At 37.5% G+C, this 288,358-nt stretch overlaps 1 protein-coding gene and 3 pseudogenes across 2 annotated transcripts; 3 read left to right on the top strand and 1 right to left on the bottom strand.

The window, feature by feature from the left end:
• Positions 1 to 54,229: 54,229 nt before the first annotated feature.
• On the bottom strand, positions 54,230 to 57,455 carry LOC133753417 (SWI/SNF-related matrix-associated actin-dependent regulator of chromatin subfamily A member 5-like; annotated as a pseudogene).
• A 9,629-nt stretch (positions 57,456 to 67,084) lies between these two features.
• On the top strand, positions 67,085 to 286,893 carry FAAH2 (fatty acid amide hydrolase 2). Of its 2 annotated transcripts, XM_062184024.1 has the most exons (11): positions 67,085 to 67,309; positions 72,571 to 72,653; positions 87,056 to 87,192; positions 106,311 to 106,520; positions 126,627 to 126,746; positions 191,789 to 191,924; positions 195,536 to 195,653; positions 230,772 to 230,891; positions 241,908 to 242,019; positions 252,815 to 253,009; positions 286,611 to 286,893. In XM_062184024.1, the coding sequence occupies exons 1-11, from the start codon at positions 67,118 to 67,120 to the stop codon at positions 286,784 to 286,786; spliced, it is 1,599 nt and encodes a 532-aa protein (XP_062040008.1). In that variant the 5' UTR covers positions 67,085 to 67,117; the 3' UTR covers positions 286,787 to 286,893. The 2 variants fall into 2 exon arrangements, with proteins under 2 accessions (XP_062040008.1, XP_062040009.1); XM_062184025.1 differs by lacking the exon at positions 126,627 to 126,746.
• On the top strand, positions 109,313 to 122,790 carry LOC133753639 (kelch-like protein 7; annotated as a pseudogene).
• Positions 130,697 to 131,714, top strand: LOC133753638 (serine/threonine-protein phosphatase 2A 65 kDa regulatory subunit A beta isoform-like; annotated as a pseudogene).
• Positions 286,894 to 288,358: the final 1,465 nt, after the last annotated feature.

Raw genomic sequence — 288,358 nt, 5'->3', positions numbered from 1 at the left:
CTCATGGTGTGGGAGGGGGGTGCTTTCCCAGAGTGGAGTCTCAAGTGCTCCAAAATGGAGTCCCTACTGTCAAGGTGCTACTTCAGTTTGAAAATAAGCACATATTTGAATAACCCATAGCTCTTAATAAACAATTAGAATTTAACAGACATCAAGAGAATATAATAGATTAACTCATTGCTTAAACAGAGAATCAGATTTTAATTTTATGTCAAAGAGGAATAGATTAGTATACTTGTGATGTTTTTCATCTGCCAATGTCCTTGATTTACATTTCGAAATAACCCATTAAAAATTTTCAGAGTAAGATTAAGGTAACACATCAAATTTTAGCCTGAGTTACTTTAAACAGTGTTGAACTATTTTCATACACAGTTTATAAACTAACCCAAATAGTTTTTATATAGAATATAACATGTTGAGTATATAAAGGTTTACATTTAGACAATTTATTTCATTCGCCTTTACCCAATTTAAATTAGCGGTTACACCTAAATGACTTAGGATGCTGATATATTTTTATCTGAATTTAATTGAAATTAAAATTGCATTCATCTAAAATAAGTACTAATTAGCCATTGCTGTTTCACTGAGTACTGATTACCCAGAAACCTGTTAAAATAAATTGCAAAATAAGTTCAGCAAGTTACAAAGCAATATTTTCAAAGGTAGTGATCTTTCTAGATTCAAAGAAAAATTAGTTACAATGGGCTAGGTCCATGCAGGAAACCTGATTTTCCTGTTTGCCTTGCTTATGATAAAACAAGAGTCATCAGAAGGGTGGGATACCTAATTTGTTTCTCAATAAGCAGGGAGCTCAGAAGGATGGGACTAACCTTTCCCTTGGTATTCTTATGGTAAGACTGGGACAAGGGAGGGACAAAAGACCAGTTGGAAACCATAGAAAATGCCATTCCCAAACTGATAAGACAGAGATAGTAGACTTTGGGCCCCAACTGGTTCAGAGATAAAGAATTCCTAGGTGGGAGGGGGAGATACAGTGAGAGTGGGGGTAGGAGCTAGGGAGGAAGTCATCTGCAGGATCAAAGGAGGCTGTGGTAGTGGCGGGAACAGGATGGGGCAGAAGAAAGGATTTTTTGCTCAGGCCTCTGACCCCTAGTGCGAATCTTGGAGACCAGAAGTACACAGGGAAGGTTTAGTTCGAAGATAGGAAATAGGCTTGAACGTATGGAATCTCCTTCCATTTTCTCGAACACTCACGGAAGTGATAAAAATGTTATCAGGGTCAAACTACTCAGACTTCCGATCCCTCAGGGCCAAATGTGCCACCATGGACGGGCCTCGTTTTGAGGGCTGGGGCCCATTTAATTTTAGAGGGACCATCAGATGGAACGCGGTTAGAGAAAAGTTCCCATTGCGACCTGTAGAGTCAGATCCATGGATTGCAAGCGTCCTTGCATTCCGGTTATCTGACTAGCGAGAGAATATGGGAGCAGAAGGCGGGGTCATCACCCACGCGCCCGCTGGAGTCCAGGGCCTAGCCTGTAAAGAGGCGAACAGAGATGGAGTCATAACTCACACCCACTGTTGCCTGGACACAGTGTCCTTAGAGGCTAAAGGCCTTAAGTAGGAGAAGTAAGAGTGGTGGCTAGAGTTCAGTGCTGCGAACTGAACTTTACTTGAGTCAGGCGAGTATACGACAGTAGACCACCACTCAAATAGCAGTCGCCGTGAGGGATTCTCGTTCCGCGTCTTACCACAGAATTTGGAAGGCCGATGTGTGGATGGAGATCGCAGAGCCTTCGCTGGTGTGGAAGGAATTCTGGAGGTGTGCTTTGTGACCAGCAGGAATCCAGGACCCCAGAGCACTGGGGGACGCTGGATTACCAATGTGAGGCTATCAGAGTCACGGCACCAATGTTATATATTAATGTTAGCCGTCGTCGCAAAACACACCGGACACCGGAGTAAAGGAAAGGGTTTATTGGGGAACACCCTACAGACCAGAGTGAAGGGGCAGCGAAGGAAAAAAAGAGAAAAAGAGAGTATAAGAGAGAGAGACAGAGGAGAGAAGATAGAGTAGAGAGATGAGCCACGAGAAAAGAACCAAGAGGCACATTTAAAGAATGTGCATTTAAATCTTTTCTGAGTAAATCCCAATGTTGCTCATCCACGACTAGTTCTTCAGTGAACCAGGGACTATTTCTATAGCATCAATGAACTGTTCTATGACTCGCTTTTTAACCCTTTCTGTGCATCTGTAATGGAGTCTTTATAGCTGCTATCATGGCCTGCTTACCTTGTGCTTGTCCAATAATTGCCCCTTTCACACCTCTCCTGGAGGCAAGTGGTATTGGGTACTTACCATCGTCCTCTCATTATTCTGTGTTGTCGCTGCAGCCTTTATGGTGAGGTTCCTCACTTCTGTCCCTCATAATCAGGTCCCTGTTCAGGCGCCACTTGTGTGGGCCAGACGCACCAGTCCAATGGAACCTGAAGGAGGGAGTGGGAATGAAAAGAGGGACAAAGGCACAGAGAATGGAGCCAAGACAACAAGGCTGCTCAAGGCTCATTTATTCCAATGTCTCGGTGGTATTTATACATAACCAGCACAAAGAGAGACAAAGAAGCACAAAGATAACAACATATGCAAGCACAAAAGATAACAACATACGGGGCTCTGGTAACACAGATATTTTTAACAAAGTGTTCTTCATTAACATCCTCCTTCAGAATGAGAGTATGTGACTTTCTTATCCCAAGAACTCCACAAGCTAAGACTGGCCTTGATTTATCTAAAGGCTGTCTACACTTCTGGTATTTTTATTCTGTTTCATTGATTATTGTGTCTTTGATGTTTTAATGGGGATTCAATTGAGTATATGCACATTTTGATATTTTCATATTGATTTTAATTTTAATTCTTTAAGTCAATGGCCATGAGAGTTGTTATATTGTGACTTCTCTTTCATTACTCTTTTGTTAATTTATATTGTAGAGGTATTTTTAAAATATATTTCAGATTTACAAACTTCATGTATTTCATATACACAGATTTTGGAACATAGTGATACTAACCACCACACCCTCCCTCCTGCCCATGCTCCCACCCGTCTTGCCCCTTCCTCTCTTATTCCCACTGTTAATCTTGACAGTAATCTATTTCAGTTCACTATATAATCATAAGATTAACCCTTGCAAATTTGAGATTGCATATGTTTATTCTGGATATTTTCTCTCTTTTTATAGATTGATCTTTCACATTCATAATAATCTGCTTTTTTATTATTTTAAAAATTTTTTAATATAAAGTGTAAGAGATCATGTATTATATAGACACAATTCTGATAAGATAACCATATTTCTCATCCTCAATACCCCTCCTTTGTTCTTTCCTTTGTTTCTTTTAATCTTTTCAATAACATAATTTCAACTTACTTCATAATCACAGGCTTAGTGTACCACACACAATCATGTTAAACAGGTAAAAGGTACAAAGACCGTGGTCTCATAGGAGTATAGACAAGGGCTATAAACAATAGTCTACTCACCCGATACCGGTTTCATTCTTCCTTTTTAAGATTTATTTTATTTATTTGAAAGTCAGAGTTACAGAGAGAGAGAGAGAGAGAGAGAGAGGTCTTCCATCCTCTGGTTCACTCCCCAGTTGGCTGCAACAGCTGGGCCGGAGCTGTGCTGATACGAAGCCAGGAGCCAGGAGCTTCTTCCGGGTCTCCCACACGGGTGCAGGGGCCCAAGGACTTGGGCCATCTTCTACCACTATACCAGGCCATAGCAGAGAGCTGGATCAGAAGTGGAGCAGCCGAGTCTCAAATCAGTGTCCATATGGGATTTCTTGTGCTTCAGGCCAGGGTGGTAACCCACTGCACCACAATGCCTGCCCTACCTGTTTCATTATTATACATTATTTTTATTCTATATTAACTACCACATATCAGAGAAAACTTATTTTAACACTTCTTAATTTTAAAAATTTATTTTGTATACTTTTATTTTCCTTAATTTTTTGCGCTTTTCTTATCTTTTTTTTTTTTTTTTTTGACAGGCAGAGTGGACAGTGAGAGAGACAGAGAGAAAGGTCTTCCTTTTGCCATTGGTTCACCCTCCAATGGCCGCCGTGGCTGGTGCACTGCAGCCAGCACACTGCGCTGATCCGGAGGCAGGAGCCAACTGCTTCTCCTGGTCTCCCATGGGGTGCAGGGCCCAAAGCACTTGGGCCATCCTCCACTGCACTCCCTGGCCACAGCAGAGAGCTGGCCTGGAAGAGGGGCAACAGGGACAGAATCCGGCGCCCCAACCGGGACTAGAACCCAGTGTGCTGGCGCCGCAAGGCGGAGGATTAGCCTATTGAACCATGGCGCCGGCCTCTTATCTGTTTTTAAAATGACTATTTTTTACTATCAAATCATGAAACATTTTGTGTTTTCTTCCAATATTTTCAAATAATGTTTTCAAAACCTCTTTGGATCAACATATGATTGTTCTTTAAGGCTATTCTATTTGCCATGAACTTTTTGAATGCTGTTGTTTGCATGTGTGTGTGTGTTTGTGTATGTTCCTGTCTGTTGACATTTATTTTTGAGTATCTTACTGCACTGTGTATTAATTGCTTCCACTTGAAGGTTAGGTGAAAACTCCTCCATTGGACGATCAAGTGGATCTTATAATATGGAAAGAGCTTTGCACTTATACTTGATGTCCCAAAAACTGTACTTGATTTATAATTTGAGTTAAAAAATTTCCCCTGCTGAAAGATTTGGAATAGAGGACTTGCATCATTGAATTTTTGACAGAATGAGAAGTATACAAAGCAGTCTCACCTTCCTTGTGATTCAAGCAAAGTTTACTGTTGAAACAACTTTGTCATAGTATAATGTTTCACAAGTCTTGTGAAGATTGTTGAAAAAATTAGAAACATTAAGAAATTTACAGTAAAAAATTTCCAATTGATTAAGCATTCAATAATACTGATTGAGAAAAACACTCATGCAGAAAAACTTCCTTCTAAATTCTGAGATAACAAAATTGCAATATAACTTTATTTTATCCATTCTCCCTTTATTCTTTCTTCATTTTTAATCTTAATTAATTTTAATGGATTCAATATGATTTGTAGATACAAGTCTGGGGATATAATGATATTCCACCCCTCTATCATTCCCTCTCTCCCTTCAAACCTCCTTCCATCTACCTTTCTTTTGGTCTTATTTTTTAGTTTTTGAGATAATATATTTTAAATTTCCATCACAGTGAAAAGACTTAATTATTCACATAATAAGGAGTATACCCAGTTAAAAGCAAAAAGATCCAAATTTAGTGGGAATATAGACAATGGCTTTAAAATAATTGAATGTATAAATAAAATTTAACCCATATGCAGTGTTTTAGGGTCAATAACTGACTCATAATTTCTTTCAATGAAGCACAAGCAATGACAATGTAACATCTAAATTTTCATTCATAGTTATAATAATTAAGTTCATTTAGGTTTTACGCTATTTCCTCTCAGCAGTATATGCACAGGAATAATTTTTAGCAAGGGCCAATGCCATGGCTCACTTGGTTAATCCTCCGCCTGCAGTGCCCCCATCCCATATGGGCACCGGGTTCTTGTCCTGGTTGCTCCTCTTCCAGTTCAGCTCTCTGCTGTGGCCCAGGAGGGCAGTGGAGGATGGCCTACGTGCTTGGGTCCCAACATCCACATGGGAGACCTGGAAGAAGCACCTGGCTCCTGGCTTCAGATTGGCGCAGCTCTGGCCATTGCGACCATTTGGGGAGTGAACCAATAGAAGGAAGACCTTTCTCTCTGTCTCTCTCTCTCTCACTGTCTATAACTCTACCTGTCAAATAAAAAATATTTTAACAATTAGGCAGATTACAATTTAAATAATTATATATTACTTTTTTGTAGTTTATTAGTTTTCACAAATCAAGAAAAACAAATAATATTTGTCTTTGGGGGACTGGCTTGTTTCACTTAGTATAACGGTTCCAGTTGCATACATCTTGCTGTGAAGGAAAGGATTTCATTCTATTTTTATGCCTGTGTAATATGTGAAAGTGTATGTGCAGCATATTTTCTCAATCCATTCGTCAGTTGATGGCCATCTGGGTTGATTCTAACCTTAATTTTTGAGAATTAAACTGAAATAAATGCAAAGGTACAGATAACACTTTCATATGCTGATTCATTTCATTTGGGTAAATTCCCAAGAGGTAGGTTGACTGGGTCATATGGTAGTGCATGGAACATTCTGAAGAATAGATCATATGCTAGGCCATAAAGCAAGTCTCAGAAAATTCATACCATGCATCTTCTCTGACAACAATGGGATGAAGTTGGAAATAAATAACTCAGGCATCTCCATTTCATATGCAAACACATGGAGTCTGAACAACATATTCCTGAATGAACAGTGAGTCATAGAAGAAACTAAAAAAATTCTTGAATGAATATGACAATATATCAAAACTTATGGGCTATAGCAAAAGTAATGTTAAGAGGGAAGTTTATAGCAATCGGTGCCTATATGAAGACAGTGGAACGGCACCAAACAAATCAACTATCAATGCATCTCAAGGACCTTGAAAAACAATAAACCAAACACAAAATTAGTAGGAGTAAATAAATAATTAAAATTAGGGAAGAAATAAGCAAAATTGAGACAAAAAAGCTAAAACAAGTGAAATTCAGAGTTTTTTTTTTTTTTTTTGAGAAAATAAACAAAATTGTTAAACCATTGGCGCAACTAGCTGGAAAAAAGAGGGAAAAGAAACAAATCAATAAAATCAGAAATAAAATGGAAATGTAACAACAGATACCACAGAAACAAAAATAATCATCAAAAATTACTGATGGAACAAGGACATAAGCCTCAGCCATTCTCCCTCACTGTCCAAAGGAGACAAACTTTGGAATGTATTCCTTGCCCTTGAAACTCACTTGGGTCTCACATCCTATTGCCTACATACACTACCCTGCATTATTTTCCAGGTTCCCAAGGCCCCCCGCCCAGTTCCTGGAATTCCCCTCCACTGCTGCGCTCTACCCCAACCCCAGCCCCAGTCCCCCCTGGGGGTCGGGGCCTTCTATCACATGCTCCATCTTGTACACACAGGCAGTTGGTCACCCACCTCTGTGGATTTATTTTCTCTGAATAAATTTGGTCTGGTTGTAAATTCATGCACTGGCTCCTCTCTATTCTGCAACTCTTTTCCTAACATTTTGGTGTCCCATGTGAGGATGCACCAATCTGCAAATCTTTTCCTAACAATTACTACAAAGAGCTGTATGCCAACAAGTTTGGAAACCTGCAGGTAATCCATAGGTTCCTAGAAACACACAATCTACCAAAATCGAGGCATAAAGACACAGAAAACCTAAACAGACCAATAATTAGTGCCTACATGAAGACAATGGAAAGATACCAAACAAATGAGCTATCAATGCATCTCAAGACCCTAGATTTCCATCAGGTGATGACTGGATAAAAAATATGGCATTTATACACTATGCAAAACTACTCAGCAGTAAAATATAATGAAAATCTGTCTTTTGCAACAAAATGGATGCAATTGGAAACCATTACATGTAGTTAAATAAGCCAATGCCCAAAAGACAGATATATGTTTTCCCTGATCTGACGTAATCAATAGAGTACCTGAAATGTAATGTTTAAGGTTGAAATGGACATTTTGAAATTCTATTATTATTTACATACCTTGTCTCTCCTGTTGAGAAAAAGTGTTTTTTTTTTCTTCATACCATTTGTTAAACACTTTTACTTAGTGTAGGGTTAACTATATGATCATTAAGTAATCAAAAACAGATCTTTGTAAAAATTAAGAGTGGGAATGTGAGAAGGAAGAGGAAGAAGGGTTGGAACTTGGGTGGGAGAGAGGGTAGTGGGGGAATTATTCCTATGTTCCTAAATCTGTATATACAGAAAAAATGAAAATTATATAACTTAAATGAAATTTTAAAAAATCAAGTTGTAAATCTACCACAAAAAAAATGAAGTGATATATGATAAGATATGACAGAATATTCACCATCAATTTCTGACAAAATTTTGCGTATCTTTCTTTCCTTTCTTTTTTTCTTACAGGCAGAGTGGACAGTGAGAGAGAGAAACAGAGAGAAAGGTCTTCCTTTTTTTGATGGTTCACCCCTCAATGGCCACTGCAGTCAGCATGCTGCGGCCGGCATGCTGCAGCCAGCACACCGTGCTGATCCGAAGGCAGGAGCCAGGTGCTTCTCCTGGTCTCCCATGCAGGTGCAGGGCCCAAGGACTTGGGCCACCCTCCACTGCACTCCCGGGCCACAGCAGAGTGCTGGACTGGAGAGGAGCAACCGAGACAGAATCCGGCACCCTGACCGGGACTAGAACCTGGGTTACTGGTGCCACAGGAGGAAGATTATCCTATTGAGCCATGGTGCTAGCCCAAAATTTTGCGTATCCTTCTTCTATATGATAATTTACTCTTTAAAATAAATCAAGTTTAATTTTGATACTACTGATTCACTAATACAAGATAGGTCCACATATATTCTGTAAAGTAAAAGCTGATAAATATTGGAACACATATTTTTAAATTTTCTTTTTTTAACTTTTATTTAATGAATATAACTTTCAAAAGTACAGCTTATGGGTTACAATGGCTTCCTCCCCCATAACTTCCCTCCCACCCACAACCCTCCCCTTTCCTGCTCCCTCTCCCTTCCATTCACATCAAGATTCATTTTCAATTCTCTTTATATACAGAAGATCAGTTTAGTATATATTAAGTAAAGATTAGAACATTTTGCCCCCACATAGCTACACAAAGTGAAAAAATACTGTTGGAGTACTAGTTATAGCATTAAATAACAGTGTACAACACATTAAAGACAGAGATCCTACATGATATTTTTTTAAAAAATTAATTAATTTTCTTTGCAATTTCCAATATAACACCAGGTTTTTTTTTCATTTTCAATTAACATTATATATAGAAGATCGATTCAGTATATACTAAGTAAAGATTTCATCAGTTTGCACCCACACAGAAACACAAAGTGCAAAAATACTGTTTTAGTACTAGTTATAGCATCACTTCACATTGGACAAAACATTAAGGACAGATCCCACATGAGATGTAAGCACACAGTGACTCCTGTTGCTGACTTAACAATTTGACACTCTTGTTTATGGCGTCAGTAATCTCCCTAGGCTCTAGTCATGAGTTGCCAAGGCTATGGAAGCCTTTAGGGTTCGCCAACTGATCTTATTCCGACAGGGTCATAGTCAAAGTGCAAGTTCTCTCCTCCCTTCAGAGAAAGGTACCTCCTTCTTTGACAGCCTTGTGTTTCCACTGGGATCTCACTCGCAGAGATCTTTCATTTAGGTGTTTTTTTGTTTGTTTGTTTGTTTGTTTTGCCAGAGTGTCTTGGCTTTCGATGCCTAAAATACTCTCATGGGCTCTTGAGCCAAATCCGAATGCTTTATAGATGATTCTGAGGCCAGAGTGCTATTTAGGACATCTGCCATTCTATGAGTCTGCTGTGTATCCCACTTCCCATGTTGGAACTTTCTCTCCCTTTTTGATTCTATCAGTTAGTATTAGCAGACACTAGTCTTGTTTGTGTGATCCCTTTGACTCTTAGAACTATCAGAGCCATCAACTGTGAACTGAAATTGATCACTTGGATTAGTGAGATGGCATTGGTCCATGCCACCTTGATGGGATTGTATTGGAATCCCCTGGCATGTTTATAACTCCACCATTTGTGGCAAGTCCGACTGAGCATGTCCAAAATTGAACATCTCCTCCCTCTCTTTTTCCCACTCTTATACTTAACAGGGATCACTTTTCAGTTACAATTTAAACACCTAAGAATAGTTGTATATTAATTACAGAGTTCAACGACTAGTACTAGAACAACAACAACAACAACAAAAATGCTAAAAAGGATAAAGTATTACATTGTACATCAACAGTCAGACAAGAACTGATCAGGTCATTGTTTCTTTTAGTGTCCATTTCACTTCAACAGGTTTCTCCTTTGGTGCTCAGTTAGTTGTCACCCATCAGAGAAAATAAATGATATTTGTCTCTTTGGGACTGGCTTAATTCACTCAGCATGTTGTTTTCCAGATTCCTCCATCTTGTTGCAAATGACCGGGTTTCATTGTTTCTTACTGCTGTATAGTATTCTATGGAGTACATGTCCCATAGCTTCTTTATCCAGTCTACTGTTGATGGGCAATTGGGTTGGTTCCAGGTCTTAGCTATTGTGAATTGAGCTGCAATAAACATTAAGGTGCAGATGGCTTTTTTATTTGCCAAATTAATTTCCTTTGGGTGAATTCCAAGGAGTGGGATGGCTGGGTTGTATGGTAGGGTTATGTTCAGGTTTCTGAGGAATCTCCAGACTGACTTCCATAGTGGCTTAACCAGTTTGCATTCCCACCAACAGTGGGTGAGTGTCCCTTTTTCCCCACATCCTCTCCTGCATCTATTGTTGGTAGATTTCTGAATGTGAGCCATTCTCACCGGGGTGAGGTGAAACCTCATTGTGGTTTTGATTTGCATTTCCCTGATTGCTAGTGATCTTGAACATTTTTTCATGTGTCTGTTGGCCATTTGGATTTCCTCTTTTGAAAAATGTCTATTGAGGTCCTTGGCCCATCTCTTGAGTGGGTTGTTTGTTTTGTTGTTGTGGAGTTTCTTGATCTCTTTGTAGATTCTGGTTATCAACCCTTTATCTGTTGCATAGTTTGCAAATATTTTTTCCCATTCTGTCGGTTGCCTCTTCACTTTCCTGACTGTTTTTTTTTTTTGAAGTATAGAACCTTCTCAATTTGATGCAATCCCAAATGTTAATTTTGGTTTTGACTGCCTGTGCTCCTGGGGTCTTTTCCAAGAAGTCTTTGCTTGTACCAATATCTTGTAGGGCTTCTCCAATGCTCTCTAATAATTTGATGGTTTTGGGTCATAGATTTAAGTCTTTAATCCATGTTGAGTGAATTTTTGTGTAAGGTAAAATGTAGGGGTCTTGCTTCAGGCTTCTGCACGTGGAAATCCAGTTTTCCCAGCACCATTTATTGAATAGACTGTCCTTATTCCAGGGATTGGTTTTGGATTTTGATCAAATGTAAGTTGGCTGTAGATGTTTCGATTGATTTCTGGTGTTTCTATTCTGTTCCATTGGTCTATCCATCTGTTTCTGTACCAGTACCATGCTGTTTTGATAAAAACTGCCCTGTAGTATGTCCTGAAATCTGGTATTGTGATGCCTCCGGCCTTGTTTTTGTTGTACAAGATTGCTTTGGCTATTCGAGGTCTTCTGTGCCTCCATATGAATTTCAGCATCATTTTTTTCCAGATCTGAGAAGAAGGTCTTTGGTATCTTGATTGGTATTGCATTGAATGTATAAATTGCTTTTGGGAGAATAGACATTTTGATGATGTTGATTCTTCCAATCCATGAGCATGGAAGATTTCTCCTCTTTTTGGTATCCTCTTCTATTTCTTTCTGTAAGGTTTTGTAGTTTTCATTGTATAGATCTTTAACGTCCTTGGTTAAGTTTATTCCAAGGTATTTGATTGTTTTTGTAGCTAATGTGAATGGGATTGATCTTAGAAGTTCTTCCTCAGCCATGGCATTGCCTGTGTATACAAAGGCTGTTGATTTTTGTGGATTGATTTTATATCCTGCTACTTTGCCAAACTCTTCGATGAGTTCCAGTAGTCTCTTAGTAGAGTTCTTTGGGTTCCCTAAAGAAAGAATCATATCGTCTGCAAAGAGGGATAGTTTGAGTTCTTCCTTCCCAATTTGTATCCCTTTAATTTCTTTTTCTTGCCTAATAGCTCTGGCTAAGACTTCCAGAACTATATTGAATAGCAGTGGTGAGAGTGGGCATCCCTGTCTGGTACCAGATCTCAGCAGAAATGCTTCCAACTTTTCCCCATTCAATAGGATACTGGCTATAGGTTTTTCATATATTGCTTTGATTGTATTGAGGAATGTTCCTTCCATACCCAGTTTGCTTAGATCTTTCATCATGAAAGGGTGTTGTATTTTATCAAATGCTTTCTCTGCGTCTATTGAGAGAATCATATGGTTTTCCTGCTGCAGTTTGTTAATGTGGTGTATCATGTTGATTGTGTTGCGAATGTTGAACCATCCCTGCATACCAGGGATAAATCCCACTTGGTCTGGGTGGATGATCTTTCTGATGTGTTGTTGCATTCTATTGGCCAGAATTTTATTGAGAATTTTTGCATCTATGTTCATTAGGGATATTGGTCTGTAATTCTCTTTCAATGCTGCATCTTTTTCTGGTTTAGGAATTAAGGTGATGCTGGCTTCATAGAAAGAATTTGGAGGATTCCCTCTTTTTCGATTGTTCTGAATAGTTTGAGGAGAATTGGAGTTATTTCTTTTTAAATGTCTGGTAGAATTCAGAAGTGAATCCATCCGGTCCTTGGCTTTTCTTTTTTGGGAGAGGCTTTATTACTGTTTCAATTGCTGTCTCAGTTATGGGTCTGTTTAGGTTTTCTATGTCTTCCCGGTTCAATTCAGGTAGGTTGTATGTGTCCAGGAATCTATCCGTTTCTGATAGATTTCCAACTTCATTCCTTTATGGTTTGAGAAGCTGCATGGTATGATTATAATTCTTTTGAATTTGCTGAGACTTGCTTTATGGCCTAGTATGTGGTCAATCCTAGAGAGGGTTCCATGTACTGCTGAGAAGAATGTAAATGCTTTATGTGTAGGATGAAATGTTCTGTAGATATCTGTTAGATCCATTTGAGCTATAGTGTCATTTAAATCTACTGTCTCCTTGTTGATCTTCTCTCCTGTTCATCTGTCTATCTCTGAGAGTGGGGTATTGAAGTCCCCCAGTACTATTGTTTTGGGTTCTAAGTCTCCCTTTAATTCCCTTAACAAGTCTTTTAAATAAACCTGTGTCCTGTAATTAGGGCATATACATTGATAATCATTATATCTTCCTGTTGAATGGATCCCTTAATCATTTTATAGTGCCCCTCTTTGTCTCTCCTAACATTTTTTTGTGGTAAAGTTTATGTTGTCCGATATTAAGAGGCTACGCCCACTCTTTTTTCATTTCTGTTGGCATGGTATATCTTTTTCAGTCTTTCATTTTCAGTCTGTATGCATCATTGTTGGAAAGATGAGTTTCTTGTAAGCAGCAAAAAGATGGGCTTTGTTCCTTAACCCAATCAGCCAATCGGTTCCTTTTAACTGTACAGTCAAGGCATTAACATTCAATGTAACTATTGAGAAGGAGTAACTTTGCCCTGCCATTTGCAAAAGATATTTTCTAATATATGGTTTGAGACTCCTGTGATCTTTTGCTGTGAGGTTTCCTTCCTTTACCTTCTTTCATATTGGTGACCATGTTTCTGTGTTTCTGTGTGTAACACATCTTTAAGCATCTTTTGCAGGGCTGGACGTGTGGCGACAAATTCTTTCAATTTGTTTGCTATGAAAGGTCTTTATTTCACCTTCATTCACAAATGAGAGCTTGGCAGTATATAATATTCTGGGCTGGCAGTTTCTCTCATATTACCTGGGCTATATCTTGCCATTCCCTCCTAGCTTGTAGGGTTTCTGGTGAGAAGTCAGCTGTGATTCTAATTGGAGATCCTCTGAGAGTAATCTGACGTTTCTCTCTTGTGCATTTTCAGATCTTTTCTTTATGTTTCACTGTGGTGAGTTTGATTACGACGTGTCGTGGTGAGGATCTCTTTTGGTCATGTTTATTAGGGGTTCTATGAGCTTCCTGTACTAGGATGTCTCTGTCCTTCTCCAAATCTGGGAAATTTTCTGCTAGTATCTCACTAAAATGGCCTTCTAATCCTTTCTCCCTCTCCATGCCTTCAGGAACTCCTAAAACCTGAATGTTGGGTTTTTTAATAGTATCCTGTAGATTCCCGACAATATTTTTTAGATTTCTGATTTCTTCTTCTTTTCTTTGGTTTGACTGTTTCCTTTCCTGTTCTCTGTCTTCTAAGTCCGATATTCTCTCTTCTGCTTCATCCATTCTGTTTTTAAGGCTCTCTAATCTGTTTGCCATTTGATCTATTGAGTTCTTCATTTCATTGTGATTTCTGGTCACTATCAAAGTTTCATATTCTACTAGTTGTTTCATTTCATTTTGATTCCTCCTTAATGTTTCATTTTCACGAGAGAGATTTTCTATCTTGTCCATTAAGGATTTCTGTAGTTCAAGAATTTGTTTTTGAGAACTCCTTAATGAATGTTCTTATCAACTTTTTGAGATCTGCCTCTTGCATTTCCTCTATCTCATCATCTTCATAATCTTGCATTTGGGTGTCTTGTTCATTTGGAGGCATCATAGTGTCTTCCTTGCTCTTGTTACCTTGGTTTCTGCATTTGCTGTTTTGCATATTGGAGATAATTTATGTATTTTTTGCTGTGGTGTTTTTTTTCTCATTATTTATGCCTCTAGATTAAGTTGACTGTCTGCTTTGATGGAACCTTAGAGGCTGTGATGGGTGTGGCTAGAGAGCTCTGTTTGATTCTTCAGGTTTAAGGGTGTGCCAAAGGTTACTCACCCAGATTGTTCTCTCCCTTGCTCGCTCTGTTTTTTTTATTTTCTTTTCTTTTTTTGACTCATTTGGGAAGTAATTCCGCACAGCTTAGTGGAATTGAGGGTGGTTGAAATCTGGCCTCTGTGGGTATTCGTTTTATCTACCCCTGGGACCACACAAAGAATTTATGCAGCCCTCAATGTGTTCTCAAATTTCTCCACAGTCCCAAGGTTACTGGGTTTGTGTACTTGTGGAGTTCGCTCGCCGCCTCCCCCTCGGATTTTCACAGTCTCAGATCGTTAGCTCTACCTACTAGATTCTAACCTCCTGTTATTTCTCACAACCGGAGTCAAGTTTTTCTGCTTGGCTGCTTGCAGTTGCCACTTTACATATGTAAAATTGTGCCTGCTCTTTGTCTTGCTTGGCTTTGTAAAGTGAGTGGAGGAGAGAGGCTAGTGTCCGTTCTGGTTCCCCTTATTTATTCGTTTTTTTTTCTCTCCTCCAGTCAGCCTGGTGAACTTTCTCCAGTGGGGCCTCAGGGCTCATTCTGCCTTTCGCCACCAATGTCTAGGGTTTCTGAGGTTTTTGTCTTACCTCCCATTCCCACGCTGGCAAGATTTTGCAGCTCAGCTCCCGCAGCTGGGCTTCCATGCGGTGGGCTTCCCGTAGGCCCTCTGTGTCACATCGACTAGATCCAGAAGCTTTTCCTCTGCAGTTTTTTTCTTGAGTCTTTTCCTGAGGTACAGTAACTCCACTTTTATTAAACTATCTTTTCCCGGACTATTGGTACACGCCCTCACTATCCGCCATCTTGGCCCCGCCCCCACTTTAAATTTTCAATACATTTCATTATCAAAAATTTTGCATTATTTCCAACTAAATAATTTCTTGTTCACAAATCATTTTATCAGCATATGTTTTGTCAGATTCCAATTCATTCTGTATTGAATTAGTGTTTTCTTAGTTATTTTGAACATATTCTCACTGGTAGGTGTTTGACATTTACTATTAAAATAGGGTTATTCTTTCACTAATTCAAAGTTAGCTTTGATTCCTCAATAAAGCAAAACTGAGAAACATTGATTTCACCTGCTCATTCATTACAAGCCAAGAAAAATCACTTAATTTATTTAATTTCTTTTATAATTATTTTTTAAAAGTAATAATTTTTCTTATTTTTATAGAAAATACATATTTCATGTATTTCAAATAGTTAACACACTTCAAACCCATCCTGCTCCTTTATTTCTTATTTTTCTTTTATATTCATGATAACATAGTTTCAAATCTCTTTATAATAACAATTAATCTTCCCCTAAATGTAAGAATTCCACAAGTAGGAAAGAGAAAGACCACTGTTCCTCAGGAGTATGGACAAGGGATATAAACAGCAATCAAATCTCAAGAAGTCAATTTCACTCACATACAATACATTTTTGAACTCTATATAGCAGTTACCACAAATCTGAGAAAACCTATGATATTTGTCTTTCAGGAATTGTCTTATTTCAATAAGCATAATGATCTTCATTTGTATCCATTTTATTTAGAAACACAGGAACACAGTGGAATTCCATTGTGTGTGTGTTTGTGTGTGTGTGCTTGTGTATTGTCTGGGATTGAGCTGCTATAAACATGGGGGTACAGATAATACTTTTGTATACTTATTAAATTTTCTTTGTTTAAGTTTCCAGGACTGGGATGGCTGGGTCATATGGTAGATCAACTTTCAGATTTCTGAGGAATCTCCTTACTGTCTTCTATAATATTTGTACTTGTTTACATTCCCACCAACAGTGTATCAAGGTACATTTTTCCCCATATCTTTATCATAATTGATTACTTTTGGATTTTTAAGCCATCATAAGCAGTGGCTTAATCTGCTATGTCACAACATTGGTCCCATGGTCAAGGTCCTGGGGCCCCAGCTTGTCTGCCTACTATAACTCTGAATTTGTCATCACTGTGTATTGTGTATATGTTAGGGACTGTCTGAAGTCTCCAGACACTGCATTTACCCAATTTCCAGCACAGCAAAGAGCTTAAAAATATGAATCTGGCATTTCCACATACCCTTTCCCTTCTCACAAACAGCTTCTAGGGTTTCTCTGCCTACCTGGCATGCTGATAGCTTGAATTATTGGCCAGGTATTTTTGCATATCATCCATCCCAGCTTGAGGACCCAACTCCTTCCTTGGAAGCTTTCAGAGTTTCTATACCCTGCCAAGTACAACGTTCCATTCAATCTAGAATGTAGATCAGGAAATTCTGTGTCCTGTTTAGCCCAGCATGTAGCTGAGGGTTGCGTATTCCTTCCCAAGAGAGTAGCCTGGAGATTGTGCTTTGCCATCTGTAGTGAAGATGTCTTTTTTGGATCTAGTCATTCCCAGAAACAGCAACTAACCCCGTTAGGTTAGCATTGCTATTAGAGTTCTGGAAGGGGGCAGTGTCCAGAGATACATGAGTTCAACACACTCCTGATGACAGTCCTTCCTGTCCTTAGTATCAGCCTACTGCCCCAGCTCTGGTTCCTGACTGGGGTGGTAGCTGGAAATCTTTATGTTAGGTCCAATTTATTCACCAGAAGGGATTCTCCTAATACCACCTAACACTACTGAAGATCCTGATTTCAGTGCCTCCCTCAAAATGTGGCTGCAGAACCACATGACAAGCATCCCAGGGATTCCACTAGACCCAAGGAGAAATATGGGAGGGCCCCATTCCAACTACTGCTACCATGACCCGTAGCAAAAAAAAGTTTTAAGGAGACTATACTGCAGCATTAAACTGGAACTGGAACTGGAACTGAAACAAAAATAGACTACCAAATTGAAACTCAAAGAAGTTCAGGAAAAGAAGCTTCATTTCAGGAAAACCAATATTGTACCAATATTTGGCACAAACAATTGATCACTCAAATGTGAAAATATCAATGTAAATTTATAAAATTTATAAAACAGCATAGTATTATAAAGCCACAAAAGGAAAATAACAACACTTTAATATTAGTATATCAAGCATGTGGCACAGCGGGTTAAAGCCCTGGCCTGAAGCGCCATCATTTCATATGGGAGCTGGTTCTAATCCCCGCTGCTCCTCTTCCAATCCAGCTCTCTGCTGTGGCCTGGAATATCAGTAGATAATGGCCCAAGTCCTTGGGTCCCTGCACTCATTTGGGACACTTGGAAGAATCTCCTGGCTCCTGGCTTTGGATTGGCACAGTTCTGGTCGTTGCAGCCATCTAGGGAGTGAACCAGTGGATGGAAGACCTCTCTCTCTGTCTCTACTTCTCTCTGTAACTCTGTCTTTCAAACAAATAAAATAAAATAAAAAAGAATATCAAGTTTACTCAATACAGAAACCCAACATCCACCTACTCTTCCACAGGGAAGACGCAAATTAGCTACATCTCAATGTGAGTGCTCAAAGAAGAGCACTTCATAACAGCAAGGTTACAGTGGGAAGAAGGTAGGAAACAGAAACTTGGCATAGTAGCATAGGGAGTGGAACAAAGGGTGCTGGCGGAGACTGAATCTTCTAGCCTTATGGTCAGTGGTATTCCCTACTGCAAGATAAAGGGAGAAAAAGAGAGGCTGAGTGGAGCTCATATGCAAGAATACTTAACACAGTCAGTCCTCCTCAGAGAGAGATCCAGTCACCACAGACCAACTGCTAAGTAAGGGTAGCTTCCTGGCTATGTAGGATCTCTGTCCTTAATGTGTTGTACTATGTGAATTAACAGTATAACCAGTACTCAAACAGTACTTTACACTTTGTGTTTCTGTGTGGGTGCAAACTGTTGAAATCTTTACTTAGTATATACTAAATTGATCTTCTGTATATAAAGATAATTGAAAATTAATCTTGATGTGAATGGGATAGGAGAGGGAGTGGGAGATGGGAGGGTTGCGGGTGGGAGGGAGGTTATGGGGGGAAAAAGCCACTGTAATCCAAAAGGGATACTTTGGAAATTTATATTTAGTAAATAAAAGTTAAAAAAAGGTAGCTTCCTGGAAAACTAACAACAATTTTCCTTCTGGGAAGGAACTAACATTGTCCCTTTTACCAACCTTCAGAACATAGTTCTGTAGAATGGTGGTACCATTTTCAGAAAAGAATCACTGTCCGAAGCCATACTGTGCAATGAGATACAAGCTCTTGCATATGTATCTTTTTCTCAGGGTCCCCATAGACATTGATCAATTCTAGCAAGGATGGATGAGTTCCACAGGTCCATATGGGCTCAACAGAGTAAAGGTGACCCCATAGCCCTAGTCCACACATCACTTTGCACCTCAGAGGATATTGGGAGCAGGAATGCTGGGATGACCAGTTCATAGGGTCCTAGAAGTAAGGTATGCCTGCTTCCTTAAATTTGGAGATCATCCTTCTCGCCCAACCACTAGAGAGATTGCTAGTCCCTGCTGGAATCTATGTATATGAGGACTCAGCCATTGTTTTCAAGCCTTTATACAATCTGTATAGAGTCTTAGAGCTCTGACACACTAAGGATGGTTCTTGAAGTAGAATCTGAACACATGATAGTGACTGAGCCCACTTAGGGACAGTGTACATGTATGGGAAAGCAAACATGCTTAGAATCATGTGCTCATCCTGAGCAATGATCCAGTCCACTTAAAACATTAGCATGGAGAGCAACTTGTAGTCTAAGTTTTACACCAGGACTCTAGCTTCTCTCACTGACCACAGCCAGAGTTTCTGCACAATGGCCACTCCAGGCCTCAATCTGGACTTGTTGTCATTTTATGAAGATATGCCTAGGCTTTCTAGCCCCACCCAGCATGCTCACTGGGGACTTTGACCTGGGCTTTCCATGCCCTGCCCCGCTTAGCCCAGCAGCAGTTATATATATGGGATTTTGACCTGGTCTTTCCCTGTACCACCTACAAAGCATATAGTGCATTTGCTGGGGTTTTTGGCCTATACTTTCCATGCCACACTCAACCCAGCATATCAGTCATTTTCTGAGGTTTCTATTCCACAGCTCCTGTGTTTTAGTCAGGCCCAGAGTGGAGTGCAGGGCACCATAGTCTCCCACAGAAACTACCAGCTTTCTTCGGCTTTCCAAGGCTAATTTGATGCTGCTTATTTGTGGCTGTGGCCTTGGGTTCCTGCACCCCATGCAGTTTAGCAACCATCCCATGGAGAATAGCTTTGGATTGCTTGTTATGGTGTCTGTTGTGGATTAAGACATTCTGTTAAACAGCATCCATGGGAACAACCTCTTCATCCTAGCATTAGCAGTATTCTTGGGTCTCTGTTTGCAGGAAGTGGCTGGGAGTCCATGATACCACTGTAGTCCTAGAGCTAGCACTGATCTCTCAACTCTGATTACAGACTTGGATATTGGCTGGGAGTCTGTGTACCAGGAAGGCCCACAGAACCACCAAAGTCTTCTCCCAACCACTGAGAAGCTCTTGACTCCAGACCCTCCTTCAGGAGACAGAAGAAACTTATATGACAGGGACCACTGTGACCACATTGAGCCACAGGAGAACCCTATCAACTAACAAAATAAATACAAGGAGAAAAGGGGGGCGGAGCCAAGATGGCGGATAGTGAGGAAATGCACCGTAGTTTGGGAAAATAAAGTTTCATAAAAGTGGAATTACTGTAGCCTCAGGAAAAGACTCAAGAAAAAATCTGCAGAGGAAACGCTTCCGGATCTAGTGGATGTGACACAGAGGACCTACAGGGAGCCCACTGCGTGGAAACCCAACTGCGGGAGCCGAGCCACAGAATCTCGCCAGTGCGGGAACGAACGGGAGGTAAGACAAAGGCATCAGAAACCTGAGACATTGAGGGGAAAAGCAGAGGCCTCTCTATTCACTCACTGAGCAAAACAAAGAGCAGGCAACATTTTACATATCTAAAGCGCTGCCACAAACTCAGTAACTTGGAAATTTGGTGAAACTTGAGAACACATTGAGGGCTGCATAAACTCTTTGTGTGGTCCCAGGGGTAGATCAAACGAATACTCACAGAGGCCAGATTTCAACTACCCTCAATTCCACTCAGCTGTGCGGAATTACTTCCCAACTAAGTCAAAAGAGAGAGAGAGAGAGAGAGAGAGAGAGATCCAGCAAGAAGCAAGGGAGTGAACAATCTGGGTGAGTCGCTTTTTCAACAGCCTTAAGCCTGAAGAATCAAGCATAGCTCTCTGGCCACACCCATCACAGCCCCTAAGGATCCATCAAAGCAGACAGCCCACTTAGAGGCATAGTATAACGAGAAAAAAACACCACAGCAAAAAAACAAAAAAACAAAAAAACAAAAAAAAAACCCATAAATTATCTCCAACATGCCAAACAACAAACGTAGAAGCCGAGGTAACAAGAGCAAGGAAGACACTATGATGCCTCCAAATGAACAAGACACCCCAATGCAAGATTATGAAGATGAAGAGATAGAGGAAATGCAAGAAGTGGATCTCAAAAAATTAATAAGAACATTAAGAAGCTCTCAAAAACAAATTCTTGAATTACAGAAATCCTTAATGGACAAGATAGAAAATCACTCTCATGAAAATGAAATATTAAGGAGGAATCAAAATGAAATGAAACAACTAGTAGAACATGAAACTGTGATAGTGACCAGAAATCACAATGAAATGAAGAACTCAATAGATCAAATGGCAAACACATTAGAGAGCCTTAAAAACAGAATGGGTGAAGCAGAAGAGAGAATATCGGACTTAGAAGACAGAGAACAGGAAAGGAAACAGTCAAATCAAAGAAAAGAAGAAGAAATCAGAAATCTAAAAAATACTGTCAGAAATCTACTATTAAAAAACCCAACATTCAGGTTCTAGGAGTTCCTGAAGGCATGGAGAGGGAGAAAGGATTAGAAGGCCTTTTTAGTGAGATACTAGCAGAAAATTTCCCAGGTTTGGAGAAGGACAGAGACATCCTAGTACAGGAAGCTTATAGAACCCCTGATAAACATGATCAAAAGAGATCCTCACCACGACACGTCGTAATCAAACTCACCACAGTGAAACACAAAGAAAAGATCCTAAAATGTGCAAGAGAGAAACGCCAGATTACTCTCAGAGGATCTTCTATTAGACTCACAGCTGACTTCTCATCAGAAACTCTACAAGCTAGGAGAGCATGGCGAGATATAGCCCAGGTACTAAGAGAGAAAAACTGCCAGCCCAGAATATTATATCCTGCAAAGCTCTCATTTGTGAATGAAGGTGAAATAAAGACCTTTCACAGCAAACAGAAATTTAAATAATTTGTTGCCACTCATCCTGCCCTGCAAAAGATGCTTAAAGATGTGTTACATACAGAAACACAGAAACATGGTCACCAATGTGAAAGAAGGTAAAGGAAGGAAACCTCACAGCAAAAGATCACAGGAGTCTCAAACCATATATTAGAAAAAATCTTTGGCAAATGACAGGGCAAAGTTACTCCTTCTCAATAGTCACATTGAATGTTAATGGCCTGAACTGTCCAGTTAAAAGACACCGATTGGCGGATTGGGTTAAGGAACAAAACCCATCTTTTTGCTGCTTACAAGAAACTCATCTTTCCAACAATGATGCATACAGACTGAAAATGAAAGACTGGAAAAAGATATACCATGCCAACAGAAATTAAAAAAGAGTGGGCGTAGCCTCTTAATATCGGACAACATAAACTTTACCACAAAAAAATGTTAGGAGAGACAAAGAGGGGCACTATAAAATGACTAAGGGATCCATTCAAGAGGAAGATATAATGATTATCAATGTATATGCACCTGATTACAGGGCACCAGCTTATTTAAAAGACTTGTTAAGGGAATTAAAGGGAGACTTAGACCCCAAGACAATAGTACTGGGGGACTTCAATACTCCACTCTCAGAGATAGACAGATCAACAGAACAGAAGATCAACAAGGAGACAGTAGATTTAAATGACACAGAAATTGAAACAGTAATAAAGGCCCTCCCAAAAAAGAAAAGCCCAGGACCAGATGGATTCACTGCTGAGTTCTACCAGACATTTAGAGAAGAACTAACTCCAATTCTTCTCAAACTATTCAAAACAATCGAAAAAGAGGGGATCCTCACATATTCTTTCTATGAAGCCAGCTTCACCTTAATTCCTAAGCCAGAAAAAGATGCAGCATTGAAAGAGAATTACAGACCAATATCCCTGATGAACATAGATGCAAAAATACTCAATAAAATTTTGGCCAATAGAATGCAACAACACATCAGAAAGATCATCCACCCAGACCAAGTGGGATTTATCCCTGGTATGCAGGGATGGTTCAACATTCGCAAAACAATCAACATGATACACACATTAACAAACTGCAGCAGGAAAACCATATGATTCTCTCAATAGACGCAGAGAAAGCATTGGATAAAATACAACACCCTTTCATGATGAAAGATCTAAGCAAACTGGGTATGGAAGGAACATTCCTCAATACAATCAAAGCAATATATGAAAAACCTATAGCCAGTATCCTATTGAATGGGGAAAAGTTGGAAGCATTTCCACTGAGATCTGGTACCAGACAGGGATGCCCACTCTCACCACTGCTATTCAATATAGTTCTGGAAGTCTTAGCCAGAGCTATTAGGCAAGAAAAAGAAATTAAAGGGATACAAATTGGGAAGGAAGAACTCAAACTATCCCTCTTTGCAGACGATATGATTCTTTCTTTAGGGAACCCAAAGAACTCTACTAAGAGACTACTGGAACTCATCGAAGAGTTTGGCAAAGTAGCAGGATATAAAATCAATCCACAAAAATCAACAGCCTTTGTATACACAGGCAATGCCATGGCTGAGGAAGAACTTCTAAGATCAATCCCATTCACATTAGCTACAAAAACAATCAAATACCTTGGAATAAACTTAACCAAGGACGTTAAAGATCTATACAATGAAAACTACAAAACCTTACAGAAAGAAATAGAAGAGGATACCAAAAAGAGGAGAAATCTTCCATGCTCATGGATTGGAAGAATCAATATCATCAAAATGTCTATTCCTCCAAAAGCAATTTATACATTCAATGCAATACCAATGAAGATACCAAAGACCTTCTTCTCAGATCTGGAAAAAATGATGCTGAAATTCATATGGAGACACAGGAGACCTCGAATAGCCAAAGCTATCTTGTACAACAAAAACAAAGCCTGAGGCATCACAATACCAGATTTCAGGGCATACTACAGGGCAGTTGTTATCAAAACAGCATGGTACTGGTACAGAAACAGATGGATAGACCAATGGAACAGAATAGAAACACCAGAAATCAACCCAGACTTCTACAGCCAACTTATATTTGATCAAAGATCCAAAACCAATCCCTGGAATAAGGACAGCCTATTCAATAAATGGTGCTGGGAAAATTGGATTTCCACGTGCAGAAGCCTGAAGCAAGACCCCTACATTTTACCTTACACAAAAATTCACTCAACATGGATTAAAGACTTAAATCTATGACCCAAAACCATCAAATTATTAGAGAGCATTGGAGAAACCCTGCAAGATATAGGTACAGGCAAAGACTTCTTGGAAAAGACCCCAGGAGCACAGGCAGTCAAAACCAAAATTAACATTTGGGATTGCATCAAATTGAGAAGGTTCTATACTTAAAAAAAAAACAGTCAGGAAAGTGAAGAGGCAACCAACAGAATGGGAAAAAATATTTGCAAACTATGCAACAGATAAAGGGTTGATAACCAGAATCTACAAAGAGATCAAGAAAATCCACAACAACAAAACAAACAACCCACTCAAGAGATGGGCCAAGGACCTCAATAGACATTTTTCAAAAGAGGAAATCCAAATGGCCAACAGACACATGAAAAAATGTTCAAGATCACTAGCAATCAGGGAAATGCAAATCAAAACCACAATGAGGTTTCACCTCACCCCGGTGAGAATGGCTCACATTCAGAAATCTACCAACAATAGATGCAGGAGAGGATGTGGGGAAAAAGGGACACTCACCCACTGTTGGTGGGAATGCAAACTGGTTAAGCCACTATGGAAGTCAGTCTGGAGATTCCTCAGAAACCTGAACATAACCCTACCATACAACCCAGCCATCCCACTCCTTGGAATTCACCCAAAGGAAATTAATTTGGCAAATAAAAAAGCCATCTGCACCTTAATGTTTATTGCAGCTCAATTCACAATAGCTAAGACCTGGAACCAACCCAATTGCCCATCAACAGTAGACTGGATAAAGAAGCTATGGGACATGTACTCCATAGAATACTATACAGCAGTAAGGAACAATGAAACCCAGTCATTTGCAACAAGGTGGAGGAATCTGGAAAACATCATGCTGAGTAAATTAAGCCAGTCCCAAAGAGACAAATATCATTTGTTTTCCCTGATCGGCGACAACTGAGCACCAAAGGGGAAACCTGTTGAAGTGAAATGGACACTATAAGAAACAATGACCTGATCAGCTCTTGTCCTGACTCTAGATGTACAATGTAATACTTTATCCTTTTTAGTATTTTTGTTGTTGTTGTTGTTCTAGTACTAGTGGTTGAACTCTGTAATTAACACACAATTATTCTTAGGTGTTTACATTTTAACTGAAAAGTGATCCCTGTTAAATTTAAGAGTGGAAAAAGAGAGGGAGGAGATGTACAATTTGGGACATGCACAATCAGAATTGCCCCAAATGGTGCAGTTAGAAAATTGCCAGGGGATTCCAATACAATCCCATCAAGGTGGCATGTAACAATTCCATCTCACTAGTCCAAGTGATCAATTTCAGTTCACATTCGATGGCTCTGATAGGTCTAATAATCAAAGGGCTCACACGAACAAGACAAGTGTCTGCTAATACTAACTGATAGAATCAAAAAGGGAGAGAAAGATCCAACATGGGAAGTGGGATACACAGCAGACTCATAGAATGGCAGATGTCCTAAACAACACTCTGGCCTCAGAATCAGCCCTTAAGGCATTCGGATCTGGCGGAAGAGCCGATGAGAGTATTGTAGGCATTGAAAGCCAAGATACCATGGAAAAGGAAAAAAGAAGAAGACCTAAATGAAAGATCTCTGTGAGTGAGATCCCAGTGGAAAGAACGAGGCCATCAAAGAAGGAGGTACCTTTCTCTGAAGGGAGGAGAGAACTTCCACTTTGGCTATGACCCTATCGGAATAAGACCAAAGTCAGAGAACTCTAAATTCTTCCATAGCCCTGGCAACTCATGACTAGAGCCTAGGGAGATTACTGACGCCATGAACAGGAGTGTCAAATTGTTAAGTCAGCAACAGGAGTCACTGTGTACTTACATCCCATGTGGGATCTGTCCTTAATGTGTTGTCTAAAGTGCAGTGATGCTATAACTATTACTGAAACAGTATTTTTACACTTTGTGTTTCTGTGTGGGTACAAACTGATGAGATCTTTACTAATTATATACTGAATCGATCTTCTGTATATAAAGATATTTGGGGCCGGCGCCGTGGCTCACTAGGCTAATTCTCCGCCTTGAGGCACCGGCACACCGGGTTCTAGTCCCGGTCGTGGCACCGATTCTGTCCCGGTTGCCCCTCTTCCAGGCCAGCTCTCTGCTGTGGCCAGGGAGTGCAGTGGAGGATGGCCCAAGTGCTTGGGCTCTGCACCCCATGGGAGACCAGGAGAAGCACCTGGCTCCTGCCATCGGATCAGCACTGTGCGCCGGCAGCAACGTGCCTACCGCGGCGGCCATTGGAGGGTGAACCAACGGCAAAAAGGAAGACCTTTCTCTCTATCTCTCTCTCTCACTGTCCACTCTGCCTGTCAAAAAATTTAAAAAAAAAGATAATTGGAAATGAAAAAAAAAACCTGGTGTTATATTGGAAATGGCATAGAAAATTAATTAATTTTTTAAAAAAATATTATGTAGGATCTCTGTCTTTAATGTGCTGTACACTGTTATTTAATGCTATAACTAGTACTCCAACAGTATTTTTTTTTCACTTTGTGTTGCTATATGGGGGAAAACTGTTGTAATCGTTACCTAATATATACTAAACTGATCTTCTGTATATAAAGAGAATTGAAAATGAATCATGATGTGATTGGAAGGGAGAGGGAGCAGGAAAGGGGAGGGTTGTGGGTGGGAGGGAATTTTTGGGAGGGGGAAGCCATTGTAACCCATAAGCTGTACACTGGAAATTTATATTCATTAAATAAAAGTTTAATTAAAAAATAAAAAATAAATAAATAAATACAAGGAGAATATACTATGGGATCCAACTGTCACTAAAGCAAACCTACTGAACAAAATTGAGACACATTTTCAGGAAAAGTCTTTTAATTAAGAAAAGCCATCCTTGGGTGGACATTGTGGCACAGCACACTAAGTCAATTCTTTGGACACCCACATCAGATACAAGCATGCCTTGTTTTAGTCTTGGCTACTCAGTTCTTTTGAACCAACTTATTGATGATGTTCTTGTGAGGCAGTAGATGATGTCCCAAGTGTTTAGATTACCTTCTTCCATGTGGGAGACACAAATGGAGTTCTGGTTCCTGGATTCAACTGGTCTTGCCCTGGCTGTTGCAGACATTTGAGGAGTGAATCAGCAGATGGAAAACATTTCTCTGTCTCTCCTCTCACTTGTCTCTTTGTTTTATAAATATATATATATATATATACATAAATATATATATATATTTTAAAAACCCTCTAAAAGTGATAGATGCTGATCCACAGGTGTATAAAAATCAACATAAAGACACAAGAAATATGAGAGCATGGCAATAAAATGGCCCAAATGGAATGTAATAATGCACTAATATCAGATCACTCAACAGGAGAGACAGAAGAAATGCTAGATAAATAATTCAAAAGAATGATTATAATGCTACTCAAAGAAATAGTAGCAAATATAAAGTGCTGAGTATATGACATGAAAAAGAAATTCAACGAAAGACTGACACATGATCAAAGAGAAATATTAAAAATAAAGTAGTAAGTAATTCAAATTGAAATTAGAACAGGGGACTGCACTGTAGTGGTAAAGCCACTGCCTGCAGTGCTGGCATCCCATAAGGACACTGGTTCAAGTCTCTCTCTTTGCTTCTCCTTCTCTGTGACTTTCAAATATATATATATATATATATATATATCTTTAAAAAAGAAAATATAACAGACTAGATCAGTGAAGAAAAGAAAATCTGATCTTGAAGACAGGAGTTTTGAAATATTCAAGTGAGTAAAAATAAGAATAAAATTTTAAAAGAACACAAAACTATGTTTGAAATCTCTGGGATATAATCTAATTAAACCAATGTGTGTGAATTGGGGAAAAGGAATGGGAAAAAGAGTGTCCTAGAAAATATATTCTCAGTAAAAATAGCAGAAAACTCCCCTAATTTGTAGAAAGATATTTACATCCAAGTACAGGAAACTCATAGGACAGAAAATAGATATGTTCAGAAAAGAACCTCACCATGACACAATATAATCAATATTTCCAAATTAGAAAACAGAGAATATTCTAAAATTTACTACAGTGCCAGGTCACTTTTAAGGAAATACTATTATACTGAGAGCATTTTTTTTTTACCTTACAAAAAATGAAAGAATGGAGAGATGAATTCAAAAGGAAAAAGTACAAACTCAGAGTATCTTACCAGGCAAAGCTAAGCTCCCTTTAATAAATGAAATTTAAATAAAGCCTTCTGAAGACAAGTGAAAAGAATTAAAGATCACAAATCAATCTTACAAATGATACTTAAGGATATATTACATAAAGAAACAAAGAAAGGTAATCTGCATCAAGAAAGATTGCAAATGTATGACACCAACTTGATAAAGAACAATGGGTTTTCAAAATAAATAAAAAGAATTTTAAAGGCATATTGGTAGGACCAAATAATTCCTTATCAATAATAACTTTGAATGTAAATTTCCCAATTAAAATATGCAAAGTGTCTGAATACATAAAGAACCCCCACTATTTGTTACCTACAAGAAATATATTTCATCAGGAAAAACACATGCAGATTGAAAAATGAATGATGGAAAAATGTATTCCATATAAATAGAAATCAAGAGCAAACAGGAGGAGCTATACTTAAATGAAAAATAGACTTTAGGACAAAACCTATTAAAAGAGGCAAAAAAGGTAACTAATAAAATATCAATTCAATAAGAAGACATGTCTATAGATGATGTAAATTACTATGCACCTACTACCAGAACACCCAATTTTAGAAAATGAAGAAAGAGAATAAACTTACAACATCCCATTTTCATAACAAGACAGCTCAACTAGATAAAAAAATACAGCAAAGAAACAACATAGTTAATCTACAATCTAGACCAAATGGCCCTAATATACAGTTAGAGAATATCCCATTCACAGATGCAGAATGCATGTTATTTTCATGAGCACTTGGAAAATTCTATAAGCTAGACTAAATACTTGACTATAAAACAAGTCTCAAAAATTAAAAAACAATGAAATCTCATTATGTAGGTCTTCTGACCATAATGGAACAAAAGTTAACAACACCAAGAAACTAGAAATACATGGAGATTGCACAAAATGATTCAAAATGAACAATGGATCACCGAGGAAATCAAAAGTGAAATTAAAAAATCCCCTGAAACTATGAAAAATAAAAGCACAATATATCAAAGCCATGGGATACAGCAAACATCATTGAAAGGAAAATTTATAGTAATAAATGCCTGCACCAAAACATGGAAAGGTGTCAAAAAGAAATTAACAGTGCATTTCATAGACCTAGAAAAACAACAAGCCAAATCTCAAAATACTATAAGAAAAGTATATTAAAATTAGGAAAAAAGTAAATAAAATAGAAATAAACAAACACAAAAGATTAATAAAACTGGAGATAGTGAATTAAATCCTTGAATGTAATGTAAATTAAAATACATCTTCTCAAAAACTGAAAAAAAATAAAGACAGGAAGGAAGGAAGGGAGGGAGAGTAAAGGAGGGAGGGAGGAAAGGAAAATTATAATCTTAGAATTGCATGTATGTGTAGGCAAAGAGGAACACTTACACACTGTTGGTGGGATTGTAAATTAGTGCAGCTACTGAAGAAAACAGTGTGGAGATTCCTTCAAAAACTAGAAATGAACTTGAAGTATAATCCTCCAATCACTCTACTAGGTATATACCCAAAAGATTTGAATACAATATGTCAAAGAGATACCTGCATCACCATGTTTAATAGCAGCACTGTTCACAATAGTCAAAATTTGGAAACAACCAAGGTATCCATCATCAGATGAAGGGATAAAGAAAATGTGGTATATATACATGATGGGATATTATTCAGCTATAAAAAAGAATGACATTTTACCATTTGCAGCAAAATGTATGCAACTGGAGGACATCAAATTGTGTGAAATAAACAGGACCAGAAACGCAAATACCACATGTTGTCCTTTTTATGTGGGAGCTAAAATTTAAAAAAAAAATTAGAAATGAAAAAGAAAAAATGTGCATAACAGTTTTTTTTTTTTTGACAGGCAGAGTGGACAGTGAGAGAGAGAGAGAGAGAGACAGAGAGAAAGGTCTTCCTTTTGCCATTGGTTCACCCTCCAATGGCCGCTGTGGTAGCATGCTGCGGCCGGCACACCGCGCTGATCCGATGGCAGGAGCCAGGTGCTTCTCCTGGTCTCCCATGGGGTGCAGGGCCCAAGCACTTGGGCCATCCTCCACTGCACTCCCTGGCCACAGCAGAGAGCTGGCCTGGAAGAGGGGCAACCGGGACAGGATCGGTGCCCCAACCGGGACTAGAACCCGGTGTGCCGGCGCCGCAAGGCAGAGGATTAGCCTAGTGAGCCGTGGCGCTGGCCTGTGCATAGCAGTTTTGTTGCAAATATAATTTTATAAAACTTTGTTTTATACTTTGTCAAACCAGTTGTTAAGAATGTTATACTGCTATATTTCTAATGATCTGTGATTACTTTACAATTTACTATATATGGATGAAATGGCCATTTTTCTATTCAATTATTGTTTAGGGCCATTGTATATATTCTCACTAAACTAAGGTCTTTATGGTTTTTATTGTTAAACTTCTTATTAAGTGAGGCATTAAGCCTTTTTTAACAGTAATGTAAATTTTTTTTTTAAAAAGATTTATTTATCTGTAGGTCAGAGTTACACAGAGAGAGAAGGAGAGGCAGAGAGAGAGAAAGGTCTTTCATCCGCTGGTTCACTCTCCAACTGGCTGCAACGGCCAGAGCTGCGCCGGTCCAAAGCCAAGAGCCAGGAGCTTCTTTTGGGTCTCCCACACAGGTGCAGGGACCCAAGGATTTGGGACATCCTCTACCGCTTTCCCAGGCCATAGCAGAGAGCTGGATCGGAAGTGGAGCAGCCGGGTGCTGAACCGGAGCCCATATGGGATGCGGGCACTCAAGCAGAGGCTTTACCCGCTACGCCAAAGAGCAGACCCCTGTAATGTAATTTTAGAATGTTATTTCAATGATTAAAAAAAAAGAATGAAAGCAAGTAGAAAAGGGAGTGGAAAGGAGAGAGGTAAGGAGTGGGGAAGGAAAGAAGGGAATATCATTAGGTTCTTAGAATTGTGTCTACAAATCACATAGAATCAATTAAAAACTAATTACAATTTAAAAAATTAAAATAGATCTGTATCTCTGAACTGTATTGAATTTGCTAAAAATAAAAAAAAAACAAAAAAAAACATGTGTAGGAATGAAATGGTCACTTTGGGATATGATTGTCATATTTGGCTGCTGTCTATATTCCTGTGGAACTGTGGTCCAACTACTTTTTAACTTGAATATTATGATTAGTGGTGAATTTAGCCTGTGAATATAGAGCAGATTAAAATTATGTCTTTGCAAAAACTGATTGAGAGGGGAGGAAGTGAGGGATACAGTGGGTAGCAGGGAGTGAGGGAAGGGTCATCTTGGAACTGTATCTATAGAATGCATAAGTTCTGTTATCTTTATATTAATAATTTTTTAAAAAAGAATATCTACACAGGTATGTCCAATGTAATAACACTTTATGTAATGTCAGAAAACTTCAGCTAATAATACTACAATAATTGTATTACAAAAATATAAATTATATCACTACATTACCTTGCATATGGCTCTGTTTCCAAAAACTCTATTGCATACTGATTTCAGGAGAGCATATTTGATGCACCTAGTAAGATAAGATTAAAACCTATAAAATTATTGTAGCATTTGGAAGTAGTTGAATTTGGTACATACATTTAAAGCAGGTGTTGTGATGTAGCAGGTTAAGCAGCTGCTTGCAGTGCCGGCATTCCATATGGGCAACTGTTTGCGTCCCAGCTGCTCTTGTGATCCACCTCTCTGCTACAGCCTAGGAAAGCAGTAGAAGAAGGCTCAAGTCCTTGGGCCCCTGCATCTGCGTGGGAGATTGGGAAGAAGCTCCTGGCTCATGGCTTCGGATCAGCCTAGCTCTGGCCTTTGCGGACATTAGGGAGTGAACCAGTGGATGAAAGACCTCTCTCTCTCTCTCTCTCTCTCTCTCTCTCTCTGCCTCTGCCTCTCTGTAACTCTGCTTTTCAAATAAAAAAATCTTTTAAAAAATAAAACATTACTGATAATAAGCATATGTTTATTTCAAGTTTCAACAAAGGACTTAGGAGCAGTAGCTGAAATATATAATCACCTTTATCAGTATCATTGTCAATGTTATCATCAGCTGATTTCTTTAAGTTCTCTCTATATAAAATCTCATTTCACCCTGGTAAGACTGTTATTATCATCACTCTTCTGAGAGAACTAAGTCATGAAACCTTTTCCAAGGTCATACATAGAGTAAGGTATTTCATCTCTTAATTTTTTTGCTGTTGCTATATCAATATCTGCAATAAGGGATTAGATGCTCAATATTAATTTTGAAAAAAATAAAACACTAAAAATAAATTTAAATAAAAATGAAAATAGACAAAATTAATAAATAGTTTGAGAAAAACAAATAAGGTCAGTGATAACAATGGAGGAATTGCAATTCAGATGAAAGAAACACATGGAATTATTAGCACAAATTCAAAAACCTAGAAGTGGATAGAATTCTGGAAACATAAAGCTTAAGAAATTTGCATCACAGAGACATAGAAAGCTTGAACATACTAATAATTAAGGATGAAATTGAATAAGTAGTATAGTCTCCTGACAAATAAAACTGAATTCCAGATGACTTCCCTGCTGAATTCTGCCAAATATTTTGGTAAGAACTAACACCAACACTTCTCAAACTATTCCAAATAACTGAAATGTCAGCAAGTCTTCCAAACTCATTTTTTAAAAATTTATTTGACAGGTAGAGTTACAGACAGTGAGAGAGAGACAGAGAGAAAAGTCTTCCTTCGGTTGGTTCACTCCCCAAGTGACTGCTACGGCCAGAACTGCGCTGATCCGAAGCCAGGAGCCAGGTGTTTCCTCCTGGTCTCCCATGCTGGTGCTGGCGTCCAAGCACTCGGGCCATCCTCCACTGCCCTCCCGGGCCACAGCAGAGAGCTGGACTGGAAGAGGAGCAACCAGGACTAGAACCCAATGCCCATATGGGATGCCAGCGCTGCAGGCAGAGGATTAGCCAAGCGAGCCACGGCGCCGGGCCCCCAAACTCATTCTATGAGGCCAACATCACCTTAATTTCAAAATCAGAGAAGGATACAATAACAAAAACTATAGGCCAATTTCCCCGATGAAGATAAATGAAAAAATCTTAAAAAAATAGTAGCAGAGAGAATTCAACAGAAACTGGTTTTATTCTAGCAATGTAGGGAAGATTTGATATATGTGAATCAACATGGTAATTCACATCAACAGATTGAAGTATCAAAATCATATGATGATTTGAGTAGATAAAGTATTTGAGACAATATAACATCCTTTCATGATTAAAAGAGCTAAAAAATTAGGTATGGAGTGAATATACCTTATCACAATGAACACTGTACATGACATGCAAACAGCCATATTCACATTGAATGGTGAAAACAGCAGCAGTTCCATTAAGATCTGGATCCAGAAAAGCAGGTACAGTCTTATCACTCTTATTTAATATAGTTCTGAAAGTTTTAGTCAGAATAAGAAAAAGAAATAAAAAAATATACACAAGAGAAAGGAGGGAATCAAATTAGGCTGTTTACAGATGACATATTTCTATATAAGGGGAACCAGAAGATTATATCAAAAGATTATTATAGAGGCCAGCTCTGTGGTGCAGCAGGTTAATGCTCTGGCCTGAAGCGCTGGCCTCCCATATGACCGCCGGTTCGAGACCCACTTCCAATCCAGCTCTCTGCTATGGCCTGGGAAAGCAGTAGAAGATGAACCAAGTCCTTGGGCCTTTGCACCCACTTGAGATACCCGGAAGAGGCTCCTGGCTCCTGGCTTTGGATTGGCGCAGCTCTGGCCTTTTGGGCCATCTGGGGGAGTGAACCATCAGATGGAAGACCTCTCTCTCTCTGTCTCTCTCTCTCTCTGCCTCTCTTCTTTGTGTGTAACTCTGACTTTCATATAAATAAATAAATCTTTAAAAAAGATTATTACAACTTAGAAGAAAATTCAGAAAATTTGCAGGATGCAAAATCAAAACACAAAATTCAGTAGCATTTTTATACACTGATAGTGATTTTAACAAGAAATAATTTATAAGAACTCTCCCATTCACAATAGCTATAAAAATTAAATATTGTGGGATAACAAAAGATGAAAAGAACCTCCACAATGGAACTTACAAAAAACTAAGGAAAGAGATGTAAGAAGACACAAATATATTTGAAGAATTACTGTTATCAAAATGCCCATACTACCCAATGAGATTTACAGATTAAATGCAATCCCAACCAAATTACTAGCAACATTCTTTACACAGTTATAAAAAAATTCTAAAATAAATAAGGAAACAGAAAAGACCTAATATATGATCTACACTGAAAAATACTCCAGGTGTAAATGTGAGAATGTGTACTCTTCAGCTGTTGAATGGAATATTATATACATATATGTTAGGTACATTTATTCTATTTTATTTGTTATACAAGTTTCATATATTTCCTTTATACCATTATAGGAACATAGTGGCACTTTGCCCACCCTCCCTCCCACCTACACTCCAACCCTTCCTTCCCCTCCCTCTCGTATTCCCACTCTTAATTTTTACAATAATCTTTTTTTATGCAATTCTTTGCTCCTTTGTTGATATGCTGTCTGTATGGTATGCCTGTTGTTGAAAGTGGGGTTTCTAAGTCTCATATTGTGGTCTATATATGTCCTTTTAGATTTTAATATTTGATTCATATGTTCAAGTGTGAAATATTTTGTACCTATATATTTATAATTATTAAACATTATATATTATATATTTATACTGATTGGTATTATTCTCTTGATGATGATAGTTTTATCATTATATGACTGTCTCTTTTGTTTTCTTGTGCACCTTTTGACTTAAAGTCTATTTTATCTAAAACAAATATTGCTACTCCTGCTCTTCTTTGATTTCCATTTGCATGGAATATACTTTTCTATCCCATCACTTTCAGTCTGTGTATTTACTTAAAGTGAAGTCTCTTGTAAGCAACATAGGGGATTTTTAAAAATTCATGTTGCTAACTTTATGTCTTTTACTTGGAGAATTTAATTCATTTACATCAATGAAATAATGATAGGTAAGACTTCTCACTACCTTTTTGCTTATTGTTTCTAGATTTTATATACTTTTTCTTTCTTTTCTACTGCTTTCCTTTTAGGGTTAGTGATTTTCTCTAGAGTAGTATTTTGATTACTAGATTTTAATTTTTATTGTATAAATTATAAGTCATTGCTTTGTGGTTGCCAAGAGGCTTACAAAAAATCTTATAGTTATTACAATTTACATTAGACAGACAACAACTTAATATCAATTGCCTGAAAAAGAAAATGTCCACAGTTTTACTTGACTCACCCTCATATTTTAAACTTTGGATGTCAAAATTTCCATCATTTTACTTTTCATACTACTATAATTGTTGTAGTTACTATTGTTCATAATAGTTTTGTTTGCCCTTCTCAATAAAGTCATAAGTAGCTTACATCCTAAAGTTAAAATGTTAGTCTATTGAATTTTATTGCACATCTACTTTTACCAATGAATTTCATCTTTCTAATGTTCTTGTATTGCTCAACATCATCCTCTTATTTTAATTTAGGTTTTTTAAAAGATTTATTATTATTTATTTGAAAGACAGAGTTACAGAGAGAGGTAGAGACAGAGAGGTCTTCCGTCCGCTGCTTCAATTCCCAAATGGCTGCAACAGCCAGAGCTGAGCTGATCCGAAGTCAGGAACCAGGAGCTTCTTCCAGGTCTCCCACGTGAGCATCCACTTATTTTACTTATTTTAGCATTACTTTAAAGCAGGTCTGATGATTATGAGCTCCATCAGCTTTTTTTGTTTTTGAAAGTTTTTATCTCTTCCTTTCTAAAGGACAGCTCTACTGAATACAATATTCCTGGTCATGAATTCTTTTCCCTTTGGCACATTTTTAGAAGATAGATTTGTTTTATTTTGTGTGTATGTATGTGTGTGTGTGCGTGTGTTTAGATTTATATAAGGTGGACACATTTCATATGTATTTCATATACAGATTTAGAACCATGGTGATACTTCACATCCCAACCTCCTTCCCACACACACTGCTACCCATCGTCCTCATTCCTTTCTTATTCTTTAATTTTTACATTGATATACTTTCAGTTTATTTTACAATCATGAGATTAAATCATTTTACTATCTTTTGGCCTGTAAGGCTTTTGCTAAGAAGTTTGCTATGTAGTGTTAACAATTTGGCACAGGATGTTAAGCCACTGTCTGCAACACTGGCATCCCATATAAGCACAGATATGAGTCCTGAGTGCTCTGCTTCTGATCCAGCTCCCTACTAACGTGCTTGAGAAGACAAAAGATGATGACCAAAAGGCTTGGGGCCCTGCCACTCTTGTGAGAAACCTGGATAGAATTCCAAGATCCTGGGGTCAGTCTAATCTATTCCTGGCCATTGTGGCCATTTGAGGAGTGGACCAGAAGATGGAATCTCTCTCTCTCTCTCTCTCTCTCTCTCTCTCTCTCTTTCTCCCTAATCCTCTCCCTCATCCTCTCCCTCTCTCTCACTGTAACTCTGCTTTTTAAATAAATAAATAAACATTAAAAAAAAGAAGCCTGGTATAGGTAGAAGGACCTTATATATTATTATTCTTTTTATTCTCTGTATTTTCTCTGTATTTCACTTGTTTTTTAAAGGTTTATTTATTATTTGAAAGGCAGAGTTACAGAGAGGCAGAGAGAGAGAGAGAGAGAGAGAGAGAGAGAGAGAGAGAGAGATTGAGATTGATTTTCCATCAGCTGCTTCATTCCCCAAATGGCTGCAATGGCCAGAACTCAGCCAATCCAAAGCCCGGAGCCAGGAGCTTTTTCCAGATCTCCTACATGGGTGCAGGGGCCCAAGGACTTGAACCATCTTCCACTATTTTCCCAGGCACATTAGCAGGTAGCTGGATCCTAAGTGGAGCAGCCAGGACTCGAACTGGCACCAATATTGGATGCTGACACCAAAGGTGGCAGTTTTACCAGTATGCCACAGTGCTAGCCCCTGTATTTCACTTAATATAATTTGATTAAAATAGGCTTTGGAGTAACATATTTGAATTTGATATTTAATCTGATAAACTTTGACCTTCCTGTAACATGTACAATTGCATCTTTTTTCAAGTATGGAATTTTTTTTCTGCTCATCAACCTTTATGCATGTTTTCTACTCCCTTTTTCTTTCTCTACTATTTTAAACTCCAATAAGACATACATTGTCTCTTTTATTATTATTAAATAAATTATATTTGCTTTCTTCTTTCCTTTTCATTCATTCCTTTTAATTAATACCTTTCTTGACATATTCCTTTTTAAAACTCATTATGTCGTAAAGAGATTCAAAAATATTTTCTTTTTCCTTTAGGTATTCATTAATGACTAAAAAACCTATAAGTAAAACAAATCTTACTTAACCATATCTTTTAGATTGATAACAACTTACATACAAAACCCTACATTTAAATTGCCCCAAATATGCTGTATCTTCCTTTTATATTGCGTATTCATCAATTTTTTTAAAATAACTACTGTACTGTACTGGTAAAAGAGTGAAAGTAATTTCCTCAAATAATCTAGAAAAATAATAGAAAAAATCAACAATAATGAAAGCTACTTTTTCAAAAAAGAGAAAAAAGTTAAAAACATTAATTTTAAAGAACTAAGTTGCAATAAGTAAAATCAGAAAAGAAATAGGAGACATTAGAAGACGGCTGAAGAGGGACAAGATGGTGGAATAGGAAGGGAGCACACTATTAGTCCGGGGGGAGAGACGGGTTAATAACAGTGGAGATACTGCAGGGTCAAGGAAGAGTAGGGGAAGAAACAGCAGAGGAAACTCTTCTGGAACTAGTGATTCACAGTGGACCTGTGTGGAGAGCGTGGGAGCCCAAGTTCGGGACACCAGCGGCAGAATCAACACACCAGCGCTGGAACGCGAGCTGAGCCGAACCTCAATAGCCAGAGGGCAAGCAGAAAGAGGAGACTAGAGGGAACGAGGCTTGAAACTCCGTGGGGAAAAGTTCACCAGGCTAACTAGAAGAGAGAGAGAGGAAAAAAAAAATTGTGACCGATGTGGACACGAGTTTCTCTCTCTCCGCTCACCTCACCTCTCAAAGGCAAGCAAGATAAAGAGTAGGCGCCATTTTGGACATACGTCATAAGCAGGGCGACCTCAGGTCTGCACCGGCCCTGAGTCTAGCAGAAAAACCTGACTCTGGGGGGAGGGGTGAAATAACAGGTGATTAGCATCTAACTTGGCAACCCAGTGGGAGACTGCAGGAGAATTGGAACCCACACCGAGGGCAGCAGAGATTCCCTGTGTGGTCCTTGGGAAAGAGCTTCCAATCTCTGGCTCTTGTGGGTATATCATTTGCCTGCTACCTACCTCCAATTACGTTCAGCTGTGCGGAATTACTTCCCTTTTGAATCAAAAAAAGAAAGAAAGAATGATTTACTACGCCTAACCTGGGAGTGTCATCATTGACACACCCTCAACCCTGAGGAACCAAACACAGCTCTCAGTCCACACTCATCTCAAGCCTCTAAGGCTCCACTGAAAGCAGACAGTCCACTTAATATAGAGCCATAGTGTAACAAGAAAAAACACCACAGTGAAGAAACCAAATATCTCCAACATGCCAAACAACAAATGCAAAAACCAAGCTAACAAGAACAAGGAAGACACTATGACGCCCCCAAATGAAAAAGACACCCCAATTCAAGATTATGAAGATGATGAGATCGAAGAAATGCAAGAAGCAGATCTCAAAAAATGGATAAGAACATTAAGAAGTTCTCACAAACAAATTCTTGAACTACAGAAATCCTTAATGGACAAGATAGAAAATCTCTCCCATGAAAATGAAATATTAAGGAGGAATCAAAATGAAATGAAACAACTAGTGGAACAAGAAACTGTGATAGTGACGAGAAATCATAATGAAATGAAGAATTCAATAGATCAAATGACAAACACATTAGAGAGCCTTAAAAGCAGAATGGGCGAAGCAGAAGAGAGAATATCAGACTTAGAAGACAGAGAACAGGATAGGAAACAGGCAAACCAAAGAAAAGAAGAAGAAATTAGAAATCTAAAAAATATTGTCGGGAATCTACAGGATACTATTAAAAAACCCAACATTCGGGTTCTAGGAGTTCCTGAAGGCATGGAGAGGGAGAAAGGATTAGAAGGCATTTTCAGTGAGATACTAGCAGAAAATTTTCCAGGTTTGGAGAAGGACAGAGGCATCTTAGTACAGGAAGCTTATAGAACCCCTAATAAACATGACCAAAAGAGATCCTCACCACGACATGTTGTAATCAAACTCACCACAGTGAAACATAAAGAAAAGATCCTAAAATATGCAAGAGAGAAACGTCAGATTACTCTTAGAGGATCTCCAATTAGACTCATAGCAGACTTCTCATCAGAAACCCTACAAGCTAGAAGGGACTGGCGAGACATAGCCCAGGTACTAAGAGAGAAAAACTGCCAGCCCAGAATATTATATCCTGCAAAGCTCTCATTTGTGAATGAAGGTGACATTAAGACTTTTCATAGCAAACAGAAACTGAAAGAATTTGTTGCCACTCATCCTGCCCTGCAAAAGATGCTTAAAGATGTGTTACATACAGAAACACAGAAACATGGTCACCAATATGAAAGAAGGTAAAGGAAGAAAACCTCACAGCAAAAGATCACAGGAAGCTCAATTTCTCTTTGACATAGAATTAAACTCTGACGCTCTGTTAAAGCAATGTGTTAAAGTAATCTATTATGTTCTCTTGATGTCTGTTAAATTCTAATTGTTCAAACACAGCTGAATTTTTATTAAGAGCTATGGGTTATTTAAATATGTGCTTATTTTCAAAGATTTGAATAATCACCTTGTAACAATGATCAAATTTGGTCTATGTTATGTCATGATTTTAAGGAATCTTATTTCAACCAGATATTTTGGATTTTGAGCCTTCCTGGCATTCTTGACAGGCATTCAAAAAATCAAAGTTTCAAACAATCTGGACTCTAAGATTTCCAGTAAATCCTGGACTTTGTTTTTTCCAGTTTGGGCCCAACTGAAAAAATCGAAGGACCTATGTCTCTCATCTTATAGAGACACCAACTAATCAGGCTATTTGGATTATATTAGAAGTACTGTCAAGATGTGATGTGGTACCAGACTTTAAGTTTCTATAATGGAAAATGCTATTAATACAAATATTTGAGAATTAAAAAGTCTAATGATCTTGTGTTACTAGACATGATTGTTATCTTAATGAGAAATCCCCAGAGGCCTAAAGGGTTAAATACTTGTAAAATCCTACAGGTGCTTTCAAAAATACTGTGAAGTAAGAAAGTGCCTCTTGTTGGTTGATGAGTTTATAATATTAAACATGGCGACCTAAAGTCTTTTGTCATCCATAGTTATATATGATGTGCTGCTCATAAATCTAAAGCGTTGTTGGTTCTGTGTTTAGCTGTCCTCCTATAGGTTCCTATGGACTTTTTCCAGCCACTTCTATTGTATTCAGTACTTTGGGATGGCTCTGTAAACAGATGAAGACAATAATGTATTAAGAGTACCAACTGAGAGAAAGTATGGTTAACTGAGTTTACTAAAAGCAAAAAGCAATTCAAATCAATTGGCAATCTACAAAAAGAGTTAAAGATTTTAAAAGCTATTATTGAAATTGCTATATTGGTCTATTATGCTATGTTCTATGTGTGTACATATTGTATGTCCACATGGGGAAATTTTATTAAGAGTTTTATTTTAAATGGCTTATAGATAAGATTGTCCATAAATTTAAGCTGCTAAAATCAATCAAAGATACATTTTAATTTGTGTGACCTGAATCTGTGTATCATATGTTTTAAACGTGTTGGTAGAAAGAAACTAAAAACATTTTAGATGGTTGCGCTTAAGTTTACTGGCTAAACAAACTACACCATGTTAGATATTTAAGAGGTGTTTTCAAATACATGATTCTTAAAATTTATAGAAGGCATTGGACCTTCTGGTAAATGTTTTCTTAAGTTGCTATCTAATGGTTGAAACGGTTTGCTAAGTATTCATGTGATATTGCTATTGTCAGCAAGCGATCTAGGACTTGCTCCCTCATTTCTCTATTCTAAGCCCAACTTGTTCTTTCATTTCTCTTTTCTCCTCAAGGTAGGAAACTAATTCTATTATGAAGGAATCTGTAGGACGCACAATTTAATCTTTAGACCTTATAAAAGAGATGGCTAACATTTTTCTGTAATAGCATAGCCAAAATAAGAACTTAAATAATAATCTCATAGCTAGATTCACTTCGCCATCAGCAAAGTATACAGTAAGTAGAAAAAACCTCCCTTTCAGACCAAAGGGAAAGAAAGTTTTAAAGTAAGAATATAATGTTCCTCATGGGCATTGTCTACCTTAGAAAAACTCCTACAGAACATGCTTGTGACTATAGACTTGTAGTTCAGGCCACCGAAGATTAGAGATGGGACACGGGCACTCCCTTGACTTGCATCCTCTGGTCTGCTTTAACACAAACCAGGAGGAAAAGAAAGCTCGGCATCAGAAGCAATGGGTGCCAGGCCTATTAATGGCTGATCTGTACAGTGATCTGCCTTCAAGGAGACCCAACAGGCCAGTCTACTGCAGTGGCTTTCAATGTGGTAAGCCTGGGCTTCAGCAGAAGTCAGCTTGTGAAGAGCCCTGGCAGCTCTGCCAAGAGTTGGATCACTGGACATGGACCTGCCCTGGAGTCGAAGAACTTCAGGTCAGAGCCACAGATCTTATTGGCTCTAAGCTGAAAAGCCCTTCACTCAGCCCAACTTCCAAAGTGACCACTGCAGCTGAGGGGACGGCCAAGTAGGGTCAGCAACATTGCAGGCAGAACTGTAAATTTCTTGTTAGAGATGCCACCTGCCTTTACCTGGCCAGCTCTCCTCCCAGGCCAGCCAAGTAATGAAAGTCAACAGAGTGCCTTCCCCTAGGAGGTTCACATCTCCCTTAGGATATACCCCATGTGAAGAGATAGATAGGTCTGGGCCTCTGAATTTACAAGGCCTAAAGCCCACCAGATTATTATCAAGCCCCTTCTATCAGGTTCTATTTGCCTCTCAATCAGAAAAATTACTTGTAGCTTAGACAGCACCTTTCTTAGCTCCTCTAATAATGACTCTGTCCTTTGTTCTAGGCCCCGTCTAGTGCACTTGGGCCTCATTCCTTTGTATTCATAACCTCTACTCTACCACCAATGGCTCTACTCCCAACCTGTGTGTACTGATGGTGCTCTTCTCCACTTAATGCTGTATAATTGTTCAAACCTGGTAAATGCCACTCTGTTACTATCCTCACTCTGTCTTTTATGACCTTGTCTAAATATGATCAGAGTCGGCAAACTTGGAAGGCTTCCATAGCCTTGGCAACTCATGTCGACAGCCTAGGGTGGTTACTGGCGCCATAAACTAGAGTGTCAATTTGTTGGGTCAACAACAGGAGCCACTGTGCACTTGCTCCTCATGTGGGATCTCTGTCCTTAATGTGCTATACATTGTGATTTGATGCTATAACTAGTACTCACACAGTATGTTTCACTTTGTGTTTCTATGTGGGTGCAAACTGTTGAAATCTTTATACTAAATTGATTTTCTGTATATAAAGAGAATTGAAAATGAATCTTGATGTGAATGGAAGGGGAGAGGGAGCGGGAGATGGGAGGGAAGTTATGGGAGGGGGAAGCCATTGTAATCCATAAGCTGTACACTGGAAATTTATATTCGTTAAATAAAAGTTAAAAAAAAAAGATGGCTGAAGATAGATATTGGCCATTTTCCTCTTCCGCAACAGAGATGATCCAAAATAACAAAATAGCTGCATTGCAATGTGAATGCCTGAATAATATCAGAATCCAGTAACTTGATAATGGAAATCTGGTAAAGTATGGAAATCTGAGATGATGTTTAAGATAGAAGAATGAAGCAAACTGGCATTTGAGACTCAGACCGCATAGCAGGGAGAATCCATATTTCAGTAGAAAGGGTACACAAGCAAGCCTGCTTGAATGCATTATGCTAGCAACTCTAGCCAAAGGAAGGTTTTACAACCATCATAGATAAGAGTTCAGTAAAGAGAGCTGAATGGAGAACTCATGGTCACTTTGATTCAGTGACAGAACTCACATTGTATCCCTCAAAATTACCAGAGCAGAGGCTGTTGCAGTGTGACACCATCTTGAGAAAGCAATCACTGTCAAAATATACTCTGTCCTAGGAGAACAGAAACTCCTGCATATTTCCATACCTCAGGGCCCATGGATGTTCTACTACACTAGCAAAAAAGATGAAGCCTCACAATACAACTGAACCCAACAGTGATCGTAGAACTTTAGCACTCACAGCACTGAGCACTACAAGAGATAGGGGTACAGAAATTGGGAGGCCTTTGTCCACAGGCCCCCTTGGAAATTTGCCTTCTCCTCACTTTCTACCCTGTCCCCATTATATAGGGCACAACTCACTGCTGCTGATACCTATGCACACTGGGACTCCAGGTCAGGATCCTTATGACCTTAATCCAGTCTTCCCATTACTGTTCAGAACTGTATTTGCATTCAGGACTACATATCTCCAGCTGGCTCACATTGCCAGAAGTAAGAACTATGAATTCATTCTCATCCATGTAAAGCTGCCCAAGGTTTTTGTGCCCTGCCTTTCCCAATGGCAACAATGGAGGATCCACACACCCCACCCATCCCAATATGTCTCCAATTTGCCACACATACAAGATATGGGAGCCTCTAAACCTCTCTAATGTTAGCACCAGCACCTAGCCCCTTCTATAAGAAAACTCTCTTGGGTTTGCATTCCCAGGCTGCTCTGACATAGTGCTGCTCTTGCAGCTCTGGTCTCCTTCATAATCAGGTCCATGTGCCCTATTTGCTGCAGTGCCTTTGATGTTTCCATGGCTCCGGTTCCTCTTTCAAACAGTGACTGGTGGTCTTTCTGTCTCAACTCTCTCAACACCAGTGCTGCTCCTTGTACTTCTGGTCCACTCTGGGTTGGATATGAGGATCCACAAACTCAGCATGCTTATGGCAGCAGCCTTGCTTTCTAGCAGGGACAGGGCCAATCTCCAGCCACGATTTGCTTTGTGGTTGGAAATCTGAGTGCCTAGCTCACAGTTAGCACAAGACTTGCCCTGTCTCAAGAATTAGCATAGCTGCTGTAATTCCAATCCTTCCCCAAGGAGGTGGCTGCAAGTCAGTGTGTCAGGGATCCCAAGCAACACTACTGAGCCTCAGGAATACTACAGACCCTTGACATCATGAAAATTGCTAATCAGTGAAGGTACAGGGAGACTACACTATGGCTTCTAACTGGGACTAAAGCTGAAAGCCTAAAAAACCTATACCTAAAGAGACATCTTCATGAAAAAAGCTTATCCTTCAAAAGTAATGCCAAAGACTGAAGTACCATATGCACAAATTACAAAATAAGGACACAAGAAGTATGAAAAAGAAAGGCAACGAGATACAACAAAAAGTGAAAAACTTAAGCATCAGAATACAAAGAAAATGTGTTGTTAAAATGCCTGATAAATAATGCAAAAGTAGGATCGATAAGATACTCAGAGAAACAAGAGAATACAGTTGATAGTAACTAAAAATGATTATATCAATATACTATACAAATAAAACATTCAGATTTTGATATATATATAAACAAAAATTTTAAAAAAATAAAAGCTCAGTAAGTCAATAGCAGACTCAATTATAAAAGAAAAAGAGAAAAAATGAGTCCTAAGAGAGTTTTTTAAATAAATCAGACAAAAAATAAAGGAAATGAAACAAAAAAGAATGAATGCACCCCCCGGCATATTTGAGACACCATTAAATGAACCAATATTGAGATTTTGGTGGTTCTCCAAAGAAAAAAACAGTAGTAGAGGAAGAGAAAACCTATTCAATTAAATTGTTGTGGGTTACACAGATTAAAAACCCAATGAGGCTTTTGAGGTCAAATTAGGAGTCTATTAGCCAGCTTGCGACTGCCTTCTCACAGAGCAAGTCCAGAGAAGTCAGCTCTGAGTTGCAGTGGTGGGGGTTGTTAAAGGAAGAAACTACATTGTGGTGGCCTCGATCATTATCAAGCAAGCAATCAGAAGTACAAAAGCCAGAAATATGCCAGTTACAGACGGAGGAGCAGACTGACATCTATAACTTGTTTCTCTCAAAGGAACAGTCCCTGTTTTGAAGCAACCACGGAAGATAATCTATAATCACCCCGGGGAAGACTATGTCCTGGGGAAAAACTTTAAACTTAAAGCCACTCTGTCACAAAATAACAGCTTAAATCTGGAGAAGAGCATAGTCATTGAAGCACAGGAGGCTGGTGGAACTCACAAAGACAACCAAAACAAAAAAGATTCTCATTGTAATGGTATGAGTTCTGTATATTGAATGTGTTCATACTTCTTTATTGAAGTACTATGTGGTCTTTCCTGTAGGATATTCCATGCGATGATAAAAAAGATTGTATATTCTGTAACTATGGTATGCAATGGTTTTTAAATATCTTTAAATATCCGTTTGATCTATAGTATAATTTAACTCTGATGTTTCTTTATTGGATTTTTGTCTGGATGATCCATGTGTTGAAAACTGAGTGTTACATCTCCCTATTATGGTTGTATTCAAATGTGACATCCTTTAGGTATAACAACGTTTGATTTTGCTTTTGTAAAGGTTAAATATACATTCATAGTTGTTATAACTTCTTATTGAATTGAACATTTGATCTTATATAATAACCTTCTCTGTCTATTTTCACAGTTTTGGTTTAAATTTGTTTTATCTCATAGGAGTATAACTACTCCTGCTGACTTCTGGTTTCCATTTGTACAGGATATCTTTATTTAACACTTCATTTTCAGTCTAAGTATATGTTTAAATGAGAAATGAGTTTTTTGTAGGTAGCTTGAGTGGTATTTTGTTTTTTCTTCTATTCAGTCAACTTATAGATTTTTTTACTGCTCATAAAAATTATTTGTAATAACCTAAAAACTGGAAATAACCAAAGTGACACTCAATAACTGAATAGTTATTGAAATTTTTGTATACATACACCATGTATTATTAGTTATTAATGAAAAGGAATAAACTATTGATGCATGCAACAATTTGAGTGGGATCAAAAGGACATTGTGTGCTATGGAAAAAGTCAATCTCCAAAGGTAATTTCTTGTATTATTCCATTTATATAACACAACTACAGAGACTGAGAAAAGTTAGCACTTGACAGGGGTTAAGGAATATGTCCAAAGCGGGTGACAAGCTAAATGTAACCATAAAATGGACAGCAAGAGGAATTAAAATCTCAACAACAAAAAACAGTGAATGCAGTTACTAAGTGAGCAAAAGACTTGAATAGACAGTTCTCAAAGAAATACAAATTGTGAACAAATATATGAAAAAAAATTTTCAATTTCACGTGACATCAGGGAAATGCAAATCAAAATCATATGAGATATCACCTTACTCCAGTCAGAATGGCTATTTTCCAAAAGAGAGAGAGTGACAAATGCTGGCAAGGACATGGGAAAAAGGAAGCTCTTATATACTGTTGATGGGAATGTAAATTATTGCAGACGTTGTTGGAAACGGTATGGAGTTTTCATTTTGATTGAAGTTGAGGAGTATGAATTTATTTTATTCTATCCTACAACTATTTAAAACTTTTTGTTTAGTGATTAGTGTAAGCAGATAGAAGGCAAATAGAATCATTATTTAGCTATAAAAAAGAATAAAATTCTATCATTTACATCAAAATGTTTGCAACTAGAGAACATTATATTGAGTGAAATAAGCCAGGCACAGAAAGGCAAATACCATGGCATTGACACTGTGAAATAACAGGTAATGCTGCTGCCTGTGGCGCCAGCATCCCATATAGTTGCCGGTTTCACCCTCGACTGCTCCACTTCCAATCCAGCTCCCTGATAATGTACCTGGGAAAGCAGGGGAGAATGGCCCAAGAGCTTGGGTCCCTGCACTCACGTGGGAGGCCCTAAAAAGGCTCCTGAATCCTGGTTTCAGATTGGTACAGCTTCGCCATTGTGGTTATCTGGGGGAGTGAAACAGCACATAGAAAATACCCCCCCCCACTCTGTTTGTAACTCTGCCTTTTAAGTAAATAAATAAATAAATAAATATATTTTTTAAAATACAAATACCACATGATTCCCCTTATAAGAAAGAGCTAAAAATAAAATTAAAAAAGGAAATGCCTGTGTACATCAGTTTTGTTCTTAATACACTGCTTTGTCAAACTTTGCTTTTTTTTTGACAGGCAGAGTTAGACAGTGAGAGAGAGACAGAGAGAAAGGTCTTCCTTCGGTTGGTTCACCGCTCAGATGGCCAGTACAGCCAGCCTGCTGCGCCAATCCAAAGCCAGGAGCCAGGTGCTTCTCCTGGTCTCCCATGCGGGTGCAGGGCCCAAGGACTTGGGCCATCCTCCACTGCCTTCCTGGGCCACTGCAAGAGGAGCAACCTGGACAGAACTGGTGCCCCGACCTGGACTGGAGTACTGGCGCCGCAGGCAGAAGATTAGCCTAGTGAGCCACGGCGCTGGCCAAACTTGCTTTTAATCTTTGTGAAACACATTGTTAAGAATTATACACTATGATAATTTTAATGATTTTGTGACTACTTTAAAGTTATTTTTATATGAATGAAGTCGAGCACCCCTAATGTTTATAGCCTTTGCCTATTTTCCTGCTTGGCTGTGGTCTTTAAAAAAAAGTATTTTTAGATTTCATTTATTTACTTGAGAGGCAGAATTATAGACAGAGGGAGAGGCAGAGAAAAAGGTCTTTCACCCATTGGTTCACTCCCCCAATGGCTGCAAGGGCAGGAGCTGGGCCAATCCCAAGCCAGGAGCCAGGAGCTTCTTCCAGGTCTCCCACGCAGGTGCTGGGGCCCAAGTACTTCTTCTACTGCTTTTTCAGGCAATAGCAGAGAGCTGGATTGGAAGAGGAGAAGCTGGGACATGAAACTGCACCCATACGGGATGCCAGTGCTGCAAGCAGAGGCTTGGCCTACTACAACACTGTGCCGGTCTCCTCAGATGTGGTCTTTTTGGTTTATATTTGTTGAACTCTTAATTTAGTGGAATAGTTAGTATTTGATTATAATGTAAATTAAAAACGTTATCTCAAAAAAGGTAAATATTAACAGATAAGAATGAACTTCTGCCATTTTATTGATTGCTTACTGATTATTTTACATACTACAGAGAATAACTTCCCTAGATTATGCAGAGTGAGAAAACTGTTTTTGCAGGTACCCCCACAACTGCAATATGCAGGGAAGCCTGTTGACAGCATGTGAAATACACTGGGATTAGGAGCATCTGACAATGATGGGTTGCCTGCTTGATAAGGGATCTGTGGACCCCTCAGATGTAGGCAGAATGCCCTTTACAAGCAAGCTGCCAGCCTTGGCTAGAAAGCTTTTTTCCAGACCTGCCAGCATCTCCCCCACTATAGCTTCTTGTGCTTCATTTGTGACTTTGCTGGTTTTAAATCCCATGCTATCACCATGAGCCCCAAGCTGATCAACATACAATATGTGAAACCTCCTATCCAATGGGCGCCTGCATAGAATGACTCAATGAACAGATAGTAATGCCTTAAAAACCCTGGCAACTTCCTGAAAGCTAGTATATTGTTTGGGCATTTGGTCTGACCTCCTCTCAGACTAGGCACTTTTCTGTTGATTGCCAACCAAATAAAAGTTTCTGCTACTTTGCAAATTGTTTCCCAGCTTTTTATTTCTATACTGGGGTGAGGAAAAGAACCCATGAAGCTCAGTCCAGTAACCACCACCAGGACCCAGGAACTCCATCCTCATATTCCACAGGGGTACCATGGGCCCAAATTTTCGGACTATCTTCTATTCTCTCCCCAGACACATTAGAAGGAAGCTGGATCAGAGGCAGAGTAGTGGGGCATCAAAGAAGCCCTTCACTATAAGATTCTGGTGTCAAAATTGGCGACTTAGGGGCTGATATGTGGCATAGTGGTTAAAGCCACTGCTTGTGATGCTGCCATCCAATATGGTTGCCAGTTCAAACCCCAGCTGCTCCGCTTCTGATCCAGTTCTCTCCTATGGCCCGAGAAAGCAGTGGAAGATGGCCCAAGTGCTTGGGCCCCTACAACTAAATGGGAGACTGGAATAAGCTGGGTCCTGGTTTGGCCTGGCACAGCCTTGGCTGTTGTGGCCATTTGGGGAGTAAACCAGTGGATGGAAGATCTCTCTCTCTCTCTCTCTCTCTCTCTCTCTCTCTCTCTCTCTTTCTTCTTCTCCCATTTTCTTTGTAATCTGTCTTTCAAATAAATTTTAAAAATCTTTAAAAAAGAAAGTGGCCATTGAACCTGCTATGCCACAAAACTGGCCGCAGGATCAGTCTTTTTTTTTTTATCTTGCATGTTTATACCTTTTTGTCCCTGTATTCATCTATGTAACTTTGCTGGATACGTTTTCTGTGGCTTTTTTTTTTAATGGATGCCTTAGTGGTAAAAGTTTTTCTGCTGACTATGTGTATTAGATTGTTGATTTGGTAGGCTATGTTGAGCACCATAGTGAATTCTGCTCTTAGTTTCTTCAGCTACAATTGATGGCCTTGTGTACAGAGCATGCTGTAGTGGGTGTATAGATCTGGTCTCTGTGTGAAGCTCACGTTTTGGCAGGGATATTCTAATATTCCAGTGAGACAGGTGTACACAGAAGTGCAGGTTGGCAGTCTGCTGTGTGGCTATGTTGCAGGCCCAGATATTTGTGATATAGTGTGCATGCATAGTAGCACAAGTGTACCTGTCAATCTCTGAATTCTACACAGGGTTGGGACCATTGCAGTGTGCCTGGCAGATTGTGCAACACACATGCCAGTAATATCAGGGTGCTAGTAAGTTTCCACTACCTGTGGATGTGTGGAACTATATTGGGAGACAAATGCAGATGTGATGCAGCTCAAATACAGTGGGGGCAGGGTACCTATGCAGCATTATGCATACCTATTAGTCTCTGGGTATTATGTTGGGGTGGGATCACAACTCACATAGCACAAATAAGGACTTTAGTAGGTAGGAGCACTCTAGTGTGCATAGGCAATGAAGCACAAATTATGCCATGTGTACCTGTCAGTCTCTGCATATGATTTTGAATTAGAGATACTCTAGCATCCCAGGAGTGTGAGTTGTGAATGGCAACAGGGGCAAGACATATTTGGGATTTGGCCTCAAAATAACACTAGAGCAATATCGTTGTTGAGAGAGAGAGTACTATGAAAATTGAGTTTCCCCTTTGGAGCAGTACAATGGTGTCCATTCACCAATAGCTTCCCAATGGTATCAGGGCTTACAAGGATTATATGATGCCCCCAGAAGTAAAAATCTTTAGTATCCTTGATGCAAATGTAGACTGTTGGATACTTCACATTTACCTTTTCCCCAAGTTCAAACTGGTCAAGGCCAGGCAACAGGAGCATCGATGCAATATAATTCATTTTCTTCTTCACTAATCTATCCAGAGTCTCCATGTTTTACAATAACTCCATTTCTTTTTAATTTTGTTCCAGCACTCTCCTCCAAATATTATATGTGAATATTAGCTATTCATCCTTCATTTTTAATCCTTTGCAGGAGGAAAGTGCATATGGCACATCTGTTATATGGTGAATTTTTCTAGAACTCTATTATATTTTATAAATGTTGATATTAGTGACTGAAGTATTACATTTAAACAATAATAATTATTATTTTGAATTATTAGCTTATTTATATTAGTATACTGTATAGTATAGTATAGTATACTATACAACTTCATGTATATAGGTATATATTTTATATTAGCTTGTTTATGTGAGTACAAATGTATACTAATGTAATAGAACTTCATACATTCATTGATATGTTTGCTTTAAAATTTTATTCAGTGTGTTTTTTTAAAAGATTTATTTATTTGCAATTCAGAGTTAAACAGAGAGAGAAGGAGAGGCACAGAGAGAGAGAGAGAGAGAGAGAGAGACAGAGAGAGAGAGATATTCTATCCACTGGTTCACTCCTCAATTGGCCGCAACGGCCAGAGCTGCGCTGATCTGAAGCCAGGAACCAGGAGCTTCTTCCGGGTCTTCCTCATGGGTGCAGAGGTCCAAGGACTTGGGCCATCTTTTACTGCTTTCCCAGGACACAGTAGAGAGCTAGGTTGGAAGTGGATCAGCCAGGACTCGAACTGGCGCCCATATGGAATGCCGGCACTGCAGGCGGTAGCTTTACCTGCTGCACCACAGCGCTGGCCCCCTCAGTTTATCTTAATAACCAGAAAAAACAATTTTCATAGAGAAATACATAATACAATAAGAACAGTAATATCTGATTTTTAAAAAGATTTTACTTATTTATTTGAAAGGTAGAGTTACACACAGTGAGATAGAGACAGAGAGAAGCGTCCGTCCATTGGTTCACTCCCCAGATGGCCACATTGACCAGAACTACGCCAATCTGAAGCCAGGAGCTAGATGCTTCTTCCCAGGCTCCCATGTGGGTGCAGAGGCCCAAGGACTTGGGCCATCTTCTACTGCTTTCCCATGCCATAGCAGAGAACTGGATTGGAAGAGGAGCAGCCGGGACTAGAACCAGCGCCCACATGGGATGCCGGCGACTCAAGCAGAGGATTAACCTACAGTGCCATGGCGCCAGCCCCCAGTAATATCTGACTTTAAGACCTATTCTAAATGTCCAGCAGTGAATGCAATGTAGTATTGATGAAAGATTAGATATTAGAGGAATAAAACAGAAAATAGAGTTTAGAAATACATACGTGAGTATATGGAGAAATTGTTTTCCAACAAGGTACAAACGCAATTTGATTAAAAAGGGATAAAATGCTCAACTAACTGGGCTGGAACAATTGAATAAAAATGTACCATGATACTTCTTATGCACTACATAGAAAATTTATCCTCATTCCTGAGCTAAAAATTATCAAGCTTCAGAGGAAAAGATATGAGAAAATTTTCATGGTCTTAGACTTGATAAAAATTTTGTAAACAAAATCAAGAAAATAATACATTGTAAATATCATGTTTCCCTTGATCTGATGCAACTAACAGAATACCTGCAATGTAATGTATTCAAGTGAAATAGTCATTTGGAGAATGGATGACTGTTTATAGTCCTTGTCTCTTCCGTAGAGAAACAATCTTTTGTTTAGTTTTGTTTTCTTTCTCTTCATGCTATTTACTAAACCACTCTACTTGGAGTAGGGCTAACTATAATAACACTAAGTAAACTGATAGTAGATCTTTGTAAAAATTAAGAATGGGAATCCAAGAGGGAGAGAGGAAGGATAGGAATGTGGGTGGTAGGGAGGGAAGCCCCATTTTATTCATATATATATATATATATATATATATATATATATGAAAACATGAAACTTGTATAACTCAAAAAAGGAAAAAATATCAGTAAACTGGCATTCATCAAAGCTAAAAACCATTGCACTTCAAATGCACTGGAATTAAAAAGAAAACTCTGTACATATATATACAACAATTTATTTTGTTTCAAGAATATGTGAAAAACTACAAGTCAGTGAGTTAGGTAATAAATATAATCAAAAGATTCAAACACCTCAGAAGGGACTTATAGTTAGCAAATAAATACAAGAAAATGTTCATAGCATTAACAGCCATCAGCAAAATGCAAATTAAATCATAATGCAAAGATATTTCAAACTCCATAGGAAAATAATGATAAAAAATGATGGGCAACCACTGGTATTGGTGATGATACAGTAAATTAGAAATCTCATACACTGATATTAGGACAGTAAATGGTAAAAACAAGTTTTAATATAATTTCAGGAGTTTTCTACTATACTAAAACACACAACTACTATATAGTCCAAACTTGTAGATATTTTCAAAAAAGGTAATAAATTTTCTGTTCATACAAATAATTGTATTGAGTGGTCATGCCAGTAATATTTATTGTCATCAAATGTGAAATAGCCAAGTGTTTGTGAACAGATGCATAATTACTGTTTTTATACATTGGAGTATTACTGAGTAATAATAAGTCACAAACTGCAGATACTTGTAACAACATGTATAAACATCAAACTAATTTTACAAAGGAAAGAATATATTTATAAAAATATAAAAATAAAATTAACACATAGTGAGACAAAACAGAATAGTGGTTTCATGGAATGGGAATTGGATTACTTAGAGGCCTGAAGGAATTTTGTGTATTGTATTGTGTGTTCATTAAGGATTTTGATTTATTTACCTTAAGATAAATCCTTCTCAGTACATGTGGAGTATGGGTTTAAGGGGACTGACTTAAGAAGCAGGATGACTAGTTACAAAGCTAACTTATAGTTAACATGAAAAATTATTAAGGTATAAAGAAGAAATTTTATGAAATAGAAAAATCAAGAAAAGTAGAGTTCATTAAACAAGTATACGTAGAGGTTTAGAGAAGAAAGAATTAAGGATAACTTCAAAATTCTTGGTTTATGTTACTTGATGTTTTGATCAACTGGGACAAAGAATAGAGGATATGGCTCTCACTTCTGGGGAAATGGGACAGACTTACTTTTCCTTATTCCTCTTGCTAAGTACAAGTAAAACACCTGGACATTATACTTAAACTGAATATAAAAAATTTCTAAAGCATGGAGACAAAGCAGTAGAATATTTAGGGCTCCCAAGACTTGAATGGCAGAGTGGTGACTTCATTTTGTCTCATACAGGGGATTTAATTAGGGTCATGGAAAATGGAATTAAATGATACAAATAAAAATGTAGACTTTATTTTTCAACAAAAGTTCCACCAAGTTCAATATACTCTTGGGTGTAATGGCACCAGCTTGAATCTATCTCTAAAGAAGTCAGGGTTCTGGAAATTCAGCAATGTCAGTACTCCATTTTTACATTATTAATCAAAGAAAGTGGTTTCCCTTTAATACCTTTAATAATGATTGAGCATTGTACAGTACATCTTATGAAGACCCGTAAATTAAAGAACTACCGGTTTAAAGTTAGTGATTATGAAACAAATAAGTATTCATAGTTTCAGCTTCTTTTTTCTTCCTCAACCATCAGGTGCTCCATCCATTTTATGATTCTGTGTTGAAGGCTTTGGTCCTCGTTTCTTTTTCTCTGCCTTCTCCTTTTCTTCTAGCTCCATGTTTTCTCTTTCAATCAAAGTAATCAAGGTATTACACCTCCTCTGGAGTTCCATTGCAGTTCTGGACTTAAGAAACCAGTCAAATCTAAACTGAGGAGAATTTCGAATACACTGTCGCAGCTCATCATAAACATTTTCCTTGTCAAATCCAAGCTTGTGAAGCATACAAATCAGAAAACGATCCTCTTCTTCAGTGTAGTTTTTTCCTTTGTTAGTACCAGAGGATATTCTCAATTGATGGAAAGGTGCTTTGTACCATCCAATCTTTGTGTCAAGTGCCTTTTTGATACTTATTCTTCTTTGAATTCTTACCTCTCCCCTTTCAATCTGAGCCATAATTTTCTCTATGTCCTGGAGTTCATTGCATCTTTCCCAGAACACAGCTGAGTATTCAATGACTTCTTCTGGAGTTTTTCCTTCTACTTCTCTTGCTATATTTTAAATATCATCACGACCCCATTTCTCATTAGCTTTGATAAACTGGTTAAAATCTCTTATTCCAATTGGTAAATCCCTGTGTTAAAAGCTTCTCTTTTTCCTCTAACTCTTCATCATTAAGGGGTTTAGCTTCATCAATTTTAAGCTGTTTTCTTTCTGTGCCTGTGCTGCATTTGGTAAGTCAGGACTTCGAGGTACCTTGTACCCAATAATTTTTCTGTAATACAGAATTTCTTTTTCTAGTAACTCAAACAAACGTGGGGGAAAAACTGGAAATCCTGAACATTGGGCTGTTTTGGAGGTCGAGGAGCCTTGGGCACTTTAGGTTCACTAACATGAAGAGCTTCCCTGAAATATGCATCAACAGCATACTTGGCTTTTCTTTCTCGTTTAGGTGGTTCAAACCACTCTGTGAATGCAATCTTTTGCTTTTCTCTATAATCTTCTCCTTCAAAGTTATACACACTCGATTCTGTATCCATTGTAAAATTTCTAAGTGAGCTTTCACCCACCTTGGAGAGTTTCTCATTCATCTCTGCAGTCTTCTTTGCACCTCTTTCCAAAATACCATCAATATCCTCATCTGTAATCTCACTTTCCTTTGAAGCAAACACATGTGTTGCCCCATGTCGAATCATTTGAAGCATTTCATCTTTCCCAATTTTGTTCAGATTCTGATCCACAAGTCTCCCTTGTTGAATGACTGTTGAGTCCAGTCTGAGTTTCATCTCAGCTCGTTCTACTATTCTTTCTTCCACGGTGTTATCAGTTATGAAGCAGAACACTCTGACAATCTTAGTTTGTCCAACTCTATGGGCTCGATCCATAGCCTGAAGATCTACTTGGGGATTCCAATCTGAATCATACAAAATTACTACATCAGCAGTAGCAAGATTGATGCCAAGGCCACCAGCACGTGTGCTTAACATGAAAACAAATTTTGTGCTGTTTGGTTCATTGTATGCATTAATAGAATCTTGTCTCTCATCATGGGGTGTCTGCCCATCCAACCTGCAGTACTCGTAATTTCTCCACATGCAATAATCTTCCAAAATATCCAATACCCTTGTCATTTGACTGAAGATTAGCACTCGTGAACCTTGTTCTTTTAATTTAGGGAGCAGTTTGTCTAATACAACCATTTTGCCACTGTTGGTAACTAGATGCATATCTGTTGTGTAAGGTGGACCAGGCTCAGCTCCATCAAAGAGATACAGATGATTACAGCATTTCCTCAATTGCATCAGGATGTTCAATAACCTCATTTTGTCTATCTTCCCTGCTGAATTTAGGATATCTATATCCTTCATTAATATCCGAGTATACCATTCCCTTTGCATTTTACTAAGACCCACATAGATTTTTACTTCCTTCTTCGGAGGCAAACTTTTTTCAACATCAGCCTTAATTCGACGGAGGAGAAATGGACGCAAAACCATATGCAGCCTCTCAACTGGTTTTTGATCCCCAAGGCAGTTGTTTGTATCAAACCAGGAATCAAAGTCATCAGCTGAATTAAACACATCTGGCAATAAAAAATTAAGAAGTGACCAAAGCTCATGCAGGTTGTTCTGAAGTGGTGTTCCAGTTAATAACAATCGATTTTTAGTCTTGAATTCCCTCACTATTTCTGACAACTTAGATTTTCCATTTTTGATCCTGTGAGCTTCATCTATAACTAAGTATCTCCAATTAAATTTTTTGAAAACAGACTTTTCTTTGATAAGCATTTCATAAGATGTTACACATACATCCCATTCTCCTCTTAATAAAACGTCTCTGACAAAAGCAGCTCTTTGTTCTTTATCACCTATTAAACAAAGAGACCTAAGTGTTGGTACCCATCTCTTGAATTCACTCATCCAGTTGTGCAATGTAGACTTAGGTACCAAAACCATATGAGGACCAGGAATGTTTCTATAGTGTTTCATGTACCCAAGGAGAGAAATTGTTAAGAGTCTTTCTCAGGCCCATTTCATCTGCAAGGATACCATTGATGCCATTCTCATACAGAGATGAGCCAATTTAAACCTCGGACCTGATAATCTCTCAGTTTACCCCACTTTACATATGATGGAGAATCTTCAAATCGAGTGCAAACATTGGTGGCTTTGGAGCTTTCTGTTAACAGTTATTCATCTTCCTCTTGCTCTGTTCTGCGGTGTCGGTAGTCGCCAACTGACAGTAAGTTCTGTTTCTCATCCTTTTTTATTCTTGGACGTCCTGGTTTCATCTTCAAAGGTGAGGTTGGAGTCTTCTGAGAAGCAGGCTGAATAAAATGTGCAAACAGCTCTGTCTGCTTTAATAAATACTCAAATCTATTTGCTCTGTCGGTTTGCTTTTTTTCTTCATAGGTAGGATCTGGTTCTTGGATTTCTTTTTGCTTTCCAGGTGACGCCTCATCAAATACTTTCTCCATGTCCCTCTATGTCAGCGTTCGCGGAGCCGGCGCTGGCCACAGATGCCGCCGCCTGCGCCGCGACGCCCTCGGGGCCGCCTTTGTTGCCGCTGCTGCTCCCCCTGCTGGCGGCGGAGGCTGCGGGCTTGGATGGCGCGCTCTCGGGAGGCGGGGGTGGCGGAGGCTCCGCCGCGGACATGATGTTCCGTCTGCGTCAGCCGCCGCTGCCAGATCCCGGGCCGCCGGGGATGGATTCGGCCTAGGCCCGGGCGGCTGCGTCGCACACAACTGTTGGAGGCGCGGGAGGCCCGGCCGACCGCACGCCCGCGCCGCGGCTCCGTCGCCGGCCTGAGCCGGGCCCAGCAGCCTGCCCCTGAGTCGTGCTCCTCTTCCGCCTTCTATAGAAATTCTTACAAAATTGCCCATGTTTGATGAGATGAATGATCAGGAATTTTGTCATGGTGAAGGACACATTGCTGACGTTTTATTGAGTATTTTTCAACTACAAGATATCACCAGCATTCTCAAAATACTCATAATAAGCAAATATTGTTTTTCTTTGGCCTTGGAGAAACTCAAGCAAAACATCTTGAGCATCCCAGAAAACAGTTGCTATGACCATTGCTCTTGGCTAGATTGCCTTTACCTCTTGAGTAGCTATTGATTTGATATTTCTCTGTCTTTTGGATAATATTGGTAAAGTCATGTTTCATCTTTTGTTAGTTATTTCAAGATGTTTTTCAGGATATTGATTCCACCTGTTTAAAATTTACATTAACATCTCCACTCTTTCTTACCTTATAAGTGGGAGAAGATATGGGAACTTTATAAACAATAAGATTTTCCTACTTGGTCTGATATAATTATGCCATCAATAACTCGGGTATATTTTGATGCTGTAATGCAATATGTAGAGTAAACATTAAAAAAAGAACTATACTATGATACATACTGAAAATCTAACAAGCATTTATAAGTAAATCGTTCAAAAACAGTCGAATGCATTTTTATGTACCAAAAGAATGTATGTCTAGATAGAATATAGCTTTGGACCGTAAAACCCTCAACATATTTAAAATGCTGGAATCATACAAAGTGTATTCTCTGAGCACAATCACAGAAATCATTAACATAATTAACAGAAATATTTCCAAATAGAGATTAAACAGCAGACATCTAAATAATCTATGCATCAACACAGGTGTTTCAAAAGAAACAAAATATATGCTGAACTGAATGAAATGCAAATCCACTAAAGTACTGTGCAGCAATATTTGTGGGAGACAGTACAAAGAGGGAAAGTAACAGTACAAAATTCATAAATTGGGTGGAGAAAAGTCTCTAATCAGTAATCTAAACTTTCTACTTGATACCTCACAAAAGTAACTGAAAAATAAAGTATAAGAGTATAAAGTATAAGAGCATAAGGAAGGAGAGAATAAAAGGAAGAAATCATTGAAATTTAAAACAGAAAAAATAATATATCAAATCAATGAAAACAAAGAACTTGTTCATTGAAAATATCAACAGTAGGGCTGGTGCTGTGCCAGGGTAGGTTAAGCATCCACTTGAGGCACTGGCATCCCATATGGGTGCCAGTTAGAGTCCTGGCTTCTACACTTCCAATCCAGCTCCCTGGTGACAGTCTGGGAAAGCAGAAGAAAATGGCCCAAGTGCTTGAGCCCCTGCACTCACATGGGAGACCTGGAGGAAGCTCCAGGTTCCTGGCTTCAGATCGGCCCAGCTCCAGTTATTTTGGTCACTGAGGTAGTCTCTCTCTGTTTCTTCTTCTCAATGTCTGTAACTCTACCTATCAAGGAAACAAATAAATCTTTAAAAAATATCAACATCAGTGACAAAACAAACTTGTAAAGAAAAAACTAACAAAGCGAACTAACAAAAACAATACAAAACTACCAAAGAAAAAGTAGGTAAGACTCAAATTCATAACATCATGAGAGAAGCAAAAAGTATCACTCATAGTCTACACACATCAAAAGGAAAATGAGTGAATAAGACCACTTATTCTAAACATGTGCGCTACTACCATTCACTGACTATGAAATACTTTAAATGAACCTATAATTTTGCAGTTAATTTAATTCATAAATTAAAAATTGTCACAAAAGAAATGTTTGTAGAAGTAATATCAATTCTACATAATATCTTCTAGAAAACAGAAGACAGAACACTTCCTGATAATTTTATGAAGATAGTATTACTTCTGTATCCATTCCAAATGAAGTTAGGCTAGTGAATACTACTGACCAATACCTCTTATCACTATAGATGGAAATATACTTAATAAAATTATTAAAAGAATTCAGTAATATGTAAAAATAATTATGTACTATGGCCAAGTGAGATTTATTTCTGAGATGTGTTGTTATCTCATTCAAAACCAGTAAATTAATCCACCATATTAGTAGATGAAAAAAGTCACACAACTATATTTCAATGAATAAAAATACTTGAAAAATGCAGCACCCATCCAAGATAAAATCTCTCAAAAATCAAAATAAAAGGGAACTTTATCTATTTGATAAAGAAATCTGACAACTCTATAGGTAGCGTTATACATATTAATGAAATTCTGAGTGATTTCCTATAAAGACTTGGAACAAGGCAAAAATTTCCATTATCACCACCCTTATTCAAAATAGTGCTGGAAGTTCTACACAATGTGATAAGGCAAGGCAAGGAAATAAAATTCACACAGATCAAAAAGGAATAAACAAAATTGTCCCTTGCTACAATTGTCTATATAGAATATCCCAAGGAATCTACAAAAACCTCTTAGAACAAGTGACATCAAAGTCACAATATAAAAAATCAGATTATAAATTTCAATTGTATTTTATACTTTAGCAATGAACACAAGGGCACTAAAATTTAAAACGCAATACCATTTATAATTTCAATAAATAAAATATTTATAAATGTCACAAAACATGGCTAGATTTGTTTGCTGAAACCTACAAAAATCTGATGAAAAATTGAATTTATACTGCATTCCAACTAAATAATGATCTAAATAAATGAAGAGATATTATAGGTCCATTATTCTAAGAATCAGCCTATCAATGATATGAATTCTCTGCAAATTAATATACAAATTTAACACAATTCTTACCATGGTTACAGCTTTAGATAAAAAATTAAATGACTATATAAATTCTAAAATACACATTGACAGTCAAACTAAATAGAATAGCTTGAAATTTTATAGCAATATTTAAAAAATGAATTTATATATCAAAACATCACATTGTATTCCTTATTTCCTTATATAATACAATGATTATTTATATGTCTCAGTCACATGAAATAAAAAGGAAAAAGCATAGTACACAAAGAAAATTTGTACCAAATATGAAGACACAATATAGCTATATAGTAATAGACTCTAAGGTATTGGAGGAAAAAGAGACACAAAGATTAATGGAATGGAACAGAAAATTCAGAACACACAGAAATGTCTAACTATTGTTATAAGAATATAAAATGGAATTCAATGGAGAAAATAGACTTTTCAACAAATCTTACTGGAACAGTTAAATATCTATATGCCAAACAACCTTAATATAAATCTCACTCTTAAAAATTGACTTAAATTGAGTCATTAACTCAAATATGAAACTAAAACATTTGAGAAAAAAGTGGAAGAAAACTTTCAGTACTTAGAGTTTAGCAAATAGTTCTTATAATTGGCACCACAAACATAATCCATGAATGAGAAAATGTATAAATGAATCAAACCAATATTAAAACTTTTTATTCTGTGAAGAAACTTGTAAACTTGTAAAGAAGATCAAAGACAAGCTGTACATATCATATAAACAGAGGATCTATATCTAGATTATATATAGAATTCTCAAAACACAACAGTTAAAAAGTCCAATTATGTGAAAAAGGCATGTAGAGACATTTTACCAAAGCAAATATACAGATGGAATATAAGCACATCAATCATTGAACATTAGAAAAATGAAAATTTAAGCCATAATCATTTCATACATATCAGAATGGCTAAAGTTAAAAAAAAAAGTAGCAACCATGGATGTTAGTGAGTGACAAGAAGGCACATCATTCATATATTGCTTATAGAAATACAAAATAGCACAACCACTTTTCAAATACAATTTGGAAGTTTCATCAAAACTAAAAGAATAGATCTACAATATAACCAGCAATTGTATTCTTGGTCATTTATCTTAGAGAAATTAAGACTTATATTCATACAAAATCCTGTTCATGAATGTTTATAACAGCCTTATTTATAATATCCTAAAACTGTAAACAATCTAGATAGGAAAATATTTAAACTTATGTTGGCACATCCATACCATGGAATACTGCTTAACTATGAAAATAAATGGACTAATGGACAAAGATCTGGCTGAATATCCGATTAATTATGCATGTGGTTTCACAGAAAGAAGCCAGTCCTTTTTGGTTACAGTGCTGTATGATTTGTTTTACATAACATTCTTGAAATGAAAAAAATTATAGAAATAGAGAAAAGGTTGATTATTGATTGCCTTGAGTTAAGAAAGGGATCATAAAAGGACATGGCTATAAAAGGACAACATAAAAGATCCTTTTTAGTATTTGTTGTTGTTGTTGTTGTTCTAGTACTATTGGTTGAACCCAGTAATTAACACACAATTATTCTTAGGTGTTTAAATTTTAACTGAAAAGTGATCCCTGTTAAATCTAAGAGTGGAAAAAGAGAGGGAGGAGATGAACAATTTGGAACATGCTCAATCGGACTGGCCGCAAATGGTGGAGTTAGAAATGTGCCAGGGGATTCCAACACGATCCCATCAAGATGGCATGTACCAATGCCATCGCACTAGTCCAAGTGTTCAATTTCAGTTCACAATTGATAGCTCTGATAAGTCTAAGAGTCAAAGAGATCACACAAACAAGACAAGAGTCTGCTAATACTAACTGATAGAATCAAAAAGGGAGAAAAAGATCCAATATGGGAAGCGGGATACACAGCAGACTCATAGAATGGCAGATGTCCTAAACAACACTCTGGCCTCAGAATCAGCCCTCAAGGCATTCGGATCTGGCGGAAGAGCCCATGAGAGTATAGTAGGCATCGAAAGCCAAGATATCATGGAAAAAAAAAAAAGAGACCTAACTGAAAGGTCTCTGTGAGTGAGATCCCAGTGGAAAGAACGGGGCCATCAAAGAAGGAGGTACCCTTCTCTGAAGGGAGGAGAGAACTTCCACTTTGACTATGACCCTATCAGAATAAGATCAAAGTCAGCGAACTCTAAAGGCTTCCATAGCCCTGGCAACTCATGACTAGAGCCTAGGGAGATTACTGACGCCATGAACAGGAGTGTCAAATTGTTAAGTCAGCAACAGGAGTCACTGTGTACTTACACCCCATGTGGGATCTGTCCTTAATGTGTCGTCTAAAGCGAAGTGATGCTATAACTAGTACTGAAACAGTATTTTTATACTTTGCGTTTCTGTGTGGGCACAAACTGATGAGGTCTTTACTAATTATATACTGAATTGATCTTCTGTATATAAAGAGAATTGGAAATGAAAAAAAAACAACCTGGTGTAAAAAGGAAATGGCATAGAAAATTAATTAATTTGAAAAAAAATTATGTAGGATCTCTGTCTTTAATGTGCTGTACATTGCTATTTAATGCTATAATTAGTAATCCAATGGTAGTTTTTTCACTTTATGTTGCTATATGGGCAAAATGTTGAAATCTTTACCTAATATATACTAAACTGATCTTCTGTATATAAAGAGAATTGAAAATGAATCTTTACATGAATGGAAGGGGAAAGGGAGCGGGAAAGGGGAGGGTTGCGGGCGGGAGGGAAGTTATGGGAGGGGGGAAGCCATTGTAACCCATAAGCTATACTTTGGAAATTTATATTCATTAAATAAAAGTTTAATAAAAAAAAAGATCCTCGAGGTAATGGAAATGTTTTATAACCACTCCAATAATCTTGTCTTGATGTTGTGGTATAGTTTGGAAGATGTTACCATTAGAAGATGCTACCAACTAGACAAAGGGTCCATGAATTACTCTGTTAGTCATACAGTTGAATGTGAACATATAATTGAAATAAAATAAAAATATAATTAAAATAACATTTATTATATTAAAAACAAAAAAGTCTTTTCAGTGGGATATTAATATAATCATTTTCTGATCACTTATTAAGCCACACAAACTTTTGCCTACCTTAACCATGTGACTGTGTTTACTGAGAAATATATATATTTTTTAATATGAGCAGTAGTTAGGAAAAGGGTAGCAGAAAACAATTTGTTTTTCATAGTTGTTAATGCATGCATGCACATTCCTGAGTAAATGATCTTATTTTTATTATGACTATGTTTGTTTACTGATATAGGTGCATATTGTCATATACATCTATGTTTATTTTATCTATGTGGGTGGTAGTGGGTTGAATGGCTTTGTGTATATGTGTGAGAGGGTATAGATTTCATTATTAGCTCTCACAGAAAATTAATGTGGTTCCATTCACTCGCTCACTAACTAAATCACCATTATTTGAATGCCTAATCCTCTCCAAGCTCTAGTGGTATAGAAAAGACTAAGGCATAGTCTTTGCCTCAAAAGATTTCCATTCTTTCTTTCAAAAATTTATTTATTTTATTTGAAAGTCAGAGTTATAGAGGGAGAGGGAGAGACAGAGACTGAGGGAGAGAAAGAGATGTTCCATTCGCTGGTTCACTTTCCCTCTCCAAATGGCCACATTAACAGGACTGAACCAGGCCAAAGCCAGAAGCCAGGAGCTTCATCCAGGTCTCTCACATGGGTGACCTGGGCCCAGGAACCTGAGACTTGCTCTATTGCTTTCCTAGGCATATTAGCAGGGAGCTGGATGGTAAGTGGAGCAGCTGGGACTTTAACCAGTGGAACTCAAACCGGCCCACTTATGGAATGCCAGTACTGCAGGCAGTGGTTTAATCCACTGCACTATAGCTCTGGCCCCAAGATTTCCATTATTTTGGGGAAAAGTCAGTGGGCTAATATGGTGTGCTGTGGTGATGTATATGGCAGATGTATATGTTCAGACTGAGGATGCCATTGGTCAGAGAATGATTCCCAAAAGCTACATATCTGAACTGGGACTTGATGTTTGAATAAGCTGCAAATGCATCAGAGTTCTAGCAAGGATGGAACTGTAAAGGGGTAACTGTTACAGGACTGTTACACAGTATACATCACTTTGCCCAGGGTCTTCAAGCTATGGCGGATATTCAACTCCTCTGGGGGTGCACAAGGTGATATACCTGGATGAAGATAGTATTAGGACTTTAAAAAAATCCTGTTCTCCAGTTTATTTGTGCCCTATGACTGACATTTCATATTAGTCTTATAGTATATAATCTTAGTATTTGAATTAGCACTGTTCAATGTTTTCTATAAATAAAAATACATTACAGAGTAAGCTAGTTGCTTTAAAGAGCCATTGAGTTTTTGAGACCACTGTTTGGGAATTTCAAATAGTTGGACAAATAGATGTGTGTGGAAAGAAGTGGCTGGAGTAAATGCAAGATGTTTATCAGTCAACAAGTACATAATAGCCATCACTCAATGCTAGAATCTATTTGGTCTGTTTAACAAAAAATTTTTAAAAATATTAAAAAACAAACAACTTACCTGGGGGCAATATAATCAAGACAATATTACACAAGACATACACAAGAAAGAATAGTTTCCTTACTATATTAAGAAATCATAAATACTAGTTTTCAAAAAAAGATTAAAAGTCAACAGAAAAAATGAATGGTAGACATGGACAATTCACAATAAAATATATAAAATGACCCATAATTATATAAAAATATGTTCATTATCCCTCTAAATCAATTTTCACCTGTGAAATTGGTAAAGAATGCCCAATTTCATGAGGATATGAAAGACAAGCCAAAGAACATAAAATAGGCACCTGATGGTTTTGAAAGTGGACAGATTGAAGATGGCATAACACGTTTGGAAACTAGTGCACAATTTAGGTAGTAGCAGTGGGAATGAACAGGTAGCAAACACACTATGGACTTAAGAATGTAGGGTTTACTGAGGCTTTGGAAGGAGCAGAAGTAAAATTTATTCCTGAGTCTCCACCTTTGATTTCTAAATGAATGATACCATTACATAACAGGGAGATTGCATACACACAAACACACAGACATGCACACTATCACATTGTATTTCTCTTTCTGCTCCTCTTTGTGACAGAAAGCAATTGATCTCAAATTTCTGAGATTATGTCTATTACTTTTCCCAGTACAAATGAATTGAAAAATTTATACATATCTGATTTAATATTCATAATATCATTGATATTCCACTTTACAAATGACAGATGAAAAAATGGTGCCTGGAATGACTTTTCTATTGCATCTGCCCAATGTCTTAATGCCAAGCCCAAGTCTTATCTTTAACATTCATCATTTCATAAGCTCATACCTTCAACCCACAACCTTATACTATTGACTGTATGGGAAGACCAATGTTGGGCTTTCACAATACGAAAATGAATTAGAATGACCCTGTTCTTCAAGGAGTTCAAACCTATATAGGGAGTACACACACGAAACTAAAATGTAAATTCAAGATTGTAAGTACTATAATTCTGTTAATTTATGGAATGAAGAGTTACAAAAGTGTGGCATTTAATCTAGCTGGGAATTCTGGGAAGAGATCCTGGAGAAGACAGATTATTTTAAGCCAGATGAAGAAGTTGGGAAAGAATATGCACAGATATGTAAGAGATAGACCTTTCAGGTATTTCAGTTTAGCAAATGCATGTTAGGGATGGGAAAGGCTATAGAAACGAGACTCAGAATTTTTCCAATACCAGTCATGAGATCATCGAATTTTGTATATTAAAAAGAATGCTCTATAAATACAGGATGCTTAGCTACATCATTTGCAGAAGTTCATGTAAATTCCCTTGAGATCTGAGTTAGGCTGATTTGGCAGAGGAAGTAATTGGCTGGACTTGGTGATTATTCATGAGAACAAGAGAAAAGAAAGACTACGTGATTATTTTTAGATTTTTGACATGGCTGGCTGGGTGGGTAAAAATGCCATTTGTGGGCCTTGGAGGAGCAGGAAGTTTGGAGAGAAGAGTTTTGGACATGTTCAGCTAGAAGTATATGTGAGACATCCATAAGAAGATGTAAAAAAGACATCATATTTTCAAATATCTGGAGTTTAGGAGAGGGATATGTGATGGAAATTTTATATGCATCACTACTAACTTGTAATAATCTTATAAGTATCAAATAACATGTACATAGATAAAATATACACTCTTGTCATTTAGTTATTTGTTGAACATTTAAAAGTAAACTTACACAGTTTTGTCAGGTATTGCTGAAATAATTTTCAGTGACTAGCAATTATAATGCACCCTTTGCCATGAGTTAAACTGCTTTGATTTATTATCTACTGTTTATCATGATTCTGTGATGTTGAAGTAAGTATTGCCATTTTCATATAAACACGAAAGTTAGATATTGTATAATCTGGCCAAAGCCAAAAATAGCAAAGCTAGGGAACGCCTAAGCCAGTGCTTTTTCTTTTATCTATCTTACTTTCTGGGTCGAGTTACACCATCATTAACAATAGGTTGTATTGCACACAAGCAGCTCCAGGGAAGGCTTCAGCTCCGCCCCCAGCTCTGGCTAGGAGCCCAGCAGGTGATGGCAAATAAACTCCTGTGGAATTGTGGGTAAATTCCGGACTTGTAAAGTCAAGAATTCCTAAGCATTTCCCTGCTTAGTCTTTTTCCTCATTCGCTCAGGGTGCTTCCAACCCTCAAGCACTAGGACCTTGCGGAATCCAGATCGCTATGGCTTCTCCATTCACCACCCGCGTCCAGTTGCTACTTCTGCAGACTGTAGGCTTTCTCATTGGCCTAGTAGGCCGAGCGGCTCTAGCTTTAGGCAGTCCTAAATTTGACTCAAGGACCACCCGTCCAGTGACCGAACCTTTGCTCCTTCTTTCCGGGGTGCAATTGGCCAAGCTGATCAGACAAAGAAAGGTGAGTTCAATGTGACTGGACTCAGAGGTAGGAGGAGGGGACAAGTCTTTTTGCAGATGACTCCGGGAATCTCAGTAGTGACTGTTACTGCGACAACTTGATTGAATTTGGTGGAAATCAATTCCACCCGCTACTGGGGTGAAACAGGAGAGGAGTTGATTGGAGATGAAAGGATGCTTTTGGGAATTGTATGTTTTTTTAAATTTGTGCCTTTTGCTGTAAGGACCGGCTGGGTTATTTTGGAACCCCTTGTGATCCTTCCTATCCATTTTTCATTTGTGTGTAATAATTGTGCAATGGTAAATCAAGTGCAGTTTTCAAACCTATTCTCAATCATAGGAAGACTCTCTTTTCTCTCGAATTCATTATCAGCTATGGAAAATCTGTCATTTTGTCTGTCTCCCCCATGCTGCTTGCTCTATCTCATCCCCCTATCCACTCCCTGTTTCTTTAACTGACTCCAGATCTTCCTGCATCTTTCTGGCCAAGAAATCTGTTTTATTTGTTTATTTAAAAGAAGATAGCAATTGATGTGGAATAGTAATAGCTTTAACTACCATATATTTAGTACATGGTACATGTCAAATTCTGAGCTGGATAAACACTTTGTGGCACATTGATGCAGTTATATAGGTGATATCCATATTTCTTGCATGAGGAAACTGAGATAAGATGACTTGCACACAGAAAAAAAATCTGGAAAGTGTTTTTAAGTTTTATTTATTTGAAAGAGGAGAGAGAGAGCGAGAGCGAGAGCGAGAGTGAGAGAGAGAGAGAGAGAGAGAGAGAGAAACACATTCCATCCATTGGTTCATTTGCCAAGTATCTGCAACATCTGGGGCTGAACCAGAACAAGACACCAGATTTCCAGAACTCTATCCATGTGATTCTTTATTTGTGTGTGTCAGTGCTATCTATTTATAGTAAACATAATCAAACCTTGGTGAAGATGTAAGAAATATAGTTTTCACTTTTTAGATAAGAAATAAAATTATCACTAATCTATTCTTTAGTCTGTCCATACGAAGAATACATTGCAGTCTTTACGTGTAAAGTGGATCTGAAGGGACTGACAGGTGAATAGTACTGAATTATGTCAAATGGTAAAAAATATAAGATCTGGAACACCAAATATAATGTGACTCCTTGTGAAGGAAATGAAGGGAGAGCAAGACAAGTAAAGGAGGGGGGAGGTAAAGAGGAAAGGAGAGGAGACAGAGAGAAATTTTAGCTTTAGATTTTTATTTTTCTGTAGTGAATGGATTTTCTGTATATGTACATAGTCTATTTCTCTTATGACAACAGTGTTTATTTGCAATAAAAAAAGACAAACATAGATATACAGGTTTAGCAATGTATCCTTGTTTAAGTTACTTAACTTCAGTGGGATTCAACGGCTTCATCTATAAAATGGAGATAATATTACATGTTTTGCAGGAACCTTTAATGTATAATGGATATAAAACTTGGGATGTAAAACTTTAGTAAATGGCAATTATTGTTGTATTATCACATCTGATACATACTTGTTGTCCTTGTTTTTCACTGTGTCACATTCTAAACTCCATTAGGGCATCAGTTGGAACATTTCAAAATTTGTGGAGCACTCTACATTGGTGGAGTGGCCAACCTGTAGACACTTAACTCTGGAACTATGTACACCAGACTACAGGATTGATTTATAGAGGTTTAAATCACTACTGAAATCACTATTCATGCATGCATTTAACAGACATTTTCTGAGGATCTATTAGGTGAACAATTCTAAAGGACAAGTAGGAGTTCACCCAAAGGAAAGGTTACATATACATTCTCTTTAAAATTCTTTCAATTTCCCCTGTACCTATGGTTGTATCATCTTTTTTAATCTCAACATTAATCCATTGTTGTGCATAATCTCTCTCCTAATTATTTTTTTTTGTAGTTTGTATTATGGGTATTTAAAAATTGAGTTTATGATATCATGTTAAGTTTGTTGTCATGGTTGCTATTTTGTCTAACATCACATTTTATCTTTATTTATTTATCTTTATTTTTCATTTACTTTGTTTTTCTATTATTTTAAGTTAAATAATTTATATATTGCCTTACTTTTATATATAATATCATATTAGAATAGCTTTATCTATACTCAATATCTTTGATAAGAAATTATCCTGTTTTTGTGAGTTTCTGGATAATTTGTAATAGCTTTGTTTGCCTCTTAGACATATTGGTTATATAAAAGAATGTTTTTGAAAAGTTAATCCTTTTAAAAATCAAATTTTTATTGAGTTCCTAGTATTGGCTGGATTATAATAATTTACCTAGAATAAACTGTTTCCAAAACTTTTTACTTAAGCCTTTGTGAATGCATACATGATAAATCTGTTAATGGACCTCAAATAAAACAATATTCTTTCTTGTTGAAGTACAAGTTATTCATATATATTTGAGCATATTAGCTGTATGATTACATTCCTGGATATGTCTTTATTTTTTACTATTTCTCTGTCAACTTCGGAGAGAGTTATATTATTTGTTATTATACTTCCGCTCTAGTTCTCTTTGCATTTCTAGGAAGTTTTTTTTTAATGTATTTGTCTCCTTTTGAAAAATATGACTGTTATGGAATCTCTATGAACTATATTATTTCATGTTTTACTTTTTAAATTTGATTTATCTGATATTAATGGTACTACCTTGGCCTTCCAATTGATTTTGTTCTTTTATGTTTTACTAGGCTTGTTTTTTTTTTTTTTTCATTTTCAATTCTCTTTATATGGCTTGTTTTCAAGTTTATATTTTTTCTATTCTACGTGAATTTCTTATATACCAAATATAACTGAGCTTTTTTTCTATAAGATTTGATTACTTATTTACTTGAAAAACAGTGTTAAGGAAAGAGGGGGAGAGTCAAATACAGGCAAATCCTCCTGGTTTGTCAAATGGCTGCAATACCCAGGGCTGGATCATCTGGAACCTTGGAGCCCAGAACTCTATCCTAGTCTCCCACGTCAGTGACAGGGACACAAATACTTGAGCCATCATCCGTTGCCTTCCTATTTGTATGGGTAGGGAGCTGGATTACAAGCAGAGTATCCAGGACTCGAACTTGCACTCTGATACGGAATGCCCATGTCACAAGCAGTGGCTTCACATACTGCACCATATTACCTGCCCCTGTTTTTTTTTTTTTTAACAAAATGTAATATTTTGCTCGCTAATAGGGGTGATAATACAATTCTTCACATATTGTGTGATATAATTTGATTAATTTTTCCATTTAATGGAAGGCTTGTAGTTTATTATACTTACTATCCCTTTATCTTCGGTGTTAAAAAGATTTATTAATTAATTTATTTAAGAGAGTGAGAGGGAGGAGAGGAGAGGAGAGAGAGAAAGAGAGGGAGAGAGAGTGAGAGAGCACCAGGAAATCTATCTGGGTGTCTTACATGGATAGTAAGAACCCAACTACTTTAATTGTTACTTGCTGACTACCAGAGTGAACCTTTTGCAGGAACCTGGAATCAGGAGTGATGCTGGAACTTGAATGCAGGTGCCCACATCCTTCCCTATCTCATCTAATTTCATTTCATCTATTTTTCTCTCCTGTTTATTTGAAGGTTCTACTTTGCTTTGTAATTTTCCAATATTTATTGTGTTGTGTTTCAGAATTATTAGAGCTGCAATTGTATAAAAGTAAATAATTTTATAGCATCTCTCAGGATGCTTTTTTTTTTTCGGGTGCATAAACGAAAGACTGAAAACTGCCACCGTATAGCTCCAGTAGGTGCTTTTTATTATTTAGTCTAAGGTTTAACTAGTAACATAACAATTAGGAATGTACACCTGGACTAACCATTTAAAAGAATAACAAGCGGGCACAAGCAAGGGAGATAAGAATCATCTGACATACTTGTGGTTGGAAGCAAAAGTTCAAGTTGCTGCTGGCCATCATGTTTCTCTTGGCTCATCTTTTAGGCCCTTGGAGTATGATAAGGAATTTTTCTTCAAAGTAAAATCTAATAATAACCCAAACCTTCTGCTTACTGGGGCTGCATTCCATTTAGGAAGATATGCCTTCACAAGGCCTGCTTAGGCAGAAGCAGGACTGCAGCCATGTCCAATATTCAGGAGGCTATGGCCTCACTGTGAATACTTAGGCAGGATTCACTACATTTTTCTTTCATATCCTCACATACCTTGCCTAAGATCCTTGATGCAGGGTTACCTAATTCAGCAAATACCCAGTTAAATTTAAATTTCATATAAACAACATACAGCGTTCAATATAATTATTTACATGATGAATTGGTATCTGCTTACAGTAAAAAGTATTCAATATTCATCTAAAATTCATATTTAACTTGATGTTCTGTATTTAACTTGGAACCTTAATTTAATGTTCTTTTATGCCTCACTTCTCAAGTTTTGGGTTTTTCAGAGATAATTATATACAGTGTTAAGTTCCAAAGAATGATGATACACTATGATATCTATTACTATTCTAGTTATTTACTAAAATAACATATTTACTAAAATAACATATTTACTAATTGAGCATAAAACCATACTACCCCTTAATTCTTTTTTTAAAAAAATATTTAAGTTATGCAAATTTCATGTATTTAAGAACATGGTGATCATGAATTCTAAGTTATGTTTACTTTGAATGGCGTTTAAGCCTTTTATCCCAACTGATTGTCTGAAATGTTCTTTCATTGGTATATTTCTGAATTTTTAGTTTCATTTTAGATATCTTTATTATCTCAGCTTTGTGCATTGCCTCACAGTAGCACTGGATAATTCACTGAGAGTATATCAAATAAATTATCATGGCGTAACGGGTTAAGCTGCCACCTGCAATGCCAGTATCTCATATGGGCTTCAGTTTGAATCCTGGCTACTCTACTTCTGATCCAGCTCCCTGCTAACGAGCCTGGGAAAGCAACGGAGGATATCCCACGTGCTTGACGATATCCCAAGTGCTTGAGTCTCTGCAACTCGTGGGAGACCTGGAAGAAGCTCCTGGCTTTTGGTTTTGGCCTTGTCCAGCCCTAGCCATTGAGGCCATTTGGGAGTGAACTAATGATGGAAGATCTCTCTCTATATATTTCTACCTCTCTATCTCTACTTCTCTCTCAGTAACTCTGCTCTTCAAATAAAAATATTAAAAACTAATAATGATTAATATACAAAGGAGGCTTTTAACAAATGCATTAAATGGATTATTTGTTCAATAAATAAATGCCCAATAAATAAATTTCTTTATATTGCAGGTTAAATGTATAGATGTCATTCAGGCTTATATCAACAGAATCAAGGATGTGAACCCAATGATCAACGGAATTGTCAAATATAGGTAAGCATTTTCACTCCATCAACAATTTCTGATTTTTTTTATTCTAACTCTGTGAGTACACAATCTTATTGTATTTCTTGGACTCCTATTTTTTCTATCCCCTTTCTTTAATGTTCATTGGGATATGCCTTTACTTCTAAGTTAGCATTGTCTGCTCCTTTTTAACTTGTATATATTATTGTTGTGCCACTTTCCTACCCAGCAGTTGACAAAGATCCCTGAAAGAAAGTACTAAATCTCGTTGGTTTTTGCAAGTCCAACTGCCACAGTAGGGCTGAAATATGGTAGATAGCATTAAATGCTTATTGAAATAATTTTCATTTGTTGTTCTAATAGGAACCTCCTACAAACATACATCCATACTCTAAAATGCAATGTGATTTTAATATATTAGATAATTTTTAATATGTATCCTATGAATGACTTCTGTGTTTCACCAGGTACACCCTCCTAGGCAGCAGTGAGGTAATAAAGGTCCAAATTTGGAATAATTTTCTGTGATATCCTGTTCCTCGGTTAGTACAGTTCATAACACATTATGATATAAATCATCATTGTGAAGATCTTAGTCATTCAGAAACCACCATTAGAATTTTGGTTTTGTTTACACATTAACTCTGTTGTTAATGTATTTAATTAAACAGAATCACATATTTTAACTTACACCAATCATTTTAAAATGAAACTTGCTATTACTGCAAGAATTGGCAATTATCATTGGTCAACACAAACAATTGTTGTTAATATAAATGAAATGAAAAACAACCAGTATTTTAAGTTTAAGTCATGTCCCTTCTATAACTACTTTGTGTGGAGGGTTTTTATCATGAAAAGATGTGGAATCTTATCAAATGCTTTCACTGCATCAATCGAGATGATCATAAAGTTTTTGTTCTTCATTCGGTTGATGTATTTATGATGTTTATAGATTTGGGAATGTTTAACCACACTTGTATCTATGGGATAAATCCCAACTTGATCATGATGTATGATATTTTTGATGTAGTGTTGGATTCAGTTTACTCCTATATTGTTGAGAATTTCTTCATCTATGTTCATCAAGGGTATTGCTTTGTAGTTTTTGTTAGTTGTCACTGATCAGGGAGAACATATGATATTTGTCCCCAGATAGTTGCACAGATTCTTATTAGTGCTCACCTCCTGGTGATTTGATATTGGTTTGGTCTTATTTTCCTAAGTCCTTGATATACATTATTGTTATAAAGGACCCAATTAATGCTTTTGCTCTATCCCATAGATTTTGGTATGTTGAATTCATTTTCATTTGTTTCAAGAAAATTTTTTGTTTCTTTTTTATTTCTTCAATGATCTACTGAATGCAGTAGCACATTTTTTTAAATTTCCAATTATTTATAAATGCTCTACTGTTCTGTTGTTGATTTGCAGTTTTATCTGTGTGGGATAAAGGACATGGGATATTTTCAATCTTTTTAAATTTACTGAAATTTGATTTATTTCCTAATATATTTTTCTTAAGAAAAATGTTTCATGTGCTGGTGAGAAAAGTTGATCCCTTAAGAAAGAAAAATCAATCATTCATTCAATAAATCAAACTGGAAGCATCACAGTTGGTTTCTTAAGTTGTTGCTATATATGACAAACCCACAGCCAATACTATAAGGAATAGGGAAAAGCTGAAAAACTTTCCTCTTTGATCTGGAACAAGACAAGGATTTACAAATGCACCTCTTTTTCACAAAATGATATTAGAAGAATTAGCAAGAGAAATTAGGGAGGAGAAAGAATTAAAGAACAGTGAAATTGGAAAGAAGGAAATAAATGTACCCGTCTTTGCAGATGAAGTGATATTGTACATGGAAAACCCTAAGCAAACCACTAAAACAGCTGTTAAAACAGGCCAATTCAGTAAAGTTGTAGGTTATAAAATCAACATACAAAGAACAAAGGCTTTTTTTAAAATTTATTTGATGGATAGAGTTATATACAGTGAGAGAGACAGAGAGAAAGGTCTTCCTTCCTTTGGTTCACTCCCCAAATGGCCGCCATGGCCAGCGCTGCAGGTGCTTCCTCCTGGTCTCCCATGCAGGTGCAGACGTCTAAGCACTTGGGCCATCCTCCACTGCCCTCCTGGGCCACAGCAGATAGCTGAGCTGGAAGAGGAGCAACCAGGATTAGAACCCAGCACCCATATGGGATGCTGGCACTGCAGGCAGAAGATTAACCAAGTGAGCCATGGCGTCGGCCCAAACCAATAATGAACTTGCTGAAAGAGAAATCAAGAAATAAATCCCATTCACAATAGACATAAAAATTCAAATGCTCAGAAATAAATTTAACCAAATAAGTGAAATATTTCCAAAATGCAAATTAGAAAAACATTCATGAAAGAAATAATCCTTGACACAAAAAAGGATAGCTATTCCTTGCTAATGGATTGGAGGAAATAATATTGTTAAAATGTCTATACTACCTCATGCAATCTACAGATTTAATGCAATCCCTATCAAAAAAAACCGATGACTTTTAAAAACAATACATGACTTTTTTTTTACAGAATAAGAAAAACATTCTTAAAATTCATATGGAATTACAAAAGACATAAAATAGCCAAATTCATCCTTCAAGAAAGAAAAATCAATCAATCAATCAAACTGGAAGCATCACAGCTGATTTCAAAGCATACTGCAAAGCTATTATAATTAAAACCACATAGTACTGTAAAAAACCTACCACATAGTTCAGTGTAACAGAATAGAGCCCAGAAATCCATTCATGTATAAATAGCCAACTGATACTTGAGAAACATACCCAGAATGCACATTGGAGAAAGGAACAACAAATAGTGTTGGCAAAACTGGATATGTATTTGTAGAAGAATGAAATTAGATCCCTATCTCTCACCATATATAAAAATCAGTTCAAGGTGGATCTAAGACCTAAATTTAATACCTGAGAATGACATTTCTAGAAAAAAAATGTCAGAGAAACTCTTCAAGATGCTAATGTAAGTGGTGACTTCTTGGATGAGACCACCAAAGCACAGGCAACAAAAGGAAAATTAGAAAAATTAAAAAAAATCATTAGTATAAAATTATAAAGATTTGAAACATTTTTGTGGAATATAAGTGTGCTATCAGATGGCTTTGTATAATATTAGTTACTTTATGCATGTTTTCTCTTTTAATAATCTCAACAACTTTTCAAAAATTTTATAAATGTGCAAAATTTCAGCCATGGAAGTTAAATAACTTGATCAGGGTCAGGTTTTTTTTTTTAAATATTTCGGAGATTCTTCCCTTGGGCCTTTCTATTTTCTGTGGGGTAGCTTTGATCTGAAATGTAATTTGGTGTCCTGTTTAGACAGAATATATTTTAAAATATTTGAGAGAGAAGAAAAGTGTTATTCAAAATTTTCTGGTGACTTTTCAAAAGGAGTGTGGAACCAAGTGTTGTGGTACAGGTGGTTAAAGCCACATATTGGGTTCACCACATCCCAGAGAGTATCTGGTTCAAATCCTGAATATTTTGTGCTTCTAATTAAATTCAGCTACCTACTAATGCCCTTGGGAGGTACTGGATTATGGCTAAAGTGCCTGGGCTACTGACACCGACATGGGAGGCCTGGATGGAGTTCCTGGCTCTTGACTGGCCTAGCCTAACTATGGCTCTTGTGGGAATTTGGGGAGTGAACGAAGTGATGGAAATTATCTCTCCTTTTGCTTCTCCTTATATCTGTCACTTTTCTTTTGAAATAAATAAATAAATCATTTTTACAGTAGTGTAAATTCTTAGATTGGAAATATTTTGCTGCAGAACTTGCTTATATGTGTGAAGATACAGATAAAGAGAGAAAATTAAATTGTCCTTGTTGAAAATCATGGAACTAGGTTACAAATGGGAGAATATAGGAGATGCTTCTGAGTAAACAGCTGAGAGCAGGGAAAGGCAGTGGTTGTCAGAGGATAGAAGATTCAGAGAGAGAGAAGATACAGTTGCTTCTAGTACAGTGACGATAAGTAAAATAAAGAGACTTTCAGAAATGATTTTAAAAGTTTATCTAGGCTTTTTGTGGTATAAGGGCTTTACTTTTCCCCTCAAAGATACCCACCCCACCAAAAGACCTTAGTGACCTAATAATTATGTTCCTATTATACTTAAATTTTAAAATATTGCTTGTAACAGTAATATTTATATAGTATTATATATATAATATTATATCTATATATATAGATAGATAGATAGATAAATATAACACCTAGCAGAAAACCTTGTGCCAATCACTCAATGTTAGCTATTTTCTGGATATTTCAGCAGGAAATCAGTAAGTGAAACTATCCTTGTGATAATATGAAATTATATTGTATTGTTATCTATTTACTTGGTACTAAAACTGATTGTCAGTTCAGTCACTAAAATCACACAGCTAGGAAATTTTAGAAGGAAATACTGATTCTGTTGGTTCCGAACTTTATCTGTCTGCTTTTTATCCACTTATGAGAAAATATTCATGGCTTTATTGCTTTCATCTCAAACCTGTTCTTTTACCTAGTCACACAAGCAAGATACTTGGGTGTAACACTAATCTCCACATTCTTTCATTTCTTAAATAAAATATTCTAGCTCTTAACTAACAAACAAGTTTTACTGGCTCTTCTTGCTTGTGTCCTATCATGCGAATTTTAGTCTGTTCCTTCATATCCTATTCTTCTGCCCACGAGGATTCCTGTATTTCTTCTAGTTCATCATGTTCTCTCTTATCTCCATAACTTTGCATATGTTGCTCCTTCTGCCTATAATAACCTTCCCTTTCCCACCACTTCTTTATTTGGATGACTTATTTTTTTTACCACCCAGATTAAGTCTCAATTTTTACCACCCAGATTAAGCCTCAATTTTTACTTTATCTGATCATCTCAGCCGTTGTGTGATTTCTACCTCTGAGCTTTCAGAGCACATTGTGTTCTAGTTAGTCTTGTATTTTAGTGGTATGTTAACAAATGAATTAACATAGAGAATTGATGAAATAAGTGTTTAAGGACTGAAAAAAATACACATGCAACACTGAATTAACACAGGAACAATGAATTCAGGAAATAGTTACCACTCCTAGGTATGAGGGAACAAAGGGAAGAGACTTCGATTACCAGAACCTAAAAACTCGAGACATCTGTGAGATAGCTGTGGCTTGGCTACTGCTGACATTTAAGAAGCTTACAAAACTAACCTGGAAGAATTCTGCTTAAAATTTCTGAGACTCAATTTCCAGCTGACTTGATCTGCACTTACAAAGCTGTACAGTGATACTGGTTCTAGAAAGAAATAGGAAGCTGGGGTGGTAGCATTGTGGCACAGTATTTTAGTCATTCCCTTGGACATTGGCATCCCATATTGGACCATCAGTTTGAGCCCTGAGTACTATATTTTGGGTCCAGCCTTCTGCTAATGTGACTAGGAAGGCAGTGGAAGGTGGCCCAAGTTTTTGGGCCTCTGGTACCCACGTGGGATGGAGTTTCAGGCTTTTGGCTTTGGTTTGGGCCAGCTCCATCTATTGTGGACATTTGGGAAATGGAGTAACTGATGGAAGACCTCTCTCTCTCTCCCTCTTTCTCCATCTCTATCTCTCTCCCCTCCCCATTGCTCTGCCAAGTAAATAAATGAATACATAAATAAATCTTAAAAAAGGAACCATATGTGAAATATCTCAATTAAAAATAAATAGTAAGCTGAAATCAACTAATATTGCTTGGATGGAAGGCCATTGTTGTGAAAATGTTGTCAGGAATAACAAGCGAACTGTAAGAAGTAAATCCTTTCAGCTCTTTCCTTGTCTCTGGTCTCTCTGTAGCACCCCATATTTGAAAAATGCCAGAGGGCAAAAAATGGCAAAGGAAAATTTAGCTTTTTGATTTCCATTATGTATAACAGTTCTTGGTTTTTGGCTGAGAGATAGCCATGTAATATTTTTTTTTTGGACAGGTAGAATGGACAGTGAAAGAGAGAGATAGAGAGAAAGGTCTTCCTTTTCCGTTGGTTCAACCCCCAATGGCCGCTGCGCGCTGATCCAAAGCCAGGAGCCAGGTGCTTCTCCTGGTCTCCCATGCGGGCGCAGGGCCCAAGCACTTGGGCCATCCTCCATTGCATTCTCGGGCCACAGCAGAGACTGGACTGGAAGAGGAGCAACTGGGACAGAATCCGGCGCCCCGACCGGGACTAGAACCTGGGGTGCTGGAGCTGCAGGTGGAGGATTAGCCTATTGAGCCACGGCGCCGACTGCCATGTAATATTAATATTCAACATTGCACTGTCATTGCAATCTTTTAAAATTATTTATTTATTTATAAGGGGATTATGTACTCATACACACACACGCACACACACATATATGCACAGAGAATGAGAGAGAGAGAGAGAGAGAGAGAGAGAGACAGAGAGAGACAGAATGCTCCCACATGTGGTATAACTCCCCAGATATCCAAATGCCTACCATGGCCAGGGCTGGCTTGGGGCTAAAGTTAGGAACTGGGCATTCAATACAATCTGCATATGAGTGGAAGCAACCCAATTACTTGAGCCTTAATGACTGTATCCACAGGTCTGCATTAGCATGAAGCTAGAATCAGGAGCTACAGCTGGGAATTGAACCTAGGTATTCTGATGTGGAACATGAGCATCTTAATTGCTAAACTAAATCCCTATCCTGTTCATTCTGATCTTGACGGTCTTAGCCACCAGATTGTGAATTCCTAAAAGGTGCAAGCCATGTCTTATTTATCTTGGTATCCTCAGTGTTGAACATATAATCTGACACTTAGTATTTCTTCAATAAATTATAAATTCTTTTTAAACACTAATTGCAACTTGTTATGTTCTTTAGTATGTTGGCTTTCCAAATCTTCTTTGAATATGATTTATATTTCACTGTTTCTCTTCCTGTCCTGAATAAGCAGAGATTTGCTACTAGTTTTATGTCTTATACACTGGAGCGTCTATGGTCATGCATTCCAGCTGATCAGTACATTCTTTCTGAACTTTGGTTTTCTAAATTTTATTAATTTTATACGTATTCAATATAGTTCATAGATAAAATTCTAAGAATATAATGATATTCCCTTCCTCAATCCCTGTCCCCTTCTCTCCCTCCCACCTTTCTTTCCATCTCTCTTTTTTTGAGATATAATTTTAAATTTACATTACAGTAAAAAGCTTAAAACTTTACTGAATAAGAAGTTTAGCAACTAAAAAGCAAAAATACTCTAGTTAGTAGGAATATAGACAACACAATAATGAATGGAAAAATGATCAAATTTTGTAAGGCAAGCTTGCTGAGATTCCTAGGGTACAGAAAAAGGACAGAAAAATACACACACAGACTTTGGATGGAATTCATCTTATGTTCATTATTGCGTTATTTGATGCATGTTTCTGACCCTCTCTGAGTAAAACTTTAACATGTGAAAATAATATGGGCACTTAAGGTTTACAGTTTTTTTTTTAACTTTTATTTAATGAATATAAATTTCCAGTGTACAGCTTATGGATTACAATGGCTTCCCCCTCCCATAACTTCCCTCCCACCCGCAACCCTCCCATCTCCCGCTCCCTCTCCCCTTCCATTCACATCAAGATTCATTTTCAATTCTCTTTATATACAGAAGATCAATTTAGTATAAAGATTTCAACAGTTTGCACCCACATAGAAACACAAAGTGAAACATACTGTTTGAGTACTAGTTATAGCATTAAATCACAATGGACAGCACATTAAGGACAGAGATCCCACATGAGGAGCAAGTGCACAGTGGCTCTTGTTGTTGACCCAACAAATTGACACTCTAGTTTATGGCGCCAGTAACCACCCTAGGCTGTCGTCATGAGTTGCCAAGGCTATGGAAGCCTTCCAAGTTTGCCGACTCTGATCATATTTAGACAAGGTCATAAAAGACAGAGTGAGGATAGTAACCAAGGATCCTAAGAGTGGCATTTACCAGGTTTGAACAATTATACAGCATTAAGTGGGGAAGAGGACCATCAGTACACACAGGTTGGAAGTAGAGCCATTGGTGGTAGAGTAGAGGTTATGATTACAAAGGAATGAGGCCCAAGTGTGCTAGACAGGGTCTAGAACAAAGGACAGAGTCATTATTGGATGTGCTAAGAAAGGTGCTGTCTAAGCTACAATTAAGTTTTCTGATTGAGAGGCAAATAGAACCTGATAGAAGGGGCTTGATAATAATCTGGTGGGCTTTAGGCCTTGTAAGTTAAGAGGCCCAGACCTATCTATCTCTTCACATGAGGTATATCCTAAGGGAGGTGTGAACCTCCTAGGGAAAGGCACTCTGTTGACTTTCATTACTTGGCTGGCCTGGGAGGAGAGCTGGCCAGGTAAAGGCAGGGGGCATCTCTAACAAGAAATGTACAGTTCTGCCTGCAATGTTGCTGACCCTACTTGACCATCCCCTCAGCTGCAGTGGTCACTTTGGAAGTTGGGCTGAGTGAAGGGCTTTTCAGCTTAGAGCCAATAAGATCTGTGGCTCTGACCTGGGCATCCTTCGACTCCAGGGCAGGTCCATTTCCAGTGATCCAGCTCTTGGCAGAGCTGCCAGGGCTCTTCACAAGCTGACTTCTGCTGAAGCCCAGGCTTACCACATTGAAAGCCACTGCAGTGGACTGGCCTGTTGGGTCTCCTTGAGGGCAGATCACTGTACAGATCAGCCATTAATAGGCCTGCACCCATTGCTTCTGATGCCTAGCTTTCTTTTCCTCCTGGTCTGTGTTCAAGCAGACCAGAGGATGCAAGTCAAGGGAGTGCCCGTGTCCCATCTCTAATCTTCGGTGGCCTGAACTACAAGTCTATAGTCACAGGCATGTTCTGTAGTAGTTTTTCTAAGGTAGACAATGCCCATGAGGAAAATTATATTCTCACTTTAAAACTTTCTTTCCCTTTTGTCTGAAAGGGAGGTTTTTTCTACTTACTGCATACTTGGCTGATGGCGAAGTGAATCTAGCTATGAGATTATTATTTAAATTCTTATTTTGGCTATGCTATTACAGAAAATTGTTAGCCATCTCTTTTATAAGGTCTAAAGATTAAATTGTGCGTCCTACAGATTCCTTCATTTTAATTTGTGTGACCTGAGTCTGTGTATCATATGTTTTAAACTTGTTGGTAGAAAGAAACTAAAAACATTTTATATGGTTGTGCTTAAGTTTACTGGCTAAACAAACTTCACCATGTTAAATATTTAAGAGGTGTTTTCAAATACATGATTCTTAAAACTTATAGAAGGCATTGGACCTTCTGGTAAATGTTTTCTTAAGTTGTTATCTAATTTTTGAAACGGTTTGCTAAGTATTCATGTAATCTTGCTATTGTCAGCAAGCGATCTAGGACTTGCTCCCTCATTTCTCTATTCTAAGCCCAACTTATTCTTTCATTTCTCTATTCTCTTCAAGGTAGGTTTACAGTTTTTTAAAATTTTATTTGACAGGCAGAGTTAGTGAGAGAGAGAGAGACAGAGAGAAAGGTCTTCCTTCCTTTGGCTGATCCCCCAAATGGTCGCTACTGCCAGCGTGCCTTGCCAATCCGAAGCCAGGAGCCAGGTGCTTCCTCCTGGTTTCCCATGGGAGTGCAGGGGTGCGCGCACCTGGACTATCCTCCACTGCCTTCCCTGGCCACAGCAGAGAGCTGGACTGGAAGAGGAGCAACCGGGACTAGAACCCGGCGCCCATATGGGATGTGGGTGCCACAGGTGGATGATTAACCTAGTGAGCCACAGCGCTGGCCCCAAGGTTTACAGTTTTACAAAGTCAAATGTTTGTGAAGTGTCCAATCCTTTCATTCATTTATGCCACAAGTGTTTGTTAAATGCTTAGTGTGAGGGAACTTTAAAAATTTCATGGTAAATATACACGATGAAAAAACTGTGCATCGATTACAAATTTTTGCACCAAAACCTTACCTTTTGATTCATTTCCCTCAAAATTTTAAAGTACCATCGTATGTTCCTGGCCCTAGCCTGGCTATTAGGGGATACAAAGATGAAAAAACAAAGTCTCTGACCTCTTTTATCCCCCAGTTTGGTCACTGAAACATGCAAATAACCATTGTTGAGATCACTGTAGAATTACAGTTCCAATAATGTATGAAGTAGAGTATGATGGGAGCACAGAGAAGGTGTATCTATCCAAAACTGAATAGGTGTCATGGAAGGATTTCTAGAAGAAACGTAAAAATAGAGCCCTGAGGAATGAGTAAGAGTTAACCAGATGGTAATAGCATGCAGTGATAGCGGTAAGTGGGCTGTATATCTTTCCACAAAAGTATGGGAATAAAATTCTACTTGCATTTTGTTTCCCTACCCCATGTTCTACTTAGATAACTGGATGAGAAAAGGAATTCTGGATGTATAGATTTATAAAAATGCTTCTCAGACCTGGTTAAAGTGTTTTGCTTGCTACATATTGGCAAGTTTAAGTATTATTCTGGGGTCACAATCACCATTAGGTCCCACCCTCTTTGTGTCTCTACAGAGGCACAGTTAAGGATGTTTGGCTGAGGTATCTGGTTTCCTTGATATCAGATGTAAATTGAGCCCCCCCACCTTTTCTGCTTCTTTCAGCCTTCTCTTGGAGCTCTCATTTGGAGGTTCAAGTTTGGGCAATGTTAATGAAGGAACTTTCAAAATCGTAGGAAAATATATATAGTTAAGGCAATACCTCTACTCCACCCCGCCCTTGGGAAGAATAGAACTGGGAAAATTGTCTATGCTCCTTACCTAATTGGGAAACTTTGGGGGCCAAGTGCTCCAGGAAACCCATTTTAACACTGTCAACAAATAAGCTGTCATTAAATGGGGCTGATAAAATCAGTACTAATAGGACATGTTGAAGTAGCTGCTTCAGTTTTCATTGTTATTGTTTTTAAGATTTATTTATTTATTTGAAAGGCAGAGTTACAGAGAGGCAGAGGCAGAGGCAGAGAGAGAGAGAGACGAGAGAGAGAGAGAGAGAGAGAGAGAGAGAGAGAGAGAGGTCTTCTATCCGCTGATTCATTCCCCATATGGCTGCAATGGTTGGAGCTGTGCTTATCCAAAGCTAGGAGCCAGGAGCTTCTTCCAGGTCTCCCAAGTGGGTGCAGGGGCCCAAGCATCCAGGCCATCTTCTACTGCTTTCCCAGGCCATAGTAGAGAGCTGGATTGGAAGTGGAGCAGCCGGGACTCGAACCGGCTCCCATAAGGGGTGCTGGCAATGCAAGCGGCGGCTTTAACTGCTACACCACAGCGCCGGCCCCTCATCGTTGTTTTTCTGATGCAGAAGCTTGTAGCTTACTTCCTTGCTTTCATATTGCCACTTTCTTGAGTTCTGTGATTTGGGTAATTTGGCTTTGTTGTAATCCGCTATAACTATAATCTTTTGACTTTCCTGTCAGAGATTGCATTGAGTATCAGGAAAACCTGATGATACGAATAATGAAGACAGTAATAACTGCCATTTATTGAGTGGCTCCTCTGTGCTGCAGCTACTGTTTTATGCATTCAAATAGGACCTACAGAGCCTACCTGTAGGTCCTATTGCAATCATGATTTTTCTAGTTGGAGAAACAAATTTAGAAAGGCCTCATTTTCAAAGTCACATTATCTTCCCAGAACAATCTTACTCCAAGGCCTTGGATCTGACCATGCTGATACACTGCCTTTTAATATGGCCAAAAGCCTTATTAGCAGAGGGAAGATTATATTTTCAGGTTAATATTTTGTTGTACCTTTCAGGCTTACCATTGTTTTTCTGACATACTTAAGATTCTAGAAATTGTAGTCAACACTTATTTTCTCTGAATTTCTCAATTCCTGTTATACATCTACATTCACAGAAATCTAGTTTCTGTTCCTATCACTAAGTTAAAAATTCTCCGCTATTATTTTGGATGCTTTTCAATGCAAATTACAGAAAACCAAGTTGTAAATGGACCAGAAACAATAATGAAAATGTTGTCCCACAAAATGCACTACCCTTTGGAAAGTTAGTTCCAGAATTGATTGATTCAGTACATGAAAAATGTCATCATTTACCTTTGTATTCAGTCTTTTGCTAAGACACCTTAGATTTTCAGCTTTAGTCTCAGGCTAGTTCTGATTTGCATAGGAGGACTGCCATGACTCATGTCTCCAGAGCCAAAATTATGGCCACATAATAGTAGATAAACTGATTTCTGAGAAGATGAATAGCATGACTGTGATTGTATTAAACAAACAATAGATCATACCCCTAAGACTAATTTGTGGGCCCATTTCTCCTAAAGGCATAGGCATTGAAAGAAAGACAGTTGAGGTACCATTAATGATTTCTATTCAGCAGGAAACTGACAACATTACTTTGATTGAATCCTTACCTCTCTTTGTTTCTGTTTCCTAATCAATATAATAGGGCAAGATTATTAATAATTCAACTTTCTCATATATGTAAATCGTAGATAATAATAGTATCTATATCACATGATTGTTATTACTGAATGATTGTATAATGTTCATTGTGGTGCCTGGCACGAGTAAATGACTTCTAAGTATCATCAACAACATTTATGATCCTGAAACATTCTAGAACTAATGTTTCTTCTATTTCTGGAATACTGCTGTATATACCTGGCAGTGAATAATCTTGTCTTTGGTGCTAGCAACAATGCTTTGCATCCATTTTTTTTCAAAGAACCCTCACAGTCACCTTCCTGCTATATATTTAAAACTGAGGCAACTAAAACCAAATTAAATAGTAGAAATTGTATAGGTCACAGACTTATGAAATGAAACTCCAGAATATTTGTTTATCTTAAAGGAATTGATTTTATCATGTTCCTTTGGTTTTAATATTTTGACTATTTCTTGAAGTAATTAATAAATCTCATTATTGTTTCTGGGAAGCCTGAATATTCTTTCTATTTAAGTTATTTTTTAAGTCAAATGACATGTTATATAAAATATTTAAAATTATTCTTTTAGGAACCAGCGTTGTGGTGTAGGAGGTAAAGCTGCTACCTGTGATGCCAGTATCCCATAAGGGCACAGGTTTGTCTCCCGGCTGCTCCACTTTAGAGCCAGCTCCTTGCTAATCACTTGGGAAAGCAGTGTATGATGGCCTATATATCTGGGCCCCTGACACCCACATGGGAGCCCTGGAAGAAGCTTTTGGCTCCTGGCTTTTGTCTGGTTCATCTTTGATCTTTGCTGCCACCTTGGGAGTGAATCAGTGGATGGAAGATTCTCTCTCTCTCTCTCTCTCTCTTTCTCTCTCTCTCTCTTCCTCTCTCTCTCTCTTCCTCTCTCTCTGTCTCCTCTCTGTAACTCTTTCTTTTTTTTAAAAGGACTTTGAAATCTTTTCTAAAAAGATTTTTTATTTATTGGCGACGTAGAATTACAGTGAGAGGGAGAAACAGAGAGAAAGGTCTTCCATCCGCTGGTTCACTCCCCAAATGGCCGCCACAGAGCTGCACCGATCCGAAATCGGGAACCAGGAGCTTCTTCCAGGTCTCCCACGTGGATGCAGGGGCCCAAGGACTTGGGTCATCCTCCACTGCTTTTTCAGGCCATAGCAGAGAGCTGGATCGGAGGGGGAGCAGCCGGGTCTTGAACCGGAGCACAAATGGGATGCCAGCGCAGTAGATGAAGGGTTAACCTACTATGCCACAGTGCCGGCACCTCTGACTTTCAAAATAACAAATAAATACTCTTTTGAAGAATTATCATTTGAGAAAATGCATTGGAATTGAATATTTTAGGAATTATATACATATACAATTAATATGCACTCACAATTTGTTCTTTTGGGCATGGTTACTTAATTATATTGCTTTCTGTTCTTGCTATATTATTATAGAACATTTGCAATGGCCAATAACAAAGATATTTTATACATAATAAGTGGTTGTTCGTTATTAACTTTTTGTTTCAATTTCAAAAATGTACTTTTACATGTGGTTGAGATTATGCCAGAAATATAACATTGCAAAATTCTCTTTCCACTTAAAACGTATTAAATTGTAGGAATTTCGAAAGGGCAGCAAAATTTTCAATCAAAACTATTTTTGTTTCAGTAATGCAATTGTTTGTTTTATATATCATAATTTATTTGGTGATGGGTTGCTTTTATATATTTTTTTCTGGGCAAATAATTGTACACCAACCAACCTTCTGTGTTAATAAAATAATTGTACACCAACCAACCTCATGTGTTAATATTTCTTATGTTAGATTTTAGCTCTTATGATGAATTCCAAAAAGAAGAATCAATGTCTCAAATCGTCAACTTTATAAGACTCTTGACATGTACATCAATCTTCTTAGGTTTCTTTAATAAAGTTATTTATATCGTAACTTTGGTATATCATTATTTTATGTAGTTACAATTTGCACTGGTTTATTTCTTCCTAGGTTTGAAGCAGCTGAGAAGGAGGCTCATGCTGTAGATCAAAAGCTAGCTGACAAGCAGGAAGATGAAGCCACACTAGAAAAGAAATGGCCCTTCCTTGGGGTTCCTTTGACAGTAAAGGAAGCATTTCAGCTACAAGGTCCTCTTCTATGTATTTTTTTTAATAATGTGGGCTGATCTCACAAGTCAAAAGCATTTTCCAAACTTATATATATGAATGAAATCGACATTTTGAGATTTGATTATTGTTTACAGCTCTGTTTCTACTGTTGAGGAGTAGTGTTTTTTTTTCTTACTATTTGTTTAATTCTTTACCTAGTGGAGGGCTAAGCTGATGATTATAACATAAACTGAAAGTATGTCATTGTAAAAATTAAAAGAATAAGAAAGGAATGAAAAAGGATAGTAGGAACATGGGTTTAAACTGAAAAGGGTATATCAAAGTGAAGGACTGATCTAAACTTTCTTATTAAAAAATCCCATTGAAAAGACAAATGATAATGCTTGTTCTCTATTAGACCTGTGTGGCATTTGGGAGCGCTATATTTAGCACTCATTTATACTGCAGGAAATTTAAAAGAATTATACAAGTATTATTATTATATTGTTATTGAAAGTATTATTATCTTATTTTTGAGATAAATAAATTGAGGTCCAAGAAACTTACACTAGTTTTCCTAAAGCCAACATGGAATTATGATAAATGGCTGCATTTTCTCTATAATACAGTTCTTACTGTGTAACTTCCTGTTTTCCTTTAAAATAAATTAAAATCTCAAGTATTTGGAAAATAAACAATAAACATTTAAATAACCCATGATCCAAAGGAAAAATCATGAGAGAACTTTTAGAGAACAAAAATCCAAGTAACAAGATAATTAAACTTATGGGACACAGGTAAAGCAATACTTAGAGGGAGCTTTCTTGAATATATTTGATAAGAAGAAAGATTTCAAATCAATAATGTGCAATTCCATATTAAGAAGCTAGAACATAATGAGAGCAAAATAAACTCACAGCAAGTTAGAGGGTACAAAACAAAATAATGATCAGAATGGAAATCAATGCAATAGGAAACACTAAAACAATGAGTAAAACCAATGAAATGAAAAAATAGTTCTTTAATAAGAACAGCAAAGCAGGCATACATTTAGCTATAATACCAAGAAAAAACAGAAATAAAACATAAAATAATAACAGCAGTAAGGAAAGAAGTAGAATCAAACAGTTCCTCAATATCTTTAAGAAGTTGTAAGGTAATGCCATGAAAAACATCATTCCAGTAAATTAGACATTTGAATAGAATGATTCCTAGAAATATACAAATAAACAAAACTGATTGAAGAAGAAGGGGAAATATAATTAGGTTCATACAAAATAAAGAGTCTGAATAAGTACTTAAAATTCTCTCCAGATGCATCCATTTTGTTGCAAAACACAAGATTTCATTCTTTATGGCTGAGTCATATTCCATCATGTATATATGCCACATTTTCTTTATCCAGTCATCAGTTGATGAAATGAGTTGATTTCATATCTTAGCTATTATGAATTGAGATGCTATATACGTGGGGGTACAGATAACTTTTTCACATGTTGATTTCATTTTGTTTAGGTAAATTCCCATGACTGGGACAGCTGTTAGATATCTTTTCAGATTTCTGAGGAATCTCCCTACCTTCTTTAGTAATGACTGTAATACTTTACTATGATTTCACAAACAGTATATTTGGGCATCTTTTTCTCCACATTCTCACCAGCATTAATTATTTTTTTTATTTTTGGATAATATGCATTCTGCCTGCGGTAAGGTAAAAGCTCATTGTGGTTTGATTTACATTTTATTGATGGCTAATGATCCTAAGCGGATTATGGCCATTGTATTTATATTTCATCTATTGAATGAAACTTCCATTTTATGATTTGATTATTGTTTATAGCCTTTGTCTATTTTCCTGCATAACAATGTTCTATTTTTTGTTGATACTGATGGTTAGTGGTGCTAACACTAAGGACTGCACAGATCCTTTGTGCAGTTCATGTACTTGTTTGTGTGGGTGGGGTGTGTAGACACTGTGGGTTCACCCCAGACCTTGATTGCCTTGGCAGTGGTCACACCAGTCAATGTGATCATAAGCCTGTGAATATAAAGTAATTTGAAAGTATTTGTTGAAAGAATTAAAGGGAACAAAAAGGAAGGAATGACGGGCATCTGAGAAAGGAAGGAAGGGAGGGGAGTATGGTTATCCTCTTATAATTGTATCTGTGAAATACATGAAATCTCTTCTCTTTTATGAATAAAACTTTTGAGGGGATTGAAGATAGGTTGGTGAATAGGGAAAAGGTAACATGATTTTTTACATCAGGAAGATAACAGAGGAAAAGGATAGTATCTGCAATCCCAGAGAATTAGAGGGAAACTCACATTGGAAATTCCACAGAAGGAAGAGAGATGCCATAGGGCAGCACAAATAATACAAACATGCAGCAGTGAGCATGAACACCACCAGCAAAAACTGCAGCCATGTACTGAAGTGGATTCCATCTTCTTAGGGTAAGTTGAGAGGAGTCTGCAGCTGCCTGTGTCAGTGCTAATATTGCCTGAGAAAGAACATTGTAAACTCCACTAATTTTGAGTCTGCCCTGTACTGCTAACAGGGGGAAGGGCACCCTTCTAACCTAGGGAAGGGAGAGAACATTGACTGCTACCCATTATCCCACAAGGGTGCCTGGCATCAGCAGGGAGGAAGTGCAGGGAGGAGGAAGCGCCATCTTAACAAGGCAAATATAGGCTGCTGTGGCTCATGTGTGCAAAAATAGGGGATTTTATCTGAAGGATAAATCTGCAGTCCCCACTGACTTTCCTGGCCTGGAGGATTGTCAGAGTAGGATGACCAGTTAAGCCTGTGCGGTGCTCTCCTCTATTCACTATATCGCAGATGCTTGTACTCAAGTTGCCAAGACAGAATATCAACAAGCAGCTGGCTCTGGGAATGCCTCTGCTCTATCTGTGGATAAAGCAGGCTCACAGGGCTGAGAGTGTATATCCTCCATACTATTGTGGGAGCCTGGCATGCTATGACTGTGGGAACTCTGTGACTGCATGATAAGGCCTGGGATGTAGCTGGGTCTCTGGGAAATCACTGTATCTGGCTTGGCTTCAGAAGTTCAGAGCTCCTAAGTGCCTGGGGTGGGGCAATTCAGAGGGTTCTGCGCTCACACTGTGCACTGTGCAGTTTATGCACCTCATGGGTGGAGTGTGTAGACACAGTGGACTCACCCAAGACATTGATTACCTTGGCAGAGAGGAATTAAGATAATGATTGCACCAGGCATTGTGATCATAATATCCCCCATGCTGACAATACAGTAGATATACCATGCCCATCTTGGGTGTCACCCATGACTCTTGAACCACCTCTGAGCACTGAGCAGAATTCCTTGGCCCACCCTCCAAACAAATCTGAATATCCAGGGAAGGAACAGACAATCTACTAAGTCACAGGTACATATTTCAAAGATAAAAGAAATCAGAGAAGAAAACCATGTTTCCAAAAAATGCCTAACAATTATCATAGAAATATGAGAAACATGAACAAGGAAGACACAAATATTCCCCAAAACAAACACACTACTTCAATATCAGAATGTGAAGTTGAAGAGATTAACAAAATGTCTGAAAAGGAATTGAAAAGAAGGATTATAAGATTATTTAAAAACAATGAAATGAAAATTCATGAGTTAAAGCAATCCATAAATGACATGGATGAAAAAAATTGCTGAAAGATAAAGATATTGAAGACAAACATAACTGAAACTGGAAATGAAGAATTCAATATGTCAAATAACAAGTACAGTGGAAAGCATTATTGACAGACTTGGTGAAGCAGAAGAAAGAATATCTAAGCTAGAAGACAAATCTTTGGAAATATCTAAGTAATATACAAAATAGAAGAAATAATAAGAAAAACTGAAAATAGCGTTTAAGATTTATGGGATAATATCAAATGGCCAAACATACATGTATAAGGAGTTCCTGAATGGTGGAAAGACATAATGGATTAGCAAGCCTATTCAATGAAATAATAGTAGAAAACTTTCCAAATTTGGAGAAAGAAAGGGTTACCAAGTACAGGAAGCACATAGAATTCCTAAGAGACATGACCACAAAAGAGCTTCATCGGGACACATTATAGACAACATTCTACAGCAAAACATGAAGAAAAAATTCTAAAATTTGCACTAGAGAAACATCAGAGTCCCTTCAGAGGATCTCCAGTTAGACTGAGAGCTGATTTCTCTTTAGAAATCCTATAGGCTAGGAGAGAATATAGAGACATAGCCCAAGTCTTAAAAGAAAAAAAAACACAACTGAGAACCCAGAATACTATACCCTGTAAAACTCTCATTTATAAATGAAAGTGAAATAAAGACCTTCCAAGGAAAACAAAAATTGAAAGAATATGTCATCACTTGACCAGTCTTACAAATGATGCTTAAGGATAGCTCCACACAGAAACAGTCATCATTATTAAAGAATATAAAGACAGAAAATCTCTAGTAAAAAAAAAAAACAAAGGAAATCCAAAGCAAAGAATAGGAGTATTAATAGAAAAATTGCAGACCAAGTTGTTATTTATCAATAATAGCCTTACATGTAACCTTACATGGCCTAAATTCTCCATTTAAAAGATTCAGAAACCAAACACAAAATTGGGAAAGGCAATAATTACAACTGGAGGAGCAATAAAAAAGATACCAAAAAAGATACAAAAGATCAGCGAAAAAATAAGATTATTACACAATTAGCCCAACTAAACAAAAAAGTGAAGACCCAAATTAATAAAATCATATATGAAAATGATAATGATAAAATGGATACCACAGAAAAAATAATCTTCAGGAATTACTACATACAGCAATATGCCAACTGGAAAATCTCAAAAGGAAGGATAGGTTTCTAGACAGATACAATCTACAGTAATTGAGTAATGAAGGCCAATCCTAAATGGACCAATAACCAATATGGATATGTCTTAAAGATTTTTTATTTATTTGAAAGGCAGACTTACAGACAGCGATAGGGAAGGATTGATAGAAAGGTCTTCCATCAGCTGGTTTACTCGCCAGATGGCAAAAATATCCAGAGCTGAGTCAATTCAAAGCCACGAGCCGGAAACTTCTTCTGAGTCTCCCACATGGGTGTAGGAGCACAAAAACTTGGGCCATTTTCCACTGTTTTCCTAGGCCATAGCAGAGAGATTGTTCAGAAATGGAGCACCTAGGACACAAGCTGATGCCTGTAGGGGATGTAAGCACCTCAAGTGGAAGCTTTTCCTGCTATACTATAGCACAAGCCCCCAAGATAGAGTTTTTTTTTTTTTTTTTTTTTGACAGGCAGAGTGGACAGTAGAGGGAGACAGAGAGAAAGGTCTTCCTTTTTGCCGTTGGTTCACCCTCCAATGGTCGCCGTGGTAGGTGCGCTGCTGCCAGCGCACTGCGCTGTTCTGATGGCAGGAGCCAGGTGCTTCTCCTGGTCTCCAATGGGGTGCAGGGCCCAAGCACTTGGGCCATCCTCCACTGCACTCCCTGGCCACAGCAGAGAGCTGGCCTGGAAGAGGGGCAACCGGGACAGGATTGGTGCCCTGACCGGGACTAGAACCCGGTGTGCCGGCGCCGCAAGGCAGAGGATTAACCTGTTAAGCCACGGCGCCGGCCCAAGATAGAGTTTTAATCAGTATTAAAGATCATCACAACAAGCAAAATCCAAGGACTGGATGGCCTCACTACTGAATTCTACCAAACTTTTAAAATATTCAAATATTCAAAACAATTGAAATGGAATCATCTCAAACTCCTTCTATGAGGCCAACATATACAAATCAATAAATGTGATACACAATATTAACAAATTAAAAAATCCATTTGATTATCTGAATAGATGCAGAGAACATATTTGATAAAATAAAACATTTTCAAAATAAAATCTTAAACAAATTGGGTATATAAAGAATATCCCTTTACACAGCAGACTTATAGAATGACAGATGTCCTAAACAGCACTCTGACCTCAGAACCAGCCCTTAAGGTATTCGGATCTGGCTGAAGATTCCATGAGAGTATTTCAGGCATGGAAAGCCAAGACACTGGCAAAAAAAAAATGACCTAAATGAAAGATCTCTGTGAGTGAAATCCCAGTGGAAAGAACAGGCCATCAAAGAAGGAGGTACTTTTCTCTGAAGCGAGGAGAGAACTTCCACTCTGACTATGACTTTGTCTAAATAAGATCGGAGTTGGCGAACTGAAAAGGCTTCCATAGCCTTGGCAACTCATGACAAGAGCCTCTGGTGATCACTGACGCCATAAACAAGAGAGTCAATTGATAAGTCAACCAGAGGAGTCACTGTGCACTTACTCCCCATGTCTCTGCCCTTAATGTGTTGTTCAATGTGAATTAATGCTATAACTAGTACTCAAATAGTACTTTATATTTGTGTTTCTGTGTGAGTGCCAACTGTTGAAATCTTTACTTAATACATACTAAATTGATCTTCTGTATGTAAAGATAATTGAAAATGAATCTTGATGTGAATGGAATGGGAGAGGGAGCAGGAGATGGGAGGGTTGTGGGAGGGAGGGAAGTTATGGGGGGGGGGAAAGCTACTCTAATCCAAAAGCTGTACTTTGGAAATTTATATTTATTAAAAAAGTAATTATCACAAAGCAAAAAAAAGATAGTATATCCCTTAACACAATTAAAGCAATATATGAAAAACACACAGACATCATCATATTCAATGGGAAAATGTTGGAAGCATATCCACTAAAATCGGGAACCAAATAAGGATGTCCACTCTCATCATTACTATTCAATGTTCTTCCAGAAGTTTTAGCCAGAATTGTTAGGCAAGAAGAAATCAGAGGGATGCAAATTGGAAAGAAGGAAGTTTGGAGATGATATGATTCACTAAAAGAATATTGGAAATCACAAGAGTTTCGTAAAATTGCAAGACATAAAATCAATACAGATTTTATTTTCTTGTCTAATGGCTCTGTCTAAAACATTCAGAACCCAATGAATAGTAATCATGAGAATGGGCATCCTTCTCTGCTTCTGGATCTTAGTGGAAATGCTTCCAGCTTTTCTCTATTCAATATGATGCTGGATGTGTGTTTGTCATGTACTGCCTTTTTAAAAAAAGATTTATTTATTTATTTATTTGAAAGTTAGAGAGAAAGTTACAAAGAGAGAGGGGAGGCAGGGAGAGAGAGAGACAGAGAGACAGAGAGAGAGAAAGAGAGAGAGGTCTTCTGTCCACTGGTTCACTCCCCAATTGGCTGTAATGGCCGGAGCTATGCCTATCCGAAGCCAGGAGCCAGAAGCCAGAAGTCAGGATCCTGAGGATTTGGGCCATCTTCTACTGCTTTCCCAGGCCACAGCAGTGAACTGGATAATAAGTGGAGCAGCCAGGACTTGAACCAGCGCCCATATGGGATGCGTGGCTTTACCCACTACCTCACAGTGTCAGCCTCTGTCATATACTGCCTTGATTGTGTTGTGGTATGTTCATTCCATACTCAGTTTGCTCAAGGTTTTCATCATCAAAGGGTGTGTCATTTTATCAAATGCTTTATCTACATGTATGAACTGATAATATTGTTTTCATTCTTCAATTTGTTTTTTCTTCAGATTTTTAAGGTTTTAATTAGTGTGAAACATTTCATGAGATTTAATATGCTTTAACACATAGGAAATGTAGTTAAATAGTACTACTCTTTTTAATCATACTTAAGAAGGATAATAATTAGATAAATCCTGGAACCTTGAAATCTTCTCTGTAGTTCTAAACGAAAGGAAATGAAAAATTTTTAATTAATTTTTTTGACAGGCAGAGTTAGTGAGAGAGAGAGACAGAGAAAAAGGTCTTCCTTCTGTTGGTTCACTCCCCTAATGGCCGCTACAGCCGGTGCTGCACTGATCTGAAGCCAGGAGCTGGGTGCTTCCTCCCGGTCTCCCACTTGGGCCACTCTCCACTGTCCTCCCCAGCCACAGCAGAGAGCTGGACTGGAAGAGGAGCAACCAGGACTAGTACCTGGCGCCCCAACCAGGACTAGAACCCGGGGTGCCAGCACCGCAGGCGGAGGATTAGCCAAGTGAGCCACTGCACTGGCCTTTAATTTTTTTAAAAAAACTATTACATCATTTCAGATTTTTTAAACACTTGCTTATTGGTAGATGGAGTACCTTTTCTGAAATTGGCACTCTTCTTCAATATGATTATCTGGGCACAACCCTTTATTCATGTGAAGCCTCTGCTTCTAACCTAAATTAGTACAAATAAAGACATTATCTTGGAAAACTAAAATTTTATTTGACATTTTAATTTTAGCTGCAAAAACAAAAACAAGCAAACAATAGCAAAAAAATTGAAAGAGGCTCATCAAATGATGTAAATCTATCTTTTTTTATTTGACAGATGGAGTTAGACAGTGAGAGAGAGAGAGAGAGAGAGAGAGAGAGAGAGAGAGAAAGAGAGAGAAATGTCTTCCTTTCGTTGGTTCACTCCCCAAATGGCCGCTATGGCTGGAGCTATGCCGATCTGAAGCCAGGAGCCTGGTGATTCCTCCTGGTCTCCCATGCGGGCGCAGGCGCCCAAGCACTTGGGCCATCCTCCACTGCCTTCCTGGGCCAGAGCAGAGTTGTACTGGAAGAGGAGCAACAGGGACTAGAACCCAGTGCCCATATGGGATGCTGGCACCACAGGCAGAGGATTAACCTAGTGAGCCAAGATGCCAGCCCAGTAAACAATCTTTTCCAGGGAGGTAGAAGGTAGACACTAACACAAAGAAAATATGCTTAGTTTAGTGTCACTGATGTTTAAAGGATAGTTAAATATCAAGCTAACTTTTGAAAAGTCTAGGTTTTGTTGACTTCTATGTGGACAACCAATAACCATTTGAATTGCAGGTTTTAGTTAAAAGTTACATGGCACATAGAAATAGAAAAATCCATTAACTCATTCTTTGACCTGTTAATGTGGTGTATCATGCCTTTATTTGCATATGTTGAATCATCTGTATACCAGGGATAAATCTCTCTTGGTATGGGAGAAAGATACTTTGAATGTGTTGTTTGACTTGATTACCTAGTATTTTATTGAGGGTTTTTGCATCTTTGTACATCAGGGGAGCTCATCTATATTGTTTTATTTTTTAGCTTTTTCTGATGTTAGAATTAAGGTAATGCTGGCCTTGGAGATAGAGTTTCGGTGAATTGCCTATATTTGAATGGTTTTGACTAGTTTAAGAAGAATTGGGATTACTTCTTTGACAGTTCGGTAGGACTTAGCAATGAAGCCATCCTATCCCAGGCTATTCTTTGTTGCAAATGTTTTTATTACTTATTCATTCTCCATCTTGGTTATTGATCTATTTATCTTTTCCATGTCTACATGACTCAATTTTGGTAAATTGTGTGCATCCAGTAATATTTCCATTTCTTCTAGATTTTCCAATTGTTAACAAAATTGTATTAATCCCTGATGATTCTCTTTATTTCTTTGGTATCTATTATAACATCTCCTTTTCATTTATAATTTTATTAATTTGTGTGTTTTTTCTTTTTGTTTTTTGGAGAGTTGGACCAATGGTTTAACAATTTTGCTTATTTTTTTTCCAAGAAACCAGACCTTCATTTCACTGAAAATTTGTATGTGTTTTTTTATTTCAATTTTGTTTATTTCACCTGAAATTTTTATTATTTCTTTCCTTTTACTCATTTGTGTTCTTTTTGGCAATTATTGGATATATTTCCAATGTCTTGGTGTAGGCATTAATGGCTGTGATTTTGCCACTTCAGACTAATTATGAGGTATCACTTAAGTTTTGATATATTGTGTGTCATCTTCCTTCACTTCTAGGAATTTTTCATTTTCTCTTGTTTTCTTCTATGATCCACTGTTCATTCAGGAGCACATTGTTTAGTCTTTGTGCATTCACATATAGTCTAGAGTTTCCTTTTATAAATTTTTAAAGATTTATTTGTTTATTTGAAAGTCAGAGTTACACAGAGAGAAGAGAGGCAGAGAGAGAGAGAGAGGTCTTCCATCCGCTGGTTCACTCCCCAAATGGCTGCAACTACTGGAGTTGTGCTGATCTGAAGCCAGGAGCCAGGAGCTTCTTCCAGGTCTCCCACACGGGTGCAGGGGCCCAAGGATTTGTGCCATCTTCTACTGCTTTTCAGGCCAAAGCAGAGAGCTGGATTGGAAGTGGAGCAGCTGGGTCTCGAACCAGATTCCATATGGCTTGCCAGCACTGCAGGCAAGGCTGTTAACCCATTGTGCCACAGTGTCAGCCTCTCTTTTTTTTTTTAATAAATGTAACTTTCATAGGTATAATTTAGGAATATAGTGGTTCTGCCCCCTTATCCACCTTCCCACCCCAACTTCCCTCCCACCTCCTACTCCCTCTCCCATCCCATTCTTTATTAAATTCATTTTTAATTAAATTTATATACTAAGGACCAAGTCTAAGTAAATATTTCAACAGTTTGCACACACTCTCACACACACAATGTATAAAGTACTGTTTAAGAACAATTTTTGCATTAATTCTCATAGTACAACTAACTAAGGACAGAGGTCTGATATAGGGAGTAAGTGCACAGTGACTCCCATTGTTAATTTAACAATTAACACTTATTTATGATGTCAGTGATCACCTGAGGCTCTTGCCATGAGCTGTCAAGGCTATGGAATCCTTTTGTGACCACAAACTCCATCAGTATTTGGACAAGGCCATAAGTGTAAGTTCTTCCCTCCCTTCAGAGAAAAGTACATCCTTCTTTGATAGCCACTTCTTTCCACTGGGGACTCACTCACAGAGATCCTTAATGTAGGATATTTTTTGCCAAAGTGTCTTGGCTTTTCATGCCTTAAAATGCTCTCATGGGCTTTTCAGCCACATCCAAATGCCTTAAGAGCTGATTCAGAGGTCAGAGTGTTAGTTAAAGTGATTGTCATTCTATGCATCTGCTGTGTGGACTGCTTCCCATGTTGGACATTTCTTCCTTTTTAAATTCTGTCTATTATTAGTACAAGCCATTTCATGCTATTTATATGATCTCTTCCACACATAATCCTATGTATATATTCACTTTAACATTTAATATGATCACTTTAATGATTAAGATGGCATTCTTACCACCAATTTTAATGGATTTGGAGTCCCATGACAAGTTTTTAAACTGTACCCTTAGAAATAATCCTTTAGGACTATATGCAGAACTATACAGCTTTACAGTTACAAACTTCCTCCTACCTCTCATATTACCCCTCTTATTTTTTACTGAGATCTATTTTCAATTGACTTTATATACATATGATTAACTCTATGTTAATTAAAAAGTTCAACATAAAGTATGAAGAAGAGAAAAGAATAAAAATAAAAATAAAAAATAAGAAAGCTGTCAAAACAAGGGCTGTTCAAGTCATTGTTTCTAGTCTAGAGTTTCATATATTATTAATTTTCAGCTTCATTAAATGTGGTCAGAGAAAATACGTGATACAATTTCAAAATTTTTTTTAATTGATTGAGACTTGTTTTATGTCCTACCATATCGTCTATCCTAGAGAAATTCCATGAACTGATGAAAAGTATGTGTATTTTGTAGCTGTGAGATGAAATAATCTGTAGATAACAATGAGATCCATTTAGTCAATACTGCAGATTAGTTCTGTTGTTTCTTTGTTGATTTTTTTTGTCTAGTTAATATGCTTATTTATGAATGTGTGGTGTTGAAGTTTCCCATTACTAGTGTATAGGATACTATATATTATAGTACACTATACTATACACTTACATCAACTAGCATTTGTTTTAAAAAGCCATCCACCTTAGCAATGGTGAAAATACATTTACTATCAGCATATCTTCTTGTCAAATTAATCATTTAATTACTACACAATGATCTTCTTTGTCTCTTTCAACAGTTTTTCTCATAAAGTCTATTTCATCTGATATTAGGATGGTTACTCCTGCTTGTTTTAAATTTCCATTATTATGGGATATCTCTTTCCATTCTTTCACATTCAATGGGTATTTACTGATGTGATGTGTTTCTTGTAGGCAGTAAATAGATGAGTCTTGCTTTTTAATCTATTCAACCAGTGTATCTGTTAACTATAGAATTTAGGCTATTTACATTCAAGGTTATTATTGATAAGTAATAATTTTCTTGCCATTTTTCCATAAATATTTGTATTGTTTGTTTTGGTCTCCATTGTACTTTTACTAGGTAATCATGTGCCTTCCCATTTTTTCATAATGTTGACTATCTTTCTATGTTTCTATGTGTAGTATATCCTTATGTATCATTTGTAAGGCTGGATGAGTAGTGACAAAGTTTTCAAATTTCTATTTGTTTTAGACGCCTTTATATGGCCTTCAGTTATAAATGAGAGCTTTGTTGGGTACAGTATTCTGGATCAATAGCTTATTTTTTCCTTTAGGACTTGGTCTATGTCTCTCCTTTCTCTCATAGCCCTTAGGGTTTCTGATGAGAAATCAGCTGTCAATCTATTTAGAGATCTTTTGAAGATAATCTGGCCTTTCTCTCATGCACATTTTAGTATATTAATGTTTTACTTTTACAAATTTGACTAGCATGTTTCATAGTGTATATTTATCTTTCATGTGTATTAGGAATTTTGTTGGCTTCCTCTATTTGGATGTCTGCATCTTTCTCCAAAATAGAGAAATTTTCTGCTATTATTTCACTGAATAGGTCTTCTAATCCATTCTATAGATTCAGGGAACTCCTAAGACACACATGTTTCATCTTGTGATATTCCACACGTATCTCACACTGTTTTCTGTTTTTCTAATATTTTCTTCGTGTGTGTGTGTGTGTTTGTGTGTGTGTGTGACTGAGATATTTCCAAAGATCAGTCTTCTAGCTTGGATAATCTTTCTTTCGCCTCATCTAGTCTTTTTGTTATGACCTTTCTCTGTATTTTTATTTGACATATTAAATTCTTCATTTCTAATATTTCAGCTTGATTTTGCTTTTGTATCTCCATCTCTCAGCAGAATTTCTTGCCCATGTCGTGCTTGGATTGCTTTCTCTCATGCATTTACTTCTCTGAAATGTTAGAGTGAACTTATGATCATTCTTTTGGTTTCCTTTTCAGGTATTTCATCAGTCTCTTCACATCTAATATTGAATTATTGTTCCCATTGCATATTTATATTATCTCCCTTGTCCATGTTTCTTGTATTTCTATGTTTATTTTTCACTATTTTTGGAAAACTTATTGATTTTCTCCTCTTAGGGCTTTTATCTTTGAAATGTGAATATATGGGTTAGTTGCACTGTCTGCTTCTTCTGTAGATATTTAGAGGTGTGTCCTGGGTGCGACCAGAGCACTCTGCCCAGTGTTCAGTTGTGGGGATAGAGTCTAGGTTGACACTCAAGATGGGCGTGGTAGATCTTTTCTACCATCAGCAAGCAGAGAGGGTATGATCATATGATCACACCAGCTTTCATGTTTTATAGCCTCAGCCCCTCTCTACCAAGTTAAACCAATTTCCCAGAGTGAGAAAATAGTGCCACTTAGGCACATAACCACACAAAGGATCTGTGTGCTCTTTGGTGTTAGCAAGAGCCCTCTGCAGTGACACACCCCAGCAGGGAACTCTGAGCCTCTGCAGCCAGACTCAGTGATTGTCCAAAAATATAGCCAAACCCCAGGACTTATCACACAGTCACAGGATTCCCACAGTAATAGGGCATATGGATCCCACAGTCACAGGGAGCAGTGAATTCACTTTCAGCCTTGTGATCCTTCAAATCCATGGAGAGAGCCACAGTGTTATTGGAGACATCTACCTGATTGACAGAGCTCAGTCTGTGTTCTGCCTTCACAAGTTGAGTCCAGCACCTTGATAGAGTAAGGGGAAGGGAGCAATGTGCCCCTACTTCATGGACCTAAGTGGACACCCCTCCCTCTGCCAACCCTCCAGGACAGACTCAAACTCTGAGGACCACATTTTGTCACTCTGATAAAATCCCCTAGTCACACACAGACCATGAATTATTATGATGGTACTTTCTTCCTGCTGGTTTTTGGGTGCTTTGTTCAAGTAGGAGAAGAAAACAATGTGCTCTCCTTTCAGGATGTTGTATGGGCACCCTGTCCTCAGCTAGCACTTAAGCTTTGGACTCAAGTCAGTGGGGACCATGAGGTTCTTCCTCAGGCAATATCACTATTGATATGGGCTGCTGCAGGTTCCTCTCACCCGACTCTGAAAAGATTCCATCCCTACCAGACACTTGCTTTGATACTCATTGGTGGTATCTCATTCAGCGCTGCATGATTATAATATTCCCACTGCTCCACAAAGTTTCTCTTCTTTCTGTAGACTTTTCTCAGCAAACTTCTCTCTTACTTTCCCCTGAGAATGTACTTCCTCCCTGTTCTTCCATTAGTCAAAATCAGCATATCTTTTTCCTGTTAAGCAGCTTGGTTTTCTATTTTGACATTTATGAAGAGTTACAGCAAGTTGTTTTATATAATGCTCCTAGTTTGGATTTGTTTGGTCTTCCTCATTCAAGTAAGGTTATGTCTTTAGTTCACTTAATATGGAAGAAGAATCATTCCTTGTAAATGCACAATTTATAAATAATACAATTCACTACATTTAACTACACAAATTAAAAAGTTTTTTTCATAAATTTACCTCAATTAAAATTCTTTTACATTTACAGTAATCTCTAGTCTCACCCCAGACCCATGCATCCAATAGACTACTTTATGTTTTATAGATTTTTTTATTTCTGAAAATGAAAATGTAAATATAAATAGTTCTTTTGTACCAGGCTTCTTTCATTGCATGATGATTTTATGCTTTGCTCTGCTATAACAGATATCATTACTTTTTTATTTTTTAAAGATTTATTTAGTTACATGAAAGAGTTACACAGAGAGAGAAGGAGAGGCAGAGAGAGAGAGAGGTCTTCCATCTGCTTTTTCACTCCCCAAATGGCCACAATGGCTGGAACTGCACTGATTCGAAGCCAGGAGCCAGGAGCTTCTTCCAGGTCTCCCATAAGGGTACAGGGGCCCAAGGACTTAAGCCATTCTCTACTGTTTTCTTAGGCCACAGCAGAAAGCGGATTGGAAGTGGGTCAGCCAGGACTCAAACCAGTACCCTATGGGATGCCAGCACTGCAGGTGGTGGCTTTACCCGCTATGCCACAGTGCCGGCCCCATCATTGTTTTTTAAAGATTTATTTATTTATTTGAAAATCAGAGTTACAGAGGCAGAGAGAGAGAGAGAAAGAGAGAGGTATTCTCTCCACTGATTCAATTCCCAAATGGCTACAATGTCTGGAGCTGGGCTGATCCAAAGCCAGGAACCTGAAGCTTCTTCTGGGTCTCCCACATGAGTGCAAGTGCCCAAGGACTTGGGCCATCTTCTACTGATTTCCCACGCCATAGCAGAGAGCTGGATCGGAAGTAGAGCAGCAAGGACTCAAACTGGTGCCCATATGGGATGCTGGTACTGCAGGTGATGGCTTTTCCCACTAACCCATAGCACCAGGTATTACTATTATTATTACTATTTTATTTATTTGAAAGAGTTACAGGGAGGCGGGGGGGGGTGTCTTCTTTCTCCAGGTCTTCCACGTGGGTGCAGGAGCTCAAGCACTTAGGCCATCTTCTACTGCTTTCCCAGGCCATAGCAGAGAGGTGGATCGGAAGTGGAGCAGCCGGGACGTGAACTGGCATCCATATGAGATGTGGGCACTGCAAGTAGCGGCTTTACCTGCTACGTCGCAGCATGGGCCCCACATATATCATTATTAATTCCTTCTGTTGATCTGCATTATTACATTATATAAGTGAATCTCATTTTTTAATCTTTTCAGATGTTGATGAAAATTTTATTGCTTCCTCATTTTCACTATGCTATTAAGAACAATGTGTATGGGGATAGTGTCATGCACACCAGTATTAAGCTGCTGCTTATGATACCATCATCCTATATGGTTGTGCATTTTAGTCCTTGCTGCTCCACCTTCAATCCAGCTCCTTGCTAATGTATGTCACAAATAATCAGATTATTTCCCTAACACTGGGGACCTTGCAACCTACATAGGCGACCTGGAAGGAGCTCCAGGTTCCTGACTTCGGCTTGGTCCAGCCCTGGCTTTTTGCAGCCATTTGGGGAGTGAATCAATAGATGAAAATTTTCTTTCTTTGTAATTGTGCTGCTCAAATAATTAAATCTTTAAAAAAGGACAATTTGTACAATGTGCTGCACAAGTTTTAATGGCATTTTTGAACAAGTATTTTCAATTATAATGGTTACATACATAATAGTGTAATTACTGAATCATGTGGTAACTTTATTAACTTCCAACTTGTCTTTCAAAGTGAGTGTACCATTTTTTTTTTTATTTTTGACAGGCAGAGTGGACAGTAGAGGGAGACAGAGAGAAAGGTCTTCCTTTTTGCCTTTGGTTCACCCTCCAATGGCCGCCGCGGTAGGCGCGCTGCGGCCGGCGCACTGCGCTGATCCGATGGCAGGAGCCAGGTGCTTCTCCTGGTCTCCAATGGGGTGCAGGGCCCAAGCACTTGGGCCATCCTCCACTGCACTCCCTGGCCACAGCAGAGAGCTGGCCTGGAAGAGGGGCAACCAGGACAGGATCGGTGCCCCAACCGGGACTAGAACCCGGTGTGCCGGCGCCGCAAGGCAGAGAATTAGCCTACTGAGCCGCGGCGCTGACTAACCATTTTTAATTTTACATTGATAATAGTTGTGTCTTTATGTTCCTGTTTATCCACATCTTCATAAACATTGTCTGTCATTTTAATTATAGCCATTCTAGTCCTTTAAATTGTGTCTCACTGTGATTTTATTTTGCATTTTCATTATAGTTAATTATTTTATTTTTAAATAAAGCAACATATTACAAAAATACATATATCACTTTTGTCTCTGTTCCTAAGTACATACTTCTTTTCCCCTCGTTTCCTTCCGACAGCAAAAACAAACACTATATTGATTTTATCATTATTTCATCTTTTTAATACCTTTATGTGTTTATTAATTCATTAATGAATAACAAATATTATTTTGTGTACTGTTGTTTTCATAAACTTTATCATACAATATATCTAACTCTCTGTATTTTACTTTTTTCACTCAATATTTTTGGAGTTTTATCAATATCTATCCAGTTATGCCTAGTTCCTCTATTTTCTTTTTTAAAGGATTTATTTATTTATTTGAAAGACAGAATTACAGATGGAGAGAGACAGAGAGAGAGAGAGAGAGAGATATCTTTCAGCTTCTGGTTCACTCCCCAAAAGGCTACAACAGCCAGGGTTGGGCCAGGCCAAAACCAAGGGCCAGAAGCTTCATTCGAGTCTCCCACATGGATAGCAGGGGCCATGTGCACCTAGGTCATCTTTCACTGCTGTCTCAGGTGCATTAACAGGGAACTGGATTGGATGAGGGGCAGCTGTGACATGTACTATCACCCATATGGAATGCTGGCATCACAGGCAGTTACTTAACCCACTATGCCACAATGTTAATCCCTAGTTCCATTTTTTTTTCACTTCAGATCATCTTGTCATTCAAAGAATAAAGTAAAATCTATTTTCCTTTCAGTTGTGTTTAAGAGGATTTTTTCCCCATTAAAATCAATGTGTAGTGGCTGGCGCTGTGGTGTAGTGGGTAAAGCCACCGCCTGTAGTGCTGGAATCCCATATGAGGAAAGGTTTGAATCCCAGCTGCTATATGTATGGTACAGCTCTCTGCTATAGCCTGGGAAACAGTAAAAGATGGCCCAAGTCCTTGGGCCACTGCACCTATGTTGGAGACCTGGAAGAAGCTCCTGGCTCATGGCTTTGGATTGGCGCAGCTCTGACTGTTGCAGCCAATTTGGGAGAGAACCAGCGGAAGGAAGACTCTGTCTCTCTGTCTCTGTCTCTGTCTCTGTCTCTCTCTCTCTGTGTAACTCTGACTTTCAAATAAATAAATCATTAAAATAAATCAATGTGGATATGTGTCAATTTCTTCTGAAACTTTCTAATGGTGCTATTGCTTGTAAGATATGAAATATCTTCTATTTTACTAGGGATTGTGACATAGCTTACCATAGAATTTTATCAGTTTAAATATATTGGAAGTATATCATCAATTAAATTCTGTTTTGCCAATAATTGATTGCATTAGAACTTGATTTTTTTTGATCAATGTTATCATTGAAAAATCATATTTTATTACTATGTTAATTAGGAATATTCTTCCTCATTTTGAGACTAAGCCAATGCTTATATGTATTTTATCCTTGAGGATTCTTTGTTTATAAAAATTTTATTAATTATATTTCTCTTTCTATTTGGTAATTGTTGATTTATTTCAGTTCTTTATATGTTTAAGGCACTAATCTTTTAACATTTATGATATAAATAACTTTCCAAAGTTTGCAGATTGTTTTTTAGCTTTGTTTATAGTTTATTTTATTAGACAAATGTTTCTAATATTTTTAATACATTACCTGATATTTTGTAATTTATTTTATGCCCTGTTTATATTTCTGAACACTGTGGTTATTAAAATCTTTGCTGGTATTTTCTTCTGATATTTTAAAAATTTATTGTCCACATTTAACTGCTTAAGCTATCATTTTCTGTTTATGATATGATGTAGGACTTTATATTTATATGTATTTACATACAGAATGCCAGTTTTCTTAGGATTACTCTATTATTCTTTCTTTACTGATATAAATATAATTTCTATTTTATATGAAGTTTCCTGTGAACCTGGTTTCCTTTTCTGCATGATCCTGAATAAGTCTTTTACTTCTCTAAACCTATTAATCTCCTAAGTGGGTTAGCAAATTCCTAACTACTTTGTGTTTTTGGATGGTGAAATTTGTAAAAGTATCTCCTATTTACTCAGTTTAATCATTTTACATTAATTCTCTCATTTAATCCTCATAAAAACTGAGATTCCGAAAAGGTAAATGATAAGCCGAAAGTCTGAGAGTTGGTTATATACAGAGTTGGAATTTAAACTTAGTTCTGACTGCAAATCCAATGCATTTTTTTTAGTTATACTACCTTTCAGTACTGACTAATTATCTGTGAGAATATCTTGGTTGGTTCATTGTAGGTAGTCAACATTGCTTTTATTTAATAACATTTTAACTTACTTCCATTTCTGTTTCCATTATAGGAATGCCCAATTCCTCTGGCCTTGTGAACCGTCGTGATACCATTTCAAAAACAGATGCCACTGTGGTGGCATTACTGAAGGAAGCTGGTGCCATTCCCCTTGGCATAACCAACTGTAGTGAGTTGTGCATGTGGTATGAATCTAGTAACAACATCTATGGTCGCTCCAACAACCCATATGATTTACAACATATTGTAGGTGGAAGTTCTGGTGAGTTGGGGGATAGAAATACAATTGTACAAATCTCTGGGAAAACAATGATCAGTTGCTTATGATAAAGGAAGTGGCAACATTTGTCACAGATAGCTGAATAGCATTGTTTGCAATGAATTTTCATATTCTTGTGTGTGTGTTTGTGTGTGTATTCTGTGTGTGTGTTTGTGTGTGTATCTGTGTGTGTGTGTTTTATAAGAAAGAAAAACAAGGTGTGAGTTACTGATGCTGTTTTAACTTAGGACATCTTTCTTCTTGAGACAAAAGTTATGATCTAATATAACAACATTGAACTCTGATAGATATAAATGAAATTGCTAATGCAGGAGTATACCAGATATGATCATGGAAAGCCTATCTGAAGATATAACATTAATGACGAAACTCAAAGGATCAGAGAGCTCACTCATTAGAAATGGGAATTGGTGGGGCAGAAAGCAATCTAGTTGGAGAGGGACAGAAAGTACAAAATCCCTGCTTAGTGTGTTCAAAAAACGCAAAGAAAACCAGTGTAGCACATAACATAATGAGAAGCTACAAGAGAAACCATAAAGTTTGGTTCATATGGAGGAGCAAAAGAATGAGCAAATACAGAAATTAGGATTCCAGAAAAGAAATGATACAATTCTAATGATTATTTATTGAGATGAAGAAAAGTAGATGATATAGGTATATAAAATACATTAAAATTTTAACTTAATGATAATACGTATTTGTAAGATGAGACATTTTAACATTCCAAAACATGAATATAATGGATACAAACCAAATCAACATAATTAACACGTCCCCTTTTTTGATTACTTTATAATTGGAACTACAGCGATCCTCTCTTCTATTTGCTTATGAAATATATAATAGGTTATTGTGAACTATAGTCACTTCACTATGCTGTGTAACACTAAGAACACTTCTGTCTAAGTGTGATTTGGTACACATCAATCAACATCCCTCTGTCCTCCCTACCATTTTCAGCCTCTAGTAACTACTATTCTACGTTCAGGTTTAGTTTCATTAACTTCTACAAATAAGAGAGAATATTTAGTATTTGTCTTTTTGAGTTTGACTTAATTCACTTAATATAATGTCCTCCACTTTCATTCATTCTTGCTGTAAATGTGAGGATTTTATTTTTTTATTCCAAATAATCTTCAAATATATATATATATGTATATGTATAAAATGTTACACATGTTATATACACGTATGTATATAAAATATTATATATATGTTTGTGTGTATATATATATGTATATATATAGCATTTTCCTTAACAATTTATCTGATGGTGGAAACATTGTTTGAGTCTATGTCCTGGCTACTGTGAATAGTGCTACAGTAAACATGGTGATCTAGGCATTTCTTTAATATAATGCTTTATTGGATTGGCACAGTGACATGCAGGTAAAGCTGCCACCTGTAGTGCTAGCATCCAGTATGTGTGCTGGTTCAATTCCGGCTGCTCCACTTCTGATATAGCTCTCTGCTATGGCCTGGGAAAGCAGTGTAAGATGGCCCAAATCCTTGGGCCCCTGCACCTGCGTGGGAGACCTGGAAAAAGCTCCTGGCTCCTTGCTTCGGATTGTCCCAGCTCCGGCCATTGCAGCTATTGCAGGAGTGAACCAGCAGATGGAAGACTTCTCTTTCTCTGCCTCTGCCTCTCTATAACTCTGCCTTTCAAATAAATAAATAAATAAATGAATCTTTAAAAATATAATGATTTCATGTCTCTCTCTCTCTCTCTCTCTCTCTCTGTATGCATTTTGTTGTGGGACTGTTAGATTATATATTAAATTCTCTTTCTAGCTTTCAAAAAAATGTCCATAGAATTTTTATAGTGGCTGTCTTAATTTACATTCCCACCAATAGTGTGTAAGTCTTTCCTTTTCTCCACATCTTATTAATACTTGTTCCTTTTTGTCTTTCTGATTTTAGCCATTTTATCTGGGGTGATGAAAAATAATTTTCGTTGTGATCTGCATTTCCTTGATGCCTAGTGATATTGAAAACATTTTAATACATTTGTTGGCTGTTTTTATTCCCTCTGATAAATTTCTTTTCAAGTCCTTTGAACATTTCTTAACTGGAATAGTTGTTTTTGTTTTGAGTGTTTCATGTTCTTACATATTCTGTATTATAAATTTTTGTTCAATTAATGGTTAATAAGCATTTTCCTCCATTCTGTTATTTGCCTCTTCATTCTGTTATTTTTTTGGTGTATAGAAGATTCATAGTGTAATATAATCCCATTTGTGTAGTCTTGGCTTTGTTGCTTACACCTTGATCATTCAGGAACATGTTGTTCCATCTCTAAGTATGTTTTAATTTACTACTTTTAATGTTGTTGATTTCTAGTTATTTTGTGTTCTGAGAAAACATCTGGTATAATTTTGATTTCTTATTTTTAAATACTTACTGTATTTGATTTGTGGCCTTTCTTTGAATATGTACTATGTGCTGATCAGAATGCATGCTCCGTAGTTGTTGGATGAAATATTTTACAAATATTTGCTAGGTCCATTTGCTCTGTATTGTGATTCAAACTCCGTTGTTACCTCAAAATGGTGGAATTTGGTGAGAGTTCCTTGTTCTTTCAGATGGTTGTGAGTATTGCTGGGGCTTATGGTAGCAGCAGCCATGGTGTCTCCACTGGCGATGTGGTGGAAATCCACCATAGGGATTTCCCCATGGAAAACCCAGTTTATGCTGGAGATTTTACAATGCAGGAATGAGACTGGAGCACTGAATGCATACTTTTTCTTTCTTCAAGTCCCATAGGGTGAGTGCAAATGACTATAGAATATAGCAAAAATAATCAAAATCTGAGGGTTACTGAACCTGATGAGGAACTTACCGATGCCCAACAACATGAGGTCATGTTATTTTGGGGGGTGTACATTTTCAGGTATAGATTTGGAAGAGTGGAATCCTGGTATGGACTTCCTCAGATTACCTCTGAGGAATATGGGACCAATAGTAGCAATCTCAGACCTGCAGGATATGGAGGGTAATTTGCCAAGGCCATAGATAAATACATCTTTAAAATTAAATGAGCTTCAAGTACGGTTAGTATAAATAAATCTACTATCAATACCCATAATCGAACATTTTAAAGACAAGAACAAAGAGAGAAACTTGAAATTTGCAAAAAAATGACATACTACTGTACAAGATATCATCAATAAGATTATTGTAAGACTTGTTAGAAGAACCTTGGAGTCTATAAGGCAATTGGATGATATACTGAATGTGCTGAAAGAAGATGCCTATGAAGGAATTTCTGTCCAAGATGGTTAAGTAGAAAGGCTCTACACTCACCTCTGCCACAGAAAAGAACTGGAACAACAGAACAACAAAATAAGGATGGGTTTCCAGGATATTGACTGAAAGAAAATTTCCATAAAGAAGCAATAGGAAATCTAAATAACACTGAGACTCTGAAATCCAGGAGAGTGGAGGAGGGAGGGAGAGAAAGGGAACAAAGTACACTGAAGCTCCTACTCTGTGTTTCTTGACAGGAAGGACTTCATGTTTCAGGAAAAAGGCAGTCAGAAAGCCCTACAACACCCACTATTGTTTTAGACCAGCATCTCTTACTACAGGAGAATTCCAAAATACTCACTGGCTTTCAATCCAGTCCAGAAAACTGATTAGGGTTTGAGCAATGACTTTGCTCGACAAATGGAGCACACATTGTCTCCTCCAGCCTTCAAAACCCAAGACTTGAGCTGCTGTCATGCAGCTACTGAAAACTTCCATCTGTCTTCAGGGTCCACCAGCAGCTCTGGGCCATGGTCCTGCACAGGAAAGACAGAGTAGGCATCTCTGCATCCTGCAGCTATAGGATTGCTGGTCAAACGCTTCAGAGCAATTTTTTGCAACAGATTTGATGCCAGAACACAGATACCATGAAAACTATTGCTGCATCAAAGCTAAAATGGAATAGGAAAAGACTCATATCAGCATTATCGGCCATGTAGATTTGGGAAAGTCTGTCATTATTGGCCATATGATTTACAAATGTGGGGGCATTGAAAATAGAACCATTGAAAAATTTCAGGAGGAGGCTGCTGGGATGCAAAGATCTCTTTAAAGTATGCCTGTAATAGGTATTTGGCAAGCCAAGGTACACAAGGCAACAAAGATTGGTTGAACAATAATTTATTTACGAAGTTTCATTTTACAGAGGAAGATATGTGTCTTTAAGAAGCATTGGAAGCAGCACGAAGAGGAAGAGTAGGCTGTAAAGAGTAAATGTGTGAGGATATGAAGACAAAGAAAGAATAGCCCTAAGAAGCTGAAGAGAAGAAAAGAGACAAGGTTTTTTACTTCAGAGCGGAAGGGCTATAAAAGGCTGTGGTTTCAGAAAAAACAGCTCTTGAGAGCTGTGTCTCAAGTCTCAAGAAGCAGCAGTAGCCCAGAGGCACTTGGGGAATGATTATACATCCTGGCCCTTTTGACTGCATAGGGAACTAGCAACAGTGGCTTCTTGCAGATCTTGCAATTGCCAATATCTAGCCAGATAGGAAGCCTTATCCTCATTTTTAGATCTTGGTGTGAAGAACACTTTTAAGAGAAAGGCCTCGGAGAAAATAAAGCTTAGATGAATGTACATTTTATTTTGAATTGAAAAGGGTGTCTATGTACTGTTTTCCAATACTTGAGTCTTGGATAAGCTGAAATCTGAGCATGAGCATGGTATTAGCATCATCATTTCCCTGTAGAAATTTGAGATAGTTGTCTACAGCCATACCACCCTGAATGCGCCCGATCTCGTCTGATCTCAAAATTTGAGATAGCAATGGTTATGTGACTATTATTGATGACCCAGGACACCGAAAATTTATCAAGACATGATTACAGGCACAACTCAGACTGACTGTGTTGTCCTGTTTCTTGCTGCTGGTGTTGGTGAATTTGAAGTTGATATCACTAAGAATGGGAAGGCCCATGAGCATGCCTTTCTGGCTTACATGCTGAATGTGAAATAATTGTTGGTGTTAACAGAATGGATTCCACTGGACCACTGTAGAGTCAGAAGAGATATTAAGAAATAGTTAAAGAAGTCAGAACCTACATTAAGCACATTAGCTACAACCTTGACACAGAAGCATTTGTGCCAATTTCTGGTTGGAATAATGACAACATTGGAGACAAGTGCTATTATGCCTTACTTCAAGAGATGGAAGATCACCTACAAAGATAACAATGCCAGTTGAACCTCACTGCTTGAAGTTCTGTTTTACATCCTTCCACCAGCTTGTCCAGCTTGCCGCTAAACGATGTCTTCAAAATTGGAGGTATTTGTACTGTCCATTCAGGATAATCGGAGACTGGTATTCCCAAATCTGGCAGAGATAACCTTTGCTTAATCAATGTGACAACTGAAGTAAAGTCTGTTAAAATGCACCGTGAAGCTTTTGAGTGTCTCCCTGGGAATGATGGCTTCAATGACAAGAATGTGTCTAGAGACAGTGAAAATTACCCACTAATGGAAGCAGATGGATTCATTGCTCAGCTGATTATTCTGAACTATCCAGGACAAATAAGTGCTGGCCATGCTTCTCTACTGGTTTGTCACACAGCTCAAATTATTTGCAAGTTTTCTGCGCTGAAGGAAAAGATTATCATTCTGGTAAGAAACAGGAAGATGACCCTAAATTCTTGAAATCTGGTGATTCTGCCATTGTTGCTATGGTTCCTGGAAAACCCATATGTGTTGACAGCTTCTTTGAATATCTTCCTCTAGGTCATTTTGCTGTTCGCAATATGAGACACAGTTACTATGGGTGTGATCAAAGTATTGCACAAGAAGTTTGCTGAAGCTGGCAAGATCACCAAGTCTGCCAAGAAAGCTCAGAAGGCTAAATGAATATTGTCCCTCATACTGCCTCCTGTCTTAATCAATGGTGAAACAAATGGTCTCAGAATTATTTGTCTCAATTGGGCATTTAAGTTTAATAATAAAAGACTGGTTAGTGATAACAATGCATGGTAAAACTTTCAGAAGGAAAGAAGAATGTTCTGTGAACCATTTTTTGAGTACATGGTAATTTTAAGTTATTAGTTTATTAGTTTTTAAAATGGGTACTTTTTAATGGAAATAACTAGACCAAAAATCTATCACAGAATTTTGAGATCCATTAAAACAAAGATTAGTGGGAAAAAGAGCCTGAAGCTGTGTTTTTTCACTCTGCACTATCTAAAGAAGTACCCCTATGCTTCTTGGGGCATAGTGCAAGAAAATTTATATACAAGCTGTGAGGACCAGACCTGAAGAAGTCCACATCTGTACCATCTCTTAACACAGAGTACTTAGTTGACAAGGTACTAGTCACAGTGTTACCCTTGCATGTCCTGTACAAATTGAGGAAGTTCCTTTTGTGTACTGCAGCTCTGGGACTATGGCTGTTGGTACTACAATACCTGGAATAATTCAACTCACTGCGGGGAACTGCATTACTCTGCCCTACAATAAATCCTGAAAGGAGTCCTGTATGGAAGTAAATGAATCGTAACAACTATAATGAAAACACGGCAGTAAAAATTCACTAATACAGCAGATTCCCAAAAGAGAAACAGAACAGAATCTCATTTACCATGACATAAAGTCATCTGAACACAAAGATAAATAATAAGAGATGTAGAAAGGAACAGAATATTTCAAACTATCCATAAGTAATCAACAAAACTACAGGAGTTGGTTCTTACCTATAAATTTTACCATGAATGTCGATGGATTAAATTCTGCAGTCAAAAGATATAGATTGGTCGAATGGATAAAGAAACAAGACTCAGAATCCAAGATGGCTGAACTGGCAGAATACATGCTGATTTTGACTACGGTAAGATACCAGAAGAAAGATCTCCTAGGGGAAACTTGGAGAGAAGTTTGCAGTGGAAATTTAACAGAAAGAAGTGAGATGCCATACACAGTGTGGACAGTATAAACACTCTACAGCAAGCAAGGGCACCATTAGGGACTCCCACAGTCAGGGGCTAGAAGACATACCATCTTCTTGGAGTGAGGTGAGAGGAGATTGTGGCAGCCTGTGTCACTGGTAATACTGCATGAAGGATAACCTTGTGAATCACACTGACTCTGAGTCTGGCCTGGAGTGCTAGTGAGAGGCAGCATGCCCACCTAAACCATGAAGAAGACCACATTTTTTTCTCTATATATCTCAGCAACAGCACCTGGCAAATAGCATGGAGGAAGCACCATCAGAAAATAACAGTAGTAGAGGCTGCAGTGGCTCATGTGAACACTCATAATTAGGGAATTGAACGGATAAATCTGTTGCCCCACTGATTTTGAGTTTGGCCTGGAGGTTTGGCAACAGGTGGGATATCAATGTAAGACTGTGAAGACCTCTTCTACACACACTATATTACAGGTGCCCAGACTCAAACTGCCAAGGCTGAATACCAACAAGAAGCTGACTCTGGGAATGCCTTTTCTGTCTCTATGGATGGAGCAGGCTCACGAGGCTGAGAGTGGTTCTCCTACTGACTGAGACTGTGGAAGCCCTATGTGCTATGAGTGTGTGAATTATGTTACTGCATGATAGGGCATGGGTAGTAGCTGAGTATTTGGGCAATCACTGTGGCATCACAGGCTCAGAGTTCCCTGAATGCCTGGAGTGAGTCATTGCAGAGAGTTCCATGCTCACACTGAGGACTGCACAGATCCTTTCTGTGGCTCATGTGCCTGCGTGCATGGTATGGGTAGCCACTGTGAGATAACTCTGGGCATTGATCATCTTGGCAGAGGAGGTGAGGCTGTGATCACACCAGCCAACATGATCATATCCTCCCAAAATGCTGACAATAGAGATCTACCATGCCCAACTTGGGTGTCATCCTGGACTCTTTATGCACACTGGAACACTGAACAGAGCTCCCTATCCCAATGCAGCACATGCCTCTAGATATCAACTGAAGGAGCAGACACTCCTCTAAGCCACAGAGGTATAGCTCAAAGGTAAAACCCATCAGTGAAAGAAACCAACAAGTGTTTCCACAAATGTCTAAAAATAAATGTGGAAATTAAAGAAACAAGAACAAGGAAGACAACATGACTCCCCCAAAGGAACACAACAACACTCCAATATTTGTCTTTGTGAAGACAAAGAGATTGATGAAATGACTGAAATGGAAACACTCAACCAAGTGAAAAATCAATATAAAGAATGAGAGGAATTCTTGCAAGCTATGCAATTTATAAAGGATTAATAACCAGGATCTATAAAGAGCTCGAGAAAAAGAAAATAGCAACAAAGCAAATAATCTAATTCAAAGTGGGCAAAGACATTAACAGGCTTTTTTCAAGACATGAAATTCAAATGGGCCTCAAACATATGCAAAAATGCTCAGGATCATGAGTCATCAGAGAACTGCGAGTGAAAATAACAATGAAGTTTTACCTCATTACAGTTAGAATGTACATCAACTCAAAATCAAAAAAAGAATAGCAATAAATTCAATTGAGGATGTTTGGAAAAATGTACCCTAATATACTGTGGGTCGAAATGTAAACTAGGGGCCAGCGCTGTTGCACAGCAAGTTAAAGCCCTGGCCTGAAGTGCAGGCATCCCATATGGGTGCCAGTTCTAGTCCTGGCTGCTCCTCTTCCAATCCAGCTCTCTGCTATGGCCTGGGATAGCAGTAGAAGATAGCTCAAGTGCTTGGGCCCCTGCAACCATGTGGGAGACTGGGAAGAAGCATCTGTCTCCTGGCTTCAGATTGGCACAGCTCCGGCCGTTGTGGCCATCTGGGGAGTGAATCATCGGATGGAAGACCTCTCTCTCTGTCTCTACCTCTCTCTGTAATTCTGTCCTTCAAATAAATAAAATAAATCTTTTTAAAAAAAGGAAATGTAAACTAGTACAACCATTATGGAAGACAGTGTGGAGATTCCTCAGTAATTTGAAAATAGGTCTAGCATACGACCTAGCCTTGCTACACCTGGAAAGTTACCAAAACAAAATGAATCAGCTTATGAAATAGTTTTCTGTTTTCCCACGTTCATAGTAGCTCAGTTCACAATAGCCAACATATGGAATCAACCCAGATGCCCATCAACTGATGACTGGATAAAGAAAATGTGAGATATATATATTCATGTATGAAATTGTACTCAGCAATGAAAATAAATGAAATATTGTTTTTCCAACAAAATGGATTCTACTAGAATTCATTATGCTTAATGAAATAAACCAGTCTCAAAAAAAATCAAATATAATATGTTTTCTCTAATATGTTGGAGTTAATACAGAATATAAAAATGTATAAAAATTAATCAGGCAACTTTCGATATGATTGTCATTTTTATCCCTTGTTTATACCCCTATGAAGTTGTGATCTTCCTGTTTTTTACTTGTTGAATATTATGGTTAGTGTTGCATTAAGTCTGTGATTATGGAGTGGATTAAGATTGTATCTTTATAAAAGTTAATGAAAAGAAAATAAGGGAGGGAAGGGGGTTACTGGGGGAGGGAGGTAAGCATGGTTATGGTCTTAAAAATGTACCTGTGAGGGTACAGTTCATCTACCACTGAGTTTCATTGTATATCCGAATGCAGAGATTTACTGATGTGATGAATCTTGTGTTCCCTCAGTCCCTCCCTACTATATCCAAAGCCTGGATTTTTTTTTTTGACAGGCAGAGTGGACAGTGAGAGAGAGAGTCAGAGAGAAAGGTCTTCCTTTTTGCCATTGGTTCACCCTCCAATGGCCGCCGTGGCCGGTGCTCTGTGGCCAGCGCACAGCGCTGATCTGATGGCAGGAGCCAGGTGCTTCTCCTGGTCTCCCATGGGGTGCAGGGCCCAAGCACTTGGGCCATCCTCCACTGCACTCCCTGGCCACAGCAGTTTTTTTTTTTTTCTTTTTGACAGGCAGAGTGGACAGTGAGAGAGAGACAGAGAGAAAGGTCTTCCTTTTGCCGTTAGTTCACCCTCCAATGGCCGCCGCGGTAGGCGCGCTGGGGCTGGCGCACCGCACTGATCCAATGGCAGGAGCCAGGTGCTTCTCCTCGTCTCCCATGGGGTGCAGGGCCCAAGTACTTGAGCCATCCTCCACTGCACTCCCTGGCCACAGCAGAGAGCTGGCCTGGAAGAGGGCAACCAGGACAGGATCGGTGCCCCAACCAGGACTAGAACCCGGTGTGCCAGCGCCGCAAGCATTTTTCAAAAGATTTATTTATTTATTTGAAAGAGTTGCAGAGAAAGAGAAAGAGAGGCAGAGAGAGAGAGAGAGAGAGAGAGAGAGAGAGAGAGAGAGAGTCTTCCATCCGATGGTTCATTCCCTGGTTGGCCACAGCAGCCAGAGCTGTGCCGATCTGAAGCCGGGAGCCAGGAGCTTCTTCCAGGTCTCCCATGTAGATGCAGGGGACCAGAGACTTGGGCCATCTTGTACTGCTTTTCCAGGCCATGGCAAAGAGCTGGATTGGAAGTTGAGTAGCTGGGTCTTGAACTGGAGCCCATATGGGATGCTGGTGCTTCAGGCCAGGGCATTAACCCACTGTGCCACAGCGCTAGCCCCATGGATTTTTTGTTTCATTTTCAGTGTCAATAATGACAGAGCATCATATTATCACTGCATAATCTAGATCAACTCTTAATTTAAATGCTTTATTTGATGGATAACATTTTCAATGGAAAATTTAATTCAGGTCTTTCTAAAAAGTTGGAAATATTTCAGTTTTTGGATTGTCTGTGATAATTGAACATAAGCTAAGATACCCTGAAATAACCAGTCAGGCTGAGAAGATTTGGCAGGTTTTGAAAGTCAGGATGATTCGGATCTGGCTAAAAAGCCCATGAGAGTTTCTCAGGCATGCAAAGCCAAGACACTGTGGCAAAAAAATGACGTAAATGAAAGATCTCTGTGAATAAGATCCCAGTGGCAAGAATGAGCCATCAAAGAATGAGGTACCTTTCTTTGAAAGGAGGAGAAAATTCCACTTTGATTATGGCCTTGTCTAAATAAAGTTGGAGTTTGTGAACTCAAGAGCCTTCCTTAGCTTTGGCAGCTCATGACAAGAGCCTCGGGTGATTACTGACATCATAAATAAGATTGTCGATTGTTAAATCAACAACAGGAGTTGCTATGCACTTACTTCCCATGTAGGAGCTCTGTCCTTAATGTGTTGTGCTATGCAAATTAACGGTAAAACTAGTATTCAAACAGAACTTTATACTTTGTGTGCCTGTGTGGGTGCAGTCTATTGAAATCTTTACTTAATATATACTAAGTTGATCTTTTGTAGATGAAGATAATTAAAAATGAATCTTAGTGAAGAATGTGATGGGAGAGAAAGTAGGAGTTGGGATGGTTTGTGTGTAGGAAGGTGGTTATGGGGGGAAAAAACCGCTGTAATCCAAAAGTTGTACTTTCAAAATTTATATTTATTAAACAAGAGTTTTCTAAAAAATGTACCTGTGAAATGCATCACATCTGTTCTATTTATATTACTAAAAATGCATAAAATATAATTAAAAGAAACAAGACATAAACATGTGTTCCCTAAAATGAAAACACAACAAATCAAAGTATGTGGGATACTGCAAAACAATAATTTATATTTATAAGTTAAATTGTTAAAAATAGATTTGAATTAAACAATCAGGAGCTTAGGTAAGTGAGAACAAACCAAAACTCTAATTAGCAGAAAGCAAGAAATACCAAGAATTTGGATATATACAAATGATTTTGAAAATACCATTGCAGAGATCAACAAGAAAATCTTTTATTTTACTTTTAAGTTAAAAAGCATTTAATGCTATCAGATAAAAACATGATGACAGCTTTATATAGTTTGGTCCTTGCATAGTGCAAAGGGAAAACTATTGCTAGCAAATAAATGTATTATTGAGATTGTAAAAGATTTATTTACCACATAAATGTAATGAGGAGAATACATATTAAATTATTATGAACCTTTTATAGATAAATTAGTTAAATACCTTTTGTATTTTGCTAAAGAAAAAGAAATCATGTATCTTTTTTTTTTTTTTTGACAGGCAGAGTGGATAGTGAGAGAGACAGAGAGAAAGGTCTTCCTTTTTGCCGTTGGTTCACCCTCCAATGGCCGCTGCGGCCGGCACATCTCGCTGATCCGAAGCCAGGAGCCAGGTGCTTCTCCTGGTCTCCCATGCGGGTGCAGGGCCCAAGAACTTGGGCCATCCTCCACTGCCTTCCTGGGCCATAGCAGAGAGCTGGCCTGGAAGAGGGGCAACCGGGGTAGAATCCGGCGCCCCAACCGGGACTAGAACCCAGTGTGCCGGCACCGCAAGGCAGAGGATTAGCCTGTTAAGCCACGGTGCCGGCCAGAAATCATGTATCTTTTAAATTCATAGTTTAAAGTAGACAGTGATGTGGTACAGTGACCAGAGTTTTGCTATCTACAGATTTTCTATAAATAGCTTTATCTTTTCCTTGTTAATCATTCTTATTATGACTGGATTTTATTTAGCAGTGATGACCGAGGAGGAATAATCTTTTGTTAACTATTGAGCTGAGTGAAAACAGTAACATAAATTAAGGATGGGTGCTAAACTAACCATTTCTCAAATTTAAAAGATGGAATATATTTAACTGTATTAATGTATTTTGTCAGGAGTTCAGCATATAGTTAAACCCCAAAAATATTGTTTATGAAGTGCTATGTGAGTGTATGACTCAACTCACTGTGACTTACTTTTGAAATGGAATATATTTGGCACTGAAGAAAGCAAATGAAGTCTAGCAAAATTATGTGAGACTAAGTTGCTCTCTCAGATTTGCCCATCTTGATTTGTAATTCATACTATTCTTAGTTCTTGACTAAACTGAAACAAACAGTTCTAACTACATAGCACTTCTATAATGTATGAAAACAGAATTATAGTTAAGATGATGCTGCTTCACTGATGGGCCTGTTCCTCACTCTGTCATAATTATAGTTACAAATGTGAAATTGATTCCAGAAATTCATATTTCCACCAAATTCATATAACTCAAAAAAATTTTTTGCTGGATGTGCTCTTGCTTATTAGGCCTGTTAAAATATAATCTTTGAATTAAGTAAGGGAAGCTATATAAAATAATCATCAATTTGATATGTACTTCACTTTGAACATTCTTTAACAAAACACCAAACCAAATCTTTGTAACCAAACTCTATTTTTTTCCAGTAGGATTTTATTGAGCCAAAGAAACAAAAATCCAGATTTTACTAATAATCTTTTCTGAGCCCTGTAACCTCAGTAGACTCTGGTCCATAAATGTGTACATACAACATAACACATCCCAACAAAAACAGAGACCCACTGGAACATTTGACAATTAACAGAAAGCCAATTTTCCCTTTTCCCAAATGTTTTCAAAGTTATTAGATCAGAGGAGAGATTTTTTCTTTGGGAGTTTAAAAAGCTATCTTCAGGTATATAAAGATCTATAGGCTCACCAAAGTCCACTTAAGTCTACCAAAAAGCTGACCTCACTTCAGCTCCCACCAGGCCAATAATTTTGTTTGACAAAAGTATTTGGCAAGAAATTGATTTCATATTAACAATTTTAAAGATACATAGAACGTTAAAAAAATAGCAAATTAAAATAACATTGCTTAATTCTTAAAAACTTATTTCATCTTTTTGTTGCTCATCTAGCAGATCAGGAGTGTGGCTAAAGGCAGTTTCTGATGAGGTTATGAGCTCCCAAATTGTTGATAAATCCTTAGTGCAGACACCCTCCCTATAGGGGCACAAAACCCTCTCTCTCACCCCTATTGAGAAAAAAATAGGAAAAGAAAAAAAAAAAAACCTAAGGTGATCAGAATGAGATGTTTTGAATCCAACAGTTTATACGAAAGGCTTTGTACTAAGTTGTCTTGGTCTAACCATGCCTGATGACATCAAAGCAAGAGTCCAATTTTGAAAGATGCTCCCATCTCATTCTGAAAACATAAACTGGTAACCACCACACTCCTCACCCCCAACTTTTTGGGCCAACCCATGTTATGATGCTTGGATCAGACTGAAAATAAGCTATATTTAGGTTTTCCTTTCCCTTACTTCTTTCCAGAAAGATCTTAGAATGAACTTGCTGCATTCCTGAGGGAAAGGCAAGAAAGCTGTTTTCCCCATCAGAACACATGGGGAGACAAAAACATAGGCCTGAGGCTGCATGGTGTGTAACAGTCCATAATACATTACACAACTATACAACCATAAGCCAAACCATGAATTGGGTGCAGTCTTTGTATTAAAAATAAGGACCAGTTCTCACTCAAATGAACCACACTGGAAAAATATAACAATTACTGAAAACAAAAACAATGTTGGAAACAATCTGAAAATAAATCCAATAACAATGTTGAAGGATCCTCAAATAAAAAATTTTAAAAAAGGAAAAAAAGGAAAAAGACCCAGTCATTAGAGCATCTTTCCATTTAACAATTTCTATTCAAGAGTCAAGCACCAAAACTGGACAGCTGCTTCTGTAAGACTGTATCCGATAATGGTGTCCCAGACAGTCTAAGTGCCACTCCTCCTCAGAAGCTGTACTTCAGTAATACTTTCCATTTTAAGTCTGTGCTTCAAGAGGGACCCACAGGCACGTGGCACCAGGCATAGCAGTTGGAAGTGTAACCAAACTCTTGAAACAAACACTGGTAGCCGTATTTTTGAATGTCTGAGGAAACTTGGAAGTCCACTCATTTTTCAAGTTTCAAGGATATATATTTACTCCACAAGTTTCATCAACACAAACTAAACAACTCATGACTGGAGAAGCACAGACTTGGAGTTGGTGACCCATTTGTCTGTTTCAATGTTATACTTGAGAATGTGCCCTAATCGACTGATGCCTTTAAAATCAACTAAGACATAAATTATAGAACCAATGGATGCATACTTTACTGCCAAACCTTTCTAGGGCATTGGTGAAACCATCTTCCATTCACTTCATTTAATATCATGATATTCTATATTGTCCTGAACACCTAAACCATTCTGACTGCCCAGGAAAATACCTTGTCTTTTACAAAAAACAGCCCATGATTCTTCCTGGCCTCAATCATTGGACACAGCTCTGTCCATATTTTGGTGCTAGGATTGTAATCACAGGAATTAAGAACTCTTCTAGAGACGTTGTTTCCTAAACTTCCATCCTCCACACATACACATGAGGCCATTGGTTTCCACCATCTCATGACTGCAGCACTGAATCAGCATGCTGAACATGGCATGCCAGTTTTCTCTTCTTGTGTCATAGCACTCAATTAGATACAGAACTGAATTTCCTACTTTGGAACCTCCAGTTGCATACATTTTTCCCTCTGTAGCACAGGCAGCAAAGGCTGTCTCGAGATGTTGGAGTGTTCAGTTTTGAATGGAGAATATTCTTCACTACTATGTTCATTCACTTTATGGGGAAAAGCAGAGATCCACAAAAATGTATAGTACATTGTACCCCTAAGAACGCACACTGCATCTCTTTGTTTCTCAAAAGGGCAACTGATGTCTGTCCAGTTTTAACCTAATGTTCACAGCTAACACACTTGAAAAAAGTCCTTTAAAGTAGAACTCAAAGATGCTGAACCCAACCTTATTGAACAACTTGTGGAATTTGCTTAAAGGCCAGAATTTCTTTGACTAGCAACCATGTTCTGTCCTTGCTAGATGCAGCAACCAGTACCAAACTGAACATGTGAAGAAAATGCTTGTTGATTTTTTGAAAGAAGTTGATGCTTCAAGTTGTCTTGGCAAAAGTGTGCTAGCAGAGTGTCTGGACTACTATGAATTGAAAGCAACTGCAGATTACTTTATTCATCAGCATTTTATCAAAGTTTACAAAACTTATGAATTTCTCCAATCTGATGTGAAGCACATAACACATCTTCTCATCCAGGACACTTTGTGAGGGCAGTGGATCAGGAGGCTGAAATAGGAGGAACATAGTCGCCAGTCATTTAAGGTTGATATCCATGCTAAGGTCAGGCTTTATCTTATATCACAGTATTTCTTAAGTTAAAATAGTACAAGCTGAATCATTTATTCAAGACAATCCTGAATGACTTAAGATGGTGATAAGCAGGATGAGGTACCATCTCCTACCTCCAGATGATTGAGAAGAACTCTTAGATGGCACATGTCATAGAGGAAAGAAACAAAACTATCACATAGCCACATTTGGAGGCTCCCAAGCACAGTCTTGTAAATATCTTAACCTAAAAGATTACAGTTGGATAGACATATGCTTTCTATTGAAAAAATGTTTAACTTAGAAACCTTTTATTTACTGTATACAAACTTCATGAATTTCATAAATATAAATTTAGGAACATAGTTATTCTTTCCACTCTACCCTCCTCTCACTTTCACTCCCATCCTCCTTCTTTCTACCTTTCCTAGTCCCTTTCTTATTTTTTTTACAAAGATCTGATTTCAGTTAACTATATACTCATAAGATTAATCCTAGACTAAATAGAATGTTCAACATATAATATGAAGAAAAACGAATAAAAACACTGTTCCTCTACAGTCAAGACAGGGATGTTCAAAATCATGACATCCCAAAGTGTCAATTTCACTTCTATAGATTATCTTTTAGGCACTCTATTGTTACCACAGATCAGGGAGAACATATTTTACCTCTGTTTTGGTGACTGACTTATTTCACTAAGTATAGTGGTTTCCAGTTGCATCCAGTTTGTTGCAAATGAGAGTATTTCAATTTTTTTTTGACAGGCAGAGCTAGACAGTGTGAGAGAGAGAGAGAGACAAAGAAAAAGGTCTTCCTTCTGTTGGTTCACCCCCTAAATGGCCACCACGGCCAGTGCACTGCGCCAACCCGAAGCCAGGAGCCAGTTGCTTCCTTCTGGTCTCTCATGTGGGTGCAGGGCCCAAGCACTTGGGCCATCCTCCACTGCCCTCCCGGGCCACAGCAGAGAGCTGGACTGGAAGAGGAGCAACCGAGACAGAATCCGGTGCCCCAACAGGGACTAGAACCAGGGGTGTTGGCGCCGCAGGCAGAAGATTAGCCAAGTGAGCCACAGCACCAGCCGAGAGTATTTCATTTTTTAAAACCACAGTGCAGTATTCCATAGTGTACATACAATATAATCTCTTAATCCACTCTCCAGTTGATGCACATCTAGGTTGATTCTATAAACATTAAGTTACAGATCACTCTTTCATATGCTGTTTTCTTTTCATTTGGGTAAATTCCAAAAAGTGTGATGGCTGGATCATATCGTGGGTCTATATTGAAATTTCTGAGGTATCTCCCTACTATCTTCCACAGTGGCTGCAACAATTTACATTCCCAGCAGTGGTGGATTTGAGTACCTCTTCCCCACATTCTTTCCATCATTTCTTGTTTGTTTATTTCTGTATGAGAGTCATTCTAACCAGGGTGAGATGAAACCTCATTGTGGTTTTGATTTGCATTTCCATGATAGCTAGTTATGCTGAGCATTTTTTCATATGTCTGTAAGCCATTTGAATTTCCACTCTTATGCCCACTGAAGTTCTTTGTCAATGTCTTAATTGGATTGTTTGTTTCGTTGTTGAGTTTATTGAGCACTTTATAAATTCTGAGTCCTTTATCATTTTCATAAATTTGAAATATTTTCCCATTCTGTTGGCTATCCTTCACTTTGCTGTTCTTTTTTTTTTAGAAAAGGTAAAAGACCATATTTTTTTTGCCAGAATAACAAATAACAAAATAGGAATAGTTGAAATAAATACAATTAGAGATGAGAAGGCATTACAATGCCACCACAGAAATACAAAAATCAATGAACAACTATATGCTAACAAGTTGGAAAATATCAAAGAAATGAATTAGTTCCAAAACACATATAACTTATCTAGGAAAAATGAAGAAAATAACAAAAATCTAAGGAGACTAAAACAAGTAATAAGATTTAAAAAGTGACTAACTCTCTCCTCACAGAAAAGCCTGAGGCTTGATGACTTTACAATTGAATTTTACGAAACATTTAAGGAGGGGCTAGAATATTTTCCAAGCTATTCCAAAGTATTATAAAGGTTGGAGCTCTGCCAAACTTGTTTTACAAATCCAACGTTACTCTCATACTAAAACTAAAGGCACATCATAAAAAGAAAATTACCTACCAATATCCTTGATGAAATTAGATGTAAAATTGTCAACAAAATATTCTCAGACAAAATGAAACAGTACTTTGAAATATCAAATATCAAATGTGAAGTGGGATTTATCCCAATAGGGAAACAAAGGCTGGTTAACCATTCACAAATCTATACATATATCAACAAGATAAAGAAGAAAAGCACACGATCATCTCAAAAAATGCAGAAAAATATATTTGAAAACTACTTGTGCAACAAAGGATTCAGGTCTAGAATGTGTTCATAATTCCCAAAGCTCAACAACCATCCAACCAATGGAAAAATGACTGATTATGCATTTATCAAAAGATTAATTACATATGGCTAAAAAGTTTACGAAAATATATTATCACTAGTCATCTGAAAAATGAAAATGAAAACCATAAAGATCTATCACTTCAATCCTGTTGGAATGATTATTACCAAAGAGAAATTAGAAGTGCTGGCAAGAATGTACAGAAAGGTGAACTCTTAGACACTATTGGTGGGGATGTGAATTAGTACAACTGCTGTGGAAAACATTGCAGAGATTTCTTACAAAGCAGAAATAAAACTGTCGTATGATCTGGCAATTCCACTACTGGGTATATATTCAAAAGACATGAAATAATTTTGTCAGATATCTGCTGTACTTTGTTATGGCACTATACATAACAGCTAAGATATGGAATAACCATGTTATACATAATTAGATGAGTGCATAAAGGAAGTGTTTTATATATACACAATGGGCTGTTATTCATACATTAAAGAGAATGAAATCCTGTCATTTGCAGAAAATGGATGGAAGTGGATGAAATCATAAATGAAATAAGCCAGACACAGAAAAATAAGTACTGCATGATCTCTCTCACATGTGGAAGCTGAAAAACAAAAAGCAATAAACAAAAACTCTCAATCTGAACACAATAATGGTGATTGCTAGTGGCTGGTAAGGGTGAGAGGTATAGTGGTGGTTTGGATAATGGGTATCAAATCACAGTTAGATTGAAGGACTAAGCTCCTAGTGTTATACAGTGTAGTTGGGTGACTACAATTCATAATAACCTAGAATTTATTTTATGAACAAATAGAAGAAAGGATTTCCACACCTCCAATCATAAAGTAATGTCAAACTAGGGGAAGTGTTGATTAGCCTGATTTCATCAGTACATATTGTATTGAAATATCACAACATAGCCCAAATTTGTATGATTCTTGTTAATAAAAAATTTTAAAGTGCTAAACTTTAAATGAATGGATGCTAGACAGTAACTCAGTGGCATAAATATAAAAAATACTTCTAATAAAGATGAATACACAGCAAATATTCATGCTAGTTTTAGTGTAATTTGGATTTGCAACACAACCTTTATTTATATGAAATTTAAAGGACAGTTCATACAATTAATTACAACCTTAGGTTAATATTACATATTATATATTAATGTATAATTAATATAAACCCACTTACACATAGTGTAATGTGGAATGATGTAATTTGTGACACCAGTTACATAAAGGGATGGAATGGAGCTGTATAGGAAAAGAATACTGTACAAAATCAGTTAGTTGTATATATTTACAATTTATTATAACTTTACAATGTTTTCTTAAATCACCATGATGCCTCCAAAATGCAATAAATGAAAAATAATGTCATTACAAAAGTTCAAATAAACAGAAATGATGGCAGTAATGGAGATAATGGAAGAATTGGAGCACAAAAACCATAAGACACATAGTAAACAAATAATAATTTCATGATTTTTTTTAACAGTAATTAAATGTGAAGTGATGAATCTCTGTAAAATATATAGATTAGCATAAGAGTTTAAAACCATCATCCAAATATATTTCTGTCTACAAGAGTATTAGACCTAAAGACACTGAAAGTTTAAAAGTTAAATTTGGACAAATATATTCCATGGAAATAATATTTTAGCTAATTTCCTTATTTTAAATGAGTATTTTGCATTTTGTCTAGGTGGTGAGGGCTGCACCCTGGCTGCTGCCTGTTCAGTGATTGGTGTGGGCTCTGATATTGGTGGCAGCATTCGCATGCCAGCTTTCTTCAATGGCGTTTTTGGACACAAACCTTCCCCAGGTAATCTTAAAATGGTGAGAAGGGTAGCTCTAATTTTATGGTTCAGATCCACGTATTTTGTTCCTAGCATACTAATCTTGCTTATTAGGATGAATGATATATAAGGTGGTCTTCAAGATGCTCATGAATAATGAATATTATGAAAAATTATGAAAAATTATTTAATACTCTCAGTAACACTTTCAGGAAGATATATTGATTTAAAGGTAGCATATTCAAAGCTCAAGAAGATTAAACCTTTCACAAATACAATTAAGCAAATGATATTTCTAGGACTCAGACCCAGCATTAATTACCAGACTGTCCTCTACACAGTGCACAAACTGATATATATATATATATATATATATATATATATTAAATTTGATTTCTCCATATTTAAAACATATAAGAAAAACCCCACAATTTCAAAAGTATGTAAAGTAAAAAAAAAGATAATTCTGTCACCTAAAAACAATTATTAGCATAAACAAGATTTTTATTATAGAAACAACACAGGTTCATTGTTGACAATTTGGTAAATTAATTAAAATGAAGAAGAAAATACAAAAAAATCACTCAGTTTCACCTACTAAAATTCATTCATTACTTCTCTGGTATACTTCTCTAATTTCTTTTATTTGTGTATGTTTTTTGTGACATGTATTAGTTTGTTTTTATGCATAATATCTTTCTTTTTTTATTTTGAAGGTTGATTTTTTTTATTAAACTTTTATTTAATGAATATAAATTTCCAAAGTACAGCTTATGGGTTACAATGGCTTCCCCCCTCCCATAACTTCCCTCCCGCCCGCAACCCTCCCCTTTCCCGCTCCCTTTCCCCTTCCATTCACATAAAGATTCATGTTCAATTCTCTTTATATACAGAAGATCAGTTTAGTATATATTAGGTAAAGATTTCAACAGTTTGCCCATCTAGCAACATAAAGTGAAAAAACTACCATTGGAGTACTAATTATAGCATTAAATAACAATGTACAGCACATTAAAGACAGAGATCCTACATAATATTTTTTAAAATTAATTAATTTTCTATGCCATTTCCAATTTAACACCAGGTTGTTTTTTTTCATTTCCAATTCTCTTTATATACAGAAGATCAATTCAGTATATAATTAGTAAAGACCTCATCTGTTTGTACCCACACAGAAACACAAAGTGTAAAAGTACTGTTTCAGTACTAGTTATAGCATCACTTCACATTAGACAACACATTAAGGACAGATCCCACATGGGGTGTAAGTACACAGTGACTCCTGTTGCTGACTTAACAATTTGACACTCCTGTTCATGGCATCAGTAATCTCCCTAGGCTCTAGTCATGAGTTGCCAGGGCTATGGAAGCCTTTAGAGTTCGCTGACTTTGATCTTATTCCGATAGGGTCATAGTCAAAGTGGAAGTTCTCTCCTCCCTTCGGAGAAAGGTACCTCCTTCTTTGATGGCCCCATTCTTTCCACTGGGATCTCACTCACAAAGATCATTCATTTAGGTCTTTTTTTTCCCCATGGTATCTTGGCTTTCCATGCCTATTATACTCTCATGGGCTCTTCAGCCAGATCCGAATGTCTTGAGGGCTGATTCTGAGGCCAGAGTGTTGTTTAGGACATCTGCCATTCTATGAGTCTGCTGTGTATCCCGCTCCCCATGCTGTATCTTTCTCTCCCTTTTTGATTCTATCAGTTAGTATTAGCATAATATCTTTCAGAAACTGTGTATTTTTCCATTACACCTGAACTCCCTCCCACAAACACAGACATAGGCACAGAGAAATTAACATCTGCTGTCTCACAGACATAAGTACAGATATGCTTAAGAATACACACACATACACATACACATATGCATACACCCCACATATGCTGAAGCATTTTCTTTTGTTTTCAAAATAGGGGTCATATTGTACATACTGATTTGTAATTTCATTTACCACCCTCTATGCTTTTTATCAGCTATTTTCCTATGCTATTAAAATGAATTGAAAATATTTCGGTGGGTGCATATTTACATATACCATCTGCATGCCCTATAAATTATTCTACAAATCCTTTATCTTGGGATACTTGTATTGGTTCTAAACCTTTATTATATTATTGTTAAAGACCAATATCTAATTCTTAACTCATGTTATATATTTCTTTATTGGACCCTGAGAATTAATTACTGGAGATGGAATAATGGTTAACATGTATGCATATTTTAAAAGTTCTCTTTGTATTTCACATTATCTTTTTGATATAACTTCTAAGAAACAGAATAACTGAAATATCTTAAGGAATTTGTCCAATTATTATTCAAAAAGTTCAAACTTGTTTATGTTTCTATATGAATGATTAAAAATTCCTAATTCAAGGCACTCTTATATACATAGGGAATTATCATTTAAAAAATCTTTTATATACCATGTACTCATTTTAATAAAAAAAATTAAAGACATCTTAACCCAAAACCACTTCATTATTATTCTATGTTCTTAATTTTAAGTACACAAATATTAAGTCACAGTTATATGTTAGGTTTTCTTTTTTTAACTTTTATTTAATAAATATAAATTTCCAAAGTACAGCTTTTGGATTACAGTGGCTTTTTCTCCCCATAACCTCCCTTCCACCTGCAACCCTCCCTTCTCCCACTCCCTCTCCCATCCCATTCACATCAAAATTCATTTTCAATTATCTTTACATACATAAGATCAATTTAGTATATATTAAGTAAAGATTTCAACAGTTTGCACCCACACAGAAACACAAAGTGAAACATACTGTTTGAGTACTAGTTATACCGTTAATTCACATAGTACAACACATGAAGGACAGAGATCCCACATGGGGAGTAAGTGCACAGTGACTTCTGTTGTTGACATAACAATTGACACTCTTGTTTATGGCGCCAGTAACCACCCTAGGCTCTTGTCATGAGTTGCCAAGCCTATGGAAGCCTTTTCAGACCGCCAACTCCTATCTTATTTAGACAAGGTCATAGTCAAAGTGGAAGTTCTCTCCTCCCTTCAGAGAAAGGCACCTCCTTCTTTGATGGCCCATTCTTTCCGCTGGGATCTCACTCACAGAGATCTTTCATTTAGGTCATTTTTTTTTTGCCAGAGTGTCTTGGCTTTCCATGCCTGAAATACTCTTATGGACTCTTCAGCCAGATCTGAATGCCTTAAGGGCTGATTCTGAGGCCAGAGTGCTATTTAGGACATCTGCCATTCTATGTGTCTGTTGTGTATCCCACTTCTGATGTTGGATTGTACTCACAGAGATATTTCATTTAGGTCATTTTTTTCCAGAAGGTCTTGGTTTTCCATGCCTAAAATACTCTCATGGACTCTTCAGCCATATCTGAATGCCTTCAGGGCTGATTCTGAGGCCAGAGTGCTTTGTAGGACATCTGCCATTCTATGAGTCTGTTGTGTATCCTGCTTCCGATGTTGGATTGTTCTCTCCTTTTTAATTCTATCAGTTAGTATTAGCAGACACTAGTCTTGTTTATGTGATCCCTTTGACTCTTAATCCTATCATTATGATCAATTATGAACTGAAACTGATCACATTGACTAGTGAGATGGCATTGGTACATGCCACCTTGATGGGATTGAATTGGAATCCCCTGGCACGTTTCTAACTCTAGCATTTGGGGCAAGTCTGATTGAGCATGTGCTGAATTGTACATCTCCCCCCTCTCTTATTCCCACTTTTATATTTAACAGTGATCACTTTTCAGTTAAATTTAAACACCTAAGAATAATTGTGTGTTAATTAAAGAGCTGTTTAATTAGGTTTTCTTTTTTTAATTTGAGATACAGAGACAGAAAATGTAAGTGGAGACTCCCATTAATGGCTCACTCCCCAAATGCCCAAAAGGCCAGGATTGGGCTAGGGACAGAACCAAATAAAGGAGCCAGGAATGCAATCCAGATCTCTTGTGTGGGAAAAGAAGTACTTGAACCATCATGACAGCTTCCAGGTTCTTTCTTGATGGGAAGTTGTAATGAATAACCAGAGCCAGAAATCTAACTCTGACACTACAATGAGGCATGCAAGTGTATTTTGCACAATGCTAAATACCTGCTCCCCAGGTTTCAGTTTTTTGACTGATTGTGGAGTAATTGACATACTATAAACAATACATATTTAAGGCCTACAATTTGATAAGTTTTGACATATGAATACACCGTTAATCTGTCTACAATTAAAGAAATGAACAGATTCTTCATCCCCAAAGTCTCTTAATAGTCTTTAAGAATCATGCTTCTCATCTAGAGGAGAGAGAACATAGTGTTCCTGACCTTCCAGGGTCCAGTGGATATAGATGGAGAACATTGGTTATGCTCGATCGTTTTAATAATCTAGCTGAAATGGGGACATAAATCTCCATTTCATTAGTATTAAAAGCTTATCAACAACTGTTATCACACTTGGAGTAGAAAATATAAGAAATGAACCACTACCCTTTCTTACAGATTCAATTTATGATGAAAATGAGGTACAATTAGCTCTTGTACAGCAGCTAGGAAATTTAATCAGCTTGATGGGAGGTTCTGACTTTGTCCCCTTTTACTGCCACCATTGGAATGTCTGGCAACAGTGGAAGAGACCATTATTCACAATAAGACTGTGGAGTCCCTGAGGCAGCTCTCCCAGGAGTGTTCTGCTGCTCTTGAAGCTCATTTTACCCCTCTGGGGAGATGCTTAGTAATGGGGATTGTTTCATGTCACACGTCTGCATCTATTTTGTTTAGTGTTTGCTGTCCCAGGACAGCACTTTCATTCCTTCTGCTCAGATGATATACCAATGGTAACATGTGCTGTTGCTACCAAAACATGTGAATTTGTGAAAGTTTTGGAATTAGTGTGAAAAGTGAAATTATTCCATTTTTAACTACTCTAACTTCATATGAACAGGATTCAGTGTGCCATCTAACTGTGGAAGCCAAGTACTGTCTTAGGTTGACTGTGAGGCTGTGGTGATGTCTATAATGATGAACAGCAGAAGATAAATTTTTGTGAGTTTTTAATATGATAGCTGACAAAATTTCAGAGCTCCAGAAAGTCACAGATCTTAAATTCACTCTAAATAACTTGACTCTCACCTTTCAAAACTTACTTAAACTGTAAAGCTCATGTACGAGCAGTTGATGCCCACAAAGAGAAATTTGCAAATCCTTGCTTTTAGAGACAGAGAGACCATAATTACGAATCAAATTATGTTCAATATAAAGGAATTAGTAACTGACACTAATCAAGTTATCAAATAGCTCTATCATTTGCAATTATGGGATTGCCTACCGCTTTAGGCAAAGAGAATACCATTGAATATCTTCTACCCTATTTTTTTGCTCAGTTAAGTGATGAGTGTTCTGAAATTAGTTTTGAGTATTATGTCCGATTTAGATTGTGTAAATGAAATGGATTTAATCTGCCAGTTCTCCCAGTCTCTTCTTCCTTTCACGGTGGAACTATGTTAAGATGTGAAGTGGAGATTTCCCTAGTCATGGTTGAGTATGTGGCACTGTTTTCAGGCCAGCTGGGTATGGAATTCTTTGATGAAATGCTAAATTCTTGATATAGGTCCTAGCTGTGGATCACGTGTATGTTATCTGAGAAATTGTCCCAACATCCTCATGAAACTAGTTCAGAAGTTTGGTACTCAAAATATTATTGTTCCCAAAGTATTAGTAATGGTCAATGTTCCTAAATACTTGCATGGAATGACAATTTTATTCTGCATTAATGCACTCAATGAAGCTTGTGATCAGGAAATAATGACTAAACAAATGCTTCCCCTTTTATTTGAAAAAACAGGAGACAAAATAGCAAATGAACTTTCAATACAGCCATATATTTACAAACTCTGGACCAATTCTTGATATTGATGCTTAGCAGGAGTAGTTAAGCTGATGCTAGGTCATGATGAAAACATGATATCAAATAGTTTGCACAGGAAGATATAATTCTTACATTGGCTTAACAAGGAACAGGAAGGCTGTTATTCAATTCTTATCACAGATTTTTAGTTAATGTGCTCTTAAACTGTATTAAGAGAAAGTATAAAACCTTCAAATTTGCATCCAAACCAATTGTAACAACTTAGAAGAAATCAAATTTCAGTGACTTGATTCTTTCAGGAGAGCAAATGGTATTGGATTTTTTACTTTTCTTCACTGTTCAGAGCATTAAGACATTTCTCATGACAAATTCTTGACATTCAGTAATCTCATGATTGTCTTCTGAGAATCTGGGAACCTCTATCCTCACCATTTAATCAGGCTCCAACCACTTTTTAAACCAGACAAAGTCTGGATGACTTAGACCAACATAGAGTAGAGCGATTCTCTTGATATTTACTTTAATCTCTATGTCTCTCCATCATTCCAAGATTAAACATTAATGGTTTAGAACAACTTATTTTATAAGAGTTCTATTTTATTTTGGAGATATACTGAGATCCGATTGTAGTGAAAGCCACGTTTTTCTGGATTATAGATGGTCTGCTTAAGTGTCTCATGTTAAATGGGAATGTGGAAGCCTAGGATTAATATATTGATTGCTTTGCTTTTATTTGCTAAATTTTGACTGTAATGGCATTTAGAAGCCAGGGCACGGCTGTATCTTTTTGATAACACATGATGTTAAAACTTTAATGAATTTAAACAGCTCAACACTAGGTATTCAAAACTTCTCTCTCCATATCTGTCTCCTGGGAAACCTTTAGTAACTCCTAATAGGTAGTAAGCTCTGCTATTTCATTCTAAGATTGCAGTTTTGTGTTTTTAATGAGCCTTAGAACCACTGGTCTACTATGGTGTGGATTTCTTATTCTTTACCAGATTCTTCTTCCAATATGAAAATTCTGTCCTTGATAAATTACACAGTAGCTTTCAAAAAAAATCAAGCAATTAAATAGAATCATGTCCCCCATCCACTGCTATCATACCCACCTGCAACCACCTATCTGTTTTCTGTCACTATAGACTAGTTTTCAATTCCTACAGTTTGATATAAATGGAATCATACAATTTGTACTACTCCATTTTGTAGTGATTCAAATTCTAAAATTAAACCATTGGTTTCATTTTAAAAATTATGGATTGTTTATACCTGAGATTTTATTTTTTCAGGAATTTATTATTAGATTATCAGAGTCACAACAAATTAATAATTCCTACAACATAATTCTCATAAATTCCCTCTTTAATGTGAAATTAATACAAAGAGAATAGATTCAATGTAGTTCATGGCAACGATTCTAACAATATAATGATGCTTATTCTTTCTTCTTAATTTTTAAAAAATTATTAGTATAAAGAGAACAGATCTGTTGTCTTTTTCCTACCTTCCTTCCTTCCTTCATTCCTGTCTTTTAAATTTTTTGAGATGATATATTTAATTTACATTATTGCCAAAGGCTTAATGTCCCACTGAATAAAGTGTTCAACAAGTCCAGTGTAAAAAGACCCTAGTTTAATGGTAATGTAAGCAAAGGGTATAAGCAATATGCCAATTAGAAGATGTCCATTTCACTCACACAGTATTTTTTAGTTTTCTTTTTTTAATTTTTAAAATTTTTAATGTCAGCAAATTTCATTTATTTCATATATGCAGATTCAGTAGCATAACGATACTCCTCACCCTACCCTCTGTCACACACACAATTCCCTCTTATTCAGCTTGCTTTTTTTTAACTTCTTTTCTTATTCAACAAATATTAAACAGAGATATACAGTACATTTTGAAATAATCGCATATAATTAAAACTATAGAAGTATATCATTCTTAACCATTGGTTTGACAAAGAGATAAAACCAAGTTTGACAAAAAACATAATTGCAGCAATACAGATACACACAGATAATTTGCTTTTCTTTTTTATATTTTAGGTTTCACATATAAGGGAGAACATGTAGTATTTGTCTTTCTGTGTTTGAATTATTTCATTCAAAATGATGTCTTCCTGTTGCATGCATTTGATCCATATGATAGAATTTCATTCTTTTCATAGTAGAATAATATTTCAGTGTGTGTGTGTGTGTGCATGCCACATTTTTATTCTTTCATTTGATGATAGACACCTTGGTTGATTCTACATTTTGGCTATTGTGAGCAGTGCTGCTATAAACAAGGTGGCGCAAGTAACTCTGATAGAATGTGTTAATGCATTTTGGATATATACTCAGTAGTAGACATTGCTGTATCCTATGGAAAGTCTATTTCTAGTTTTTTAAAGATATTTCCATACTCTTTTCCATAGTGGCTGCACTAATTTACATTCCCATCTGCAGTACGTAAGGGTTTCCCTTTCTTTACATCCTCACCAGCATTTGTTACTCCCTGTCTTTTGGATAATAGCCATGCTGCCGGGGATGAGATGATACCTCATTGTGGTTTTGATTTGCATTTTACTGACATTAGTGATGTTGAACATTTTTTGATTGTTTGTTGTCCATTTGTATTTCTTCTTTTGAAAACTGTCTGTTGAGGTCATTTGCCCATTTCTTAACTGGATTTGTTGTTGCTGTTTTTAAGTTTTTTGAATTGCTAATATGTTCTGGATATTACCTCTTTGTTGGATAGGTAGCTTGATTCAGCATATTGTCTTTAAGATTAATCCACATTATAGTAATTCCTTCTTTATTGCTGAGTAGCATTTCATTGTATGGATAAAACCCAATTTGTTTATTCACTCACTTATTGATGGACATTTCAGTTGTTTCTAGTTTTTGACTAGAAGTAATGTGGCTATGATCATTCATGTAAATATCTTTTTATGGACATATATTAAGTTGTCTTGGGTAAATATCTGCAAATGTAATGGCTAGCTGATATGATAGGTAAATTTTTATCTTAAAAAACTGACAAATCCATTTGCAAAATGGCTTTATCATTTTATAGGCACAATAACAGTGTATAAGAATTGCAGTCATTCCACCTAATCCCTAATTAAGCAATCATTTTTTTGTTTCTCCCTTTCTATAGCACATTGAAATCACAAATCTGCCAATAAATAAATAAGTAAATCTTTAAAAAAGGCCTCATACAAGGGTTTAGCTATCAAGAAAAATCCTATAGAGCACATCCTGCACAAGTGTGTTATTCTCGGGAATTCCCTTGAATGTTTCTTGGTCTGTGATGGTCTCATACATAATATAGCTCATTTTACTTATTGAGAAGGCATGGTTTCCAAGAGTCCAGGCACATCTCAAAATGATTAATTCCTGTCTGGAAACAAGGGTTTTAGTTGAGGAGACTTTGTTACAGAGAGGCAGAGGCAGAGAGAGAGAGAGAGAGAGAGAGAGAGAGAGTCTTCCATCTGCTGGTTCACTCCCCAAATGGCCACAAGCACCAGAGTTGAACTGATCTGAAGCCAGGGGCCAGGATCTCCTTCTGAGCCCTTCACACGGGTGCAGGGGCCCAGGAACCTGGGCCATCTTTCACTGTTTTGCCAGTACATAGCAGAGAGATTGATATGAAATGGAGCAGCCAGGACTCATTTTACTCACTACACCACAGTGCCAGCACCTCTCCTAAAATACTTAAGAGCTTGATGATGTTTTAATCTGAATGCTACATTTTAGGGACTATAGATGAGGATGCCATCTATTGCATAATGGCTCCAGGAGCTTTCTAAGTTTAATTGGAGTTCTCGAAGTTCCTTTATGACTGCATTGCCAAACAGATGATTGCTCTCCCTCAGAAGGAATATTTATGTGTACTGTTATGTTGTATTTGAGAATGGATCAATGCATTCAAAGGCAAACATATACTGGGATTCTGGATGTTATGGTATGCATAAAAAGCACCTGTCAAGAATAAAACTATGAACCAAGTGGTACCTTCAAGCATCTGAGCTTGATAATATAGGAATTAATGCAAGAGGATGAAGCAGGATGACTTCTTTATTCCTGACCCTAAGAATCTTGAACTATCTGATATTCCCCACTTGGATTTAAAATGGGCAAAATGGGTGTATTACAAGAGGACTGAAACAGAACTTTGACTCTATGCTTGAGAAATTTATTAGTTAAGGATTGGAGTTCACACTTAGCTTCTGGTTTTAAGGGGTTCTTGAGTCAATGAGGAAATGTCTTTTTAAAGAGAAACATGATGGGGGACACATGTGTAGGTAAATTACCAGAGGTGAGAAGCCTGAGTCATATGGTAGATCTATTTTCAGATTTCTGAGGTATCTCTATACTGTCTTCTACAGTGGATGAAATAGTTTACATTCCCACCAACAGTGGACCAGGGTACTTTTGTCCATACACCCTTAAAAATTGTAATTTGTTGATTTCTGTATGAGAGCCATTCTAATTGGGGTAAGGTAAAACCTCATTTGATTTTGATATGCTTTTCCCTAATGGCTAGTGATCCTGAGCATTTCTTTCATGTGGCTGTTGTCTATTTGAATTTTCTTTTTTCTTTTTGAAAAATGCCTGTCTAAGCCCTTTGTCCATGTCTTGACTGGATTGCTTGTTTTGTTGATGTTGAGTTTCATGAGCTCCTATATATGCTGAATATTAATCCTTTAACTGTTTCATAGTTGGCAAATATTTTCTCCCATTTTGTCGGTTGCTTCTTCACTTTGCTGAGTGTTCGTTTTGTGGTGCAGAAGCTTCTCAACTTGATATAATCCTGCTTGTCAATTTTGGCTTGGATTGCCTTGTTTCTGCAATCTTTTCCAGGAAATCTTTGACTTGCAGAGGTTTAAAGTAGGGTTTTGTTTCATACTTCTACACATGGAGATCCAGTTTTCCCACCACCATTTGCTGAAGAGAATCTTTGCTTCAGGGATTAATTTTAGCACTTCATCAAATTTAAATTGGTTGTAGTTGTGTAGATTGATTTCTGGAATTTCTATTTTGTTCCATTGGTCTACACATCAGTGTATTTTTTTCCATTACCAAGCTGTTTTGATCATAAGTGACTATAGTATGTCTTGATATCTGCTCTTTATTACTGACTCCATTTCCCTCTTGGTTATTGGTCTGTTTAGGTTTTTCTTTACTTCATGACTCAATTTACCTTATTTTTTCCAGAATTTCCACTTTGTTGGCATTGCTCTTTGTAGTAGTTCATGATGATTTTTTTTTTATTTTTGTGTTACTTTTTGTACACCGAGTAAAGAGTTCAACACATAGTATAGTATAGTATTCTGTAACTGTGTGATGAAAACTTTTTCGATATCAGTTGGGACCATTTGGTCCGTAGTGTAGATTATCTTGGTTATTTCTTTGTTGATTTCTTGTCTACTTTATCTCTCCATTCATGAAAATCAGGTCTTGAAGTCATTCATTACTACTGTATTGGAGCTTGTCTCCCTTTAGATCTATTAACATTTGTTTGAAAATGTAAGGCACCCTGGCAATGGATGCATATATCTTCATTATAGTGAGATATTCCTGTTGAAATTTTCCTTTAATTATTACATAGTGCCATTCTTTTTCTCTTTTAGCAGTTTTTGTGCTAAGTATATTTTGTCTGAAGAAGATGGTTACACCTGCTTGTTTTTGTATACATTAGCATGGAATATCTTTTTCCATCTTCTAACGTACAGTCTTGTGTATCCTGGTTGGCGAGGTGTGTTTCTTGTAGGCAACAACTAGATGGGTCTTATTTTTTATCTGGTCAAATATTTTGTATTTTTTAATCAGAGAATTTATACTATTTACATTCAAAGTTACTATTTGGAAAAATCTTCCATGTTCATGGATTGGAAGAATCATTATCATCAAAATGTCCATTCTCCCAAAAGTATTTTATGGATTCAATGCAATACCAATTAAAATACCAAAGACATTTTTCCTAGATCTGGAAAAAAATGATGCTGAAATTCATATGGAGGCACAGGAGACCTTCAATAGCTAAAGCAATACTGTACAACAGAAACAGAGCTGGAGTTATCACAATACCAGATTTCAAGACATACTACAGGGTAGTAGTTATCAAAACAGCATGGTACTGGTACAGAAACAGATGGATAGACCAATGGAACAGAATAGAAACACCAGCAATTAATCCAAACATCTACAGCCAACTTATATTTGATCAATATCTGAAACCAATTACTGGAGCAAGTACAGTCTATTCAACAAATGGTGCTGGGAAAACTGGATTTCCACGTGCAGAAGCAAGAAGCAAGACGTCTACCTTACACCTTACCCAAAAATCCACTCAACATGGATTAAAGATCTAAATCTATGACCTGACACCATCAAATAATTAGGGAACATTGGAGAAACCCTGCAAGATATAGGTACAGACAAAGACTTCTTGGAAAAGACACCCGAGGCATGGGCAGTCAAAGACAAAATTAACAATTTGGATTACATAAAATTGAGAAGTGTCAGAAGGGGCTTGATAATAATCTGTTGGACTTTAGGCATTGTAAGTTAAGAGGCCCAGACCTATCTATCTCTTCGCATGGGGTACATCCTAAGGGAGCTGTGAACCTCCTAGGGGAAGGCACTCTGTTGACTTTCATTACTAAGCTGGCCTGGGAGGAGAGCTGGTCAGGTAAAGGCAGGTGGCATCTCTAACAAGAAATTTACAGTTCTGCCTGCAATGTTGCTGACCCTACTTGGCTGTCCCCTCAGATTCAGTGGTCACTTTGGAAGCTGGGCTGAGTGAAGGGCTTTTCAGCTTAGAGCCAATAAGATCTGTGGCTCTGACCTGGGCATCCTTCGACTCCAGGGCAGGTCCATTTCCAGTGATCCAACTCCTGGCAGAGCTGCCAGGGCTCTTCACAAGCTGACTTCTGCTGAAGCCCAGGCTTACCACTTTGAAAGCCACTGCAGTAGACTGGCCTGTTGGGTCCCCTTGAGGGCAGATCACTGTACAGATCAGCCATTAATAGGCCTGCACCCATTGCTTCTGATGCCTAGCTTTCTTTTCCTCCTGGTTTGTGTTAAAGCAGACCAGAGGATGCAAGTCAAGGGAGTGCCCAAGTCCCATCTCTAATCTTTGGTGGCCTGAACTACAATTCTATAGTCACAGGCATGTTCTGTAGTAGTTTTGCTAAGGTAGACAATGCCCATGAGGAAAATTATATTCTCACTTTAAAACTTTCTTTCCCTTTGGTCTGAAAGGGAGGTTTTTTCTACTTTCTGTTTACTTCGCTGATGGCGAAGTGAATCTAGCTATGAGATTATAATTTAAGCTCTTATTTTGGCTATGCTATTACAGAAAAATGTTAGCAATCTCTTTTATAAGGTCTAAAGATTAAATTGTGGGTCCTACAGATTCCATCATAATAGAATTAGTTTCCTACCTTGAGGAGAAAAGAGAAATGAAAGAACAAGTTGGGCTTAGAATAGAGAAATGAGGGAGCAAGTCCTAGATCACTTGTTGACAGTAGCAATATCACATGAATACTTAGCAAACAGTTTCAATCATTAGTTAACAACTTAAGAAAACATTTACTAGAAGGCCCAATGCCTTCCATAAATTTTAAGAATCATGTATTTGGAAACACCTCTTAAATATCTAACATGCTGTAGTTTGTTTAACCAGTAAACTTAAGTACAAACATATAAAATGTTTTTAGTTTCTTTCTACCAACTAGTATAAAGCCCCTTCTGTCAGGTTCTATTTGCCTCTCAATCAGAAAACTTAATTGTAGCTTGGACAGCACCTTTCTTAGCTCCTCTAATATTGACTCTGTCCTTTGTTCTAGACCCTGTCTAGCGCACTTGGGCCTCATTCCTTCGTAATCAGAACCTCTACTCTACCACCAATGGCTTTACTCCCAACCTGTGTGTACTGATGGTCCTCTTCCCCACTTAATGCTGTATAATTGTTCAAACCTGGTTAACGCCACTCTTAGGATCATTGGTTACTATCCTCACCCTGTCTTTTATGACCTTGTCTAAATATGATCAGAGTCGGCGAACTTGGAAGGCTTCCATAGCCTTGGCAACTCATGTCAAGAGCCTAGGGTGGTTACTGGCGCCATAAACTAGAGTGTCAATTTGTTGGGTCAACAACAGGAGTCACTGTGCACTTGCTCCTCATGTGGGATCTCTGTCCTTAGTGTGCTGTACGTTGTGATTTAATGCTATAACTAGTACTCAAACAGTATGTTTCACTTTGTGTTTCTATGTGGGTGCAAACTGTTGAAATCTTTATAATAAATTGATCTTCTGTATATAAAGAGAATTGAAAATGAATCTTGATGTGAATGGAAGGGGAGAGGGAGCAGGAGAGGCGATGGTTGCGGGTGGGATGGAAGTTATGGGAGGGGGAAGCCATTGTAATCCATAAACTGTGCATTGGAAATTTATATTCATTAATTAAAAGTTAAAATAAATGAATAAATTAATTAATTAATTTAAAAAAATTGAGAAGTGTCTGTACAGCAAAAGAAACAGTCAGGAAAGTGAAGAGGCAGCCAACAGAATGGGAGAAAATATTTTCAAATTACACAATTGATAGATTATTAATAACCAGAATCTACAATGATATCAAGAAACTCCACAAGCACAAAACAAACGACTTAGTTAAGAGATGGGCCAAGGACCTCAGTAGACATTTTTCAAAAGAGGAAATCTAAACAGCCAACAGGCACATGAAAAAAAATGTTCAGGATCACTAGCCATAGGGCACATTGCAAATCAAAACCACAATGAGGTTTCACCTCACCCTGGCTCAAATGGTTTACATACAGAAATCGACTAAGATATATGGGATGTGCGGCCACTCCAGCGGTCAGCAGCTCCTGTTTGAGTGCTCCTTAAGGAGCAATGCTGTTGTTCATTCCTCAGGACAAGCCCTGGGCCCAAGAAATGGAGGTGTTCGGCGGAGGCAGCACGTGGTGAGGTAAATGCTGTTAAAATGGTTGATGATCTAGTGGAGGAGGGAGAAGCAGATTCTTGCCAGGATGAAGATGTTAAAGAAATCCAGGCTTCCGCCATGGCAAAATAGGCTAATCCTCCGCCTGCAGTGCTGGCACCCTGGGTTCTAGTCTCGGTCAGGGCACCGGATTCTGTTCTGGTTGCTCCTCTTCCAGGCCAGCTCTCTGCTGTGGCCCAGAAAGGCAGTGGAGGAATGGCCAATTCCTTGGGTCCTGCACCCACATGGGAGACCAGGAGAAGTACCCGGCTCCTGGCTTCGGATCAGTGTGGTGTGCCGGCTGCAGCACGCCAGCCACAGTGGCTATTGGAGTGTGAACCAACGGAAAAGGAAGACCTTTCTCTCTGTCTCTCTCTCTCTCACTGTCCACTATCACTCATCATGTTAAAGAAGGTATGAGAAAGCAGATGCTACACAGTTTGAGTTTCTCAAGTTTCTTGGTCAGGGATCATTTGGAAAGGTTTTTCTTGTCAGAAAGAAGACTGGTCCTGATGCTGGGCAGCTCTATGCAATGAAGGTCTTAAAAAAAGGCTTCTTTTTTTGCCCCAAATGATGAAGTTAGAAAAGTTCCAGGGGATTCCGATAAATCCCACCAAGGAGGCATGTACCAATGCCATCTCACCAGCCCAGGTGATCAATTTCAGTTCACAGCTGATCACACTGATAGGCCTAAGAGTCAAAGGAATCACACAAACAAGATTAATGTCTGCTAATACTAACTGATAAAAAAAAAAAGGAGAGAAGGATCCAACATGGGAAGGGTGAGACACAGCAGACTCATAGAATGACAGATGTCCTAAATAGCACTCTGGCCTCAGAATCAGCCCTTAAGGCAATTGGATCTGGCTGAAGAGCCTATGAGAGTATTTTAGGCATGGAAAGCCAAGACACACTGGGGAAAAAAAAGATGATGAAGAAGAAGACCTAAATCTCAATGAAGGATCTCAGCGAGTGTGATCCCAGTGGAAAGAATGGGGCCATCAAAGTGGGAGGTAACTTTCTCTGAAGGGAGGAGAGAACTTCCACTTTGACTATGGCCTTGTCGGAATGGGATTGAAGACGGCGAACCCTAAAGGCTTCCATAGCCTCAGCAACTCATGGCTAGAGCCTAGGGAGATTACTGACGCCATAAACAAGAGTGTTAAATTGTTAAATCAACATCAGGAGTCACTGTGTACTTACGTCCCATGTGGGATCTGTCCTTAATAGGTTGTCCAAGGTGAAGTATTGATATAGCTAGTACTGAAACAGTATTTTTAAACTTTGTGGTTATGTGTGGGTGCAAACTGATGAAATCTTTACTTAGTATATACTGAAGCGATCTTCTGTATATAAAAAATAATTGAAAATGAAAAAAAAAACCCTTGGTTTTAAATTGAAATTACATAGAAAAATAATCAATCTTTTTTTAAAAAAAAATCTTGCAGAATCTCAGACATTAATGTGATGTACACTGTTATTTGATGCTATAACTAGTACTCCAACAGTATTTTTTCACTTTGTGTTGCTATGGGAGGACAAACTGTTGAAATATATATATGTATATATATATATATATATATATACATATATACTAAACTGATTTTCTATATATAAAGAGAACTGAAAATGAATCTTGATGGGAATGGAAGGGGAGAGTGAGTGGGAAAGGGGAGCATTGCGGGTGGGGGGGGAAGTTGTGGGGGGGAAGCCTTTGTAATCCATAAGCTGTACTTTGGAAATTTATATTCACTAAATAAAAAAACATATGTCATCATTGAAAAAAAAGGCTTCTTTAAAAGTTCGAGACAGAGGGGGCAGAGCCAAGATGGCGAAAGAGTGAGGGCGCACACAGCAGTTTGGGAAAAGAAATTTCAACAAGGGTGGAGTTACAACACCCTTAAGAAGAGACTCAGAGGAAAAAACTGCAGAGGAAACTCTTCCGGATCGAGTGGATGTGACACGGAGGACCTACGGGGGGAGTAAGGTGACCCACTGCCGCGCCGCACCCAGCCCTGCCGAGCCACACGGAGCCGCGCGCTGAGCCGCACCTAGCAGCATACAGCCGCACCGCGCCGACCCTACCCGACCCGCACTGAGCCGCACCACAGACCCGGGGGCCACTAGAGTTGGGAAAACAAGGAGCCCAACTACAGAAGCCCACCCACAGAACTTGAGCCCCGGCGCTGGAAGCACAGGTAACCAGAGAATTGGCCGCGAAGGTTAGATCGTGATCTGAGCTCACGCGGAGGGGAGGGGGAACTACACCAGGCTGCCTGGAAGAAAAAAGAAAAAAAGGGGAACAAGCTGGGAAACTAGCCTTTCTCTGCACTCTCCAAGATGCCAAACAAATGTAGAAACCAAGGTAAAAAGAGCAGGGAAGACACTATAAATCCCCCAAATGAAAAAGACACCCCAATTCTTGATTATGAAGATGATGAGATCGAAGAAATGCAAGAAACGGATCTCAAAAAATTGGTAAGATCATTAAGAAGCTCTCAAAAACAAATTATTGAACTACAGAAATCCTTAATGGACAAGATAGAAAATCTCTCTCACGAAAATGAAATATTAAGGAGGAATCAAAATGAAATGAAACAACTAGTAGAACAAGAAACTGTGATAGTGACGAGAAACCATAATGAAATGAAGAATTCAATAGATCAAATGATAAACACATTAGAAAGCCTTAAAAACAGAATGGGTGAAGCAGAAGAGAGAATATCAGAATTAGAAGACAGAGAAGAGGAAAGGAAACAGGCAAACCAAAGAAAAGAAGAAGAAATTAGAAATCTAAAAAATATTGTCGGGAATCTACAGGATACTATTAAAAAACCCAACATTCGGGTCCTAGGAGTTCCTGAAGGCATGGAGAGGGAGAAAGGATTAGAAGGCCTTTTTAGTGATATACTAGCAGAAAATTTCCCAGGTTTGGAGAAGGACAGAAACATCCTAGTACAGGAAGCTTATAAAACCCCTAATGAACATGACCAAAAGAGATCCTCACCACGACACATTGTAATTAAACTCACCACAGTGAAACCTAAAGAAAAAATCTTAAAATGCGCAAGAGAGAACATCAGACCACTCTCAGAGGATCCTCAATTAAACTCACAGCTGACTTCTCATCAGAAACCTTACAAGCGAGGAGGGAATGGCGAGATATAGCCTAGGTACTAAGAGTGAAAAACTGCCAGCCCAGAATCTTATATCCTGCAAAGCTCTCATTTGTGAATGAAGGTGAAAGAAAGACCTTTCACAGCAAACAGAAACTGAAAGAATTTGTCGCCACTCGTCCAGCCCTGCAAAAGATGCTTAAAGATGTGATACACGCAGAAACACAGAAACTCAGTCACCAATATGAAAGAAGGTAAGGGAAGGAAACCTCACAGCAAAAGATCACAGGAAACCCAAAAATGATAGGGCAAAGTTACTACTTATCGATAGTCACATTAAACGTTAAAGGCTTGAACAATTCAGTTAAAAGACACCGATTGGCTGATTGGGTAAAAAAACAAAACTCATCTATCTGCTGCTTACAAGAAACACATCTTTCCAACAATGATGCATACAGACTGAAAGTGAAAGGCTGGAAAAAGATATACCATGCCAACAGAAATGAAAAAAGAGCGGGTGTAGCCATCTTAATATCAGATAACACGAGACAAAGAGGGGCACTATATAATGATTAAGGGATCCATTCAACACGAAGATATAACAATTATCAATGTATATGCACCTAATTACAGGGCACCGGTTTATTTAAAAGACTTGTTAAGGGACTTAAAGGGAGACTTAGACCCCAATACAATAGTACTGGGGGACTTCAATACTCCACTCTCAGAGATAGACAGATCATCAGGACAGAAGGCCAACAAGGAGACAGTAGATTTAAGCGACACTATAGCTCAAATGGATGTAACACATATCTACAGAACTTTTCATCCTACACAGAAAGAACTTACATTCTTCTCAGCAGTACATGGAACCTTCTCTAGGATTGACCACATACTAGGCCATAAAGCAAGTCTCAGCAAATTCAAAAGAATTAGAATCATACCATGCAGCTTCTCAGACCACAAAGGAATGAAGTTGGAAATTAGCAACTTGGGAATCTCTAGAGCGCATGCAATCACATGGAGATTGAACAACATGCTCCTGAATGAAAAATGGGTCATAGAAGAAATTAAAAGAGAAATCAAAAATTTTCTGGAAGTAAATGAGGATAACAGCACATCATACCAAAACCTATGGGATACAGCAAAAGCAGTGTTAAGAGGAAAATTTATATCAATAGGTGCCTACATCAAGAAATTGGAAAGGCACCAAATAGATGAGCTTTCAAGTCATCTCAAGGATCTAGAAAATCAGCAGCAAACCAGACCCAAAGCTAGTAGGAGAAGAGAAATAATTAAAATCAGAGAAGAAATCAACAGGATTGAATCAAAAAAAATTACAAAAAATCAGCCAAACGAGGAGCTGGCTTTTTGAAAAAATAAACAAAATTGACACCCCATTGGCCCAACTAACTAAAAAAAGAAGAGAAAAGACCCAAATCAATACAATTAGAGATGAAAAAGGAAACGTAACAACAGACACCACAGAAATAAAAAGAATCATCAGAAATTACTACAAGGACTTGAATGCCAGCAAATAGGGAAATCTATCAGAAATGGATAGATTACTGGACACATACAACCTACCTAAATTGAAACAGGAAGACATAGAAAACCTAAACAGACCCATAACTGAGACAGAAATTGAAACAGTGATAAAGGCCCCCCCAACAAAGAAAAGCCCAGGACCTGATGGATTCACTGCTGAATTCTACCAGACATTTAAAGAAGAATTAACCCCAATTCTCCTCAAACTATTCAGGGCAATCGAAAAAGAGGGAATCCTCCCAAACTCTTTCTATGAAGCCAGCATCACCTTAATCCCTAAACCAGAAAAAGATGCAGCATTGATAGAGAATTACAGACCAATATCCCTGATGAACATAGATGCAAAAATCCTCAATAAAATTCTGGCCAATAGAATGCAACATCACATTAGAAATATCATCCACCCAGACCAAGTGGGATTTATCCCTGGTATGCAGGGATCGTTCAATGTTCGCAAAACAGTCAACGTGATACACCACATTAACAGACTGCAGAAGAAAAAGCATATGATTCTCTCAATAGACGCAGAGAAAGCATTTGATAAAATACAACACCCTTTCATGATGAAAACTCTAAGCAAACTGGGTATAAAAGGAACATTCCTCAATACAATCAAAGCAATTTATGAAAAACCTACGGCCAGTATCCTATTGAATGGGGAAAAGTTGGAAGCATTTCCACTGAGATCTGGTACCAGACAGGGATGCCCACTCTCACTACTGCTCTTCAATATAGTTCTGGAAGTCTTAGCCAGAGCTATTAGGCAAGAAAAAGAAATTAAAGGGATACAAATCGGGAAGGAAGAACTCAAACTATCCCTCTTTGCAGACGATATGATTCTTTATTTAGGGCATCCAAAGAACTCTACTAAGAGACTACTGGAACTCATCGAAGAGTTTGGCAAAGTGGCGGGATATAAAATCAATGCACAAAAATCAACGGTCTTTGTATACAAGACAATGCCACGGCTGAGAAAGAACTTCTAAGTTCAATCCCATTCTCAGTAGCTACAAAAACAATCAAGTACCTTGGAATAAACTTAACCAAGGACATTAAAGATCTCTACGATGAAAATTACAAAACCTTAAAGAACGAAATAGAAGAGGATACCAAAAAATGGAGGAATCTTCCATGCTCATGGATTGGAAGAATCAACACCATCAAAATGTCTATTCTCCCAAAAGCAATTTATACATTCAATGCAATACCAATCAAAATACCAAAGACCTTCTTCTCAGATCTGTAAAAAATGCTGCTGTAATTCATATGGAGACACAGGAGACCTCGAATAGCTAAAGCAATCTTGTACAACAAAAACAAAGCCGGAGGCATCACAATCCCAGATTTCAGGACATACTACAGGGCAGTAGTTATAAAAATAGCATGGTACTGGTACAGAAACAGATGGATAGACCAATGGAACAGAATAGAAACACCAGAAATCAACCCAAACATCTACAGCCAACTCATATTTGAACAAGGATCCAAAACCAATACCTGGAGTAAGGACAGTCTGTTCAATAAATGGTGCTGGGAAAATTGGATGTCCACGTGCAGAATCATGAAGCAAGATCCCTACCTTTCAACTTACACAAAAATCCACTCAACTTGGATCAAAAACTTAAATCTATGACCAGACACCATCAAATTATTAGAGAGCATTGGAGAAACCCTGCAAGATACAGGCACAGGTAAAGACTTCTTGGAAAATACCCCAGGAGCACAGGCAGTCAAAGCCAAAATTAACTATTGGGATTGCATCAAACTGAGAAGTTTCTGTACTTCGAAAGAAACAGTCAGGAAAGTGAATAGGAAACCGACAGAATGGGAAAAAATATTTGCAAACTATGCTACAGATAAAGGTTGATAACCAGAATCTACAAAGAGATCAAGAAACTCCACAACATCAAAACAAATAATCCACTTAAGAGATGGGCCAAAGACCTCAACAGACATCTTTCCAAAGAGGAAATCCAAATGGCCAACAGACACATGAAAAAATGTTCAAGATCACTAGCAATCAGAGAAATGCAAATCAAAACCACAATGAGGTTTCACCTCACCCCGGTTAGAATGGCCCACATTCAGAAATCAACCAACAATAGATGCTGGAGAGGATATGGGGAAAAAGGGACACTAACCCACTGTTGGTGGGAATGTAAACTGGTTAAGCCACTATGGAAGTCAGTCTGGAGATTCCTCAGAAACCTGAACATAACCCTACCATTCAACCCAGCCATCCCACTCCATGGAATTTACCCAAAGGAAATTAAATTTGCAAACAAAAAAGCCATCTGCACATTAATGTTTATTGCAGCTCAATTCACAATAGCTAAGACCTGGAACCAACCCAAATGCCCATCAACAGTAGACTGGATAAAGAAGCTATGGGACATGTACTCTATGGAATACTATACAGCAGTCAAAAACAATGAAACCCAGTCATTTGCAACAAGATGGAGCAAGCTGGAAAGCATCGTGCTAAGTGAATTCAGCCAGTCCCAAAGAAACAAATATCATTTGTTTCCCCTGATCGGCGACAACTAACTGAGCACCAAAGGGTAACGGGTGGAAGTGTAATGGACACTTGAGAAATAGTGACTTGATCAGCTATGGTGCTGACTGTTGATGTACAATGTAACACTTTATCCATTTTAGTATTTTTTTTGTAAACTCTGTAATTAACACACAATTATTCTTAGGTGTCTAAATCTTAACTGAAAAGCGATCCCGGTTAAATATAAGAATGAGAAAAGCAGCGGGAGGAGATGTATAATAGGGGACATGCTCAATTGGATTTGCCCCAAATGATGGAGTTAGAAAAGTGCCAGGGGATTCCAATACAATCCCATCAAGGTGGCATGTACGAATGCCATCTCACCAGCCCAGGTGATCAATTTCAGTTCACAACTGATCACACTGATAGGCCTAAGAGTCAAAGGGATCACACAAACAAGATTAATGTCTGCTAATACTAACTGATTAAAAAAAAAGGGAGACAAGGATCCAACATGGGAAGGGTGAGACACAGCAGACTCATAGAATGACAGATGTCCTAAATAGCACTCTGGCCTCAGAATCAGCCCTTAAGGCATTTGGATCTGGCTGAAGAACCTATGAGAGTATTTTAGGCATGGAAAGCTAAGACACACTGGGGAAAAAAAAATATGAAGAAGAAGACCTAAATGAAGGATCTCAGCGAGTGTGATCCCAGTGGAAAGAACGGGGCCATCAAAGTAGGAGGTGCCTTTCTCTGAAGGGAGGAGAGAACTTCCACTTTGACTATGGCCTTGTCGGAATGGGATTGAAGACGGCGAACCCTAAAGGCTTCCACAGCCTCGGCAACTCATGGCTAGAGCCTAGGGAGATTACTGACGCCATAAACAAGAGTGTTAAATTGTTAAAACAACATCAGGAGTCACTGTGTACTTAAGTCCCATGTGGGATCTGTCCTTAATAGGTTGTCCAAGGTGAAGTAATGATATAGCTAGTACTGAAACAATATTCTTACACTTTGTGGTTATGTGTGGGTGCAAACTGATGAAATCTTTACTTAGTATATACTGAAGCGATCTTCTGTATATAAAGATAATTGAAAATGAAAAAAAAAACCCTTGGTTTTAAATTGAAATTACATAGAAAAATAATCAATCTTTTTTTTAAAAAAATTATTTTGCAGAATCTCGGTCATTAATGTGATGTAAACTGTTATTTAATGCTATAACTAGTACTCCAACAGTATTTTTTTCACTTTGTGTTGCTATGGGAGGGCAAACTGTTGAAATCTATCTATATATATATATATATACTAAACTGATTTTCTATATATAAAGAGAATTGAAAATGAATCTTAATGGGAATGGAGGGGGAGAGCGAGTGGGAAGGGGGAGGGTTGCGGCCGAGGGTTGTGGGGCGGGGGAGGCTTTGTAATCCATAAGCTGTACTTTGGAAATTTATATTCACTAAATAAAAAAAAAAGTTCGAGACAGAGTTCAGACAAAGATGGAAAGAGATATACTTTTGGAAGTAAATCATCCATTTATTGTCAAATTGCACTATGCCTTTCAGACTGAAGGGAAGCTGTACTTAATATTGGATTTTCTCAGGGGAGGAGATGTTTTCACCAGATTATCCAAAGAAGTTCTGTTTGCAGAGGAAGATGTGAAATTTTACCTTTTTAAATTGGCCTTTAATTTGGATAATCTGCATCAATTAGGGATTGTATATAGAGACCTGAAGCCAGAAAACATTTTGCTTGATGAAATAGGACATATCAAGTTAACAGATTTTGGACTCAGCAAAGAGTCAGTAGATCAAGAAAAGAAGGCTTACTCATTTTGTGGTACAGTAGATTATATGGCTCCTGAAGTACTAAATAGGAGAGGCCATTCCCAGAGTGCTGATTGGTGGTCGTATGGTGTACTTATGTTTGAAATGCTTACTGGTACTCTGCCATTTCAAGGTAAAGGCAGAAAAGAGACCATGAATATGATATTAAAAGCGGAACTTTGAGTGCCTCTTAGTGCTGAAGCACTACACTGTTTCTTAGTGCTGAAGCACTACACTGTTGTTTTTCTGACTTCCATGTGTTTTGAGCTACAATGCAGTATATTAATCTACCTTGAATCCTATGGTAATATAGTTGGAATTTTACTGTAGTGGACTTGTGCACTTAGCACACATGATATAATGTAATGTATTTCATTAAACTTTAGACAATGCTACCTAACAGTTATACCTCAAGAAGATAAACTGCCATTTTAAATAGGAAGTAATATTACTGATCTACATAAAATATGAGCACATTTAAAAATCATATTTATTTTTAAAAAATCTAGCCAAATTGATCTTATTATTAAATTTATGATTCAGAACCACTATGCAGTATGTATTGATTTTCTAAATGATGAAAGAATTGTTTTGTGTTGTTGAACAAAATGCCATTAGTACTACTACTACTACTACTACTGACAGAAAGAATTCATGAATGTAAACTGGAGGATATCACAGTTGTGCTTAGTGAATGTAAATGAACTACTTGTGAATGCTAGGTGTAATGTTTGCTGTGTATTTTATTTTGTTTAGTTCAGAGAGAAAGTTGATTACTGAGTATACAATTTAGGCTAGGAGACTTGTAACTTTGGTATTTCATAAAAGAAGCTATACATATTCCCTTTTTAATGTAAGTGATCTATATACATGCACAGAAGATCTGTTTCCTGGGTGCGATGTATAAAAGTATGTATTCTTATTTTGAGATGTCATTTTCAAATAATTGAAAGACATTAAAGAACATCTAATTCCACATGGAAGCATTACTAAAAGTTAATTGGTATCATATTTTATAACGTTTATGTTCTGATTTGCCTTTTCTTTCCACATTTTGCTTTATTACTGTAAGCACTTGCATGTAACAATTTATGTACTTATATTCTGAATTATTTTCTTCCTGTCATCTTGTTTATGCTATTAGGCTTTCTTTCTGTCAAAATTGAGACATCAAAATCAGAGGTGTGATTTTTTGGTGTTTAATTTTTCAGAACAGAGATACTGTCTCCATGTTTGCTTTTCTATTAATAAAATTAGGGGAAGTAAAATTAGAAAATGAAAAAGAAACATAAAGAAATAAATCTTCAGGCTTTTCATAATCAATGGTTTTCAAAAGCAGGTGATCTTAGTTAATTTTCAATTAGCTTGCTCAGAAGGATCATGTCATCTATCCCTACCTGAAAGGGATACTGTAAGAATGAAATAATGAAAAACATTATTCATCACTTACTGAGGGTTAACATTATGTAAAAGACACAAGTATGCTAGTGGATGTGCCCAATAGTTGTGAGACTTCTCTGCTGAAAAATTCAAGCTTGCTAACTTAACAACAGTAGGAGGAGGCAACCTTTTTGTAAGGGAACGCTTTAAACTATACCCTCATTTTGTAGAAGGAGCCCAGATAAAGATTCCTAGTCATTTCCATTTTGGCTGAAACTCTGCAACCACAAATTCAAATTTGAATGGGGCATTTTTTGATGGAATTTCTATAAATGCTTAATCAGTAAAAGCTAACTGTTTTCTATAGGACTTCAGGATACTGTGGTTTCTCATGGATTTTTCAAGCAATTACTTTGCATTGTTTTTCTTTCTAGCTCATAGTTACTGGTAGTATTTAAAGATAACACAATTTGAGGGTTTTTATTGTTGTTCTAGAAGGGAGAGTACGTCAAACTAATTTTTTATTAAAGGGAAAACACGATGTTTGCTCAGGTAGACTAACAATCTATTCTAAAACACATAGTACCATGAATAAATTCAGGAAACCATTTGTAAAAAAAGGAGAATGCAGTGTTGGTGACAGTAATTTTGTGGGGAAAAAATGATTTCAGCCCTTTCATGAAGATTAAGCTTAAGCCTATTTTGCTAGATCCAGTAATGCCTAAACATCGCTTTTTTGTAATTTATTACCATTGGTAGTTAAGCATGCTGAAACATTTTTGAATGCACCTCTGGTTAGCTTGAAAAGATTCCATATATTCAGATATTCCACAAACTGAAGAACCGATTCTTGATGTTTGTAAGTTCTCTCCATTGAATAAATGTTAAAGTAGTAGTATCGACAGAAGTTATTCATACACATTGAATAGTACTTTCTTGACTGTAAGAGGCCCTTCATATATGAAGAAGGAAAATAAATACGTTGGCCCCAAGACCCTATGCAAAACTTAAGCTTTAAAGTATGCAAAATTTGTCTTTGGCATTCTCCATATTCGCTTTCTCCTGATCTTCAAGCCCCCGTGTGCTATCCTACTTGAGCACTCCTCCATTATGGGTTACCATGTACTATAGAACTCTATGCTCCTAAAGGACCACACTCCTTTCCATTTTCCCAAACCAGGAAAGCTATCTCATTAAATTAATTCACATTTTCTGTTAGTGGCTGATGGATAATTAATACTTTTCAACAAAGATATCCATTAATCAAACAAGTTTCTGGTTGCTGGAGTTGCAGGCAATCTAACTGGGTGAGAAAAATTTTAATTTCAGTTTTTATCAGGGAAGATTTCGGGGGCAAAGAACTTACATAGTATGTCCCAGGGTAAGATTAGCTAATGGCTTCTTCATTTTTTGCATATTTCCTTCCTTTCTACCTATTATTTTACATTTTCGCTTAAAAACATCCAAGCTTTTTAATCACAATGACCTCTTGTGGCACCATGGGATTGGGACTGGCAGTCATTTCCGTGTATGTTGTTTAGCCCATATTTGTCTATATTCTTGTTTCTCAGATTACATGACCTACTGCGAGTTTTGTCCTTCCACTATTCCTATTGTATTGATAAACAAAAGCACTGAATGGTTTGTTGAAAACTATCCCTGGTCTCAAGTTTCTGAACTCTTTGTTTAGATTTGAGGACCTAGAGATCATATTTATCACAATGTTATTCCTCAACAAGAATGCAAGCAGGCCATTTTAAGTGTATCTTGACCAAGGGCAGTTAAACTTTGCAATAATATTTTATATTTCAAAGCCTACTCAGGTGTTTTTTCTGTGTATCACAAGATCAATGATTGCTGGAATTAGCAGAATTAGCAGTAGTGTGCTATCTGCCTTCCTATGCAGGAACGTAGTGGCATTGCTAGCAACTTTTCAAAACATACATCATACTCAGGAATGCATGGTTTCTGGCTTTTAGTCTTACAGTATAGTGAAATTCATCATATAATTTGAATGAAATGATAATGCTTAATCACTTAAAATTCAATTTGGTTTCTAATCCATGGGGGAATTATATTTGAAGTGTTAGTACTAAATTATAGACCTATATTTCTTTGAAATTTGAAGAAAAACATAGAGGAAATGTGCTTTTGGAATACAGAAATTCAATCAAGTCATATTAACCAATTATATGCCTTTCAATTGTTAACTAGCAAGAAATTTTTAGCTCATTGGTTGCAAATAAATACATATGTAATTGGCAACTTAGTTTTTTTTTTCTGTATCCATATTTCTAAGTCCCCCAAAATAGAGCTTCTTTGGATGAATGTTTTGTTTTCGTTCTAGTAGTCTTCTTATGAAAAATAATTTATTCTTCAAAAGGTCTTTTTTTAAGCATCTAACTTTTGCAGGTTTGTAGCATGCATAGTAGTTTCTTAATTGTCATAATATGAGTGATTACATCATTTGCTTTTTTCTTTCTTATCAACTGAAATTACTCAAGTCGCATTTGATTAATTTTTTTAACTTTTATTTAATGAATATAAATTTGCAGTGTACAGCTTATGGACTACAATGGCTTCCCCCTCCCATAACTTCCCTCCCACCCGCAACCCTCCCCTCTCCCGGTCCCTCTCCCCTTCCATTCACATCAAGATTAATTTTCAATTCTCTTTATATACAGAAGATCAATTTAGTATAAAGATTTCAACAGTTTGCACCCACATAGAAACACAAAGTGAAACATACTGTTTGAGTACTAGTTATAGCATTAAATCACAATGTACACACATTAAGGACAGAGATCCCACATGAGGAGCAAGTGCACAGTGGCTCCTGTTGTTGACCCAACAAATTGACACTCTAGTTTATGGCGCCAGTAACCATCCTAGGCTGTCGTCATGAGTTGCCAAGGCTATGGAAGCCTTCCAAGTTTGCTGACTCTGATCATATTTAGACAAGGTCATAAAAGACAGAGTGAGGATAGTAAACAATAATCCTAAGAGTGGCATTAACCAGGTCTGAACAATTATACAGCATTAAGTGGGGAAGAGGACCATCAGTACACACAGGTTGGAAGTAGAGCCATTGGTGGTAGAGTAGAGGTTATGATTACAAAGGAATGAGGCCCAAGTGCACTAGACAGGGTCTAGAACAAAGGACAGAGTCAATATTAGAGGAGCTAAGAAAGGTGCTGTCTAAGCTACAAGTAATTTTTCTGATTGAGAGGCAAATAGAACCTGATAGAAGGGGCTTGATAATAATCTGGTGGGCTTTAGGCCTTGTAAGTTAAGAGGCCCAGACCTATCTATCTCTTCACATGGGGTATATCCTAAGGGAGGTGTGAACCTCCTAGGGGAAGGCACTCTGTTGACTTTCATTACTTGGCTGGCCTGGGAGGAGAGCTGGCCAGGTAAAGGCAGGGGGCATCTCTAACAAGAAATTTACAGTTCTGCCTGCAATGTTGCTGACCCTACTTGACCATCCCCTCAGCTGCAGTGGTCACTTTGGAAGTTGGGCTGAGTGAAGGGCTTTTCAGCTTAGAGCCAATAAGATCTGTGGCTCTGACCTGGGCATCCTTCGACTCCAGGGCAGGTCCATGTCCAGTGATCCACCTCTTGGCAGAGCTGCCAGGGCTCTTCACAAGCTGACTTCTGCTGAAGCCCAGGCTTACCACATTGAAAGCCACTGCAGTGGACTGGCCTGTTGGGTCTCCTTGAGGGCAGATCACTGTACAGATCAGCCATTAATAGGCCTGCTACCCATTGCTTCTGATGCCGAGCTTTCTTTTCCTCCTGGTTTGTGTTAAAGCAGACCAGAGGATGCAAGTCAAGGGAGTGCCCAAGTCCCATCTCTAATCTTCGGTGGCCTGAACTACAAGTCTATAGTCACAGGCATGTTCTGTAGTAGTTTTTCTAAGGTAGACAATGCCCATGAGGAAAATTATATTCTCACTTTAAAACTTTCTTTCCCTTTGGTCTGAAAGGGAGGTTTTTTCTACTTACTGTATACTTCGCGGATGGCGAGGTGAATCTAGCTATGAGATTATTATTTAAGTTCTTATTTGGCTATGCTATTACAGAAAAATGTTAGCCATCTCTTTTATAAGGTCTAAAGATTAAATTGTGTGTCCTACAGATTCCTTCATAATAGAATTAGTTTCCTACCTTGAAGAGAATAGAGAAATGAAAGAACAAGTTGGGCTTAGAATAGAGAAATGAGGGAGCAAGTCCTAGATCGCTTGCTGACAATAGCAATATCACATGAATACTTAGCAAACAGTTTCAACCATTAGATAACAACTTCAGAAAACATTTACCAGAAGGTCCAATGCCTTCTATAAATTTTAAGAATCATGTATTTGAAAACCCCTCTTAAATATCTAACATGGTGTAGTTTGTTTAACCAGTAAACTTAAGCACAACCATCTAAAGTGTTTTTAGTTTCTTTCTACCAACACGTTTAAAACATATGATACACAGATTCAGGTCACACAAATTAAAATGTATCTTTGATTGATTTTAGCAGCTTAAATTTATGGACAAGCTTATCTATAAGCCATTTAAAATAAAACTCTTAATAAAATTTCCCCATGTGGACATACAATATGTACACACATATAACATAGCATAATAGACCAATATAGCAATTTTAATAATAGCTTTTAAAATCTTTAACTCTTTTTGTAGATTGCCAATTGATTTGAATTGCTTTTTGTTTTTAGTAACATCAGTTAACCATACTTTCTCTCAGTTGGTACTGTTAATACATTATTGGCTTCATCTGTTTACAGAGCCATCCCAAAGTACTGAATACAATAGAAGTGGCTGGAAAAAGTCCATAGGAACCTATAGGAGGACAGCTAAACACAGAACCAACAACGCTTTAGATTTATGAACAGCACATCATATATAACTATGGATGACAAAAGACTTTAAGTCGCCATGTTTAAAATTATAAACTCATCAACCAACAAGAGGCACTTGCTTACTTCACAGTATTTTTGAAAGCACCTGTAGGATTTTACAAGTATTTAACCCTTTAGGCCTCTGGGGCTTTCTCATTAAGATAACTATCATGTCTAGTAACACAAGATCATTAGACTTTTTTAATTCTCAAACATTTGTATTAATAGCATTTTCCATTATAGAAACTTAAAGTCTGGTACCACATCACATCTTGACAGTACTTCTAATATAATCCAAATAGACTGATTAGTTGGTGTCTCTATAAGATGGGAGACATAGGTCCTTCGATTTTTTCAATTGGGCCCAAACTGGAAAAACCAAAGTCCAGGATTTACTGGAAATGTTAGAGACCAGATTGTTTGAAACTTTGATTTTTTGAATGCCTGTCAAGAATGCCAAGAAGGCTCAAAATCCAAAATATCTGGTTGAAATAAGATTCCTTAAAATCATGACATAACATAGACCAAATTTGATCATTGTTACAAGGTGATTATTCAAATCTTTGAAAATAAGCACATATTTAAATAACCCATAGCTCTTAAAAAAATTCAGCTGTTTTTGAACAATTAGAATTTAACAGACATCAAGAGAACATAATAGATTACTTTAACACATTGATTTAACAGAGCATCAGAATTTAATTCTATGTCAAAGAGAAATTGAGCTTCCTGTTATCTTTTGCTGTGAGGTTTCCTTCCTTTACCTTCTTTCATATTGGTGACCATGTTTCTGTGTTTCTGTGTGTAACACATCTTTAAGCATCTTTTGCAGGGCAGGATGAGTGGCAACAAATTCTTTCAGTTTCTGTTTGCTATGAAAAGTCTTAATGTCACCTTCATTCACAAATGAGAGCTTTGCAGGATATAGTATTCTGGGCTGGCAGTTTTTCTCTCCTAGTACCTGGGCTATGTCTCGCCATTCCCTTCTAGCTTGTAGGGTTTCTGATGAGAAGTCTGCTGTGAGTCTAATTGGAGATCCTCTAAGAGTGATCTGACGTTTCTCTCTTGCACCTTTTAGGATCTTTTCTTTATGTTTCACTGTGGTGAGTTTGATTACAACATGTCGTGGTGAGGATCTCTTTTGGTCATGTTTATTAGGGATTCTATAAGCTTCCTGTACTAAGATGCCTCTGTCCTTCTCCAAACCTGGGAAATTTTCTGCTAGTATCTCACTGAAAATGCCTTCTAATCCTTTCTCCCTCTCCATGCCTTCAGGAACTCCTAGAACCCAAATGTTGTGTTTTTTAATAGTATCCTGTAGATTCCCGACAATATTTTTTAGATTTCTAATTTCTTCTTCTTTTCTTTGGTTTGCCTGTTTCCTTTCCTGTTCTCTGTCTTCTAATTCTGATCTTCTCTCTTCTGCTTCGCCCATTCTGTTTTTAAGGCTCTCTAATGTGTTTGTCATTTGATCTATTGAATTCTTCATTTCATTATGATTTCTCGTCACTATCACAGTTTCTTGTTCCACTAGTTGTTTCATTTCATTTTGATTCCTCCTTAATATTTCATTTTCATGGGAGAGATTTTCTATCTTGTCCATTAAGGATTTCTGAAGTTCAAGAATTTGTTTTTGAGAACTTCTTAATGTTCTTATCAATTTTTTGAGATCTGCTTCTTGCATTTCTTCGATCTCATCATCTTCATAATCTTGAATTGGGGTGTCTTTTTCATTTGGGGGCGTCATAGTGTCTTCCTTGTTCTTGTTAGCTTCGTTTTTGTGTTTGTTGTTTGGCATGTTGGAGATATTTGGTTTCTTCACTGTGGTGTTTTTTCTTGTTACACTATGGCTCTATATTAAGTGGACTGTCTGCTTTCAGTGGAGCCTTAGAGGCTTGAGATGAGTGTGGACTGAGAGCTGTGTTTGGTTCCTCAGAGTTGAGGGTGTGTCAAAGATGACACTCGCAGGTTAGGTGTGGTAAATCTCTCTTTCTTTTTTTGATTCAGAAGGGAAGTAATTCCGCACAGCTGAATGTAATTGGAGGTAGTTAGCAGGCAAATGATATACCCACAGGAGCCAGAGATCGGAAGCTCTTTCCCAAGGACCACACAGGGAATCTCTGCTGCCCTCAGTTTGGGCTCCAATTCTCCTGCAGTCTCCCACTGGGTTGCCAAGTTAGATGCTAATCTCCTGTTATTTCACCCCTCCCCCCAGAGTCAGGTTTTTCTGCTAGGCTCAGGGCTGGTGCAGACCTGAGATCACCCTGCCTATGACGTATGTCCCAAATGGCGCCTGCTCTGTCTTGCTCGCCTTTGAGACGTGAGCGGAGAGAGAGAAACTTGTGTCTGTATCGGTCACTTTTTTTTTTTCCTCTCTCTCTTCTAGTTAGCCTGGTGAATTTTTCCCCACGGAGTTTCAAGCCTTGTTCCCTCTAGCCTCCTCTTTCCGCTTGCCCGCTGGTGTCTCAGGCTATTGAGGTTCAGCTCACCTCGCGTTCCAGCGCTGGTGTGTTGAGTCTGCCGCTGGTGTCCCGAACTTGGGCTCCCACGCTCTCCACGCAGGTCCACTGTGAATCACTAGTTCCGGAAGAGTTTCCTCTGCTGTTTCATCCCCTACTCTTCCTTGACCCTGCAGTATCTCCACTTATATTAAACTGTCTCTCCCCTGGACTAATAGTGTGCTCCCTGCCTATTCCGCCATCTTGCTGCTCTCAGAAAGCGTTTGATTAATTTTTTAAAATTTATTTTCTCTGACAATGATACCACTTATAGCAAAGAAACTTTTTTAGCATAGTAAAATTACTTTAAAAACAAAAAAAGCACTGTAGTAAGAAACACTCTTTTTTTGACAGGCAGAGTTAGTGAGAAAGAGAGAGAGAGACAGAGAGAAAGGTCTTCCTTCTTCCATTGGTTCACCCCACAAATTGCCGCTACGGCGGGTGTGTTGCAGCCGATGAGCTGTGCTGGTCCGAAGCCAGGAGCCAGGTGCTTCCTCCTGGTTTCCCATGCGGGTGCAGGCGCCCAAGCACTTGGGCCATCCTCCATTGCACTCCTGGGCCACAACAGGTAGCTGGACTGGAAGAGAAGCAACCGGGACAGAACCGGAGCCCCAACTGGGACTAAAACCTGGGCGCAGGTAGAGGATTAGCCTAGTGAGCAGCGGCGCAGGCAGAAACAGCCATTTTTAGTGTTATACATAAAATTGTAACTAAATGTCCAAATGCCAGCATGATTTGGAATTGAAAATTTATTTTGCATTAAATTCCTTTAAAAAAAAACAAAAAGAAAAAAAATCATCTAACAACAGATGCTAGTGACGATGTGGGGAAAAAGGTAAACTGGTAAAGCCACTGTGGAAGACACTTTGGAAATTCCTCAGACACCTGAATATAGCCCAACCACACAACCCAGCCATCCCACTCCTCAGAATTTAACCAAGGAAAATTAAATTGGTTAATAAAAGAGCTATCTGCATCTCCATGTTTATTGCAGCTCAATTCACAATAGCTAAGACATGGAATCTACATAAATGCCCATCAACAGAAGACTGGATAAATAAATTATGGGATATCTACTCTATAGAATACTACACAGCAGTAAAAAAAAATTAAATCCAGTCATTTGCAACAAAATGGAGGAATCTGAAAAACATCATACTGAGTGAAATAAGCCATTCCCAAAGGGACAAATATCATATGTTCTCTCTGATGTTACAACTAAGTGAGCACCTAAAAGGAAATCTGTTGAAGTGAAATGGACACTATGAGAAACAATGACTTGATCAGCCCCTGTCCTTCTGTAGAGGAACAGCTTGCTATTTTATTCTTTTTAAATATTTTTTCTTTCTACTTAATACCATTGGTTGAACTATTTAATTAACACACAATTATTCTTAGGAGTTTTAATCCAACTGAAAATTGATCCCTCTTAAAAATAAGAGTGAGAATAAGAAAGGGAGGAGATGTACAGTCCGGCACATGCTCACTCATACTTACCCCTAAGAGTAAAAGTAGAAACGTGCCATGGACTCCAAATCCCATTAAGTTATCAGGTACCAATGCCATCTTACTAGTTAGAGTGATCAGTTTAAGTTCATAATTGATCATTAAGATAGGATTAAGTGTCAAAGGGATCACATAAATAACACCAGTGTCTGCTAATACTAATTGCTAGAATTAAAAAGGAGAGAACCATCCAACATGGGAAGCGGGATAAACAGCAGACTCATAGAATGGCAAATTCCCTAAACAGCACTCTGGCCTCAGAATCAGCCCTTAAGGCATTTGGATCAGGCTAGAAAGCCCATGAGATTTTCTCAGGCATGGAAAGCCAAGACAGTGTGGCAAAAAAATGACATAAATGCAAGATCTCTGTGAGTGAGATTCCAATGGTAAGAATGGGCCATCAAAGAAGGAGGTATCTTTCTTTGAAGGGAGGAGAGAACTTCCACTTTGACTATGGCCTTGTCTAAATAAGGTCTGAGTTTGTGAACTCAGGAGGCTTCCCTAGCCTTGGCAGCTCATGACAAGAGCCTCGGGTGATTACTGAGGTCATAAATAAGATTGTCAACTGTTAAGTCAACAACAGGAGTAACTTTGCACTTACTACCCATGCAAGATCTCTGTCCTTAATATGTTGTACTATGAGAATTATGGTAAAAATAGTCTTCAAACAATTCTTTTTACTCTGTGTGTCTGTGTGTCTGTGTGGGTGCAAACTGTTGAATCTTTACTTAGTATATACTAAATTGATCTTCTGTATATAAAGATAATTGAAAATGAATCCTAATGAAGAATATTATGGGAGAGGAGGTAAGAGATGGATGGTTGAGGGTGGGTGGGAGGGTAAGGGGGGAGAAATCACTTTATTCCAAAAGTTGTAGTTTCAAAATTTATATTTATTAAATACATTTTTCTAAAAAAGAAGTTACTATTGGTAAGTAAATATTTGTCCTTGTCATTTTTCCATAAATATTCCTATTGTTTTCTTTCGATTTCCTTTGCACTTTTAATACGAGCTTTTCTGCCTTCATTTTCTTTCGTAATGATGAATATCTTTCTGTATTTTTGTGTGTAGCACATACTTAAGCTTCCTTTGTAAAGCTGGATTAGTGGTTACAATTTCAATTTCCAATTATTATGGAAGGTCTTTATTTCATGTTCAGTCCTAAATGAGAGATTTGCAGGGTATATTATTCTGGGTTTGCAGGTTTTTTTTCTCTTAAGATTCAGACTATATCTTGGCGTTTCTCATAGCCTGTGAACTTTTGATGAGAAACCTGCTATGAATCTAATTGGAGATCTTCTGAAAATAATCTGGTATTTCTTTCATGCATATTTTAGTATATTTTCTTTCTAATTTCTTATTCCTCTTTTTTTGGGTGAGGTCTGACTGAAAATTTTCCAAAGGTTTTTCTTCTAATTTGGATATTCTTTCTTCTGCCTCACTTAGTTATAATAATCCTATAATTAATCTTTTGAATTCCATTCCAGGCATTCCTTCAATCTCTTCATCTTCACTTTCTAATATTGAAGTGTTGTTGTGTTCCTTTGGTAGAGTCATGTTGTCTTCCTTATTCTTGTTTTTTTGAATTTTTGTATTTATTTTTATGCATTTGTTGAAATACTTGTTGATTTTTTTTCTAATGGTTTCTATCTTCGAACTTTGCCTCTGTGGCATAGTGTATTGTCTGCTCTTTCAGTAAATACCCAGAACTGTGTGCAGAATGTAGCCAGGGATCTTTTCAGTGCTTCAGGATGGGGCAAATGTCCAGGATGACACCCAAGTTGGGTGAGGTAGATCTCTTATTGTTAGTGGAAAGAAGGTTGTGATCACCTCTGTTGACATAATCATACTTTTCTCTCGTCTAGCATGGTGATCAATGCCCAAGTGTTAGCTCACATTGGATTCAATACTCATTCATTCTGCCTCATGAAGCATGGAGGATTTGTGCTGTCCTCAGTGTGAGCATGGATCCTGCAGCAATGTCCATCTCCAGGCAATCAGGGAGCTCTGAGGATGTGGATCTGCATACAGTGGTTGCTCAGAGACCCAGCAACATCCTGCACCCTATCATGCAATCAAATTTCACAATCTCAGCACACAATGCTCCCACAGTCATGGCGTGCAGAGGATATGCTCAGTCACGCTTCCCTGTTCTGTCTATGGAGAAAGCCAGCTGCCTGTGGTTCTCTGCCTAGGGAGTTTGAGGCCTGGAGCCTGTGATATGTTGATTTTGTTAATGTGATATATCCTGTTGATTGATATGTATATATTCAACCATCCCTGAAAACCTGGGATTTAAACCTTATTCTAGATGGACGATTTTTTTTAATTAAAGCAATATTTGACACAAATATATTTATATCAATGTTGATACACATGGGTATTTATTTACTTTTTAGTTATTTTTATATTACTTTTTAAAATTTCATTCCCCACATATAAGGGTGAACATGTAGCATTTGTCTTTCTATGGTTTACTTCACACAGCATGATGTCATTCAATTGCATGCATTTTGAGACGAAAGGTAGTATTTAATATTTTATAGCTGAATAATTTTCCATTGTGTGTGTGCATATCACATTTTATATATCCATTCTTCTTCTGATGGACATTTTCACTGATTCTATACTTTGGATATTATGAGTAGTGCTGCCTTAAACATGATTGTGCAGTTATCTCTTTGATATAGTGTGTTCATATTTTAAATAAATCTCCACATTTTTCCCATAATGGCTGCACTTACTTACATTCCCACAAAAAATGTATGTGTTCCCTTTTCGCCACATCTTCACCAGCATCAGAGAAAAGTCACTCTAGTAATGGTGAGGTGGTGTCTCATTGTGGTGTTAGTTTGCATTTCCTTGATGGCTAATACTTCTTTGAGACGTATTAAGGTCTTGTGCCAATTTCTTACCTGGATTGATTGGTTTTTCTTTTTGTTGAGTTTTTTTTTTTTCCTGATGTATTAGTCCTTTGTCAGATAGGTTGCTCACAAATATTTTTTACAAATATTTTTTTTTCAATTCTGTGTGCTGTCTTTTCACTCAGTTGATCATTTTCTTTGTCGTGCAGAAATTTCTGAGTTTTATATAATTTCATTTGTTGAGTTTTTCTTTTATTGTCTATGCTTTGAGGATCTAATTTAAGAAATTGTGACCTACACCAATGTCGTGTAGTAGTTACCCTAAATTTGCTTCCAGAAACTTCTTAGCCTTAATTCTTAAGTTTAAGTCTTTGGTTCATCTTGAGTTTATTTTTGTATATGGTGAGAGCTATGGATCTATTTCAGTTTATTTTATATATATATATATATATATATATATATATATAAAACCAGTTATGTCAGCACCATTTACTGAACATATTATTCATACTCCAGTGTATGGTCTGGGCACTTTTGTCGACAGTCATTTGGCTATGTATAAGTGGATTAATTTCTGGGATGTGTTCTCTTCCATTGATCTGTATGTCAGTTTTTATATTTAGCATGCTGGTTTTATTCTTATTAGTTTGTAGTATGCTTTGATGTCAGGTATTTTGATGCCTCCAGCTTGCTTACTTACTTTTGTTCAGTATTACTTTGACGCTTCTAGGTCTTTTATGATTCCATATGAATTTTAATTATTTTTTCTAATTCTGTAGAGAATGCCATTGGCATTTTGGGAGGGAATGAATTTAATCTGTATATTGCTTTAGATTGTATACACATTTTAATGATATTGAGTCTTCTCATAAGGAAAGGACATCTTCACATTTTGTTGTTTCCTTGCTAATTCTTTCCTTAATCCTTTATAATTTTCATTGATGAATTCTCACTTCTTTGTTTAAATTTATTCCTAAATATTTAATTATTTTTGTGGCCATTGAATCTTTATTTCTCTTTGAGTTCATCTTTAATGTGCAAAAACCTGCTCTTGTATATGTTTATTTTGTAACCCTTTAATTGTAATGAATTGGCTTATCAGTTCTAGCAGCCTTTTTGTGGAGTGTTTAGGTGTTTTCCATGTAAAATATCATGTAGTCTGCAAACATAAATATTTTGCCTTCCTCTTTTCCAATTGATGTCCTTTATTACTTTCCCCTTTATAATTGCTCTTACTAATATTTATTTCTAAGGCTACATTGAATAAGAATGGTGAAAAAGGACAACCTTGTTATAGAACTGAGGGGAAATGCTTTCAGCTTTTCCACCTTCAGTATGATATTGGCTATTGGTTTATCCTAAATATCTATAATATTATTTAATACTTTATAATTTAATAATTTATGGAGAATTTTTTATTGTGAAGGCATTTAAAATTTAACAAATGATTTTTCTGCATCTATTGAGATGATGAAATGGTTTATATTCTTTATTGTGTTTATGGGATTTATGTTTATTGATTTGTGAATGTTGAGCCACACTCACATCTCTTGAAGTAAATGCCACTTGACAGTGATGTATGCTATTTTTGATGTGGTTTTGGAGGTTTTTTTAAAAATTTTATTTAGTAAATATAATTTCCAAAGTACAGTTTATGGATTACAATGGCTTCCCTCCCCCATAACTTCCCTCCCATCCTCACCCCTCCCATCTCCCGCTTCCTCTCCCATTCCATTCACATCAAGATTCATTTTCAATTATCTTTATATACAGAAGATTGATTTAGTATATATTTCATCAGTTTGCACCCACACAGACCATCAAGTATAAAATACTGTTTGAGTACTAGATTATAACATTACTTCACATTGGACAACACGTTAAGTACAGAGATCCCACATGAGGAGTAAGTACACAGTGACTCCTGTTGTTGACTTAACAATTTGACACTCTTGTTTATGGCGTCAGTAATCACCCTAGGCTCTAGTCATGAGTTTCCAAGGCTATGGAAGTCTCTTGAGTTTGCTGACTTCGATCTTATTTAGAAAAGGTCATAGTCAAAGTGGAAGTTCTCTCCTCCCTTCAGAGTAAAGTACCTCCTTCTTTGATGGCCCGTTCTTTTTACTGGGATCTTTCATTTAGGTCCTTTTTTTTGCCAGAGTGTCTTGGCTTTCCATGCCTAAAATATTCTCATGGACTCTTCAGCCAGATCTGAATGCCTTAAGGGCTGAGTCTGAGGCCAGAGTGCTGTTTGAAATTTAATTGAAATTTAACTGAAATTTAACTGGAGGTTTTCAAAATTATTTTGTTGAGAATCTTTACATCTATTTTCCACATATATAGGTCTAAATTTTTGTTTTTTGTGTTGTGTCTCTGCTCATTTTTGGGACAGATTGATGCTGTTCTTACAGAGAATTTAGTATTGTTTTACACTATTCCGTATTCTGGAAGACTTTTGAAAAATGTTTGAATTAATTCCTTTCTAAATGTTATGTAGAATTTAGTAGTAAAGTCATCAAGTTCTGGATATTAAGTATTGAAAGACTTTTAAATAGTGCTTCAATCTCTTTGCTTGTTATTAATCATTTTATATTATATATTATCTTAGAGATTTAATCTGGATATATATATATCCAGGAATTTATCCATTTCTTTCAGATTTTCAATTTTATCACCATATTTGTCTTCATGGTAGTTTCCTTGGATCCTTAAAATTACAGTGGTGTTGGTTGTAATTTCTCTGTATTCACATCTAATTTTATTTATTTGTGTTTTTTTTCTCTTTTTTTCATCAATAGTTTGGATAAAGGCTTGTCTATTCTGTCTTCTCAAAAATACAGCCTTTTGTTAGTATTTTGTATTGTTTTCTTAGTTTCCAGTTAATTTATTTATTCTCTGAACCTTATTATTTCTCCCTTCCTGATTATTTTGGTTTTGGTTTATTCTTGTTTTCCTAAGTCTTTGAGATGTACCTTCAGATCATTTGTTTGAGACATTTTCTTCCTTTTCGAATGTACGTAATTAATCCAATATCCAATAAACTCCCTTCTTAATACTGCTCTTTCTGTATCCCACAAGTTTTCATGTTCTGTGCTTTCATTTTCACTTGTTTTAAGGAAGAATTTTATTTTATTTTTAATTCTATGATCTATTGATTATTCAGTATTATGTTATGTAATTTTCATGTATTTATGAGTGTTCTATGTTGTTGATTTGTAGTTTAATTCTTTGTTGTCTGAGTAGATAAATGATTTCTGATCTTTTTAAATATACAGAAATGTGTGTAGACTAAAATATGGTTTATACTAGAAAATGGTCCTCGGATTGATGAGAAGAAAATGAATTCTATTGCTGTTGGGTAAAATACCATGTAAATGTCTGTTAGGTCTATTTGCACAATGGTATGTTTCCACTCTGATATATTTTATTGGTTTTCTGTCTCATTGTTCTGTCTATTGGTAAGAGTGGAATGCTCAAATCACACACTGTTTTTGTACTGGAGTTTATCTCTTCCTTTTAGTCTAATAGTATTTGTTGAATATATCTGGTTAGTCTTGGATTGGGTGCATATATATTTATGATTATTATATCCTCTTGCATAATCAAACATTTTATCAAAATATAATCTTTCTTTTTACAGTTTTTGATTTAAAGTCTGTCTTATCTGAGGATAGCTACTCCCACCCCTTTTTGATATGCATTTGCTGGTATCCCTTTCTCTCCCTCACTTTTAGTCTTTGCACACTGTAAGTTCTCACGTGAATTCTTGTAGGCAGCTTTAGTTGTGTCTAGTTAGTTGGTTTTACATCCATTCAATCAACTTAAGTCTTTTGATTGTTGATTTTAATTTATTTACATTCAAGGATAGTGTTGATAGACAAGAACTGTCATTTTGCTGAATGGGTATTGATTTTACTGGCTCTGTTACTGAATTCAACAGAACTCCTTTCAGAATTTATTTTAATACTTGTCTGGTGGTAGTGAATTCTTTCAACTTTTTCCTATCTGGAAAGTGCCTTATTTATCTTTCATTTCTGAAGAATTGCTTTGCTGGATATAATATTTGTGACTGGAAGATTTTTTTTCCTTTTAATACTTAGAATATACCACCCAATTCTCTTCCATCCTAAAAGATTTTTGCTAAGAAGACTGATGTTAGTCTAATTGTTTTACCTTTATATCTAACTTGATGTTTTCTCTTAAAGTCTTCAGGATTCTCCCCTTGTCCTTAACTTGGAAGCAAATTTATTTATTTTGTTTGAAATGCAGAGTTACAGAGAGAGAAAGAGAGAGAGAAAGAGAACTTACATTCACTGATTCACTCCCCAAATGGCAGCAATGCCTTGAGCTAGGCTTTTCTGAATCTTCCATATGGGTGGTAGGGAACCAAGCATGTGAACCATCCTCCTCTGCTTTCTCAGGTACATTATCAGGGAGCTAAATTGGAAGTGTAACAGCTGGGACTTGAACGTGCATCCATATGGGATGCTGGCACCACCTGCCCCTGTCCCTAACATTTGATAATTTGACTATCATTGGCCTTGGAGAATATATTTTTGATTGATTGTGCTTGTGGCCCTTTAATTTCGCTGAATTTGGATGTCTATGTCTCTTTCAAAATCTAGGAATTTTTCTGCTATTATTTCATTTAGCATGTTCTCAAGGCCTTTTGGCTTCCCTTTTACTTCAAGACTATCTATAATGCAAATATTTGGTTGCTTAATAGTATCCCAAATTTTATATGAATTTCCTTCATTCTTTTTAAATCTTTTCTGTTTATTTTTGTCTCACTGTGTTTCTTCAAGTGTCTTTTCTGCAAGGTCAGAAATTCTTTCCTCCACTTGGTCTATTCAGCTAATAAAGTTTTAATAATAAATTTGTTTCACTGATTATAAATTTCAAGTCCAAAATTTCTATTTTGTTCTTCTTAATGATTTTGATCTACATAACAATATTTTCATTCATGTCACTCATTGATTTCCTCATTTCTTGAATCTATCTGTAGTCTCTGGCTTTCCATTGAATTTCCCCATTATCACTAGCTTGAATTCTATTTCTGGGGGAATTTCTGGAATTTCATAGATTTCCTTCAAGTCAGGTAGTAATTCTGGAGGACTACTGTGTACGTTCGTGTCTGCATGTGTGTTGTAATAATTTGCTCTTCTTTACAGGGTAAATTTTCTTGTAAAACAGTTTATAATTTAGATGAAATGCAGGATGTCACTTGGCTTGTTGCCTTGGCTGTGGTTCTAGACGAGCTTAAAAGTGTAGCCTCTGTGTGAATTCTTTTGTTTTAATGAATGTCAGCTGTGCTTATAAGTGACAAACTACTATAGCCTACTGTAGTTCATATAGTTAATAATATGACTTTGAAATGAATGTGGATTTTTTAGAGTGTGGATTTTAGGTCCACAGTTTGTTATCAGTCACACTGGAAATGTGATAGCCATGGACTTGTCCTTGTTGCTGAAGTGTGAGTGACAGTGAGGCTTGTGACACTAGCTTTCGTGGCTCTAAGACTATGTGATGTGAATGGCCTCTGTTTTTGGTCTTGCAAGAGAATTGGATTATAATACCAACAGTTCTCTTCCCTGGACTCCGTGATGTGAACTGAAACCTGCTCCAGTCCTACAGGATGACTACAAGGTGAAAAGCAGATTTTGTTCTGGTGGGTATGAGATCAGTGAGTTGGAATGCAGAGAGGCTCTTCCCTAGGTCCACCAATTAGATTCCAGTTAGATTGAGGGAATTAGAACTGATCATCACAGTCCTGGGGTTTCGGGGTACATTAGGGTCATTTCGTATATCTCTTACGGTGTATACGAATTTTTTTGTGGGCTGGTGCTAGTGCTAGCCCCAAGAAACTCAGGCAATCCCCCATGGATGGTGAATGAGTGAGCATAGCTCCTGGGCTAATGCTCCAAACTCCCAGAACTACAGAATGCAGAGGATATGTCCTCTTCCCCACAAGCTCCCATGACTCTGAATCTCTGGTCTGCTTGTGGTAGCAGCAGCGCAGAGATCAGTTGTGTGTAATTTTGCAGTGGAATCTAGAACTTTCTGGGAGGGGGGAAGGAGAGAGAGAGGCAATGTGGCTGACCTCAGATCCCAGCAGTCCAGCAGTTGCTCAGGTACCCTGGCTGAAGTTACAGTTAATAGATGTCTGCGGAATTCTCCCTCAACTAAAGCTGTGGATAACAGGGCACACACCAACTTCTTACTAGGTTAACTTGGTCAGATGTTGACTCCTAGCCAGCAACTGACTATGCAATGTAGCAATATCCAGGAATGCCTCTGTGCTCTTTACTCACTGTCCCATGGAGTCTTTATCTTTGCTGTGTCTCCACTGAAATCTCTGTCAATCAGAACCCTGGAAATGTGGTACTTTATTTTTTCATGTCTTTGTAGCTGCAGTCAGTGTGTCTTCACCATATCCAGCAATTATGAATGGATCATCCCTATCTGGACAATATTTCTGATGTGTTGCTGGAGTCAGTGAGCCATTATGTTGTTAAGGATTTTCTTGTGAAGATCAAATGATTTATTTCATCTTTTATTAGTTGATTTTCAACATCATTATTAATACAGAAGATAATTTTGCACTTATGAAAACATGTGTATTCTGCAGCTGTGGTATGAAATATTCTGTGGATATCAGTTAGAAAACTTAGGTAAACAGTGCAGATTAGATTTGTTGTTTCTTTTCTTTTTTAACAAATGTTTTAAAAGATTTTTTATTCGTTGGAGAGGTAGAGTTACAGATAGTGACAGGGAGAGTCAGAGAGAGAGGTCTTCCATCTGTTGCTTCACTCCCCAAACGGCCAAAACGGCCGGAGCTTGGACAATCCAAAGCCAGGAGCTAGAAACCTCCTCAAGGTCTCTCATGCGGGTTCAGGGACCCAAGCAATTGGGCCATATTCCACTGCTTTCCCAGGCTGTAGCAGATAGCCAGACCAGAAGGGGAGCAGCTGGGACACAAACTGCGCCCATATGGGATGCTGGAGCCATAGGTGGAGAATTAACCTACTGCACCACAGCGCCTGACCTAAAGTTCTGTTGTTTGTTTTTTGATTTTTAGTCTGATTGAACTGTCCATTGATGATAGTGGGTGTTAATACAGATTATTATTGTATTGGAATATTTGTCTCCATTTTAATCCTATAACATGTATTTGAAATAGCTGGAGACCCCAGTATTCTGTACAAGTGCATTTACTATAGTTACATCTTCATGTTGAATTGATCATTTAATAATTTCATAATGACCTTCTTTGTCTCTTTTAGCAGTTTTTGTCTTAAAACTCTTAAAATAGAAAAATTACTTGTAGCTTAGACAGCACCTTTCTTAGCTCCTCTAATAATGACTCTGTCCTTTGTTCTAGGCCCTGTCTAGCGTACTTGGGCCTCATTCCTTTGTAATCATAACCTCTACTCTACCACCAATGGCTCTACTCCCAACCTGTGTGTACTGATGGTCCTCTTCCACTTAATGCTGTATAATTGTTCAAACCTGGTAAATGCCACTCTTAGGATCATTGGTTACTATCCTCACTCTGTCTTTTATGACCTTGTCTAAATATGATCAGAGTCAGCAAACTTGGAAGGCTTCCATAGCCTTGGCAACTCATGACGGGAGCCTAGGGTGGTTACTGGCGCCATAAACTAGAGTGTCAATTTGTTGGGTCAACAACAGGAGCCACTGTGCACTTGCTCCTCATGTGGGATCTCTGTCCTTAATGTGCTGTACATTGTGATTTAATGCTATAACTAGTACTCAAACAGTATGTTTCACTTTGTGTTTCTATGTGGGTGCAAACTGTTGAAATCTTTATACTAAATTGATCTTCTGTATATAAAGAGAATTGAAAATTAATCTTGATGCAAATGGAAGGGGAGAGGGAGTGGGAGAGGGGAGGGTTGCGGGTGGGAGGGAAGTTATGGGAGGGGGAAGCCATTGTAATCCATAAGCTGTACACTGGAAATTTATATTCATTAAATAAAAGTTAAAAAAAAACTTTTAAAAAATCTGTTATGAGGATAGCTACTCCTGCTCTATTGTATTTCGATTTTTTTTGGGGGGGGGGGACAGGCAGAGTTAGACAGTGAGAGAGACAGAGAGAAAGGTCTTCCTTTTTCCGTTGGTTCACCCGCCAAGTGGCCGCTATGGCTGGTGTGTTGTGGCCGGCGCGCTGCGCCGTTCCGAAGCCAGGAGCCAGGAGCTTCCTCCAGGTCTGCCATGTGGGGGCAGGGCCCAAGGACCTGGGCCATCCTCCAGTGCACTCCCGGGCCACAGCAGAGAGCTGGAAAGGAAGAGGATCGACCGGGACAGAACCGGCGCCCCAACCAGGACTAGAACCCAGGGTGCCGGCGCCGCAGGTGGAGGATTGGAGGATTAACCTAATGAGCCAGGGCACTGGCCTCGATTTATTTTGAATATGCCTCCACATTCTTTTACATTCATTCTGTGTTTGTATCTTAGTGTGGTGTTTTTCTTGTAGGGAGCATATAGATGAGTTTTATTTTGTTTAATACATTCAGTCTGAATCTTTTAATTGGATAATTTAGTACATTTATATTTGAGATTATTATTGACAGGGAATGACTTAGTCCTGCTATTTTTTCATAGATATTTATATTGCTTGCTGTTATCTCCATTGACCTTTCACTAGGAAGTTTATTGCCTTTATATTATTTCATGATGTTATTTTTATGTTTTTCTCTGTGTAGTACAATCTTAATTATGATTTGTAATGCTGGAAGAGTGTCTACAAACCCTTTCAATGTTTTCCTTGGGAGGTCTTTATTTCACCTTCTTCTATAAATGAGAACTTCACTGAGTAGAGTTTTCTGGGTTGACAATTTTTTTTTGTTTTAGGATTTGGACTATTTCTCTCCATTGTCTCCTAGCCTGTTGGATTTCTGATGAGAAATGCGCTGTCAGTATAAGAGGGGCATCTGGCATTTCTCTCTCATATATTTTAGGATAATTTTCTAATGTTTAATTTTTGAAAGATTGACATTAATATGTCACGGTGATTACCTTTTCTGACCATGCCTATTTAAGATTCTGTGCTCTTTCTGTACTTGTATGTTCATATCTTTTTCCAAATTGGGGAAATATTCTTCTATTATTTCATTGAGTATACTTTCTAAGCCATTCTGTCTGTCCAATTCTTTCAGGAACTCCTAACACACCTATATTTCATGGATCCAGAACACCAATTTGGGTTTTGTAATATTTTTTTCCTTTTGGTTTTATCTCACTGTAATATTTTAAAAGATTTTGCTTTTAGCTTAGATATTCTTCCTTCTGCCTCACTGAGTCTGTTGTTAAAAGGTTTCCACCTTATTTTCATTTGCTGTGTTTAAGTCTCCATTTCTTATATTTTAGTTTGTTTTTTCTTTAATAACTCTATCTCTTCGTAGAATTTCCCAGCCATGTCATGTACAGATTTCCTTAATTAATGTAATATATTTTCCCTATTTTTGAGCAATTTATAATCATTTATTTGTATTATTTTTCAGGAATTTGATCAATCTCCTCATCTTCACAGTCTAATACTGTGCATTATTGTGTTCTTTTTGGTGTTTTATATTGTCTGCCTTTTTCATGTTTCTTTTATTTCTACATTTATTTTTATGTATTTGGAAATTTGCTGGCATCTTCTCTGTAGTCTTTTCTCTTTTGAAATTTGCTTCTGTGTCTTGCTGGAATGCCTGCACCCTATGAGGAATATTGAGAGTTGTGTGCTGAGTGGGACCACTGAGCTCCAGCAAGTATTTGTGGGTAGGGTAAGCATCCAAACACTAACATTGGTTGCAACCATTCTTTTCTGACTATCCTAAGTAGAGGCAGGTGATGATCAGGCTAGCTATCATGTTCACAGCCTCATCCCTTCTCTGTGCCAAAGTGAACAAACTTATCCATTGCATACAATGAGCCCATAGTATTTGCATATGCCATCCACTCAGGCCCATATACTACATATATCACTTATGTGTTCCATAGTTTGAGCAGTGAGCCCTCTGGTAGATTCCATCCCAGCATGCAGGGATTTTTGAGCTGGAGTTAGTTCAGTCAATTGCCCAGAGAACCACCAACAGCCCTAGGTCTTCTGATCTTTCTGACCTACACAGAAATAGCACTATCTCAGTAGTTCTACTGTAACAGAATGCAGGTGATCCATTCCATGACAGGAGAGCTTACCCATCCTCAGAGCGAGGCACCTGACTGAGGTTAGTTGGATCTCTGCCTCAGCAAACTGAACTTGACACTTTGGTGTGGTGAGGGGATGGAAGCAATGTGGCCTTCCTTCACGATGGTAATACACTGCCCTGTCCACTGCCAGTCCTCCAATCTGGACTCAGTCAGTGGGAAACCACTGAGTTCTCCCTCAGACAAAAGTCATCAGTGGCACATGTGCCACTACAGCCTCCTCTCATCTTGCTCTGGTAAGATGTTGTTTTCCCAGTATCCACCAATCACAGGAGTTGTTTGTTGCATACATCTGGTTGCTGTGTGTTTGTGCATTGTCTTGTTGATCCTTGGATTCTTTGTCATGCTCTATAAGTTTTCCACTAAAAATTTTCCTCCAACTATCTTCTGGGAATGTGGTCCTTCCTTTGTTTTTCAGTAATTTCCTGAGGTTAAAATTTCTTCTCTCTATGCAGCCATCTTGGATTGGGAATTTTAAAAATTATCTCATGCATATAAGGAAAAACATGCAACATTTGTCTTTCTGTGTCTAACTTATCTCACTCAATATGGTTTCCTACAGTTCAAATCAAAATAATAGAATTTTATTCTTTTTTTATTTTATGTCACAGTTTATATTAATTAGATTTGTGTGCCTACAATTTAAAAAAATTGATGACATAAACTTTTTAAAAATACAGACATAAAATTGTATATATTTATGTTACTATATGGTGTTTAATTATATGTATATATTTTGTCAAATCAGAGAAAAATATGTATCCTTTCAAGAATTTATCACTTCTTCAAAGTGAAAAATCAAAAATAGTATATTCTACTATTTTAGAGAAAATATATGTTAACATTATTGATAATAACCTACAATAAATGCAGCAGAGCCGCAGTACTTTCTATTCCCATCTAAGTATTGGGTATTACCCATCATTCAACATTTCCACAAACCTCATTCTTTGCTTCCCTCCTTTCTCTGGTAAATACCATTTATTTTTAAATTCTATGAGATACATTTTTGGCCTTCACCTATGAGTGAGATCAGGTAATATTTGCCTTTCTGTTCTTGGCTTATTTCATTTTTTTAACATGACAAACTAGTTCCATCTGTGTCGTTGCGAAAGAAAAGATTTCATTTTATAGGACTAACATTCCATTGTCTATATGTACCACATTTTCTCTGTTCATTTATCAATGGATGAACATGTAAGTTAGTTTCATTTCTTAGCTATTGTGAATAGTGCTACAATAAACATTGGAGTGTATATGCCCCTTCAAAAGACACATTTCATTTCTCTTAGCTATTTTCCACAATATATGCACTAATTTACAATTTCACCAACCATGTTTAAGTGTTCCCTTTTATCCATATCCTCAAAATTACTTATCTTTTGTCTTTTTAACAGCCAATATTACTAGAGTGAGGTGATATTGTGGCTTTGACTTGCATTTCCCTGATGATTAGGAATGTTGAGTGTTTTTTTTTTCATGTACATATTGGCCATTTGTATATCTTTATTTGCAAAATGTCTCTTAGATCTACTACCCATTTTGCACTGGATTATTTGTTTTTATGCTATTTCTTTGTTTTCTTTATATATTTTGGATGCTACCCCCTTGTCTGATGTAGAGCCTACAAATATTTTCTCTCATTTTGTACTTTGTCTCTTTACTCTATGGATTGTTGCCTTTGCTGTGAAGAAGTACTTTTGTATTATAAAATCTTATTTTTTTCTATTTGTGTATTTTTGCTTTTATTTCCTATGCTGTTGGAATTTGATTTAGAAAATAATTGTCCACTTCATTGTCCTGATATGCTCTCATTATGCTTTATTCTAGTAGTTCAATGTTTCATGCCTCACCTTTATGTATTTAACTTCTTTTCTGTAGATTTTTATATATGGTGAGAGGTAGTGGTTTGCTTTCATTCTTCTGCATGTGGATATCCAATTTTCCTATCCCAATGTATTTAAAAGACTATCCTTGTTTGAATGCTTTTTTCTTAGCAAACTTTTCAGAGATCAGTTGACTCTAGACACATGGGACTACTTCAGGTGTCTCTTTTCTGTTTCATTGGTCTATGAATTTATTTTTATGCCACATGATGACTCTGTAGATGATATTTTTAGTATTTGTGGAAAAAGAAGAAACATAATATCATCGGTTCATTGCTCATATCATTGCTGGTCAAAATGATGAAAGGAAAAAAATGGCATAGAGTATGAAATATTTTGCTCCAGATGCATAGAAATAGCCTCAAATCTTCTAAGCATATTATCAAGGTGAATCTTCTCTTCTGGAGGAGATTTGAAATGATTGAAAATCAAACACAAGCCCTCATTTTGGAATTGCATAAGTTATGGTATATGTTTAGCTCTTGATGTTACCAGGAGTCTACTATTAAAGTGAGGACATTGGCAAAAATGTAGGACCGTGCATATTGGGATTTAGAATGTGGGAGGAATAGGATGGGGCTGAGGTCATTTATATCCTAATTTATGATGAGTTTATTTTTGCCAAAGGAAATGTTCTCTCCACTGCTAGCATCCCCACACCAATCCCTAGTGGAATTGGACTTCTCACTTCTCTCTGTGGAGACTAATTAATTCTTCATTGATTGAAGAAACAGTAAGGCTTCTCCTGAGTTGGTTTCCAAGAATGAAAATATGGATACTATTCAGGATTTACTCCCACTACCCTCTTTTTGCTTCTAGATCTATAACAAGATTACTGCCAAGGAAGTTCCTTAAAGGTGAGGTACATAATGTGATTCAGGAGGGGATAAAATAAATGCCAAAAGAACTATTTGCAATCAAATAAAAAATATCACAATCACCAATAAACAGTAAACTTCAAGATAGTCACATATAATCAAAGCTATATATTATGGTATATTCTAATTGTTCCATTTTATTAGTTATTGTTTTTAATCCCTATATTTAGTAACATATAAGTTAAAATTCATGAGAATTATGTATGTATAAAAGAAAACATAATATACAAACATTGCTTCTATTTGTGGTTTTGGGCACTCACTGAGGGTCTTGGGATGTATCTGCTGCAGATAGGAGAGGATGGCTATGTTTTTAAATTTGTGTTAGGAAAAACATTTGTTGGGGTTCAGGTTGTATTTCAGGTGAAGCCGCTGTCCACAGTGCCAGCATTCCATGTGGGAACCAGTTCAAGTTCCAGCTGCTCCACTACCAATCCCACTCTGCTGTGGACTGGGAAAACAGATGGCCAAAGTCCTTGAAAGATGCAGAAGAAGCTCCAGGTTCCTTGTTTTGGAGTGGTCCATCTCTGACCATTGCAGCCATTTGGAGAGTGATCCAGTGGATGGAAGACTTCTGTCTCTCTCTGCCTCTGCCTCTCAAATAAATAAATGAATCTTAAAAAACAAAGCAAAACAAGACCATATGTCTCCATTTATTTATGTTGATTGAAAGAATATTATTTTCTTTCTTAATTTGTGTTGTTTCCCAATGATTTTAGTATTCCTTGAAGTAAAGAATTGCTTCCTTCACATTTTAATAAATGATCATTCCTTCTGTCTTTACTGTCTGATTTTCAGAATATAAAAAACATATTCACTAATTATTCCTCCTAGGTATTCTGTGGCTCTCTCTGATGGTTACTAGGGATTCCCCCACTTCACATCTTCTCATTCTCTTTTTGAAAGTAAGATTTAAGAATTTATTGATTTTCTTTATCTTCTCAAACCAGATATATTGCTGTGAACCTCTTATTGGTTCTCCTAGGGAAATGTTCCTAAAATCCTCAAGTTTGTGTGCCTTCTGCTAAAGCCACAGAATCCTGCTGGATAACTAACCAAGTTGCTTACATTTGCTATCTGGAGGGGAACACTTGAAGAGCTGGTTATCTGTAGATGAGGTGTTACAGGAAAGCATAGGCAGGCTTCCTGGTACATTCCACAGGGTGGTTACTTGTGTCTCCAACTTCTCATCCTTTTCCCCATACTCTCATCCATTCAGCTGGGTTGATCACTTCATTAACCTTGGGGAGCCAAGGACTTCATTTCACATTCATGGAGGAGCTGAGGACTGATTCACTATACACTCATGGTCCACTGTGAGTGATTTTTTCCCCTTTTCTCCATTCTTTTTTTTGTGAAAAACCTCAGCCATATAGGAAGTATAATAAAGTGAATATACATGTTTAAGCTATAAGAATGTTGAAGATTTTTACTAACTCACTTCAGCTAGTCCTCTTACTTACACCATTTTTATTAGGAATTTTTCTAAAGCAAATTCTAATGATTACTATTTTAACTGTGAATAGTTCACATATTTCTTTGATAAGACTTTAAAACATATCTGCCACTTTACTAGCACATTTTAATTAATTAATTTTTAAGGAATATAAATTTCATATGTAGAACTTTAGGAATATAGTTATTTTTCCCAACATACCTGCCCTTCTACCCACACTCCCACACTTCTTTGTCCTTCTCCTCTCCCCTTCCCAGTCCCATTCTCCATTAGGATTCATTTTCAATTAACTTTGTACACAGAAGACCAACTCTATACTAAGTAAAAAATTCAACAATTTGCACACACACAAAACAACTGTTTAAAAACAAATATCATAGTTAACTCTCATAATACAACTTGTTGAGGAAAGAAGTCCTGCATGAGGAGTTGGTGTATAGTTATTCCTGTTGCTAGAATAACAAATAACACTCTTATATGTGAAGTCACTGGCCACCGTAAGCTCTTGACATGAGTTGACTAGGCTATGGAAACCTAGTGTGACCACCAACTCCATCAGTATTTAGACAAGGCCACAAGGAAAGTGAAAGTTCTTTCCTCCCTTTAGAGAAAAGTACATCCTTCTCTGGTGGCCACTTCTTTCCATTGGAATTTCACAGAGATCCTTCATGTAGAATGTGTTTATTTTTTCCACAGTGTCTTGGCTTTCCATGCCTGAAATGCTCTCACAGGCTTTTCAGTCAGACCAGGATGAATTTTGAGGTCAGAGTGTTACTTAAAGTAATTGTTATTCTATGAGTCTGCTGTGTGTATTACTACCATGTTGGAACATTCTTTCTTTTTTAATTCTAGCTACTAAAATTACCCCATAGTTGATCCTGTTTATATGGTCAATTTTAACACTTAATACTATCTAGATGTTCACTTTAACACTTAATATGAGGGCTTTAACACTTAAGATGACATTTTTATCAACGAGCTTAATGGGATTTGGGGTCCCATGACAAGTGTCTAAACTGTACACTTAGAAGTTAGTCTTTAGGAATGTATGCAGAACTATACAGCTTTATGGTTACAAACTTTCTCCTCACTCTCTTATTACCACTCTTTTTAAAAAAACATTTTATTTATTTATTTGAGAGATAGAGTTACAGACAGTGAGAGGGAGAGACAGAGAGAAAGGTATTTCATTGATTGGTTTACCCCCTAAATGTCCGCAACAGCTGAAGCTTCACCGATCCGAAGCCAGGAGCCAGGTGCCACTTCCCAGTCTCCCATGCGGGTGTAGGGGCCCAAGCACTTGGGTCATCTTCTGCTACTTTCCCAGGCATAGCAGAGATACGGATTGGAAAAGGGGCAGCCGGGACTAGAACTGGGGCCCATATGGGATGCTGGTGCCAGAGGCAGAGAATTAACCAAGTGAGCCACGGTGCCAGGCCCGGTTCCATATCTTAGTTATTGTGAATTTAGCTGTAATAAACATGGGGATGCAGATAACTCTTCTATTTACTGATTTCATTTCCCTTGGGTGAATTACCAAGGGAATGACTAGATCATATGGTAGATCTATATTCAGATTTCTGAGGTATCTCCATACTTTCCTCCATTAGTGGCTTTACCAGTCTACAATCCCACTAACAGTACATTAGGGTACCTTTTTCCCCACATCCTTGGCAATATTTATTGTTTGTTGATTTCTGCATGAAACCCATTCTGACTGGAGTGAGGTGAAACCTCACTGTGATTTTTTTAAACTTTTTTTATTTATTTAATGAATATAAATTTCCAAAGTACAGCTTATGGATTACAAAGTCTTCCACCCCCAAAACTCCCCCCCCACCTGCAACCCACCCCTTTCCCACTCGCTCTCCCCTTCCATTCCCATCAAGATTCATTTTCAAATCTCTTTATATATAGAAAATCCATTTAGTATATATGTATATATAAAGATTTCAACAGTTTGCGCTCACATAGCAACACAAAGTGAAAAAATACTGTTGGAGTACTAGTTATAGCATTAAATAACAGTGTACAGCACATTAATGACAGAGATCCTGCATGGTATTTTTTAAAAAAAAGATTGATTACTTTTCTATATAATTTCCAATTTAACACCAAGGTTTTTTTTTTTTTTCATTTTCAATTATCTTTATATACAGAATACAGAAGATCGCTTCAGTATATACTAAGTAAAGATTTCATCAGTTTGCACCCACACATAAGCACAAAGTGTAAAAATACTGTTTCAGTACTAGCTATATCATTACTTCACCTTTGACAACCTATTAAGGACAGATCCCACATGGGACGTAAGTACACAGTGACTCCTGATGTTGTTTTAACAATTTAACACTCTTGCTTATGGCGTCAGTAATCTCCCTAGGCTCTAGCCATGAGTTGCCGAGGCTATGGAAGCCTTTAGGGTTCGCCGACTTCGATCCTATTCTGACAGGGCCATAGTCAAAGTGGAAGCTCTCTCCTCCCTTCAGAGAAAGGCACCTCCTACTTTGATGGCCCCATTCTTTCCACTGGGATCACACTCGCTGAGATCCTTCATTTAGGTCTTCTTCTTCATCATCTTTTTTTTTCCCAGAGTGTCTTGGCTTTCCATGCCTAAAATACTCTCATAGGTTCTTCAGCCGGATCCAAATGCCTTAAGGGCTGATTCTGAGGCCAGAGTGCTATTTAGTACATCTGTCATTCTATGAGTCTGCTGTGTCTCTCCCTTTGACTCTTATATCTATCAGTGTGATCAATTGTGAACTGAAATTGGTCAGCTGGACTGGTGAAATGGCATTGGTACATGCCACCTTGATGGGATTGTATTGGAATCCCCTGGCCCTTTTCTAACTCCATCATTTGGGGCAAGTCCGGTTGAGCATGTCCACAATTGTACATCTCCTCCCTCTCTCTCTTCTTTTTTTATTTTTTACAGGTCGAGTGGACAGTGAGAGAAAGAGACAGAGAGAAAGGTCTTCCTTTGCCGTTGGTTCACCCTCCAATGGCCGCTGCCGCTGGTGCGCTGCAGCCGGCGCACCACACTGATCCGAAGGCAGGAGCCAGGTGCTTCCTCCTTGTCTCCCATGGGGTGCTTGGCCCAAGCACTTGGGCCATCCTCCACTGCACTCCTGGGCCATAGCAGAGAGCTGGCCTGGAAGAGGGGCAACCGGGACAGAATCCGGTGCACCGACCGGGACAAGAACCCGGTGTGGTGGCGCTGCAAGGCAGAGGATTAGCCCATTGAGCCACGGCGCCAGCCACTCCCTCTCTTTTTCTCATTCTTATCTTTAACCAGGATCACTTTTCAGTTAAGATTTAGACACCTAAGAATAATTGTGTGTTAATTACAGAGTTCACAAAAAAATACTAAAATGGATAAAGTATTACATTGTACATCAACAGTCAGCACCATAGCTGATCAAGTCACTATTTCTCATAGTATCCATTACACTTCCACAGGTTTCCCTTTGGTGCTCAGTTAGTTGTCACCGATCAGGGAAAACAAATGATATTTGTCTCTTTGGGACTGCTTTAATTCACTCAGCGTGATGCTTTCCAGATTGCTCCATCTTGTTGCAAATGACTGGGTTTCATTGTTTTTGACTGCTGTATAATATTCCATAGAGTACATGTCCCATAATTTCTTTATCCAGTCTACTGTTGATGGGCATTTGGGTTGGTTCCAGGTCTTAGCTATTGTGAATTGAGCTGCAATAAACATTAATGTACAGATGGCTTTTTTGTTTGCCAATATAATTTCCTTTGGGTAAATTCCAAGGAGTGGGATGGCTGGGTTGAATGGTAGGGTTATATTCAGGTTGCTGAGGAATCTCCAGATTGACTTCCATAGTGGCTTAACCAGTTTGCATTCCCACCAACAGTGGGTTAGTGTCCCTTTTCCCCCACATCCTCTCTAGCATCTATTGTTGGTTGATTTCTGAATGTGGGCCATTCTAACCGGGGTGAGGTGAAAACTCATTGTGGTTTTGATTTGCATTTCTCTGATGGCTAGTGATCTTGAACATTTTTTCATGTGTCTGTTGGCCATTTGGATTTCCTCTTTGGAAAGATGACTGTTGAGGCCTTTGGCCCATCTCTTAAGTGGATTGTTTGTTTTGATGTTGTAGAGTTTCTTGATTTCTTTGTAGATTCTGGTTATCAACCCTTTATCTGTTGCATAGTTTGCAAATATTTTTCCCATTCTGTTGGTTTCCTCTTCACTTTCCTGACTGTTTCTTTCGAAGTACAGAAACTTCTCAGTTTGATGCAATCCCAATAGTTAATTTTGGCTTTGACTGCCTGTGCTCCTGGGGGTACTTTCCAAGAAGTCTTTGCCTGTGCCTATATCTTGAAGGGTTTCTCCAATGCTCTCTAATAATTTTTTTTTGACAGGCAGAGTGGACAGTGAGAGAGAGACAGAGAGAAAGGTCTTCCTTTTGCCGTTGGTTCACCCTCCAATGGCCGCCGCGGTAGCGCGCTGTGGCCGGCGCACCGCACTGTTCCGATGGCAGGAGCCAGGTGCTTATCCTGGTCTCCCATGGGGTGCAGAGCCCAAGCACTTGGGCCATCCTCCACTGCACTCCCTGGCCACAGCAGAGAGCTGGCCTGGAAGAGGGGCAACCGGGACAGGATCGGTGCCCTGACCGGGACTAGAACCCGGTGTGCCGGCGCCACAACGCGGAGGATTAGCCTGTTGAGCCATGGCGCCGGCCGCTCTCTAATAATTTGATGGTGTCTGGTCATAGATTTAAGTTTTTAATCCATGTTGAATAAATTTTTGTGTAACGTGAAAGGTTGGGATCTTGCTTCATGATTCTGCACGTGGAAATCCAATTTTCTCAGCACCATTTATTGAATAGACGGTCCTTACTCCAGTGATTGGTTTTGGAAGCTTGATCAAATATGAGTTGGCTGTAGAAGTTTGGGTTGATTTCTGGTGTTTCTATTCTGTTCCATTGGTCTATCCACCTGTTTCTGTACCAGTACCATGCTGTTTTGATAACTACTGCCCTGTAGTATTTCCTGAAATCTGACATTGTGATGCCTCCAGCTTTGTTTTTGTTGTACAAGATTGCTTTAGCTATTCGAGGTCTCCTGTGTCTCCATATGAATTACAGCAGCATTTTTTCCAGATCTGAGAAGAAGGTCTTTGGTATCTTGATTGGTATTGCATTGAATGTATAAATTGCTTTTGGGAGAATAGACATTTTGATGGTGTTGATTCTTCCAATCCATGAGCATGGAATATTTCTCCATTTTTTGGTATCCTCTTCTATTTCGTTCTTTAAGGTTTTGTAATTTTCACCATAGAGATCTTTAACGTCCTTGGTTAAGTTTATTCCAAGGTATTTGATTGTTTTTGTTGCTATTGAGAATGGGATTGAATTTAGAAGTTCTTCCTCAGCTGTGGCATTGCCTGTGTATACAAAGACCGTTGATTTTTGTGCATTGATTTTATATCCCGCTACTTTGCCAAACTCTTCGATGAGTTCCAGTAGTCTCTTAGTAGAGTTCTTTGGATGCCCTAAATAAAGAATGATAATGTCTGCAAAGAGGGATAGTTTGAGTTCTTCCTTCCCAATTTGTATCCCTTTAATTTCTTTTTCTTGCCTAATAGCTCTGGCTAAGATTTCCAGAACTATATTGAAGAGTAGTCGTGAGAGTGGGCATCCCTGTCTGGTACCAGATCTCAGCGGAAATGCTTCCAACTTTTCTCCATTCAATAGGATACTGGCCATAGGTTTTTCATAAATTACTTTGATTGTATTGAGGAATGTTCCTTTTATACCCAGTTTGCTTAGAGTTTTCATCATGAAAGGGTGTTGTATTTTATCAAATGCTTTCTCTGCGTCTATTGAGAGAATCATATGCTTTTTCTTCTGCAGTCTGTTAATGTGGTGTATCACGTTGATTGTTTTGCCAACATTGCACCATCCCTGCATACTAGGGATAAATCCCACTTGGTCTGGGTGGATAATCTTTCTAATGTGATGTTGCATTCTATTGGCCAGAATTTTATTGAGGATTTTTGCATCTATGTTCATCAGGGATATTGGTCTGTAATTCTCTTTCAATGCTGCATCATTTTCTAGCTTAGGAATTAAGGTGATGGTGGCTTCATAGAAAGAATTTGGAAGGATTCCCTCTTTTTCGATTGTTCTGAATAGTTTGAGGAGAATTGGGGTTAATTGTTCTTTAAATGTCTGGTAGAATTCAGCAGTGAATCCATCTGGTCCTTGGCTTTTCTTTGTTGGGAGGACCTTTATTACTGCTTCAATTTCTGTCTCTGTTTTGGGTCTGTTTAAGTTTTCTATGTCTTCCTGGCTCAATTTAGGTAGGTTGTATGTGTCCAAGAATCTGTCCATTTCTGATAGATTTCCCTGTTTGCTGGCATACAGTTCCTTGTAGTAATTTCTGATGATTCTTTTTATTTCTGCAGCGTCTGTTGTTATGTTTCTTTTTTCATCTCTGATTGTATTGATTTGAGTCTTTTCTCCTCTTTTATTAGTAAGTTGGGTCAATGGGGTGTCAATTTTGTTTATTTTTTCAAAAAACCAGCTCCTCGTTTGGCTGATTTTTTGTAATTTTTTTTGATTCAACCCTGTTGATTTCTTCTCTGATTTTAATTATTTCTCTTCTCCTACTAGCTTTGGGTCTGGTTTGCTGCTGATTTTCTAGATCCTTGAGATGACTTGAAAGTTCATCTATTTGGTCCCTTTCCAATTTCTTGATGTAGGCACCTATTGATATAAACTTTCCTCTTAACACTGCTTTTGTTAAGTTTTTTTTCAGTTTCTTTTTTTAAAGTTTTATTTAATGAATATAAATTTCCAAAGTACAGCTTATGGGTTACAATGGTTTCCCCCTCCCAAAATTTCCCTCCCACCCACAACCCTCCCCTTTCCCGCTCCCTCTCCCCTTCCAATCACATCATGATTCATTTTCAATTCTCTGTATATACAGAAGATCTGTTTAGTATATATTAGGTAACGATTTCAACAGTTTGCCCCCATATAGTAACACAAAGTGATAAAAAATACTGTTGGAGTACTAGTTATAGCATTAAATAAGAGTGTACAGTACATTGAAGACATAGATCTTACATAATATATTTTTTTAAAAAATAATTGATTTTCTATGCCATTTCCAATTTAACACCAGGTTTTTCCTTTTTTCATTTCCAATTATCTTTATATACAGAAGATCGATTCAGTATATAATTAGTAAAGATCTCATCAGTTTGTACCCACGCAGAAACATAAAGTGTAGAAATACTGTTTCAGTACTAGTTATAGCATCACTGCACATTAGACAACACATTAGGGACAGATCCCACATGGGATGTAAGTACACAGTGACTCCTGTTGCTGACTTAACAATTTGACACTCTTGTTTATGGCGTCAGTAATCTCCCTAGGCTCTAGTCATGAGTTGCCAGGGCTATGGAAGCCTTTAGAGTTCGCTGTCTTTGATCTTATTCTGATAGGGTCATAGTGAAAGTGGAAGTTCTCTCCTCCCTTCAGAGAAAGGTACCTCCTTCTTTGATGGCCCCGTTCTTTCCACTGGGATCTCACTCCCAGAGATCTTTCATTTAGGTCTTCTTCTTTTTTTCTTTTCCATGGTATCTTGGCTTTCCATGCCTACAATACTCTCATGGGCTCTTCAGCCAGATCCAAATGCCTTAAGGGCTGATTCTGAGGCCAGAACACTGCTTTCTATGAAAGTTGTATCCCATAGGTTTTGGTATGATGTGCTGTTATCCTCATTTACTTCCAGAAAATTTTTGATTTCTCTTTTGATTTCTTTTATGACCCATTGTTCATTCAGGATCATGTCGTTCAGTCTCCATGTGTTTGCATGCGCTCTAGAGATTCCCAAGTTGCTAATTTCCAACTTCATTCCTTTGTGGTCTGAGAAGCTGCATGGTATGATTCTAATTCTTTTGAATTTGCTGAGACTTGCTTTATGGCCTAGTATGTGGTCAATCCTAGAGAAGGTTCCATGTACTGCTGAGAAGAATGTAAGTTCTTTCTGTGTAGGATGAAAAGTTCTGTAGATATGTGTTACATCCATTTGAGCTATAGTGTCGCTTAAATCTACTGTCTCCTTGTTAGTCTTCTGTCCTGATGATCTGTCTATCTCTGAGAGTGGAGTATTGAATTCCCCAATACTATTGTATTGGGGTCTAGGTCTCCCTTTAAGTCCCTTAACAAGTCTTTTAAATAAATTGGTTCCCTGTAATTAGGTGCATATACATTGATACTCGTTATATCTTCCTGTTGAATGGATCCCTTAATCATTATATAGTGCCCCTCTTTGTCTCTCCTAATAGTTTTTGTGGTCAAATTTATGTTATCTGATATTAAGATGGCTACGCCCGCTCTTTTTTCATTTCTGTTGGCATGGTATATCTTTTTCCAGCCTTTCACTTTCAGTCTGTATGCATCATTGTTGGAAAGATGTGTTTCTTGTAAGCAGCAGATAGATGAGTTTTGTTTTTTTACCCAATCAGCCAATCAGTGTCTTTTAACTGGATTGTTCAGGCCTTTAACATTTAATGTGACTATTGATAAGTAGTAACTTTGCCCTATCATTTTTGGGTTTCCCGTGATCTTTTGCTGTGAGGTTTCCTTCCTTTACCTTCTTTCATATTGGTGACCGTGTTTCTGTGTTTTTGCGTTTATCACATCTTTAAGCATCTTTTGCAGGGCTGGACGAGTGGCGACAAATTCTTTCAGTTTCTGTTTGCTGTGAAAGGTCTTTCTTTCACCTTCATTCACAAATGAGAGCTTTTCAGGATATAAGATTCTGGGCTGGCAGTTTTTCTCTCTTAGTACCTGGGCTATATCTCGCCATTCCCCCCTCACTTCTAGGGTTTCTGATGAGAAGTCTGCTGTTAGTCTAATTGGGGATCCTCTGAGAGTGGTCTGATGTTTCTCTCTTGCGCATTTTAAGATTTTTTCTTTAGGTTTCACTGTGGTGAGTTTAATTACAATGTGTTGTGGTGAGGATCTCTTTTGGTCATGTTTATTAGGGGTTCTATAAACTTCCTGTTCTAAGATGTCTCTGTCCTTCTCCAAACCTGGGAAATGTTCTCTAGTATCTCACTAAAAAGGCCTTCTAATCTTTTCTCCCTCTCCATGCCTTCAGGAACTCCTAGGACCTGAATGTTCGGTTTTTTACTAGGATCCTGTAGATTCCCGACAATATTTTTTAGATTTCTATTTTTCTCTTCTTTTATTTGGTTTGCCTGTTTCCTTTCCTGTTCTCTGTCTTCTAATTCTGATCTTCTCTCTTCTGCTTCACCCATTCTGTTTTTAAGGCTCTCTAATGTGTTTGTCATTTGATCTATTGAATTCTTCATTTCATTATGGTTTCTCGTCACTATCACTGTTTCTTGTTCTACTAGTTGTTTCATTTCATTTTGATTCCTCCTTAATATTTCATTTTCGTGAGAGAGATTTTCTATCTTGTCCATTAAGGATTTCTGTAGTTCAAGAATTTGTTTTTGAGAGCTTCTTAATGATCTTACCAATTTCTTGAGATCCGCTTCTTGCATTTCTTCTATCTCATTATCTTCATAATCTTGAATTGGGGTGTCTTGTTCATTTGGGGCATCATAGTGTCTTCCTTGCTCTTGTTACCTTGGTTTCTATGTTTGTTTGGCATCTTGGAGGTGTGGCCTAAGAGCTCTGTTTGGTTCTTCAGGGTTAAGGCCCAGGGTAACTCATCCAGATTGTTCTCTGGCTTGCTCTCTTGCACTCTCTCTTTTTTTTTAGACTCCTTTGGGAAGAAATTCCACACAGCTCACTGGGTTTTCTAGGCTAAGGAGTTTGTTTTACATATGTAAAGTGGTCGCTGGGCTTTGTAAGGAGAGTGCAGAGAGAAGCTAGTGTCCCTGCTGATTCCCCTTATTTATTCGCTTTTTTTTTTCTCTCCTCCAGTCAGTCTGGTGGTGTTCCCCCCCAACCCCCCGCTCAGTGTGAGTTCAGACCACGCTCTAACCTTCCTGGTCAATGTCTCCGGTTACCTTTCCCTCCAGCGCTGGGGCTCAAATTCTGTTGCTGGGCTTCTGTGGCTGGGCTCGCTGTTTTCCCCACCCCTCGGGGTGGGTCGGCGCGGCTCGGCGTGGCTAGGCGTGGCTCAGCGTGGCTTAGCGCGGCTAGGCGCGGCTGTGGGCCACCTTGCTCTCCCCGTAGGTCCTCCGTGTCACATCCACTAGATCTGGAAGTTTCCTCTGGAGTTTTTCTCTGAGTCTCTTCCTGAGGGTACAGTAACTCCACTTTTGTTAAACTTTCTTTTTCTGAACTGTTGGTGCACGCTTCCGCCATCTTGGCCAGTACTTTTCCCTCACTGTGATTTTAATTTGCATTTCATTATGGTTAGTGATCCTGAACATTTTTTCATGTGTCTGTTGGCCATTTAAATTTCCTCTTTTAAAAAATGTCTGTTTAAGTCCTTGTCCCATCTCTTAACTGTGTTGTTTGTTTTGTTGTGCAGTTCCTTGATCTCTGTATATTCTGGTTATTAATCTTTTATCAGTTGCATAGTTTGCAAATAATTTCTCTCCTTCTGTCGGTTGTCTCTTTACTTTCCTGACTGTTTCTTTTTCAGTGCAGAAACTTCTCAATTTGATGTAATCTCATTTGTTAATTTTGGCTTTGACTGCCTGTGCCTCTGGGATCTTTTCCAAGAACTTTTGCATATGCCAATAACTTGCAGGGTTTCCCCAATATTCTCTAATAATTTAATGTTGTCATGTCATAGATTTAGACCTTTAATTCATTTTGAGTGCATTTTTCTGTAAGGTGTGTTGCAGGGGTCTCATTTTATACTTCTCCATTTGGAAATCCAGTTTTCCCTGCACGATTTGTTGAAGAGACTATCTTTACTCTAGGGACAAGTTTTAGCTTCTTGGTCAAATATAAGTAGGATTTAGATGCTTGGATTGATTTCTGGTGATTCTATTCTATTACATTGTTTGGTCCATCTGTTTTTGTACCAGTAGCTGATTGTTTTCTTTATAACTGCCTTGTGGTATGTCTTGAAATCTGGTATTGTGGTGCCTCTAAATTTTTATTTGTTGTATAATATTACTTTAGCTAACCGAGGTCTCCCATGTTTCCATATGAACTTCAGCACATTTTTTCTAGATCTGAGAAGGATGTTTTTGGTAATTTGATTGGTATCACATTGAATCTATAAATTGCTTTCAGTAGAATGGATATTTTGATGATAGTGATTCTTCCAATCCATGAACATGGAAGGTTTTTCCATTTCTTCTATTTCTGTCTTTATTGTTTTGTAATTCTCACTCATAAAGATCTTTGAAATCTTTGGTTAAATTTATTCCAAGATATTTGATTTTTCTTGTAGGTACTGCAAATATGACTGATCTTAGAAGTTCTTTTTCAGCTGCTGCATTTTCTGTGTATACAAAGGTTTTTGATTTTTGTGTATTGATTTTATATCCTACTACATGAAGAAACTCTTCTATGAGTTACAATAGTCTCTTGGTGGAGTACGTCATCTACAAATAGGGATAGTTTGACTTCTTCTTTCCTAATTTGTATCCCTTTGATTTCTTTTTCTTGCCTATTGGCTCTAGTTAACACTTCCAAGCTATAAAGAACAGCAGTGATGAGAGTGGGCATCCTGGTCTGGTACTGGATCTCATTGGGAATGCTTCCAACTTTTTCCCATTCAATAGGACACTGGCCATGGGTTTGTCATAAATTGCTTTGATTGTGTTGAGGAATGATCCTTCTATACACAATTTGCTTAGAATTTTCATCATGAAAGTGTGATGTATTTTATCAAATGCTTTCTCTGCATTTATTGAGATAATCATATGGTTTTTGTTCAGCAGTTTGTTAATGTAATGAATAACATTGTTTTATTTGAGAATGCAGAACCACCCCTGCATACCAAGATTAACCCACTTGGTCTGTGTGGATGATCTTTCTGATGTACTGTTGGATATGATTGGCTAGAATTTTTTTTGAAGATTTTTGCATCTATGTTCATCAGGAAAATTAGTCTGTAGTTCTTTTTCACTGTTGCATCTTCTTCAGGTTTAGAAATTAAGATGGTGCTGGCTTCATGGAAAGAATTTCGGAGGATTCACTTACTTTCAATTGTTTTGAATAACTTGAGAAAAATTGGAGTTAGTTCTTCTTAAATGTCTGGTAGAATTCTGCAGTGAAGCCATCCAGTCATGGGCTTTCTTTGTTTTGGGAGGGTCTTTATTACTGATTCAATTTCTGTCTTGGTTATGAGTCTGTTTATGTTTTCTATGTCTCCATGGCTCAGTTTTGTTGGTTGCATGTGTCCAAGAATCTACCCATTTCTTCTAGGTTTCTCAGTTTGTTGACATACAGCTCTTTGTAATAATTACTGATGATTCTTTTTATTTCTGTGGTGTCTGTTACATCTCCTTTTTCATCTCTAATTTAATTGATTTGGGTCTGCTCTCTCTTTTTTTGGTTAGTTGTGCCAATGGTGTGTCAATTTTATTTTTTCAAAACAACAGATCCTCCTTTTGCTGATCTTATGTATTTTTTTAATATTTAATTTTGGTTTTAACAGATATCCTGCATTATTTGCTACTGGTGCTACATTCTAACTTAATACTCTAGTGTGCAAATTAAACATGGTAAATGTTTCTTAGAAATTTAGGGTATCCAGCTGGCGCCGTGGCTCAACAGGCTAATCCTCCACCTTGCAGCACCGGCACACCGAGTTCCAGTCCCAGTCGGGGCACCAGATTCTGTCCCAGTTGCCCCTCTTCCAGGCCAGCTCTCTGCTATGGCCTGGGAGTGCAGTGGAGGATGGTCCAAGTGCTTGGGCCCTGCACCCCATGGGAGACCAGGAGAAGCACCTGGCTCCTGCCTTCGGATAAGCGTGGTGCGCCGGCCACAGCGCGCCAGCCACAGCGGCCATTGGAGGGTGAACCAACGGCAAAAAGGAAGACCTTTCTCTCTGTCTCTCTCTCTCTCACTGTCCACTCTGCCTGTCAAAAATAAATAAATAAATAAATAAAAAGAAATTTAGGGTATCCAAAATGGTTTCAGAGCTTCTATTAAGTTAATTCTTTTAAGCTATGTAGATAGATATCTAATGTACTATGTTATAAAATATATAAAAAGCAGATGTCATGACATATATAACCCATGAAGACACATTAAAATAGTCTTTGGAGAAATGTGAGAATGCTTTGCTGTGGTTTCCATTTATGTGCCAAGTTGCAGAGGTCATTATAGAGAAACTAAATTTTTTAGCTTTGTTCTCTAAGCTGTGAATAACCCACATGCGTTTTATATAAGCCATCTCCACCTAGAGTATATAAGACTGCACAGCCTTCCACCCCCCACATGTGGCTTAATGAGGAGGGATTCTGTTTACATCTGAACAGATCTGATTTTGCCAGTTTTATTTTGCAGATTTTCTTTAGGTTTTATTAGAAAAAGATACTCTTTTTAAATAATATAGTAAAATAGTGAAAACTATGAAATAAGTCTATAAAATAATTTGAAAGGGGAATGATATTTAAGATAGATTAACGTCATTGTGAACCACAGTGTATGGAGATCATGTCTTATTTTGAGCAGCTAACCTGAGTATCTAATCTTTCAGGTGTGGTTCCCAACAAGGGTCAATTTCCTGTGGCTGGGGGAGCACAGGAGTGGTTTCAGTGCACAGGTCCAATGTGCCGTTATGCTGAAGACCTTACCCCCATGCTGAGGGTCATGGCAGGACCTGGAATCAAAAAGTATGTTCACATCTTTTCTCTATTTCCTATTCTGCCTGTCCTGACATTAATTCTCCCTTTGTTTATTAATAACACAGAGGTCAACTTCTATCTTTCACATAAATATTTGTCAGAATTCTTATAAGGTAAATTTTATATAAGTGAACATAATATTTCACAAATTGAGTAGACAGTTTGTAATAATAATTTAGTGAGACAACACAAGCATAGAAGGTCCTTATTTTGGAATGGAAACAGGGAGTTTTAAAAAATTCATTTAGCATTTTGAATGTAATGACTGAGCTCAGTATAAAGTGAAACTACACATATTTTCTAATATTACCTGGAAAATCCATGCCTGGAAATTATTTATTGGTGTTATTTGGTACATTCTCTATAGTAGTTATTTTTTTTTTCTTTTTCTTTTTTGACAGGCAGAGTGGATAGTGAGAGAGAGACAGAGAGAAAGGTCTTCCTTTTGCCGTTGGTTTACCCTCCAATGGCCGCTGCGGTAGGTGTGCTGTGGCCGGCGTACCGCGCTGATCCGATGGCAGGAGCCAGGTGCTTCTCCTGGTCTCCCATGCGGTGCAGGGCCCAAGTCCTTGGGCCATCCTCCACTGCACTCCCTGGCCACAGCAGAGAGCTGGCCTGGAAGAGGGCAACCGGGACAGGATCGGTGCCCCGACCAGGACTAGAACCTGGTGTGCCGGCACCGCAAGGCAGAGGATTAGCCTAGTGAGCCGCGGCGCCGGCCATATAGTAGTTATTTTTAAGTATTTCTCATTTCCAGAAAACTTGTAGTTTCCTCATCTTCTTTACAATCATTCACCTCCTACTTTACCAAAACAATATTTGTGTAATTTAGTCCAGCTTCTTACAGTAAATTTCATTAGTTATTTAGTCATTTATATTTTTATCCCTTTTAGAGTGGAGAACATACATTTTCTTTTTATGTTAGTAAATAAATACTTTCATATATACTCTTGCTCTCATTTTCTTTATTAGATTCTTGTTCCATTACTTATATTACTATGGCTAAACTCTCAAATACAAGCACTCAGTCAACCCATACATACACTTGTATATATGCTCCTCATCTTTATCACTAAATTTTCCTAAGATTCTTATAATAAAAAATGAAAAAAATAAATTTTTCTCAGTTCCACATTGTACCTCAGGTAGTGCTTTTTGCTCTCATTGAAAATCTTCTTGTAGTAATTGTTTATATTCATCATATCTAAATTATCACAGTGCTCCTTTGGTTTTCAACAACTGCATACTTGTTTTCACAACTAAAATATTTCTTGCCAAGGTCCAGATTATTTTTTGTTGATGATAACCTTTAAATTCTTTTTTTGTTATTTTTTTCAGCATTTATTTAATAAATATAAATTTCCAAAATGCAACTTTTGGATTATAGCGGCTTTTCCCCCCACAAACTCCCACCCGCTCGCAACCATCCCATCTCCAACTCCCTCTCCCATTCTTCATCAAGATTCATTTTCAATTATCTTTATATACAGAAGATAAACTTAGTATATACTAAGTAAAGATTTCAACAGACTGCACCCACACAGACACACAAAGTATAGAGTACTGTTTGAGTAGTAGTTTTACCATTAATTCGCATAGTACAACACATTAAAGACAGAGATCCTACATGGGGAGCAGGTGCACAGTGACTCAAGTGTTGATTTAGCAGTTGACACTCTTATTTATGACGTCAGTAATCACCCAAGGCTATTTAGACAAGGCCATCGTCAAAGTGAAAATTTTCTCCTCCCTTCAGAAAAAGGTACCTCTTTATTTGATGGCCCGTTCTTTCCACTGGACTCTCACTCACAGAGATCTTTCATTTAGGTCATTTTTTTTTTTTGCCACAATGTCTTGGTTTTCCATGCTTGCAAAACTCATGGGCTTTTTAGCCAGATCTGAATGCCTTAAGGGCTGAATCTGAGGCCAGAGGGCTGTTTAGGACATCTGCCATCTATGAGTCTGCTGTGTATCCCGCTTCCCATGTTTGATTGTTCTCTCCTTTTTAATTCTATCAGTTATTTGCTGACACTGGTCTTACTTATGTGATCCCTTTGACACTTAATCCTATCATCAATAATTATGAACTTAAATTGATCACTTTGACTAGTGAGATGGCATTGGTACATGCCACCTTTATGGGATTGAATTGGAATCCCCTGGCACGTTTCTAGCTCTACCATTACGGGTAAGTCCAATTGAGCATGTGCCAAACTATACATAACCTCCCTTTCTTATTCCCACTCTTATATTTAACAGGGATCACTTTTCAGTTAATTTTAAATGCCTAAGAGTAATTGTGTGTTAATTAAAGAGTTCAACCAATGGTATTAATAGAACAAAAAATACTAAAAGGAATAAAATAGTAAGTTGTTCCTCGACAGTCAGGACAAGGGCTGATCAAGTCATTGTTTCTCATAGTGTCCATTTCACTTCAACAGGTTTCCTTTTTGGTGTTCAGTTAGTTGTCACTGATCAGGGAGAACATATGTTATTTGTCCCTTTGGGACTGGCTTATTTCACTCAGCATGATGTTTTCCAGGTTCCTCCATTTTGTTGCTAATGACGGGATTTAATTTTTTCACTTCTGTATAGTATTCTATAGAGTCCATATCTCATAATTTGTTTATCCAGTCTTCTGTTGATGGGCATTTAGGTTGATTCCATGTCTTAGCTATTGTGAATTGAGCTGCAATAAACATTGAGGTGCAGACAGCTCTTTCATTTACCAATTTCCTTTGGGTAAATTCCAAGGAGTGTGATGGCTGGGTCATGTGGTCATACATGACCTCAATGTAAATGGCAACACTATTGACTACATTTCCTTCTTGAAAAAAATTGACATTGATTTTTTGATGAGCACTACTCCATTATGTGTCCTATATGTACATTTTCCCCTTTTCATATTTCTTGTTGGTTTTTCTTCAACTTTTATTTATTCTAAGATCCTCACTTACTTCCCTCTCACCTCTATTCAACTTCACAGGATGACTCCTTCTTCATTGGATGCATCAACTATTTCCCATACAAACAACTTCTAAATTTGTACTTCCAATTTTTTCTTCTTATGTAGGCTACAACATTTACTAACTGGATATCTACTCATCTCAGATAATCAAAACTCAACATGACATAAACTGATTTAATTTTCCTGTCTGTGCTCTTGCCAAACATCAGATACCGGACCACAATTAACTCAATCACCATACCTGACTGTATTTCTCACTACTTACAACTAACTAAAGCTGAATCCTATTAAATCAACCTCCCAATTATTGCTTAGACCTTTGCAATTTTCTTCCTTACCATCATTATAATACTAGTTCAGAGACAATAATTTCTCATCTGGAAAACTTCTACAGTCCTCTGTCTTTTCACTGTACATTCAGTCTTGACCCATTCCAAAATGTCTTCTCTCATGCAGCCAGAGAAATAATTTTTAAATGCAAACATAAATTCAAAAGGTGTAGTACATTTTCTAGAACAAAATTCTCTATCATCAGAAAACCACATTAGACCTAAAGCTCAGATTTTAGGGTAGAAATAGTAAGCATATGTAAGTAATTTACTGATGTCAACTTCTGTTTATTCCTTTATAGGTTAAAACTAGATGCAAAAGTATATGTGAAGGACTTGAAATTTTACTGGATGGAACATGATGGAGGCTCATTTTTAATATCCAAGGTGGACCAAGATCTCATTCAAGCACAGAAAAAGGTAATTTTGAATAGAATTTTAATAGAATTCATAGTCAAACAGATGCCATTATGACCATTTCTTTTACTGACTACCAAATATTTCTGTGACAACAAAGAGAAGTAAGATCATCAGAATAGCTGTGTTAAGTAATGTTTATCTGAGTTTTCATAATTTAGTTTTTTTTTTAATCTGGGGAGACTTTTTAAATTATAGTTTTAATTTACATTATAGTCAAAAATTTAATGCTCCACTAAATAATAGGTTCAACAAATAAAAATTGAAAAGACCTTAGTTCAGTGAGTATACAAGCAAGTGGTATGAACAACAATTTAATGAAAATATGAGCATATTACTCATATATATTTATTTTCAAAATAATCACAGATCATTAAACTATAATGGCATGTCAATATTAAACATTGTTTGACAAAGATATAAACAAAGTTTGAGAAAACCATTTTTGCAGGGATAATGATTCACAGGTGGTTATTTTGGTTTTTTTTACACTTTTGATTTTTTTTTTCCTTTTTAAGTTTAGATCCCACTTATAAGAGAGAATGTGCAGTGTTTGTCTGTGTCTGGCTTTTTTTTCACTTGTCTTGTCTTACAGTTATATCCGTTTTGATGAAAATTGTAGAATTTCATTTTCGTTAGCTGAAATCACCTATCATACCCTTACAAAGCTGTTAGAATTTTGTTAACCAATTCAGAGAAGTTGTATGTGATAAAATAAACAAACAAAAAATAGCTTTTTATATATGAATGAACACTCACTGAAAGGGAAATCAGGAAAGAAATCCCATTCACAATAGTCACAAAAAATCAAATATTTATGATTTTTTGTTTTTATTTTTTCAAATTTAATTATTAGTTTTAAAAATTCATTTATTATTTTTTAAAACTTTTATTTAATGAATATAAATTTCCAAAGTGCAGCTTATGGGTTACAATGGCTTCCCCCTCCCAAAATTTCCCTCCCACCCACAACCCTCCCCTTTCCCGCTCCCTCTCCCCTTCGATTCACATCAAGATTCATTTTCAATTCTCTTTATATACAGAAGATCAGTTTAGTATATATTAAGTAAAGATTTCAACAGTTTGCCCCCACATAGTAACACAAAGTGAAAAAATACTGTTTGAGTACTAGTTATTGCATTAAATCAAAATGTACAGCACATTAAGGACAGAGATCCTACATGATATTTTTTTTAAATTTTAAATATTTTGCAATAGCTTCAATGTGGTTTGTAGATACAATTGGAAGAAAATAATGATATTCCCTTCCTCCCTCTCTTCCAGCCCCTTTCCCTTCCAACCTCCCTTTCTGCCTTTTTAAATTTTTTTTTTTGACAGTCAGAGTGGACAGAGAGAGAGACAGAGAGAAAGGTCTTCCTTTTGCCGTTGGTTCACCCTCCAATGGCCGCTGCGGCCGGCGTGCTGCGGCCGGCACACCGCGCTGATCCGAAGGCAGGAGCCAGGTGCTTCTCCTGGTCTCCCATGGGGTGCAGGTCCCAAGCACTTGGGCCATCCTCCACTGCACTCCTGGGCCATAGCAGAGAGCTGGCCTGGAAGAGGGGCAACTGGGACAGAATCCGGTGCCCACTAGAACCCGGTGTGCCGGCGCTGCAAGGTGGAGGATTAGCCTGTTGAGCCACGGAGCCAGCCTTTTTTTAATCTTTGAGAAAACATATTTTAAATTTTATTACAGTAAAAAGGCTTAATACTTTATCACATAAGAAGTTTCACAACTGAAAAGCAAAAAGACCTTAGTTAAGTAGGAATATAAATAATGGCTATAAGCAATAATTGAATGGAAAATGATAATTTCATCCACATATAGTAAATTTTAAAGTACTCATAGATCATTAAAACTGTAGTAGTATAACTTTCCTAACCATTGGTTTGTCAAAGGTATAAAACAATGTTTCACAAACTGCATTCGCAGCAATACGGATACACACAGGCGTTTCTCTCTTTCTTTCTCTCTTTCTCTGTTAAATTTTAAATTTTAGTTCCCACATAAAAGGGAGAACATGAGGTTTTTGTCTCTCCGTGTCTGGCATTATTCACTCAGCATGATGTCTTCCAGTTGCATCCATTTTGTGGCAAATGATAGAATTTCATTCTTTTTTTTTAATAGAAGAATAGTTTTCCACTGTGAATATATACCATATTTTCTTTGTCCTTTCATCTAATGATAGACACCTTGGTTATTTCCAAATTTTGGCTATTATGAATAGTGCTGTAATAAACACAGTGTTGCAAGTATCTCTTTGATGCCTTGTGTTCAAGTATTTGTGTATATACCCAGTAGTGGGGTTGCTGGATCATACAGCATGTCTATTTCTAATTTTAAAGAAATAGCCACACTGTTTTCCACAGCGGTGGCACTAATGTCCATTTCTACCAAAGTGTATAAGTATTCCACCTTCTGTACATTCTCACCAGCATTTGTTGCCTTATGGATAATAGTCATGCTGACAGGGGTGTGGTGACAAATCATTGTGATTTTTATATTAATTGTCCTGATGGCTAGCAAACCATTTTTATGTACTTATTCACAATTTGTATTTCTTCTTCAGAACTTGTTGGAACTGGCGCTGTGGCGTAGTAGGCTAAGCCTCCGCTACAGTGCTTATATGCACCGGTTCATGTCCCAGCAGCTCCTCTTCCAATCCAGGTCTCTGCGCATGGCCTGGGAAAGCAGTGGAAGGAAGCCCAAGCACTCGGGCCCTTGCACCCATGTGGGAGACTGGGAAGAAACTTCTGGCTCCTGGCTTCAGATTGGCCCATCTCTGGCCTTTGCAGCCTCATGGGGAGTGAACTAGCAAATGGATGACCTTTTGCTCTGTCTCTCCCCCTCTGTTTGTAACTCTATCTCTGAAATAAATAATTAAAGATTGTAAAAATGGAGAACTTTCTGTTGAGGTACTTTGCCTATTTCATAACTGGTTTGGTTGTATCTTTTGTTGTTAAGTTTTTTAAGTTGCTGATATATTTGGGATATTAATCCTTTTTCAGATAGATAGCTTATTAGTATTTGTTTTCTGATTCTGTTGTATGTCCCTTCACTCTATTCATAATTTCCTTTGCCGTGCAAAAGCTTCTGAGTTTGATATAGTCTCATTTGTTTAGTTTTGTTTTTGTTTCCTGTGCTTTGGGGGCCTCGTTCAAGAAGCTGTCCCCTACTCCAATGTCATGTGTGTTTAACCTATGTTTTCTTCCAGTAACTTCATAGTCTCAGGCCTCAAATTTAGGTCTTATCATTGGACAGATCACACAAGAAATCAACAAAAATGCTCAGAGTTGAACCATACTACTGAACACATGAACCTTATAGACATTTACAGAACACTCCATCCAACAGCAAAATAATACACATTCTTCCCATCAGAATATGGAACATTTTAAAATTATGCCATATATTAAGCCACAAATTAAGTCTCAGTAAATTTAAAGATGATTAAAATCATACTATGCAACTTTTGTGAACACAAAGGTAAAAAAAAAAAACTGTAAATCATCCACAAGAAAAACAACAAAACATTCATAACACCAATGTGCAAATTAAACAGCATGCTATGGAATGACCAGTGGTCAATGGACCATTGACGAAATTACAAATGAAATAGACTCATTTTTTGAAATTAATAAAATTGAAAACACAGCATTTTAAATTAGAGTACACACAATAACAGCATTAAGAGGGAAGTTTACAGCATTGAGTGCTTACATCAAAAAAGAGGATATCTAAAAATGATCTAATTATGCACCTCCAAACTTAGCAAAACAAGAACAAATCAAGCTCAAAATCAGGAGGATGTGAGAAATAGAAAAGCAACAGAGTAGAAGTAAATGAAATTGAAAGTAAAATACATAAAATATTTTACTTTTTTAAAAATAAAAATATACGAATATCACCAAAGTGAAAAACTGATTTTTGAGAAGGTAAACAAAACATCCAAACATGCTTCCAGGACAACAATGCAAAAAATGGAAAAACTCAAATAAATGAAACTAGACGTGGAGAAGGACACATTACAATAGATACTACTGAAATATAAAAAGTCACAAGAAACAATTATTATAAACAACATAAAATGAAAACTAGAAAACCTCTAAAATGGATAAATTCCTGGCTACAAATAACCTACCAAGATCAAATAAATAAAATATAGAAAAATTAAATAGACTCATAGCAAACAAAGGTCTAGGTCTTATAGCTTCACTATTGAATTCTAGAAAACATTTAAAAATGAACTAAGTGAGCTACCTTTCAAACAATTCTATATTATTAAACAGGGCGGAACTCTTCTTCTATATAAGGCCAGTATTGGTCTTGAAACCAAAACTGATCAAAGACACCACATGAAAAGTAAACTGCAGAATTATATCCTTGCTGCCAAACATCTAGCTGATACAGATGTCATCAACAGATCTAAAAGATAATGAACATTTCTGTTTTTCCTCATTGGCATTATTCTGTCTACATACATGACATGAAAACCACTTTTTTCCTGCACTCTTGATGACTCACTGCTAAGAAAACCTTGTGCATATTCTCTTCAACCAGAAAGTGGAAAGTATTGGTGTGTGTGTGTGTATGTGTGTGTGTGTGTGTGTGTCATTCTCAAATGACTTATATACTCTGATCTCCTCTCCTCAACTTTGAGTCTCAGTTTTTAATCCCTTCCTGAAATGGTATTATTTCCTCACCAAGACTATTGTTATGTGGTTGCAATTACACATTCACAGAAAACTTTACCACAAATATATATTAGAAGGAACAGTGGCTTCCTATGTCTGTGGGTAGTTTTTAGAGAATTAATTTATTTTGGCAGTTTTCCTCTCTGAACATGGTTCTTTTTAAGCATACTATGAGAGGGCTGTTATATAATATTTCCTTTTTATGAGTTATGCATGGGAATTAAAAAGTACATGTAAGTAAAATAGTTGAAAAATCTGTGTATTCTCTATTTTTAAATGTCTAAGTTTATGTCAGGGTTGAATTGGCTATATTAAACATAAATGAACAAATTGAATAAATGGTATACTCGAATAAAATAAAAAAGAATACTCAATGAAATACTAGCAAACCAGATCAAATTCACATCAAAAAGATCATGCAACATTGATAAATCAATTTAGTAAAATTGCAGGTTACATGGGGCCAGCACTGTGGCATAGCGGGTAAGGCCACCACCTGCAGTGCTGGCTGATTACATATGGGTGCTGGTTCAAGTCCTGGCTCTCCACTTCTGATCCAGCTTTCTGATATCGCCTTGGAAAGCAGTGGAAGATGGCCGAAGTCCTTGGGCCTCTGCACCCTTGTGGGAAACCTGGAGGAAGCTGCTGGCTCCTGGCTTTAGATCGGCACAGCTCTGGCCATTGTTGACAATTGGGGAATATTGGGGAATAAACCAACAAATGGAAGGCCTCTCTCTTTCTCTCTCTCTCCTCTCTCTTTCTCTCTCTCTCTCTCTCGACACTTTCATTCTATCTCTGTGTAGCTCTGACTTTCAAATAAATAAATGAATCTTAAAAACATTGCAGATTATAAAATATCATACAAGGTACACTAATGAAAGAGAAATCAAGATAGGAATCTCATGCAAATAGCCAGAAAAAATTAAATATTTAGTAATAAATTTAACAAAAGAAGTGAAAGATTTATACAATCACAATTATAAATCCTTGATATAAGAAATCAGCAAGAAATTTGATTGACATCTCCCTGATGTCTAGTGATCCTGAGCATTTTTTATATGTCTGGTGGCCATTTGAGTTTCTTCTTTTGAAAAATACCAGTTCAAACTTTGCCCGCTTCTTAACTGCAATGTTTATTTTGTTGATGTTAGTTTTCTTGAGCTCTTTATAGATTCTGGTTATTTATTCTTTATTAGTTTCACAGTTTCCAAATATTTTCTCTCATTCTGTCTGTTGCCTCTTCACTGTGTTGAGTGCTTCTTTTGCGTGCGGAAGATATTCAGCTTGATGTAATCCCATTTGTCTATTTTGGCTTTGATTACCTGTGTTTCTGGGGTCTTTCCCAAGAAGTCTTTGGCTATACCAGTGTCTTGTAGGGTTTCCCCAATGTTCTCTAGTACTTTGATGGTATATGGTCACAAATGTATGCCCTTAATCCACTTTGAGTGGATTTTAATGTAAGCTGTAAGGTAGGGGACTTATTTCATACTTCTGTATTTGGAAAATCAGTTTTCCCTGCACCAGTTTTTGAAGAGACTGTCAGAATGGCTCTCATACAGAAATCAACAAACAATAAATGCTGAAAAGGATGTGGGGGAAAAGGTACCCTAACCTACTATTGCTGGGAATGTAAGCTGGTGCAACCATGTGGAAGATAATATGGAGATACCTCAGAAATCTGAAAATAGATCTACCCTTTGACCCAGTGAACCTATTCCTGGGACTCTACTCAAGGGAAATGAAATCAGCATATGAAAGTGTTATCTATATTTCCATGGTCATTGAAGCACAATTCACAATAGACTTAGATATGGAATCAACCCAAATGTTCATCCACTGATGACTGGAAAAGAAATTATTGCATATATATGCTATGGAATGCTACTAAGCAGTAAAAAAATGAAATCCTGTATTTTGCAACACAATGGATGCAACTGGAACCATTATACTTAGTGAAATTAACCAGTTCCAAAAAGACAGATACCATTTGATTTCCCTGATCTATGGTAACTAATAGAGTATCTTAAATGTAATGTGTAGGATTGAAATTGACAAATTGATATTTGATGATTGCTTACAGCCCTCGTCTGTACTATTGAGGTTCACTGTTTTTGTTTTCCTTGTACTTTTTGTTGAACACTTTACTTAATGTAGGGTTAATCTTATGAATATTAAATAAATTGAAATTAGATCTTTTAATAAATTCAAAGTGGGAATGGGAGAGAGAAGAGGAAGAGTGGGAGTGCAAGCAGGAGGGAAGTTTGGCTGGGAAGAATGACTATATTTTTAAATTTATATATTTTTGAAATCCATTAAGCTTGTGTATCTTAAATAAATAAAAGAAAAATAGTAATTATTAAGGGCACACATTTTGGAAAGATATTCTTTTCTCATGGATTGGAAGAATCTATATCACTAAAATATCTATACTATATAAAGCAATCTACAGATTCATTGCAACCCCTATCAAAATGTCAACGAGACTTTTTACAGAAAAAAAAATTCTTAAATTCATATGGTATCACAAAAGACCCAGAATAGTCACATGAGACCCTGTGCAAAAAAATAATGTTGGAAGCATCGCAATACCTAGCTTCAAAGAATTTTACAAAGCTGTAGTTATTAAAGTAGCATGGTGCTGATGTAAAAAATGACACATGGATAGAAAAGAATACAGAGCCGATAAGTTAATTCACATACATACAGCCAACTGATTTCTGACAGAAGTGCCCATATTGGCTGGCGCTGTGGCTTAACAGGCTAATCATCCGCCTTGCGGCGCCGGCACACCAGGTTCTAGTCTCGGTTGGGGCGCCAGATTCTGTCCCGGTTGCCCCTCTTCCAGGCCAGCTCTCTGCTATGGCCCGGGGAGGAGGATGGCCTGCACCTGCATGGGAGACCAGGAGAAGCACCTGGCTCCTGGCTTCAGATCAGCGAGATGTGCCGGCCGCAGCGGCCATTGGAGGGTGAACCAAAGGCAAAAAGGAAGACCTTTCTCTCTCTGTCTCTCTCTCTCACTATCCACTCTGCCTGTCAAAAACAAAAACAAACAAATAATCAAACAAACAAACAAACCAAGAGGTGCCCATATCATGTATTGGAGTAAGGATAATATATTCAATAAATAGTTCTGGAAAGACTGAATGTACATACATAAAAGACTGAAATTATATCCATAACTCTCACCTCAACACATAAAAAATCAACTCCAGATGCATTAAAAGATAAATTTAAGATATGGAACTATGAAATTTCTGGAACAAAATGAAGGGTAAACACTTGAAGACACTGGTGCATGTGAAGACTTCTTGAACAAGACTGCAAAACCACAGTCAACAAAAGCCAAAGTGGACAAATGGGATTATATCAAACACAGAAGTTTCTGCACATCAGGGAAAATAATCAATTGAGTGAAGAAAAAGACATCAAACGGAATGGGGAAAAAACATTTGTGAGCTACCTACCTGACAAAGGATTAATATACATAATATACCAGCATCTCAAAAAACTCAACAACACAACAACAGCAACAACAACTGTTGCTATGGATTCTTTCTGAGAGAAGAAGCACAGTGGGGGCAAGAGGGGTGGAGTCATGACATAGACACCGGGAGTTGGGTGAAAGCAGGCTGGAGGCGAGTAGCTCACAGAATTGATTATTTAAGTTGGTGCAGCAGCTTATATAGCTGAGGCAGTCAACCTGGTCAAAGGGCAGTTTATGCTGTAACCAATCACTGCCTGTTGCCAGGCAGGCTCCTTTGCCAGGTGGGTTCCCAAGCCATTTCCTGAGTAACTGACGCTCACTTGCCGGCACTATGTTGACGCGAACTTCTCATTCCACCACAAACAACAGAAAAAATCAAATTATTTAAGAAATTGGCAAATGATGTAATCATAAAGTTCTAAGAAGAAGAGCTATAGATGGCCAAGAAATAAATGAAAAAATGCTCAACATCACTAACCAACAGGGAAATGAATATCAAAACCACAATGTTATAGTAATTCAGCTCTGCCACAATATCTATTACCCAAAAGACAGAGAGTAACAAATGCTGGTGAGGATGGGGAGGAAGAGAAATTCTTATGCATTGTGGGTGGGAATGTAAATTAGTGCAGCCACTGTGGAAAACAGTATGGAGATTTATTTAAAAAACTAGAAATGAGCTTGCCATATGATCTAGGAATGCCACTTCTGGGTGTGTGTGTGTGTGTGTATAAATGAACACGTTGTAAAAAGGAGAAACCTGCACTATGCTGTTTATGACAGCACTGATCACCATGGCCAAAATATGGCATCAAGCATGGTGCCCATCATCCGATGAATGGGCAAAGAAAATGTGCTACACACACACATACACACAGGAATATTCTTCTTTTATGCATAGAGTGAAATTCTAAAATTTGTATCAAAATTGACACTACTGGAGGACATAACATTGAATGAAATAAGCCATACAGAACGACAAATACCACATGTTCTCCTTTATATGTGTGAGCTAAAATTACAAAGTAAATAAAATTCAAAATACAAAGGAGAAAGAAATGGTTATATTAATATCTCTGCAATATCATAATACAGATTTATAAGTTTGCTTTATATCATTGTGAAACCAATGTTTAGAAATGATATACTACTTTGGTTTTTATGATCTGTGATTGCTTTAAAGTTTACTGTATAAGAGTGCAAACTGATGAAATCTTTACTTAGTATATACAGAATCGATCTTCTGTATATAAAGATAATTGAAAATGAAAAAAAACCCTGGTGTTAAATTGGAAATTGCATAGAAAATTAATTATTTTTTAAAAAATATCATGTAGGATCTCTGTCTTTAATGTGCTGTACACTGTTATTTAATGCTATAACTAGTACTCAAACAGTATTTTTTTCACTTTGTGTTGCTATATGGGGGCAAACTGTTGAAACCTTTACCTAATATATACTAAACTGATCTTCTGTATATAAAGAGAATTGAAAATGAATCTTGATGTGAATGGAAGTGGAGAGGAAGCGGGAGGGGGGAGGGTTGCGGGTGGGAGGGAAGTTATGGGGGGGAAGCCATTGTAATCCATAAGCTGTACTTTGGAAATTTATATTCATTAAATAAAAGTTTAAAAAAAAAGAGTGAAATGGTGAAATTCCTTTGATTATTGTTTATAGTCCTTGCATATATTTCTGCTAAACTGGGGTATTTTTATTGTTCACTTGTTGAATTCTTTGTTTAGTGTAGCGTTCAGCCTTTGTCTCTAATGTCAATTAAAAATTTACATTATAAAATAGAAGGAAAATAAAATAAAGGAAAGAAGGAAAGAGAGAGAGAGAGAGAACAAAGAATGAAAGAGGCAGGGGCCGGCACTGTGGCTCAATAGGCTAATCCTCCGCCTTGTGGCGCCGGCACACCAGGTTCTAGTCCCAGTCGGGGTGCCGGATTCTGTCCCAGTTGCCCCTCTTCCAGGCCAGCTCTCTCTGCCGTGGCCTGGGAGTGCAGTGAAGGATGGCCCAAGTGCTTGGGCCCTGCACCCCATGGGAGACCAGGAGAAGCACCTGGCTCCTGCCTTCGGATAAGCGTGGTGCGCCGGCCACAGCGCGCCGGCAGCGGTGGCTATTGGAGGGTGAACCAACGGCAAAGGAAGACCTTTCTCTCTGTCTCTCTCTCTCTCACTATCCACTCTGCCTGTCAAAAATTAAAAAAAAAAAAGAAAGAGGCAATGAGGAAGAAAGAATAATCATTTTCATAGAAATGTATCGAAGTACTACATTGCATCCTTTGTCTTTATATTAATATCACATTAGCATGAAAATTGATGAGAACTGTATTGTAATTTTCATGCAACTGCTGTGATCCTGAGAATCTATTGTATTAATAAATCTTTCAAAATGATACAAATAAATAGGAAAGTGTTAACTTTTAAAATATTTTAAAGTTGTGTATTTGAGCATTAATTACATTAGATATAAAAATATGGAAATATATATGTGGTTTAAATTTTTAATTTCTGCTTGATTACATGCATATTTTCAAGTTGCTTTTTATCATACTGCATCATGTTAAAAGAAATTCATCTAACAATTACTAGAGAAGTGAATTTTAGGACATCCCTACCTTAAAATATATTTAGCCTTCTAAAGATCATTTGAACAATTCCTTATGCATTAATATAGGTAATCTTATAAGATACAGAAATGGAATAAAACAAGATAAATGAAATATGTAAGTTTTCTTATTTGTTTTTATTTGGAAATTATGTGTGCATTTACCTATGTGTGCATATTTTCAAAATAAACTTATAGAAATATAAACAACTTCAAAATGTCAATGATTCAATCTCATTAAGTCTTTCATATAAAATTTTAATACCTTAGTGTATAGTTTGCTCATATTCATTACCAATTTCTCAAGTCTATTTAATACCATGTTACAAAACCCTTCTATTGCCAATATGAAAACTATCATTGTTCACCTTCAAAGTCATGTACACTGTATGAACAATTCATTTTCCTAAGTCTTTACAGGGTCAGTACTAAAGAAATGACTGAGTGTGAATTATTGAGACTCTCCTTGGGTACCAACAGTTAAAATGTTGCAAATCCCATGGCTTTTGCAGCATCTGTTAGAGGGCAAATGAATCACAAAACATTTAAGCTTTAAATAATATTCTAAGTTAGGCACATGTATTACAGAAGGACAGACTTCTATATATGTAAATCCATTCAGGCATTTCAGCTTGTATTTATTTTAGAAAAATCTGTAGTAAAAACGGCCTAAGCAAAATATGGATACATAATATCTTGATATACCTCACCAGGTTGATCAGTATATAAAACCTTATAAGTTTAGTGTTTTTATAAATAGATTTTTGTAAAATTCAAATCTATATTCCAGATAAGAAAAATAAAGTTTATATATTTATTATTTATTTTTTCACTTTTTGTTATTATTTTCTTATATTTATCTTTTTAATTAATTTATTTTTAAAATTTTTATGGTGAAAAAATTTCATGTGTTTCACAAACACAGATTTAGGAACATAGTGATAGATTGTACTCTACTCCCCTCTAGCACACACTCCCACCCTTCCTAATCCTTTCTCTTATTGCCTCATAAGTTTTACAATGATACATTGTATCTTTATACATTATATTTTTAGTACTCTATTAGTAACCACAGCTCAGGGAAATCATGTTATTTTTCTTTTGGGGACAGGATTATTTCACTAAGTATAATAGTTTCTAGTTGCATCAATTTTTGTTGCAAAAGACGGGATTTCATTCTTTGTTATGGAAGAGTAATATTCCATACTATATAAAACCATTATTTCTTTATCCATTCAACAGTTGATACACATCTGGGTAGATTCCATATCTTAGCTATTGTGAATTGAGCTGCAATAAATATGGGGGTACATATAACATTTTCATATGCTGATTTCATTTTGTTTGGCTAAATTCCCAGGAATGGGATGGCTGGATCAAATGGTAGGTCTTTTTCTTTCTTTCTTTTTTTTTGACAGGCAGAGTGGATAGTGAGAGAGAGAGAGACAGAGAGAAAGGTCTTCCTTTTTGCTGTTGGTTCACCCTCGAATGGCCGCTGCGGCCGGCGCATAGCGCTGATCCGAAGCCAGGAGCCAGGTGCTTCTGCTGGTCTCCCATGCGGGTGCAGGGCCCAAGGACTTGGACCATCCTCCACTGCCTTCCCGGGCCATAGCAGAGAACTGGCCTGGAAGAGGGGCAACTGGGACAGAATCCGAAGAATCGCCATACTGTCTTCCACAATGCCTATACTAGTTTACTTTCTTACCAACAGTGGATTAGGGTACCATGTTCCCCATATTATCACCAAATTTACTTTTTGTTGATTTCTGTATGAGAGCCATTCTAACTGGGATGAAGTAAAACTTCATGGTGGTTTTCATTTGCCTTTCCCTGATGCACTGTGATTTTGAGCATTTTAGCATGTATCTGTTGGTCACTGAATTTCCTCTTTTGAAAAATAGCTGTTCAAATCCTTTGCCTGTTTCCTAACTTGATTGTTCATTGTGTTGTTGAGTTTCCAGAACTCTTTATAGATTCTGGAGGTTAATCCTTTATCAGTTTCATAGTTGGCAAGTATTTTCTCCCATGCTGTTGATTGCCTCTTAATTTTGTTGAGTGTTTCCTCTGCAGTACAGAAGCTTCTTGGCTTGATGTAAGTCCATTGGTCTTTTTGGCTTTGATTGTGCTTCTGGGGTCTTTTCCAAGCCAACGTATTGCAGAGTTTCCCATAGTTCTCCACTAGTAATCTGAGGGTTTCAGATAATAGATTTTGTTACTTGACATATTTTGAGTTGATTTTTGTATAAATTGAAAGGTAGGGATATTGTTTCATACTTCTACACAGGGTGATCTAATTTTTCCAGCACCATTATTTGAAGAGACAGTCCTATCTCCAGGGACTGATTTTAGATCCCTTGTCAAGTATTTGTTGTATATGTGTGAAATGATTTCTGGAGTTTCTTTTTTTAAAAGTTTCAATTATTCACATGAAAGCAAAGTTATAGATGGCAGAAGCAGAGAGAGAAAGCGAGAGAGGTCTTTCATCTGCTTATCCATCCCCTAAATGATCTCAATGGATGCAGCTTGGCCAATTGAAAGCCAGGAAAACATGAGTTTATTCTGGATCTCTCACATGGGTGCCAGGGCCTAGGAAATGGACCATCTTCTACTGCTTTCCTAGGACATAGAAGAGAGCTGGATTGTAAGAGTAGCAGCTGGGTTTAGCCAAGACTTGAAATGGCACCCATATGAGATGCCGGCACAGCATGCAGGGGATTACTCTTTATGCCTCAGCACTCTCCCTAATTTCTGGAGTTTGTATACTGTTCCTTTGGTCTACATGTTTGTGCCAATAACAGTATGTTTGGGTTATAGTTGTCCTGTAGAATGTTTTGAAACCTGGTTCTATAATTACTCTGGCTTTGTTTTTGTTATAGAAGATTCCTTTAGCAATACAGGGACTCTTGTGTTTCCATATGAATTTTAGCATTTTTTTCATCTGAGAAGAATGTCATTGGTATTTTTATCTGGATTGCATTGATATATAAACTGCTTTCAATAATATGGACATTTTGATTATATTAATTATAATTAATACAGAAGATCAGTTTAGTGTATATTAAGTAAAGATTTCAACAGTTTACCCCCACATAGCAACACAAAGTGAAAAATACTGTTGGAGTACTAGTTATAGCATTAAATCACAATGTACAGCACATTTAGGACAGATACCCTACATGATATTTTTTAAAAATTGATTAATTTTCCACCAACAGTGGGTTAGTGTCCCTTTTTCCCCACATCCTCTCCAGCATCTGTTGTTGGTAGATTTCTGAATGTGAGCCATTCTCATCGGGGTTAGGTGAAACCTCATTGTGGTTTTGATTTACATTTCTCTGATTGCTAGTGATCTTGAACATTTTTTCATGTGTCTGTTGGCCATTTGGATTTCCTCTTTTGAAAAATGTCTATTGAGGTCCTTGGCCCATCTCTTAAGTGGGTTGTTTGTTTTGTTGTTGTGGAGTTTCTCGATTTCTTTGTAGATTCTGGTTATCAACCCTTTATCTGTAGTATAGTTTGCAAATATCATTTCCCATTCCTTCGGTTGCCTCTTCACTTTCCTGACGGTTTCTTTTGAAGTACAGAAACTTCTCAATTTGATGCAATCCCAAATGTTAATTTTGGTTTTGACTGCCTATGCTTCTGGGGTCTTTTCCAAGAAGTCTTTGCCTGTGCCTATGTCTTGCAGGGTTTCTCCAATGCTCTCTAATAATTTGATGGTTTTGGGTCATAGATTTAAGTCTTTAATCCATGTTGAGTGAATTTTTGTGTAAGGTGAAAGGTAGGGGTCTTGCTTCAATCTTCTGCACGTGGAAATCCAATTTTCCCAGCACCATTTATTGAATAGACTGTCCTTATTCCAGGGATTAGTTTTGGATTTTTGATCAAATATGAGTTGGATGTAGATGTTTGGAATGATTTCTGGTGTTACTATTCTGTTCCACTGGTCTATCCATTTGTTTCTGTACCAGTACCATGCTGTTTTGATAACAACTGCCCTGTAGTATGTCCTGAAATCTGGTATTGTGATGCCTCCTGCTTTGTTTTTGTTGTACAAGATTGCTTTGGCTATTGGAGGTCTTCTGTGCCTCCATATGAATTTCAGCAGCATTTTTTCCAGATCTGAGAAGAATGTCTTCGGTATCTTGATTGGTATTGCATTGAATGTATAAATTGCTTTTGGGAGAATAGACATTTTGATGATGTTGATTCTTCCAATCCATGAGCATGGAAGATTTCTCCTCTTTTTGGTATCCTCTTCTATTTCTTTCTTTAAGGTTTTGTAATTTTCATTGTAGAGATCTTTAATGTCCTTGGTTAAGTTTAGTCCAAGGTATTTGATTGTTTTTGTAGCTATTGTGAATGGGATTGATCTTAGAAGTTCTTCCACTTGGGATTTACCCAAAGGAAATTAATTTGGCAAATAAAAAAGCCATCTGCACATTAATGTTTATTGCAGCTCAATTCACAATAGCTAAGACCTGGAACCAACCCAAATGCCCTTCAACAGTAGACTGGATAAAGAAATTATGGGACATGTACTCCATAGAATACTATACAGCAGTAAGAAACAATGAAACCCAGTCATTTGCAACATGATGGAGGAATCTGGAAAACATCATGCTGAGTGAATTAAGCCAGTCCCAAAGAGACAAATATCATTTGTTTTCCCTGATCGGCGACAACTGAGCACCAAAGGGGAAACCTGTTGAAGTGAAATGGACACTATGAGAAACAATGACCTGATCAGCTCTTATCCTGACTCTAGATGTACAATGTAATACTTTATCCATTTTAGTATTTGTTGTTGTTGTTGTTCTAGTACTAGTGGTTGAACTCTGTAATTAACACATAATTATTCTTAGGTGTTTAAATTTTAACTGAAAAGTGATCCCTGTTAAATATAAGAGTGGAAAAAGAGAGGAAGGAGTTGTACGATTTGGGACATGCTCAATCAGACTTGCCCCAAATGGTGGAGTTAGAAATGTGCCAGAGGATTCCAATACAATCCCATCAAGGTAGCATGTACCAATGCTATCTCACTAGTCCAAGTGATCAATTTCAGTTCACAATTGATCACACTGATAGGTCTAAGAGTCAAAGGGATCACACAAACAAGACAAGTGTCTGCTAATACTAACTGATAGAATCAAAAAGGGAGAGAAGGATCCAACATGAGAAGCGGGATACACAGCAGACTCATAGAATGGCAGATGTCCTAAATAGCACTCTGGCCTCAGAATCAGCCCTCAAGGCATTCGGATCTGGCTGAAGAGCCCATGAGAGTATTGTAGGCATGGAAAGCCAAGATACCATGGAAAAGAAAAAAAAGAAGAAGACCTAAATGAAAGATCTCTGTGAGTGAGATCCCAATGGAAAGAATGGGGCCATCAAAGAAGGAGGTACCTTTCTCTGAAGGGAGGAGAGAACTTCCACTTTCACTATGACCCTATTGGAATAAGATCAAAGACAGCGAACTCTAAAGGCTTCCATAGCCCTGGGAACTCATGACTAGAGCCTAGGGAGATTACTGACGCCATGAACAGGAGTGTCAAATTGTTAAGTCAGCAACAGGAGTCACTGTGTACTTACATCCCATCTTTCCTTAATGTGTTATCTAATGTGCAATGATGCTATAACTAGTACTGAAACAGTATTTTTACACTTTGTGTTTCTGTGTGGGTACAAACTGATGAGATCTTTACTAATTATATACTGAATCAATCTTCTGTATATAAAGATAATTGGAAATGAAAAAAATACCTGGTGTTAAATTGGAAATGGCATAGAAAATTAATTTTTTAAAAAAATATTATGTAGGATCTCTGTCTTTAATGTGCTGTACACTGTTATTTAATTCTATAACTAGTACTCCATAAGTATTTTTTTCACTTTGTATTGCTATATGGGGGCAATCTGTTGAAATCTTTACCTAATATATACTAAACAGATCTTCTGTATATAAAGAGAATTGAAAATGAATCTTGATGTGATCGGAAGGGGAGAGGGAGCGGAAAGGCGAGGGTTGCGGGTGGGAGGGAAGTTATGAGAGGGGGAAAGCCATTGTAACCCATAAGCTGTACTTTGGAAATTTATATTCATTAAATAAAAGTTTAATAAATGGAAAAAAATTGATTAATTTTCTATGCAATTTCCAATTTAAAACAAAGTTTTTTTTCATTTTCAATTATCTTTATATACAGAAGATCAATTCAGCATATACTAAGTAAAGATTTCATCAGTTTGCACCCACACAGAAACACAAAGTGTAAAAATACTGTTTTAGTACTAGTTATAGCATTACTCTGATCTATTTTTGTTATTGTTTCAGTTTTGCTTATTTCTTCTCTAATTTTAATGATTTCATTCCTCCTCCTAATATTGGGCTTGATTAGTTGTTATTTTTTATGTCCTTGAGGTACATTCATAGTTCATTCATTTGGTGCCTTTTTCTTTCTTGCTGTAGGAACCAATTTTTATATACTTATGTACCCCATAAGTTTTGTTATATTGTTAATTCAAGAGCATGTTGATTAGTCTCCATTTTTTTGCAAATATTCTTGAGATTCTTGAGTTGTTAATTTCCAGCCTCACTCCATTGATGTCAGAAAAGGTGCAGGGAATTATTTCAGCTTTTTAATTTAATGAGACTTGCTTTATGGCCTATCCTAAAGAAAGTTGCATGTGCTGATTTGCCTTCAAAATCTCCCTATAGACTAATTTGTCACTCCATTCAGTAGTTTATATCTCTTCTGTCTTTGTTAATCTTAAAAGGAAGAAGTGGCTGAATGTGAGAAAAAGTAGTGTCAATGTGAGAAAAAGTAGTGTCAAGGTCAAGGGAGATATTAAATGATTTGATGCAGGAAAAAGATGTGTGCAACATCAAACTCTCCCAAGATATTGGCAGGAAAATACTGTTTTGAGATTGGAGGTATATTTCATAGAACTGAAACTAATAAGGTATTTTTTCTTATGGGTGTGTGAAAATTACATTCATCTTCTCCTGCAAAAATAAATAGCAAAAAAGAAACAATAACTTTATATATGAGAGTCAAAAATATTGACAAGGACGGAGCACCCCAGTATTTTAAAATGGCGTAATACATTTAAATATTTTCTTATGTGAAATATGTTTGTGTAGTAACTTCAATTTTAGTCACTTCCCAGTGAGAACATGCATATGAGAGAATGCACATTTTGTATTGAGTTGTCTCATTTGATTTGGGAGCAGCCAAGTCTAAAAAATTCAAAACTCACAGGTGTACTGGAAAGCCACACAATAGTTATGTTGTAACATGAGTCCTAAGGCAACTTTTAGAATTCCCTTTTCTTCAGAAAATATCAGTCTTTTTTCATGCCAGTTCATCAAGTGTCTGGGTTAGGTTATCCCACATTATTGATAGTAATCACTTTAATCAGAGACTGCTTGTTTAATAATCAATATCATTTAAAACATACCTTTATTTCCCTTTCAATTCATCATTAATCCATTTTTTTTTGTTCGGAAGCTTGCTTCATTTCTACATATTTGTATTTTCTATTTTTCTCTAATTGTTAGCTATTTTCAAAACATTGTGCTAAAAATTATACTTCAAGTTTTCTGTCTTGTTAAGTTCATTGTGGTTTATATTAAATTTTTATAAAAAATATTTATTCATTTATTTGAAAGTCAGAATTACACAGAAAGAAGAGAGGGAGAGAAAGAGAGGTCTTCCATCCACTGGTTCACAACCCAATTGGGTGCAAAGTCCGGAGCTGCACCTATCCAAAGCCAGGAGCCAGGAGATTTCTCGGGTCTTCCATGTGGGTGCAGGGGCCCAAGGACTTGGGTCATCTTCTACTGCCTTCCTAGGCCATATCAGAGAGCTGGATCAGAAGTGGAGCACCTAGGTTTTGAACCTCTGCCCATATAGGATGCCAGCATTTCAGGGCAGGGTGTTAACCTGCTGAGCCACAGTGCTGGCCCCAATATTGTGGTTTAACAAATGATTTGTCATTATGTAAAGACCTTATTTGTCTCTTACAATAGCTTCTGAATTAAAATATATTTTACTTAATTGTAGCCAACTATCATTTTTTCCCACAGTTTGCAAGGTATATATTTTTCAATATCTTCAGTTCTAGTTTATTTTCCCCCTAACTCTGAACTGAGTATCTTGAAAGTCCTGTGTTTTTGGATATTATTTTATTTTCCAATTAAGACATTTTATGATTTTGGTTGAATTCTCTACTTTCTTTTTCTTTTTATTTTATTTAGTAAATATAAATTTCCAAAGTACAGTTTATGGATTACAATGGTTTCCCCCACCCCCATAATTTCCATCCCACTCGCACCCCTCCCATCTCCCACTCCCTCTCCCATTCCATTCACATCAAGATTCATTTTCAATTATCTTTATATATAGAAGATCAGTTAAGTATATATTAAGTAAAGATTTCATCAGTTTGCACCCACACAGAAACACAAAGTAAAATGCTATTTCAGTACTAGTTATAGCATTACTTCACATTGGACAACACATTAAGGACAGATACCACATGAGAAGTAAGTACACAGTGACTCCTGATGTTGACTTAACAATTTGACAATCTTGTTTATGGCATCAGTAATCTCCCTAGGCTCTAGTCATGAGTTAACAAGGCTATGGAAGCCTTTTGAGTTCACTGACTTTGATCTTATTCCGACAGGGTCATAGTCAAAGTGGAAGTTCTCTCCTCCCTTCAAAGAAAGGTACCTCCTTCTTTGATGGCCTCGTTCTTTCCACTGGGATCTCACTCACAGAGATCTTTCATTTAGGTTTTTTTTTTTTCCCAGAGTGTCTTGGCTTTCCATGCCTACAATACTCTCATGGGCTCTTCAGCCAGATCCGAATGCCTTGAGGGCTGATTCTGAGGCCAGAGTGCTATTTAGGACATCTGCCATTCTATGAGTCTGCTGTGTATCCCGCTTCTCATGTTGGATCCTTCTCTCCCTTTTTGATTCTATCAGTTAGTATTAGCAGACACTTGTCTTGTTTGTGTGATCCCTTTGACTCTTAGACCTATCAGTGTGATCAATTGTGAACTGAAATTGATCACTTGGACTAGTGAGATGGCATTGGTACATGCTACCTTGATGGGATTGTATTGGAATCCTCTGGCACATTTCTAACTCCACCATTTGGGGCAACTCTGATTGAGCATGTCCCAAATTGTACATCTCCTCCCTCTCTTAGTCCCACTCTTATATTTAACAGGGATCACTTTTCAGTTAAAATTTAAACACCTAAGAATAATTGTGTGTTAATTACAGAGTTCAAACAATAGTACTAGAAAAAAAATACTAAAATGGATAAAGTATTACATTGTACATCAACAGTCAGGACAGGAGCTGATCCAGTCACTGTTTCTCATAGTGTCCATTTCACTTCATCAGGTTTCCCCTTTGGTACTCAGTTAGTTGTCAGCGATCAGGGAGAATGTATGATATTTGTCCCTTTGGGACTGGCTTAATTCACTCAGCATAATATTTTCCAGATTCCTCCATCTTGTTGCAAATGACTGGGTTTCATTGTTTCTTACTGCTGTATAGTATTCTATAGAGTACATGTTCAAGATCACTAGCAATCAGGGAAATGCAAATCAAAACCACAATGAGGTTTCACCTCACCCCGGTTAGAATGGCTCACATTCAGAAATCTGCCAACAATAGATGCTAGAGAGGATGTGAGGAAAAAGGGACACTTACCCACTGTTGGTGGGAATGCAAATTGGTTAAGCCACTATGGAAGTCAGTCTGGAGATTCCTCAGAAACCTGAATATAACCCTACCATACAACCCAGCCATCCCACTCCTTGGAATTTACCCAAAGGAAATTAAATTGGCAAACACAAAAGCTGTCTGCACATTAATGTTTATTGCAGCTCAATTCCCAATAGCTAAGACCTGGAACCAACCCAAATGCCCATTAACAGTAGGCTGGATAAAGAAATTATGGGACATGTACTCTACTTTATTTTTAAAGCAATTAATGACAGGTATGGAATTAGAATTACCATGTTGTTCATTGGTTTCTTACTGGTTTAGTGCTTCTTTTCTTAGAATTTCAATTTTTTTTCACTGTTATATTTTGATTCTTTTCTTGTATTTGTGTATCTACTAAAGAATTTTTTTCTTTGTGGTTATTATGAAACTGATGTATAATACCTTGTAATTATAACTTTCTATTTTACAATGAAGCAAGTTAGTGTAGTTCATATACAAAATCTGTACACCTTTTTTCTGTTCCTCTCATATTTTGTCATAGATATTATAATTTATCTTTTTATTTCGTGTATTAATATATTATTGTAGCTATACTTGTAATAATTTTATCTTTTAAATTTTGTACTAAATTTAAAATTTATTAATGTGCCACCATTATAGTATTATTCTGAATTCGAGTATATATTTTATCAGTGAGTTTTATATTTTTGTATGATTTCATGTTACTAATAAGTGCTCTTTGAGCTTAAAGAACCCCTTTAATTATTTCTTATAAAACAATTCTAATAGTTTTAAACTCCATCGGCTATTGTATTTCTCTTTGAAAATATCTCTTCATTTCTGAAGGACAGTTTTGGTAAGTATAGTTTTCTTAGATAGCAATATTTTTATCTATTTATAAATTTTAGGTATTGTCCTATATTTTTCTGGTCTTCATGATTTCTGTTGAGAAATCTGATTAAATTTTTAAAAGTTATTTAAGTTATACAAGTTTAATGTATCTCAGATATACAGATTTAGTAACTTAGTGACGTATAGATGCCCAACTTCCCTCTCATCCATGCTCCAACCCTTCTACCTCCTACACCACACATTTCCACTACTAATTTTTACAAAGTCCCATTTGCAGTTTTTTAATGATCATATTATTAACTGTATAGTAACACAAAAGTTCAGCAAATATTATGAATAAGGAAAATAAAAAACACTTACCTCAATGGAAGAGACGAGAGCTGTAATCAATCATCAAATCTCAAAATGTATATTTTACTCCAGTACATTAAATTCAGGTACTCTACTAGTTACCTAAGATCAAAGAAAATATGTGATAATATGTGATATCCATCTTTTTTGGGACTGGCTTATTTCACTAAGTATATTGGTTCACAATTGTGTCCACCTTATTGCAAATGATAGGATTTCATTTTTTTTTTTACATTTGAGTAGTACCGCATAGTGTGTGTGTGTGTGTGTGTGACTTTTGAAAAGACATAATGGCAATCCGCTCTATAATCACAGACTTAATAAACCACTAATAATAGTATTCAACAAGAGAAAACCACAGTTTTTTTGTTTGTTTGTTTGTTTGTTTTTTTACCTTTAAAAACGCCTGTTTGCTTCCTTTGCCCATTTCTTAACTGGATTTTTTGTGTTATTGTTGTTGAATTTCTTGAGCTCTTTATAGATTTTGGATGTTAGCCCTTTATCAGTGGCATCGTTTGCAAATATTTTCTCCCACAGTTCCACAGGAATATAAACAAGGGCTAAAAATGACAACCATATCCCAAAATGACCATTACCTCCCTGTTCATTTTTTTGCATTCTATATTAACATGCCACATATCAAACATATGTTATTTGTCTTTTAAGTATTGGCTTATTTCACTAAGCATAATGGTTTCCAGCTGCAAACGTTTGGTTGCAGAAGACAGAATTTCATTTTTTATGGCTGAGTAGTATTCCATAATGTACATATACCATAATTTCTGTATACAATCATCAGTTGATGGACATCGGGGTAGATTCCCTATATTAGCTATTATGAATTGAACTGCTGTGAAAATGGGGGTACAGATAACTCCTTCCTATCCTGATTTCATTTCATTTGGATAAATTCCCAGGAATGGGATCACTGAGCTATATGGTAGCTCTACTTTCAGATTTCTAAGCAATCTGCATATTGTCTTCCATAATGCTTTCATAGTTTAGGTTCCCAACAACAGTGGGTTAAGGTATCTTATCCTGTACATCTTTGATAGTATTTATTGTTTATTGATTTTGGAATGATGGCTAATCTAACTGGGTTGAAGTGAAATCTCACTATGATTTTGATTCACATTTCCTACATGGCTAATTATCCTAAGCATTTTTTGATGTATGTGTTGGCCATTTGAATTTTATTCTTAATATTACCCTGTTCAAGTTTGTTTTTCATTTCTTTTTTTTAGCTTTTATTTAATAAATATAAATTTCCAAAGTACAACTTTTGGATTATACTGGCTTTCCCCCCCATAACCTTCCTCTCACCTGCAACCATCACATCTCCCACTCCCACTCCCAACCATTCACATCAAGATTCATTTTCTTTTTTTTTTTTGACAGGCAGATTTAGACAGTGAGAGAAAGAGACAGAGAGAAAGGTCTTCCTTCCATTGGTTCACTCCCTAAATGGCCGCTACGGCCGGCGTGCTGCGCAGATCCAAAGCCAGGAGCCAGGCGCTTCCTCATGGTCTCCCATGCGGGTGCAGGGCCCAAGCACTTTGGCCATCCTCCACTGCTTTCCCGGGGCACAGCAGAAAGCTGGACTGGAAGAGAAGCAACTGGGACAGAACCGGCGCCCCATCCGGGACTAGAACCCAGGGTGTTGGTGCTGCACCAAGAGTCTAGTGAGCCGTGGCGCAGGCAAAGAGTCATTTTCAATTATATTTATATACAGAAGATCAACATAGTATATACTAAGTAAAGATTTCAACAGTTTGCACCCACACAGAAACACAAAGTATAAAGTACTGTTTGAGTACTAGTTATGCCGTTGATTCACATAGTAAAACACATTAAGGACAGAGATCCTACAAGGGGAGTAAATGCAGAGTGACTCCTGTTGTTGATTTAACAATGATTTTAAAATTTAAAATGATTTAAAATTTAAAAAATGAACAATTATTTATGACGTCAGTAATCACCCAAGGCTCTTGTCATGAACTGCCAAGCCTATGGAAGCCTCTTGATTTTGCCAACAAGGCCATAGTCAAAGTGGAAGTTCTCTCCTCCCTTCAGAAAAAGGTACCTCCTTCTTTGATGTCCCATACTTTCCGCTGGGATCTCACTCACAGAGATCTTTCATTTAGGTCATTTTTTTTTTTTGCCGAGTATTTTGGCTTTCCATGCCTGAAATACGCTTATGGGCTTTTTAGCCGGATCCGAATGCTTTAAGTGCTGATCCTGAGGCTAGAGTGCTGTTTAGGATAACTGCCCTTCTATGAGTCTGCTGTGTATATCACTTCCAATGTTGGATTGTTCTCTCCTTTTTAATTATATCAGTTATTATTAGCAGACACTAGTCTTGTTTATGTGATCCCTTTGACTCTTAATTCTATCATTATGATCTATTCGAGCTGAAACTGATCACTTAGACTAGTGAGATGGCATTGGTACATGCCACCTTGATGGGATTGAATTGGATTCCCCAGGCATGTTTCTAACTCTACCATCAGAGGTAAGTTCGATTGAGCATGTACTGAATTGTACATTCCCTGCCTCTCTTCCTCCCACTCTTAAATTCAATGGGGATCACTTTTCAGTTAATTTTAAATGACTCAGAATAATTGTGTTAATTAAAGAGTTCAACCAATGGTATTAAGTAGAGCAAAAAAATACTAAATGGAATAAAGTAGTAAGTTGTTCCTCGACAGTCAGGACAAGGGCTCATCAAGTCATTGTTTCTTATGGTGTCCATTTCACTTCAACAGGTTTCCTTTTAGGTGTTCAGTTAGTTATCAATGATCAGGGAGGACATATAATATCTGGCTTATTTCACGCAGCATGATGTTTTCCAGATTCCTCCAGTTTGTTGCAAATGACCAGAATTCATTTTTTTGATTATGAATTCCTTGAGCTATTTATAGATCCTGGATATAAATCCTTTATAAGTTGCATAGTTGTAAATATTTTCTCCCATTCTGTCTTCAACTTGCTAAGTGTTTCCTTTGCAGAGTACAGGCTTCTTAGTTTGGTGTAATATCATTTGTCTATTTTTGCTTTGATTGCCTGTTTCTGTGGTTATTTTTCTTGAAATATTAGATACATTTTATGGTATATATTGACTGTCCTTGGGAGAATAATATTTTCACCAATAAGAACAACTAGAGGTTTTAGAGGTTATCTCAGACTTTTCTATAGATATATTTACTTCACTCTTCTTGATTCTTTTTTATTTTATTTATTTGAAAGGCAGAGTTACAGTGAGAGATGAAGTGATAGAGTTAGAGTTAGAGTTAAAGTTGAGTTAGAGAGAGAGAGAGAGTGAGACCTTTCATCTGCTGGTTCACAAATGTCTGTAATGGCTGGGTTGAGACAGATCATATCCAGGAGCCAGTTGCTTCATCCACATTTCCCATGTGGGTGCAAAGGCCCAAGGACTTGTGCCATCTTCTGCTTTCCCAGCACATTAGCAGCAAGCTGTATCATAATTTCAGCAGACAGGACTTAAAGCAACATCCATATGGGTTGCAGGTAACACAGGTAGCAGATTCCCGTATTATACCACAATGTCAACCTCTTTTTAATTCTTCTTAAAAGAAAATTCCAAGTATTGTTTGTTTTCTCTCAATGCAGAAAAGCCAGGCCTTGATCTGATAGCATCCTATTTATTTTCCCCTGAGTAGTATCCAAGGGTGTTTAAATCTGTTTGCTCTCTATTAATCTAGCAAATCTACTTATTTGAACCAGGTAAGATTCTCACCTGATGCTGTGATCTATATGCTTTCTGTGGGAACTCATAGGAGCCATTCAAATTGATGTGTGGGGTGTTGTCACTTGGGTGGTTGGATGTCATGTTGAGTTCTAGGAAATAACATTAGCTGATTGCCATGTGTCCTTAAGTGAGTCATTCTGTAGAACGTTGGATGAAGTCCGTGAACTGCAACATTAAAACCAGAATCTCTCTTTAGTGGATTCATAGTAATAAATTTCATCTATTCTGACTTTATATTGTTTCTACAATTATCCCAAACATTTGATATCCATTCCTATATAAATGCCCTGAATTTACCTCTTTATAAATTCCTATGGAATCACAAGAGACCCCCCCAAAAAAAATTAAAGGTATCTTGAAAAATGAAAACAAAGCCACAAAAAACACCACACAAGATTTAAAGCCTACTATAGTGCAGTTATAATCAAAACAGTCTGGTACTTCCATGAGTAGGCATGTGTACCAAAGGAACAGATTAAACATCCCAGAAATTAAACCATACATCTACAACAAACTAATCATTGAAAACCAAACTAATTCTTAGGAGAAAGGACAGTCTCTTCAAAAATGGTATTGAGAAATGACTTGTCTTCAGTCAGAAATATGAACAAAAATACTCCTGTCTTGTAGTCTATACAAACATCAACTCACAATGGATGAGGAATCTAACCCTAAGACCTGAAACCATCAAATTACCTGAGGAAAACACAGGGGAAACATGGTAAGACATTGGCATTGTCAAAGACGTCTTGGATAAGACCCCTGAAGCAAAAGCAAGAAAGACAAAATACAGATGAGATTACATCACACTAAGGAACTTCTGTACATCAAAGAAAACAGTCAACCACAAGAAGAGGCAACCAAAACAGTGGGAAAATATTAATAAACTATATATCTGGTGAAGAATATCCTGGATATATAAGGATCTCAAGAATCTCAACAATAACCAAATAAAAATCCAATTCAGAAGTGGGCAAAGGATATGAACAGGCATTTTTTAAAAGATGAAATCCAACCGTCAACAGGCACATGAAAAAATGCTCATAATCACTAGCCATCATGGAAATGTGCACAATGGAAATGCCACCGTGTTTTTTTTTTTTTGGAATTCATTGCACTTACAATTTGTTGTCACCACTAGGAACATGGTGTTACTTGTGTCTACTTGTAGGTCTAGATGAAAATACAGGTAGTGTGGTTGGTCCTAAAGTTAATCAAAATTGTCTCACTCCTGTTTCTTTTCAGGAATTTTGTTACTGTATTTATTTATCTGCCTGTAACCTATTGTTCAAAGGCAGCAATGATGTATCATAATCCTGGAGATCACTTTTGCCACAGCTCCCAACCTTGATCAAAGTAGCCTCCAACCTAATTTCTAAAAAATGCCACAATTCCTGTCAGCATTCCAATTCAAGCAAGAAAGAAACAAGTCTTTTAGGTAGCCCACAGACAAGTTAGTGATTTGCAATCAAATTATATCATTTTTTTGTTCAACACGAGGGATGTGTCAATAATTGGGTGGCTTCCTATCATCTATGCTGCTCTGTGTCAGGAAGGAGGTGGGACTAATGTGAATCAAAAGTCAAATTATCCCTGCTTGCAGATGAAAGGATTCTATATATAAGGGAATCAAAAGAGTACACTTATATTCTGTTGGAACTCATATGAAAGTTTGGTACAGTGGCAGGATAAAAAATTAACATAAAAAACCAATAGCCTTTATATATATAGACAATGCCATGGCTGGGATAAAAACGTGTAAGAACAGTCTCACTGAAAATATTTGCTGGCATCAGCTCTGTGACATAGTGGACTAAGCCTCCACCTGCAGCACTGGCTTCTGTATGGGCAGCAGTTCTAGTCCCGGGTAACCCTCTTCTGATCTGGCCCTCTACTATGGCCTGGGAAAGCAGTAGAAGAGAGCCCAAGTGCTTGTGCCACTGGCACCCATGTGGGAGACTTCAATGAAGTTCCTGGCTCCTTGCTTTGGGTCAATAGATCTCTGACTGTTGTGGCCATTTTGGGAGTGAACCAGCAGAGGAAGACTTCTCTCTGTCTTTCCCAATCTCTGTAGCTTTACTTCTTAAAGAAATAAATAAAATCTTAAAAAAAAAGAAAATAGCTGCAAAAATGTTTATACCTTGGAATAAATTTAATGGAGTATGTGAAAGATCTCTTTAATGAAATTTACAAAACATTAAACAAATGAATAGGCTTCATAAAAAATGAGGAAAAACCTTCCATGCTTGTGAATATGAAGTATTAATGTTATCAAAATATCCATACCACCAAAAGCAATTTATGGATTCAATGCAATCACAATTAAAATACAAACAGAATTCTTCTCATGTCTATAAAATATAAAGAGAAAAGATGATAATAAAATTTTTAAGACATAACTACAGAGCAATTATAATCAAAATAGCCTGGTACTGGCACAAAATAAATAAGTAGACCAACATAAGAGAATAGAATCTGAAGAAATCAGTCCATGCATGCGCAATCAACAAATCATAGGCGGAGGAGCCAATAACCAATTCCTGGAGGAAGGATAGACACAATTTTATCTCTGTGTACAGAAGTATGAAACAGGGACTGGGGCTGTGGCTCAGTGGGTTAAAGCCCCAGCTTACAGCTCCGACATTCCACACGGGGGCCGGTTCTAGTCCTGGCTGCTCCTCTTCAACTGCAGCTCTCTCCTAATGCCCTGGGAAAGCAGTAGAAGGTGGCCCAAGTCCTTGGGCCCCTGCATCAGCATGGGAGACCTGGAGGAAGCGCCTGGCATCTGACTTTGGATCCGGCTCAGCTCTGGCTATTGCGGTAATTTGGGGAGTGAAGCAGTGGAATGGAAGACCTCTCTCTCTGTAACACTGTCTTTCAAATAAATAAAGTAATTCTTTTAAAAAAAAGAAGTATGAAACAAAACCTCTATCTTACATTTAATAAAATCAATTCAGAATCAAGTAATTACTAGAGGAGAACATTGGTGAAACTCTGCATAGAAAGAGATTTATAGAAAAGATACCAGAGGAACAGGCAATAAAAGAAAAAAAATAGATAAATGGTATTACATCAAGCTGAGAAGCTTCTGCATTGCAAAGGAAACAGTAAATTGGGAACAACCAATAGAATCAGAGAAACTATTTGTAACCTCTGAAATGGATAAATGATTAATATCCAGAGTCTATGAAGACCTCAAGTATCTCAATAACAACCAAATAGACAATCCAGTTAAGAAATGGACAAAGGTCTTGAACAGATAATTTTTTAAGAGAGGAAATTCAAATGGTCAACAGACAAATGAAAAGGTGTTCAGGATCACTAGGAATCAGGGAAATGCAAATCAAAAGCACAATGAGGTTTCAACTCACTCCAGTTAGAATGAAGCTCATACAGAAATCAATAAACAATAAATGCTGGTGAGGATATGGGGAAAATGACACTGTAATCCACTGTTGGTGGGAATGTAAATTTCTGCAGACATTGTGGATCATAGAATGGCAGATCATAGAATGGTGGATCATAGAAAGTTGAAAATAGTTATACCATATGAAACAGACATTCCCACTTCTGTGAATTACCCAAAAATGAAATCAACATATGGAAGAGTAACCTATACCCTCAAGGCTTATTACAGCTCAATTCATAATAGCGATGATATCGAAACAACCCAGATGCCCATCAAGTGATGACTAGATAAAGAAAATATGGTATATACACATGATAGGATATGACTCAGCTATAAAAATAATGAAATCCTGTCTTTCACAACAAAATGTGTACAACTGGAAATCATATTTAGTGAAATAAGGCAGTCTCAAAAAGTACCATATCTTACTGTGAACTGTGGTAACTAGTAGAGTGCAAAAATTACTTTCACTGCAATTTGCATAAAATTAATCCTGACCATGACTGTTGTGAAGAAAAAGCTTAAAATCTAAATGAACTTAATTATTCCTTATAACCACAAAGGAAATATTTAAATGTTACATTGTCATATGTTGTATTTCATTGATTGAATTATGATTGTCTGATTGACAAAAAAAACCGGTATGTGGTTGAAATGATCATTTTTCTATTAAAGTATTACTTATAACCATTGTCTATATTCTCATTATACTAGGATCTTTTGGATTTTACTTCTAAAACTTATTTGATAAAGTATTTAGCCTTTTCACTGCAATGACAATTTAAAATATGTTATCTAAAAAACTAAAAATCAATGAATGAAGGATGATGAGAGGGAGAAAAGCAATATCATGTCATTTTACCTAGAAACCTTTGAATATCATGTTCTTAGATTTCAATCTACATGTCATATTGAAACTGTTAAAATTAATTAAAATCAAAATTTTAAATGAGAAAAAAAGCCATTTTTATCATTTGGAATGTTATCATTCGTTTTTTTTAACTTTTATTTAATGAATATAAATTTCCAGTGTACAGCTTATGGGTTACAATGGCTTCCCCCTCCTATAACTTCCCTCCCACTCGCAACCCTCCCCTCTCCTGGTCCCTCTCCCCTTCCATTCACATCAAGATTCATTTTCAGTTCTCTTTATATACAGAAGATCACTTTAGTATATATTAAGTAAAGATTTCAACAGTTTGCACCCACATAGAAACACAAAGTGAAACATACTGTTTGAGTACTAGTTATAGCATTAAATCACAATGTACAGCACATTAAGGACAGAGAATCCACATGAGGAGCAAGTGCACAGTGGCTCCGGTTGTTGACCCAACAAATTGGCACTCTAGTTTTTGGCGCCAGTAACCACCCTAGGCTCCCGTCATGAGTTGCCAAGGCTATGGAAGCCTTCCAAGTTTGCCGACTCTGATCATATTTAGACAAGGTCATAAAAGACAGAGTGAGGATAGTAACCAATGATCCTAAGAGTGGCATTAACCAGGTTTGAACAATTATACAGCATTAAGTGGGGAAGAGGACCATCAGTACACATAGGTTGGGAGTAGAGCCATTGGTGGTAGAGTAGAGGTTATGATTACAAAGGAATGAGGCCCAAGTACGCTAGACAGGGTCTAGAAAAGACAGAGTAAGGATAGTAACCAATGATCCTAAGAGTGGCATTTACCAGGTTTGAACAATTATACAGCATTAAGTGGGGAAGAGGACCATCAGTACACACAGGTTGGGAGTAGAGCCATTGGTGGTAGAGTAGAGGTTATGATTACAAAGGAATGAGGCCCAAGTGTGCTAGACAGGGTCTAGAACAAAGGACAGAGTCATTATTAGAGGAGCTAAGAAAGGTGCTGTCCAAGCTACAATTAAGTTTTCTAATGAGAGGCAAATAGAACCTGACAGAAGGGGCTTGATAATAATCTGTTGGGCTTTAGGCCTTGTAAATTCAGAGGCCCAGACCTATCTATCTCTTCACATGGGGTACATCCTAAGGGAGGTGTGAACCTCCTAGGGGAAGGCACTCTGTTGACTTTCATTACTTGGCTGGCCTGGGAGGAGAGCTGGCCAGGTAAAGGCAGGTGGCATCTCTAACAAGAAATTTACAGTTCTGCCTGCAATGTTGCTGACCCTACTTGGCCATCCCCTCAGCGGCTGTGGTCACTTTGGAAGTTGGGCTGAGTGAAGGGCTTTTCAGCTTAGAGCCAATAAGATCTGTGGCTCTGACCTGGGCATCCTTCGACTCCAGGGCAGGTCCATTTCCAGTGATCCAACTCTTGGCAGAGCTGCCAGGGCTCTTCACAAGTTGACTTCTGCTGAAGCCCAGGCTTACCACATTGAAAGCTACTGCAGTGGACTGGCTGTTGGGTCTACTTGAGGGCAGATCACTGTACAGATCAGCCATTAATAGGCCTGCCACCCATTGCTTCTGATGCCTAGCTTTCTTTTCCTCCTGGTTTGTGTTAAAGCAGACCAGAGGATGCAAGTCAAGGGAGTGCCCGTGTCCCATCTCTAATCTTCGGTGGCCTGAACTACAAGTCTATAGTCACAGGCATGTTCTGTAGTAGTTTTTCTAAGGTAGACAATGCCCATGAGGAAAATTAGATTCTCCCTTAAAAACTTTCTTTCCCTTTGGTCTGAAAGGGAGGTTTTTTCTACTTACTGTTTACTTCGCAGATGGCGAAGTAAATCTAGCTATGAGATTATAATTTAAGATCTTATTTTGGCTATGCTATCACAGAAAAATGTTAGGCATCTCTTTTATAAGGTCTAAAGATTAAATTGTGCATCCTACAGATTCCTTCATAATAGAATTAGTTTCCTACCTTGAGGAGAATAGAGAAATGAAAGAACAAGTTGGGCTTAGAATAGAGAAATGAGGGAGCAAGTCCTAGATCACTTGCTGACAATAGCAATATCACATGAATACTTAGCAAACCGTTTCAACCATTAGATAACAACTTAAGAAAACATTACCAGAAGGTCCAATGCCTTGTATAAATTTTAAGAATCATGTATTTGAAAACACCTCTTAAATATCTAACATGGTGTAGTTTGTTTAACCAGTAACCTTAAGCACAAACATATATAATGTTTTTAGTTTCTTTCTACCAACAAGTTTAAAACATATGATACAAGAGACTTAGGTTACACGAATTAAAATATATCTTTTATTAATTTTAGCAGCTTAAATTTTTGGAAATCTTATCTATAAGCCAATTAAAATAAAACTCTTAATGAAATTTTCCCATGTGGACATACAATGTACAGAGAACAGGAAAGGGACCAGCAAACCAAAGAAAAGAAGAGGAAATTAGAAATCTAAAAAAATATTGTCAGTAATCTACAGGATACTATTAAAAAACCTAACATTCGGGTTCTGGGAGTTCCTGAAGGCATGGAGAGAGAGAAAGGTTTAGAAGGCCTTTTTAGTGAGATACTAGCAGAAAATTTCTCAGGTTTGGGACTGGACTCTAAAATTTCCGGTAAATCTTGGACTTTGGTATTTCTAGTTCGGGCCCAACTGAAAAAATCGAAGGACCTATGTCTCTCATCTTATAGACACACCAACTAATCAGGCTATTTGGATTATATTAGAAGTACTGTCAAGATGTGATGTGGTACCAGACTTTAAGTTTCTATAATGGAAAATGCTATTCATACAGATGTTTGAGAATTAAAAAGTCTAATGATCTGGTGTTACTAGACATGATAGTTATCTCAAGGAGAGAGCCCCAGAGGCCTAGAGGGTTAAATATTTGTAAAATCCTACAGGTGCTTTCAAAAATATTGTGAAGTAAGCAAGTGCCTCTTGTTGGTTGATGAGTTTATAATTTTATACATGGCAACTTAAAATCTATTGTCATCCACAGTTATATATGATTTGCTGCTCATAAAACTAAAGCGTTGTTGGTTCTGTGTGTAGCTGTCCTTCTAGAGGTTCCTATGGACTTTTTCCATCCACTTCTATTGTATTCAGTACTTTGGGATGGCTCTGTAAACAGATGAAGCCAATAATTTATTAACAGTACCAACTGAGAGAAAGTATGGCTAACTGAGGTTACTAAAATCAAAAAGCAATTCAAATCAATTGGCAATCTACAAAAAGAGTTAAAGATTGTAAAAGCTATTATTAAAATTGCTATATTGGTCTATTATGTTATGTTATATGTGTGTACAATATTTTTTAGATTTCTAATTTTCTCTTCTTTTATTAGGTTTGCCTGTTTCCTTTCCTGTTCTCTGTTTTCTAAATCCGATATTCTCTCTTCTGCTTCACCCATTCTGTTTTTAAGGCTCTCTAATGTGTTTGTCATTTGATCTATTGAATTCTTCATTTCATTATGATTTCTCGTCACTATCACAGTTTCATGTTCTACTAGTTGTTTCATTTCATTTTGATTCCTCCTTAATATTTCATTTTCGCGAGAGAGATTTTCTATCTTGTCCATTAAGGATTTCTGTAGTTCAAGAATTTGTTTTTGAGAATTTCTTAATGTTCTTTTCAATTTTTTGAGATCTCTTTCTTGCATTTCTTCTATCTCATCATCTTCATAATCTTGAATTGGGGCGTCTTTTTCCTTTGGGGGTGTCATAGTGTCTTCCTTGTTCTTGTTACCTCGGTGTTTGCGTTTGTTGTTTGGCATGTTGGAGATATTGGGTTTCTTCACTGTGGTGTTTTTTCTTGTTATACTATGACTCTATATTAAGTGGACTGTCTGCTTTCAGTGGAGCCTTAGAGACTTGAGATGGGTGTGTCCTGAGAGCTGTGTTTGGTTCCTCAGAGTTGAGGGTGTGTCAAAGGTGACACTCCCAGGTCAGGCGTGGTAAATCTCTCTCTCTCTTTCCTTCTTTCCTTCTTTCTTTCTCTCTCTCTCTCTCTCTCTCTCTCTCTCTCTCTCTCTCTCTCTTTCTTTCTTTCTTTTTATTCAAAAGGGAAGTAATTCCACACAGCTGAACGTAATTGGAGGTAGTTAGCAGGCAAATGATATACCCACAGGAGCCAGAGATCGGAAGCTCTTTCCCAAGGACCACACAGGGTATCTGTGCTGCCCTCAGTGTGGGCTCAAATTCTCTTGCAGTCTCCCACTGGGTTGCCAAGTTAGATGCTAATCTCCTGTTATTTCACGCCCCCTCCCAGAGTCAGGTGTTTCTGCTAGGCTCAGGGCTGGTGCAGACCTGAGGTCTCCCTGCTTATGACGTATGTCTAAAATGGCGACTGCTCTTTGTCTTGCTCGCCTTTGAGATGTGAGCGGAGAGAGAGAAACTCGTGTATGTACCGGTCACTTTTTTTTGTCTCTCTCCTCTAATTAGCCTGGTGAACTTTTCCCCATGGAGTTTCAAGCCTCGTTCCCTCTAGTCTCCTCTTTCCGCTTTCCCGCTGGTGTCTCGCGCTATTGAGGTTCGGCTCACCTAGCGTTCCAGCACCGGTGTGTTGAGTCTACTGCTGGTGTCTCAAACTTGGGCTCCCACACTCTTCACGCGGGTCTACTGTGAATCACTAGTTCTGGAAGAGTTTCCTCTTCTGTTTCTTCCCCTACTCTTCCTTGACCCTGCAGTATCTCCACTTTTATTAAACTGTCTCTTCCCGGACTATCAGTGTGCTCCCTTCCTATTCCGCCATCTTGTTGCTCTGTTATCTTTAGTTTTCAGACTTTTCATTGAATCCTGTAGCTTCTCATCTGGCTTGTAGTGTTCTCATAAGACTATCTTGGTTTATGTGTTGCTATGTTTGTTTTCTTTTGTTTTGTTTTTTGGCAGAGGCAGAGAGAAAGAGAGAGAGAGAGAGAGAGAGAGAGAGAGAGAGAGAGAGAGAACTTCCATCCGCAGCTTTACTTCCCAAAGGGCTCAAAGGCATGAGCTGCACCCATCTGAAGGCAAAAGCCATGAGCCTCCTCTGGGTCTCCAACATGGGTGCAGGGGTCCAAGGACTTGGGCCATCTTCCACTGCTTTCCCAGTCCGTAGCAGAGAGCTGTATTAGAAGTGGGGCAGCCAGGACTAGAACCAGCGGCCATGTGGGATGCCGGTACTGCAGGCAACAGCTTTATCCACTACGCCACAGTGCCAAACCCTACTATGTTTTGGTTTTTCAAAGAATGAGAGCCTGGATCCTCTTACTCTGCCATTCCACTAATACCACTCTGATTTGGTTAGTTATATTTTCACATCTGTCTATTTATTATATTTGTTTTCAAAGGTTGTAGCTCACCTTGAAGGTGTTCTAGGAGCCTCGGTTCAACATGTTAAACTGAAGCAAATGAAGTATTCTTTTCAATTGTGGATCACCATGATGTCAGCAAAAGGACACGATGGGGAGGTATGTTCATTTATTTTCTTCCTTTATTTTCTTTCTGTAACACAGAGTTTCTATTGTGAATCATTTATTGGGTTTCATAGATAGATAAATAGATAGATAGATATCATGCAATGAAGGAAAGGGTAAGGGATTTATAAAAAACACATTTCTTGGGTGCTAAACTGATATAAGCATTCATGACTGCGTTATCACAAAGTATGAGCCCACCCCTCTATTGATGTCAGTGAAGTCTTCTTGGTGAGAATTTGATACCCCTCATGTCTTGAATGATTCGAATAACTTAACAATATGGATAGGTGATTAAAAGTGTTTCAGGCAGGAAGAAAACATGGCATGGCAAGGGTACAGGGATGTGTGATATATTTCAGTATACCATATGCTGAGTAACTCAGAACATTTATGTTTCAATAAAACTTTAAATTTTAGGTAATCCTTATTATCAAGATCCAGCATTATTATATCCAAGTGGTTTTCTGGGAACATACATATGTCTATAATCCTTTTTTCTATATATTTTAACCCCTGTATTAAACATATGCTAGATTGAATGAAAATGTGCATAATTGTGAAAGATTTCTTTATGCCATGTGTTCATCAGTTCTTTTTGAATTAATATTACATTAACAGAAAAACTGTTAGAAGCCATGAACTCTGAAAGGAAATGAGCTGTATTTAACATTCTGAAAAAGTAGAAATTTGAGTTTCCAGCCCTTAGCTTTTGTTCATACACTGGCAAATAGTATGTTGTATTTTATAGCATAACAGACCCGAATTGAAATCACAGGCCACGATCTGCTTTTGTCAACTTGAGTAAGTTACTTATCATTGCATGAATACTTACGTATGAAGTGAAGCTACTAATAACTACATTTCAAGGTTATTGTGTGGGTTAAAAATAGTAAACTAAAGTTGGTAATTTGGCATGGCAATTAGGCATCAATCAATACACATGCTTCACATATTGGAGTGCTTGGGTTGAAGTCTCAGCTCTACACATAATTCTAGCTTCCTGGAAGGAAGCAACGAATGACTTAATTATGTAGGTCCCTGAGACCTCCATGTAAGACCAGAATTGAGTTCCTAGCTCCTAACTTTTGCCTGGCCCAGCCCAGGCCATTGTAAACAATTGAGGAGTAAAATAGCAAATGGGAGTTTTCTCGTTTTCTGTCTTTGTCTGACTGCCTCTGAAATAAATAAATGAATGTACAAAAGTGAAAAAATAAAGTGCTGTACATGAAGTATCCCTTTAAAAGGAAAAAAAAGTCGTAAGATCTTTTTCTAATTCAAGTGAAATAAATAACCTATGACTATCCTAATTTTTTTTAATTCTAAGTAAACACATTTCCAGTAATTCTTATATACAGATTTAGAAACATAGCCATATTTCCCACCCTATCCTTCCTTCCACAAACTCCCTCACCCTTTCTCCTAATTCCTCTCTAATTTCCTCTCTAAATTTCTACAGTTATATAATTTCAGTTTATTTTATACTCATAAGATTAACTCTACAAAGTAAAAACTTCAGCAAAGAGTAGGAAGAAAAGCACTATTCCACAACAGTGGAGACAAGGCCTGTAAACAATCCTTGAATCTCAAAATGTGAATTTTACTTCCATAAATTATATTGTAGCTACTCTGTTAACACAGATCAGGCAAGACATATGGTACTTGTCTTTTGGGGACTGGCTTATTTCACTAAGGAAAATGATTTCCAATTACATCCATTTTTTGCAAGATACAGGATTTTATTCTCGTTATGGTTGAGTAGTATTCCACTATATATATAAACAAATATTTATATATTATATTTTATATACTTTATGGAATGGGAGAGGGAGTGGGAGATGGGAGGGTTGCGGGTCGGAGGGAAGTTATGGGGGAGAAAAACCATTGTAATCCGTAAGCTGTACTTTGGAAATTTATATTTATTAAATAAAAGTGGAAAAATATATGTTTATATGAAATAAATTAATATATATGTATAGCATAATTTCCTTACCCAGTCATCAGTTGATGGGCATTTGGGTTGAGTCCAAATCTTAGCTATTGAGAGTAAAGCTGCAATAAACATGGAGTACAGACAACTCTTTCATATGCTGATTTCATTTCCCTTGCATAAGTATACAGGAGTGTTATTACTAGGTCATACAGTAGATCTTTTTTTCTGCTTTCTGAGGTATTTCCATACTTTATTCCCCAATGGCTGTACTTGTTTACATTCTGACCAACAGTGGATCAGGGCACCTTTATCCCCTCATCTTCAACAGTACTTATTGTTTGTTGTTGATTTTTCTGTGAGAGCGATTCTAACTGGGATGAGTTGAAACATCATTGTGTTTTTGAGTTGCATTTCCCTCATGGCTAGTGATCCTAAAGTTTTTTTCACGTGTCTGTTGGTCATTTGAATTTCATCTTTTAAAAAATCTCTGTTCAAGTCCTTTGATCACTTAACTGCATTTTTGTTTATTCTTGTTGGGTTTATTGAACTCTTCATAGATTATGGATATTAATCCTTTTTTAGTTTAATGGTTTACAAATATTTTCTCTCATACTGTCAGCTGACTCTTCACTTTGTTGAATTTCCTTTGCGACGCAGAAGCTTCTCATCTTGATGCGCCTTTAGGGCACCAAAAGTCTATTTGGACTTTGATTCCTGGTGCTTCCGGGGTCTTTTTCAATAAGTATTTGCCTAGGCCAATATCTTGCAAAGTTTCAGCAATATCCTCCTTTGGTATTTCAATGGTATCAGGCCATAGATTTAGTTTCATGATCCATTTTGAGTTTATTTTTGTATAAAGTGGAAGGTAGGCAGCTTGTTTCATTCTTCTGCACAGGGAGATCCAGTTTTCACAGCATCATTTATTAAAGATAATGTCCTTTCTCAAGGTATTGATTTCAACTTCTTTGCCAAAATTAGTTTTTTATGCATGTGTTTATTTATTTCTAAAGTTTCTATACTGTTCCATTGGTCTACATGTCTGTTTTTGTGCCAATGCCAGGATATTTTAATTATTACTGCATGGTAGTGTATTTTAAATCTGCTATTCTGAAGCCTATTGCTTTGTTTTTGTTGTTTAAGATTGCTTTAGCTATTCAGGGTTTCTTGTGTTTCTACATGAAATTTAGCATTTTTTTAGATCTGTGAAGAATGTCATTGATATATTGATTGTGATCACTTTGAATCTGTTAATTGCTTTTTTCTATTTTTTGACAGGTAGAGTGGACAGTGAGAGAGAGAGACAGAGAGAAAGGTCTTCCTTTGCTGTTGGTTCACACTCCAATGGCCGCCGTAGGTGGCGCGCTGCGGCTGGCGCACTGCGCTGATCTGATGGCAGGAGCTTGCTTAACATAGTAGAGACTTTTTGATGTTCTTAATTCTTCCAATCCACGAATGTGGAAGAATTCTTCATTTTTTGCGTCTTCTTCTAGTCTTTTGTTTAATGTTTTGTAATTTTCACCATAGAGATCTTTGACTTCTAGGTTAAATTTATTCCAAAATATTAAATTTTTGCTTAGAAGTTGTTTTTCAGCCATGACATTGTCTGTGTAAAAGAAGGGTACTTATTTTTATGTGCTATTTTAATATTCTGCCACTTTACCAAACTCTTCATGAGTTCCAATAGTCTTCTAATGGAGTATTTTGGTTCCCCTATACATAGAATCATGTCATCTGAAAATAGGGATACTTTGACCTTGTTAAATTTCTTCTAAAGTCTTTACATATCTACATTTTTATAGCTAATGTGAATGCGATTGATATTAGAAGATTTTTCTCAGCAGTGGCATTGTCTGTGTTTAGAAAGTCTATGGATTTTTGTATGTTAATTTTTTATCCTGCTACTTTACCAAACTCTCATGTGTTCCGATAGTCTCTTAGTGGAGTTTTAAGGTTCCCCTATATTTAGAAGCATGTCATCTGCAAATAAGGATAATTTGACTTCCATGTTTCCAATTTTTATCCATTTGATTTATTTTTTTCTTTCTTATTTTTTTTTTTTGTTTTGGCCTAATGGCGTTGGCTAAAAATAGAAATGGTGAAAGTGGGCCTCCTTTTCAGGTTCTGAAACTTATTGCCAATGCTTCCAACATTTCCCCATTCCATAAGATACTGGCTCTGGGTTTATGATATATTGTTTAATTGTGTGGAAGAACATTACTTCTATACCCAATTTGCCTAACGGTTTCATCATGAAATGCTGTTGTATTTTATCAACTGTTTTATGTGCATTTACTGAGATAATCATATTGCTGTTATTCTTCAATTTGTTAGTGTGATGTATCATATTTATTGATTTGCATTTGCTGAACCATCCCTTCATACAAAGGATAAATCCCTCTTGGTCTGGGCAAATGATCTGTCTGATGTACGGTTAGATTTGATTAGCTAGTACTTTGTTGAGGAGTTTTGCATCTGCGTTTATCAGGGATATTTGTCTATAGTTCTCATTCATTTTTTAATCTTTTCTGGACTAGGAATTAAGATAATGCTGGCCTCATACAGTGAGTTTAGGGGTATCCTCTACCTTTCAATTGTTTTGAATAGTTTGAGAAAAATTGGAATTATTTCTTGTTTAAAAGTCAGATAGAATTCAGCAGTGCAGCTGTCGGAGGCCACCCGACAAACCACACGGAGACGCAGCACTCAGTCAATTCATCATCACGTTTATTGCCTCGTCGAGTTCCAGGCCAAAGTAGGGGGCCTGGCGATGAGGGACTGGAGGCCATCTCCCTTGGGAAACTCTTCAGCCTCCAGCCGCAAGCACCAAGAAACACAAGGATATATACCCCAGCCCCATACAGATAACATTCATTGTGTGCAATCATGCATAGCACAGGAACAAAGCAAGTTTACAAGGTAGCAAAGATCAAGGTACAAACTCTGCTGATAGAGCAAAGAACATCATAAACCTTCATCAGAAGTCACATCCTGCCTTCAGGAATGTGGGATGAAAAGTCTTGTGCCCTCAGAACAATAAGCACAGGAAACAGGATTAGATAAGGGACAGCCTCAGCCTGCTGTATCTCATGTCGGGCCAGGGCCACTAGCCCCGACATGCAGCCATCCATTATTGTGCTTTTCTTTGTTGGGATAGTCTTTATTATTGATTCAATTACTGTCTTGGTTATTGGTTTATTTAGGTCTTCTACGTTTTTATGAAACAATTTTGGTAGATTATATGTGTCCAGGAATCTATCCATTTCTTCTAGTTTTTCTAATTTTTTTGCATATTCTTTCTTTAGTGATTCCTGATTATCCTTCTATCTTTGAGGCATCTGTTGTTAAATCACCTTTTTCATCTCTGATTTTATTAATTTGAGTCTTCTCCCTCTTTTTGATGGGCCAACTATGATTGAACTTTGTTGTTTTTTCAACAAACCAGCCCTGGTCTGTTCTAATTTTTCTGTGTTTTGTCTATTTTGTATATATATTCTCTCATTATTGATTAATTTTTTTTCCTACTAACTTTTTGTTTGTTTTGTTGATTTTTTTCTAGTTCCTTCAGATGCATTGATAGCTTATTTATTTGGCACTTCTCCAATTTCATGATTTAAGCACCAGTTGTTATAAACTTCCTTGTTACCACTAATTTTCTTTTATCCTGTAAGTTTGTTAGGTTGTATGGTCATTTCCAAAAATTTTTGATAACCCTTTTGATGTCTTTTATGACCATCTGCTCATTCAGGAGCATGCTATTCAGTTCCATGTATTTGCATATTTTCTAGAGATTCTTGATATGTTAATTTCCAGCTACATTCCATTGTGGTCAGAAAAGATGCATGTTATGATTACATTTTTTTAATCTGATGAGACTTGCTTTATGTCCTAGCATATGATCTGTCCTTGAGAAAGTTCCATGCACTGATAAAAAAATGTCTGTTCTGCAACTGCGTGTTACAAGGTTATGTAGATATCAGTTATGTTCATTGTTGCATAGTGTATAATATCTCAGTTGTTTCTTTGTTGATTTTGTATCTAGTTTATTTTTCCACTTCTGAAAGGGTATTTTGAAGTCCCCAATTACTACTATGATGGAATCTATATATCCCTTTAGATTCATTAACATTTATTTTAAATATCCAGGTGCCCTGTCATTTAGTGCATATACATTTAATATAGTCACATCTTCCTGGTGAAATTAAACATTAATCATTACATAATACCCCCTCTTTGTCTCTTTTAACAGTTTTTTGTTAACTTCTATTATGTCTGATATTAGAATGGCTACACCTGCTTCTTTTTGTTTTCTGTTAGCATTTTTATAAGATTTATTTATTTAAAAGGCAGAGTGTTATAGAGAGGCAGAGGAGGAGGAGGAGGAGGAGGAGGAGGAGAGAGAGAGAGAGATAGAGAAAGTCTTTTATCCACTGGTTCACTCCCCAAATGGCTGTAATGGCCAGAGCTGGGCAGATTTGAGGCCAAGAACCAGGAGGTTCTTCCAGGTCTCTCATGTGGGTTCAGTAGCCCGAAGACTTGGTCCATCTTCCACTGCTTTCTCTAGCCATAGCAGAGAGCTGGATAGAAGTGGAGCTGCTTGGTTTCGAACCAGTGCCCATATAGGATGCTGGTACTTCAGGTAGCAGCTTTACTTGTTATACCATAGCGCTGGCCCTTCTGTTAACATTGAATGTCATCTTCCATCCTTTAACTTTCTGTCTCTTTGTACCCTTGTTGGTGTAGAGTGTTTCTTGTAGACAGCATATTGATGGGTCTTGTTTTTGCTCCATTCAGCCAGGTTGAAATTTTTAATAGAAGAAATTAAGCCATTTTTGTTCAAGTTTACTATTGCTTTGTCAATACTGGCCTGCATTTTCTATGTATATTCCTACTTTTTTACATTGGATTTTATTTCTACTTTTACTGGGAGATTTTATACCTTCACATTCTTTCATGATGATGACTGTTTATCCATGTTCATGTGTGTATCATATCCTTAAGCATCATTCGTAAGGCTGGACCAGGGGTGACAAGTATTTCAATTTCTGTTTGCTATGGAAGGTCTTTATTTCCTCTTCATAAATAAATGAGAAATTTTCAGGGTACAGTATTCTTGATGACAGTTTTTTTTCTTTTAAGACTTAGACTATGTATCTCCATTCTTCCCTAATTTGTAGTATTGTTTTTGATGAGAAAGCATCTGTGAGTCTAATTGTAGGTCCTCTGAATGTCATCTGGAGTTTCTGTCTTCCACACTTTAGAATCTTTTCATGGGACTGGCTCTGTGGTATAGTAAACTAAGCCTCCATCTACAGCACTGGCATCCCATATGGATGCTGGTTCATGTCCCAGCTGCTCCTCTTCTGATCCAACTCTCTGCTAATATCCTTGAAAAGCAGTGGAAGATACAACTGTTTGGGACCCTGAATCCACATGGGAAATTTGGAAGAAGATCCTGGCTCCTGGGTTTGGATTGGCTAACCTCTGGCCTTTCTGGCCATATGGAGTGTAAACCAGCTGATGGAGGACTTTACTTTCTGTCTCTCCCTTTCTCTGTTTGTAACTCTACCTCTCAAATAAGTAAATAAAATCTTTAGCATCATTTATTTATGTTTTATGCTTGAATTTTTGTCATGTGAAGATATTTTCTGGTCATTTATATTAGGAGTTCTATCTGCCTCATGTACTTGGATGTTCCATTCTTTCTCCAAATTTAGGAAGTCTTCTGTAATTATATCACTGAATAATCCTTCTAATACATTCTTTCCACACCTTCAGGAACTCCTAAAACCAGTATGTTGGGTTGTTTGATGGTAGCCCATAAATCTAAAACATTATTTTTAATTTTCTAATTTCTTCTCCTTCTTCTTTTTTCTTTTGGTCTATTTCCAAAGATTCATCATCTAGCTTGAATACTTTTTCTTCTCTCTCAACAAGTCTGTTGTTAAAGATTTTTTTCTGTATTTCTGTTTGACATATTGAATTCTTCATTTCAAATATTTCAGTTTGATTTCTCTTCAATATCTCATTTTCATGGGACAATTTTTTCTCCATCTCATGTATGGATTATTTCGATTCCTGAAGTTGCTCCTCATTGATTCTGAATAATCCCATGAACAATTGTTTGAATTCCTTTTCACTCATGTCATCAATCTCTTCATCTTCACATTCTAATAGTGAAGTGTTTGTGTGTGTGTTTGGGGGGGGGGTTTTGGTGGAGTCATGTTGTCTTTCTTATTCATGGTTCCTTTATTTAAAAAGATTCTATTTATTTATTTGATAGGTAGACTTATAGACAGTGAGAGGGAGAAACAGAGAGAAAGGTCTTCCTTCCGTTGGTTCACTCCCCAAATGGCTGCAATGGCAGGAGCTGCGCCAATCCAAAGACAGGAGCCAGGTGCTTCTTCCTGGTCTCCCATGAAGGTGCAGGGACCCAAGGCCTTGAGCCATCTTATACTGCTTTCCCAAGCCATAGAAGAGAGCTGTATCAGAAGAGGAGTAGCCAGGACTAGAACTGGTGCCCATATGGGATGCCGGAATTGCAGGAGGTGAATTAACATCTTTCATTTTTTAAAAAAAAATATTTATTCATTTATTTGAAAGTCAGAGTTACACAGGGAGAGAAGGAGAGGCAGAGTTATAGAGAGGTCTTCCACCCACTGGTTCACTCCCCAGTTGGCCACAATGGCTGAAGCTGTGCCATCCGAAGCCAAGAGCCAGGAGCTTCTTGGGTCTTCCATGGGAGTGCAGGGGCCCAAACACTTGGGCCATCTTATACTGCTTTCCCAGGCCATAGCAGAGAGCTGGATGGGAAGTAGAGCAGCCAGAATTTGAACCAGCGCCCATATGGGATGCCAGTACCACTGTCACAGCAATGACCCTTTCATGTTTCTTGAATCTCTGCATTTATTTTTATGCCTTTGTGGAAGTACTTGTTGGTTTTCTTCTCTGATGGATTCTGTCTTTGAACTATGCCTTTGTGACCTAGTGGAGTGTCTTCTCTTTCAGTGAATACCCAGATCTGTGTGGCCAGTGCTCTGGTCAGTGCTCCAGGATGGGGCTAGCATCCAGGATAACAACCAAACTGGGTGTGGTAGATCTCCTCTATCATCAACAACTAGTAGGGTACGATGATATGTGTTGGTGTAATCACACCCTCACCTCCTCTCTTCCAAGGTAATGTGTTTCTGAGGTTAGCCCACAGTGGGTGCAACACTCACCCATGCTGCCTCTTGAACCACACAAATCTTTGCAGTCTTCCATGTAAGTATGTATTCAGTGCAATGGACCCACCCCAGGCAATCAGGGAGTTTTGCAACTCTGGCACCAGACACAGTGTTTTCCTAGAGACCTAGATACACTCTTCACCCTATTGTGCTGTCACAGTGTTCCCATAATTACAATAAACAAGGATCCCACAGTCTTGAAGTCCAGAGAATCTGTTCTACCCCACTATACTGTCCCATGCACAGAGAACAGACATTCTCAGAGCTAGTTGCTTGTCAGTGCTGCAACTCAGCAGTTTGAGCTCTGGATCTCATGATATGTTGAGAGGCTGGGGGAAGCTCACAGTCCTACGTGGATGTCAGCCTCCTGTCTACAGTCCCAGATATACTTAAAGTCAGTAAGGAACATGGATTTTTCCCTCTGATAAAATCTCCAATACACACGTGTCCAAGTGCCACAGCAGCCACTACTAGTGTCAAAACAGAACCTTCTCCCTGCTGGTTTCCAGGCTCCTTATGGGGGCATGGAGAGATAGAAATATACATACCCTGACCCTGTTAGGACTCTAGGCCGGCCTCAAATACAGTGTGGTCTAAAAGCACTGCATTTGGCAATATCAACAGTGATACAGGCTGCTGCAGTCTGTTTTCCCCTCTCTCTGCAAGTCTCAGCTACAGGGATCATATACTGTTTAGGTGCTTGTTTCAGCACACCCACACATTCCATGCTGAGCCATAGCATCCCTATTTCTTCTGTAGAATTTCCACTGCATATCTCTCTACACGTCTCCCTTGAGAATGCACTTCCTCCACTTCTTTCTGTCATTTTCCCCTTGCCTAAAGCAGTACATCTTTTCCCTATTCAGCCAACATGGAATCCTGGCTTTCTTTATTTCTAAGCAATAAAGAAACAAGTTTCCTTTATATAAATACTTTGGAATTTTCTTAGTTCATGTAAATACACAAATTGAAGATGCTTGTTTTAGAGATATAATTTCATAATCAGAGTATTGGATTAAAACTAAAGCATGTTAAGCAATAAGAACTTCATTATTTGACTGTTTCTAGGAGATACTCTTATAATTTGGAGAAACTCTTAACATACATGCTGATTATTAAAATTGATCCCAAAATAAAAACCTGAAAAGTGCTAAGGGGATATCCACAGTTGTTCTCAATTAACACTGAATTATGACACCCAACTCAGATCCAGTGATAATGTAGACTTTCAATTGTTCATCTCTTAAGATCAAGTAGATAGTATGATTGATAATTGAAATTTCTAATATAAAAATTGGATGTAACAATTTTCTGAACCATACTTTTTAATGATAATGTAGGTGTTTTTCTACAACAAACTTTTTGAGTTATAATTCACATAAAGTGAAATTAATCTTTTTAAATCATTCAACTCAGTGGTTTTTGGTATATCGATATTGTTTGTAACTGTCACAATTTTAGAACATTTTATCACCCCAACAAGAAATCCCATACTTACTAGCAGTCACTCTCCAGTCTTTCTATTCCACACCATGCCTTAAGTAACCAGTGATCTACTTTATATATCTTCAAGCTTTCTTATTCTTGATACTTTATGCAAATGGAATAATATATTTTGTTTCTTGATTCATTCATTTAGTATCATGTTTCAAATCTTATACATGTTGAACCCTTTTTGTGGCTGAATAATATTTTGTTGTATCAATATATTTTATTTATACATTCATCCATTGGTGGATATTTGGCTTTTATGAATAATGTTGCCATGAAATTCCCTGTACATGCTTTTGTCTTAAGTACTATTTTTTTTTAAGAAAATGCTCTTGTATATTGGTTTTTTTTCTCCAATCTCAGGAACCTGTGAAGTTTGTGGATCTGCTTGGTGATCATGGGAAGCCTATCAACCCTCTGTGGGAATTGATCAAATGGTGCCTGGGTCTGTCAATGTACACCATCCCTTCTATTGGTAGGTAGATTATCTCCCCGAGATTTGTTTAATATCTTTTTGGAAGAATATAGCATTCTACCCGAAGTATCCTAATAAAGACCACTCCCAGTGCTAGAAGGGATGCTGAAAACTATGTATAAATGAGTCAGTTTCTGGTATATGATAATATTACATAATGTAACAAGCACCATCTTGTACTATTTATTCCATAATTTTTGTTTTGTTTTGTATTTATTTCATAACCACATTCTTTAAAAAGATACACAAATAAAATTGTCAACTATCCCCACAATCCCTACATCCTGAATCAACTTTTTTAAAAGAAATTATTTATTTGAGAGGTAGAGTTATAGACAGAGAGAGGGAGAGACAGAGAGAGAGAGAGAGGACTTCCATCCACTGTTTCACTCCCCAAATGGCCCCAAGGTCCAGAGTTTGGCCAATCCAAAGCCAGGGGCCAGGAATTTCTTCAGGTTCTCCCATGTGGATGCAGGGGCCCAAGGACTGTGGCCATCTTCTACTGCTTTCTCAGACGAAAGCAGAGAGCTGGATCAGAAGAGGAGCAGCCGGGACTCAAACTGGAGGCCGTATGGGATGCCAGTGCTGCAGGTGAAGGTTTAGCCCACATGGCCACAGCATTGGCCCCCTGAATCAATTCTTGTTATTCATTTAGTTTATATGGTGCCATAGTTTGCTCTTGTACTGATAAGTATACCTACACATAAACATACAGTGTTGTCTACAGAGGAAACTAATATTTTACGTAGATTTTATTTTGAGATACTGCGATATAAATTATTATATGAAATTTCATATAGTTGAAAACAACATTTTTACAAGTTGTCAGAATCATAAAACTTTTTAAAACAACATAATTGGGATATGATTATAGCTCATGTACTATGTAGTTCATCTGTTAAAAGTGTCCATAGAATTCACTGTTTTTCAGTTACGTGTAACATCATCACTGTCAATTGTAGAATAGTTTTGTCACCTCAAATTCCGAATGTGGGAGTGGGCCTAGTACTCAAAATGCTGCTTGGGAGAAACACATCCCATATGACCTGGTTTTGAATCAAAGTTCCACTTTCTAAAATTTAATTTAATTTATTATTTTATTTTATTTTAATTTATTTTACAATATAATGCTATTACCTCCCTTCTACTACATTTCCCCTTCATTCCTTCCTTTCTTTTTCTTTTTCTGTTTTTTAATGTTTCAGATAGCATATAATGTCATCATTTTGCAATCTATCAATTATAATGTCTATCTAATTGAATTAGAATCTTTAATTCAGGAGCAGGTATTTAGCCTAGAAACTAAGACATCCATGTCCTATATCAAAGTACCTAGGTTCAGTTCTTGGCTCTAGCTCTTGACTGCAGATCCCTGCTAATGCAGACCCTGGTAGGCACTAGTGATGGCTCAAGTAATTGGGTTCCTGCCACCAATGTGAAAGACCTATTTTGAATTGTTATCTCCTGACTTTGACTCAGTCCAGTTATGGCTGTTCTCAGCATTTGGGGAGTGAATCAGCTGGTAGGAGCTTGTGTGGCTCTCTGTCTCTGTATAGTTAATTAAGTTAAAAATAATAATTTAGCAAGGTTATGTTGCTGCCAAGTTACAGAGCATACTTCAAACACTTATATTAAAAAATCAAAAACTTATGTTTTCTAATGTTGTGTATTATGTCTCAATGCTATAAATGTATATTTTGGTCAGTATATTTTACTTTAATATTTGACAAACTCAAGAATATTTTGATGAATTTACCTATCACTATTGTACTCACTGCTTATGAAGAATAAGCTTAATGCAAAAAGTGTGGGGATATATACTTGTTGTCGTTTATTGCTCTTATTTATTTTTTTAAAAAAATATGCATCGGGCCGGCGCCACGGCTCACTAGGCTAATCATCCAACTTGCGGCTCTGGCACACCGGGTTCTAGTCCCGGTCGGGGCACTGATCCTGTCCCGGTTGCCCCTCTTCCAGGCCAGCTCTCTGCTGTGGCCAGGGAGTGCAGTAGAGGATGGCCCAAGTGCTTGGGCCCTGCACCCCATGGGAGACCAGGAGAAGCACCTGGCTCCTGCGATCAGATCAGCGCGGTGCACCGGCCGCGGCGCGCCAACCGCGGCTGCCATTGGAGGGTGAACCAACGGCAAAAAGGAAGACGTTTCTCTCTGTCTCTCTCTCTCACTGTCCACTCTGCCTGTCAAAAAAAAAAATAAAATAAAATATGCATCGAGTACCTATGTGCCATATTTTACACTTTAGGCTCATTTGTATGTTTCTAACCTTTAAATAATCAATGGATTTTCATAGAATAGGTACTGTTATTCTTTTGTGGTTGGAAACTGAGGCCAAAAGAAATTAGTGGACTTAGCTCAAATGGGGGTATAACCCTAAGTTTTGTAGCTGTTAACTTTCTTGACTTCTGTCCAGCGGGTTATATTGCCAGTGGGTTATTATTCTTAACTATAAAATGTGATTAGTTAAAAGTGTGTATTATTAATGTGGTGCAACGGATGAAACAATATCTACTCCCTTGCATGGAATGAAATTATGCATTTGAAGTTCAGATACATAGCCTACTCATGTATGCATTTGGAAATTTCAGTTTCTTTTTTTTTATTCTTTTTTAACTTTTATTTAATGAATATAAATTTCCAGTGTACAGCTTAAGGATTACAATGGCTTCCCCCTCCCATAACTTCCCTCCCACCCGCAACCCTCCCCTCTCCCGCTCCCTCTCCCCTTCCATTTGCATCAAGATTCATTTTCAATTCTCTTTATATACAGAAGATCAATTTAGTATAAAGAGTTCAACAGTTTGCACCCACATAGAAACACAAAGTGAAACATACTGTTTGAGTACTAGTTATAGCATCAAATCACAATGTACAGCACATTAAGGACAGAGATCCCACATGAGGAACAAGTGCACAGTGGCTCCTGTTGTTGACCCAACAAATTGACACTCTAGTTTATGGCGCCAGTAACCACCCTAGGCTGTCGTCATGAGTTGCCAAGGCTATGGAAGCCTTCCAAGTTTGCCGACTCTGATCATATTTAGACAAGGTCATAAAAGACAGAGTAAGGATAGTAACCAATGATCCTAAGAGTGGCATTTACCAGGTTTGAACAATTATACAGCATTAAGTGGGGAAGAGGACCATCAGTACACACATGTTGGGAGTAGAGCCATTGGTGGTAGAGTAGAGGTTATGATTACAAAGGAATGAGGCCCAAGTGTGCTAGACAGGGTCTAGAACAAAGGACAGAGTCATTATTAGAGGAGCTAAGAAAGGTGCTGTCTAAGCTATAAGTAATTTTTCTGATTGAGAGGCAAATAGAACCTGATAGAAGGGGCTTGATAATAATCTGGTGGGCTTTAGGCCTTGTAAATTCAGAGGCCCAGACCTATCTATCTCTTCACATGGGGTATATCCTAAGGGAGGTATGAACCTCCTAGGGGAAGGCACTCTGTTGACTTTCATTACTTGGCTGGCCTGGGAGGAGAGCTGGCCTGGTCAAGGCAGGGGGCATCTCTAACAAGAAATTTACAGTTCTGCCTGCAATGTTGCTGACCCTACTTGACCATCCCCTCAGCTGCAGTGGTCACTTTGGAAGTTGGGCTGAGTGAAGGGCTTTTCAGCTTAGAGCCAATAAGATCTGTGGCTCTGACCTGGGCATCCTTCGACTCCAGGGCAGGTCCATTTCCAGTGATCCAACTCTTGGCAGAGCTGCCAGGGCTCTTCACAAGCTGACTTCTGCTGAAGCCCAGGCTTACCACATTGAAAGCCACTGCAGTGGACTGGCCTGTTGGGTCTCCTTGAGGGCAGATCACTGTACAGATCAGCCATTAATAGGCCTGCCACCCATTGCTTCTGATGCCTAGCTTTCTTTTCCTCCTGGTTTGTGTTAAAGCAGACCAGAGGATGCAAGTCAAGGGAGTGCCCAAGTCCCATCTCTAATCTTCGGTGGCCTGAACTACAAGTCTATAGTCACAGGCATGTTCTGTAGTAGTTTTTCTAAGGTAGACAATGCCCATGAGGAAAATTATATTCTCCCTTAAAAACTTTCTTTCCCTTTGGTCTGAAAAGGAGGTTTTTTCTACTTACTGTATACTTCGCTGATGGCGAAGTGAATCTAGCTATGAGATTATTATTTAAGTTCTTAATTTGGCTATGCTATTACAGAAAAATGTTAGCCATCTCTTTTATAAGGTCTAAAGATTAAATTGTGCATCCTACAGATTCCTTCATAATAGAATTAGTTTCCTACCTTGAAGAGAATAGAGAAATGAAAGAACAAGTTGGGCTTAGAATAGAGAGATGAGGGAGCAAGTCCTAGATCGCTTGCTCACAATAGCAATATCACATGAATACTTAGCAAACCGTTTCAACCATTAGATAACAACTTAAGACAACATTTACCAGAAGGTCCAATGCCTTCTATAAATTTTAAGAATCATGTATTTGAAAACACCTCTTAAATATCTAACATGGTGTAGTTTGTTTAGCCAGTAAACTTAAGCACAACCATCTAAAATGTTTTTAGTTTCTTTCTACCAACAAGTCTAAAACATATGATACACAGATTCAGGTCCCACAAATTAAAATGTATCCTTGATTGATTTTAGCAGCTTAAATTTATGGACAATCTTATCTATAAGCCATTTAAAATAAAACTCTTAATAAAATTTCCCCATGTGGACATACAATATGTACACACATATAATATAGCATAATAGACCAATATAGCAATTTTAATAATAGCTTTTAAAATCTTTAACTCTTTTTGTAGATTGCCAATTGATTTGAATTGCTTTTTGTTTTTAGTAACCTCAGTTAACCATACTTTCTCTCAGTTGGTACTGTTAATACATTATTGGCTTCATCTGTTTACAGAGCCATCCCAAAGTACTGAATACAATAAAAGTGGCTGGAAAAAGTCCATAGGAACCTATAGGAGGACAGCTAAACACAGAACCAACAACGCTTTAGTTTTATGAGCAGCAAATCATATATAACTGTGGATGACAAAAGACTTTAAGTCGCCATGTTTAAAATTATAAACTCATCAACCAACAAGAGGCACTTGCTTACTTCACAGTATTTTTGAAAGCACCTGTAGGATTTTACAAGTATTTAACCCTTTAGGCCTCTGGGGCTTTTTCATTAAGATAACTATCATGTCTAGTAACACCAGATCATTAGACTTTTTAATTCTCAAACATTTGTATTAATAGCATTTTCCATTATAGAAACTTAGAGTCTGGTACCACATTACATCTTGACAGTACTTCTAATATACTCTAAATAGACTGATTAGTTGGTGTCTCTATAAGATGAGAGACATAGGTCCTTCGATTTTTTCAGTTGGGCCCAAACTGGAAAAACCAAAGTCCAGGATTTACTGGAAATGTTAGAGACCAGATTGTTTGAAACTTTGATTTTTTGAATGCCTGTCAAGAATGCCAGGAAGGCTCAAAATCCAAAATATCTGGTTGAAATAAGATTTCTTAAAATCATGACATAACATAGACCAAATTTGATCATTGTTACAAGGTGATTATTCAAATTTTTGAAAAAAGCACATATTTAAATAACCCATAGCTCTTAATAAAAATTCAGCTGTTTTTGAACAATTAGAATTTAACAGACATCAAGAGAACATAATAGATTACTTTAACACATTGCTTTAACAGAGCATCAGAGTTTAATTCTATGTCAAAGATAAATTGAGCTTCCTGTGATCTTTTGCTGTGAGGTTTCCTTCCTTTACCTTCTTTCATATTGATGACAGTGCTTCTGTGTTTCTGTGTGTAACACATATTTAAGCACCTTTTGCAGGGCAGGATGAGTAGCCACAAATTCTTTCAGTTTCTCTTTGCTATGAAAAGTCTTAATTTCACCTTCATTCACAAATGAGAGCTTTGCAGGATATAATATTCTGGGTTGGCAGTTTTTCTCTCTTAGTACCTGGGCTATGTCTCGCCAGTCCCTTCTAGCTTGTAGGGTTTCTGATGAAAAGTCTGCTGTGAGTCTACTTGGAGATCCTCTAAGAGTAATCTGACGTTTCTCTCTTGCACATTTTAGGATCTTTTCTTTATGTTTCACTGTGTTGAGTTTGATTACAACATGTCGTGGTGAGGATCTCTTTTGGTCATGTTTATTAGGGGTTCTATAAGCTTCCTGTACTAAGATGCCTCTGTCCTTCTCCAAACCTGGGAAATTTTCTGCTAGGATCTCACTGAAAATGCCTTCTAATCCTTTCTCCCTCTCCATGCCTTCAGGAACTCCTAGAACCCGAATGTTGGGTTTTTTAATAGTATCCTGTAGACTCCCAACAATATTTTTTAGATTTCTAATTTCTTCTTCTTTTCTTTGGTTTGCCTGTTTCCTTTCCTGTTCTCTGTCTTCTAATTCCGATATTCTCTCTTCTGCTTCGCCCATTCTGTTTTTAAGGCTCTCTAATGTGTTTGTCATTTGATCTATTGAATTCTTCATTTCATTATGATTTCTCATCACTATCAGAGTTTCTTGTTCCACTAGGTGTTTCATTTCATTTTGATTCCTCCTTAATATTTCACTTTCACGAGAGAGATTTTCTATCTTGTCCATTAAGGATTTCTGTAGTTCAAGAATTTGTTTTTGAGAACTTCTTAATGTTCTTATCAATTTTTTGAGATCCTCTTTTTGCATTTCGTCAATCTCATCATCTTCATAATCTTGAATTGGGGTGTCTTTTTCATTTGGGGGCGTCATAGTGTCTTCCTTGTTCTTGTTAGCTTGGTTTTTGCGTTTGTTGTTTGGCATGTTGGAGATATTTGGTTTCTTCACTGTGGTGTTTTTTCTTGTTACACTATGGCTCTATATTAAGTGGACTGTCTGCTTTCAGTGGATCCTTAGAGGCTTGAGATGAGTGTGGACTGAGAGCTGTGTTTGGTTCCTCAGGGTTGAGGGTGTGTCAAAGGTGACACTCCCAGGTTAGGTGTGGTAAATCTCTCTTTCTTTTTTTGATTTAAAAGGGAAGTAATTCCGCACAGCTGAACGTAATTGGAGGTAGTTAGCAGGCAAATGATATACCCACAGGAGCCAGAGATCGGAAGCTCTTTCCCAAGGACCACACAGGGAATCTGTGCTGCCCTCAGTGTGGGCTCCAATTCTCCTGCAGTCTCCCACTGGGTTGCCAAGTTAGATGCTAATCTCCTGTTATTTCACCCCTCCCCCCAGAGTCAGGTGTTTCTGCTAGGCTCAGGGCTGGTGCAGACCTGAGGTCGCCCTGCTTATGACGTATGTCCAAAATGGCGCCTGCTCTGTCTTGCTCGCCTTTGAGAGGTGAGCAGAGAGAGAGAAACTTGTGTCTATATCGGTCACTTTTTTTATTTTTTTCCTATCTCTCTTCTAGTTAGCCTGGTGAACTTTTCCCCACGGAGTTTCAAGCCTCGTTCCCTCTAGCCTCCTCTTTCCGCTTGCCCGCTGGTATCTCGGGCTATTGAGGTTCGGCTCACCTCACGTTCCAGCGCTGGTGTGTTGAGTCTGCCGCTGGTGTCCCGAACTTGGGTTCCCACGCTCTCCACGCAGGTCCACTGTGAATCACTAGTTCTGGAAGAGTTTCTTCTGCTGTTTCATCCCCTACTCTTCCTTGACCCTGCAGTATCTCCACTTATATTAAACTTTCTCTCCCCCCGGACTAATAGTGTGCTCCCTGCCTATTCCGCCATCTTGCCACTCCCCCAGGAAATTTCAGTTTCTTAATGAATTCAGAAATACAGATATTAATATATAGTTACGACTCAAAGAGTGGAAGCTATTTTCATTATTGTTATTATCAAATAGCTCTACTAATGAGGTCTCTATTAACAGAAAGTGCTATCATATTTTCAGTGTCTCTGGTATTCTGATAATATCAATAAAATACATATTTATAAGGACAGTGAGCATTGGATGTACTATGAAGTATTTGTCAAAGTTTCTTTCCTTCAAAAGAATATTGATGATATTCAGTTCACTAATATCCTCTTTTGTATGTTTATACATCAAAATTCAGGAAAAGTACTATACTGACATCAAAGCTTTAAGCAACATTACTATCCTAAATAGTATCAGAGACTACTATGAACTAGGTGGAGAGCTGAGTGTCAGGTGTCAGGCCATTAAAGCAACAAGTTAAACTAGAGACTAAAGAAACAAAAACCAGAGGGGGAAAAATGAAATGCTACTTTCCATTATTGAATGTTATACTAGTCACTTATTCTACTTCCTAAATATATAAATAAATAAATAAATATTTATGCAAAATACAATGTCAGATAGATCAATGCAGATATGTGGAGTTTTCTCACTGTTGATAGAGCTCTGAACAATATGCTCCAGCAATTTTATGGACTCGGATGTAGGGGTAGCATGATGAATAGGGACTAAGACTACAAAATCCACAGTACTGAAGTAAGGAAAAGTTTTCAAGTTTTCTAGGCTTAGACAATTTAAGAACTCAGTCAAAATCTTCAAATAAAGATACCTAACAATAAAAGTAACTTAGTCAGGAACACAACTATGCATAAAGCTATGACATTCCAGAGGGACCCAGATCCTTGAATACAGCACCCTTCAGAGGTTGCAGTATATTGGCTATGAACCCTATCAGGTAAAGTCTTATAATTGCCTATGGTTGATCCTGAACAATTACATATGTTTTTTGGCCAGTAATTAGCCTCTTCAGTAAAACATCTTAACCACAGACAAAATTACATTTTTAAAGTGTATTTCAGCAAGTTATGCAATGACCAAAATTTAGAAATATTCTAAATGTATAACAAAAGGAAAAAAGCAGTAAATTATAGTTCACACATAAGATTGAAGTGGAAACAGTTATTTAAACCCAACTGTATGACTATGTGTTAATGACATAGGGATTTCTGTTTGCCAGTGGAATGTTTCAAAAATGGAATGAAATCCACTGATAGACCTATAAAATTTGTGCCTAATACATGAACAAAGTGCAATAGCATTTTTCCATTTTCCCCTTGGGCATTGTATTTCTCTGTTTTATGGCCTTAAAATGTGTCCTGTTTCCAAAACAACTTGAGAGTTCCTTTAAAATGGTAAAATAAACTTTATTTCTTTTTTATTTTATTTTATTTTTTTCATTTATTATACTATTATTTAATGAATATAAATTTCCAAAGTACAGCTTATGGGTTACAATGGCTTCCCCCCTCCCATAACTTCCCTCCCCCCTGCAACCCTCCCCTTTCCCGCTCCCTCTCCCCTTCCAATCACATCAAGATTCATTTTCAATTCTCTTTATATACAGAAGATCAGTTTAGTATATATTAGGTAACAATTTCAACAGTTTGCCCCATATAGCAACACAAAGTGGAAAAACTACCATTGGAGTACTAGTTATAGCATTAAATAACAGTGTACAGCACATTAAAGACAGAGATCCTACATAATATTTTTTTAAATTTATTAATTTTCTATGCCATTTCCAATTTAACACCGTTTTTTTTTCATTTCCAATTATCTTTATATGACCCTATCGGAATAAGATCAAAGTCAGCGAACTCTAAAGGCTTCCATAGCCTCGGCAACTCATGACTAGAACCTAGGGAGATTACTGATGCCATGAACAGGAGTGTCAAATTGTTAAGTGAGTAACAGGAGTCACTGTGTACTTACATCCCATGTGGGATCTGTCCTTAATATGTTGTCTAATGTGCAGTGATGCTATAACTAGTACTGAAACAATATTTTTACACTTTGTGTTTCTGTGTGGGTACAAACTGATGAGATCTTTAGTAATTATATACTGAATCGATATTCTGTATATAAAAATAAACTTTATTTCTACAATAAATAAACTTCATATATATATATATATATATATATGATATTAGATACAAAGTGTTTAGATTTATTAAACATTGGGTGAGCATTTGCCCTGATAGATGAGGTGCCAGTTGGGACACCATATCCCATATTAGAGTGCCTTGGTTTGAACACCAGTTCTGTTCCAGATTCCACCTTTCTGCTAATGTACACCTTCTTGCTGGACCCATTTGGAGATCTGGATTGAATTCTTGGCTCCTAGCTTCAACCTGACACAACTGGTCCATTGTGGGCATTACCTAGTAAATAAGAACTCACCTTCTCTGTCTCTGTCTCTCACTCTGCACATCTCTGTCTCTTTGATTCTCAATTAAACAATCAAAAGTTAAACAAAACATGTAATAATTATGCATTAGCTGCACTTTACTAAAATGCAAAATATGTATACATGTGCATATGTGTGCTTTATGAAGTACTTGTAGATATATTATGTAAAATCTTCTAAAAGTACAATTCTATCATAAAATTTTGCTAAGTGCATTGTGTATGAAGATATCGATTATAGTATTTAAATTTTGGAAATAGTCTACTTGCCCCCCCCGATCATCTATAATTAAAGAAAAGAGAAACCTTATATCATATTTCTACAATTAAAATATCATGCATTCATAATAAAAGAAGTGTGTAATAGGATTTTTATTGATGTAAAAAACAATCTCCATGATATAAAATGCTGTGGAAAAGTTTAGGAGCTCTCTATATGTAGCATTACTAAAACTTAGAAGGAATTAGCAGTAAATGATAAATGAAACTCATATATGGTCTGTAAGGTTAAAAATATTTCTGCCTCATCACTTTTTTTCTCAGCGTTCTATAATGAACGTATAATAGCTGGAGAAGAAAAGATAATGAACACTGGGGATTCAAATGAAATTTCTGACTTTAACTTTATATATATTATCCTTCTCTAGGGCTGGCTTTGTTTGAGGAAAAGCTCAAATATGAAAATGAGAAATATAAAAAGTTTAAGGCTGTAGAAGAAAGTCTGCATAAAGAGCTGGTGGAGATGCTAGGTGATGATGGTGTTTTCTTATATCCCTCACATCCCACAGTGGCTCCAAAGCATCATGTTCCTCTAACAAGGCCTTTCAACTTTGCTTATACAGGTAATTTATTGTATTTTTTCATTCTATAATCTTAAGGAAATAGGTATGTTTTCCAAGAAAACACATTTTATTGTGCTGTTTGGACACACTTTATTTTTAAAATTTTATTTAAAGTATGCAAATCTTGAGCTTCAATGATTGTTTACAGCCCTTGTCTCTACTGTTGAGGAACAGTGTTTTTTTTTTCTTCATACTATTTGTTGAACTCAATAGGTAGCGTAGGGTTATTTTTAAGAGTATAAAGTAAACTGAAAGTATAACATTGAAAAATGAAGAAAGGGAATAGGATTGGGTACATTTTAAACATATATGTAATTGTGAAGTACAAAAATTATTCTAATTGGACAGCATAAATTGTTAATGGAGGATTGGGAGAAGAGGCATGAGATTGGAGTGGCAAGACTATCATGGAGAGAACCTTGGAAACCAGATTAAAAACTGCAAAAATTTATGTCATGCTGCCTTTCCTGGAAACTTGTCCTCATCCTTTTCTTTCCATGATGTCACTAGAATAATACAGTATTGAAAGAGTACTATCAGGCCTGAAGTATATTAGAACATTGTATTGTCCTTATTATAGCCTTTGGTAAAATGGGCCACCAATGTTTCACATTGTTTCTTTTCTAAGATTTATTTTATTTATTTGAAAGAGTTTAAGAGAGAGGTAGAGGTAGAGAGAGGTCTTCCATCCACTGGTTCAATCCCCAAATGGCTGCAATGGTCGGAGCTGCCCAATCCGAAGCCAGGAACCAAGAGATGCTTCTGGGTCTCCCATTTGGGCACATGGGCCCAAGAATTTAGGCCATCCTCAACTGCTTTCCCAGGCCACAGCAGAGAGCTGGATTAGAAGTGGAGCAGGACTGGGGGCTCCAAGATGGCAGAATAGGGAGGGAGCTCACTGATAGTTCAGGAAAAAATAATTTAATAAAGGTGGAGATACCATAGTCTCAGGGAAGAGTTAGGGAAAAAACTGCAGAGGAAATGCTTCTGGAATTAGAGGGACATGGTGGACCTACGTGGAGGGCAAGGGTGCCCATGATGCAGGAGCTCAGTTGCCATGAGAGTCTCTGCTCCAGTGCTGGAAAGGGAGGTGAGGCAAAACCACAGTAGACCGAGAGACAGGCAGGAAAGAAGCAGGAAGAGCCTAGAGGGAACGATCCTTGTAGCCTCATGAGGGAAATTTCACCAGCCTAACTAGAGGAGAGAAAAGAAAAATAAAAGGGACAGTATGGACATGATTCTTTCTCTCCACTCACCTTACAAAGGCGAGTGAGACAATAGAGCAGGCATCAATTTGGACATACATAAGAGCTATGCCAGCTCGGGGCTACACCCACCCCTCAGCTAAGCAGAAACCTGACTCTGGTGGGGAGAAATAACCAGAGACAAAGACCCAGTGAATGTGTGGAGCTTATAAACAGGGACTGTGAAAAAAATGAAGGTAGGTGGGAGAACTCATGGTGTGGCTGAGACGTGAGTAGTCTCTGTGGGAGATGCCACACATTCGGGAAGCCTTGACTACCCAGTGAGAGACACTGAAGGGGAACCCGAGCTTACACCGAGGCCAGCACAGATCCTTTGTGTGGTCCTTTGGACAGAACACACAAATATTAAACCCACTGGGGCTAGCACTGAGGCACTAAGGCACTGAGGCACTGATCACTATCAAGAATAGATCAGCTGAGTGGAATTATATCCCTTCGGAATAAAAAAAGAGAGAGAGTGGATTTACCACGCCAAACCTGAATGTGTCACCTTTGGCACACCCTTAACCTTAAAGAACTGAACAGAGCTCTCTGGCCACACCCACCACAAGCCTCCAGAGATTCACCAAAAGCAGACAGTCCACTTAAACTAGAGTCATAGTATCACGAGAAAAGCCACCACAGTGGAAAAAAAAAGGAAGAAGAAACCAAAGAATATCTCCACAATGCCAAATAACAAAGGCAGAAACCAAGGAAACAAGAACAAGGAAGACAATATGATGCTCCCAAATGAACATGACACTCCAATACAAAATTAGGAAATGATGAGATATAAGAAATTAGATATAAAAATATTATTGGGAATCTACAGGATATTAATAAAAACCCAACATTCAGTTTCTAGGAGTTCCTGAATGCATGGAGAGAGAGAAAGAACTAGAAGACCTTTTTAGTGAGAAACTAGCAGAAAACTTCCTGGGTTTGGAGAAAGAAAGAGACATCTAAGTACAGGAAGCACAAAGAACCCCAATAAACATGACCAGAACAGATCCTCATCATGATACATTGTGATCAAACTCACCTCAGTGCAAGATAAAGGCAATATTCTAAAATATGCAAGAGGGAAATGCTAGATTACTTTCAAAGGATCTACAATTAGATTCACAGTAGACTTCTCATCAGAAACCTTATAGGCTAGGAGGGAATGGCAAGATATACACCCTAGTATTAAGAGAAAAAGAACCTGCCATCACAAAATATTATATCCTGTAAAGCTCTCATTTGTGAATGAAGGTGAAATAAAGACTTCAAGCAAACAGAAATTGAAATAATTTGTCGTCACTCATCCAGCCCTGCAAAAGATGCTTAAAGATGTGTTACACACAGAAACACAGAAACATAGCCATCAATATGAAAGAAGGTAAAGGAAGAAAATCTCAGTAAAAGATCACAGGAAGTTCAAAGCATATATTTGAAATATCTTTGGGAAAATGGCAGAGCAAAGTCACTACTTACCAATAGTCACATTGAATGTAAATGGCCTCAACTCTCCAATTAAAAGACACAGACTGGCTGAATGGTTTAAAAACAAAAACCAATCTATTTGTTGCTTACGAGAAACACATCTTTCCAACAAAGATGCATGCATACTGAAAGTGAAAGTTTGGAAAAAGTTATTCCATGTCAACTGAAACCAAAAAAGATCTGGTGTAGCCATCTTAATATCAGACAAAATAAACATGAACACAAAAACTGTTAAGAGGGACAAAGAGGGGCACTATATAATGATTAAGGGATCAATTCAACAAGATATAACTATTAAAAAAGTATATGCACCTAATTATAGGGCACCGCATTATGTAAAAGATATGTTAAGGGACTTAAAGGGAGACTTAGACTCCAATACAATAGTATTGGGGGAATTCAATACACCACTTTCAGCAATACACAGATCACCCAGAAAGAAGATCAACAAGGAAACAGCAGATTTAATCAACACTATAGCCCAAATGGATCTAACAGATATCTACAGAACGTTTCATCCTACACATAAAGAATACACACTCTTCTCAGCAGTACATAAAACCTACTATAGGATTGACCACATACTAGGCCATAAAGCAAGTCTCAGTAAATTCAAAAGTATTGAAATCATACCATGCATCTTCTCATACCACTTTGGAATGAAGTTGGAAATTAACAACTCAGGAATCCCTAGAGCATATGCGAACACATGGAGATTGAACAACATATCCTGAATGAACAGTGGGTCATAGAAGAAATCAAAAGTGAAATCAAAACTTTCTGTAAGTAAATGAGGACAACAAAACAATAATCAAAACTTATGGGATACAGGAAATGCAGTGTTAAGAGGAAAGTTTATAGCAATAGGAAGAAATTGGAAAGGTATTAAACAAATGAGCTATAAAAGCATCTCAAGGAACTAGAAAAATTACAGCAAACCAGACCCAAAAATAAAAGAGAAATAATTAAAATCAGAGAAGAAATCAACAGAATTGAATGCAAAAGACAATAGAAAAGATCAGCAAAAAATATCTGAAGAACAGATATTTTGAAAAAATAAACAAATTGACACACCATTGGCCCAACTAACTTAAAAAAGGAGAGAACAGACCCAAATCAATAAAATCAGAGATGAAAATGGGAATATAACAACAGACACTACAGAATTAAAAAGTCATCAGATATTACTACAAATAGATGTATGCCAGCAAACAGGGAAATCAATCAGAAATGGATAGATTCCTGGACAATTAAACCTACCTAAATTGAACCATGAAGACAGAGAAAACCTAAAAAGACCCATTACCGAATCATAAATCGAATCAGTAATAAAGGCCTACGAGGTAGGAATGTGCAAGGGGATTCCAATACAATACCATCAAAGTGGCATGTACCAAAGCCATCTCACTAGTCCAAGTGATCAATTTCAGTCCACAATTGATCATACTGATAGGTCTAAGAGTCAAAGGGATCACACAAACAAGATTAGTGTCTGCCAATACTAACTGATAGAATAAAAAAGGGAGAGAACGATCCAACATGGGAAGTGGGATACACAGCAGACTCAGAATGGCAGACGTCCTAAACAGCACTCTGGCCTCAGAATCAGCCCTTAAGGCATTCAGATCTGGCTGAAGAACCCATCAGAGTATTTAGGCATGGAAAGCAAAGACACTCTGGGAAAAAATGACCTAAATGAAAGATGTCTACGAGTGTTCCCAGTAGAAGGAATGGGCCATCAAATAAGGAGGTACCTTTCTCTGAAGGAAGGAGAGAACTTCCACTTTGACTATGACCTTGTCTAAATAAGATCGGAGTCAGCAAACTCAAAAGGCTTCCATAGCCTTGGCAACACATGACTAGAGCATTGGGAGATTATTGATGCCATAAACAAGAGTGTCAATTTGGTTTTTTTTAAATTATTATTTAATGAATATAAATTTCCAGTGTACAGCTTATAGATTACAATGGCTTCCCCCTCCCATAACATCCCTCCCACTCGCAACCCTCCCCTCTCCCGCTCCCTCTCCCCTTCCATTCACATCAAGATTCATTTTCAATTCTCTTTATATACAGAAGATCAATTTAGTATAAAGATTTCAACAGTTTGCACCCACGTAGAAACACAAAGTGAAACATACTGCTTGAGTACTAGATATAGCATTAAATCCCAATGTACAGCACATTAAGGACAAAGATCCCACATGAGGAGCAAGTGCACAGTGGCTCCTGTTGTTGACCCAACAAATTGACACTCTAGTTTATGGCGCCAGTAACCATCCTAGGCTGTCATCATGAGTTGCCAAGGCTATGGAAGCCTTCCAAGTTTGCCGACTCTGATCATATTTAGACAAGGTCATAAAAGACAGAGTGAAGATAGTAACCAATGATCCTAAGAGTGGCATTAACCAGGTCTGAACAATTATACAACATTAAGTGGGGAAGAGGACCATCAGTACACACAGGTTGGGAGTAGAGCCATTGGTGGTAGAGTAGAGGTTATGATTACAAAGGAATGAGGCCCAGGTGTGCTAGACAGGGTCTAGAACAAAGGACAGAGTCATTATTAGAGGAGCTAAGAAAGGTGCTGTCCAAGCTACAATTAAGTTTTCTAATGAGAGGCAAATAGAACCTGATAGAAGGGGCTTGATAATAATCTGGTGGGCTTTAGGCCTTGTAAATTCAGAGGCCCAGACCTATCTATCTCTTCACATGGGGTATTTCCTAAGGGAGGTATGAACCTCCTAGGGGAAGGCACTCTGTTGACTTTCATTACTTGGCTGGCCTGGGAGGAGAGCTGGCCAGGACAAGGCAGGGGGCATCTCTAACAAGAAATTTACAGTTCTGCCTGCAATGTGGCTGACCCTACTTGACCATCCCCTCAGCTGCAGTGGTCACTTTGGAAGTTGGGCTGAGTGAAGGGCTTTTCAGCTTAGAGCCAATAAGATCTGTGGCTCTGACCTGGGCATCCTTCGACTCCAGGGCAGGTCCATTTCCAGTGATCCAACTCTTGGCATAGCTGCCAGGGCTCTTCACAAGTTGACTTCTGCTGAAGCCCAGGCTTACCACATTGAAAGCCACTGCAGTGGACTGGCCTGTTGGGTCTCCTTGAGGGCAGATCACTGTACAGATCAGCCATTAATAGGCCTGGCACCCATTGCTTCTGATGCCGAGCTTTCTTTTCCTCCTGGTTTGTGTTAAAGCAGACCAGAGGATGCAAGTCAAGGGAGTGCCCGTGTCCCATCTCTAATCTTCAGTGGCCTGAACTACAAGTCTATAGTCACAGGCATGTTCTGTAGTAGTTTTTCTAAGGTAGACAATGCCCATGAGGAAAATTAGATTCTCCCTTAAAAACTTTCTTTCCCTTTGGTCTGAAAGGGAGGTTTTTTCTACTTACTGTTTACTTCGCTGATGGCGAAGTAAATCTAGCTATGAGATTATTATTTAAGTTCTTATTTTTTCTATGCTATTACAGAAAAATGTTAGCCATCTCTTTTATAAGTCTAAAGATTAAATAGTGTGTCCTGCAGTTTCCTTCATAATAGAATTAGTTTCCTACCTTGAAGAGAATAGAGAAATGAAAGAACAAGTTGGGCTTAGAATAGAGAAATGAGGGAGCAAGTCCTAGATCACTTGCTGACAATAGCAATATCACATGAATACTTAGCAAACAGTTTCAACCATTAGATAACAACTTATGAAAACCTTTACCAGAAGGTCCAATGCCTTGTATAAATTTTAAGAATCATGTATTTGGAAACACCTCTTAAATATCTAACATGGTGTAGTTTGTTTAGCCAGTAAACTTAAGCACAACCATCTAAAATGTTTTTAGTTTCTTTCTACCAACAAGTCTAAAACATATGATACACAGATTCAGGTCCCACAAATTAAAATGTATCTTTGATTGATTTTAGCAGCTTAAATTTATGGACAATCTTATCTATAAGCCATTTAAAATAAAACTCTTAATAAAACTTTCCCATGTGGGCCTATAATATGTACACACATATAACATAGCATAATAGACCAATATAGCAATTTTAATAATAGCTTTTAAAATCTTTAACTTTTTGAGATTGTCAATTGATTTGAATTGCTTTTTGTTTTTAGTAACCTCAGTTAACCATACTTTCTCTCAGTTGGTACTGTTAATACATTATTGGCTTCATCTGTTTACAGAGCCATCCCAAAGTACTGAATACAATAGAAGTGCCTGAGAAAATTCCGTAGGAACTTATAGGACGACAGCTAAACACAGAACCAACAACGCTTTAGTTTTATGAGCAGCACATCATATATAACTGTGGATGACAAAAGACTTTAAGTCGCCATGTTTAAAATTATAAACTCATCAACCAACAAGAGGCACTTGCTTACTTCACAGTATTTTTGAAAGCACCTGTAGGATTTTACAAGTATTTAACACTTTAGGCCTCTGGGGCTTTTTCATTAAGATAACTATCATGTCTAGTAACACCAGATCATTAGACTTTTTAATTCTCAAACATTTGTATTAATAGCATTTTCCATTATAGAAACTTAAAATTTGGTACCACGTCACATCTTGACAGTACTTCTAATATAATCCAAATAGCCTGATAAGTTGGTGTCTCTATAAGATGAGAGACATAGGTCCTTTGATTTTTCAGTTGGGCCCAAACTGGAAAAACCAAAGTCCAAGAGTTACTGGAAATCTTAGAGTCCAGATTGTTTGAAACTTTGATTTTTTGAATGCCTGTCAAGAATGCCAGGAAGGCTCAAAATCCAAAATATCTGGTTGAAATAAGATTCCTTAAAATCATGACATAACATAGACCAAATTTGATCATTGTTACAAGGTGATTATTCAAATTTTTGAAAAAAGCACATATTTAAATAATCCATAGCTCTTAATAAAAATTCAGCTGTTTTTGAACAATTAGAATTTAACAGACATCAAGAGAACATAATAGATTACGTTAACACATTGCTTTAACAGAGCATCAGAGTTTAATTCTATGTCAAAGATAAATTGAGCTTCCTGTGATCTTTTGCTGTGAGGTTTCCTTCCTTTACCTTCTTTCATATTGATGACAGTGCTTCTGTGTTTCTGTGTGTAACACATATTTAAGCACCTTTTGCAGGGCAGGATGAGTGGCAACAAATTCTTTCAATTTCTGTTTGCTATGAAAAGTCTTTATTTTACCTTCATTCACAAATGAGAGCTTTGCAGGATATAATATTCTGGGCTGGCAGTTTTTCTCTCTTAGTTCCTGGGCTATGTCTTACCATTCCCTTCTAGCTTGTAGGGATTCTGATGAGAAGTCTGCTGTGAATCTAATTGGAGATCCTCTGAGTGTAATCTGGCGTTTCTCTCTTGCATCTTTTAGAATCTTTTCTTTATGTTTCACTGTGGTGAGTCTGATTACAACATGTGGTGGTGAGGATCTCTTTTGGTCATGTTTATTAGGGGTTCTATAAGCTTCCTGTACTAAGATGCCTCTTTCCTTCTCCAAACCTGGGAAATTTTCTGCTAGGATCTCACTGAAAATGCCTTCTAATCCTTTCTCCCTCTCCATGCCTTCAGGAACTCCTAGAACCCGAAAGTTGGGTTTTTTAATAGTAACCTGTAGACTCCCAACAATATTTTTTAGATTTCTAATTTCTTCTTTTCTTTGGTTTGCCTGTTTCCTTTCCTGTTCTCTGTCTTCTAATTCTGATATTCTCTCTTCTGCTTTGCCCATTCTGTTTTTAAGGCTCTATAATGTGTTTTTCATTTGATCTATTGAATTCTTCATTTCATTATGATTTCACTGTTTATTGTTCTACTAGTTGTTTCATTTCATTTTGATTCCTCCTTAATATTTCATTTTCATGAGAGAGATTTTCTATCTTGTCCATTAAGGACCACCCCCCCCAGAGTCAGGTTTTTCTGCTAGGCTCAGGGCCAGTGCAGACCTGAGGTCGCCCTGCTTATGACGTATGTCTAAAATGGCGCCTGCTCTTTGTCTTCCTTGCCTTTGAGGGGTGAGCGGAGAGAGAGAAATTCGTGTCCGTATCGGTCACTTTTTTTTTCCTCTCTCTCTTCTAGTTAGCCTGGTGAACTTTTCCCCACTGAGTTTCATGCCTCGTTCCCTCTAGTCTCCTCTTTCCACTTGCCCGCTCGTGTCTTGGGCTATTGAGGTTCGGCTCACCTCACGTTCCAGCGCTGGTGTGTTGAGTCTGCCGCTGGTGTCCCGAACTTGGGCTCCCACGCTCTCCACGCAGGTCCACTGTGAATCACTAGTTCCAGAAGAGTTTCCTCTGCTGTTTCTTCCCCTACTCTTCCTTGACCCTGCAGTATCTCCACTTTTATTAACCTGTGTCTTTCCGAACTATCAATGTGCACCCTTCCTATTCCGCCATCTTGGCCAATCTCCACAAGAGTGTCAATTTTTAAGTCAACAACAGGAGTCACGTCTACTTACTCCTCATGTAGGATTTCTGTCCTTAATGTGTTGTTCAATGTGAATTAATGCTCTAACTAGTGCTCAAACAGTATTTTACACTTTATGTTCTGCATGGGTGTAAACTGATGAAATCTTTACTTAATACATACTAAATTGATCTTATGTATATAAAGATAATTGAAAATGAATCTTGATGTGAATGGAATGGGATAGGGAGCAAGAGATGGGAGGGGGGTGGGTGGGAAGGAATTTATGGGGGGAAAAGCCATTGCAATCCACAAACTGTACTTTGGAAATTTAAATTTACTAAGTAAATTTTTTAAAAAAAGAAAAAAAAATAATGGCCCTGCCAACAAAGAAAAGCACAGGACTGGATGAATTCACTGCTGATTTCTACCAGACATTTAAAGAACACTAACTCTAATTTTCTCAAACTATTCAGAACAATTGAAAAAGAGGGAATTCTCCCAAACTCTTTCTATGAAGCCAGCATCACCTTAATTCCTAAACCTGAAAAAGATGCAGCACAGAAAGAGAATTACAGACCAATTTCCCTGATGAACATAGACGTAGAAATCCTCAATAAAATTCTAGCCAATAGAATGCAACAACACATCAGAAAGGTCATCCATCCACAGTAAGTGGGATTTAATTCTGGTATGAAGGGATTCTTCGACGTTCACAGTCAGACAATGTGATACACCACATTAACAAACTGCAGAAGAAAAGCCGTATGATTATCTCAATAGATGAAGAGAAGACATTTGATAAAATAAAATACACTTTCATGATGAAAACTCTAAGCAAATTGGGTATAGAAGGAACATTCTTCAATACAATAAAAGCAAATTATGAAAAAATCATGGCCAGCATCTTATTGAGTGGGGAAAAGTTGGAAGCATTTCCACTGAGACCTGGTACCAGAAAGGGATGCCCACTCTCATTGTTGCTATTCAATATAGTACTGGAAGTTTTAACCAGAGCAATTAGGCAACAAAAAGAAATTAAAGGGATATAAATTGGGAAGGAAGATGTCAAAATATAACTCTTTGCAGATGATATGATTCTTTATTTAGGGGATCCAAAGAACTCCACAAGAGACTATTGGAACTCATAGAAGAGTTTGACAAAGTAGCAGGATACAAAATCAATGCACAAAAATCAACAGCCTTTGTATACACAGGTAATGCCACGGCTGAGAAAGAACTTCTAAGATCAGTCCCATTCACAATAGCTACAAAAACAATCAAATACCTTGGAATCAACTTAACCAAGGACGTCAAAGATCTCTACAATGAGAACTACAAACTCTTAAAGAAACAAATAGAACAGGATACCAAAAAATGAAATAATCTTCCATGCTCAGGGATTGGAAGAATCAACATCATCAAAATGTCCATTCTCCAAAAAGCAATTTATAGATTCAATGCGATACCAATCAAAATACCAAAGACATTCTTCTCAGACCTAAAAAAAATGCTGCTGAAATTCATATGGAGGCACAAGAAACCTCAGATAGCTAAAGCAATCTTGTACAACAAAAACAAAGCTGGAGGCATCACAATGTCAGATTTCACGACATACTACAGGGCAATTGTAATCAAAACAGCATGGTACTGGTACAGAAACAGATGGATAGACCAATGGAGCAGAACAGAAACACCAGAAATCAATCCAAACATCTACAGCCAACTTATATTTGATCAAGGATCTAAAACCAATTCCAGGAGTAAGGACAGTCTATTCAATAAATGGTGCTGGGAAACCTGGATTTCCATGTGCAGAAGCATGAAGCAAGACCCCTACCTTTCACCTTACACAAAAATCCACTCAATAGGGGTTAAAGATTTATATCTACCACCTGACATCACTGAATTATTAGAGAGCATTGGAGAAAACCTGCAATATATAGGCACAGGCAAAGACTTTTTGGAAAAGACTCCGGAGGCACAGGCAGACAAAGCCAAAATTTACAATTGGGATTGCATCAAATTGAGAAGTTTCTGTACTGCAAAAAACAGTTAGGAAAGTGAAGAGGCAACCAACAGAATGGGAAAAAATTTGGATATTATGCAACTAATAAAGGATTAATAACTAGAATCTACAAAAAGATCAAGAAACTCCATAACAACAAAGAAACAACCTTCTTACGAGATGGGCCAAGGACCTAAAGAGTTATATATTTTTTGACAGGCAGAGTTAGAGAGAGAGAGAGAGAGAGAGAGAGAGGTCTTCCTTTTACATTGATTCACCCCTCAAATGGCCACTATGGCTGGCACACTGTGGCCAGTGCGCTGCACCGATCTGAAGCCAGGAGCGAGGTGCTTCCTCCTGGTCTCCCATGCGGGTGCAGGGCCCAAGGATCTGGGCCATCCTCCACTGCATTTCTGGGCCACAGCAGAGAGCTGGACTGGAAGAGGAGCAACCAGGAGAGAATATGGCGCCCCAACCAGGACTAGAATCCAGGGTGCTGGAGCCGCAGGCGAAGGATTAGCCAAGTGAGCTGCGGCGCCAGCCCCTAATAGATATTTTTCAAAACAGTATATACAAATGGCCAACAGACACATGAAAAAATTTTCAGCATCACTAGCCATCAGGTACATGCAAATCAAAATCACAATGAGGTATCACCTCACCCTGGTTTAGAATGGCTCACATACAGAAGTCAACTACTAACAGATGCTGGTGAGGATGTGGGGTAAAAGGTACTCTAATCCGCTGTTGGTAGAAATGCAAACTGGTAAAGCCACTATGGAATTCAGTCTGGAGGTTCCTCAGAAACCTGAATATAGTCCTACCATACAATCCAGCCATCCCACTCCTTGGAATTTACCCAAAGGAAATAAATTGGCAAATAAAAGAGCTGTCTGCATCTCAATGTTTATTGCAGCTAAATTCACAATAGCTAAGACATGGAATCAACCTAAATGGCCATCAACAGAAGACTGCATAAAGAAATTACGGGATATGTGCTCTATAGAATACTGTACAGAAGTGAAAAAAACTGTAATGCAAACATTTGCAACAAAATGGAGGAATCTGGAAAACATCATGCTGAGTGAAATAAGTCAGTCTCAAAGAGACAAATATCATATGTTCTCCGTGATCAGTGACAACTAACAGAGCACCTAAAAGGAAACCTGTTGAAGTGAAATGGACAATATGAGAAACAATGTCTTTATCAGCCCTTGTCCTGACTGTTAGGAAACAACTTACTATTTTATTCCTTTTAGTGTTATTTTGTTCTACTTAATACCGTTGGTTGAACTCTTATATTAACACACAATTATTCTTAGTCATTTAAAATTAACTGAAAAGTGATCCCTGTTAAATATAAGAGTGGGAATAAGAAAGGGAGGTTATATACAGTTTGGCACATGCTCCCTTGGAATTACCCCTAATGGTAGAGCTAGAAATGTGCCAGGGGATTCCAATTAAATCCCATCAAGATGGCATGTACCAATGCCATCTTACTTGTTAACGTGATCAGTTTAAGTTCATAATTGATCATAAAGATAGGATTAAGTGTCAAAGGGATTACAGAAATAAGACCAGTGTCAGCAAATGACTGATATAATTAAAAAGGAGAGAATGATCCTACATGGGAAGCAAGATACACAGCAGAGTCATAGAATGGCAAATGCCCAAACAGCACTCTGTCCTCAGAAATAGCCCTTAAGGCATTCAGATCTGGCTAAAAAGCCTATGAGAGTTTCACAGGCATGGAAAGGCAAGACATTGTTACAAAATGACCTAAAAGAAAGATCTTTGTGAGTAAGATCCCGGTGTAAAGAATACGCCATCAAAAAAGGCAGTACTTTTCTCTGAAGGGAGTGAACTTCCACTTTGAATATGGCCTTGTCTAAATAAAATCAGAGTTGGTGAACTTAAGAGGTTTTCGTAGCCTTGGCAGCTCATGACAAGAGCCTTGGGTGATTACTGACGTCATAAACAAGAGTGACAACTGTTAAATCAACACTTGAGTCACTGTGCATCTGCTCCCCATGTAGTAAGTCTGTCCTTAATGTGTTGTACTATACGAATTAATGGTAAAACTATTACTCAAACAGTACTCTGTACTTTGCATGTCTTTGTGGTTGCAGTCTGTTGAAATCTTTACTTAGTATATACTATGTTGTTCTTCTCTATATAAAGATAACTGAAAATGAATCTTGATGAAGAGTGCGATGGGAGATGGAGTGGGAGATGGGATGGTTTCTGGGGGGACGGAGGTTGGGGGTGAAAAGCCGCTATAATTCAAAAGTTGTACTTTGGAAATTAATGTTTATTAAATAAAAGTTGAAAAGAAAAAAAATTAAAAAGCGGAGCAACCGGGACTAGAACCGGCGCCCATATGGGATGCTGGAACTTCAGGCCAGGGCTTTCACCTGCTTCACCACAATGCCGGCCCCATCTCATTATGTCTTACCTTAGAGGAGTTACTTTTTGATTTTTTCTATTTGTCTAACCTTACTTATATCATAATAAGTGGTAAAGGTGATTACCAGGAATGTTGGTAGGAAATAGCTTGCAAATGTAGCCTGCCACTGATTTTCCACCATCAGCCCAAAGTTAGTAAAGTTGTCTGCACTCCAAGATCTCTTGGGCAGTTTTCAAAAAGAAGACCTACATTGGCCATATAGTCATTTAAAAGCATAATATTGGTGCCATGAGTGTTTCTCAGAACTCATATGATTCATATGATTTAAATAGTATTCAGCATCAAAGTTAATATCAAATTTTCATCTATTGAATTTGGTAAAAACATATCACAGCATCCACAATTATCCCTTTTATAATCACAGCAACCATTAATAATTGAACACTGCATTATTTTCTTCCGCAGACAAACTGGGCCTTGTGGTGGTTCAATAGAGTCAGCTTGTTAGCCTCATCAGCTAATAAGCTAGACACAAAACTTCCATGCATTCTAAGAATAGATTCTACATAACATAACATTTTATAATATCATAAATTCCATGAAACCTGTTTTCTGTACCTGGTTTTTTAATATGTTATTCAGTTGAAAGTCAAAGTTACAGAGAGAGAATGGAGAAAGGGAGGGAGGGAGAGACAGAGAGAAAGATAGAGTGAGAGAAATATCTTCCATCTATTGATTTACTCTTCAAGTGGCTGAAACAGACCAGGGCTGAGCCAGGCCAAAGCCAGGAGCCAGAAACTTCATCTGGCTCTCCCACATGAGTGGTGGGGGCTCAAGCACTTGGGTCATCCTCTGAAGCTTTTCCCAGACCATTAACAGGGAGCTGGATTGGAAGTGGAGCAGACAGGACTCTAACCCATTCCCTTATGGGATGCCATTGTAACAGTCAGTGGCTTTACCCACTATGCCACAACGTCAGCCCTGCCTGCTTTTTTCATGTTTACAATCCCCATTAATAATTGCACATAGTAGGTGTGGACTCATTTTTATAAACAACATTCAAATACATACACAAATAAACTATGAATAAAAATGGATCTTACAGAATTACTTTTAAGGAACTCAGTAAATTCTTTCTCAAAAAAACCAGTGAAACTGGAAAATCATAAAATTTCTTTAAGTATGAAAGTTTGACAATGTCTGTAGTAGAATTTGAGAACCATTTATTCAAGAAAGCCTATGATCTGAATAAAAAATTGCTGAAATCTATGGTATGTAAATTAAAGTCTTCTCACAACCTCCACTCCTTAGATATAACTTAGATATTCAAGTTCTACACTTGATAGGATAGGACAGACTTTGCAAGCTAACAAATCCTATCCTTCCTATAATCATGTCACAAATATTTGAACCTGAGTAATGAAGATGGTTAGATACAACAGTTTCAATTACAGTTAGCATCATATAATATGAATTCTAAAGGAGGTCATGGTAGGCCATTAGTGCTAAAAACTCTTTTTTTTTATCAAAACTAAAGGGGTGTTAATTGCAAAACTGGAAATGAAACTGAGGATTTGTCATGCCTTAAGATACTTTTTTTGGGGGACAGGCAGAGTTAGACACAGAGAGAGTTATAGACAGTGAGAGAGAGACAGAGAGAAAGGTCTTTCTTCCATTGGTTCACTCCCCTAATGACTGCCATGGCCGGCGCTGTGAAGATCCAAAGGCAGGAGCCAGGTGCTTCCTCCCAGTCTCCCATGCAGGTGCAGGGACCCAAGCACTTGGGCCATCCTACGCTGTCCTCCCAGGTCACAGCAGAGAGCTGGACTGGAAGATGAGCAACCAGGACTAGTGCCCGCCCCCCCAACTGGGACTAGATCCCCGGGGTGCTGGCGCCGCAGGTGGAGGATTAGCCAAGTGAGCCACTGCACCAGCATTAAACAAATGAGCTATAAATGCATCTCAAGGAACTAGAAAAACTACAGCAAACCAGACCCAAAATTAAAAGAAAAATAATTAAAATCAGAGAAGAAATCAACAGAATTGAATGCAAAAGACAATAGAAAAGATCAGCAAAAAAATATCTGAAAAACAGATATTTTGAAAAAATAAACAAATTGAGACACCATTGGCCCAGCTAAGATACTTTCAATTATTAAGCCCATTACTCTTAATATGTAAAAAGAGAAGTTTAGATCAGATCAGTGTAGTTCTGTTAAATACTAATATTATGAACTGTGTTCTTATCTGTAGCTTCTTTTATTATATTTTCTTTTTTAAAAATTATTTAAGTCATACCAGTTTCATACATGACAGATTTAGGAACATAGTGGCACCACCCCCACTATGCTTCCTCCCTGTGCATATCCAATTCCTTTTCTTAATTTTCACAATGTTCTATTTTCAGAATACTTAATGATTGTATATTTAACCCTACTCTAAGTAAAAGAGTTCAACAAATAGTGTGAAGAGAAAGGAAACAAAACAGCGCTGTTTATCAATGGAAGACACAAGGGCTATAAATTATTATCGAATCTCAGAATGTCTATTTCACTCCTATACATTACATTTCATGTACTCCATTGTTACCTTTGATCAGCAAAAATATATGCTATCTGTCTTCTTTGGACTTGCTTATTTCACTAAGTATAATGGCTTCCAGTTGCATCCATCTTGTTGCAAAAGACAGGATCTCATTTTTTACAGCTGAGTATTACTCCATAGTGTATATATACCATAATTTCTTTATCCAGTCAAAGTTGATGGGTATCTGGGTTGATTCCATATCTTAGCTATTGTGAATTGTGCTGCAATGAACATGGGCATACAGATAATTCTTTCATACACTAATTTCTTTCAGTTTGGGTAAATTCTCAGGAGTGGGATGGTTGGACCATATAATAGGTCTGTATTCAGATTTCTGAGGTGTCCATACCATCTTACACATTGGTTATACAAGTTTAACTTCCAACAATAGTGAATCAGGAGGGTATCTTATACCCTACAACCCTACCAGCATTTGTCATTGGTTGATTTCTGTATGAGAATCATTCTAACTGGAGTTAGGTGAAACCTCATTTTTTTCACATTTATTTAATAAATATAAATTTCCAAAGTACAGCTTATGGATTAAAATGGCTTTCCCTCCCATAACTTCCCTCCCTTCCACAACCCTCCAATCTCCCACCTCCCTCTCCCATTCCCTTCACATCAAGATTCATTTTCAATTATCTTTATATACAGGAGATCAATTTAGTACATATTAAGTAGAGATTTCAACAGTTTGCACCAACACTGAAACATAAAGTGTGAAATACTGTTTGAGTACTAGTTATAGCATTAATTCACATTGAACAACATATTAAGGACAAAGATCCTACATGAGGAGTAAGTGCACAGTGACTCCTGTTGTGGACTTAACAAATTGACACTCTAGTTTATGGCGTCAGTAATCTCCCTAGGCTCTTGTCATGGGTTGCCGAGGATATGGAAGCCTTTTGAGTTCGCTGACTTCTATCTTATTTAGACAAGGTCATAGTTAAAGTGGAAGTTCTCTCCTCCCTTCAAAGAAAGGTACCTCCTTCTTTGATGGCCCATTCTTTCCACTGGGATCTCACTTGCAGAGATCTTTCATTTAGGTCATTTTTTTTGCCAGAGTGTCTTGGCTTTCCATGCCTAAAATACTCTCATGGGTTCTTCAGCCAGATCTGAATGCCTTAAGGGCTGATTCTGAGGCCAGAGTGCTGTTTAGGACATCTGTCATTCTATGAGTCTGCTGTGTATCCCGCTTCCCATGTTGAATCATTCTCTCCCTGTTTTATTCTATCAGTTAATATTAGCAGACACTAATCTTGTTTGTGTGATCCCTTTGACTCTTAGACCTATCAGTATGATCAATTGTGAACTGAAACTGATCACTTGGACTAGTGAGATGGCATTGGTCCATGCCACCTTGATGGGATTGAATTGAATTCCCCAGGCACATTTCTAACTCCACCATTTGGGGCAAGTCAGCTTGAGCTTGTCCCAAATTGTACATGTTCTCCCCCTCTAATTTCCACTCATATTTAACAAAGATCACTTTTCAGTTAAATTTAAACACCTAAGAATAATTGTGTGTTAATTACAGAGTTCAACCAATAGTATTAAGTAGAACAAAAAATACTAAAAGGGATAAAGTATTAAGTTGTACATCAACAGTCAGGAAAAGGGCTGATCAAGTCATTGTTTCTCATAGTGTCCATTTCACTTCAACAGGTTTCCTTTTCGGTGCTCGGTTAGTTGTCTCCAAAAGGGAGAACATGTGATATTTATCCCTTTGGGACTGGCATATTTCACTCAGCATGATGTGTTCCAGATTCCTCCATTCTGATGCAAATGATCGGATTTCATTGTTTTTTACTGCTGTATAGTATTCTATAGAGTACATGTCCCATAACTTCTTTATCCAGCCTACTAATGATGGGCATTTAGGTTGATTCCATGTCTTAGCTATTGTGAATTGAGCTGTAATAAACATTAAGGTGCAGAAAGCTGTTTTGTTTGCCAATTTAACTTCCTTTGGGTAAATTCCAAGGAGTGGGATGGGTGGGTTGAATGGTAGGGTTATATTCAGGTTTCTGAGGATTCTCCAGACTGTCTTCTATAGTGGTTTTTACCAGTTTGCATTCCCACCAACAGTGGGTTAGTGTCCCTTTTTCCCCACATCCTCGCCAGCATCTATTGTTGGTAGATTTCTGAATGTGAGCCATTCTAACCAGAGTGAGGTGAAACCTCATTGTGGCTTTGGTTTGCATTTCCATGATTGCTGGTGATCTTGAACATTTTTTCATGTGTCTGTTGGCCATTTGGATTTCCTCTTTTGAAAAATGTCTATTGAGATCCTTGACCCATCTCTTAAGGGTGTTGTTTTTGTTATTGTGCAGTTTCTTGATCTCTTTGTACATTCTGGTTATTAATCCTTTAACTGTAGCATAGTATGCAAATATTTTTTTCCTATTCTGTTGGTTGCCTCTTCACTTTCTTGACTGTTTCTTTTGCTGTACAGAAACTTCTCAATCTGATGTAATCCCAATTGTAAATTTTGGCTTTTATCGCCTGTGCCTCCGGAGTCTTTTCCAAGAAGTCTTTGCCTGTGCCTATATATTGCAGGGTTTCTCCAATGATCTCTAATAATTCAATGATGCCAGGTCATAAATTTCATTGTTTAAGCGATGTTGAGTGGATTTTTGTGTAAGGTGTAAGGTAGGGGTCTTGCTTCATGCTTCTGCACATGGAAATCCAGGTTTCCCAGCACCATTTATTGAATAGACTGTCCTTACTCCTGGAATTGGTTTTAGATCCCTGATCAAATATAAGTTGGCTGTAGATGTTTGGATTGATTTCTGGTGTTTCTGTTCTGCTCCATTGGTCTATCCTTCTGTTTCTGTACCAGTACCATGCTGTTTTGATTACAATTGCCCTGTAGTATGTCTTGAAATCTGACATTGTGATGCCTCCAGCTTTGTTTATGTTGTACAAGATTGCTTTAGCTATTTGAGGTTTCTTGTGCCTCCATATGAATTTCAGCAGCATTTTTTCTAGGTCTGAGAAGAATGTCTTTGGTATTTTGATTGGTATCGCATTGAATCTATAAATTGCTTTTTGGAGAATGGACATTTTGATGATGTTGATTCTTCCAATCCCTGAGCATGGAAGATTATTCCATTTTTTGGCATCCTCTTCTATTTGTTTCTTTAAGAGTTTGTAGTTCTCATTGTAGAGATCTTTGACGTCCTTGGTTAAGTTGATTCCAAGGTATTTGATTGTTTTTGTAGCTATTGTGAATGGGACTGATCTTAGAAGTTCTTTCTCAGCCGTGGCATTACCTGTGTATACAAAGGCTGTTGATTTTTGTGCATTGATTTTGTATCCTGCTACTTTGCCAAACTCTTCTATGAGTTCCAATAGTCTCTTAGTAGAATTCTTTGGATCCCCTAAATAAAGAATCATATGATTGGCTGGCACCGTGGCTCAATAGGCTAATCCTCCGCCTGTGGCACTGGCACACGAGTTCTAGGCCCTGTCAGGGTGGTGGATTCTGTCCTGGTTGCTCCTCTTCCAGGCCAGCTCTCTGCTGTGGCCCAGGAGTGCAGTGGAGGATGGGCTAAGTCCTTGGGCCTTGCATCCGCATGGGAGATCAGAAGAAGCACCTGGCTCCTGACTTCGGATCAGCATGGTGCGCCTGCTGTAGCGCCCCGGCTGCAGTGGCCATTGGGGGCTTAACCAACGGAAAAGGAAGAGCTTTCTCTCTGTCTCTCTCTCACTGTCCACTCTGCCTGCCAAAAAATAAATAAATAAATAAAATTTTTTTAAAAAGGAAAAAGAATCATATCATCTGCAAAGAGGGATAGTTTGACTTCTTCCTTCCCAATTTGCCTAATGACTCTGGCTAAAATTTCCCGAACTATATTGAATAGCAGTGGTGAGAGTGGGCATCCCTGTCTGGTACCAGATTTCAGTGGAAATGCTTCCAGCTTTTCCCCATTCATTAGGATGCTGGCCGTGGGTTTTTCATAAATTGCTTTGATTGTATTGAGGAATGTTTCTTCTATACCCAAGTTACTTAGAGTTTTCATCATGAAAGTGTGTTGAATTTTATTGAATGCTTTCTCTATCTATTGAGATAATCACATGGCTTTTCTTCTGCAGTTTGTTAATGTGGTGTATCACGTTGATTGATTTGCGAACGCTGAACCATCCTTGCATACCAGGGATAAATTCCACTTGCTGTGTATGGATGATCTTTCTGATGTATTCATTGTGGTTTTGATTTGCATTTACTCAATAGGTAGTGATCCTGCCCATTTTCTCAAGTGTCTGTTGGGCTGATCTTAAAATTTCTTTCTCGGACATGACATTGTCTGTGTATGCAAAGGCTATTGAATTTTATGTCCTGCCACCTTTCCAAACTCTTTTGTGAGTTCCAATAGTCTCTCAGTGGAGTTTTTTTCGATCCGCTATACATAGGATTGTGTCATCTGCTAATAGGGATTGCTTGATTTCTTTTCTAATTTATATCCTTTTGATTTCTTTTTCTTGCCTAATGGCCCTAGCTAAAGCGTTCTGGACTATATTAAATAGCTATTGTGAGAAGGGGCATTCTTCTCTGGTTCTGGCTCTTATGTTTTTTAGTTCTCTATTTTCTTTTTTTATTCTTTTTTGGTATGACTGTTAGATTTCCAAATATTTGTCCTTTTGTTCATACATTCTTCTGACTACGAAGTCTGCCATTAACTTTCCATGACATTTTTATTTCATCTATTGAGTTCTTCTTTTCTATTATTTCATTTTGATTTCTCTTTAAAATCTCAATTTCAAGGGAAAAATTTCTATTCATGTCATGTATACTTTTCTTTAGTTTCTGGATTTGCCTCTGATTGCTTTTGAGTAATCCCATGATTAAATTTTGGAATTCCGAGCCGGGCGGCGGGAGCCGGGCGGCGGAAGCGGAGCCGGGCGGCGGGAGCCGGGTGGCGGAAGCGGAGCTGGGCGGCGGGAGCGGAGCCACAGAATCTCGCCAGTGCGGGAACCAACAGAGGAGGGTAAGACCTCAGAAACCCAAGACATTGGGGGGGGGGGGGAAACAGAGGCCTCTCCCTTCACTCACCAAGCAAAACGAAGAGCACCGCGATTTTACATATATAAAGCGCAGCCAAACTCAGTAACTTTAGCAAAACTGGAGAACACATTGAGGGCTGAATAATAAACTCATTGTGTGGTCCCAGAGGTAGATCAAACGAATACTCACAGAGGCCAGATTTCAACTACCCTCAACTCTACTCCCAACTGAGTAAAAAAAAAAAAAAAAAACATAAATTATCTCCAACATGCCAAACAACAAACATAGAAGCCGAGGTAACAAGAGCAAGGAAGACACTATGACGCCCCCAAACGAGAAAGACATGCCAATGCAAGATTATGAAGATGAAGAGATAGAGGAAATGCAAGAAACAGATTTCAAAAAATTGATAAGAACATTAAGAAGTTCTCAAAAAAAATTCTTGAACTACAGATCCTTAATGGACAAGATAGAAAATCTCTCCCATGAAAATGAAATATTAAGGAGGAATCAAAATGAAATGAAACAACTAGTAGAATATGAAACTGTGATAGTGAAAAAAACCACAATGAAATGAAGAACTCAATAGATCAAATGAAAAACACATTAGAGAGACTTAAAAACAGAATGGGTGAAGCAGAAGAGAGAATATCGGAATTAGAAGACAGAGAACAGGAAAGGAAACAGTCAAATCAAAGAAAAGAAGAAGAAATCAGAAATCAAAAAAATACTGTCAGGAATCTACAGGATACTATTAAAAAACCCAACATTTGGGTTCTAGCAGTACCTGAAGGCATGGAGAGGGAGAAAGGATTAGAAGACCTTTTTAGTGAGATACTAGCAGAAAATTTCCCAGGTTTGGAGAAGGACAGAGGCATCCTAGTACAGGAAGCTCATAGAATCCCTAATAAACATGACCAAAAGAGATCCTCACCACGACACGTCATAATCAAATTCACCACAGTAAAACACAAAGAAAAGATCCTAAAATGTGCAAGAGAGAAACGCCAGATTACTTTCAGAGGATCTCCAATTAGACTCACAGCTGACTTCTCATCAGAAACCCTACAAGCCAGGAGAGAATGGCGAGATATAGTCCAGGTACTAAGAGAGAAAAACTGCCAGCCCAGAATATTATATCCTGCAAAGCTCTCATTTGTGAATGAAGGTGAAATAAAGACCTTTCACAGCAAACAGAAATTGAAAGAATTTGTCGCCACTCGTCCAGCCCTGCAAAAGATGCTTAAAGATGTATTACATACAGAAACACAGAAACACGGTAGCCAATATGAAGGAAGGTAAAGGAAGGAAACCTCACAGCAAAAGATCACAGGAATCTCAAAACAGATATTAGAAAATATCTTTGGCAAATGGCAGGGCAAAGTTACTCCTTCTCAATAGTCACATTGAATGTTAATGGCTTGAACTGTCCAGTTAAAAGACACCGATTGGCTGATTGGGTTAAGGAACAAAACCCATCTTTTTGCTGCTTACAAGAAACTCATCTTTCCAACAATGATCCATACAGACTGAAAGTGAAAGGCTGGAAAAAGATATACCATGCCAACAGAAATGAAAAAAGAGCGGGCATAGCCATCTTAATATCAGACAACATAAACTTTACCACAAAAACTGTCAGGAGAGACAAAGAGGGACACTATTTAATGATTAAGGGATCCATTCAACAGGAAGATATAACAATTATCAATGTATATGCACCGAATCACAGGGCACCAGCTTATATAAAAGACTTGTTAAGGGACTTAAAGGGAGACTTAGACCCCAATACAATAGTACTGGGGGACTTCAATACTCCACTCTCAGAGATAGACAGATCGTCAGGACAGAAGATCAACAAGGAGACAGCAGATTTAAATGACACTATAGCCCAAATGGATCTAACAGATATCTACAGAACATTTCATCCTACATCTAAGGACTTTACATTCTTCTCAACAGTATATGGAACCTTCTCTAGGATTGACCACATACTAGACCATAAAGCAAGTCTCAGCAAATTCAAAAGAATTAGAATCATACCAGGCAGCTTCTCAGACCACAAAGGAATGAAATTGGAAATTAGCAACTCGGGAATCCCCAGAGCACGTGCAAACACATGGAGATTGAACAACATGCTCCTGAATGAACAATGGGTCATAGAAGAAATTAAAAGAGAAATCAAAAATTTTCTGGAAGTAAATGAGGATAACAGCACAACATAACAAAACCTATGGGATACAACAAAAGCAGTGTTAAGAGGAAAATTTATATCAATAGGTGCCTACATCAAGAAATTGGAGAGGCACCAAATAGATGAGCTTTCAAGTCATCTCAAGGATCTAGAAAATTTGCAGCAAACCAAACCCAAACCCAATAGAAGAAGGGAAATAATTAAAATCAAAGAAGAAATCAACAGGATTGAATCCAAAAAAACATTACAAAAAATCAGCCAAACGAGCAGCTGGTTTTTTGAAAAAATAAACAAAATTGACACCCCATTGGCACAACTAACTAAAAAAGAAGAGAAAAGACCCAAATCAATAGGATCAGAGATGAAAAAGGAAACATAACAACAGACACCACAGAAATAAAAAGAATCATCAGAAATTGCTACAAGGAACTGTATGCCAGCAAACAGGGAAATCTATCAGAAATGGACAGATTCTTGGACACATACAACCTACATAAATTGAGCCAGGAAGACATAGGAAACCTAAACAGACCCATAACTGACACAGAAATTGAAACAGTAATAAAGGCCCTCCCAACAAAGAAAAGCCCAGGACCAGATGGATTCACTGCTGAGTTCTACCAGACATTTAGAGAAGAACTAACTCCAATTCTTCTCAAACTATTCAGAGCAATCGAAAAAGAGGGAATCCTCCCAAATTCTTTCTATGAAGCCAGCATCACCTTAATTCCTAAGCTGGAAAAAGATGCAACATTGAAAGAGAATTACAGACCAATATCCCTGATGAACATAGATGCAAAAATACTCAATAAAATTCTGGCCAATAGAATGCAACAACACATCAGAAAGATCATACACCCAGACCAAGTGGGATTTATCCCTAGTATGCAAGGATGGTTCAACGTTCGCAAAACAATCAACGTAATACACTACATTAACAGGCTGCAGAAGAAAAACCATATGATTCTCTCAATAGACGCAGAGAAAGCATTTGATAAAATACAACACCCTTTCATGATGAAAATTCTAAGCAAACTGGGTATGGAAGGAACATTCCTCAATACAATCAAAGCAATATATGAAAAACCCACGGCCAACATCCTATTGAATGGGGAAAAGTTGGAAGCATTTCCGCTGAGATCTGGTACCAGACAGGGATGCCCACTCTCACCGCTGCTCTTCAATATAGTTCTGGAAATTTTGGCCAGAGGTATTAGGCAAGAAAAAGAAATTAAAGGGATACAAATTGGGAAGGAAGAACTCAAACTATCCCTCTTTGCAGATGATATGATTCTTTATTTAGAGGACCCAAAGAACTCTACTAAGAGACTACTGGAACTCATCGAAGAGTTTGGCAAAGTAGCAGGATATAAAATCAATGCACAAAAATCAACAGCCTTTGTATACACAGGCAATGCCACGGCTGAGGAAGAACTTCTAAAATCAATCCCATTCCCAATAGCTACAAAAACAATCAAATACCTTGGAATAAACTTAACCAAAGACGTTAAAGATCTCTACGATGAAAACTACAAAACCTTACAGAAAGAAATAGAAGAGGATACCAAAAAATGGAGAAATCTTCCATGCTCATGGATAGGAAGAATCAATATCATCAAAATGTCTATTTTCCCAAAAGCAATTTATACATTCAATGCAATACCAATCAAGATACCAAAGACCTTCTTCTCAGATCTGGAAAAAATGCTGCTGTAATTCATATGGAGACACAGAAGACCTCGAATAGCCAAAGCTATCTTGTACAACAAAAACAAAGCCTGAGGCATCACAATACCAGATTTCAGGGCATACTACAGGGCAGTTGTTATCAAAACAGCATGGTACTGGTACAGAAACAGATGGATAGACCAATGGAACAGAATAGAAACACCAGAAATCAATCGAAACATCTACAGCCAACTTATATTTGATCAAAGATCCAAAACTAATCCCTGAAATAAGGACAGTCTATTCAATAAATGGTGCTGGGAAAATTGGATTTCCATGTGCAGAAGCTTGAAGCAAGACCCATACCTTTCACCTTACACAAAAATTCACTCAACGTGGATTAAAGACTTAAATCTACGGCCCGAAACCATCAAATTATTAGAGAGCATTGGAGAAACCCTGCAAGATATAGGTACAGGCAAAGACTTCTTGGAAAAGACCCCAGGAGCACAGGCAGTCAAAACCAAAATTAACATTTGGGATTGCATCAAATTCAGAAGTTTCTGTACTTCAAAAGAAACAGTCAGGAAAGTGAAGAGGCAACCGACAGAATGGGAAAAAAATATTTGCAAACTATACTACAGATAAAGGGTTGATAACCAGAATCTACAAAGAAATCAAGAAAATCCACAACAACAGAACAAACAACCCACTTAAGAGATGGGCCAAGGACCTCAATAGACATTTTTCAAAAGAGGAAATCCAAATGGCCAACAGACACATGAAAAAATGTTCAAGATCACCAGCAATCATGGAAATGCAAACCAAAGCCACAATGAGGTTTCACCTCACCCTGGTTAGAATGGCTCACATCCAGAAATCTACCAACAATAGATGCTGGAGAGGATGTGGGGAAAAAGGGACACTAACCCACTGTTGGTGGGAATGCAAACTGGTTAAGCCACTAGGGAAGTCAGTCTGGAGATTCCTCAGAAACCTGAACATAACCCTACCATTCAACCCAGCCATCCCACTCCTTGGAATTTACCCAAAGGAAATTAATTTGGCTAATAAAAAAGCCATCTGCACATTAATGTTTATTGCAGCTCAATTCACATAGCTAAGACCTGGAACCAACCCAAATGCCCATCAACAGTAGACTGGATAAAGAAATTATGGGACATGTACTCCATAGAATACTATACAGCAGTAAGGTACAATGAAACCCAGTCATTTGAAACAAGATGGAGGGATCTGGAAAACATCATGCTGAGAGAATTAAGCCAGTCCCAAAGAGACAAATATCATTTGTTTTCCCTGATCGGCGACAACTAACTGAGCACCAAAGGGGAAACCTGCTGAAGTGAAATGAACACTATAAGAAACAATAACCTGATCAGCTTTTGTCCTGACTGTAGATGTACAATGCAATACTTTATCCTTTTTAGTATTTGTTGTTGTTGTAGTTGTTCTAGTACTAGTGGTTAAACTCTGTAAATAACACACAATTATTCTTAGGTGTTTAAATTTTAACTGAAAAGTGATCCCTGTTAAATTTCAGAGTGGGAAAAGAGAGGAAGGAGATGCACAGTTTGGGACATGCACAATCAGTCTTGCCCCAAATGAAGGAGTTAGAAATGTGCCAGGGGATTCCAATACAATCCCATCAAGGTGGCATGTACCAATGCCACCTCGCTAGTCCAAGTGATCAATTTCAGTTCACATTCGATGGCTTAGGTCTAAAAATCAAAGGGATCACACTAACAAGACAAGTGTCTGCTAATACTAACTGATAGAATCAAAAAAGGAGAGAAAGATCCAACATGGGAAGTGGGATACACAGCAGACTCATAGAACGGCAGATGTCCTAAACAACACTCCGGCCTCAGAATCAGCCCTTAAGGCATTCGGATCTGGCTGAAGAGCCCATGAGAGTATTGTAGGCATGGAAAGCCAAGATACCATGGAAAAGAAAAAAAAGAAGAAGACCTAAATGAAAGATCTCTGTTAGTGAGATCCCAGTGGAAAGAACGGGGCCATCAAAGAAGGAGGTACCTTTCTCTGAAGGGAGGAGAGAACTTCCACTTTGACTGTGACCCTATTGGAACAAGATCAAAGTCAGCGAACTCTAAAGGCTTCCATAGCCCTGGCAACTCATGACTAGAGCCTAGGGAGATTACTGACGCCATGAACAGGAGTGTCAAATTGTTAAGTCAGCAACAGGAGTCACTGTGTACTTACATCCCATGTGGGATCTGTCCTTAATGTGTTGTCTAATGTGCAGTGATGCTGTAACTAGTACTGAAACAGTATTTTTACACTTTGTGTTTCTGCATGGGTACAAACTGATGAGATCTTTACTAATTACATACTGAATCGATCTTCTGTATATAAAGATAATTGGAAATGAAAAAAAAAACCTGGTGTTAAATTGGAAATGGCATAGAAAATTAATTAATTTAAAAAATATTATGTAGGATCTCTGTCTTTAATGTGCTGTACACCCTTATTTAATGCTATAACTAGTACTCCAACAGTATTTTTTTTCTTTTCTTTTCACTTTGTGTTGCTATATGGGGGCAAACTGTTGAAATCGTTACCCAATATATACTAAACTGATCTTTTGTATACAAAGAGAATTGAAAATGAATCATGATGTGATAGGAAGGGGAGAGGGAGCGGGAGGGGGGAGGGTTGTGGGTGGGAGGAAAGTTTTGGGAGGGGGAAGCCATTGTAACCCATAAGCTGTACTTTGGAAATTTATATTCATTAAATAAAAGTTTAATAAAAAAAATTTTGGAATTCCATTTCCGAAATCTCCTTGATCTCCTCATTTTTGCATTCTAATATTGAAATAGTGTTGTCTTCCTTTAAGGAGGGTCACGGTGTTGTTCTTATTATTTTTTCTTGAAGTTCTGCATTTGTTTTTAGGCATTTGTGGAGTTGATTGTTGATTTTTCTTTCTGATGGCTATTATCTTTGATCTATTCCTCTTTTGCTTAGTGAATTTCTTCACTTTCAGGGACTACCAAGTGGTTTGTTTCAGGTGTAGCCAGGGAGCTCTGATCAATGCACCAGGGTTGGATGAGTGCCAGGGTAACACCCATATTTGGCATGGTAGATCACAATACCAAGTGACACCCTGCACCTTCTCATGTAACCATGGAGTTCCCCCTTGTCTCAGCACACAAGGCTCCCACAGTAACCAGATCCAGAGGTTTCTCTCTGCCCTGCCAGCCTGTTCAGTCAACATAGAGGTAGATATTCCACAAGACAGTTCCAATAGGCATCTTGGACACCCCTACCATCCCACTGTCTGGTCACATCTCCACCAGGCTCAAAGTCAGTGAGGACTGCAGACCATTCCCTCTGTGACCAAAATTTGCTGCCTGCCCACCACTGTTGTGGGCACTGCTGATTAGTATTCCCTTCTCAGTCAGTTACTGTGCTTGTGCACCAAGGCCTCTGTAGATATTGCCCTAACCCAAAATGGTGCCTGCTCTCTCTAAGTCAGGGAGCAGGCGCTGTTTTGGGGAATTTGGGGGAAACAAACATCACCCTCCACTTAACTGGGTCCATGGGCAAATGCCAGCAACGACCAGCCCCTATGGCTCCAGTCTGGACCCACATATACTCTCCCTCTTTCTCTATCACCACGGGTTGGTTGCTGCAGTCTAATCTCACCTCTATCTCCAAACTGCTGCCTGTCTGGCTCTCAGATGCTGCAGCAGTGCTTGTCCTTTGGCAGTTTATCCACTATTCCACACAGGTCCACACTGTTTCTCTTCTTCCCATAGGACTTCCAGTGTGGTTTTCTCTCTAATTCTCCTCTGAAAGTGCACTTTCTATGCTTTTCTCTTCACTGTTTACCATTAGCTCAGCACAGCATATTGTCCTCTAATCCATCATCATGGAATCTCCCCTCTAACAACTCTATCCATTACTGAGTGCTCTAAATTTACATAAGGTGGAATATGATTGATCTCCCTTGAAAATAAAGTTAGTTTAGTCAAACGTTTTTATGATATTCAGAGTCAAACTAAACAGAATTTAAAAAGAAATATCAATGAAAGAGACAACTACAGAGAACCCTGCTAGGATCACAGTCACTCCTGATGGTCAGAATGCAGTGCACCAGTACAAAGCTGCAGTTTCTCAAGGGAATCTAGATAGAGTATTAATATCTGGATAAATAAGGTACATACTTATAAACTTCCTGAAATTTGAAGTCATTTTCTAAAACACACAAAGATCCAATATCAAGAGGCAGAAAAGTTACTGTCTGAAGTGATTAAAGAACAATATCTCACTGCAGCATGAATTAAGTGGAAGACGTTTTCACAATCTGAAATGCTAAATAACTAAAGCAAAGGAAATCATATTCAAATCCATACCCAGGAAACAATGAATGTTGGCCCGGCACTGAGGCATAATGGATTAGGCCTCAGCCTGTGTGCCAGCATCCCATATGGGTGCCAGTTCTTGTCCTAGGTGTTTCACTTTCAATCCAGATCCCTGTTGATGGCCTAGGAAAGCAGTGGAGGATGGCCTAAGTTCTTGGGCTCCTGCATCTACATGGGAAACCTGGAAGAAGTTCCTTGTTCCTGGTTTGGATTGGCCCAGCTCTGGCTATTGCAGTCACTTGGGGAATGAACCAAGAGGATGGAAGACCTCTCTCTCTGTCCCTCCCTTCCTCTGACTGATAACTCTGCTCTCAAATAAACAAACATCTAAATTATTGAATCTATCTTCTTTATCTTTCCTTCTTTTTTATTTTTAATATGCTCATGTGCTTATCTCTTTATATTTCATATAGGTTTCACTTTATGAATGATGATACTGTTATTTATTGCATAAACCCAACCTGGATGTTGAATGCAAATTCATCTTTGGGCCTTAAGATCTATTTTTTTAGTTTTCACTTATATTTTTCCTTACTTTATTCTATTACTCTGTCTTTCCGTTATATGTAGCTTGACCTTTCTCTTGTTGCTTTTAAAATTCTGTCTTTGTCCTGGACTTCAGTAGTTTGACAATAGTATAATGTGACCAGAACTTTTCATGAAAACTGTATTGTGATCTTTCAATTTGAGGACATGGATGTCCATATCTCTCCTAAATTTGGAAAATTTCCAGATAGTATTTAATTAAATGGGCTTTCCGCGTATTTTCCATCCTCCTTCTTTAACACCCATAATTTGAAAACCTCTTACTTTAATGGTGTCTCATTCATCTCCTCTTTTCTTAAAAGATTTATCTATCTATCTATCTATCTATCTATCTATTTATTTAAATGGCAGAGTTACAGAGAGGCAGAGGCAGAGAGAGAGAGAGGTCTTCTATATGCTGGTTCACTCCCCAGATGGCCACAATGGCCCGAGCCATTCTGATTCGAAGACAGGAGCCAGGGTATTCTTTCTGGTGCCCCATGCAGGTGCAGGGGCCCATAGACTTGGGCCATCTTCAACTGCTTTCCCAGGCCATAGCAGAGAGCTGGATTGGAAGTGGAGCAGCTGGGACTCGAACTGGCACCCATATAAGATGCCAGCACTGCAGGCAGAGGCTTTTACTTGTTATGTCTCAGTGCCAGCTTCTCACCTCCTCTTTTTTCTGAGTTAATTCAAATATCTTTCCTCAGAATCAGAAATTATTTTTATTTATTTTTCCACTTGATTCAGATGTGTTTTTTATTTAATTTGATGACTTCTTCAGTGCAAAAATTTCTGTTTGTTTCCTTCTTTGTGGTGATACTCTTGTTAATTTTATTTAATGTGCAAAAAATTTAATTTTTATACTACACTATACTTGTCTTTTAATTAAATTTCCATGAATTTTTAAGAACTTGCATGTGTGATTGATACTTCTTCCTTGTTATTTTTAGAATCCTCTGATTTTCTTGTGTTTTTGACATTTTGTCTGCATCATGCTTTATAGAGAACCTTTTCTACACAAATGTATTTTTGGCATTTTCCTCTTCCTGTACCTGGGTATTTATATGTTTCCTGAGATTTGGAAAATAATTAGCTCTTATCTTATTACAGATGTCTTATCTGCCTTTAATTGTCTATTTTTCTTTTGGAGCACTCACAATGCACTGATTTGCTCATTTAATCATGAACCGGAAGTTTCATAGGCTTTCTTTTTTTAAAGACTAATTTATATGTTAGAAAGAGTTAGAGAGGCAGAATCAGAGAGAAAGAGAGAGAAGAGAGAGCAGAGAGGAGAGAGGAGAGAGGAGAGAGAGAGAGAGAGAGAAAGAGAGAGAGAGAGATCTTCCATCTACTGGTTCACTCCGCAAATTGCCTCAGTGGCTGGACCTGGACTGAACTGAAACCAGCAGTCTGGAACTTCCTCCAGGTCTCCCATGAGTGTGCAGGGACCCAAGTACTTGTGCCAGCTTTCCCTGATTTCTCAAGCCATAGCAGAGAGCTGGATTGGAAGCAGAAGAGCCAGGACTCGAACCGATGCCCATGTGGGATGTCGGAACTGCAGCCAACAGCTTTACCCTTTATGACTCATTGCAGGATTTCTTCATTTTCTTCATTTATTTTTGGCTGTGTTATTTTATAAGACCTCTTTCCAAGATCAGAAGTCCTTCTCTTTGACCTAAACTGTTGTTGAAGCTATCAACAGTTTGTTCTGTCTTCAGTTTCAAGATTTTTAATGGGTTCAGCTTTATAATGTTTATCTGCTTAATTTCTCAGATAATGAATTATTTTCCTCATTCAATTGAATTTTGATTATTCTTTTGTATTTCATTGAGTTTCTTTAAAATAGTTATTTTAAATTCTTTTTATATCCTCTTTTAAATTTTTAACATTTACTTATACAAAGAGGATGTATTTCATGTATTTTATGCATTTTCTATATACAATTAAAAATATAAAAATACTCCTTCTCTCACGCCCTCCCTCTTCCTTCCATTCTTTTTTATTTAATTTTTGAATAACACAATTTCAATTTAATTCATAATTTCAGGCTTAATCCTCCAGTAAATAAATAATTCAACAAGTGGAAAGTAGATATCTACTCAGGAGTATAGACAAGGGCTATAAACAATAATCAAATCTCAAAATGTCAATTTCACTCATACATATTACATATTATTGGGTGTACTCTATATATTTAGAGTCTGGTGATACAGACTTGTGTTTTTTGAAGACATCATGTTAATTTACTTTTTTATGTGTTTTATTTTCTAATGAGAGTACTAATGATGATGTTTTTGTATCTGATCTATCAGTGTACTATGCTGATTTTCAAAGATGATTTTTTCTTCCTTTCTTTTTTAAAGACTTTATGCATCCGTATTTTTAAATTTTATTTAAGTATTATAAGTTTCATATATTTCATATATACAGATTTAGGAACATAGTGGGACTTCCCCTCCCACGCGCCCACATTCCAATCTTTCCCTTTTGGATCCCCATTCTTAATTTTTATAATGATCTATTATCAGTATACTTAATGATCATTTAGTTAACCCCACTCTAAGTAAAGAAGTTTAACAAATAGTATGAAGAGAAAGAAAACAAAAAATATAAAACAAAAGATTCCTTTTCATTTTCTTAAAATGCTAAATGTAAATTTAGCACAAGTTTCAGCAGCTTCATTCCTCCATATACACTAGAGAGAAATATATATATATATATGACTGTATGCACCATTGTATATAACTATATATTATACATATATATATATACAGTTACCTGTGCATGAATTTATAATTAGGCTGCTGCAAATCATAACATCTTTAATAATAGTAAAAATTTTAAATATCAACTGTTGTATCGGTTATCAAAATTTGGTATATTCATTCAATGGAATACTCTTAGTCAATAAAAAAGGTACTAAATATATAAGCACTGAAATCCTTACGCTAGGTAGAATAAGCCAGACACAAGACATTAGGAATATCTGATTCCATTTGGGGGAATGTCCAGAATAACAAATGCATGGAGGTATCAAGCAGATTATTGGTTGCTTAGAGTTGAAATTAAGGACATTGATTATAGATTTTATTTTGAGGGTTATGAGAGTATTCTAAATTTTGTTGTAGCAATGGTTGTAAAATTCTGTCAATTGATTAACAATGACTAAATTGTACATTTGAAAGAGAACTATATTTTATGTAAATTATACTACTGTAGATCTTTATAATACCATGAATGAGATATATAACTGCAATATGCAATTCTGGACTATCCAAAGCTGATATTACAAAATGTTTATAAGTGAAAAGAGACCTATATATTTGAGAACATATTACTCTACTTTGGCTTTTAGTATGATTTTCCTGAAAAGGAAACTGGGAAAAGTTAGAAACATATTAACAAAAATACAGTTGGGCTCTAATTTTCATTTTTGATGTTCAGAACCAGATTTTAGCTATTATTAGCCAAGCAACTTCTTATTAAACTTCAAATATTTAATATTCCTATTAAAAATCAAATATGTAATGCACATAATAAATATAATTTATGTTTTAATAAACATAGTTATATCTTGCAAATGCTATCCTCATTATTGGTAAAATGAGACGGTGAAATTAGTTTGGGGAGCTAGGCCTTGATTTCTAACATTTCCTATTTTCTGTTTCAGGTGTCTTCAATGCCCTGGGTTTGCCTGTGACTCAGTGCCCACTGGGTCTGAATGCCAAAGGTCTTCCTCTAGGCATTCAGGTTGTGGCTGGACCATTTAATGATCACTTGACATTGGCTGTGGCCCAGTATTTTGAGAAAAGTTTTGGGGGCTGGGTCTGCCCTGGAAAATTTTAGGAGGACATTCTCCAAGGTCAAGGTGTGTGTATATGTCCTTGTATCTACTGATTGTGTGAGACCAAGCTCCAGCAGGCTAGTAGAAATAAAAAGAATTCATTCTCTTTTTCCAATTATTCTTTTCATTTTAAATTTCTTGCAATAATTACTGTTCTTATTACATGAGAATATTTGATTTCTGCCTTCACTTCACTGGAGAATATGTACTTAGAAATGGACATATAGAGTATAGTTTCATATATGTTGTAATGATACCTATTTTGCATACAGTAGGGAGATCAAAGGAAGGAATACTTAATTTGCATGAGAGATCTTAAGAAACTTCATAGACTAGATGATGATTTAACTGATAAATGATAGACAATAATATTTTTTGCGAAGAAGGTCATAATGTATGGGGCCGGCACTGTGGCATAGCGGGTAAAGCCTTTGTCTGCAGTGCTGGCATTCCATATGGGCAGTGGTTCGAGTCCTGGCTGCTCCACTTCCAACCCAGCTCTCTACAGTGGTCTGGGAAACCACTAGAAGATGGCTCAAGTCCTTGGTCTCCTGCACCCGTGTGGGAGACCAAGAGAAAGCTCCTTGCTCCTTGCTTCAGATCAGCATAACTCTGGCCATTGAAGCCATCTGGGGAGTAAGCCAGCAGATGGAAGACTCTCTCTCTCTCTCTCTCTCTCTCTCTCTCTAGCCTCTCCTTCTCTCCGTGTTTAACTGTGATTATCAAATAAAATAAATAAATATTTTAAAAAGATGGTCATAATGTAAAGGAATTCTAATTAGAAGAAGTTAAAGGGGTAAAGGCAAGGCATGATTTATGCAACATTTAATATGACTAATCTGCAGTTGGGGGAAGAGTAATTGAAGCAATAATGCTACAAAAAGAAAAGCTTCTAATATTGTTACAGAAACATATTTCATAATTTTGACCTATGAGAGAGCCTAGAAAAAATGACAACTGAGTAGAAATGATGAACTAAATAGCACTCAGAACTTTATTTTCAAATATCATTTTATAATAAAAAGAACTGAGGGTTCATTGAGAAAAAGCTGGCTTCAGGGTTGAGACAAAGAAATGGTAAGTTAAGCCTAGACTAGGTTTTGTGCATAAATGTTAGGAAATGCACAAAACTGAAGGCAGATACGTCAAAATGTCAAAAGATATTTAAGAACGCTAAATTGGAGAACACCAAAATAAATTACACCAGCTCAAAATTATTTATAATTCAAATGGAGAAGGAAAGAAGTACAGGAAGATAAATGGATAGATAGGAGAAAGACTGAAATGAATAGTTTCCCAATTTTTCTCACATACATATCTGTATGTTCTCATATATAATAAACATATATATCTATAAGACATAAATACATGTATACATGTGTGTATGTGTGTGTGTGTGTGTGTGTGAGAGAGAGAGAGAGAGAGAGAGAGAGAGAATGAGTTATAATCTGCTAACTTATACAGATACTGAAATACCTAATGATGACATAAAGTTATCATTTTGCCACTCATCAAAATAATACTTAACTCAAGCATGACTTAATGGATCCTAAATCCACTGGATAAATTTATTT

This window comes from Lepus europaeus, chromosome X, assembly GCF_033115175.1.
Source record: "Lepus europaeus isolate LE1 chromosome X, mLepTim1.pri, whole genome shotgun sequence".
Taxonomy (NCBI): domain Eukaryota; kingdom Metazoa; phylum Chordata; class Mammalia; order Lagomorpha; family Leporidae; genus Lepus; species Lepus europaeus.
The sequence above is the reverse complement of the archived record's forward strand: the minus strand, read 5'-3'. Positions and strand labels throughout refer to the sequence as shown.

Bases quoted from the DNA above. Each gene is read 5' to 3' on its own strand.
- FAAH2 (XM_062184024.1), top strand. From the start codon at position 67,118: ATGGCTTCTCCATTCACCACCCGCGTCCAGTTGCTACTTCTGCAGACT. The intron at 87,193-106,310 runs GTCCTCTTCTAT...TTTCCATTATAG, and splicing joins GGAAGCATTTCAGCTACAAG to GAATGCCCAATTCCTCTGGC. The intron at 106,521-126,626 runs GTGAGTTGGGGG...CATTTTGTCTAG, and splicing joins TATTGTAGGTGGAAGTTCTG to GTGGTGAGGGCTGCACCCTG.